At 43.2% G+C, this 255,929-nt stretch overlaps 1 protein-coding gene and 1 non-coding gene across 2 annotated transcripts; one reads left to right on the top strand and one right to left on the bottom strand.

Annotated features, from left to right (window-relative positions):
- Positions 1–38,048: 38,048 nt before the first annotated feature.
- Positions 38,049–197,720, bottom strand: LOC126418987 (mucin-7-like). Its single transcript, XM_050086033.1, has 6 exons — positions 197,644–197,720; positions 146,848–147,044; positions 111,009–111,189; positions 105,106–105,324; positions 47,675–47,829; positions 38,049–39,259 (listed from the first exon to the last, which is right to left on the bottom strand). Exons 1-6 carry the CDS (start codon positions 197,661–197,663, stop codon positions 39,096–39,098), a joined length of 936 nt encoding a protein of 311 aa, XP_049941990.1. The 5' UTR covers positions 197,664–197,720; the 3' UTR covers positions 38,049–39,095.
- Trnat-ugu (transfer RNA threonine (anticodon UGU)) lies at positions 70,557–70,631 on the top strand. Its single transcript has one exon. It is a non-coding gene; the product is annotated as a tRNA-Thr (tRNA).
- Positions 197,721–255,929: the final 58,209 nt, after the last annotated feature.

The raw sequence follows: 255,929 nt of genomic DNA, 5'->3' as shown, positions 1-255,929 counted from the left end.
CAATTTTCTGTCCCTAGTACTATGTGGGCATTGTGACCATTTGTTAATGGGAGCAGTTCTGGCACCTTTCTATAGACGCTCCTGCATTTTACTATTACCACTTTAATATTGTTATGCCCTGTTGCGTTTTGCCTACTACTACCTTGCCGCGTCTCAGGAGGCATCTTGTCGGGCCTAGGGAGGGAATTCTCTAACCTAAAAAACCCACATGTGCACTCCACACATACTCCGCTACCCTTGTAGCCGCTTCCTGCATGTAGTGCACACCCGACCTATTCAGGGGGACCCTACATTTCTACACCTGATAGCGGAGGTCGAGAAATTTGTACCCCAGATCTCCACAGAATCGTCTGAGCCTCTGGTTTAAGCCTTCACTCGGCTCCAAACCAGAGGACCGCGATCGGTTCTGGGAACGATACTATAAATAGTTAGCTCAGATTCCACCCCACGAGCGAGGCTTTCCGCCTTCACCAACTCCGCCAACCGCCTGTATGAACTGAGGGTGACCTCTGAACCCAGACAGCAGGAGTCATTGGTGCCAACATGAGCAACAATTTGCAGCCGGATGCACCCAGTGCTCTCTATCGCCGCCGGCAGGGGCTCCTCCACATCTCGGATGAGACCCCCCCAGCAAACAGACAGAGTGAACACTGGCCTTCTTTTCCGACCTTTCCACTATTTCCCTAAGGGGCTCCATCACCCGCCTAATGTTGGAGCTCCCAATCACTAATAAACCGCTCCCCCCGTGTGCCTGCTCGGACCTTGCTGAAGGAGTGGCCACATGTCCACTCACAGGCAGAGCGGGCGATGCCACACGGCCAGCCTCCACATTGATCCTCTGCCTCGTGCGCCACGAACGCCGCTGAACCCGCCACTCCCCTTGGGGAGAGGGTGGTCCAACCGTGCCCAGTACCCACGAAGATGTCTCGACAGCAGGGACAGTGTGTGAAGCATGTGACACCTGGTGTGTACCATGTGATGCACCAGACTCCTCACTGCCGCTACACTCCGAGGCAGCAGCCTGAAAACGGCTGACCGCGGCCATCAACACATTCAGCTGTTCGCAAACAGTGGCCAGCTCCTCTTGCGTCCGTACACAGCAGTCACACACCCTATCCACCCTAAGAAATCAATTTACTGTAGAGAGTTAATCAACTTTTAACTAGACTGCTAATTCACTAAAGGCGGCTGATAGCTGACTGAACTGTGGTTACTAGACACTTCTTGTTGAAAATTTGAAAATAGCACTACCTGTCTCTGGACTGTATTCAAAACAAACACTAGCACTACTGGCACAACAACAGACTAAAGGGACTCTCTCCGACTGCATTCAAAACAAACACGAAATCTATGGAACACTATTACTAGCGCTCGAAAATTAAAGCTTCCTAAAGGAAAAAACACACGGAAGAAGAAGTGACAAGTAAGAAAAAAGATAATAAAGCAGTTCTATATTCTAATAAGCGCTATCATTAAAATAATTGAATGTGAATCTAAAAGCGATTGTTTATCTATATTTCACTATTTTACCATATTTAACTTTCTTATTCCACCAATATGCTTCAGTAGCTGATAAGTGGTTTTTGGTTTATTAAAAAAAAATCTCACGAGATAGAATAAACTGATCCTGAGATACAGATGCTTCAGTAGCTGATAAGTGTTTTTTGGCTTAAAAAAAAAATCTCACGAGATAGAATAAACTGATCCTACTTCATTAAGCAATCAATAAAAAAACTAAACTAAAACATAACAGCTTTTGCTGTTTTTTTTTTAAAAAAGCCAAAAAACACTTATCAAATACTGAAGGGAGCTACAACACTAAGAAGAATCGCTTCTCGGCTTTTGACAAGATCAATGTTTATCTCTCTCGCTTTCCTTTGTTTCTCAACATTCTCGTCAGCTCTTTCATTTTTGTAATACATGCTCTCTGGCGACTTGTGACGTCATTGTTCAAAGCCGACGGGTTGTATCCCCTGCTACACTAGACCCTATTTTTCATTCATGCCATGAGCATTCTAAATGTCACTCCAGTGAATGTCTCTGAGGAGTGTCCTAAAATAACCAATTTTTGGCTTATTGATTATCCTCTTGAGCCCAGATGTGTGAAGGGGCAGTGCAGGTGTTTTCACGTTGCAGACATTTATTTAAGGAACTCAGCGTATCCCCAGTACCCTCGCAATACAGATATTCACTTATGAATTTGTTATTAATAATTAACTCCAGTTCAAAAATAATGGGAAGGTACATAGCCACAACACTGGAAGAAAGGGTGATCTTCGCTATTGTGGATTAAATGTGACTGTGACCCAGGAAAGGATAAATTATGCTGTCACAAAAATCTTTGTTGATTTGCCAAATTGTATTAAAAGTCTGGTATATGTCCAATCAATATTTAAAAACTCCTATATAGATATATATATATATATATTGAGTAGATTGGAACAAGTGTTAATGTCATGTAATGTAATGTAACACTGCACAGTACTCACACGTTCATTCTAGTTTAGTAGTGGACTTTAAGCTTTTGTTTCTTCTAAATCTTTATTTTTATTCTACGATTTTTTTTTTTTTTTTTTTTTGCGACTCTCTGCGAAGGTTCTATGAGGTCTCGGGTATTTTTACTGTGAGTGTTCTTCCACAAAAGGGGTCAAATTCGTGGAAGATATAATACAGGTTTTATTGCACCTACACTACTGGCCATTAAAATTGCTACACCCCGAAGATCACATGCTACAGACGCGAAATTTAACCGACAGGAAGAAGATGCTGTGATATGCAAATGATTAGCTTTTCAGAGCATTCACACAGGGTTGGCGCCGGTGGCGACACCTACAACGTGCTGACATGAGGAAAGTTTCCATCCGATTTCTCATAAACAAACAGCAGTTGACCGGCGTTGCCTGGTGAAACGTTATTGTGATGCCTCGTGTAAGGAGGAGAAATGCGTACCATCACGTTTCCGACTTTGGTAAAGGTGGAATTGTAGTCTATCGTGATTGTGGTTTATCATGTCGCGACATTGCTGCTCGCTTTGGTCGAGATCCAATGACTGTTAGCAGAATATGGAATCGGTGGGTTCAGGATGGTAATACAGAACGCCGTGCTGGATCCCAATGGCCTTGTATCACTAGTAGTCGAGATTGCAGGCATCTATTCTGCATGGCTGTAACGGATCGTGCAGCCATGCCTCGATCCCTGAGTCAACAGATGGGGACGTTTGCAAGACAACAATCTTCTGCACGAACAGTTCGACGAAGTTTCCAGCAGCATGGACTATCAGCTCGGAGACCATGGCTGCGGTTACCCTAGACGCTGCATCACAGACAGGAGCGCCTGCGATGGTGTACTCTAGGACGAACCTGGGTACACGAATGGCAAAACGTCATTTTTTCGGATGAATCCAGTTTCTGTTCACAGCATCATGATGGTCGCATTCGTGTTTGGCGACATCACGGTGAACGCACATTGGAAGTGTGTATTCGTCATCGCCATACTGGCGTATCACCCGACGTGATGGAAAATCTACATTTCAGCAGGATAATGCTCGACCGCATGTTGCAGCTCCTGTACTGGCCTTTCTGGATACAGAAAATATTTGACTGCTGCCCTGGCCAGCACATTCTCCAGATCTCTCACCAAATGAAAACGTCTGGTCAGTGGTGGCTGAGCAACTGGCTCGTCACAATACGCCAGTCACTACTCTTGATGAACTGTGGTATCGTGTTGAAGCTACATGGGCAGGTGTACCTGTACACGCTATCCAACCTCTGTTTGACTCAATGCCCAGGTGTATCAAGGCCATTATTATCTAATCCTCCTCTATTTCAGGTGACATCATTTGCAAAACCAAAGCATGGATCTAAACTTGTAATGATTGTAAATACTGTAAATATTGTAAACTTAAGTAAAGCTATATGAAAAATATTTCTAGGTGACCAATCATACTTGTGTGAAGAAAAGAGAAATATGTTTCTATGTTTATGAAAAGGCAATATGTAATATGTTTGTATGTATTTGTACCTATGTAAAAACTTACATGTACATGTTTCTCTGTTTTATCTGTTTTTAGGTAACGCTAAATGATATATGCTCACTTGTATATGTTATCTGTACTTGTAACATGTACTCATATACGAAAAGTTATAGGACCTACATAACCTGAAACTATTTGTGGACATTTACTATACATTGCTGAAGTTGTAACTACGAGGAAATTGGTGTGCAAAACCGCAATTTGAGAAAGAATGTTCATGATATAGTGCTATGTGTATAGATGTGATGAACTATTTATGTTTGAAATTTGTTTACACACTGTTAATGTAAAGTTGTGTTACGAACTGTTTCTGTAAAGACTTGTCAACGGACATTTGTTCTATGTCACAACCACTTGTGTACAAATATTTGTATATCGCCAGACAAACTGAGTACATGAAAAAACTGTCATATTGAAGTGCGCAGACACTTTTGAGTGCATCTTAAATTGACATTTACTCTGTTGTATCTCTGTATATCTGCTTCTCTGCAAGACTGAATAGCAAGAACTGGTTCACTATTGCACCTACAGTCACTTTGAACCAAAACAATGAAGACCACTCGACAGGTGGAGGAATTTTGGATGGGTCCACAGTGACCAAAATGTTCTCGGAAACGATAGACACTCTTATCTGGTCTAAACGAGAACTAAAATTGAACTGCATATTTAATTTTAGCTCGTTCGTACTTGGACCGAGGCAATACAATGAATTATATATCATACAAAGTTTCGGCCTTGAGCATGGCTTTTTTGGTTATAGGTCCGTTCTAGTATTTTTTAACCGTGTTTCTTCTCTCTGTGTTTTACTACAATCGGACTTCGTAATAAGATAGCACCCAAAGACGATGGTGGATCGAGCCTGACGACTTTTTGCTTAGAAGAATGGAACATTTTGCTATGCATAGTCACCCAACAATCTTACAATGACTAAAGATACAAAATAAAAAAAAACATGCATAGGTTAGTAATTACAGTATATCCTGAAATAAAACACAATTAAATTACTACACTTACATTGAGACTTGAATTATGCAATTACAAGTGCCGTTTGGTTGCAAATCGTGAATGCATTAATAAAATAATGTAGTATTAATGGTGGTGTGCCAAAATATGTCCGATCTGGACAAGATCTAGAAAACAAAAGGTGCCTCTTATTTTGCTAATAATCTGACGATCAAAAATCTTCAAATGTTTCCAGCCCCTGCATACAATATTTATACAACTGTGGACTATATTTGCAGCTAAAATTATTTCTTTATTTCATTATAATTACGTTTTTTGCTAATAAATGCTCAGCATGCAAATGTGCCTTTAAAACTACTAGTTCAAAAACTTTGTGGTACTTCCACCTATTTTCCCTCTGAATATACACTCCTGGAAATGGAAAAAAGAACACATTGACACCGGTGTGTCAGACCCACCATACTTGCTCCGGACACTGCGAGAGGGCTGTACAAGCAATGATCACACGCACGGCACAGCGGACACACCAGGAACCGCGGTGTTGGCCGTCGAATGGCGCTAGCTGCGCAGCATTTGTGCACCGCCGCCGTCAGTGTCAGCCAGTTTGCCGTGGCATACGGAGCTCCATCGCAGTCTTTAACACTGGTAACATGCCGCGACAGCATGGACGTGAACCGTATGTGCAGTTGACGGACTTTGAGCGAGGGCGTATAGTGGGCATGCGGGAGGCCGGGTGGACGTACCGCCGAATTGCTCAACACGTGGGGCGTGAGGTCTCCACAGTACATCGATGTTGTCGCCAGTGGTCGGCGGAAGGTGCACGTGCCCGTCGACCTGGGACCGGACCGCAGCGACGCACGGATGCACGCCTAGACCGTAGGATCCTACGCAGTGCCGTAGGGGACCGCACCGCCACATCCCAGCAAATTAGGGACACTGTTGCTCCTGGGGTATCGGCGAGGACCATTCGCAACCGTCTCCATGAAGCTGGGCTACGGTCCCACACACCGTTAGGCCGTCTTCCGCTCACGCCCCAACATCGTGCAGCCCGCCTCCATTGGTGTCGCGACAGGCGTGAATGGAGGGACGAATGGAGACGTGTCGTCTTCAGCGATGAGAGTCGCTTCTGCCTTGGTGCCAATGATGGTCGTATGTGTGTTTGGCGCCGTGCAGGTGAGCGCCACAATCAGGACTGCATACGACCGAGGCACACAGGGCCAACACCCGGCATCATGGTGTGGGGAGCGATCTCCTACACTGGCCGTACACCACTGGTGATCGTCGAGGGGACACTGAATAGTGCACGGTACATCCAAACCGTCATCGAACCCATCGTTCTACCATTCCTAGACCGGCAAGGGAACTTGCTGTTCCAACAGGACAATGCACGTCCGCATGTATCCTGTGCCACCCAACGTGCTCTAGAAGGTGTAAGTCAACTACCCTGGCCAGCAAGATCTCCGGATCTGTCCCCCATTGAGCATGTTTAGGACTGGATGAAGCGTCGTCTCACGCGGTCTGCACGTCCAGCACGAACGCTGGTCCAACTGAGGCGCCAGGTGGAAATGGCATGGCAAGCCGTTCCACAGGACTACATCCAGCATCTCTACGATCGTCTCCATGGGAGAATAGCAGCCTGCATTGCTGCGAAAGGTGGATATACACTGTACTAGTGCCGACATTGTGCATGCTCTGTTGCCTATGTCTATGTGCCTGTGGTTCTGTCAGTGTGATCATGTGATGTATCTGACCCCAGGAATGTGTCAATAAAGTTTCCCCTTCCTGGGACAATGAATTCACGGTGTTCTTATTTCAATTTCCAGGAGTGTATAAAGTGTATCTGAGTGGTACGAGGGTCACTCCAAAAGAAATGCACACTATATTTTTTTAAGTTCATCTTTTATTCTACATGTTTGAAAGTTTTACAGTGTGTAGATACATCCTTTAGGAACAATATTTTCATTTCTCCACGAAATTTCTATCCCTCTCAACTGCCTTACACCATCTTGGAACCAGCGTCTGTATACCCGCACAGTAAAATTCTGGACCAACCTGTTGGAGCCACTATTGGGCAGCATGCACAAGGGAGTCATCATCTTCAAACCTTGTTCCATGAAGAGAGTCTTTCAGTTTCCCAGAGAGATGATAGTCATATGGAGCCAGGTCAGGACTGTAAGGCGGGTGTTTCAGTGTTGTCCATCCGAGTTTTGTGATCGCCTGCCACTGCAAAGGCAATCCTCAATACTGCCGTGCATGCTTTCATAGCGTAACCTGTTGGCCCACTGACTAACTGTACTGCGATCGACAGCAGCATCTCCATACACCTTTTTCAACCTCTTGTGGATGTTTCCCACTGTCTCGTTGTCACAGCACAGGAATTCTATGACAGCACATTGCTTCTGACGAATGTCAAGTGTAGCAGCCATCTTGAAGACATGTTGTGAATGTGCCACTCACGGATACATTGAAAGGGTACAGTACCGCCCAACATTGAAAATAGGTACGAAATTCTTGTCAGAACAACACATTTTTTGTGTAAAAGTAACTCAATTTCAATTAATACAGCGAAGCCGGATACCAGTGTGGGAAAGAATGACAATTTATTTATTTAATTGATCACATGTGCACTCCCTCAAAATAAATCCCTACATCCAGTTTGGTGAGATCTGTGAAAGGAATGAATGTATGGTCGTCTGCTAACCACAGATAGTGAATCGGAATATATGATCATCTTTGAGTCGATCCTTTGGCTACCTTTGGTGAGACCAAAGAGATGGAAGTTACCAGAGCTTTGAGCGTCTGAAATGTGGCTGACCAATAAGGTAGCAGGGTGCTTCTCCCACTTCGAGAGAGGTGCGAGAGAATCGGAATACGGCCATGTTTCAGGTACTCTGCCGCTGAACCTTCTGCTGTAAAGACCTGTTTTTTTTTTTTTTTTTTGTTGTGCTCCGTAATGAAAGAGTGGAGGCATGGTATGGATGTGGAATATTTAAGAGTAGTTAGAATTAATAATTTCTCTTTCGCAGGACCTTTTGTGGGGAAAATTACAAAGTGAGGCAGGTAATTTTAAGGGGATTGTAGTAAACCAACGGTCACAAAGAGCCCACGTGTAGTTATAAGTTGAGATACTTCCGTGAGCTTAAGCTGAAATATTTAAGAATTAATAGCGTGTGTACAATAAGCTGAAATATTTAAGAAATAGCGTGTGTATCATAAGTTGAAGTATTTAAGAAATATCATTCCGTGTGACGCTAAATTTAAACTCTGAGAGAGAATCAAGGGGAGTCGGCCGTTTTTCCAGCAACGCCACTTGGCTTGCATTGCACAGGAAGACGTGCGTTTATCTCCAGAGTTCTCAGTAGGAAAGTAGAATTACAAAGTGGGGCAGTGTCGTGTGAAACTGGGATAAATATTGATTGAAGTGGGAAAGCGGAAAGTGATGAAGTTGTAACCGTTCTTTGTGTAATATTTCATATTGTTGTGTTGTGTATGTCTTGTAATTTGGGTATGTGTGTTTTGCATGGGAGTAGCAAGGTAGTTTCGAAAGATTTGTGGGTATGCCTGTTCCTTCTGTATCGCTCGATCTGGAGGAAAGTTTCGTGAGGATTATTGTGAGAGGCGAAGTGTGAGGTATAATAAAAGATCCACCATCCGATCCAGGGAGTGCACTGTTGCGGTAAATAGATTACGAGACCATAGTATAGAGATTCACTAACGTAAAGCCATGCCCACTGGGCGGAATTTCTCATGTGATTTTGTTGTAGGTTGTAGAATTTGTGTGTTTAGGAATAAATCAAATAGTGAAAAGAAAGAGATTGGTGGCCTTTTTCATTAAATTGTATGTTGTCGTAATGTCCCGAATTTATATAAAAGCCGTTAAATCAAAGACAAAAGGTAAATGTGGTATTGCCAGTGCGTAGTGTACAGTCAGAGTTCTATGAATCACTGATAGTCAGATGCGTGTTTCCGTTGCGTATTATTCATACAGGAGGATAATTTGTAACTAAATAGTAAGATACGAGAATTCATGTTGTTCGATAAATTAAGGAAGATTCCACTCGCTTGGCAAACCACTCATCTTGCAGGCCTGACTGCTTGATGCCACAGTATGAGAAAGGCAAGTGGGTGCCTCTCATAATTTCGACCCTGCCAGGATTCCGTTTTTTGCCACGATAATTTTGTTACCTGGATATTTAATTTGTTGCCAGGATTCCATTTTTTGCCACGATAATTTTACCTGGATATTTAATTTGTTGCCAGGATTCCGTTTTTTGCCACGATAATTTTGTTACCAGGATATTTAATTTGATGCCAGGATCCCGTTTTTTGCCACGATAATTTTGTTACCAAGATATTTAATTTGTTGCCAGGATTCCGTTTTTTGCCACGATAATTTTGTTACCAGGATATTTAATTTGTTGCCAGGATTCCGTTTTTTGCCACGATAATTTTGTTACCAGGATATTTAATTTGTTGCCAGGATTCCTTTGCCAGGATCGTTTTTGTTAGGATATTTTGTTGTTAGGGTTTGCTGTTAAGATTTTTTTATGGAATGTATTGTGATAGCGTTAAGAAGTAAAATTTTTTCTGTTTGCAAATTCTTTCTGGATTGGTGAGGATCTTTTATTTTATTTTATGTAATTAATTGCTATATCGCACAAGGCTGGAAGATCGTGTCATAATTTTTTTTGCGTAATGTCCGTAGTAACTAGGTCGCAGTCGAAAAGTGTAGCCACCATGGAGAATAGCGATTCTGGGGTGGACGTAGCAGTGCAGCAGGAAGTAGCTGTTGACCATGGGTTAATGAGCGAGAAAGACAAACGCTCCGAAGGGGCTGTATTGTTCAGTGGACCGCTGCAAGGGGAACCTTTATGCGGCGGGCTTTGTCCACAAACGCGGGCTTTTCCCGACGACGCGGGCTCGGGACTAGGTCAGGTATTCAGTGAAAGTGAAGCTACCCTTAGCGAAGCTACCGTTTCTCAGGCGAACGAGGTGAGCGCGTCGAAAGTAGGAAATAACGATGTGATACTGCAGTTTTTACAAGCGATGAGTAGGGAGACTAACGAAAGATTAGAAGCGATGAGTAGAGATAATAAAGCGATGAATAGGGAGACTAAGGAAAGATTTGAAGCAACTAACGAAAGATTAGAAGCAATCAATAGAGATAATAAGGAGAGGGATAGGGAGAATAAGGAGAGAGATAGGGAGGCTAAGGAGAGAGATAGGGAGACTAAGGAGAGATTGGAAGCAAATAAGGAAAGATTGGAGGCAATTGATAAGGGAAATAAAGAGGCAATGAGGAAGCTACACACAGTTATCGATGAGCGTCTGTCCGCAGTTAATAATCGGTTAGATGAGGGGGAGAAGAATCTGGATGCGGTGCAGCAAGAATGTGATGCTGTGAAAGAAAAGGCCAATAATTTGGAGGTACGAATAAGTGCAATAGAAAGCGATATTACAGAACATAGGGGCGTGTGGCCGGATGAGCGAATCAAAGAGATAGTGGAGGACTTACTTGCAGATAAACAAGGGGCATTAGACAGCGTGGAAGCTCAAGTCACACGGCAGGAAATGGCGCTAAATAAACACAGGGATGAAGTTGCGGAGGTAGTGGTCAGAATGAATACGATTAGCGCAGATGTAGAAAAGATCAGTATAAGAGGCGAAACAGGCTCTGACAGTACGCAGCGAGAGGTTTATGCCGACCAGGAGGAGATACAATCACTATTACAGTTTAAAGAGGCACAATTAGAAACAAATAGGAAACATAGGGAAGAACTAGCACAGTTGCAATTAGCGTGCAGAAGCGAAGGTGAAACACCACCAGGTAGACTGCGGAGGGGGAGTGAGATAAATTAAAAAATCGAAAATAGGCAGAAAGAGGATGACGAACTCAGAGAGTTAGAACAACGGTTGTGTCGGATAAAACAGGTGGCAAACCCAACTGGGTATAGCCCAAGGTCGGAAAACATAAATGCGGAAGAAGAATGTAGGAGACACTTCGTGTCGGTACAAACGTACACTTGTTTTCCGGATCCTGATAATTACCAACATCCATGCCTGTGGCTGTCTCAATTTCAAGATTCATTACCTTCATCGTGGGGACCGCTCCTAAAAATGAAGTTTGTGTGTAACCATTTGAGGGACGAGGCTAGAGCGAAAATGCAGGAAGTTATTAAAGACTGTAGTAGCTACAAGATGTTTTGTGACAAATTTTTAAATGAATTCTGGTCGAAAAGTAAGCAGGACCAGGTTAAGCAAAGCATATTGATGATGCCAAATTGTAACGAAGGTGGTATAAGAGATCCAGTGTCGTGTTATCAGGAAATGCTGAGACGAAACAGGTATTTGGATGTGCCATACGAAACTGGGGAGCTCATTAGGATCTGTATAACGAAGTTGCCAGTGAGATTGCGCAGAGATATAGTGATAGCAGGCAGAGGCTTGAACGATTCTGCGTCATTTCAGCACTTCTTACAGGAACTGGGTAACGAGAGCAACATTGTGAACGGCGACATGACTCTTAGGTCAGACAGAGTTGAGGATAGGAACGGTAGAAACTATCAGAATGACAGGAGAGCATGGAATCAGAGGAATGACGGAAATGGAAGATGGCGAGGAAATAGGGTGCAGAATTCATGGGGATATCGACCAGCAAACCGGGAAGATAGAAGATGGGACAGAGATGGAAGAAGAAGGGAAAATGAAAATGATGGGCGAAGAGAGGATATGCAATTATTGGGTTCACGACAGGACAATCATTGTCACAATGACGGAGGGACAAGAAGGTGACTACTTGATAGACGGGTACAAACCAGGACTATTAATGATGTAAATATTAGGTATATCGATTACGGAAAACTAAGGGAGAATCTGTTAGAGGAGGTAGGAGATGTGGGGAGTGAAGTCCACCCAATAATTAGCGTAGAAATAAATAATATAATCGTACCTTGTGTCATCGACACAGGCAGTGTAATGAGTGTTTTGAGGGAAGATGTGTTCAAGTGTTGTAGTCTTACAAAACCATGGCCAACGTTGCCATTGCAAAGGACAACAGTGAGAGGGGCAATTACAGGAAAGGGAATTGAGGTGAAGTTACAAGCGCAGGTAGACTTCGTGTGCCAGGCGAAGAGGTTTAGTACAGTGTTCATGATTGTGTCATCTCTAACTGTTGAAGGGATATTAGGGGTTAATTTTTTGAACCAATATAAAGCAGTCGTTAACATGAGAAATGGTTCGATGGAGTTGAAACGAGATTCGGAGGAAATTACATTAAGATTCGACGATTGCTTACATGGTAAAGATAACGCACACTTAGCATTATGTCTGGCGGTAAAGTCCGGTAAACAGGCACAGAATACGGGGTTCGAACAAGAGAAGAAGGAAATTCATAAATGTTTGGAGGAGGAGATCAGGGAGAAAATCTGGCATTTACGAGGGACCACGGTCTACGGGGAATTGCAGAAAATTTTATACGAGAATAGAAAGGTATTTAAACATGCTGCGGGTACAATAAGAAATTTTGTGTATAGATTCAAGGTCAAGCCACATAAACAGTTTAGGGCCCAAGTGTACCCGATACCTGTTGTGTACAAAGAAAGAGTGGAAGCTGAGATCGAAAGCATGCTACAACAAGGGATTATCGAACCAGCATCCAGTCCGTACAACAGTCCTTTAGTTTGTGTTGAAAAAAAGGATGGGTCAATTAGATTAGTTTTGGACGCAAGAAGGATTAATAAGATCATAGAGCCAGAGACAGATCGGCCGCTGACACTTGACGAATTGCTACAAAAGTTCCACGGGATCAGAGTTCTCAGATCAGTTGATTTGAGAATGAGTTTCTGGCAGGTGGAGTTAGACAGGGGGTGTAGAAAATACACTGCTTTCTTGTGCTACGGGAAATCGTATCAGTTCCGGAAACTACCATTTGGGTTAAATGTATCATCCGCGGCATTTATCAGAGCGCTAAATACTGTCATTCCTAATGAAATAAAAGATAAGGTAACACAGTACGTGGATGATGTCCTGATAGCCGAAAGAAACTGGGAAGACCACAATAGAACGTTAGGCATATTGCTCGGTGCACTGGAGAGACATGGGGTGACCGTGAATTTGGGAAAGTCAGAATTTGGACGAAAAGAAATCGAGTTTCTAGGTCACATTGTGACACCAGAGGGAATAAGACCAAATCCAGACAAACTCGAAGCAATCAGAGATTTTCCGGTGCCAAGAACAAAACGTCAGCTACGGGGTTATTTAGGATTAATCAATTTTTACAGGAGGTTCATTAAGATTGGGGGTGCAGCGACACCCAGACTATGTCAGCTGACTGGAAAGAAAACGGTATGGAATTGGGACCCTGTTGCGCAGGAAGAGTATGAGGCGTTAAAGAAGGCACTGCTATCGGCACCTCTTCTCGGGCATCCAGACCTAGAGAAAGAGTTTTGTATGGCCACGGACAGTTCCCGTAGTGGACTTGGGGTAACATTGTTCCAAGAGCAAGAGCAAGGAGGAGAAGTAATACAACAACCTATTGCATTTGCGAGCCGAGTGCTTAGCAAAGCTGAGAGAAATTACACGGTAACTGAGCTTGAAGCTTTGGCAATAGTATGGGGTTTTAGTAAGTTTAGATACTATTTGTATGGAAGGCATACTAAAATCTATACTGACCTCAAGTCACTACAGTTTCTGATGTCGGCCAAACTTAACCATAGACGACTCGCTAGGTGGGCACTCTATTTACAGGAGTTTCAGTTATCGGTCATGTATATTCCTGGGCCACAGAATATAGTGGCAGATGCGTTGTCAAGGAATCCAGTAGGTCACGGTCAATGCTTTGATGAGGAGGTAAACGAGAACAGATATGATATATTGTATATGCAGGGCGTGCCGTTCGAGAAATACATAGGGACGGTACTCACAAATATCGCGAAAGAGCAGGATAAAGACGCGTCATGGAGAATGGTGAAGGACAGAGTTACAGCGAACTTAGATGCCAATATAGCACGTTTTTATACAATTCAGAACGGGGTCCTTTTCTACCGTAGAAATCCGAACACACAGGACTGGGTGTTGTGTATACCAAATGAAATAGTCAACAAGCTGATCTGGTACACTCACCTAAGTTACGGGCATTACGGGGCAAGGAAATGCTGGAAGAAGTTAAGGGAATCAGTTTATTTCATTAGTATGGAGAGGAGGATCAAGAACGTGCTTGGTAGTTGCAAATTGTGCCAGAAGGCAAAATCGTTAACTATCTCATGCAAAGCACCGCTTTTTCCGATAGTGCCAGGTAGATTGAGGGAATTCGGAGCAACAGATTTGTTTGGCCCGCTACCTAAGTCAGTGCAGGGATATAGATATGTTTTAGTAGCAGTGGAATTGGTGTCAAAGTATGTGACTTTTACCGCCTTGAAACGTGCGACGGGAAGGACAGTGGCAGCAGCGATCGTTAAAAACTTTTTGCGAGAAGTAGGAACTGTAGAAAAGTTCATAGCTGACAATGGACCGCAATATAGATCCAGACAATGGCTAACCACACTGAAGAGAAGAAGGATAAAACCGGTGTTCATATCCCGATACCATGCTGCAAGTAACCCCAGTGAAAGAGTGGTAAAAGAACTGGGAAAATTGTGTAAGATCTATTGCCATAGGCAACACAGAAGTTGGAGTATTTTTCTCAAAGATTTTCAGGACATCCTCAATGAGCTACCACATGGAGCAACTGGATTATCACCAATTACGGTACTAAAGAATGAACCACCACCAGATCGAGTCAGGGAGCTGGTAGATTTTCCGCGATCAGGAAAGCAGAGGCACACAGAAATTGTCAAGGTTGCGATAGAGCGTATTAAGAAAGCAGCTAAGGATAGGCAGGAGAAGCAGAAAGGAAAGATCCGTAAGATCGAATTGGCAGTAGGAGACAAGGTTCTAATTAAAACTCATCGATTATCAAAGAAGCACAGATTCCTAACTAGCAAATTCTTTACTGTGTATAGTGGACCATTCAGAGTGAGGCGGATTGTCCATGAAAATGCTGTACTGATTGAGACGATCAAGGGAAAACAGTCTCGTGGGCTTCATCACATTTCTAACATCAAATTATGGAAAAGTTAAGGATAGATCTAAAGTAGGCAATTTATGGTAGATAGTCAGTGTATTTATTTGTGGTGTGTAACGTTGTGCAGGGTCAAATCGAACATAAGAATTTTCAGGCGGGATGTCAGGAAGTATGACGGAATAGACTGGTCAAATGAGTCATGAACAGGAGTCGACAGAGTGGTGTATGTACGTATTTTTTGTCGTATGAATAAGGATCAAGCAGAAACGACGTGATGATTTATGAGGGAATAAAGATGGTAGATAGAGAAGCGACGTGATAAATAGTAGTGGATAAAGGTGATAGGTAAGGGAAGAAGCGACGTGAAGCAGTGTGATTAATAAATAGAGATTCGACGTGATGAAATAGTGGTAAATAAAGGTGAGTAGAACTGAATAATGTGGAGATGTCTTAGATGTATGTTACAGAGAGACCTGTGTATGCTGCAATAGAGATTGATGCGAATGGCGAAGGAAGACCAGGAAATGATGGAGTAATGGACGGACGGAGAGCCGAAATACGAATGAAGAGATGAGGACAACTGCACAATGTGAAAGGACATAAAGGGAGTATGAGATCCAGATGGTGAACGTTGTGGAACACTGACGTAAGATGTAATATAAGTGTAAGATCTAATTCTAAGCATAACATTTGCGATTGGGCAAAAAATAATATTTTTTGTTGTTGTTGAAGCCTGGTAGCAGTATAACCAATCAAAACGGTACCAAGAATGTCTACAGTTATTTTGCAGGTTGATTAATTTGTGTATTTTTTGTTCTTAGATGAAATGTCGCAATGCTAAGTTGGTGTTTAGCAGAATGATTAATGGGTAAAGCGAATGCGGAGGTAAGACGATGGAGAGAGGTGCCAGAGTGAAAGGACGAATTCGGAGACTGGAATGCTATCTCTGAAACAGCTTCATGTGTTATGTGGTTGAGTATAAGGGAGCTAAGGTATGGTATGTTGTCGTGAGTGTGGTGGTGTTAAGGTTAGCCGACTTCTAGACCTATTCTGTTAGTGTATTAATGGATTGAATGAGAAGGAAAATGTGATGTCTGGTGAGTGAGAGTCGTAGAGTAGTGTGATCAATGCGCACACTCCTGTAAAGGGGATGCTACCGACCTGTAACTAAAACATTATTGTGTATTGTTTGATTTGGATGAACCTCGATGGCAGGTCAGGATTTGACATCATGTGGATGGTTCATACATGTCCTGGAAATGTTGTTATATATAATAAAATGTAAAATGTATAAAGAGATACTAATTTCAGTCTGTCACAAACACAAGGGTGCATTGTATGTTGTAGATTTAGTCACCAGTTTCTAAAATGTTTATTGTGTTAGGAGGTTAAAGTAGTTTAATATTTAATAACCTGTGGTAGGTAATTGTGAGCTGTATAGATTATTTCTTATTTTTTTTTGTTAGAACACTTTCAAGTGGTATTAATTTCAATCTGTCACAAGCACAAAGGTGCATTGTATGTTGTAGATTTAGAGTCACCAGTTTCTAAAATATTTATTGTGTTAGGAGGTTAAAGTAGTTTAATATTTAATAACCTGTGGTAGGTAATTGTGAGCTGTATAGATTATTTCTTATTTTTTTTGTTAGAACACTTTCAAGTGGTATTAATTTCAATCTGTCACGAGCACAAAGGTGCATTGTATGTTGTAGATTTAGAGTCATCAGTTTCTAAAAATGTTTGTTGTGTTAGGATGTTAAAGTAGTTTAATATTTAATAACCTGTGGTAGGTAATTGTGAGCTGTGTAGAGTATTTCTTATTTTTTTGTTAGAACACTTTCAAGGGGTATTAATTTCAGTCTGTCACGAGCACAAAAGTTCATTGTATATTGTAGTTTTAGGATAAAGTTTCTAATACTTTCACTGTGATAGGATGTTAGAGTAGCCTACTATTTGATATTGTAATTATGAGCTGTATAGATTGTTTATTATTCCTTTTGTTTTTTTTTACACTTTCATGTTTTGTATGAGGGACGACAGGTACAATGAATAGCACGAGTATGGCCTGTCTATAGAAAAGAGATAAATGTTGATGTTGTATGTGTAGAAAACTAGGGTGTATAATTTTAATGTAAGAATTTCCTTTTGTCTGTAATGTTGCGAGATGCACGGAAGGCTAACTGATTGGGTGTCGTAACGCCCATACCGCTAGCGGGCCGAGCTGACGATGCCATGGCGACAGGCGACAGAGCCGCGGCACTCCCCACTCCACTGTCGGACGGGGTACACTCCACGCGCCCGCTACAGCAGGTCAACGGCCTGGGGCGACACGCACGTACCACTGGCCATTCATGAGTTCCGCCACCCTTACGACAGGGGAAGGTATCCCGCGGAGGCAACAGCGGGTGGTTTCTTCTGCTCAACGGCGCGCGCAGCGGCGCTACTGCAGAATGGACGAGGCGCGGCAGAGCCCGGCGAGCATTTTTTTTTTACCAGCAGCTAATAACTAGTACTGGACTGTGGAGCCGTGAAACAAGATGACTGCGACTTTACATAATGTGGAAAGTTAAGGACTGGTGTTTCCACGTTGTGAGTGGTGGAAAAGATTTTGTCTTTAGCAGACAGGACGATCGTTTTGTTTTGTCTTGACCACTGAATGGTGGGATCCATAAACTTTTGGCAGTGACTTGTTAAGTGTGCTTTGTGAATTGCATGTGGGACACTTGGTATACTTAGAGGACAGTTGTCGTTTGGTGAACAATTATTGTATGAAGGCAAGAAACTAGAGTGGGACATTGACATTTGCGTCTGTAGTAGGAGACATTTCTTGAACTGGTGAGGGAATAAGTGCTGTTTGTTGAAACTTACGACTTTTAATTACACCATGAACTGAAAGGACAGAACCGTGGGTAATAGTAGTTGTAGGGCCATTTTTTTGGACGAACAGATTCGTGTGGATGGTACTCTGACAGTGACTATGACATTTGTGTTTAATGTGAGATACAGTTTACTGTTCAGTGCGTGTTCAAAATGCCGATTTGAGTGACTCAAAGACTTTCGTCTGGGTAACCATGGGAGAGCTTTGACACCGAGACAGTGGTTCTAGGAAAACTATCAGCAACTTTTTGACCCCAAGAAAATCACAGAATGAAAGGTTTCCGTGTGACTCGCAAGATAGGGAATAATGTATTTGTAATTGTGTAAATGTTTTTTTTATGTGTTTCATTCCTGAAGGGACAGCAAGTGTAATTGTATTTCATCATTTGTGTTTAGAATAGTTAGTGTTTGTTTTTTGTCTGTTCTGGGTTATCAAGTTCACGTAGCATGTTTATTAGAATATTTGGTGCAATGATGCTCTAATTATAAGCCAGTGGCGTAATACTAACGTAGCGGTTCATGTAGCATTGATCAGTAAGATTGTCACAGGGGACAAGAGTTTGCATTGCACAACAAATATCGGAATTAACTGATGTATTTTGATGTCGTCCATAGTAATAATCTTGTTGGTGTTTTGACTGAAGCCACTTATTTTACTATCACAGTGGTGATATTTCACATTAAAGTGTAACGAAGGCTAGTCGAAATGCAAGTTCTTGTCGTCTATATGTGTGACAACAGAGAAAGTATTTTTCTTTGTCTTAGAATTAGTGAAATTTGGATTACTCATAAAAATAACGAAGATCCCAGTAACTAAAGCAAAATTTTATCTCAAGATTATTTTTTCATTTCTATGATGTGATGTTTTATTTGTCATGTAGATTGTTGTAAATTAGTATGTGTACGTTACTCCGGATTGTGGAGAGTACAATAATGCAACAACTGCCAATTTGGTAAAGTAACAACATTTGGTCGTCAATTTGAGGTCACCAGGGGCTAAGGTCTCCTCCTGGTTACTTTGATGACTTGCTACGTTTGTTCGAATACAGTTTTCTTAAAAAAATGTTCGGAACTACCCTCGCATTGCAAGGATAGTACCGTGCCATTTTTTTCTGCATGGGTAGCCGGTGGTGAAAGGGTACAGTACCGCCCAACATTGAAAATAGGTACGAAATTCTTGTCAGAACAACACATTTTTTGTGTAAAAGTAACTCAATTTCAATTAATACAGCGAAGCCGGATACCAGTGTGGGAAAGAATGACAATTTATTTATTTAATTGATCACATGTGCACTCCCTCAAAATAAATCCCTACATCCAGTTTGGTGAGATCTGTGAAAGGAATGAATGTATGGTCGTCTGCTAACCACAGATAGTGAATCGGAATATATGATCATCTTTGAGTCGATCCTTTGGCTACCTTTGGTGAGACCAAAGAGATGGAAGTTACCAGAGCTTTGAGCGTCTGAAATGTGGCTGACCAATAAGGTAGCAGGGTGCTTCTCCCACTTCGAGAGAGGTGCGAGAGAATCGGAATACGGCCATGTTTCAGGTACTCTGCCGCTGAACCTTCTGCTGTAAAGACCTGTTTTTTTTTTTTTTTTTTGTTGTGCTCCGTAATGAAAGAGTGGAGGCATGGTATGGATGTGGAATATTTAAGAGTAGTTAGAATTAATAATTTCTCTTTCACAGGACCTTTTGTGGGGAAAATTACAAAGTGAGGCAGGTAATTTTAAGGGGATTGTAGTAAACCAACGGTCACAAAGAGCCCACGTGTAGTTATAAGTTGAGATACTTCCGTGAGCTTAAGCTGAAATATTTAAGAATTAATAGCGTGTGTACAATAAGCTGAAATATTTAAGAAATAGCGTGTGTATCATAAGTTGAAGTATTTAAGAAATATCATTCCGTGTGACGCTAAATTTAAACTCTGAGAGAGAATCAAGGTGAGTCGGCCGTTTTTCCAGCAACGCCACTTGGCTTGCATTGCACAGGAAGACGTGCGTTTATCTCCAGAGTTCTCAGTAGGAAAGTAGAATTACAAAGTGGGGCAGTGTCGTGTGAAACTGGGATAAATATTGATTGAAGTGGGAAAGCGGAAAGTGATGAAGTTGTAACCGTTCTTTGTGTAATATTTCATATTGTTGTGTTGTGTATGTCTTGTAATTTGGGTATGTGTGTTTTGCATGGGAGTAGCAAGGTAGTTTCGAAAGATTTGTGGGTATGCCTGTTCCTTCTGTATCGCTCGATCTGGTGGAAAGTTTCGTGAGGATTATTGTGAGAGGCGAAGTGTGAGGTATAATAAAAGATCCACCATCCGATCCAGGGAGTGCACTGTTGCGGTAAATAGTTACGAGACCATAGTATAGAGATTCACTAACGTAAAGCCATGCCCACTGGGCGGAATTTCTCATGTGATTTTGTTGTAGGTTGTAGAATTTGTGTGTTTAGGAATAAATCAAATAGTGAAAAGAAAGAGATTGGTGGCCTTTTTCATTAAATTGTATGTTATCGTAATGTCCCGAATTTATATAAAAGCCGTTAAATCAAAGACAAAAGGTAAATGTGGTATTGCCAGTGCGTAGTGTACAGTCAGAGTTCTATGAATCACTGATAGTCAGATGCGTGTTTCCGTTGCGTATTATTCATACAGGAGGATAATTTGTAACTAAATAGTAAGATACGAGAATTCATGTTGTTCGATAAATTAAGGAAGATTCCACTCGCTTGGCAAACCACTCATCTTGCAGGCCTGACTGCTTGATGCCACAGTATGAGAAAGGCAAGTGGGTGCCTCTCAGCATGTTAAACTAAGTTTGAAAACAAGTGGGAAGGAAATATGTACACACTGTAAAACTTTCACACACGCAGAACGAAAACCGTATTTCTACTAAAATAGTATGTATTTCATTTCGAGTGACACTCGAATGAAGTGAAGCTAATAATAAGCTGCACACTATCATATATTTTCAATAGAAGATCGTAAATTAACTACATATGCATCACAAACAACTATTTCTGAATGAGAATTACAAATTAGGAAAAGATAAGTAGCTTACTCTAAAGCTGACATTCTGCACTACCAAATGTATACAAAGGCAGATTTTTGCCTAGCTGCTTTATTGGATGTCAGTCGAGAAACGCCATAGAACTAAGAAACATATGAAATTAAAAGATCCTATTTTTGTTGTTTCACGAGAAATGTAAAACATTTACTAAAAATATATGCGCGGAAACGGATGTGGCTTAGTTTTGTGTATGACCAAGTGTTTTTACAGCACGAAAATCGGAAAAATATATTTCCGTTCTGTGCCACGACGTCATAGAGAATCTGAGGGGCGCGGCTTTGGTGTTTGCATAGGGGGCTCATAACTCACACAGCTCCAATTGTAAGCTTAGATCATGCAGTTGTAGTCATCTCAGCTGCCGAAATGGAACTGCACCATTAGAGAGGTTAGCTGGCAAATAAGAGCGCATAGTAAGTAGAAATAACTATAGAAGCAAATAGTGATAATGAGATTTTCCAAAATTGTTTGTCAAAGTAGAACGCGATAAGAAAATCGGATGTAGGGCAAAGTATTTCGAAGATTACATTGATTTAGAATATATTGCTATAATTCGTCTGTTGGAGGGATCTACAGTCTTCCTGATCTTCTAAATGAGGATGTGAGTAGTATAACTGACAAATAAGTCTGCACCTGTCTCTTCAGCATTATTCATTAAGTCAATAGTATCCAGCATTAACTTGGACACGTGTTTTTCCTCACTGCTATTTCAAAAATTCGTGTCATTACTTCAAAAGAGAATGAAGAAATCAATATCATGTTATTTTATTTAATATAAAAACTGGGATTATGTCTGTCAAGCTGGCTGAGCCACAAATTTATCTCCTGCTGAGCGTTTTCGTGTCACTGTGTCGTCATTGCTAGAGATTTTTCACTGTTCGCCTTTTTATTTAGCAAAAAGTAGGTCCAACAATACTGCAAAAATTTGCTCGCTGGAGACTCATTGAACAGAATAAGTCAGCATTCTTTCTTCCATCCTCTGATGCTAAGGGTAGTTCTTCTGTTTCCACAGTAACAGTATATTTACAGCAGAAAATATTATTCCACACTATCCCATTACCGGTTGTGTCTTTTCGCAAACAGCCTAATACTGACAGAAAACCATTATCATTTTTACTGGAGTTATTAAGACGACAGGCTCGTTAGTGTTGAAAGAAACAAAATTGGCGCTAACTTCTCATCGATTTTAATCACTTTTACTGTCAGAGATAGGTTTTAGTGAACCATATACTCTATTTCTACCCCTTAACTGAAGAATTTGTCTTTCGATTTGGGTCGAATTTAGTATGAGGTGAGTAGTTGCTTGGAGCTCTATGACATACAACAGGTTTCTCAGGTTTTTTTTTTTTTTTGTTCAAAAACTCAGGTACTTTTATTGAGCGGATTCTTTCTATCAGTTGGAGTTGTCCATTGATATTAAGAAGTGGACAGCCAGCATGACTATTTTTAAGAGTCTCACAATTCGTTGTGTCCCTTGCTCCTGAGTTTTCAAACACACTAAAGAAAATAGCAGAGTACAACAACATTTCTTCAACTTAGCTTCATTTGCACCAGCATGTTGATCCACACATAACTCCTTATAAATCTTAAGTCTCTAGGTTTAATCTGCAATACACACAATACAATGACGAGCGAAAATGTTATGAGCACGCAGTAGCATACTGGTCCACCTAGGGAATGCAGTACAACAGCATTTCCGAGTGGCGTAGATTCAACAGATCTTTGGTAACTTTCTGAACAGATGAGATACCAGATTTCTGCACACAGGATACACAATTTCCGCAAATTATAGGCTGGTGGTTTGTGAGTGTGATTTTGGCTCCCAATAACGTTCCAGCTCTTTACCACCAAGTTCAGATAAGAAAAATGTGCTTGCCAAGACATCAGTGTAAGCTCATCAAACCACTGCAGCATATTCTGGCCTTGTGACATGGGCTGTTACCTGCAACAAAATGCCACTGAGGTCAAAGATAACATCGAACGTGGCGGGATGCAGGTGTGCTGCATTGATGTTCATATGGTCCACAGATGTCATGGTACGTTCCACTACTACCACAGATCCCTTAGAAACCCAGGTTAATGGCCCCCATTGCGTAACACAGCCCTCAGTTAGTTGCATTCGTGGCACAGTGCATGTTTCGAGCGGCTGCATGATGGCATATATGAATTCGACCATTGATGTTATGTAACAATAATTTTGATCCATTTGACCAATCAGCTTGCTGTCATTGATCTATAGTTCAATCACAGTCAACCTGTGCCCACTGCTGTCATAACTGGCTATGTAGTTGGGTCAACACGGGAGGACATAGCAGTTGTCTGCTATAGAACCTCATATTCAAAAAGGTGTGCTGAACTGCATGCAGTGAAAGACTTACTCCTGCACTGGCAATGTACTCTTTGACCGGATGTACTGCAGATTTTTCCTGTTTTACAGAGCAGGACGACCTCCAACCTCCATGTTGTGAGGTGCAGTCGTCAAATACCTGCTCGTGGTTTCACTGTTTTTCAACCACTTTCCTCAGATGCTCACAACAATAGCACGCCAACAGCCACCCACCTTCACCATATTCGAGGTGCTTGTTCCCAGGCACTGGACCATCAGAATCTGCCCTTCGTCAGAGTCTCTTGTGTCAGTGAATTTCCGCAATTGTGGCCCATATCGTTTCTAGAATGATTCTCCACCATCTCTATACTACTTATATACTTCCCTTACCATGTCACATATGCACAACTACCAAGTTGTGAACAATCTTGTGGTAAGCAGTGGTCAAAACGTTATGGCTCGTCAGTGTACCATGTATTTTATACAATGACCTATATTCATTTACAGTAGAGAATTTAATGTATTTGAATCTGGGATAACATTAGTACATGAACAATAACAAATTGTATGTGGCGAAATATGTTTACAGCTTGTTCCTGTAACCATGAGGCATCATATACAACTTGACAGCTTCTAATTCTATGAGTAAGAGATATCTGACAATCTACTGTGCAGTCTTATAGCTTACAAGAAGTAGATACAGTAGATACTGTACAAGAACATTTAAAATATTCACACTTCAGACATTTGTCTGTGGCTGTTAAATATATGCAGTCCCACAGTGTAGTGGATTAAATTGCTTATGAAGAAGCTTTTATGATTCTTGACTGTGGTTTATGTGGCAACAATTAATTGCACATAAAATCTTCTTAAAGTAGTTCTGGACAGCATTTGTAAATGACGTATTGTTGTAACAAACAATAGCATCATGCAACATTTATACATTATATGTGAATGGGCACATACATGCACAGTCATATATAATTACATTTCAAAATTGAAGACATGTGGTATGCATCATCAAAAATTTTAAAAATAAGACCCTAGTGATTTAAATGGGTTGTCAAATTGCATTGCTGAAACTAGCTGCAGGATAATAAAAAAATTGATGGGTTTTTCAACAGAATATGAATTAATTATCTGATGGCAGACATAAATAGTAACAGTATGGTCAGCAGCATAGCATAGCCAGCATAAAACCTTAAGCCAAGAGATAAATGAGTGGAACAGCCTCCCTCCCTCAGCTGCTAGAAACGTTTGCCAAAGCCAAAGTTATAAATACAAAAGGTACTATTTCTGCAATGTCAAGGTGAATCAAAATATTTATGGATATTAACGTGGATGTGTGTCAGTATACTGCTGAAATAAAAAGAGCTATTGTTACTCATTGTAAATATTAGCAACCATTGTTCTTCTCCATTTATGTCCAATATACATTACTGGCCATTAAAATTGCTACGCCAAGACGAAATGCAGATGATAAACGGGTATTCATTGGACAAATACATTATACTAGAACTGATTGCATTTTCTCGCAATTTGGGTGCATAGATCCTGAGAAATCAGTACCCAGAACAACCACTTTTGGCCATAATACCGGCCTTGATACGCCTGGGTATTGAGTCAAACAGAGCTTGGATGGGGTGTACAGGTACAGATGCCCATGCAGCTTCAACACGATACCACAGTTCATCAAGAGTAGTGACTGGCGTATTGTGACAAGCCAGTTGCTCGGCCACCATTGACCAGACTTTTTCAGTTGGTGAGAGATCTGGAGAATGTGCTGGCCAGGGCAGCAGTGGAACATTTTCTGTATCCAGAAAGGCCCGTACAGGACCTGTAACATGCGGTCGTGCATTATCTTGCTGAAATAGGGGTTTCGCAGGGATCGAATGAAGGTTAGAGCCACAGGTCGTAACACATCTGAAATGTGACGTCCACTGTCCATTTTCCATCACGCCGGGTGATACGCCAGTATGGTGATGACGAATACACACTTCCAATGTGCGTTCACCGCGATGTCGCCAAACACGGATGCGACCATCATGATGCTGTAAACAGATCCTCGATTCATCCGATAAAATGACTTTTACCATTCGTGCACCCAGGTTCGTCGTTGAGTACACCATCGCAGGCACTCCTGTCTGTGATGCAGCTTCAAGGGTAACCGCAGACATGGTCTAAGAGCTGATAGTCCATGCTGCTGCAAACGTCGTCGAACTGTTCGTGCAGAAGATTGTTCTCTTGCAAACGTCCCCATCTGTTGACTCAGGGATCGAGACGTGGCTGCACGATCCGTTACAGCGATGCGGATAAGATGCCTGTCATCTCGACTGCTAGTGATACGAGGCCGTTGGGATCCAGCACGGCGTTCTGTATTACCCTCCTGAACCCACCGAGTCTATATTCGCTAACAGTCATTGGATCTCGACCAATGTGAGCAGCAATGTCGCGATACGATAAACCGCAATCGCGATGGGCTACAATTCGAGAACTTGATGGTACGCATTTCTCCTCCTTACATGAGGCATCACAACAACAATTCACCAGGCCACGCCGGTCAACTGCTGTTTGTGTATGAGAAATCGGTTGGAAACTTTCCTCATGTCAGCACGTTGTAGGTGTCGCCACCGGCGCCAAACTTGTGTGAAAGCTCTGAAAAGCTAAACATTTTTCTATCACAGCATCTTCTTCCTGCAGGTTAAATATCGCGTCTGTAGCACGTCATCTTCGTGATGTAGCAATTTTAATGGCCAGTAGTGTAATTATTATAACAACCACATGATAAAAATTGGATCTGTGTTTTTGCAAGAACTGCAAAAGTAGTTGAAAAGTGAATGTGGAAACATAGGGCAAGAATTTATGAAATGACCCCTATAGTTACTTCCACTAATTAATCATTCAATTATGTAAATACAGCAAGCTAGCCAATTAGTATTACTTCAGAATTGCGAGTCAATATGAGTTGCTCATTGATATTTATGTTACTGGAGATAGCAGGATGCTCTATAAATACTACATATTCTACAATATTTTATGAAGAGCCTAGAATCACTTTTAGGCAAAGAAATCACTATTTCAAATTGATACTGCAGTATGTAGAATTATAATAATCACAGGAGCTAGGGCACGTTAGCTTGTCTTGGAATGCATAAGATATTTGTCCTCTCACATACTATATTGTTTATAATGCGAAATGGTTCATGCACCAGTCACCACCGGTTTGCAAACACTATTGCCTTTGCTAGACATAATATTCCTTAATCCTTTTTAAGTCTGTCATACTTCTGGCTCAACTGTTCACCCAGTCCATGTACAAACATTTGGGTGTGAAAATCTCACATGCTTTATCCCATTTTTTTCTGAATTTCACAGATGTATGACATATCACTTACTGACCCAACAGAATGAAAAATATATTGGACTCTTTATTTAATTGTAATTGAATGAGGATACTGTTTCAGTTATGGTATCATACTGTGTGTACTCACGTTTATACCATAGTTAGCCTATTCTGCGAATAACTATCAGTGGTTTTTTCCTAGGACCATAAAGCTGGCCCTGATAAACTGGCTTAGAGGGTAAAAAGAGAAATACAGAAGCCTTAAATATTTTCTGGGTTTGTGACTGCATTGTTAATATATAAAACTAACGGTGTTTTGGTCCCTGTTGTAAATGACCTTCTTCAGGTCTGAACAGGGACCAAAATGTCAGTAGTTTTATCTATTGACACTGTGGCCACAAACACAGAAAAATCTTATTGAATGTGACAATGGCCATGGAAGCCTACATTTGTAAACACAGGAGTAAATTTCTTCATTCAGAGACCCTGCTAACACAATGAAACTGGCAGGTTTTTTTGCAATAATAGAAATATTGAGATAGAGGGAAATTATAGCATAATTTTCTGTATGGTACACATAAAATATAACAAGTGATCCACTAAAAAGATCAAGCAGCTAGTATTTCAAGAATCTGGCATCATAGTGCTTCAAATTTAGTCAGTGCAAGAGATTCTATATTACAATATTTTGTAAAATATTAAAGATCATGGGTAACAACCATACAGAAATGATGTATGATAACAAAAGATGGAACAAAGGTGGAGAAAGCTGTATTGGATACCAAACTAGCTCCAGTCAATACCATTTACCTGAACCTGATCAAAACAGAATGTCAGATATGGTCAAGTTTTAACAAAACATTGTGGTAATAATTGGAGGATTACTGACGAGCTCCAGTTTCACAGGGATACAGTTAGTGTTTTCCAGAATGGGTTGTATGATACTGAAAGTGATGAAAAGTGCCACTCTGAAAATACACCAACTTATTCAATATTAATTGCATGATTACACAATGTTTGTGATCATGAAAAATCGTACAAATAAATTTTTTTTATTCCTTCCAGTATAGTCTTAAGCTCATTTAATGAATTTCAAAATCCTCCTTAACCACCACACTGCAAAAATTCCCTGTGTTAGTAAGTGAATTTCAAAGTTGCCTAAGTGCTTATTTCATGGTTGTTTAATGTTTCTTACAGTGGTATTACGGACATTTACATTACAATTCCTTCCTCTTATACCTTCAATATGTATTTCAGACACTGTAACATGCAGTTATATAAGGAAAACTACATTACACAAAAATATTCCTTTTGCAACATTTTGTGTAAATTGGCTAAAGGTTTTTTTATTACAAAGGAACATACTACTGGCAATAAGATTGCAGTTATTATATGTCAGTTTTCCCATTGCTTTTGAACTATTTAGGACATAGTGTTAGAAGCACTCTTTTACTCAGATTTATTACGTTAATCATCTATAGAGCCTTGATATATATGTGACATCAAATTGCTCCAATGCTTTAATAAAATTCAGTCAATTTATATAAAGGGAAAGATGACTCATACTGATACTTCTTATGGTATCAGTGATTCTTTAAGGGAACCCAAAGTCCTTTAAGATAATTTAAAAACTAAGTTGAAATTTTGTGTTAAGAATATCTGTATTGCAATTTTATCATGTTTCTATACATTTCAATTGGTTGCATTCGCCACAGCAGCAACAAACTTGAGGAATTATGGGCAGTGTAACTGCAGATAAGTTAAGATGTAAATTACAACTCTACTTTAAAAAGGTTGCACCTGGCTATTGATAACTTTGCACTAAAATCAAACAAGAAAAATTCAGAAAACGGTCTAAAGAGTTTATCTATTAGATGAATCTGGTAAGAAGAGAAAATGGTCAAGGTGATCAAAAAGATTTAAATTACAGATATAATGTTCATGGAGGATTGCACAATGTAGATACAGAATTAACAGATACTATGGATTAATGAGTTAATTCAAACTGCATTTCAGTAAAGTGTCTCTCAAACCCAATCTGTTTACCTTTAGATATTCTGTGCTTTTCTGGACTGATTAAGTCAACTGCCAGACTAGTTCCTATTGGAGCATTCTAACACAATATAGGTAAGTACTTTATCTCTAATGATTGTATCATTGAGACAACCTAATTTTCTTGCCTCCTTGATGCTAATTTACCTGCAATAATGGTCACTTTGATAATATAATTATGGGTTATTTTAAAGTAATAGGGAAGAACATTAATGTGTAAAATCTTGTTAATATCTAGATAGCAAGAGGTGGAAGAAATCCTTTTATGATGCTTAAATTTTAATTAGTAATTAGCATTGGTGGCTGAAGATTTCTGGCATAAGAATTCACCCTCAGTCTGTCAATGGCGTTGTCAAAGAGGGCAGAGGAGTGGACAGAGGTTCAGAGCACTCTTGTCCTAGGTGTGGGAAACTGTCGCTGAAGGTGGAAGAAGCAACAAAGATCAATGGTTTGAGGATGCAGAAGGCAATGGAAACCACTACATTAAAGACACATAATGTCTATCCACAGGACAAATGGAGTGCAGCTGAAGAAGTATCATGATGATCTCTCCTTTAGCAAAAGATTCTGAAATAGTCCCCTATTCTGATCTCTGGGAGGGGGAGGTTACCACGAGAAAAAGGTTGGTTAATCAATGGAAGGATAACTTTCTATGAGTCGGGGTGTGGAATGTCAGAAGCTTGACAATGGTAGGGAAACTAGAAAATCTGAAAAGGTAAATGAAAAGACTCAATCTAGATATAGTAGGGGTCAGTGAAGTAAAGAGGAAAGAAGATAAGGATTTCTGGTCAGATGAGTATGGGGTAATATCAGCAGGAAATGGTATAATGTGAGTAGGATTCGTTATGAATAGGAAGTTATGGCAGAGAGTGTGTTACTGTGAACAGTTAACTAGCATGGTTATTCTTATCAGAATCGACAGCAAACCAATACCGACAACGATAGTTAAGGTAAAAATACCGATGTCACAAACTGAAGATGAAGAGAATGTGTACAAGGGTATTGAAAGGATAATACAGTATGTAAAGGGAGACGAAAATCCAACAGTCATGGGGGACTGGAATGCAGTTCTAGGGGAAGGAGTAGAAGAAAAGGTTACAGGAGAATATCGGCTCAAGACAAGGAATGAGAGAGGAGAAAAATTAATTGAGTTCTGTAATAAATTTCGGCTAGTTATAGTGAATACTCTTTTCAGGAATCACAACAGGAGGAGGTATGCTTGGAAAAGGCTGGTTGATACTGGAAGATTTCATTTAGATTACATCATGGTCAGACAGAGATTCCGAAATCAGATACTGGATTGTAAGGCATACCCAGGAGCAGATACAGACTCAGATCACAATTCAGTAGTGATGAAGAGTAGGCTGAAGTTTAAGACATTAGTCAGGAAGAATCAATACACAAAGAAGTGGGATGCAGAAGTACTAAGGAATGATGAGAGACATTTCGAGTTCTCTAAGGCTATAGATACAGCAGTAAGGAATAGCTCAGTAGGCAATACAATTGAAGAGGGATGGACTTCCCTAAAAATGGCGATAACAGAAGTTGGGAAGGGAAACACAGGTACAAAGAAGGTAAGTGCGAAAAAACCATGGGCAACAGAAAAAAATACTTCAATTGATTGATGAAAGGAGGTAGCACAACAATTTTCTGGGAGACTCAGAAATACAGAAAAACAAGTCACTGAGGAATGAAATAAATAGGAAGAGCAGTGAAGCTAAGAAGAAATGGCTCCATGAAAAATGTGGGGAAATCGAAAAAGGAATTATGGTTGGTAGGACTTACTCAGCATACAGGAAAATCAAAACAACCTTTGGCGACATTAAAAGAAAGCGTGATAACATTAAGAGTGCAATAGGAATTTCACTGTTAAATGCAGAGGAGAGAGCAGATAGGTAGGAAGAATACATTGAAAGCCTCTGTGAGGGGGAAGATTTTACTGATGCGATAGAAGAAGAAACTGGAGTCGATTTGAAGAGACAAGGGCCCCCATATTAGAATCAGAATTCAAAAGATCTTTGGAGGTCTTAAGATCAAATAAGGCAGAAAGGATAGATAACATTCCATCAGAATTTCTAAAATCACTGGGGAAAGTGGCAACAAAATGACTATTCAAGTTGGTGTGTAGAATGTATGAGTCCGGTGACATACCATCTGACTTTCGGAAAAAACATCATTCAATCAATCTCGAAGATGGCAAGAGCTGACAAGAGCGAGAATTATCGCACAATCAGCTTAACAGTTCATGCATCAAAGTTGCTGACAAGAATAATTTATAGAAGAATGGTAAGAAAATTGAGCATGTGTTAGATGACGATCAGTTTGGCTTTATGATAGGTAAAAGGACGAGAGAGGCGATTCTGACACTGGGGTTGATAATGGAAGCAAGACTAAAGAAAACACGTTCATAGGATTTTTCAACCTAGGAAAAGCTTTCTGCAGTGTAAAATAGTCCAAGATATTCGAAATTCTGTGAAAAAGAGGGGCGAGCTGTAAGGAGAGACATGTAATATACAATATGGGCGAGAAGCAAGAGGGAATAATAAGAGTGGACGACCAAGAACGAAATGCTCCGATTAAAAAGGCTGTAACCTAGGGCTGTAGTCTTTCGCCTCTTCTGTTCAGTCTGTACATCGAAAAAGTAATTATGGAAATAAAAGAAAGTTCAGGAGCGGAATTAAAATTCGAGTTGAAAGGATATGAAGGATACGATTCGTTGATGACATTGCAATCCCGAATGAAAGTGAAGAAGAATTACATGACCAACTGAATGGAATGGACAGTCTGATGCGTACAGAATATGGATTGAGATTAAACCGAAGAAAAACGAAAGTAATGAGAACTAGTAGAAATGAGAGCAGTGAGAAACTTAACATCAGGACTGATGATCACGAAGTAGATGAAGTTAAGGAATTCTGTTACCTAGGCAGCAAAATAACCAATGATGGATGGGGCAAGGAGGACATCGAAAGCACTGGCAAAAAGGACATTCCTAGCCAAGAGAAGTCTACTAGGTCTTGAGGAAGAAATTTCTGAGAATATGTTTTTGGAGCACAGCATTGTATGGTAGTGAAACATGGACTGTGGGAAAACTGGAACAGAAGAGAATCGAAGCATTTGAGACGTGGTGCTACAGACCAATGTTAAAAATGAGGTGGGCTGATATGGTAAGGAATGAGGAGGTTCTGTGAAGAATCGGAGAGGAAAGGAATATTGGGAAACACTGATAAGTAGAAGGTCAGGCTGATATGACATCTATTAAGACATGAGGGAATGACTTCCATGGTACTAGGGGGAGCTGTAGATGGCAGACATTGTAGAGGAAGAAAGAGATTGGAATACATCCAGCAAATAATAGAGGGTGTAGGTTGCAAGTGCACAGGTTAGCACAGGAGAGGAATTCGTGGCAGGCCGCATCAAACCAGTCAGAATATTGATGACCCAAAAAATAAAAAATACACTCCTGGAAATTGAAATAAGAACACCGTGAATTCATTGTCCCAGGTAGGGGAAACTTTATTGACACATTCCTGGGGTCAGATACATCACATGATCACACTGACAGAACCACAGGCACATAGACACAGGCAACAGAGCATGCACAATGTCGGCACTAGTACAGTGTATATCCACCTTTCGCAGCAATGCAGGCTACTATTCTCCCATGGAGACGATCGTAGAGATGCTGGATGTAGTCCTGTGGAACGGCTTGCCATGCCATTTCCACCTGGCGCCTCAGTTGGACTAGCGTTCGTGCTGGACGTGCAGACCGCGTGAGACGACGCTTCATACAGTCCCAAACATGCTCAATGGGGGACAGATCCGGAGATCTTGCTGGCCAGGGTAGTTGACTTACACCTTCTAGAGCACGTTGGGTGGCACGGGATACATGCGGACGTGCATTGTCCTGTTGGAACAGCAAGTTCCCTTGCCGGTCTAGGAATGGTAGAACGATGGGTTCGATGACGGTTTGGATGTACCGTGCACTATTCAGTGTCCCCTCGACGATCACCAGTGGTGTACGGCCAGTGTAGGAGATCGTTCCCCACACCATGATGCCGGGTGTTGGGCCTGTGTGCCTCTGTCGTATGCAGTCCTGATTGTGGCGCTCACCTGCACGGCGCCAAACACGCATACAACCATCATTGGCACCAAGGCAGAAGCGACTCTCATCGCTGAAGACGACACGTCTCCATTCGTCCCTCCATTCACGCCTGTCGCGACACCACTGGAGGCGGGCTGCACGATGTTGGGGCGTGAGCGGAAGACGGCCTAACGGTGTGCGGGACCGTAGCCCAGCTTCATGGAGACGGTTGCGAATGGTCCTCGCCGATACCCCAGGAGCAACAGTGTCCCTAATTTGCTGGGAAGTGGCGGTGCGGTCCCCTACGGCACTGCGTAGGATCCTACGGTCTTGGCGTGCATCCGTGCGTCGCTGCGGTCCGGTCCCAGGTCGACGGGCACATGCACCTTCCGCCGACCACTGGCGACAACATCGATGTACTGTGGAGACCTCACGCCCCACGTGTTGAGCAATTCGGCGGTACGTCCACCCGGCCTCCCGCATGCCCACTAAACGCCCTCGCTCAAAGTCCGTCAACTGCACTTACGGTTCACGTCCACGCTGTCGCGGCATGCTACCAGTGTTAAAGACTGCGATGGAGCTCCGTATGCCACGGCAAACTGGCTGACACCGACGGTGGCGGTGCACAAATGCTGCGCAGCTAGCGCCATTCGACGGCCAACACCGCGGTTCCTGGTGTGTCCGCTGTGCCGTGCGTGTGATCATTGCTTGTACAGCCCTCTCGCAGTGTCCGGAGCAAGTATGGTGGATCTGACACACCGGTGTCAATGTGTTCTTTTTTCCATTTCCAGGAGTGTACTTGAGCTTTACCAGGGTTAAAGTTCTTTTATCCTTTGTATATCAATCGGTGTGATATTTGCAACAGACTAATGCAACACAATATGTTTAAGTCTATAGATATTAAATTAGTAAAAACATTATTTTAAGCTCATTAATGTTTTTTCTACAATTGTGGAGAAAAGGATTCATTGAATAAAAAAACCTTTTACAGCTGAATACCAGTTGCGTTTAATGCTTGAAAGTGCCCGAAGGTATTGACTAGTCACTGACAAATATAAAAGGTGCCAACTAATATTCTTTTTCAGGGGTGATCCTCTTTGAAAATTTGAAGAAATCTTTTTTTTATTTTTGCTTAAAATATTCGCTGGAATGTCTGCTTTAGTGTAGTAGTCATTCCCAGTTCACCAGAAGCTCTGTTATCGAGTTACAAGACGATCTGTGAAAAAGTGTCTCCAGAAATCAGTTACAGTGGGGCAAAAATAGTCCATATGTCATATCAGTGGTGGCCTATCAGGCGTTATGGAAATTATGGATGTGCTCGAACTTGAGATCTGACCAGCCTGTTACAACTTCTACACAGAAGCAGTCGAAAAGCGTATCGAGCGAGCAGAGCAGCAGATGACAGAAGCTACTAAAGAGGTCTGCAGAACCACGATAACCATGAAAAGTTGGAGGAGGACCTCCTTTTAGATCTGTAAGAATTGCTGTATGATACAGGGATCGCTGATTAGAGTTATGTTTAACTTAACTGCAAAAAATATAACCCAAATCTTTAAATGCGTTTTCCTCGAAATCGTACTTCTCAAATTGGGAAGAAAAGTAATGTGAGAATGATGCATACGATTTTGATCGGAATTTAAAGCTGTCAGTCTGGACTGAATTCGGTGTCAGTGTTAACAGCGGTTTTGTGATATCTTCAAAAGTGTATTTTGGATGAACGATTTTGTCTCGATTTTTGTGGGAAAGAAAATGTCATTTGTTTCAACATGCAACCATTTTCTTAGAACTGATAATTTTCCAGTTATCCCATAGATATTGAAAGAAAATGTATATAAAATGACTTATGCAAAATTAATATGTTGCAGGTCCAGTATGAAGGCTTTGGGGTTCCTGTCGATGACCAGTGTTCTGACTGTAAAGGGTCCTTCTACCTGGTTCAGTGGTTACAGGGAGTGCGTGACTAGGACATGAAAAAGATTTATTAAAGACAAAAGTGTAAGCAATATAACTATTTCATCAGATTTAGTAATACATTTTATTTGACTTGAAAAAATCACGAAAAATTGTCTAGTTTTCACGCATTCAAACACGGCTACCCCCTTGAGGTTTGCAAATAAGTGATGATTACTGTGGATTTGGAAGTGATAAATTCCGGTGCAAAGTGAATAAAAATAAAAGGTGAAATTTTAAATTAATATACTTTCAATAATATTTCAATATATAGATCAATTTGAGAATAGTATTACTGAAAATTATTTCTGTTGTGATACAGAGAAAGCTGAAACCTTTGGCAAACTGATCCTACGATATTTATAATTCTTAATTTTAAAGTTCATTTCTGATTTTTTTGTACTGTATTTCTATATCTAGTAATCTAATATTTTCAACTGAATTGAGATTATGTCATAAAATTAATTTGGTCACAGAATATCTCTCACCTAAACACTCCAATAGATTTTATACTTCCGTAGCTGAAAAAGATAAACTGCACATGGTTTGTGTTTTCATTAGTTTTCTATGAACATCCAGTTCATTTGAGATCACAGTAAAAATAAACATGCAAAAAATTTTAAATATATTGGTGTACCACACTAAAAAGTACTCTTGAATGCTCAAAAGTCATCTCTAGTAGCCTTAAATCCACTGAAGTATTTAACAATACCCTAATTTTTCTTTATACAACATAGTGAACATTCCAAAACATCTGAGAATGTTAAAAAATTCAGGAACTTACTAAAACATTCTAAAATCTAGAACATTTGAGAATCGCATACAACATTCAAAAATATTAATTAACCCTGAAAGATGTTCATAAAAGATTAGCAACACAGATAAATCTCAAACTTTTTTCCTTCAAATGTACATTGATGTGAAGAGATGGAAGATGTTTTGGTAACCACCACAGTGTGATAGTGACCACTTCAAACGCTCATATTTCCAGAAACAGCTACCACCACACAAGCACTATAGTATGCAGGGTAGCATGTGACGGAAACACCAGCGACTGGAAGTAAAATGTGCTAATATATAGAAATTATAAAGCTTATCTACACAGATGCATTTAATTTAATGAAAGAAAAGTATGTTTTGTTTTCTCTATATTTCATACTTAATTAACTTATTCCCAACCCTCAAGTCACTGACCATGAGGAAAGCCTAATTCTTTCAAACTGATACATCAGATTGGTAGATACAAGCAAATCCTTAGAATAACTGCTGGTTTTTCTTTATATTTTCCTGGTAGTATCTTTGCTTCAGTTATACTGTTTGATAATTGTCATGACCATTTCACTATCGACAGTTACTTTATTTCTTACTGCAAGAATGGTTCTTTCAAACAACCAACAATGTTCAGAAAAACTATTAATTCATTCAGGCTATTGACAATGTTCCATAAATCATTTGTAAGTTGGATTTGACCTGTTATGCAATCAACTGGGTGAGTGCCTTCACTAACTTGTAAGAGTTTTTCGACAGAACGTTTCGCTTCTTCATCATAGTCCATATCATGCTTGTTCTTAATTTACTTTCTTCATTCCAGGGTAAATAAATGATTTCTTCAAACATGCATTGATTTCATACACTGGAGTTAGTTTTGCAATAACTGGCAATGTTTGCCGAAAATGCCCAGAATGTGTGAGTAATGTACCTCCAGTTAATTCTGGATTACCTCTGTATCTAGAAGAGTCTCGAATTTCGAATTTTATGGAAGATTCTATAACATTCTTGGATATTCTACAACTTTTTCCAGCATTCTCAAACATTTTGGAAGGAGACTTCTGACTAGTCTCACACTCAATTTCAAGCTGCTTCACTGTCTTCCTATAAGAAGTTCATTAGTGTGATGCCGTCTTTTGACACTCATATCTTCGAACTTTACCCCTGCAGTTCCAAACGAACCTTTTCCTGGATGATTGATGGAGGGTTACTGCACTGTATAACCCTCACTGGGCTGCAGGAGTGTGTGATGAAACTCCAGTACCATGTGCAAACAAACCACATTTACGTTTATTATGTCATCATGAACAAATGCCTTCTTTAGACACCTATCTCTTCATAACCAATCCCTGTTGTTCCAATGTAAAACCTTCTTTGTGGATGGGGGGTGGAGGGCTATCACACCATATAATCCCAATGTGGCTGCGAAATTCACTTGCAAAGTTTTAGTGACACACCACACTTAAATTTAGTATGCATACTGATTAAACTGAATTTGTGATGGATGTGTAAGCCCAGTGTTGAAGAAATAAACCTATGCTTTATTATTCATCATTTTTGTAGTTTTGAAGTTCAAAGCAGTGTTATACTCACTATTTTTAATTTCAGTATCTCTTAGCTGATTATGAGTATCAAATACAACATTGCACATTGTACATTAGATTGTAAGAAGAAAATATGAAGTTGCCAGACTTTTAGTGATAAAAGATTAGCTCTGACTGGAGTTCAGTGGGGTAAGAAGTCCATCATAACTTATTTTATGGAACCATTTTAGCATTTGCTTGAAGTGATTTAGGGGAAACCCTAGACACTAAATACCTAAATTGCCTGAAAAGAAGTTTAAAACAATCTCCATGCAAATGTTGATTTATCTGGCTTGGTGTCAGATTTTATATTCATCAAGTGTTTAGAAAATGGGGAGATCTTTCACTGAAATAGACTAATTTTATCTTAATGGTCACAGCAAAGTGAATATAAGCATTGTACAGGGATAAAAATCATATGTAGGTATATTTAGGAAGATTTTACTTGTTATTCCTACTTATTTTCTTCTAAAATTCTGAAGACATTTGTTATCTATAAATTTTGAAATTTTATCCATATTTGCCATTTATTCATAATCATTATCATATGCAATCCGTTGTGTCATATTATTCAATTTATTTACTACCTCCTTTACTTACAATGACTATCTATCGTAAATGGCTGAGTTTAGTTGTTAATTTGAAACTGTCTGGTGTTTTAACATATTCACACTTGAAGGTGCAGGTAAATCACCATTATGATAACATCATAATATTCAATATTTTGGTCAACAAGATGTAGGAGGAACTTCAGATATCTATCATTAATATGAACAAGTTACAGAACCATAGAATATGTGCAGCATTTATAAATGATTTATTATCTTGAACAGAAAGTGGTAATACAGATGACACACCTAACTGCAGCTGTTTTTGGCTGGTTGAAATCTATTATGTCATGCACATATACTTAAGTGTTCTGTTGACAACATAATTGAGTCATAAGTTATGAATGTCGCAGTTGACTGAACTTAACAACTGTGTGTACATTGCCAGCCAAATGCCACAAAAATTTTCTAACAGGGACTCAGACATGTACTTCCCTCTCACACTATTCTGTACCAAATGATTAACAGAAAAAACTCACCTGTGCTTTGGTTTATACAGAACATAAAACAAAAAATGATTAAGTACAAAACTAGAGATATTAAATTTTAATGTCAAGATATATCCAGAAATTTTTCCAAGCATTATGGAATTTGAAAAGAAGCTTAATGAAATAATGTAACTAGTGCACACAAACAACACCAGGACACATCATGAAAGTTCTCTATATCATCACAAGAAACATGAAGTGTTAATACAAAGAAAGTGAAACATGCTTACAATGCTTTTAAATTACTTTTTATTAAACATTTTACTAAAACATTTTCTATCATGCTAAAGTAGTTATTACAGTTTCTGGCAAAGGGCTGACATTCCTTATGTAGGATGATTACAAAATTTCCAGAGAATTCAGAGTTAATGAAGAAAGAGGACTGAAAGCAGAACATTGGTTGTGTATAGAAGATTCTGTAGCGAATCCTTAGGTGTTATTCGACTGTTCGTGGCGTCTCCCTTAACAATAATCTGACTAAAAGTAATGTGACTGTTTGTGTCTGTAGTATTGTGAGGTCCCAGTACAGGTCTCAAGGTTACTACTACCCCAGATAGAAGGCAGTTGCTTGCCAACAAAGAGCGCGTCAGCTCTGGTATGGAGAAGTGTTCTGGTGATTGGAAAAGCTTGACACTATTTCTGGCATACTCTGGGATTATTTCTGCCAAAGAATACTACAGAAGTTGTTTCTCATTCTTCTCAAACTGAGCCATGCTCTGTCTCTAACAAACTCATTGCCTGTGGGATGTCATGTTGGTAAACAGAAAAGCAAAGAAGAGGAAAAAGGAGGAGGTAAGAGAGAACAGTTGCCTACTGACAACTCTTTGTACCTCGTATCTCCACTACTCCTGAGGGAGTTACAAAGTTTGCAATGCAGTTACGAGAGTTATCAGGGCTAGAGAGCAGAAGCAGCACTCCGTAGTGGGGGTGGTGTTTGCGTCGAGTCTTCACTGGTTTCCACCACAGCTGCAGCAGTGGAAGGCGGTGCAGACTGTTCTGGGTCGTCGTTGCTGGTACTGTCATCTGGTGAGCTGGCGGGCGGCGCTCGAGGTGGCACAGCTGCAAAAGAAACATTCTTCACTCCATGATCAATGAGGTTTCAACCAGTGTTATGGTGGGCAAATGTCGCAACGTTCATCACAGTTTACAACAGAAGTGTCAATAAGTAGGGAAACAAAACAAATATTGGTCTAGTGCAAGGACAGGGTTTTTCTAGATGATTTATTCACTTTCGAAAATCAATATGTATGGAAGTAGAAATACAAAATGGGCTCGCACACTTAAGGTTCTGCACAAAATTAATAATATATATATATATATATATATATATATATATATATATATATATATATATATACATATACAGGGTATTTCTAGATGATTTATCCACTTTCGAAAATTCGTATGTATTCAAGTACAAATACAAAGTGATCAAGCCTTATGTAAATGAAAAGAGGAAGTTTCAAAGTTTTTGGCAGGTGGCGCGGACAGGCGGTGATGGTGATAAGGCGACTGTGGAGCATAAGGATTTCTGCGTTCTCGAGTTCACGAAAAGTGAGTCGCAAATTACAGAGCAGCAGGCATTTCATACCAGATTCGGTATTGAACCATCGATTCGCTAAATCATTAGCCATTAGTTTAAGCAATTTTAATAGACTGGGACCGTGCACAAACAAAAAAGCACAGGGTGACCACGTGTCTCAGAGGATGATGTCCGACGGATTCAAGATAATTTTGTGCGCAGTCCCAGTAAATCTATCAATCGAGAACTTGGAATACCCCAACCAACCGCACGGAAAGTTCTGAGACTGCATTTTCTGTACAAGCCCTACCGATTACAGCTTGTGCAGGCTCGCAAACGCAATGACAAAGAGAAGTGTCTCGCATTTTGTTGTTATGTGCTAACAAAGATAGAGGATAATGTATTTCTACAGCGTGTAATTTTTAGCGATGAAGCGATGTTCCAACTTAGTGGAAAAGTTAACAGACGCAGTGTTCGCACATGGGGTTTGGAAAATCCACATTCACCATTGCAACACGAAAGAGACTCACCAAAGATCAACGTGTTCTGTACCATATCCTGTACAAAGGTGTATGGACATTTTTCCTTGTGGAAAGAACCGCAACGAGAGTCGTGTACCTGGACATGTTGAAACAAAGACTGTTCCCTCACATTATGGAAGTTTCCCAGAACTTCATCTTCCAACAGGATGGAGCTCCATTCCATTGACACCGTGATGTACGAAGCTTTTTGAATGGTAAGCTTCCTAAGTGCTGGATCGGTCACAGGGGACTTGAGGACCTGGCTCGGCACTTCTGGCCACCGAGATCTCCTGATCTCACACCTGCGACTATTTCTTATGGGGTTATGTAAAGGAAGCTGTTTATGTCCCGCCTGTACCAACCACTCTGAGAGATCTGCGGAACCGTATCACTGCTGCCGTGCAATCACTATAAGCTGATACAGTTTCATGTGTGTAAAAAGTAATTAATTACAAATTAATGAATTTATTAAATTGATATCAAACATTATGAAAACAAACTTTGAAACTTACTCTTTTCATTGGTATAAAGCTTGTTCATTTTGGATTTGTACTTGAATAAATACGAAGTCGTGAAAATGGGTCCATCATTTATCATCCCTCTTGAGAATCGAGAATCTCAATGATTTTTACTCTTATTGGAATTGATACTGGCAGAATACTAGTCCTGAGAATTCCAAGAGCGTATCAAAATCTCTACAGTAGTCACAAGGTCTACACGCAATCTCCTTTATAGCTGAGCTATATTTTGCTAAAAGTCTCCCAATAAACTGAAGTCGGCCATTAGCCTTCCCTGCTACCGTCCTTACGTGCTCATTCCATTACATATTGCTCTGTAAGTTACACATAGATATTTAATAGTCGTGACGGTGTCGAGCAGCACACCACCAATGCTGTTTTCGAACCTTACGGGTCTGTGTTTCCTACTCACCTGCATTAATTTACATTTTTCGACATTTAGAGCAAGCTGCCATTCATTTAATCAACTAGGTTTTCTGTCAAGGTCATCTTGTATCTTTCTGCAGCCACTCATCTTTGACACCTTCCTGTACACTACAGCATCTTCAGCAAACAGCTACAGATTACTACTCATCCTATTCATCAGATTATTTATGAGGTCTGTTCAAAAAACTCCAGAACATTAGTAATATCGCACCAATGGTGTATTGGAACCAAATGTGGTTGGCATCCCTGTACACGTCTGTGTTTAATGCATAACTGCCGGAAGTTTCATTGTTGTAAGTCTGTTAGTTATTGTTCAGTACTGTATTGAGTAGTACATTGCATCTCACAGTTTGGCCCCAGCGGACCTCTTTTTTTTCAAAGTTGAAAACTCTGTTGAAAGGACGTAGATTTGCAACGATAGACGAGATAAAAGAAAATTCACAGACGGCGCTTCGCGTGATACAGCAATAAGTGTACCAAAACTGCTTCCAGAGGTGGAAATGGAGTTGGAAGAGGTGTATCAGCTACGGGGGAGAGTATTTCGAAGGAGACCATGCACAATAAGTAAAAGGTAAGCGTAGAAAAAAATTGTGGACAAAGTTCCGGAATTTTTTGAAGAGACCTCGAGGGTATATACAGAATAGGAGTGGGGTATCCCTGACGGTACCCTTATTTCTGATGAACACTCGCTGTCGAGGACAACTTACTGGTTTTCAGCACTTAAGAAGTCTGCAGTTCACTCAGCACATATCCGAGAATATATTCCGTATACTCTACCTGCGTTAACAATCTGCAGTGGGTCACCATGACAAATACTTTCCGGAAATCTATAAATATGGAATCTGCATGTTTCTCTTCATCCCTGGTTTGCAGGACATCGTGCGGGAATAAGAGAAGCAGTTTCATAAGTGAGATAATTTCTAAATCAGTGCTGATTTGTGGACAGAAGCTTTTCCGTCTCAAGGAAATTTTTCATATTCTGACTCAGAACATGTTCAAGAATTTTGCAGGAAACCGTCGTTAAGGGTACTGGCCCGCAATTTTTCGGGCCCGTTCTTTTAACACAGGAGATATTTGAGTTTTTTTCCCAGTCGCTTGGGACATACTCCCAAATCACCTACAAATTTAATCTGTGTTGCACATGCACGATAAGAAAATTTTGTTAATTGATGAGCTTCCTGACATAATTTTCAAGGGAAGGAGTGCAGATTATGTAGAACTTCTGGTCACTTGCAAAGACTTGTCTGGCCTACCATGATAACAACATACTCTCTTTTGGTGTATGTTGCTAAGTTCTTCGTGGCTTTTCGGTTCCTGTGCCTCATACTGTAAAATCGGAAACCTTACGGGATTGCTTTGTTGTTCATCTGTCTGTCTATCTGTCTTTCCGATTGTTAAGAACCCTTTCCCTGAGGAACGGGTAGACACTTCAAGTCCATATTAGTGTCACGTATTAAGGTCTATGGTTCCTGTGTGTGTGTGTGTGTGGTTTGAGGTTTTCGGGCGCTAAACAGCGTGGTCATCAGCGCCCATACGCATAGAAACAGGAACTCATGCAGTGAAGGGATGAAGACAGACAGCGAACAAGGAGAACGTCTAAAAGACACAGACCCGACGCAGTTACAAATCCTCACATACAGAGGCAAAACAAGAGGAGAAGAAACGCACTAAAAAAGGAAAGGAAACACAAGGAAAAGAGAACAGAAATCGAAGTGAAACAAGTAGGTAATCGTGACTGGCGGACCTCTTACCTAAAGCCTGGGTGAGCCAGTCACCCAGCAGCACATTAAAACCCTCTCCCTAAAATCCGAGGCAACAAATTGGACAGGACACAAAACCGTAAGACCTTAACCACAGTCGTTGCGTCGTCTTGCAAAATAGAGGGCAAATCCGGTGGCAAGGAAACCACCGCCCTCTGGTCAGAGAATAAAGGACAGTCAAGTAAAATGTGGCGGACAGTTATCTGGACGCCACAAGCACTACAGATTGGGGGGTCCTCCCGCCGGAGTAAAAAACCGTGCGTTAAGGGACTGTGCCCGATGCGGAGGCGGGTGAGGAGAACCTCATCCCGCCTGCATGTCTGGTAGGATGTACGCCATGGCCGCGTGGTGGCCTTGACCAGACGCAGCTTATTTTCACCGACTGCCAGCCACTCCTCTTCCCATTGACGCATAACACGAGAACGCAAAAGGGAGGTAACAGCATGGAGGGGGACGGTTCCTCGGAAGCTTAAAAATTTTAAGCTTCTAAGTCACTTCAGTCAAAAGATACGGCCATTTATGTCACATATTTTGGTATACACTCATCAAAACGTACAGGGTGCCCTTAGAATCATGAGAATCAAGGAAAAAGTCTGAAAACTGTTAAGGTGCAGTTCTGTTACACGCACAGTGGTCTAGAGGTAGCGTCTTTGTTTCATAATCAAAATGTGGTCTGCCCTGCGTTCGAAAACCGCCACCGCTTAAATTTTGATTAATAATCAGCATTTGCGCCCGAAGACTTCCGGCTTAAGAAGTCACCCACATTCTGCCAAACCCTTGTCAAAGAGGGCGGAGGAGCGGACAGAGGTTCAGGGCACTCTCTTGCCCTTCGGGTGGGAAAATGCCCCTAAAGGCAGAATAATCAACTGATCAACTGCAGAAGGCAATGAAAACCACTGCATTAAAGACACACAATGTGTATCCACATGGAATGTGGCCCGTAATTGAAAAAGTATCATGATGATCTCTCCATTGGCAAAAAATTCCGGAATAGTTCCCCATTCGAATCTCTGGGAGGGTACTGCCAAGTGGGAGGTGACAATGACAAAAAGTTTGAATAAACAACGGAAGGATAACTTTCTACGGGTCGGGGCGTGGCACGTCAGAAGCATGAATGTGGTTGGAAAAATGGAAAATCTGAAAAGGGAAATTCAAAGGATCAATCTAGATATAGTAGGGTTCAGTGAGGTGAAATGGAAGGAAGACAGATGAGACTTGAACGCAACTGTAGGGGAAGGACTACAAGAAAATGTTACAGGAGAATATGGACATTGGAAAAAGAATGAGAGGAGAGAAAGAATATTTGAGTTTTGTAATAAATTTCAGCTAGCAATAGCGAATACTCTGTTTAACAATCACAAGAGAAGGAGGTATACTTGAAAGATTTCAATTAGATTACATCAAGGTCAGACAGAGATTCCGAAATCAAATGCTGGTTTGTAAAGCGTACCCAGGAGCAGATAGAGATTCAGATCACAATTCAGTCACGTGACAGTTTAAGAAATCTGTCAGGAAGAATCAATATGCAAAGAAGTGGGATACAAAAGTACTAAGGAATGACGGGATAGGCTTGAAGTTCTCTAAGGCTATAGATACAACTGTAAGGAACAGCTCAGCAGGCAGTACAGTTGTAAAGGAATAGACATCTCTAAAAAGAGAAATCTCAGAATTTGGAAAGAAAAACATTGATACAAAGAAGGTAATTGCGAAGAAACCATGGATAACAGAAGAAATGCTTCATTTCATCGATGAACGAAGGATGTACAAACATGTGAAGGGAAATTCAGGAATACGGAAATATAAGTCGCTGAGGAATGAAATTAATAGGAAGTGCAGGGAAGCTAAGATGAAATGGTTGCAAGAAAAATGTGAAGAAAGCGAAAAAGATATGAATGTTGGAAGGAATGACTCAGCATATAGAAAAGTCAAAACAACCTTCGGTGAAATTAAAAGCAAGGGTGGTGGCATTAAGACTGCAATGGGAATTCCACTGTTAAATGTAGAGGAGAGAGCGGATAGGTGAAAAGAGTACATTCAAGGCCTCTATGAGGTGGATGGTTCGTCTGATGTAATAGAAGAAGAAGCTGCAGTCGATTTAGAAGAGATAGGGGATCAAGTATTAGAATCAAAATTTAAGGAGCTTTGGAGAACTTCGCATCACGTAAGGGATGAATAATATTACATCAGAATTTCTATAATCATTAAGGAGAGTGGCAACAAAACGACTATTGACGTTAGTGAGGAGCAATATACCGCCTGAGTTTCGGAAAAATATCATCCACACAATTCCGAAGGCTGCAAGAGATGACAAGTGCGAGAATTATAGCACATTCAGCATCCAAGTTGCTGAGAAGAATAATGTACAGAAGAATGGAAAAGAAAATTGAGCATGTGTTAGATGACGATCAGTTTGACTTCAGGAAAGGTAAAGGCACGAGAGAGGCGATTCTGAAGTTGCGGTTGATAATGGAAGCAAGATTAAAGAAGACACGTTCGTAGGATTTGTCAACCTAGAAAAAGCGTTCGACAATGTAAAACAGTCCAAGATATTCGAAATTCTGAGAAAAAGAGGGGTAAACTGTAGGGAGAGACCTGCAATATACAATATGTGCGAGAAGCAAGAGGGAATAATAGGAATGGGCGACCAAGAACGAAATGCTCGATTTAGAAAGGGTGTAACATATGAATGATGTTTTCCACCTCTTCTGTTCAGTCTGTACATCGAAGAAGTAACTATGGAAATAAAAGAAAGGTTCAGGAGTAGAATGAGAATTCAAGCTGAAACGATATGAATGATACGATTCGCTGATGACATTGCGATCCTAAATGAAAGTGAAGAAGAATTACATGATCTGCTGAATGGAATGGACAGTATAATGAATACGGAATATGGATGGAGAGTAAATCGAAGAAAGACGAAAGTAATGAGAACTAGCAAAAGTGAGAGCAGCGAGAAACTTAACGTCATGATTGATGGTCACGAAGTAGATGAAGTTAAGGAATTCTGTTACCTAGGCAGCAAAATAACCAATGACGGATGAAGCAAGGAGGACATCGAAAGCAGTGGCAAAAAGGACATTCCTAGCCACGAGAAGTCTACTATTATCAAACATAGGTCTTGAGGAAGAAATTTCCGCGCATGTGTGTTTTTAGCACAGCATTATATGGTAGTGAAACATGGACTGTGGGAAAACCGGAACAGAAGAGAATCGAAGCATTTGAGATGTGGTGCTACAGACGAATGTTGTGACTATTACAGCACCATGTATCACAAAGCGAAAAAAGTGGTCCAACTAAAACATTCATATTTCTTTACGTACTACACGAACATGTAATAAAAAATGGGGGTTCGTATTTAAAAACGTTTGACCTATGGCAGCGCCATCTAGCGGGCCAACCATAGCGCCATTTGGTTTGCCCCTTCAAGCTAGACAAGTTTCGTTCTTTGTAGTGTTTTGGTTTGACGCTTATTTCGTGAGATCAATGGACCACCCTGTATGTGCGCGTCGAATAGTAGTGATACAAGGTACCCTCCCCCACGCACCGTATAGTGGCTTGCGGAGTTTGTGTGCAAATGTAGATACATTCAGGGTGCGGAATTTAGTATACAGAGCTACCACATATGGCCTTAAACCCAACTGGGTATCGAGTCGAGCTGATCTTGGCAGACAGATATGAGAAGGTCATTCCACACTGCTTCATCCGTCTCTGCCCGAGTTCGTCCGTTGTAGCGGCTGCTGAATGGTGCTTTGGCTGTACCTCGGCATCCACTGGGTGATACATGCGGATAATGTGTGGCCTAGGACAACAGTCGAGAACCCTCTGTATCGATGTAGCCTAGGACAGCTTGGGAAGATAACTCACAGTCATTTTGAAAATAGGGCACGTAAATCGGCCTTAACGCGTCAGAAATCGTACAGCTGCTATCTAAACAAGCTGCTCTGTTAACCAAGATTGACCGTATCGTGTACCCAGTGAGACCCTGTACCATCGTGCCAGATGCTGGGGTCAAAGGAGGGTGACGAATTTAATCTAGCAATGTTCGTTCTCCTCAGAGTCTCTACAAACGGATACAGGATCTAAATCCAATGAGAGGCTTTAACTGGACATAGCATACCTGAAGAAATTGGTGTTCTCTCTTCCTGACCAAATCTGGTCTACTGTCAGGCTAGATGCCGTGCCGTGCGTGTAACACTGAACACTGTATGAGATGATGTATCCTTGGGGGAGGGGGGGGGGGGAGCAACTAATTGCTGTGTTTGTCCAGTTCTCTTTACAGTTTTTGTTGACTGCCTTGAGTCATGGCTCTACCTTCATTTCTTCCAATTATTTTAATAACGAATTCCTAACCAGATTGTATTGTAACTCGTATAAAATCTGTGTGGGGCATAAGAGGTGCAACAACCACTGCAGGCTCCAATAAGTGGGAGAGCTCCATTTCAATGTGAAATTTCCAGAGTTTAGTTGCCGTCCATTGTGACCGAGCGGTTCTAGGCGCTTCAGTCCGGAACCGCGCTACTGTTATGGTCGCAGGTTCGAATCCTGCCTCGGGCATGGATGTGTGTGATGATGTCCTTAGGTTAGTTAGGTTTAAGTAGTTCTAAGTCTAGGGGACTGATGACCTCAGATGTTAAATCCCACAGTGCTTAGAGCCATTTGAACCATCTGAGCCAGAGTTTAGTTACGCTGAAGATGTTGAGAGGCAGTGGAGAAACCTTGAGACGTACCTGTGGTGGCTGGAGGCGAGTCCTGCACGCTAACGGCTTCCGCTGTGGTCGTGCTTGTAGTCGTGGTGGTTGTCGTGGTGGTCGTCTCCGATTCTACCCCCTCCACTGCAGCGGCGGTCGGCGCAGCACTGGATTGTTCTTGCTCTGCCGGAGGGCTGAAGCACAAAGGGACGTATGCAACGCCATTGCCCATCAAGATACAACCCCACGCCCGAGAACTTGGACAAATAAGCCATGCCTTTTATTCTGAAAAAGTGTGACCTCACATTGGGGTCCGCAATGGGTGCGGGAGGGTATCTAGAATGAGACACTGCCTCCTCCTGGAATCTAGGATAATTGTAACTTCTTAATCATTACGCAATTCTCATGCATTTCTGAAAATGATTTGCTAAAAATACCGAATTAACATTTCAGACTAAAAATTGTAATTTTCCACTTTTCGGCGAATTCAGATCCTTATGAAACTATATACAACAGAAAATTTGAGGTTAGATATGGATTTAATGTGCGAAAGATCACAAGAGTACGATATTACTTGAAAAAGTAATCAAAGCATATTTTGTTCATTTTCTTGTGTTATTCAATATTCTAACGTAGAGAGAATCTTTATGGTTTAAGTTTTTTTAAAAAATTATAACTGAAATAAGATCTTTTGGATAACTGAGAACGCAGTTTTCTATTAAGTTACAACTGAAGCAATTAGTAAAAGTAGTGTTGCTATTGCTTCAGGAGTAAATAATAATCTACAAGTAGCTATTTCATTTATAATTAAATTAGTGCAGCATGAATGGCAAATACGTGAGGTTGTGTATGCCCCAGCCCACAGACCACAAGCAGTCGTCGTTCGGCTATACTACTACTCCGATGACGTCACCAAAGTGCACCTAGGCAACACCTGGGAGATATCGGTAGAATACGCAGCTAACGCACTTCCGCTCTGCACATGTACATGACTCTAGGAAATCGCGTTCATTCTTAAATTTTCTCACTTTTTCGTTTTTAACTGGAAAATTTTCTTTTTATTCAGAGAAACGTGGCGTACCTGTGCACTAGCCACCACCTTTCTTGAAACTTCCTGGCAGGAAGTTTCATGTCAGCGCACACTCCGCTGCAGAGTGAAAATCTCATTTTGCACCACCTTTCTTAATTGAAGAAAAGGACGTTTTCAGGAGGGCGCATAGTTTGACACACTGTTTGTTGTGGATGCCAGTGCATTAATTACATTTCATGCCGTCGTCTGATTCTAGAAATTGATGGGACTTTTAAGACCCATCGGGCAGGAAACAATTAAGCAGCTGTTGCTGTTCCTGCTTTTTCCTGGGATTGGATTGTATGGCCTGTCGGTGTGGTTTTTCTTTTCTCGATGTCAGTTGGTGATTTCTTCATCTTTTGCTGCATGGCGTGACTGTAGTCCGATTAAAATCTGTCACTTGGTGCCGAAGCGTTGTCATATCGGCTACCGTTCGGTTAAAGGCGACACGCTAGCATGGCGGGCCACTTCAGAAGCACTGAGAAACTGTTCATGAGCAACGTTGGAAGATGCTGCTATCAGCTATGGCAGTACAGTTGATTTTAAATGAGCGATGACTCAACTGAGGCAGACAACGCATTTTGTAGCCCTGAGCTTATAGTTTTGTTCTAACCTAACCACAATCTCTTGATGTGCAATGTATCTGACAAAACGGCGGTCAGCAATCTACGGTAGAACTATTGATCATATTCGCTTTGGTCGCGGCGGTTAAAGCTGATCCGTACAGGCAAACTCAAGATACAAAAAGTTCAGTTTGAGCCCTAAAAGCGAAATGTAACATTTCGCTTTCGGAACGTGAGTTAACACGATTAGCGGTCAATGAGTAGTCTTGATTGGAACTCATTTGCAAGTTATAGGCGACACAGGGAGATTCCAAACGAAAAACGAATGAAAGGAAGAAAAATGAGAGCAATTAAAAAGTCAATAACACGACGAAAATGACGCGACGAAAGATTAACAATGAAAAAAATTGCATTGAAACCAGTTAATTGAAAATAACAATAACCATTCATTTTGATACAGATTTAAAAATGAAAGACTATTACCGCTTGACCGTATACGAAGCCACGACCTGTTGCAGCTCACACTGTAAAATTACCACTGTGCTAACCATCTGTTGTTGTCTTCACAAAGTTCGGTTTCATGTCATGTCGTAAAAGTTTAACTGCCGTAAGCCGATCTCTGTGATAATAGAATATGCGGAGCCGAATAGCGTGTTGTGCGAAGAATCCAGCAGCCTTTGGCTAGTAATATGTACGAAATGTACATTTCCAGAATTAACTTTACACTCTGCAGCGGAGTGTGCGCTGCTACGAACCTTGCCAGGAGTTTAAAACTGTGTGTCGGACCGAGGTATGAACTCGGGAACTTTGCCTTTTGCGGGCAAGTCCTCTACCGACTTTTTTTTAAAATCTTATTTTGTTCCGGGGGGGGGGGGGGGGTTGTCCCATGACACCCCTTTAAGTTCATCGTTGATCCATTTACTCAGTTTTTTTTTTATTACAGAGGGCAGCTAACCCTCCGACCGAACCCGCTGAGCTACAGTGCCGGCAGTACCGACTGAGGTACCCTAGCACGACGCACGACACGTCCCAACAGCTTCACTTCTGCCAGTACCTCGTCTACTACCTTCCGAAACTTCACAGAAGCTCTTCTGCGATCGCAGCAGACCTAGCACTCCTGGAAGAAAGGATATTGCGAAGACATGGCTTAATCACAGCCTAGGGGATGTTTCCAGAATGAAATTTTCAATCTGCAGCGAAGTGTGCGCTGATATAAAACTTCCTGGCAGATTAAAACTGTGTACCGAACCGGGACTCGAGACAGGAAGTTTCGAAATGTACATTGTCCCGTTACCATCTTCTTGTGTGTTTTGTTTTGGGTGTGTTTAGTACGTGTGATTAAACGCGAAATAAATGGGCCGGATACAGGTTTCGTAATTCAAACACAACAAGAAAAAAAAGAAAAGAATTAGAAGTGAACTGACCGCTTTTTGTGGCAGTTTGGGAATGGCGAACAGTTTAGGCGTGACGTTGAGCGCTCTGATTGGACGAAGACATCTCAAACATGTGAAGTGTCAACTATTAAGTAATTTTAATCAGGCTATACTCATGCAACAGATCACCTGCAGCACAATACCACCTGCCTCCTTTTCTACTCGTGGGTCCACCTCTCGTGGCACCTAGGGATATTTTTTTATCTTTTAATGTATACAACGGGGAAAAATTGAGATTAGGTGCAGATTTACAGCGTGAAAAACCACAAGTTTGATATTTGCTATAAAAGTGACCTAAACCTATTTTTTCGTCGGCCTCTGTTATTGACTATCATACCATAATGCCCGGTTGCTTTGTGATGTTGACTCTTTATGGACGAGCTTAAAAAATTTGTAACACTTCCAGTATCTTGTTGTATCTGTATAGTGAGGAACATTTACTCGCAGTTGCTACAAGTCGCCGATTTGTAATGCTTCAGATGAAAAGTGTAGGTAGTAAAGCCTTGTTGTAAAAGTATATAGAACTAGTTTATCAACAGCATATTGGGAGTGCTATACGGAGTGGACGCGTTTTATTCGACTGTTGATATTTAATATTACTGACCTTAAAAAAGTTGTGAACTTTTATAATTCTGATATATACATGGATAAAGTATTATTATGGTAGACATGAATGAAAAAGATTGTTATCGTTTTCTTTAAACGCTACGAATTTGTCAATTCGAAAGAAAACTGGTTATACAGGGTGTTACAAAAAGATACGGCCAAACTTTCAGGAAACATTCCTCACACACAAAGAAAGAAAATATGTTATGTGGACATGTGTCCGGAAACGCTTACTTTCCATGTTAGAGCTCATTTTATTACTTCTCTCCAAATCACATTAATCATGGAATGAAAACACACAGCAACAGAACGTACCAGCGTGACTTCAAACACTTTGTTACAGGAAATGTTCAAAATGTCCTCCGTTAGCGAGGATACATGCATCCACCCTCCGTCGCATGGAATCCCTGATGCGCTGATGCAGCCCTGGAGAATAGCGTATTGTATCACAGCCGTCCACAATACGAGCTCGAAGAGTCTCTACCGGGGTTGCGTAGACAAGAGCTTTCAAACGCCCCCATAAATGAAAGTCAAGAAGGTTGAGGTCAGGAGAGTGTGGAGGCCATGGAATTGGTCCGCCTCTACCAATCCATCGGTCACCGAATCTGTTGTTGAGAAGCGTACGAACACTTCGACTGAAATGTGCAGGAGCTCCATCGTGCATGAACCACATGTTGTGTCGTACTTGTAAAGGCACATGTTCTAGCAGCACAGGTAGAGTATCCCGTATGAAATCATGGCGGTGAATCGAGGAAGTACAGTACATACTGACGAAACTAAAATGAGCTCTAACATGGAAATTAAGCGTTACCGGACACACGTCCACATAACATATTTTCTTTCTTTGTGTGTGAGGAATGTTTCCTGAAAGTTTGGCCGTATCTTTTTGTATTATTATGGTAGACATGAATGAAAAAGATTGTTATCGTTTTCTTTAAACGCTACGAATTTGTCAATTCGAAAGAAAACTGGTTATACAGGGTGTTACAAAAAGATACGGCCAAACTTTCAGGAAACATTCCTCACACACAAAGAAAGAAAATATGTTATGTGGACATGTGTCCGGAAACGCTTACTTTCCATGTTAGAGCTCATTTTATTACTTCTCTCCAAATCACATTAATCATGGAATGAAAACACACAGCAACAGAACGTACCAGCGTGACTTCAAACACTTTGTTACAGGAAATGTTCAAAATGTCCTCCGTTAGCGAGGATACATGCATCCACCCTCCGTCGCATGGAATCCCTGATGCGCTGATGCAGCCCTGGAGAATAGCGTATTGTATCACAGCCGTCCACAATACGAGCTCGAAGAGTCTCTACCGGGGTTGCGTAGACAAGAGCTTTCAAACGCCCCCATAAATGAAAGTCAAGAAGGTTGAGGTCAGGAGAGTGTGGAGGCCATGGAATTGGTCCGCCTCTACCAATCCATCGGTCACCGAATCTGTTGTTGAGAAGCGTACGAACACTTCGACTGAAATGTGCAGGAGCTCCATCGTGCATGAACCACATGTTGTGTCGTACTTGTAAAGGCACATGTTCTAGCAGCACAGGTAGAGTATCCCGTATGAAATCATGGCGGTGAATCGAGGAAGTACAGTACATACTGACGAAACTAAAATGAGCTCTAACATGGAAATTAAGCGTTACCGGACACACGTCCACATAATATCTTTTCTTTATTTGTGTGTGAGGAATGTTTCCTGAAAGTTTGGCCGTACCTTTTTGTAACACCCTGTATATATTGAGAAGAGAGGCAGAAGAAAAATGTCGAACTGCAAGGGAGGGTCATCGACTATCTGCGAGAAGTGTAATGTTTATTTGTAGATAGAGAAGAAAAGGAAGTGTATTCTGGAATCCCACAAAGAATACGTCAAAAGTAACGAAATCTTGTATATTTTCAAATGTCAGAAAAGTATATCTGTGATTAATTATTCGGAAGCCAACATTTAATTAATCTGTACCACTAAATTCTTCCAATCAGAAATATGTAAAGTTATAAAATATATTATGTAAATATGAGCAACATCTGCTTTTATCAGAATATGTTTATTGTGAACATTAAGTAATTCCGTCCACAGAGGATTAAAAGAGATTTGGTTGAAACTGAGTCAAAAGCATTCCTAAAATCTTCTGAACCACTACATGCTTTAGTTCTCGACTTGGAAATGATCCACAGCTGCTGCTAAAGCCAGCTTATACCTCCAGTTCATTAACTTTCGTTTTATTTTCTAAACTGCTGGTGATAATTCTAATGAATGTTCGTTAAGGAGCAAAGCACAGAAACGTGTGTTGTCTGAAGCCCTTGCATGTTGCCGCTACCGCGCACGTTTCAACATCAATCTACTTATCTATTCTCCAGTCACGCCATGCACTGCTTGAAATACAATATTCATGTTAAACAGCGTGACACATTATGAGTTATACAATGCCCGTCTTATTACTTCGTGGCAACTATCATGCATTAAAACAATGAATCGAAACCACAGAGAGCGCACCAAGGATCTGATCTGGATTAGTGTATAAGGGATTAAACTAATAATAATTTTGAAGATGGGGGAGCGGTGGAGAGAGCAAAGAACAATTTCTTAAAAAATAATACTCATATCTATTGAAAGACTACATTTAAAAAAATCTGTTATGGATCCGCCCATTAAAGAGTCACGGTTCTATTCGCCAGTTAATTATCGGATAACCTGTTAGTGGGGCAGATGGGGATGCCAATTGGGAATAAATGGAAGGTGCTTTCCAGATCTGGCATTCGCCTTAGAAGCAAGGGAAACCTTTCAAAAACCTTGGCTGGAAGTGGGGGATTGGAATATTATAAATTTTTATCTGGGACGTCATCCTTCGATGAGGACATTGTCCCAGCCAAAAATCAAAATGTTGTGTTGTGTATGTGCGAAGTGTATGTACGTGAACATATGTGTACATGTGTGTTACTGAATGGATCCCTCACTGAGGACGTTGTTCCAGCCAAAAATTAAAATATTGTGTGTATGAAAGGTGTATAATGTGTGTGTGTGTATGCGTTTCTGAACGGAGTGAAGTGTTGGAGTGTTGTGTGATGACAGGTAATGGAATTTCTTTTATTATGTTTCTCAAGTCCTAGGAGTGGGGCGGGCTGTTCAAGAACCGGGCCATTGCAATGTCGCGGTTCCATTTAGCCACATATCAGACAAGATGATTGTGTGGCAAATGGGAGATCCCAGTTCCGTCATACGCCCTACAACCAAGGAAAACTTCTCGAAAACGTTGGTTGGAACCGGGAGATTGGAACCATCTTAATTTATTACTGGAACAATGTTCTTCGATAAGAACGTTGTCCCAGCCAAAAATTAAAATGCTACGTATGCTCGCCAATGTGACTTCCGTTCGGTGTTGCGTCGGGCCGATACATCTCGATGGGTGACGAGGTATTCCTCTTTCACTATCGGTGAATCGTTGTAGCTGTGTTCTAAGAGAACAACATGTACCACTTTGGCACTGATATATTTTATGAAGAGTTAAAGTTAGTGATGCTGGTGAGTATAGTGAAGAACAAAATTCACCAAAGAATAAAATAAAAAAGTTATGAATATCGAACTAACTGGGAGGGAACGCGCTCGCGGATTGCACTTCTAAGGGATAATCGTCATAAAGCGCATTGTTCTTTCTGCAGGAAGGATTTCAGTATTGCACATGGTGATAACACGGACTGCCTTTAACATTCGAAAACGTTGGGTAAGTAGTATGTGTTACAGGCTTGTAGTCATTATTTATTTTATGTTATTCATTTCGTAATCTACGACATGCAGCTGAGACTGATTAGCTATTTTTATGTCTTGGTAGGTCACAAAGAGAGAGGAAAGGAAGTCAATCAGACAAACAAGATATCTAACTTATTCAGCGACACATCACAAAAAGATTTATGCAGCGCAACTGCAGGCGTTTGTGTATCACACTGTAAAACATAGCCTCAGTTACAATAGCGTGGACTGCAACGTGAAACTAGATAAGGAAGTTTTCGTGAATTTTTTTTTTTTAAAAAAAAGAACAATGCAGTATGGTCGCACAAAGCTGAAAGTCTCATGCAAAATGTTTTGACAGCCAAAAGTGTGTCCGATTTTATTGAAATTTTGAAAGACTCATCTAAGTCGGGCTTATTTTTCTCTATTTGTTCTGATGCATCTAACCATAAAACAGGAAGATGCTCCCAGTAGTCTTACGATACTTTAATCCAGATCTTGGCGTACAACATAAACTTTTAAACTTTATAAAACAAAGTGATGAAACAGCCATAGGCATTCACAACTTGCTGATAACTCCCCTTGAGTCTCCCGGTTTACATGCTTCCAATAGTAGTACGTACTGTGCAGATAATACAGATGTAAACTTTGGAAAACACAATTCAGTTATGAAACCGCTAAGCGATGGTAACAGAAATATTTTCAAGGTTCTGAAATCTGGTTTCGTAGGATAGAGAGGACCAAGTTGTGGAAAGGGGACATGGTCTATTACTGTTAGATATACAAGAACACACACAACTTTATTGCTCAAACCAATGCACAGTTTTCTCTTTAAAACAACAAAGATCAATTCAGGATTTAGAGTAACGGCTGAAGGCCTTACTTAAGCAAAATTACTATATCTTCTCGGCTAAGGCCGAAATACGAGGTGCATTCAAGTTCTAAGGCCTCCGATTTTTTCTCTCCGGACTCAAAGAGATAGAACTATGCGCATTCTTTTAAAATGAGGCCGCGTTCATTGTCAATACGTCCCAGAGATGGCAGCACCGTACGACAGATGGAATTTTACCGCCAGTGGCGAGAATGAGAACTGTTTTAAATACTTAAAATGGCGACGTTTTCCTTACTTGAACAGCGTGCAATCATTTGTTTTCTGAATTTGCGTGGTGTGAAACCAATTGAAATTCATCGACAGTTGTAGGAGACATGTGGTGATGGAGTCATGGATGTGTAGAAAGTGCATTCGTGGGTGCGACAGTTTAATGAAGGCAGAACATCGTGTGACAACAAACCGAAACAACCTCAGGCTTGCACAAGCCGGTCTGACGACATGATCGAGAAAGTGGAGAGAATTGTTTTAGGGGATCGCCGAATGACTGTTGAACAGATCACCTCCAGGGTTGGCATTTCTGTGGGTTCTGTGCACACAATCCTGCATGACGACCTGAAAATGCGAAAAGTGTCATCCAGGTGGGTGCCACGAATGCTGACGGATGACCACATGGCTGCCCGTGTGGCATGTTGCCAAGCAATGTTGACGCGCAACGACAGCATGAATGGGACTTTCTTTTCGTCAGTTGTGACAATGGATGAGATGTGGATGCCATTTTTCAATCCACAAACAAAGCACCAGTCAGCTCAATGGAAGCACACAGATTCACCACCACCAAAAAAATTTCGGGCAACTGCCAGTGCTGAAAAAATGATGGTGTCCATGTTCTGGGACAGCGAGAGCGTAATCCTTACCCATTGCGTTCCAAAGGGCACTACGGTAACAGGTGCTTCCTACGCAAATGTTTTGAAGAACAAATTCCTTCCTGCACTGCAACAAAAACGTCCGGGAAGGGCTGCCCGTGTGCTGTTTCACCAAGACAACGCACCCGCACATCGAGCTAACGTTATGCAACAGTTTCTTCGTGATAACAACTTTGAAGTGATTCCTCATGCTCCCTAATCACCTGACCTGGCTCCTAGTGACTCTTGGCTTTTTCCAACAATGAAAGACACTCTCCGTGGCCGCACATTCACCAGCCGTGCTGCTATTGCCTCAGCGATTTTCCAGTGGTCAAAACAGACTCCTAAAGAAGCCTTCGCCGCTGCCATGGAATCATGGCGTCAGCGTTGTGAAAAATGTGTACGTCTGCAGGGCGATTACGTCGAGAAGTAACGCCAGTTTCATCGATTTCGGGTGAGTAGTTAATTAGAAAAAAAGTCGGAGGCCTTAGAACTTGAATGCACCTCGTAATATTTCAGATCAGCTAAGGAAATTTTTTAAAAGCCAAGCCTTTACAAATTCCGGCTAAAGTCCATATTAAGGAAAATTCAAGTTAGTTCTTCGGCTGAAAGCCCAATAAAATTTTTTTTTACGTAGTAAAGGAGAGGCTTTAAAGATAAGCTTTTACACAGTACAACAAAAAAACATCTTATGAAAACTTGAAGTATCTTGTCAGTTGAAGGGCCAAACAATTACTCACAAATAATTAAATACAACCTTAAGATAAACATTTACAGAACACGGCTGAAGGCCGTTTCAAGAATTCAAGGCCGGCCGGTGTGGCCGAGCGGTTCTAGGCGCTTCAGTCTGGAACCGCCTGACCGCTACGGTCGCAGGTTCGATCCTGCCTCGGGCATGGATGTGTGTGATATCCTTAGGTTAGTTAGGTTTAAGTATTTCTAAGTTCTAGGGGACTGATGACCACAGATATTAAGTGCCATAGTGCTCAGAGCCATTTGAGCCAAGAATTCAAGACAATTAAAGAGAAACCATACAGACAAAGATTTACATATTAAAGCCACAGATTCTGAAACAAACGCGGCTGAAGGCCTAAATACAGAGCGACTAGAATTTTAAATGAAACACGGCTGAAGGCCTAATCTTAAAGTTGTTATGAAGTTGGCTGAAGGCCATATACTACACAAAAACAGACAATATTAATACGCGGCTGAAGGCCTGACGCACTACCCACGACCAAATAAAACGACACTCACAAACAACAAACAGTGGTGCTCAGAAGTGTTCCAAGGGTCGGCCTGGGTAGGAAACTCAAACAACAGGTTAGGTGAGACAGGCAGCCAAGTGTAACACTAAATAATAATCGGGTGGCAGCACGATCTAGGGATGGCTGACGAACCAACCAACAACCAAATCAATTCCCTTCCACCAAACCAACGGCACGACAACCGAAAATATCAGCGAGGACTTAGATCTCAGTAGCACTACGTCTTGATAACTGGCACACTGGCTCGGACCCAACCATGCAGAGGTAACTCTTGCCCATTGGCCACAACATCTCTGCACAAGGAAGGAACCGACCCACGTCCGGCAAGCCGGCCGGTGTGGCCGAACGGTTTTAGGCGCTTCAGTCTGGAATCGCGCGACCACTACGGTCACAGGTTCGAATCCTGCCTCGGGTGTGTGTGATGTCCGCAGGTTCGTTAGGTTTAAGTCGTTCTAAGTTCTAGGGACTGATGACCTCAGCTATTAAGTCCCATAGTGCCCAGAGCCAGTTGAACCAACTGCACGTCCGGTAAGATGATCCATTGACAAGGCCCAAAAATGGTAAAAGACCAAATACACATCGCCCAATGATACGACCAACCGAACGACCAACCAGCGGTCGTTTCCGCTCCAATCTCATTCCGTCGGACAGTTCATGTATGTGGCCAGCGGTCGGCAAGTACTGGCTCTCCGCGCCTCATTGGCGCTCCGTCCTCGACTGCTGCTCAGTACCCGACTTCCAGACACACGACGACCGGAAATACCGGGTGATCAAAAAGTCAGTATAAATTTGAAAACTGAATAAATCACGGAATAATGTAGATAGAGAGGTACAAATTGACACACATGCTTGGAATGACATAGGGTTTTATTAGAACCAAAAAAATACAAAAGTTCAAAAAATGTCAGACAGATAGCGCTTCATCTGATCAGAATAGCAGTAATTAGCATAACAAAGTAAGACAAAGCAAAGATGATGTTCTTTACAGGAAATGCTCAATATGTCCACCATCATTCATCAACAATAGCTGTAGTCGAGGAATGATGTCATGAGCAGCAATGTAAAACATGTCCGGGGTTATGGTGAGGCATTGGCGTTGGATGCTGTCTTTCAGCATCCCTAGAGATGTCGGTCGATCACGATACACTTGCGACTTCAGGTAACCCCAAAGCCAATAATCGCACGGACTGAGGTCTGGGGATCTGGGGACCTGAGCAGACGATCATCACCAAACGACGCGCGCAAGAGATCTTTCACACGTCTAGCAACATGGGGTGGAGCGCCGACCTGCATAAACATCGTACGTTCCAGCAGGTGTTTATCAGCCAGGCTGGGGATGATGCGATTCTGTACCATATTGGCGTATCTCTCACCCGTCACGGTAGCAGTTACAAAACCAGAATCACGCATTTCCTCGAAGAAAAAAGGCCCGATAATGGTAGATGTGGTAAATTCAACCCATACCGTGACTTTCTAGTCGTGCAGTGGAGCTTCCACGACAGTTCTAGCATTTTCGGTAGCCCAAATTCTGCAGTTGTGCGCGTTGACAGACCCTTGGAGCGTGAAATGAGCTTCGTCGGTCCACAACACCTTACTGAACCAATCGTCATCTTCCACCATATTTTGAAACGCCCACACCGCAAATCCCCTCCGCTTCACTAAATCGCCAGGTAACAGTTCATGATGCCGACGGATTTTGTACGGATAGCATCGAAGGGTACGCCTAATTGCCAACCAAACAGTAGTGTATGGAATGCCGGTGCGACGTGCGACTACACGAGCGCTGACTTCCCCGTGCATAGACGAACCCACTACAGTCTCCATTTCTTCCTGAACTGTCTCAGCAGCATTACGCCTTGTGCTCGGTCGGCCACTACGGGGTCTATCGTCTAAACAACCCGTGGCTTCGAACTTCGAAATCATACTCGCCACTGCTGCATTTGTCAACGGAACTTTACCCGTTCGAATCTCCTTCCTATGGCGATAGGATCGTAGCGCTGAACTAGCACATTCCCCATTCTGATAATACAGCTTCACTAAAAGCGCCTTTTCAGGTTACGTTAACATGCTGCGACTGCTGGCGCATCTGATTCTCTTTCTCATTACAGCTCCTTTTATACACGATTGTCATGCGCAGTCACTGACGTTTTGCTGTCCAGCGCCATCTGACGGAGATTTTGTGAACTTTGTTCTATTTATTTTTTTTGTTCTAATAAAACCCCATGTCATTCCAAGCATGTGTGTCAATTTTTACTCTCTATCTACATTATTCCGTGGTTTATTAAGTTTTCAAATTTATACTGACTTTTTGATCACCCGGTACTATCGGTCGCTCCAGAGATAGTATGACAGTGCGCTTATCGATAAGCGCTGCTGCTGCCACTCCCGGGTAGGTAAGGCAGGAAGTTAGTGACGCCAGTAAATGGAATAAGAACACGAGGCGGCCGTTCGGTAAGAGAAGATGACAAACAATAAACGGAATGAACACGAGCCGCGCACGGCTCAGGTTCATTGTTCGAATCGTGTTTTACATAATACGGTAAAATGTGCATGTGATACTTAAAACGCTGGTACAGAAACGTCTTGGTGCTGCATATCTGAAGGCGCCCATCTAAGCCAATGCTTCGCCAGTGCAACTGCTACTGAGAAGCACCTCTAAGTGGCTCGATGTGAACGCAGCCTTACCCCTTATTTGAAGTCTTTATCAAGGAGGACCTTCTGAACCATTGTAATAATTTAGGTGCAATACTTCGAGAACGCGAAAATAGCGACATTCAGCGTTCGAATTCTGTGAGGAACTCCACCTTTTTATGCTCGGCTAGCAGCGCCCACAAGTGGCGTTGTGTGAAGGCCCTGAAGCAATGTTTCGCCACCAGTGACCCAGTGGCGCTTCCACACCGCCGGTGGCGGTACTGCGCCACTGAGCGCCACAGAAGTGCGCAGTGGTGCTGCCCATCTGAAGGCGCCCATATAAACCAGTGCCTCAGCAGCAGAAGGGCGATCGAGAGTGCATCTCAGTGGCTCTGTGTGAACAGTTTTTACTGGCGAGCATTCAGCTTACCTCCAGCAGCTACCAAATCAGTCCTCTGTCACACCCAATAATCCACCATTTCACGGTTCCAGAAGCTAGAGAGGTGTGGTCCTCGAGAAATGCTGCTTCCTGTGATCCTTCAGCAAGTTTTCTACAGACACACAGGTGTCGAAATGACCGCCACAAACAGAAAATGAAAATGGGCGTATGACATTGATGGTCGGGACTTCCCAGCTGGAGAAGTTCGGCTGTCAAGTTTCAAGTCTTTTTAGGTGACGTCGCATGTCGGTGAGTGTGAATTGATGATGAGGTCCGGCCGGAGTGGCCGAGCGGTTCTAGGCGCTACAGCCTGGAACCGCGCGACCGCTACGGTCGCAGGTTCCAATCCTGTCTCGAGCATGGATGTGTGTGATGTCCTTAGGTTAGTTAGGTTTAACTAGTTCTAAGTTATAGGGGACTGATGACCTCAGCAGTGAAGTCCCATAGTGCTCAGAGCCATTTCAACCACTTTATGATGATGAGGACTGAGCCAGATCGCTGGTCGATCATCAGCGATCGGCTTGTTATCTTTGGCGCGTCCCCGGGCATGAGCATCTTTGCGTTTTCGGCTGGCGCGCACGGGACGGCGAGAGGCAGTCGGTTTGGGGCGGCCGGTGAGACTAGCGGAGTGGTGGCTCGGGCGTAAGCACATGTGTGATGCCTGTTACGCTGGGGCTGGTTGCTAATCGTGAAACTCCTGCGGCGGTTACTGGTTGCCTGGAAGGCATTTAATATAAACTGTGCCAAGCCTCGCAGTGAGAGGGGAGTCCGGAGTTGGTGTTGGCCTAGATGTTCGAACAAATTGAGGTGCCTGTATGAGAAACACGGCGTGGACCTGTTGCTTGCCTCGTTCTTCTTGCAGCCACCGCAAGCGGATCTTCGGCCGGAATATCTACAGTTTGTGGTGAGCATAGAGTGAACAGATTCTCGTAGGATGTGCTCCCAGCCTGATTCTTACACTGTGTTATTTGTGGGTGCCGACCCCTTGTCTGTAACTGCTTCTGGGTGTCCGGTAAGATTTCACAGCGAAACTGTGTTTCTGTGGCAATCTGTGTTTATGGCTCAGCCTCCGCCTAGAAAGGGGAAAGAAAAAGCGCCTGTTTCTTTGTGACACTGCAGTTCAAACAGAAGTGGCGTAATGTTAATTGTATGTAAAGTGTATTTAATGTCTTGCAGTTTTCTTGGGCACTCATTTTGAAGTGTTCTGTAGGGTGAATGACTGCTCCCCACTTCAGTGTATTCTTTTGAGTAGCCGGCCACTGTGGCCATGCGGTTCTAGGCGCTTCAGTCTGGAACCGCGTGACCGCTACGGTCGCAGGTTCGAATCCTGCCTCGGGCATGGATGTGTGTGATGTCCTTAGGTTAGTTAGGTTTAAGTAGTTCTAAGTTCTAGGGGACTGGTGACCTCAGATGTTAAGTCCCATAGTGCTCAGAGCCATTTGAACCATATTCTTTTGAGTAGTATTGTAAGGTTTTTTGGATATTTTTCACTGGGGGTGTATTGATTTAATTTTGTTTTTCTCTATCTTTGAACTACGGAGAATTGTTTAGTTTATCTGGTTATTGGCTTAACTCGCGCTTCACGCACTAAATCAGCTGATATTGAAATTGTTTGTTTTATTCCTGTTTAACGTCAGACAGATTCAAATGTAACTTCATTTATGTTGTTTGAAATAAATGTGTTGGATTGACCTTAATGAATTATGTGCAATCGAAGTAAGGGACCCAGTCCTTCATTAGTGCTTAACAGTGGCGTGTGGTTCGGGTTGTGAGCCCCGTTCTCGGATGATGAGGACAACACAACACCCAGTCCTCTAGCGGGGGAAGTCGCCAACCCAGCCAGGAATTGAACCTGCTGCTTGGCAGACAGATGCACTAACCACTCAGCTAGGGGGATGGATTCAACAGACAGAAGCGAGATTCAACGCTGAGCACAACACAATGCCACCAAATGTCCCAGTTGACTCCACACAATGCAAGTCTCTACTGTCTGTGTTAAAATGTTACCAATAAAGCATGGCAACCAAGATCTCAATTCAGTTTCCAGTAATCCATTCTCCACTCTGTGTGGTGACAGTCTATCCATAAACGTGGCCTGGATTTCAGCTGTTGTTGTCCTACTATTCGTCAGAACCAGTCGGCTAATCCTACGATCTTCTCGTGTTGTAATCGTTCTGGAAGGATCCACACTTCCATGCTTGTTCCTCATGCCCTTCTGCAGTCACTACACAGCAGACAACTGTCTATGTTCTTTGTCGGTATGATACTGCCGCGTCCCTCAGGCCAGAGATTCGACCTTTCTCAGATTACGAAAGATGGCAATACCCTGCACATTCACAGCGTCTTCTCTATTACGATCTCAACCTGAAAACTTGAGGTAACTTTTAGATAAACCGAACAGCATGTATTTACACAATTCTTCATTTATAGGAATAGCTTATTCGGTACTAAAGATAGGCTCCCATAAGGATGATATTTTTACTAACATGTGTCACAGCTATAGAATGCTAAAGAATCACCTTGGTAGTTGATGTCAAAGAGGGCGGAGGTGCGGGCAGAGATCGGGGGCACTCTCCTACCCGTGGGGTGCGAAACTGTCCATAAAAGGGGGAAGATTCGGCAGCGATTAACGGCATGAGAATGAATAAGGCAATGGCAACCACTGCATTAAGGATACATAATGCGTATCCACGGGACATGTGGCATGTAATCGAAAAATGTGTCTTGATGATCTCTTCGTTGGCAAAAGATTCTGGACGAGTCACCGATTCGGATCTTAACTAGGGGACTGCCAAGCGGTAGCTGTTCATGAGAAAAAAGTCTGAATAATGAACGGAAAGATGGCGTCCCACGAGTTGAGTGATCGAATGACAAAACGTTGAACTTGTTAGGGAAGATAGAAAATCTGGAAAGGGAAATGCTAAGGCTCAGTCTAGGTATAATAGGGGTCAGTGAAGGAAAATAGAAAGATGACAAGAATTTATTGTCAGATGAGTATACAGTAACATCAACAGTAGCAGAAAATGGTATAACACGTGTAGGGTTAGTCATGTATAGGAAAGTAGAGCAGAGAGTGAGTTACTGAGAATAGTTCACTGATATGGTTGTTCTCATCAAACCAAACCCGACAACCATACTTTAGGTATACAATACGAGGTCGCAAGCCAAAGATGGAGAAAGTATATGAGGATACTGAATGGGTAATTCAGCACGTAAAGGGAGATGAAAGTCTATTAGTTACCGGTGATTGCAATGCGGTCGTGGGCAGGGAGTAGAAGAAAGGGTTATGGGAGAATACGGGCTTGATAGCAGAAATGAGAGAGGAGAATAATTCAGTTCTGATATAAATTTCAGCTAGTAATAGCAACTACTTTATTCAAGAATCACAAGAGGAGGAGGTATACTTGGAAAAGGCTGGGAGATACCGAAGATTTCAGTTAGATTCCATTATGACCAGGCAGAGATTCTGAAATCAGGTACTGGATAGTAAGGCGTACCCAGGAGCAGATATAGACACAGGTCACAATTCAATAATCGTGAAAGGTATGTTGAAGTTTAAGAGATTAGTCAGGAAGAATCAATCCGCAAAGAAGTGGGATGTACAAAATATTAAGAGATGAAGAGATAAATTTGAAGTTCTCTGAAGCTATAGGTGCTGCTGTAAGGAATACATCAGTAGAATGAAATTTTCACTCTATAGCGGAGTGTGCGCTGGTATGAAACTTCCTGGCAAATTAAAACTGTGTGCCGGGCCGAGACTCGAACTCGGGACCTTTGCCTTTCGCGGGCAAGCGCTCTACCACTCAGATCCACAGTTCGAGTCTCGGTCCGGCACACAGTTTTAATCTGCCAGGAAGTTTCAATACATCAGTAGTCCGTTCAGTTGAAGAGCAATGGACATCTCTAAAAAGGACAATTACTGAAGTTGGAGAAAAAAACGTAAGTACAAAGAAGATAACTTCGAAGAAACCATAGATAAAAGAAGAAATACTTCATTTGATCGACGAAAGAAGGAAGTACAAAAATGTTCAGGTAAATTCAGGCGTACAGAAATACAATTTCTTTAGAAATGAAGCAGATAGGAAGTGAAGGAAAGCTAAGGTGAAATGGCTGTATGAGAAATGTGAAGATATCGAAAAAGAAACGACTGTCGGAAGGACTGACTCAGCATACACAATAGCCAAAACAACTTTCGATGACATTAAATGGTTACATTAGGAGTACAATGGGAGTTCCTCTTTTAAATGGAAAGGAGACAGCGGATAAGTGGAAAGAGTCTATTGAAGGCTTATGTAAGGGGGAGAACTTGTATGATGACGTGATAGAAGAAGGAAGAGTAGTCAATGGTGAAGTGATAGGGGATCCAGTATTAGAATCAGAATTTAAAAGAGGCTTGCAAGACAAAAGATCAGATTAGGCAGAAGGGAGAGAAAACATTCTATCGCAATTTCTAAGATTAATGGGGGGGGGGGGGGGGAGAAGGATAATTAAACTATTAACACTGGTGTGAAGAATGTGTGAGACTAGCGCTATACCATTAGACTTTCGGAAAAACATCACCCACACAATTCCGAAGGCTGCAAGAGCTGACGAGTACGAGAATTATCGTACAATCAGCTTAACATTTCATGTATCCAAGTTGCTGACAAGAATAATATACAGAAGAATGGAAAAGCGTTGGACAATGTCAGATAGCGCAAGATTCCAACATGGTTTTCTCCATCCATTCTTTTCTTCTCTTTCAGATTTTTAATTTTTATTGTCAGCCGTACGTCCCTGATACACAAATATAAATATAACTCATGGATCTTTCAAACAGGCTCCTGGCTCGACATATACGTTATATTTGATCACATGACGGTATATATTTTAATTCGTTAAATCAAAAAGATGTTATCCACATGAATATTAATTACACAAAAAATGATCCTTACATACGTTGGTCCAGAAGATAAGGATCACCTGTTTAATAGCTTGTCGTTCCAACTTTGAGACGCAATTCTGCGTTGCACGGTTTCGAAAAGTTAAATTACGGGCTGGTAGTTCAAAAATGGTTCAAATGGCTCTGAGCACTATGGGACTTAACTACTGAGGTCATCAGTCCCCTAGAACTTAGAACTACTTAAACCTAACTAACCTAAGGACATCACGCACATCCATGCCCGAGGCAGGATTCGAACCTGCGACCGTAGCGGTTACGCGGTTCCAAACTGACGCGCTTAGAACCGCACGGCCACACCGGCCGGCGGGCTGGTAGTTTTTGGACTCTGAGGTAGCTGTTGATAGGATCCGAGATGTGTTCCATCAGAATCAGCCAAGATAAAAACGTGAGTTCGGTGTCCTCCTCAAACGACTGCAGCAAGACTCTGGCTTGTGACACGGTCATTTGTGCTGTGAGAAGACGCCATCGACGTCATGGAAGACTGAGCCGTGACGGCTCGAGTCTGATCTTTTACTCGTTTATTTGTCTGATTTACTGACCTTCGATTACTAACACAGGTCCCATGAAGGCCCAGGTGAATGTTCTCGATACTATAATACTGCCCCCACCAGACTAAGTACGTGTCGCGGTGCGTGTTAAGAGCAGCCGTTCGGAGGATGACGGCGTGTCCCGACAAGATCATCGGCGTGGTGTAGCAAGAAATGTGATTCAACTGACAAAGCAACACGTTTCCGTTAGTAAACAGTCCAGTCTTGACATTCCCACGGCCACTGCAATTGTTATTTACTCGTACAAGACCGTTATGAGAAAATGTGTGGATCGTCTGCTGCAGAGCCCAATATTCAACAACGTGTGTCGAACGATGTGTTCCGAAATAGCTGTGCCTGCACCTCCATTGAACTCCGTCATCAGGTCTAAAACAGATCGCTGTCTTTCCTGTTTTACATGGTGGTCATTCCGCCAACTTCTGTGATGAGGCGTCCAACACCTTACGGCCTAGTCGTCGTTTCGCTGTCCTTCAACCACTTTCTATAGACACTCGTCATAATAACACGCGAGCAGCAGACAAGCTTCGCCATTTTCGCCATGCGTGTTCCCTGGCGCTGTGTCTTAGCAGTCCACGCTTTATCGAAGTCGCTTATTTCAGTGATTTTCCCTTTTTGCGGTTCCTATCGTCGTTATAACGACTCCCTTATTTGTGTCTTTTGCGCTTGTACAGGGAATTAGTGGTGGAAGTGCAGATATTGTGATCATTGGTACCTTAATACATGGTAACAATTATTGAACAATATGAAGAATACGTAAATTAGTTACGAACCACGGCGTGCACACGCTTTATTCAACATGTAGACATCACTAGAGATATTCGGATTTAGGTTATGATATGCTCGATATGTCTGCCATCATAAGCGATGATGTGGCGCAGACGAATAGCAAAATTCTGCATGAACCGGAACATCGATGCTGTCGACGACCTCCTGAATGACTGTTTTCAGCTCAGAAATGGTTTTCGGGTTATTGCTGTACACTTTGCCTTTAATATAATATCACAAAAAGGAGTCGCATATGTTCAGATCCGCAGAATATGGCGGCCAGTCGAGGCCCATGCCAGTGGCCTTTTGATACCAAAGAGGCAGAATACGGTCTCCGAAGTGCTCCCCCAGGACATCAAACACTTTCCTGCTTCGATGCCTCCTTCTTGCATGAACTCCATTTTGTCGAAATCAGGGTCGCTTCGGATAGTGGGGATGGAATCATCTTCCAAAACCTTCACGTAGCGTTCGGTAATCACCGTCCCATCAAGAAATATCACACCGGTTATTCCGTGACTAGACATTGGACACCACACAGTCACCCGTTGAGGGTGAAGAGACGTTTCGCCGGCCGGTGTGGCCGAGCGGCTCTAGGCGCTTCAGTCTGGAACTGCGCGACCGCTACAGACGCAGGATCGAATCCTGCCTCGGCCATGGATGTGTGTGATGTCCTTAGGTTAGTTAGGTTTAAGTAGTTCTAAGTTCTACGGGACTGATGACCTCAGATGTTAAGTCCCATAGTGCTCAGAGCCATTTGAACCATTTTTTGAGACGTCTCGATCGCGAAATGCGGATTCTCAGTCCTCGCAAATGCGCAAATTTTGCTTAGTGACGAAACTATCTAAATGAAAGCGGGTTCCGAGCAGTATAAGGCGCTGCAGTCAAGGACTATACGGCTGGTTCCGGCGGAGGTTCGAGTCCTCCCTTGGGAATGGGTATGTGTGTTTGTCCATATTCACATCAAAATCCGGTTCGTCAATTCTGGGAACAGTAGTGTTGGTGAAAAACAACATCTGTTCCATGGCCCTGGGGCTTAATGGCTTATGGGTTAGAATTTTGTATGGGAAGAGATGTAGGTCTTAGGCAACAATTTGAAGCGGTGTCTTCCGGCTGATTCCCACCTGTTGTGCAGCTCGTCTGATCTGTTTCCTAGGGCTGGTTTGAAACACAGCGCGTGTCTTCTCCATCGTTTTCAGGCGTGTTCACCCTTTTCGGACGACCAACGTTGCAACACTGTCATCACGAACGCTACCGTTTCTCTCAAACCTGTGAATGAAATTCGTGTATGTTAGCACACTTGGACCGGTTGTCTTCAGCCGGAACTTGGGCGCAAACTTCCTTTGAGCCGCACATGGGCTGTTATTGCTCGAATAGTAGGCCTTCACAAGCGCTATACGCTCAGGCACGCTGTACCGTGATATTTTCATGTGCAAATGACCGACAACAACAAGGCCCATGTGCATGCACATGCTAATTCCCACCACGCCCCGAGGCAAACCATGCAGTTTGAAAGTCCTAATGCAAACCGGTTCAAAAGTTATGACGATTTAATTTCATATAGTTCTATAATTGTCAGTGTGTTAGTTGTTTTCTCTCTGTGTCTAATGGTCTTTCCACAAACTCCTCACATAATTTACTGCCTGATACAGTATTTTCTGTATGATTATAGCTGCAGCATGAAGAAGACTGCGCCTGCCAGTAAAGACCAGATGTTCTGCGTCCACACATCCACACTTCACCATTCGATCTGATTCCCAGGGGAAAATAAGCATCAGTGGCATGCTCTTGTCACATGTACTTCGTGGTATTGACCAACCTACTATTCGTAACAGCCGTAATAATTAGTGTACAAATGAAGTAAATACTGATCTAATGTTGTACAGTACATTGCCCTCAGTCACTAATAGAAATATCATTACTTAAACACCTCAGACCCTGTATAATTTCCTCACGTCCTTACATGCCTAAAGCCACCAAGTCGCATCAATTGTCGCAGAGGGCAGTGATCACTATGTTGTGGCTTCTCTGCATATTACAGTTCGTCTCAAAAAGTAATAACATACCATGTTTAGACCCTAAATAAAATGTAAATGTCATGTGACTAGGGCCTCCTGTCGGGTAGACCGTTCGCCGGGAGCAAGTCTTTCGATTTGACTCCACTTCGGCGACTTGCGCGTCGATGCGGATTAAATGATGATCATTAGGACATCACAACACCCAGTCCCTGAGCGGAGAAAATCTCCGACCCAGCTGGGATTCGAATCCGGGCCCTTAGGATTGACATTCTGTCCCGCTGACCACTCAGTTACCGGGGGCGGACAAGTTTAGACCCTTGAAAGAATAAAATTTTGCGACACACTCGATGGGACTATACTTCATGATGTTTGGAGAACGTGATCTACGTTGTTCTCATCAGTGGAATGTGAAAACCAAAGCACTGTGATATTCGGCGGAAGGAAACGAATATACTGACATACCTGAATGGATTAAACATTACAGAACCAAAACGTTTCGTAAATTAATTCGTTCATTCACTCATTGGTCGTGTTTTGTAGATCCATGTGGAAAGAGAGCCTTCAGGGACGTGGAACGATTCGAGGTATACATTAACAAAACAAAAGCTCATAATAGAAACTTAACAATAGACTGTCTCTGATTGAATTAAAATTAAATCGATACCATTAGCTGCTGACAGGCGTTGATATACGTCAACGGGGACAGTTGAAAATGTGTGCCCCGACTGGGACTCGAACCCGGGATATCCTGCTTACATGGTAGACGCTCTAGCCATCTGAGCCACCGAGGGCACAGAGGATCGTGCGCTGCAGGGACTTATCGCCGGCACGCTCCCCGTGAGACCCCCATTCTCAACTTACAGTCCACACACTACATTCGTAGTGCCCCTGCCATTATACCCATTACTCGCACGGCCACCAATGGCATCTGTTCTTTCGGACAACTCCGAAAGACAGATGCCATCTTCATATCGTTAAAAGCTAACCGGCTGATGATCTTCTTCAGTGAGGATGCACTCGAATTGCCTGAACTCTTACGGGACTCGGTGGATTGTCTGCCGCGAGTAATGGGTATAATGGCAGGGGCGATACGAATGTAGTGTACGGAGTATAAGTTGAGAATGTGGGTCTCACGAGGAGCGTGACGGCGATAAGTCCCCGCAGTCGCACTATCCTCTGTGTCCTCGGTGGCTCAGATGGATAGAGCGTCTGCCCTGTAAGCAGGAGATCCCGGGTTCGAGTCCCGGTCGGGACACACATTTCCAAGTGCCCCCGTTGATGTCCGAAAGAACAGATGCCATCTTCGTATCTCTGATTAAGGTTATTCACGCTTCAGGTAACTAAATTTAACAAGAAAATTAGAAAGAAATTACTACGGACCGTAGTGATTGCTCCCGTGATGGCCGCAAGGTTAGTAAGGAGTTTTTGTAGTAGGGTTCAAATGGTTTAAATGGCTCTGAGCATTGTGGGACTTGACATCTGAGGTCATCAGTCCCCTAGAACTTAGAACTAGTTAAACCTAACTAACCTAAAGACATCACACACATCCATGCCCGAGGCAGGATTCGAAACTTCGATCGTAGCGGTCGCGCGGGTCCAGACTGAAGCGCCTAGAACTGCTCGGCCACCCCGGCCGGCTTTGTAGTAGGGCGATCCATTCCTCCACGAGCCCAACTGACGACTGCTGGATCGTCGTTGATGCATGTCGACGTGCTGCAATACAGCTCCTCGACGCACCCACGCGCTCCCAATGGGATTTGAGTAAGGGAAACAGGCAGGGCGGTCCATTCAGCCACCTGTGCAGACGCGGGCTGTCATCCACAAAAATGAAGTAAGCGCCACATGGGGATGCAATATTGCTGGACATACCCCGATATGGCGAAAGGTGCGAACACGTAATGCATCCAGAAACACTGTCGAACATGGTCGTGTTGAAGGTCAAGGTAATACGGTGTGGTGGTAATCTGGAAATTTCTGTTAAGTTCCTCTGCGGCCAAACTGCTGAGGTCATCGATGTCTAGGCTTCCACACCACTTAAACTAACTTAGGCTAAGGACAACACACACACCCATGCCCGAGGAAGGACTCGAACCTCCGACGTGGAGAGCCGCGCGAACCGTGGCAAGGCGCCTGAGACCGCGCGGCTACCCCGCGTGGCTGGTACGGTTTGGGAAGGTATAAAGTGTATGGGCTCCAAATCTTTGAACACGGTGCCCTCACCAGTCAACGTTATTGTGGAACTTTACTCCTTCCTCGTGTGCGTCTTTTCTGGGGTGAATTCAGCCAGACTTCATTTTTATGGGTGACAATGGATGACCACATCGAATAGAGCACGTGCAAGAGCTCTTGGAACGAGAGGATATTCGGAGAATGGACTGGTCTTACAGTTGCCCTGACTGAAATCCTATCGAGGACGTGTGGGCTGCGTTGGGGAGACGTATTTCACTACGTCCAAAAAATGGTTCAGCTGGCTCTGAGCACTATGGGACTTAACATCTGAGGTCATCAGTCCCCTAGACTTAGAACTACTTAAACCTAATTAACCTAACGACATCACACACATCCATGCCCGAGGCTGGATTCGAACCTGCGACCTTAGCTGCAGCGTAGTTCAGGATTGCTGGAGGAAGTAATGCCCCACCCTAAAAACTCCTTACCAACCTTGTGCTGTTCTCATACTCTACGAAAAGCCGCTACCGTCCTTCTGGAATGTCAAGGGGACACAACAAACCGCGGTGTATCTGTGTAATTATTATGCAGAATTATTATTTAATTTAGGGGCGACTAGACACTTCAACACAAAAGAAGACGAGAACAGCTGCCAACATGAGCAAGTAAATATCCTCGGAGTAGTGGTGCAACTTAAATCACTTAATAAAAGCAAGTCTTCTGGTCCAGACTGTATACCAATTAGGTTCCTTTAGGAGTATGCTGATGCATTAGCTCCATACTTAACAATCATATACAACCTTTCACATGAACTGCTGAGTGCTATTGACAAGGGATTTCAGATCGATTCCGTATTCCTGGAATTCCGGAAGGCTTTTGACACTGTACCACACAAGCGGCCCGTAGTAAAATTGCGTGCTTATGGAATATCGTCTCAGTTATGTGACTGAATTTGCGATTTCCTGTCAGAGAGGTCACAGTTCATAGCAATTGATGGAAAGTCATCGAGTGAAGCAGAAGTGATTTCTGCTGTTCCTTATCTATATAAACGATTTGGGAGACAATCTGAGCAGCCGTCTTCGGTTGTCTGCAGTTGACGCTGTCGTTAGCGACTAATAAAGCCATCAGAAGATCAACACAAACTGCAAAACGATCTAGAAAAAATATCTGAATGGTGCAAAAAGTGGCAGTTGACCTTAAACAACGAAAATGTGAGGTCATCCACGTGACTACTAAAAGGAACTCGTTAAACTTCGGTTGCACGATAAATCAGTCTAATCTAAAAGCCGCAAATTCAACTAAATACCTAGGTATTACAATTACGAACAACTTAAATTGGAAAGAACACATAGAAAATGCTGTAGGGAAGGCTAACCAAAGGCTGCGGTTTATTGGCAGGACACTTAGAAAATGTAACAGACCTACTAAGGAGACTGCCTACACTACGCTTGTCCGTCCTCTTTTAGAATACTGCTGCGCTGTGTGGGATCCTTACCAGATAGGACTGACGGAGTACATCGAAAAAGTTCAAAGAATGGCAGCACGTTTTGTATCATCGGGAAATACGGGAGAGAGTGTCACAGAAATGATACAGTATTTGGGCTGAAAATCATTAAAAGAAAGGCGTTTTTCGTTGCGACGGAATCTTCTCACGAAATTTCAATCACCAACTTTCTCCTCCGAATGCGAAAATATTTTGTTGACACCGACCTACATAGGGCGGAACGATCACCACGATAAAATAAGGGCAACCAGAGTTCGTACGAAAAGATATAGGTGTTCATTCTTTCCGCGCCCTATACGAGATTGGAATAATAGAGAATTGTGAAGGTGGTTCGATGAACCCTCTGCCAGGCACTTAAATGTGATTTGCAGAGTATCCATATAGACGTAGATGTAGATGAACAATAACAACAAACAGGATTAGCGTTGCCACACTATAACAAACACAGTCTAGTTCCCTGATGTTACATCAATGCCCGTTCCCAACTGGCCATGGTTGATTGGCTAGATAGGTGCCTTCAATAACTGCTTACACAACATTACTAATTTACGTAATTTATTAGTAATAGTTCACCATGAACAACAAATCTTAAAACACTTCATAAAAGACTGATTAAATACACTCCTGGAAATGGAAAAAAGAACACATTGACACCGGTGTGTCAGACCCACCATACTTGCTCCGGACACTGCGAGAGGGCTGTACAAGCAATGATCACACGCACGGCACAGCGGACACACCAGGAACCGCGGTGTTGGCCGTCGAATGGCGCTAGCTGCGCAGCATTTGTGCACCGCCGCCGTCAGTGTCAACCAGTTTGCCGTGGCATACGGAGCTCCATCGCAGTCTTTAACACTGGTAGCATGCCGCGACAGCGTGGACGTGAACCGTATGTGCAGTTGACGGACTTTGAGCGAGGGCGTATAGTGGGCATGCGGGAGGCCGGGTGGACGTACCGCCGAATTGCTCAACACGTGGGGCGTGAGGTCTCCACAGTACATCGATGTTGTCGCCAGTGGTCGGCGGAAGGTGCACGTGCCCGTCGACCTGGGACCGGACCGCAGCGACGCACGGATGCACGCCAAGACCGTAGGATCCTACGCAGTGCCGTAGGGGACCGCACCGCCACTTCCCAGCAAATTAGGGACACTGTTACTCCTGGGGTATCGGCGAGGACCATTCGCAACCGTCTCCATGAAGCTGGGCTACGGTCCCGCACACCGTTAGGCCGTCTTCCGTTCACGCCCCAACATCGTGCAGCCCGCCTCCAGTGGTGTCGCGACAGGCGTGAATGGAGGGACGAATGGAGACGTGTCGTCTTCAGCGATGAGAGTCGCTTCTGCCTTGGTGCCAATGATGGTCGTATGCGTGTTTGGCGCCGTGCAGGTGAGCGCCACAATCAGGACTGCATAGGACCGAGGCACATAGGGCCAACACCCGGCATCATGGTGTGGGGAGCGATCTCCTACACTGGCCGTACACCACTGGTGATCGTCGAGGGGACACTGAATAGTGCACGGTACATCCAAACCGTCATCGAACCCATCGTTCTACCATTCCTAGACCGGCAAGGGAACTTGCTGTTCCAACAGGACAATGCACGTCCGCATGTATCCCGTGACACCCAACGTGCTCTACAAGGTGTAAGTCAACTACCCTGGCCAGCAAGATCTCCGGATCTGTCCCCCATTGAGCATGTTTGGGACTGGATGAAGCGTCGTCTCACGCGGTCTGCACGTCCAGCACGAACGCTGGTCCAACTGAGGCGCCAGGTGGAAATGGCATGGCAAGCCGTTCCACAGGACTACATCCAGCATCTCTACGATCGTCTCCATGGGAGAATAGCAGCCTGCATTGCTGCGAAAGGTGGATATACACTGTACTAGTGCCGACATTGTGCATGCTCTGTTGCCTGTGTCTATGTGCCTGTGGTTCTGTCAGTGTGATCATGTGGTGTATCTGACCCCAGGAATGTGTCAATAAAGTTTCCCCTTCCTGGGACAATGAATTCACGGTGTTCTTATTTCAATTTCCAGGAGTGTAACTGCTTCTCTGGGTAATAAATTCTCAACCAATAACAATAGGATACATCATTTCCAAATAAAAACTTACAGAATCGTAATGGTAGAAAGGTACCTTTCAAACTTCAAAATTAACTTTCATTTAACACGCAGATATAAAAACATATACAAAACTGAATTTCAGATCTATCTAATGAGTAATCCTGATAAAATTATGTTCACAAATAAGAAATATAATAACTTTAAGACAACGCCCATCCGGCTTTGGCCACACCTTTACACACTCGTCAGTTCCTTTGAAAAGTGACAGTTACTGCTCAGTCTCCACACAGTTAAGCACTCTAACACCGCAGAAGTCACTGAAGGTTAATACACGTACCGTATTCCACTACTTTCTTCTCCAATATCATGGTATTCTTATTGTGGCCGAACATGCTACAGCACAGCGTGTCCAGGTTGGGCCCACGCCGTCTTGTTTATCTGCTGTGGCAAAACACCCACAAACGACATCGGCCACAGCTCGCCATAATTGCGCCCATACAATTGCAGAGCCCACGGCTTACCGTTCCACAGCAGCGTTGAATTCCCAAGCGTCTCGGTTTCACCATCAGTACACAACCACAGAGTGCGTAAATTATTCAATGCACAATTCGGACCATCCGTACCCCAACACACTGCCGTTCTGTCTTCCTCGCTCGGTACTCTCCAACCCTCCTCACTTCGTCACCAGGGGTCCACTCGCCGCCTACTCGGCGCCCCAGTATCTCTGGCGAGGCCAATATCGACCTTAACACTCGCGGCCGGAACACAATCGTGCCGAAAATCGGCACATTATTGCCTCTAAATAAATCATTTCTGTTAGTCTCACTGCGTGTTTCTCTCAGTTACCTTCTGTATTCTATGTAAGACCCACGTTTCATAGCTGCATATTACTTGGCAGTGATGCATCACGCGAAAGTTACTTTCGTTCTTAAATTTTGCACACCAGTGTAGTTACCTGCACCTGTAAGTACTATGGTGCGGTACATTACGACTCATCACGCATTTCTACAACAAACACTGCTAAGGACCATGTAGGTAACAGAAACCTTGAATCTAGATATTCGGATAACTTGTTGTTGGAACAGATCGTGAGGAATGTTTTAAATTTTCGTTTCAACTGGCAGGGATCCTAAACTTATTTAATACCTTTGCATCTGCGTACCCATCTCAATTTTGCACTCCAGACAAGATGATGATGATGATGATGATTAGTGTTTTAGGGCGCACAACAGCGAGGTTATCAGCGCCCGTTCCCAAAAGTTCAATTCAGAGCCGAATCGTGAGAGAAGTGGTATTGTTCAAATTGCAAGATTGGACACAGCACATCAAAACAGGGAGATAAAACTAAAAATAAAAGAGCAGTACAAACAGGGAAAAGGAAGTAACGGTGGCTGAGTGACCACTTAAAAATAATGGGTGACCAAACCACTGGACAGCACATTAAGACTTCAATCCCAATATTTTGGGAAGAAGGCCAGACATCACACAAAAACGTAAAACTCTAGCGACACTCGCCTCATTGTTAGTTAAAAGAGAGGGTAGGTCTGGTGGGAAACGGAAATCTTCCCTCAAACCCGCATATAAAACACACTCAGTTAAAATATGCCGTATCGACAACTGTCTCCCACATGTCTGACACGTTGGTGGCTCCTCACGACGTAACAGAAAACCATGTGTCAAAGGACAATGTCCTATTCTAAGCCGTGTAAGGGCTACTTCCTCAGCGCGTCGTTGTCGGAAGGAGGTGAGCCACGGTCGGACAGAATCCTTCACCGCTCGCAACTTATTATCCCTCACATCCAGCCACTGAGCCTCCCACCAACGCATGACCTTTCGAGTCACAAAAGATGTTATTGCCTGCAGAGGGACGGAACAGCGAGCAGGAGGTGTGATGGAGCAAGCCTCCTTGGCAGCCGCATCTGCAAGTTCATTTCCAGGAATCCCTATGTGCCCTGGAACCCGGATGTACAGTCAACATGAAAATTGTTAGATTATCTTGTATTGTGATTTTGCAGATCATAGTTGAACTGAAACTAATTTTTATAATCAGCAACAAATACCGTTAAGGAGTAAACATATGCGTTAGTGACTTTAAAAATTCCAAGATTGTTAAAAAGGCTCCTGCAAGAGGTATAGTGATCTAAGTCACCCATTATTCTTACTACTCGCTTCTGCTGGACAAGCACATAACTTACTTTAGATGTGTTATGCCAGAATATAACTGCGTAAAATAAAGAAGAAAGCTTTAGAGTTTTATGTCCAGTCGACAACTACACTCATGCTCATAAATTAAGGATAATGCTGATACATGGCGAAACAACGCTCTGGTGGGCGGTTGGCGGGTTTAAATCACCTCGGGGTATGACCATACGGAGCATGTGACCTGCAGTCGTCGCACGGTGCCGCTGGCATTAGTCCACATACGCAGAGGTGTGTTGGTGCATGTCAGATAACAGTGTAGCGAGTAAGTGTGCAGACGTTTTCAGACCTGCTAACGGTGACTGTGTGTTGAAAATGGCTCAAAGAACACTTATTGATGATGTTATGAGGGGTAGAATACTTGGACGACTGGAGGTTGGTCAAACACAGCAGGTCGTAGCACGGGCCCTCCGTGTGCCACAAAGTGTGATCTTAAGATTATGGCAACGATTCCATCAAGCAGGGAACGTGTCCAGCGCTACAGTACGGGACGTCCACAGTGTACAACACCACAAGAAGACCGATATCTCGCCATTAGTGTACGCAGACGGCCACGGAGTACTGCAGGTAGCCTTGCTCGGGACCTTACCGCAGCCACTGGAACAGTTGTCTCTAGACACACAGTCTACAGACGACTGAACAGACATGGTTTATTCGCCCGGAGACCTGCAAGGTGCATTCCACTGACCCCTAGTCACAAGAGAGCCCGTAAAGCCTGGTGTCAAGAAAACAGTACATGGTCATTGGAACAGTGGTCCCATGTTATGTTCACGGACGAATCCAGATACAGTCTGAATAGTGATTCTCGCCGGGTTTTCATCTAGCGTGAACCAGGAACCAGATACCAACCCCTTAATGTCCTTGAAAGGGACCTGTATGGAGGTCGTGGTTTGATGGCGTGGAGTGGGATTATGATTGGTGCACGTACACCCCTGCATGTCTTTGACAGAGGAACTGTAACAGGTGAGGTGCATCGGGGCGTCATTTTGCGCCAGTATGTCCGCCTTTTCAGGGGTGCAGAGGGTCCCATCTTCCTCCTGATGGATGATAAAGCACGGCCCCATCAAGCTGCCATCGTGGAGGAGTACCTTGAAACAGAAGATATCAGGCGAATGGAGTGGCCTGCCTGTTCTCCAGACCTAAACCCCATCGAGCACGTCTGGGATGCTCTCGGTCGACGTATCGCTGCACGTCCTCAAACCCTTAGGACACTTCAGGAGCTCCGACAGGCACTGGTGCAAGAATGGGAGGCTATACCCTAGCAGCTGCTCCAGAATATGCCAACCCGTTGTGCGGCCTGTGTACGTGTGCATGGCGATCATATCCCATACTGATGTCGGGGTACATGCGCAGGAAACAGTGGCGCTTTGTAGCACATGTGTTTCAGGACGGTTTTCTCAACTTATCACCAATACTGTGGACTTACGGATCTGCGTCGTCTGTGTTCCCTATGTGCCTATGCTATTAGCGCCAGTTTTGTGTAGTGCCACGTTGTGTAGCACCACATACTAGCCTACAATTATCCTTAATTTATGACCATGAGTGTAGATCATTAGGAACGGGGCACAAGCTTGGAAAGTTTTTCTTTCAAAGGAACCGTTCTGGCATTTGCCTGGATTGATCTCGCGAAATCGCGGAAAACCTAAATCGGGATGGCCGGACGCAGATCTGAATCGTCGTTCTCCCGAATGCGAGTCCAGTATGTTAAGCACTGCGCCCTCCTCGCTCTGTACGACTGCATAAGACAAGAGGGAGCTACTTATGTGGCAATGGATTTATTATAATATACATTATGGAAGTTAACCTTTGTTGTTTACAATTAATTAGAGGATAGTGGGGTAAGACTGGGTACCGGGATGCAACCGGGTACCGTGTTTCTCATGTGACAACGCCCTGTGCTGGAGATATAAACAATTACATTCCACGAGTCAAGATGAAAGAGCTACTATATTGGCGTGTTGTTGCTGTTCTGTTCACCGCGTCTACGAAGATAAATTTCCTTTACGGGGTCAACCGAATAATGTTCTTTTATTTTTAAGCTGCGAATATTTCATAGCCATTACACTTCTAAGAACTCTATTTAGCTAGGATTATCAGTTGATTTGTGAGTGTGTATAGACTAATAAACAATAGGGGCTGGATTTAACAATAACGTACTGTTGTTTCGCTTTTATAACCTCTGCACCTGGGGTAAGACGGGGTACACTGAGTGGGGCTAGGACCGGGAATGTCGGTTAAAAGAATAGAAGCAAATAAATGAGAAAATGCTATCACAGAAGAGAAAGTTGTTTTATGGAAGCTCAACACCGCAGAAAAAGATATTATCAAAGCAAATCAATCAAAAAGAGACGCATGTAAAGAGCCAACATAAAAACGGAGTGTTATCATAAAATTATCAGTTCTCGAACAATGATTCTGTGCATGAAGACGATAGAAACAAATCAGGTGTCAATTGCGGATATTGTGACGACGTATTTCGAAACTCTGAAGAATGTGAAGGTTGGATTCAATGCAGAAAATGTGCTGTCACAAAAGCTGCAGTGGAGCGGATGATGGGGAGTGTTGCTTTATATGTGATTTTTGTGAATAGTATTGTTAGTTAAATTATATTTCAATAAATATTTCTGATTTTCCACTGTGATTGTTTACTTGAAAATCTTGTTTTTCTGTATTCTCGAAAGTTAGTTTGGGACAGGGGACCAAACAGCGAAGTCATCGATCCCATGGGATTAGGGAAGGAAGTTGGCCGTGCCCTTTCAATGGAACCATCCCGGCTTTTGCCTGAAGCGATGTAGGGAAATCACGGAAAACCGAAATTAGGGCGACCAGACCCGCGTTTGAACCATCGTCCTCCTAAATGTGAATCCAGTGTGCTAACCAATGCGCCACCTCGCTCGGTCCTATAAGTTAGTATGTGTAGTCGTTCTCACGCCACTACAGTCCGATCCACGAACAATGGCGATTCGCGCATGTCGAGGCACAGCCGGGGATTGCATTGCTGACGATTCCAAGCGACAGTTCCCGTATATCCTGCAAATCATGTCTCTCACTTGTGTATGCAGAATTTATCACTTATCGCTGCAGTCAGCGATGACAACGCGCAACAAATGGAATCGAAATTCACTGAACAACTCGCTACTATCACGTTTAATGCTCATATTAGCTACAGCATTCGCAGTAGAGCGCTCAGTACACTACTAAACGCTCGTTGGCTGTCGAAGATCACGTGACGTACGTGCGCAGAACAAGCCGAAACTCAACCGCCATTATTCTTGACTCCAACTGTAGTGGAGTAAGACCAGGTGATTTGACTTTTGCTATAAAAGAACTCTCATTAAAAAAATACTGAAGCTATGACTTTTGAGGAATAATATGTTGTACCCAATTGAACAATGATTACTTATACTAAGTCTGACAGTCTCTAGGTTAAATAGTGTAGCTCTAAATGGCTTTAGAGTGTTAGCTTTCCGATATTTCTCCGTTTTCCCCTATTAGTTGCATAAATGCACGCAAGTGCAGCAATTGAAATCAGTAAAAATGACAAAATGTGTGATCGTCAAGAACATGATTAAAGTACATCATAACTGTTTTTATTTCAACAAAATTATCTATTTTTAATTACAAATATATTGGTTTAATTATACAATATTAATAAAGTCATTTAAAGCAATTACTTTTAAGAATTATTATTAACTTACCATTACATTCATTAATTAAGTTATTAACTCTTCAATCTTTGAATCAAAACCAATTCGTATTTTTCTAGCTTACACTAAAGTACAAAGAAAGCAATAAAACGCCCAGTCTCTGAATTTTAAGTCTCACCTGCCTGGGTACTAAGTACTTTAATACAGACAGACAAGTATCAGATAGGTAATTAGGTAATTCGTAATACACCAGATGAAAAAGTCGCCGTGTGTCATTGTATTCATCATTCGTTGCCTTTATTACGAGTCTGTTGATGTCCAGTGTAGGGTAACAGAAGTTAACGTTATTAAGCGTTTTGCGACTGTGTCAAATGAAAATACAGTGTCAACAGTTTAGCCAATAAAGCTCCCTGGCTATAAAATCTCGCTCCCCCCAAAAACTATCAAGGGACATCATTTTCTGGTGAGATCCTTCCTTCCTAGTCTTCAGCCTTGCCCAATAGGGACAAAAAACTGGAATCTTCCTAATAGCGTTTCACAGACCAGTTCCTCTATATGAGAATAACAGAAATTGTCTACGAAAAGTAAGCTTACAAACATTTATTGATATATATATATATATATATATATAATAAAACTCACATTCATTCAACTGGGGTGAACTGGACCAGGATGACAAGGTAACAGATAATGACAGCCAGTGCACTGACCAGCAGCGAGTAGTCGATGGTGAAAAATACAGTGGCGTTGCATCAGAGCAATGCAGATTTTGTGGTCCACCACAGGATGGACCCCAGAACTATACAGCGTTGACTATATGACACAGACGTCCTCAGGAGGATCACAGCGGTTGCTGTGTCTGTATCCCTGATCATCGCATATGGCATTACCATCATCGACAGCTTGATCTATTTTTGTACATGAACCACATTGTGGAGCTGGTCGCTTAAGTACTCGAGAGTTCCATTTAATTCTCATTACCACCAGAAGCACTTTATATGCAGTGACCATGACCTCTCAAGCTGGATGCCAAGATGGCAGCCGTTGGAAGCTGAAAGTGGTTCTAGAGGAACTCGGCAGCACGTCGTAGAGCCATGTGAGCCAACAGCAGCTGGTGAAGTCTTATAGACGCTGAAGGCAATCGAAACACTCCCAGGAATGTCGCAAGGATCACTGGGAGCACCTCCAGGAGGCAATAGTTGCCGTACCACCACAAAAAAATGTAGCACTGTCCGTGAGGCAAGAACACGTAGGAGGCATGCCCATATGTAGACACACTACTGTAATCTTCCCATTAGTGGTTTGCACAGCAGTTGTTTCGCGTCACAGTGATAGAAATACCTATGAAAAAAATAGTTTACGAATATATGCTTTTTAGATATAAAGATAATCATACTGATGGTTATTGCTTTGGGATGAGCTGGCCCAGGATGACAACGTAAGTTATAATAATGGCCAGTACATTGACCAGTAGTGAGCGGTCGATGGTGAAGAATCCAGCAGCGCTGAAGCAAAGCGAGGGACTGTACATGGCCCACCGTAGGAAAGCTCCCAGGGCCGAGCAGCATCGATCACTTAACACTGACGCCCTCAGGAGGACAACGCCGATGGCTGCGTCTGTATCCCTGATCGCCGCACACGCCAACGCCGTCGTGGAGAACTTGACCGAATGGAAGAAGAGCCACATGATCAAGCCGATCGCTGACCAACACACACGTTCTTCAGAAAACGGCGTCGGTCTCAGCACCAGCAGCAGCATTCCGTATGCAGTAGTTGTGGCGTCCCACAAGGTAAATGCTACGACGGCAGCCACTGGTAGCCCAAAGTGGTTCTGGAGGGACTCGGCAGCGCGTCGTAGAGCCATATGCGCCGCCAGCAGCTGGCGAAGTCTTCCATGGGCTGGAAGTGACCGATACACCCCCACTGGTGACGTTACGACGGCCACTGGAAGTACCTCCAGGAGAGTGGAGTTGAGCGTACAAAGTCTGGTCCACAGTTCCAGTACCATCATGACAAAGTGCAAGGTTATCAGTGAGTCAAAACACACATAGATGGCATAGAAGATGGGCAAACCGATTCCGACACACTCTGGAACCATGGTGAGTAATGCTCCTGCTACAGCCGTACAGTTAACAGCCAGGAGAAAACCTCCTATTATCTTCCCTTTTCCTTTGTCCTTTGCTGGCAGGTGGAGATCCGCATATTTCAGCTCTCTGGAGAAACTCTGTAGATGATCCAAGCTTGTCACGGTGCACAGTCCCAACGTCAAAAAAAGTTGGACTGTCCCTAATAAGCCATCAACTAATTCTACAAGTGTGAGGACCTCTGACGTCTCACCGATATTTCGCAAGCGTGCTGAAGAAATGAGGAATACCAGGAACCAGAAAAAGGAGGGGATCATTAGTTTCCTGCATAGATTCTTCTTTCGATTCTTGCAGCATGTCTCTGGTATAGGGGCCAATCCACACAGCTGCCACAATCTGTACAACGGTGTTACGGCCACACGGAACTCCATTGATCTCCTTCCGTAACGAGTGCAGCTCCGTCTTCGCTTCGAGTTGCAAAAGTGCTATTACTTCCAGCAGCGGGGGAGATTTTACATGACATGTGAGGACCACATGTGGTGACTTTCCTGAGGAGAACTAGTGTTACTACCCACTGGAACGTTATGCTTTAGCAGTTTGCTGATGGGACGCTAACACGAATGCACATCTGCGTGCTTTGCCGTGACACTGTCCGTACTGGCAACATCTTGTTTGCGGATGGCGTGCAGAGATAGCTTGAATTTCAAATACACCGCTCTCGGCCACGGTCAGACGCTACGTTTATCGTTGCCAGTCGTTGTGCTGCCAAGGTTCAGGTTCCTCTACAAAGAAAATAATCAATCCAGTGAACAAGCCGTAAGCTGTGACTGACACATTTTCCGACATGTTTACTAAGTTTGTTAATTTTATGTTCCGTGGATCATTTCTGTGATTAATCATAATGATGTGGACCGGGTCATGATACATTCATATCACAGAGTCATACATAAATAAGGCTACATGCTGACAATTTAGAAGTTTTCTTCCCCATTCCGTTTGTTTTCGTTTTCAGTTGTGAATTAACAATTCCTGTTCACCACCTTTTACTTATTACATAAACAGGTATTTTTCGACGCAATAGAAGAGCTGTAAGGACAAACGTTTCTAGTTTGGTTTCCAAATTTACGTTCGCTATCTGTCAGGCATTTAATATCATTTGATGAATGATAAAAATTCAGGTGGCAGCACTGTGCACCCCTTTTTGTGCTAAAGGCAACCTTAATGTGGAGTAATGACTGTCAACTTTTTGTTATGGTATTGTAATTAGGCACATCGTCGTTACTTTGAATTGTACTAAATTTTTTATAACATACGAGGTGTGATCAAAAAGTAACGAGAATTTTTGTTTTTCTTAAAGAATCGGTGTTTATTCATCATCAAATACACTAGTGGCAGCACTTTTTCCAATCTTGGAAGCACTTCTGGAACTCACTTTTCGTGAGGGTGTTCAAATCCTTCAGCGATTCTCTTTTTATTTCATCAACGGTGGCAGAATGAAGTCCTTTCATGGTTCTCGTTAGTGCCGGAAATAGAAATAAATCGTAGAGGTGCATGGTCCGTGAATACGGTGACTGAGGCAACATAACGCTTTTTTTTTTCAAAAATCGCGAAAAACATTGAGCCGTGAGCGGGAGCATTATCGTGATGCAGTTTCCACTAATTGTTTTGCCACAACTCCAGTTGTTTTTTTCGGACTGCTTCATGCTAACGACAGGTAATTCTAGATAGTATTCCTTATTGACCGTCCGACGATAAGGTTGGAACTCTTGATGCGCTACCCATTGGAATTGAAGAAAACAGTGAGAAGAACCTTCACATGTTATCGAACTTGTCGAATTTTTTTCGGTCTTGCCTCTTCAGGCAGTTGCCATTGCGATGACTGGGCCTTGGCTTCGACGTCATACCCGCATACCTATACTCCGTCACCTGTCACAACCTTATTTAGACGCTCCGGATCGTCGTCGACTTCATTCAGCAGTTTCTGAGAGATGTATACGCGAGCTCGGTTTTCGTCAGAAGTTAACAGTTTCGAAACAAGATTTGCTGATACATTTCATGCCCAAAAGAGCTGAAAAAATTGCGCGTCATGAGCCAAAGGATATGCCGACATGATCAGCATCCTCTCTGATTGTGATTGGGCGATTTTACAGAGCCAGTTTCCTTACTTCTTCCACACAATCATCAATAATTGCTATGCTAGGGCGTTCTGGCCGGTCGTCGTTTTCAACGCTTTCTCGATTCTCTTTGAAACGATTATACCACTCGTAGAACTCTAATTTTACTCGTAGTAGATTCACCAAAATCCACAGTCAACGTGTCGAAGGCGGTGCTGCACGTTATTACATTTTTCACGCAAATTTAATGCAAATTCTTTAATCCACCTTTTTCGACAGTAAAAATTCGCCGAGCACTCCAAAACACATATAACCTTTTCTACTATCAACAATAAACTAAATACTCAAAACAGCTGAAACTGCAAACATACATCAGAAGCATGTGTACCAAAAAAATAAAAAAAATTGAAAATCGGATGTATAAAGCCCATGAAATTAAAAAAAAGTCGTTACTCTTTGATCACACCTCATACTTCATGAACGAAAGAATATACGAGGGGCGTTCAGTAATGCAACACATTTTTTTGTCATCTAGTTTCGCTTGAAAGATACGGAATTTGTTGTAGGGGTTCGTCAAGCTTCCCGCTTGAGGCCCTGTAACTTCATGAAGTTCCAATTTTTTTTTTCGTTTTGTTCGTCATTCAAATGGTTCAAATGGCTCTGAGCACTATGGGACTCAACTGCTGAGGTCATTAGTCCCCTAGAACTTAGAACTAGTTAAACCTAACTAACCTAAGGACAACACAAACATCAATGCCCGAGGTAGCATTCGAACCTGCGACCGTAGCGGTCTCGCGGTTCCAGACTGCAGCGCCTTTAACCGCACGGCCACTTCGGCCAGCCTGTTCGTCATTATTTGTTGCAGAGAGCTGTCATTTAGTTTCTTTTGGCGGAAAACTGAAGCATCGAAGGTATTCATAAGCACTTGCAGAATGTCGAGGAGGGCCGGCAATGAACAAAAGCACGGTGAGTCGTTGGGTGAGGCGTTTGTTATCTCATTGCAACAAGGTCGCGCAAATCTGTCCGATCTCCCCACTTACCGGCCGGCCGCATGCAGCTTGACTCCTGCGATGCTGAAACGTACAGATCACAATCATAAACCTCGTTGCAGAAATGGACGTCTCTGTTGATAGTGCTGACACATTTGTCCGCCAGTTGGGGAACTCAATACACGGTGAGTTCCTGGCCGCCTAACAGACGACCATAAGGAGCAACGGAGGACCATCTGTGCGCAATAGCTTGCGCGTTACGAGCCTGATAATGCCAATTTCTTTGTCGAAAATAGCGATAGGCGATGTAAAGCGACTTCATCATTTCGAACTGGAAATAAAACGGCAATACATGTAGTGGCGCCACGCCATATCTCCTCCGAAGATAGGGTTCAAAGTCGCACCCTCCACTGGTAAAGTCGTGGCGACGGTCTTCTGGAACTCAGTAGGAGTTATTCCGTTTGATGTCCTCCCTCATAATATAACGACCACCTCTGAAGAATAGCCGGCCGTTGTAGCCGAGCGGTACCAGGCACTTCAATACGGAACCACGCTGCTGCTACGGTCGCAGGTTCTAATCCCGCCTCGGGCATGGATGTGTGTGATGTCCTTAGGTTGGTTAGGTTTAAGTAGTCTAGGGGTCTGATGACCTCTTATGTTAAGTTCCATAGTGCTCAGAGCCATATGAACAATTTGAAGAATATTGTGCTACCTTCAGGAAACTGAAGAAACGATTTCACCTTGTTCGTTGCCACAAAAATGCTAACTAACTTCTCCATCTCCATGACACCGCAAAGCCATACAAGTCTGCGCTCACTATGGGAGCTCAAAAAAAAGTCAATGGACTGTTCTTCGCCGGCCGGAGTGGCCGTGCGGTTCTAGGCGCTACCGTCTGGAACCGCGGGACCACTACGGTCGCATGTTCGAATCCTGCCTCGGGCATGGATATGTGTGATGTCCTTAGGTTAGTTAGGTTTAAGTAGTACTAAGTTCTAGGGGACTGATGACCTCAGAAGTTGAGTCCCATAGTGCTCCGCTTCCACCTTACAGACCGGATCTCGCACCTTACATCTGTTTGCCCCAGTGAATGAAGCACTTCGCGGGAAGCAGTACGTGGATGATGCGGAGGTTACTGATGCAACAAGACGTTGGCCCCGGGGTCAAAAATGGTTCAAATGGCTCTGAGCACAATGGGATTTAACTTCTGAGGTCATCAGTCCCCTAGAACTTAGAACTACTTAAACCTAACCAAGCTAAGGACATCACACACATCTATGACTGAGGCAGGATTCGAACCTGTGACCGTAGCGGTCGCGCGGTTCCAGACTGAAGCGTCTAGAACCGCTCGGCCACTCCGGCCGGCTGCCCCGGGGTCAAGCAGTATATTGCTCCCTCCTATGTATATCTCGCGAAGAGACCATGAGGATAAAATCAGAGAGATTAGAGCCCACACAGACGCATACCGACAATCTTTCTTTCCTCGAACAATATGAGACTGGAATAGAAGGGAGAACCGATAGAAGTACTCAAGGTACCCTCCGCCACACACCGTCAGGTGGCTTGTGGAATATGGATGTAGATGTAGATGTTGACAAGTAGAGTGGTACCATGTGGGCATACAGCCCCTCCCAGCAAGATGGCGTAAGGCCGTCGCACTCAATGGAGATTATGTTCGAAAATAAGGTTTTTGTAGGCAAAAGAGTGGGGATTGACATGGTGTATTGGAATACTGCATAAAACCAACCTGCTTTCAGAAAAAAAAGTGTTCCATTACTTGTTGAACGCCCCTCGTAGATCAAGTCACAGCGGCTACTTCATTCAGTTTACTAGGAACATGTCCGCCCCGATAGCTGAGTGGTCAGCGTGGCGGATTGCCGTCCTTCGGGCCCGGGTTCGATTCACGGCTGGGTCGTGGTTTTCTCCGCTCAGGAACTGGCTGTCGTGTTGTCTTCATCATCATTTCATCCCCATCCGGCGCGCAGGTCGCCCAATGTGGCGTCGAATGTAATAAGACCTGCACCGAGGCGGCCGGACCTGTCCCGCAAGGGGTCTCCCGGCCAACGACGCCGAACGCTCATTTCCATTACCGGGAACATGAATGGCAATGTTTATTTGAACATTCTCGTAGCTAAATGTTGCACGTTCTTCTGCTTCCTCTGGATGAATGCGCTGCGGATACTATATCATTCCAGACACTATCCTTGTTCACAGCACTGCACGCATATGTTCCTAGTTTGAAGAGCTTTCGCTTAGGTAATCTTCCACGACTGGCCCACTCACAAGAGGAGGCCACAACGTTTAGAATGCGGATTTACTTCACACTTCGTACATTCGTAGTACTCCATTAGGACAACAAAATGTGTAAGCAGTAGCGCGTACTTCTCAAGCGCTATTGTGAAAATCGCAAGATAATTTCGGTCGCCAAATATATACCTGTGAGAGGCCGTTTTTACCAGGAAGTAGCGCCAGGAGAGTGGGTGCCGGCACGGTAGCTCAGCGTGTTCGGTCAGAGGGTTAGCTGCCCTCTGTAGTAAAAAAACTGAGTTAATGGATCAACGACGAACTGAAACGGGTGTGTTGCAACGTCCGCCCCGAGCAGACACAAAGAACGAAGACGAACAAAATGAGATTTTTAAAAAAGTGGGTAGCGTTCAAGCCCCATAATCGCTGGATCGAGTCCCGTTCGTCAGTTTTCTTTATTTTTAACACAGTCATTTTCTTTACTATTTATATTACAATTGATATAATGGGAAAAATACTTGTAATCGGATGAACTTTTATTATACATTTTCAGTATCACTTTATGCGTTTGTTCGTTTACTAGTCGATAGTTATGAATATTATATTATTTGGGATAATAAAAATTTGTTGACTGTCAAATAACATTGCAAATTTAATAAAAGTTCATCCGATTACACGTATTTTTCCCATTATATCAATTGTAATATAAATAGTAAAGAAAATGACTGTGTTGAAAATAAAAAAAAAGTGACGAACTGGACTCGATCCAGCGATTTCGGGGCTTGAACGCTACCCGCTTTTTTTTATATACAAATGGATAAAGGAAAGCAGTTCCTCTTCGGCTACATAAACAGAATAATAGGAAGTCGTCCCGTTACGACATAAGGATGCTCCTAGCCTCCTACCCACTCGGCTGCCGCCGCTTCATAGTATAAACGGCCATGCACAGGTATATATCTGACGACCGAAATTATCTTGCGTTTTTCTCAATAACTCTTGAGGAGTACGCGCTACTGGTTACACATTTTGTTGTCCTAATGGAGTACTACGAGTGTACGAAGTTTGAAGTAAATCCGCGTTCCAAACGTCGTGGCGTCCCCTTGTCAGTCACTCTGTTTCATACCACAGAAGATGTCTGGGACTATTTACATCAGCTTGTGATACGTAGGATCTAACATCCACTCAATATGATAGCCCTACGGGATCTAATAACAACGGGTGGGCCCAGCTGGATATTACAGACTTCAAGAAAATTTTGGGCCCTCTTCCTGGCTGAATTCAAGTCATTATCAACGTTAGAGGCGGTGTTTCAAGGTATTAGCGTGACGTATCCTGAGGTTGATTCATTATTTGTTCAGGTAGCGTAAGGCCCCCGGTAACGATTAAACTTCCTGTTAAATTCAATGTTTCCTAACTACGGTTTTATCAAATAAGCGCGCAAACCTACCATACGGGTCTGCCAAATTTAACCTCTCGTTTGAGACAACTATCGCACTGTGCGTATTGTGTGGCGACGTATTTTGACGCTAGTGGTAATGGCTTCCAATGGAGACAAAGCATTTTTGCATTGCTTTCAGAACTGTATATAAGGAAGAAAAAGAAAACTAGGCGCCGCTCCAAGGAGTGGTCGAAACTGAGGGATAAATATACCCATACGATTTGTCAAAAAATATGTATGTAAGAAACGTATGATCACATTAACTTTCTCCGACCGCACAGCCAAGCTTAACATTAACTTGTTAGGATTACTTCGCGACACAAGTATGCGGAAATTTATTCTCTCCAACTTCGCCCTCTGATGTAAATTCATTAAAATACCACATCGCCCATGGAAGAACCGGATGGCTATTGTTGTTGTTTTTTATTTATTTATTTATTTATTTATTTATTTTTTTTGTTGCTCTATTGCATTCCCACTAGTGTGTTCTGCATAAAATACGATTTCCTTCTTACTTCTTTCTGTGTACGAGGGTTGGAACATTAATTGCGGCATCTATTTATTTACAACTTGTAGAAGATAGGTCCTTCAAAGTAGTCATCAGCATTGTACACAGTCTTTCGTCAGCGATGTGAAACTCGTAGGATACCTTTCACATCGCCAGTTCTGCTGATAGAATCTATGGAGCGGTCTATTGCCCGACGAATCTCTGTAATAGTGCTTCCTTCAATTTAGGAACCAAGCTGAAATACACAGACTTAAGTTGGTGGTTGCTCTCTCTGCAGGTCCCGCCCATAATTTTGCAGCACGACGTTCGGCCGCATATGGTGCAAGTTGTGACTGATTTGTTCGATAAGTGGGGCTGGGATTTGCTGTAACACCCACCGCACTGCATGGACTTAAGCCCTCGTGAAAACTTGATTCCTAAGCCGACCGAAACACTTCATCACGTACACTTCAGAATTATTACAGAGATTCGTTGGGTAATATGCGGCTCAACTGGAACTATCAACGCAACTGCCGCTGCAAAGGATATGCTACGAGTTCCAAATCGCTGTCAATTGATTATCCACAACGCAGGTAACTACTTCGGAGGACAGTAAAACTTTCAAAAATTTATCTACTTTGTATTAGCTGTAAATAGTTCCAACTGTTAAAATGTAAGCCCTCGTAATATACACTGAGGCGACAAAAGTCATCTGAAAGCCATATGCTCATATGGTGATGGCGCTAGTATCGAGTGAACAAGATGGAAAAAGGCACAGCACTGGCGGAACAGTCAATTGTTCTCAGCTGATTCATTCGAAAATGTTTCAGACGCGAACACGTGATTATGGCCGCACGACGGGAATAACAGATTTGGATCGCGGAATGGTAGTTGGAGCTATACTGCGTCTAGAATGTGCCGAGAATACCAGATTCAGGCATTACCTCTCACCACGGACAATACAGTGGCTGAAGGCCTTAACGACCGAGAGTTGCGGAGTTTTCGTATAGTTGTCAGTGCTAACAGACAACCAAAACTGCGCGAACTAACCGCAGAAATCAATGTGGGACGTAGGACGAACGCATCCGTTAGAAAACTGCGGCGAAATTTGGCGTAAATAGTGTATGACAACAGGCGTCCGACGTGGGTGCCTTTGCTAACCAGCACGACATCGCCTGCAACACGTCTCTTGGGCTCGTGACGATATCGGTTGGATCCTAGAAGACTGTAAAATCGTGACCTGGTCATATGAGTCCCGATTTCAGTTAGTAACAGCTGATGGTAAGGTTCTAGTGTGGCGCAAACCCCACGATAAAATGGTTCAAATGGCTCTGAGCACTATGGGACTTAACATCTGAGGTCATCAGTCCCCTAGAACTTAGAACTACTTAAACCTAACTAAGTACATCACACACATCCATGCCCGAGACAGGCCTGCGACCGTAGCAGTCTCGCGGTTCCGGACTGAAGCGCCTAGAACCGCACGGCCATCACGGCCGGCAAACCCCACGAAACCATGGACCCAAGTTGTCAACGAGGTACTATCCATGCCGGTGGCGGTTCCATAATTCTGTGGGCTGTGTTTATATGCAGAGGGTCCTCTGGTCCAACTGAGCCGATCACTGATTCGCTACTTGTTCGGCTACTTGGAGACCATTTGCAGTCATTCATCGACTTCAGTTTCCCAAACAACGATGGAATTTTTAAGGATGACAATGAGCAATGCCACCGGATCAAAATTGTTCGCGATTGGTTTGAAGAAGATTCTGGAGAAGTCGAGAGAATCATCTGGCCACTAAGATCACCCAACATGAATCCCATCGGACATTTATGGTTCAAATGGTTCTGAACACTATGCGACTTAACACCTGTGGTCACCAATCCCCTAGAACTTAGAACTACTTAAACCTAACTAACCTAAGGACATCACACACATCCATGCCCGAGGCAGGATTCGAACCTGCGACCGTAGCAGTCGCGCGGTTCCGTACTGAGCGCCTAGAACCGCTAGACCACCGCGGCCGGCTGGACATTTATGGGGTGCAATCTAGAGGTCAGTTCGTGCACAACATCCTGCACCGGTAACTTTTTCCTAATTATGGACCGCCGTAGAGACAGCATGGCTCGATATTACTGCAGGAGACTTCCAACGACTTTTGGAGTCCATGCTACGTCGATTTGTTGCACTACGCCGGGTAAAAGGAGGTGCGACACGAAATTAGGAGGTAGTCTACGACTTTTGTCACCTCAATGTATGGTTGTGAAAGAGATGGTGAACCGTAAAATTACAACTAGTTCACCAAAGGTTATTAATCTCAATCAAACACAAAATGTAAAGTGGAAGAAGGTGCCAAGGAATAACAGGTGAAATTACACGCAATTTTCAATAACACTCTTTATTTAAATTTGGTGCAAGACTTTAGGATATTTTTTTTAAAAAAAGACCAACAATCATTTAACAAATAAGTCACAATTTACGATAGGAAAGGACCTTTAAATTATTAAATTATTATAGAAAATTTCACGCTAGTAAAAGGCAAGTACAGGCAATCAATTTAACGTATACAACGCGACGCTGTATAATATTTCAAGATCAGTTAAATTACAGGTGAATTTCACTCCATTCATTAAATGGCGCAGAATCTAACTTGTCTGCAACATATAAAGACAATCCTGTTTACAAAAGTTCTCAATATAGAAAAACCAAAACGCATGAGTCACGCACACGGGGGACTCTCACAGTTAATAACATTAACATTTCCAAAATATATAAAAAACAAATTTTATAAATTTCTGCCAGTTAACTTACGGCAAACACACACGATCGCCAGGTAGGACTTGCGAACTTTTACAACATTCTCCTTTCAAGGCAACAATTTCTACCCGTAATGAAATGGCAAATTTCTGCATGGCAAGAAAAAACACTAATAACCAACTACCTGCGTAAAACACATAAGCACGATGAGTAAAAGTCTTAAAGGTAGTGAATTGGTAAAACACACCACAGTTTTTGCTGACTAGAAACAATATAAAAAATCCACTACGGCGTACATTAACAACCTTGCTTATTGTAGCCAAATATACATAAACACAAATTTAAGTAAGTTACAGCTTCCAGATGAGCAGGAATTCGTTATGCAATTGACTAGTTCTTACCACGAGTCAAAAGGAATTTTTCTTCTTTCTTAGAGTACCTTTTACACGTGAGTCTAGTAACATTAGTTATGGCAGGCGAGAGAGTGGATCAGGGCTTAGTGCCTTGCATTTTAAACAGTACAGTCATTACTGCCTTAGACTTTCACAGACATGACAGAGGCTAACAGTCGAATAAACCCGTAGGTAAGCTGGGAGGGGAAAGAAGAAATCCTAACCACAGATTTACTATGATCCCCCGCCCCCCCCTTTCGTCCTCAAAAGGGGACAAACGGACCATCCTTTCTAATATCACAACCTTACCGCGGGTGGGCAGACGAGAATGAATGGCGGGAAACCTCCCGCCCCCCCCCCCAAAAAAAGGCTGGTGTAATTAACAAGAGTAAGTTCAAATGGCTCTGAGCACAATGGGACTCAACTTCTGAGGTCATCAGTCCCCTAGAACTTAGAACGACTTACAACTGACTGACCTAAGGACATCACACACATCCATGCCCGAGGCAGAATTCGAACCTGCGACCGAAGCGGCCTCGCGGTTCCAGACTGTAGCGCCTAGAACCGCTCGGCCACTCCGGCCGGCCAAGAATAAGTAAATTGAATTCAATTAAACTTCATAAAATCTGTTAACACCAATACTCAACTTCTGGTGTGTTACGACTCCCAGGACTGAACCAACGCAGCACCTCCAAATGCTCTGCCGAGCCGGCCACTGTAGCCGTTTCAACGGACGCAGGAATGCGCGCCGATTTTCAGAACCTCCTCGCCGGTCGACATCATACCGCCGAACTTGGGGACCGACGCTCAGGAAGATTCCTTTCGCAACGAGCAGTTAACGCCCCATACCACGGAGCCGCTGCTCGCGTCGCTTACGCTGATGCCGCGGTCTGCGTGCTGTCCCTCTAGCCCCGGCGGAAAAGTCGCTTCTTGATGTCCCGACTCCCAACTCTCTACGAGAGCCCATCCAGCCACCTCTTAAACCCGTGTGAACAGCCCACTTTTCCCCTTTCCGTCTAGAGGGAGACACCGAAGCCTTCAATTGTGACAAAGGCGCCACCGCCAGAAAACGAAGGGCGACAGCTTCCAACACCGACTCAAAGGAAGGCCTCGGTTCTTGTTCGTGACGTCACGTCAGTTAGGCACGGCGAACGCCAGGTCTGTTGCAGGCAGAAACGCCTGGGCGTGCTATCACTATAAATATCTTATTTTTGGACAAAATGTTTGGTATTGTTTTGGATTCTGCAGTTTTATTTAGATGAAAGATTTTCTTACTATCGTAAAACTACAAATGAAGATCGTTCTGTATTACTGAATCCTGTCGAAACAAACGTAGATCAATATGGGAAGACGCTTTGCCCCATTGCAAGCTTCGGAAATTTTACATTCAAGTAACCATATTTACTTGATCCATTTTGTTATCGAAACTTACCCCAACCCCCTTACAATGAAATCGTTTCTTTTATTTATTTTCGTTCGACATCGTCACTGGAAATGTGAACTAATTTACATGTGTAAATGTCCAACTGTTGCCAGTCATTAGATTACAGTCGTTTTCAACGAAATGAATTCTAAACAGAAAAATGTTGTGGACTGACAAGACAGCCAGTCCACAGTGATGGGTAACCGAAAGGCACGCGCTTAAAATCACGCAGGCTGGCGTGAGGTCTGAAACAGGATACGTAATGAATGCTATAAAGAAAAGTACGTAGCTGCTGGAATACTTAACTTTAATCCATCATTTGTATACACGATGATACAAGTGAGACTCTGTAGATACATGCAATGTAAGGCTAATGGCGCCTTGCTAGGTCGTAGCCATTGACTTAGCTGAAGGCTATTCTAACTATCTGCTCTGCAAATGAGCGAGGCTTCGTCAGTGTGCATCGCTAGCTAAGTCGTCCGTACAACTGGCGCGAGTGCTAGTAAGTCTCTCGAGACCTGCCGTGTGATAGCGCTCGGTCTGCGATCACTGACAGTGGCGACACGCGGGTCCGACATGTACTAATGGACCGCGGCCGATTTAAAAGCTACCACCTAGCAAGTGTGGTGTCTGGCGGTGACACCACAGAAACAAAATAGCTTCATAAATCGAAAATACTGCTGAGCTTAAACTTTTTTAAACACGCACATTAGAAAAGATAAAGATTCCCCTCTTGCAACTGAAAAGATAAACTTTATAAGATAAAAAAATTTTATTTAATGAAACAAGTATCTCTCTTTTGCTTCTTCTTCTGTCCCGCGCCCCTCCCCCTACGTGTACAATCGCAAGATATTTCATTAACATTCAGTGCTCCTCACCCCATAGTCAACCTAGATACCTAAAGAAGAGCACCAGTATGTTCACAGTTTCTTGTAAAAGCAACCCAGTACAAACGTAACTTTCTCAGATTTACAAATAAGGTAAAGAAGCACGAATTCTGTTACTGCTGGACCATGAAGTTGTTTTTGTATGTCAATCCTTAAAACAGGTGGAAATTTAAGTTCAGGAGTACACTATTTGTTAAGAAGTGTAATGAATTGCACAATTAATTGATTGCAGAAATCTCTCAGAACAATGTGTGTTGGCCAACTACCGCCAATAGTTCCACATTTTCCTGTGTCTGGGAGGGAGACACCACCATTGTGAGTATGCCTGCAACAGACCTGGCGTTCGCCGTGCCTAGCTGACGTGACGTCACGAACAAGCGCCGAGGCCTTCCTTTGAAGGTCGGGACACACATGTCCGGACCGTGTCCGTGCCGAGACACGTCCGAGTATCGGCCGTTACCCGGACAACGGAATACATCATTAAAACAAATGTAGCGTAGCGGGCCCCACTTGACCGGGCCGTGCACGGGGAATGTCAACGGGCTGGGGCCGGGCCGGGCGGGATTCGCCGTGTCTAATTTTTCACGTGACGGACACAACTGACGGTATAAAGGTCGGGACACACACGTCCGGGCCGTGTCAGGGACGAGCGTCGGGACGAGTGACGGTCGTGCTCCGGTCCGTTCCTGCAGGGGCCACACATGACCGGGGCACGTCCGTGTCTTTGTTGTTCCTTGCAGTGACTCGGACGCGGTGATCTGTGTTTCTGTTTGTGAAAGCTGTAAAACATGTTCACTAATTTTCACCTCACGCTGAAATTCTCGTTTCAGTGGTGGTTTCATAAACGTGTTCTTATTTGAAGTGACGGACGAATGAACTGAGGACGTCTGGGAATGCCGAGTGTGCTGTATCAAATTCTCTGTTTCACTACCCTGGGTTTTAATGATCCATTCTTCATCTGCAATGTCTTCTTGTGTAGACTCTTTTTCGTTTTCATCAATACACTGCTCCTCTTGGGAATCTGTATTTGATACTTGTTTATGCTCATTGTTGTCTTGCGTGTAAGGAACATTGGAAACTGTTTCTCGTTCTACCATGTAAGGTCGTAGGAATTTTAAGAGATCTTCATACTTATATTTATGTTGATGAACAGCAGCTTGTCCTGAAACAGTTTTCCTTTTCTGCAGGGTCTTCCTTAGTTGGTCACGAACAGATGCCCATTTTTTTTTTTTTTTTTTTTTTTTTTTTTGCATTCCTCTATTCCTTATAAGGTTTAAAATGCTGCAATATTTTATAGATTATTTAGATTATACAGTATTTCTCATCTTATACAGTTCAATTTTTTTCAGGTTCCTTGCTACAGTAGATTCCTTTAAAACTATTTCCTTCAACTACAGGCTGGGAAACTCGACAGTTGGAGCTATCGTCCTAACAATACAGGCTCCAAACAACTCAGGAAGTCTCTATTGGAATTACAGAAAAACATATTCCATTGTGCTTCTTGCTCTGGTTGACCCATGTTATAATTTTATTGCAATAGACGTGGGAGCATACGGAAAAAGTTCTGATGGAGGCACTCTAGTAAATTGAAACCTTGGAAAGTCATTGGAAAACAATACACTTAGCATCCCAAGGAGTAAAACTTTACCCGATGAAGCTTTCCCTCTCAAAACATACTTGAAGTGACCATATCCTGGCAGGAAATTAACAATTGACATGGCAATATATTTATCGTTTGAGTCAGGCAAGAAGACTATCCGAAAATGCATTCGGTATATTGGAACAGAAATTTTGAATATTTAGAAGAATCCTTCAGGGAGATCCTAATAACCTTACAATGATCGTGATGGCTGCGTGTGTACTGTACAACTTTATTCGAAAAATGGAAGGTTATAGGGTGCCCGAACAGAGGATGGATCAAAAGGAAGCTGCTGAGGGATCCGGAAGATCATCAGATCTTCGAAATCTACCTCAAATTCGTGGGAGATCAACAGATGCTGCATTTGCTGTACGAGAACAACTCAAAAAATTCCTGAATTCTCCACAAGGGACTGTGGAATGGCAAGAACATGTCGCCTTGGCGATATAACGACGACATAAACCAAACATCTGTTTGTAAAATAAAAAGTAAATAAATATTTTTCGGGTATTAAAACTTGTATAGTTTTTATCTTACCTTTGGCTTGTAGATCTGTTGCAGCTGTCTTCCAAACTCTGTCTTTGTACTCGATATTCCCATAGTTTTCACTTCCCTGATTGTAAAGAACAGCAAACTTACGAAGTTCTTCTATTAGTTGTTCCACATGCATGTTTTGTACACAGAACAGTCTTGCGCACTTGCACAGCTCACAAGACAATTCTACCGTCAGGCCGTGTCCGTCACGTGAAAAATCAGACACAGCGAATCCCGCCCGGCCCGGCCCCGGCCCGTTGACATTCCCCGTGCTCAGCCCGGTCAAGTGGGGCCTGCTACGTTACATTTGTTTTAATGATGTATTTCGTTGTCCGGGTGACGGCCGATACTCGGACGTGTCTTGGCATGGACACGGTCCGGACATGTGTGTCCCGAGCTTAATTGTCTTGTGAACTGTGCAACTGTGGAAGACTGTTATGTGTACAAAACATGGATGTGGAACGCCTAATAGAAGAACTTCGTAAGTTTCCTGTTCTTTACGATCAGGGAAGTGAAAACTACAGGAATATCGAGTACAAACACAGAGTTTGGGAGACGATTGCAACAGATGTACAAGCCAAAGGTAAGATAAAAACTATACAAGTTTTAATACCCGAAATATATTTATTTACTTTTTATTTTACAAACAGATGTTTGGTTTATGTCATCGTTATATTGCCAAGACGACAGGTTCTTGCCATTCCACAGTCCCTTGTGGAGAATTAAGAAACTTTTTGAGTTGGCATAAAAAAAAGCTGGAAAACAGAGAGAAGTACAAAACCCAGTTGACGCTTTTTTTGCTGGTATAGCACCAGCCCTAAAATCATTGCATCCACTACTTTTTCATCAAGCTAAAATTAGGATTTATTCAATTGCACAAGACTTTGAACTGAAGCAACTCATGAATGACGTATCAGTCCATCAATTCACTCCATCATCCTCCAATTCCTCAGCAAAATCTGTTTCGACACCATATCCTTCACCTGTGGAAAACGAGTCAACAGAACCTACACAGCAGCTTTTGGATCAGCAAAGGGATTCCCACAATTCGTATATAAACAACCAAAGCCATCATCCCCCACGTTCCTCATCAGCTTCAGAAACTAATTCACTGAATAGTCCTCATTTGTTTTTCTTAGGGTAGTAGAAATTTAACTATTATTTACTAACTTATGTATTTATCTTTCAATTACTAAAGTCATAAAATAAAAATGCTGTCCTTACTTATTATTTATTTGTGTTCTGTGTACTTTTCTTTAACCAATCTTAAAAAAAAAAATCCAGTCGTTCTTAGAGTGAAACTGATACTCTCCAGAAAGTGTCGTTTTTTCTCAGTTTTGGTTCTAGTTTCTTTAAAAGTTCACAGAAGGTGTACTGCGTCATCCTAAAATACTGATAAAACTTAGTCTCATCTTCTATGAGATGAGAAAATAATGTTCGAACTAGCCCTGTACTGGTCTTGTTTTCGAGGCACTGTGGATCCATAATTTTCTTCTTCTTGTTTGCTTTCGTACTTTTTCCTCTTCGTTTAAAGCAAGTGCTATAAGTCCTAATTCACTATTACGAAAATTGGTGAACATGTATTACAGCTTTCACAAACAGAAACAGATCACCGCGTCCGAGTCACTACAAGGAACAACAAAGACACAGACGTAACCCGGTCATGTGTGACCCCTGCAGGAATGGACCGGAGCACGGCCTCACTCGTCCGGCGCTCGGCCCTGACACGGCGTGGACATGTGTGTCCCAACCAAGTCGGTGTTGCTGCTTCACGCTACGCGCAGCGGCGCGCGTTTCAAAGCTAACTTTACTACGGCTCGTAATAAAACTCACCTTAAACACGTGCGCCGAAATATAAACTATCGAGAAACAGGTCAAACAAAGCCACACACTCACAAGTATTTGAGAAAACCACTGAAGTTTGACAAATTGTTTGATCGTTTGCTGAGTCCCTTGGAAATGCTAAAGAATCGCTACGCTCGTACCTGGGAGTGTGCCAAGGCCTTCCTTTCAGTCGGTGTTACTGCTTCATGCTACGTGCAGTGGCGCGCTTTTCAAAGCTAACTTTGCTACGCCTCAAAATAAAACTCATTTTCTTTAAACACGTGCGCCGAAATATAAACTATTGAGAAACAGGTCAAACAAAGCCGCACAAAGTATTGGAGGAAACCACTGAAGTTTGACAAATTGTTTGATCGTTTGCTGAGTCCCTTGGAAATACTAAAGAATCGCTATGCTCGTACCTGGGAGTGTGCCAAGGCCTTCCTTTGAGTCGGTGTTACTGCTTCACGCTACGCGCAGCGGCGCGTTATTCAAAGCTAACATTACTACGGCTCATAATAAAACTCATTTTCTTTAAACACGTGCGCCGAAATATAAACTATTGAGTAACAGGTCAAACAAAGCTGCACACTCACAAGTATTTGAGGAAACCACTGAAGTTTGACAAATTGTTTGATCGTTTGCTGAGTCCCTTGGAAATACTAAAGAATCGCTATGCTCGTACCTGGGAGTGTGCCGAGGCCTTCCCTTAAGTCGGTGTTACTACTTCACGCTACGCGCAGCGGCGCGCTTTTCAAAGCTAACTTTACTACGGCTCATAATAAAACTCATTTTCTTTAAACACGTGCGCCGAAATATAAACTATTGAGAAACAGGTCAAACAAAGCCGCACAAAGTATTTGAGGAAACCACTGAAGTTTGACATATTCTTGGATCGTTTGCTGAATCCCTTGGAAATACTAAAGAATCACTACGGTCGTACCTGGGAGTGTGCCAAGGCCTTCCTTTGAGTCGGTGTTACTGCTTCACGCTACGTGCAGCGGCGCGCTTTTCAAAGCTAACTTTACTACGGCTCATAATAAGACTCATTTTCTTTAAACACGTGCGCCGAAATATAAACTATCGAGAAACAGGTCAAACAAAGCCGCACAAAGTATTTTAGGAAACCACTGAAGTTTGACAAATTGTTTGATCGTTTGCTGAGTCCCTTGGAAATACTAAAGAATCGCTACGCTCGTACGTGTGAGTGTGCCAAGGCCTTTCTTTGAGTCGGTGTTACTGCTTCACGCTACGTGCAGCGGCGCGCTTTTCAAAGCTAACTTTACTACGGCTCATAATAAAACTCATTTTCTTTAAACACGTGCGCCGAAATATAAACAATTGAGAAACAGATCAAACAAAGCCGCACAAAGTATTTGAGGAAACCACTGAAGTTTGACAAATTGTTTGATCGTTTGCTGAGTCCCTTGGAAATACTAAAGAATCGCTATGCTCGTACCTGGGAGTGTGTCGAGGCCTTCCCTTGAGTCGGTGTTACTGCTTCACGCTACGTGCAGCGGCGCGCTTTTCAAAGCTAACTTTACTACGGCTCATAATAAAACTCATTTTCTTTAAACACGTGCGCCGAAATATAAACTATTGAGAAACAGGTCAAACAAAGCCGCACAAAGTATTTGAGGAAACCACTGAAGTTTGACAAATTGTTTGATCGTTTGCTGAGTCCCTTGGAAATACTAAAGAATTGCTACGCTCGTACCTGGGAGTGTGCCAAGGCCTTCCTTTGAGTCGGTGTTACTGCTTCACGCTACGTGCAGCGGCGCGCTTTTCAAAGCTAACTTTGCTACGCCTCGTAATAAAACTCATTTTCTTTAAACACGTGCGCCGAAATATAAACTATTGAGAAACAGGTCAAACAAAGCCACACACTCAGAAGTATTTGAGGAAACCAGTGAAGTTTGACAGACTGTTTGATCGTTTGTTCCTTGGAAATACTAAAGAATCGCTACGCTCGTACCTGGGAGTGTGCCAAGGCCTTCCTTTGAGTCGGTGTTACTGCTTCACGCTACGCGCAGCGGCGCGCTTTTCAAAGCTAACTTTACTACGGCTCATAATAAAACTCATTTTCTTTAAACACGTGCGCCGAAATATAAACTATCGAGAAACAGGTCAAACAAAGCCGCAAAAGTATTTGAGGAAACCACTGAAGTTTGACAAATTGTTTGATCGTTTGCTGAGTCCCTTGGAAATACTAAAGAATCGCTATGCTCGTACCTGGGAGTGTGCCAAGGCCTTCCTTTGAGTCAGTGTTACTGCTTCACGCTACGCGCAGCGGCGCGCTTTTCAAAGCTAACTTTACTACGGCTCATAATAAAACTCATTTTCTTTAAACACGTGCGCCGAAATATAAACTATCGAGAAACAGGTCAAACAAAGCCGCACAAAGTATTTTAGGAAACCACTGAAGTTTGACAAATTGTTTGATCGTTTGCTGAGTCCCTTGGAAATACTAAAGAATCGCTACGCTCGTACGTGTGAGTGTGCCAAGGCCTTCCTTTGAGTCGGTGTTACTGCTTCATGCTACGTGCAGCGGCGCGCTTTTCAAAGCTAACTTTACTACGGCTCATAATAAAACTCATTTTCTTTAAACACGTGCACCGAAATATAAACAATTGAGAAACAGGTCAAACAAAGCCGCACAAAGTATTTGAGGAAACCACTGAAGTTTGACAAATTGTTTGATCGTTTGCTGAGTCCCTTGGAAATACTAAAGAATCGCTATGCTCATACCTGGGAGTGTGTCGAGGCCTTCCCTTGAGTCAGTGTTACTGCTTCACGCTACGTGCAGCGGCGCACTTTTCAAAGCTAACTTTACTACGGCTCATAATAAAACTCATTTTCTTTAAACACGTGTGCCGAAATATAAACAATTGAGAAACAGGTCAAACAAAGCCGCACAAAGTATTTGAGGAAACCACTGAAGTTTGACAAATTGTTTGATCGTTTGCTGAGTCCCTTGGAAATACTAAAGAATCGCTACGCTCGTACCTGGGAGTGTGCCAAGGCCTTCCTTTGAGTCGGTGTTACTGCTTCACGCTACGTGCAGCGGCGCGCTTTTCAAAGCTAACTTTGCTACGCCTCGTAATAAAACTCATTTTCTTTAAACACGTGCGCCGAAATATAAACTATTGAGAAACAGGTCAAACAAAGCCACACACTCAGAAGTATTTGAGGAAACCAATGAAGTTTGACAGACTGTTTGATCGTTTGTTCCTTGGAAATACTAAAGAATCGCTACGCTCGTACCTGGGAGTGTGCCAAGGCCTTCCTTTGAGTCGGTGTTACTGCTTCATGCTACGTGCAGCGGCGCGCTTTTCAAAGCTAACTTTACTACGGCTCATAATAAAACTCATTTTCTTTAAACACGTGCACCGAAATATAAACAATTGAGAAACAGGTCAAACAAAGCCGCACAAAGTATTTGAGGAAACCACTGAAGTTTGACAAATTGTTTGATCGTTTGCTGAGTCCCTTGGAAATACTAAAGAATCGCTATGCTCATACCTGGGAGTGTGTCGAGGCCTTCACTTGAGTCAGTGTTACTGCTTCACGCTACGTGCAGCGGCGCGCTTTTCAAAGCTAACTTTACTACGGCTCATAATAAAACTCATTTTCTTTAAACACGTGCGCCGAAATATAAACAATTGAGAAACAGGTCAAACAAAGCCGCACAAAGTATTTGAGGAAACCACTGAAGTTTGACAAATTGTTTGATCGTTTGCTGAGTCCCTTGGAAATACTAAAGAATCGCTACGCTCGTACCTGGGAGTGTGCCAAGGCCTTCCTTTGAGTCGGTGTTACTGCTTCACGCTACGCGCAGCGGCGCGCTTTTCAAAGCTAACTTTACTACGGCTCATAATAAAACTCATTTTCCTTAAACACGTGCGCCGAGATATAAGGTATTGAGAAACAGGTCAAACAAAGCCGCACACTCACAATTATTTGAGGAAACCACTGAAGTTTGACAAATTGTTTGATCGTTTGCTGAGTCCCTTGGAAATACTAAAGAATTGCTACGCTCGTACCTGGGAGTGTGCCAAGGCCTTCCTTTGAGTCGGTGTTACTGCTTCACGCTACGTGCAGCGGCGCGCTTTTCAAAGCTAACTTTGCTACGCCTCGTAATAAAACTCATTTTCTTTAAACACGTGCGCCGAAATATAAACTATTGAGAAACAGGTCAAACAAAGCCACACACTCAGAAGTATTTGAGGAAACCAGTGAAGTTTGACAGACTGTTTGATCGTTTGTTCCTTGGAAATACTAAAGAATCGCTACGCTCGTACCTGGGAGTGTGCCAAGGCCTTCCTTTGAGTCGGTGTTACTGCTTCACGCTACGCGCAGCGGCGCGCTTTTCAAAGCTAACTTTACTACGGCTCATAATAAAACTCATTTTCTTTAAACACGTGCGCCGAAATATAAACTATCGAGAAACAGGTCAAACAAAGCCGGACAAAGTATTTGAGGAAACCACTGAAGTTTGACAAATTGTTTGATCGTTTGCTGAGTCCCTTGGAAATACTAAAGAATCGCTATGCTCGTACCTGGGAGTGTGCCAAGGCCTTCCTTTGAGTCGGTGTTACTGCTTCACGCTACGTGCAGCGGCGCGCTTTTCAAAGCTAACTTTACTACGGCTCATAATAAAACTCATTTTCTTTAAACACGTGCGCCGAAATATAAACTATCGAGAAACAGGTCAAACAAAGCCGCACAAAGTATTTTAGGAAACCACTGAAGTTTGACAAATTGTTTGATCGTTTGCTGAGTCCCTTGGAAATACTAAAGAATCGCTACGCTCGTACGTGTGAGTGTGCCAAGGCCTTCCTTTGAGTCGGTGTTACTGCTTCATGCTACGTGCAGCGGCGCGCTTTTCAAAGCTAACTTTACTACGGCTCATAATAAAACTCATTTTCTTTAAACACGTGCACCGAAATATAAACTATTGAGAAACAGGTCAAACAAAGCCGCACACTCACAAGTATTTGAGGAAACCACTGAAGTTTGACAAATTGTTTGATCGTTTGCTGAGTCCCTTGGAAATACTAAAGAATTGCTACGCTCGTACCTGGGAGTGTGCCAAGGCCTTCCTTTGAGTCGGTGTTACTGCTTCACGCTACGCGCAGCGGCGCGCTTTTCAAAGCTAACATTACTACGGCTCATAATAAAACTCATTTTCTTTAAACACGTGCGCCGAAATATAAACTATTGAGTAACAGGTCAAACAAAGCCGCACACTCACAAGTATTTGAGGAAACCACTGAAGTTTGACAAATTGTTTGATCGTTTGCTGAGTCCCTTGGAAATACTAAAGAATTGCTACGCTCGTACCTGGGAGTGTCTCCCCTGGTGGAGGCGGCTGTGGACGGAGGCGGCGGCGGCACCAGGTCGGACACGGGCACGAGGTCGGTGGTGTTGCCGGCCTGAGGCAGTGGGGTGGCGGACACCCGCAGGTCGAACGAGCCGCGGGCCACGGTGGAGGTGACCACCGCCAGGTTGCGCGACGAGCGGGCGCTCAGCGCCGCCCCCTGCACCGGCCACCCACACCACCTGCAACGCGACCACGCCCCCCAACTCATTCCTGCATCTGCAATATATGACAGTGGTCGTCAAACTTTTTTGCACAAGAGCCAGTGCTGATGTTGTGGGCCGTCACTTCTGGTCCTTTTACCGATCTTTGAATTAATCTGTAACCTACACAAATACACTACTGGCCATTAAAATTGCTACACCACGAAGATGACGTGCTACAGACGCGAAATTTAACCGACAGGAAGAAGATGCTGTGATATGCAAGTGATTAGCTTTTCAGAGCATCCACACAAGGTTGGCGCCGGTGGCGACACCTAGAACGTGCTGACGTGAGGAAAGTTTCCAACTGATTCCTCATAGACAAACAGCAGTTTACCGGCGTTGCCTGGTGAAACGTTGCTGTGATGCCGCGTGTGAGGAGGAGAAATGCGTACCATCACGTTTCCGACTTTGATAAAGGTCGGATTGTAGCATATCGCGATTGCGGATTATCGTATCGCGACATTGCTGCTCGCGTTTGTCGAGATCCAATGACTGTTAGTAGAATATGGAATCGGTGGATTCAGGAGGGTAATACGGAACGCCGTGCTGGATCCCAACGGCCTCGTATCACTAGCAGTCGAGATGACAGGCATCTTACCCGCGTGGTTGTAACGGATCGTGCAGCCTCGTCTCGATCCCTGAGTCAACAGATGGGGACGTTCGCAAGACAACAATCATCTGCACGAATAGTTCGACGACGTTTGCAGCAGCATGGACTATGAGCTCGGAGACCATGGCGGTGGTTACCCTTGCCGCTGCATCACAGACAGGAGCGCCTGCGATGGTGTATTCAACGACGAACCTGCGTACACGAATGGCAAAACGTCATTTTTTCGGATGAATCCAGGTTCTGTTTACAGCATCATGATGGTCGCATCCGTGTTTGGCGACACACTGGAAGCGTGTATTCGTCATCGCCATACTGGCGTATCACCCGGCGTGATGGTATGGGGTGACCGTGGTTACACGTCTCGGTCACCTATTGTTCGCATTGATGGCACTTTGAATAGTGGACGTTACATTTCAGATGTGTTACGACCCGTGGCTCTACCCTTCATTCGATCCCTGCGAAACCCTACATTTCAGCAGGATAATGCACGACCACATGTTGTAGGTCCTGTACGGGCCTTTCTGGATACAGAAAATGTTCTACTGCTAACCTGGCCAGCACATTCTCCAGATCTCCACCAATTCAAAACGTCTGGTCAATGGTGGCCGAGCATCTGGCTCGTCACAATACGCCAGTCACTACTCTTGATGAACTGTGGTATCGTGTTGAAGCTGCATGGGCAGCTGTACCTGTACACGCCATCCAAGCTCTGTTTGACTCAATGCCCATGCGTATCAAGGCCTTTATTACGGCCAGAGGTGATTGTTCTGGGTACTGATTTCTCAGTCTTTATGCACCCAAATTGCTTGAAAATGTAATCACATGTCAGTTCTAGTATAACAGATTTGTCGAATGAATACCCGTTTATCATCTTCCGTTTTTCTTGGTGTAGCAATTTTGATGGCCAGTAGTGTAGTCACTAGTCACTCTAACCCGACAGTAGTTGTACTACCCTAAGCACATGTTGAAATATTAATGTCTCTGTTGGAATTTTTGTTTTTTACTGAGCATGAAAACTACACTTTTAAGAAGTTCCTAACTTTATTTGGCGTTTTTATATTCTACTATTAGTTGGCATGTACGGCTAAGAACCGCAGAACGCACGAATACATGATGCGGACCGCAATTTGACGGCCACTGGTATGGGACGAAAAATAAATGGTTAAATTTGTAGGCAGTTTGAGGACGTGTCGGATATCAAAATTAAGTAGATGTCCCTCAGTTCAAAATGTTACGAGACTGAACTAATAAAAAAATAGAGAAATGTTATGATGGTAGTTCCAAAGGTTCATGTGTTCTATATACTCTCCCCTTTTGGATGTTGTTCAACACGCTCTTCATATGGGTTTGAATGTCGGTTATGTTGCAAAAGTGTTCACCCTTCATGTGAAGTTTTTTACTTCGTCTTGTGGTAGATTTGTATTGATAACACCAAGTCTCGTCACCCACCATGGTCTTTTTCGGAAAAGCATTGTTCATATTTTGCACATGTCGTTCTTGTTTGGGAGCCAAGGTGCACGGGACAAAGTTTATACACATTTTTTTAAACACTCAGTCGTTGCAGGAACATCTCTGCACATCGATGTCCAAGAATTGTGTTCGTAGGTTTTCCGGGCGAATATTCTGCTTGAGGGTCTCTAGTATGCAGTCGGACTGATTGATCGCTGTAGAACGAATTTTTGACGTCGCAACGTGCCATCATCGTCAGGTTACTCCTGCTGACTAGCATCCTGGACTAGTTGGAACGATATATATACCGGTCATTTCCCCCTCCACTCACCAGGTGTTTGGACCGCGCGATGCGCAGGACACGGTGGTGGTTTAGCTCGCGCTCGGGAATCGAGTGGCGGCCCTCAGTTTCCGTTCCGCCTTCGCTGTGGGCGGTGTTCCATTCCCGCTGCGTTTGGTGAATTTTCAGTGCCGGAGCCCACGCTTGACTGAGTTGAAGTCCATTGTCCTTATAATTGCGTAGGCTTCCGCGACCAGAGTCAGTCGACATAAAAGTTTTCTGGGTACGGTACCGCGTCATAATGTATAAAACTACTGCTGCTGGAGAAAAACCAACGTTTGGGCCACGGTTGCAGTGGCCTTCTTCTGGGTCCATTGTCCTTGTTGACGGGGTAGCCTGGTCTCGATAGCTTCCTTGTATACACAGACCCAACAGTGGGGCGGGTTGTGCAACGTTTTTCTACCTTCGCATTGCACTTTATGGTTGGTCTGAAGGCAACGTTCAGCTATTTCTGATTTTGTGGACTGGTGGAGAACGATGTGTCGTTTGCTTCTCAACTGGACGTCTCTGTTGGTAGTGCTGGCGTACTCGTCCACCAGTTGGGAACACAAAGGTTCCTCGCCCTCTAACAGAAGACCATAAAGAGTAACGGAGGATCGTCTATGCGTAATTGCTGACACATTACGGGGCTGATCGTGTCAATGTTTAGTCGAATATCGCCATACGCGATGAAACACAGATTCATCTCTTCGAACCGAAAACAAAACGGCAGTCTAAGGATAGGCGCCATTTCGCATCTCCTACAAAGAAGAAGTTCACAGCTGCGCCTTCAGCCGATAAAGCCCCGGCGACGGACTTCTGAAAGAGTTATTGTGTTTGATATTCTTCGTCATAGTGCAACGATCAACTATAAAGTGTACTGTGCTACCCTCAAGAAATGACTTCAGCATATTCGTCGCCACAAAAATGCAAACGCACCTTAAAGGAGCTCACAAAACTTCATTGGACTGTTCTTCCTCATCCTTCCTACAGGCCGGATCTCGCGCCTTCCGATGTCCATTTATCTGGTCCAATGATGGATGCACTTCGCAGGAAGTAGTATGTGGATGATGTGGAGGTTATTGATGCTGCAAGACGTTCCACCAGTAGTATGGTACACTGCGGGCATACAAACCCTCCCAGTAAGGTGGTATAAGGCCATCAATTGAACGATTACGTTCACAGATAGAGTTTCATAGTCAAAAGAATAAGGACTAACATAGTGTGTTAGAAGCCAACCTGCTTGCAGAACAAATCTGCATTACTTTTTGAACGCCCCTTGTATTTCAAAAGCTTTCATTGTCCGTGGTCGGCTTGATCTTTGTCATCGTTCTGCGAATGAGTACGTCGTCTCTGAACTGATGTCTCTAGAGACGTACACTCTCTGATTAAAACCATCTGGACACTTATTAGGGATTTAAACAAGGACTGTAGCCATCTTTCGCATTTATGACGTCTTGAACTCTGATGGGGACATTTTCAGTAAGGTGTCTAAATGTCTGTGGAGAAAAGGTAGCCCATTGTCAAAAAAAATAAAAAAATAAGTAAATAAAAACTAAATGTGATTCTTGAGTTTCTCCCGGCGTATTTGATAATCAAAATATCCACGGGTGTACTGCCGGTCTACAGTGTCCAACGGGCACAATATTTCGGCGATCATACATGTCGCCATCATCAGGTGAACTGACGGGCTGAGCTCCTGTGAACGTGCCGGCACGGAGATCCGTACACTATGGCTGCTCAGGGGGAACTGGGTTCGGTCGCGGCGGCGGCCGATTTAAATACCCTCCGCCCGCGGCGCGCTCACTCCGCCGTCCGCGCCCCGCGTCACGGTCGCGCGGTGGAACACATTGCGACGGCGTCTGAGATGACGTCGGTGTGATGACTCTGTCCGCTGTGGTCGTCACAACTATACATTTGCTCGATTTACTCTTGATTAACCCAATCGCTGGTTCCCAAGCCTTGCTAAGATTATAGCCACAGTCACGGTTTATGAGGTCGTCATTGGTGCGACTTTCGATGGCCTCTATAACAACGCTGTCCCAGTATCTCGACGTCTGTACCAGAATCCTCGTGCGTTCATACTCCATAGCGTATGACGACCTCATAAACCGTGACTGTGGCTATAATCTTAGCAAGGCTTGGGAACCAGCGATTGGGTTAATCAATAGTAAATCGAGCAAATGTATAGTTGTGACGACCACGGCGGACAGAGTCATCACACCGACGTCATCTCAGACGCCGTCGCAATCTGTTCCACCGCGCGACTGTGGCGCGGGGCGCGGACGGCGGAGTGAGCGCGCCGCGGGCGGAGGGTATTTAAATCGGCCGCCGCCGCGACCGAACCCAGTTCCCCCTGAGCAGCCATAGCGTACGGATCTCCGTGCCGGCACGTTCACGGGAGCTCAGCCCGTCAGTTCACCTGATGATGGCGACATGTATGATCGCCGAAATATTGTGCCCGTTGGACACTGTAGACCGGCAGTACACCCGTGGATATTTTGATTAAAAACTAAATGGTTCAAATGTCTCTAAGCATTATGGGACTTAACATCTGAGGTCATCAGTCCCCTAGACTTAGAACTACTTAAACCTAAATAACCTAAGTATATCACACACATCCATGCCCGAGGCAGGATTCGAACCTGCGACCGTAGCAGCAGCGCGCTTCCGGACTGAAGCGCCGAGAACCGCTCGTCCACAACGGCTCGCTAGCCCATTCTCCATGATGAGCCGAATTCATGTAAGGTAGGGATGTACGACGTTGAGTTCTGGAGTGAGATCAAAGTTCTAACTCAACGCAAAGGTTTTCCCTGGGGTTCAGTAGTAGGCTTTGAGTAGGCTAGCCCATTTTAGAAATTTTGTCGTCCACAGTTTTATTTGTCGTGCTAATAAAAGCAACCATCGTCTCCGAGGTCTTCCTGTAGTGTACGCAGCACATAATGCTGTAAAATATGTTTATATTCTTCAGCGTCTAGCGTTTTCTTAAGCGTAAAAAAGGACCACTCCGCAACCACAGAAAACACCCCCATACTCTATCACCACCTTCCCCGTACTTCACTATTGGCACTGCAGATGATAGCAGGTAACTTTCTCCAGGCATTCGCGAACCCAAACCGCTTCAGCGGATTGCCAGAAGGTACATCATGATCCATCACACGAAATCACTCGTCTAGTCATCCATTGTCCAGTGACTACTACCAACTGATATCACGTCACATAGAAGTGTACGGGAACTTTTCACTAGATGGTGCTTATAAGCAGGAATTGGCGCAGACTCACGTAGCAGCGACGACGAGTGCGCCGTCCGGGCGGAAGTCGAAGATGCGGACGGCCTGCGGTCCACACGAGTAGCTGTAGCCGTAGTTGTACGCCGAACCTCCAGAGGGCGCCGCCGCGATGTTGCCCACCTCTAGTTCCAGAGACGCCTCCTCTGGAGCTTCGAACGTGTACGCGCAGTCCGCTGCAAAAAAGAAGTCAGCTACCTACAAAAGCCGTTCAATAAATAGTGTCTCCAAAACTTCTGAAGATTAATTCATATTTACCGGGTGTCCTGCTTAGAATCGTCCGCAGCATTTTCTCTAGTGTTTCGGCAATATTTACAGTTTCGTTTTTCCAATGCATAGCTGCAGTCAGCCCCAACAAAACTGACAAATAGCCTGTTGGCCTCTGTCTCGGGTTCTTCCGCTGACCCCATTTCTCTGACGTTTCGCCAGCTCGAGTGGCTGGCATTTTCAGAGCTTCACCCTCCATTGCTGGTGGTGGAGTTGAGTTCTCGAATGCAGATTATACGCACCTGGCGCACTAACGCCAAGGGCTTTCCCGTGGTCATTGCCGCTGAGGTTCTCCCCACGTGAAAGTCCTTGGACGTCAATGCCCTAGATACATATAAATGGGAATATTGAGACACCCCAAATGTCTATTTTTTTACAAAACAGTTACCTGTGATTTAGTACTTTAAACATCTAGGCCGATCATGGTATAGAGAAAATCCATATGTTCTTTCGTTTCCAGTGTTATCATGCAGCTATTGTATTACCTAAAGAAAGAGAAACCCCACATGTACAAAAGATAAGAGCTTTCTCAAAATTCTGTGTTTTCAGCACTGTTTTAAACAATAGAATAATCGATATATACCTATAAATGACAAGAAAATACGTGACCTAAAGCGATTTCAACGATTCCTACTAAAAGATGAAATCATCCAGAACTTCTACACTGCCATTTGCAACTGCTCAACACGTGTCAAAGAATTAACCATGTGTGGAGTATAATTGCAAAGAGAACGAAAAATAGTTATAATTTGCTTGATTGTTGGCCATTTTACCAATGAACTACGTGTTACGTAAGAAAATGTGACTCATCGACGAAAGAAGTAGCTTAGAAAACGCTTGTTCGTCCGATTCTTGAGTATTGCTCATCAGTATGGGACCCTTACCAGGTTGGATTAATAGAAGAGATAGACATGATCCAGCGAAAAGCAGCGCGATTCGTCATGGGGACATTTAGTCAGCGCGAGAGCGTTACGGAGATGCTGAACAAGCTCCAGTGGCGGACACTTCAAGAAAGGCGTTACGCAATACGGAGAGGTTTATTATCGAAATTACGAGAGAGCACATTCCGGGAAGAGATGGGCAACATATTACTACCGCCCACATATATCTCGCGTAATGATCACAACGAAAAGATCCGAGAAATTAGAGCAAATACGGAGACTTACAAGCAGTCGTTCTTCCCACGCACAATTCGTGAATGGAACAGGGAAGGGGGGATCAGATAGTGGTACAATAAGTACCCTCCGCCACACACCGTAAGGTGGCTCGCGGAGTATAGATGTAGATGTAGATGTAGATATGAGCTTATTTATTACAAAATAATGAGAAAGCCCACATGTTCACCAAATAAATTTTAACGTCAAGAAAACCTATCATCTTGCTTACAGTGTATTGTCATTCTTCCTTCTACACCCATTGCAATGAAAAATGAGAAGAAAACCGAATTTCAGCATAATTTTAAGACCTCGAATTTTATATATGTCCTGTTAAGGTTAGTTTTTTGCACATGTCGAATTTCTCGGAATTCCCATTCATACAGTCTGCGGCCGCGATCTCGATCCCTGTCCACCACCATCAATGGAGAGTGAAGCTACTCAGCTGGTGAAACTCCAGAAAAATCACCAAACGAACATCGGTCGAAGAACCCGAAACAGACGGCCTCGAAAGCCTTAACAATTTTCAAACAAATACCGCTCATCACTTTATCCGTACTTCGCCTACCGTAGACAGATAGAGCCGGTTTGTTTCCTGTGGCAAACAAAATGATTTTTAAAACGCAATTTTATATGTCCATTCGCTAGAGCGGCCCCAAATAGTGTAGTGCGATATTCGTTTCACCAACACGTATTAACAACGACAGTGAACACGAGGAAAAACCAGTAGGCCTACTCCAGCAGCGACCGAGCAGCGCTGCCGCATGGCGGTGCCGTAAGTGTGGGCCTGGCCATTGCCGACGTGATGAGCAGTATTTGCTTCAGCTGACTCCAGCTACATATCGAAAAAGCTAAATCGTAAATACTGCTGAAATAACAGAGAAAATTCTCCTACCGACTCTTGGGAGGGACACACTGTATACTGGGTGAACATCAATAACACGGACAAACTGCAGGAACGGATTCCTGACTGGAAACGGAAAAAAAGGTCCCGTGAACATGTGTCCGAAAATGGAGGGTGCACATGCAACGACGAAAAATCGCTCCGGAACGCAGTACAGAACTGTATCGCCTCCATGTCGCAACTGATGAACAATGCACGCGTTCGCACGTCGCATCATGAGTTATCGCATTGTGTCGCACGTTCCGACCTCTCTCCGAATAGCGTCATAGGCGTCGTGAATACACTGTTGAAGAGTCTACAGATCGGGAAGCAGTTCAGCATCCACAACGCTATTCAGATGCCGTCAAGAAATATGTATGTTAGAGAAGAAATTAACAACTCCAGCAATAAAATCAAATCGATATGGAATGTTGTTAGAAGGGAGACAGGAAAAGTAACCACTGTGGTAGGTAGTACTACTGTTAAAGAGAATGAGACCATCTTAACCAACAGTACACAGGTAGCCACTGTATTTAACAATCACTTCTTAAGTGTAGGAGAAAAAATTGGTGAGAATAGTTCAAAAGAAAAAGGCAGGCAGTACATGGAAGAGCCAGTTTTGAAAAATTTTAGTCAGATTAAGTTTCATCTAACAACCTCTTGTGAAATAAGGAAAATTATTAAATCTTTGAAAAATAAATGTTCTGTTGGAGTAGATGACATCTCTGACAAGTTATTAAAACAATGTGGAGCAATTACAGCTGATTTTGAGTCACATATGTAATGTATACTCAGGGTATTTTTCCAGACAGGTTAAAATATGCCATTGTCAGGCCTCTCTACAAAAAGGGGGAAACCACAGATGTCAATAATTACCGGCCAGTATCCTTGCTTACAGCATTTTGAAAAACCTTTGAGAAAGTGATGTACTCAAGAGTGGTTAGCCATCTCAACAGTAATGGCATACTTCACAGTTCGGATTTCAGAAATGCTATTCCACTGAGACAGCAATATACAATTTCACTGTCCACATAATAGAGTCTTTAAATAGTAAAATGCCAACAGTAGGAATATTCTGTGACTTATCCAAAGCGTTTGATCGTGTGAACCATGACATTATGTTAGAGAAATTACAATTCTGTGGTATAAATGGAACAGCATATGAGTGGTTTAAGTCATATCTACAGAACAGGAAGCAAAAAGTCTCTTTATATGCTTCAAGTGATTCAAAGGAGTTTGCCACTTCATCTAACTGGGGTGAAATTACATTAGGTGTTCCACAAGGTTCGATCATGGGTCCCCTCCTGTTATTGATATATGTTAATGACCTCACTTCTTACGTGAAACAAGACGCTGAACTGACACTGTTTGTTGATGACACAAGCATAATTATTGATCCAGCAAAAGGAAGTCCGATAGAAAATGATACAAATAAGGTCTTTGGAAAAGTTATTAATTGGTTTTCTGAGAATGGACTGGCTCTGAACTTTGAAAAAATACAGTACATCCAATTTTCTGTTGCAAAAAGTATAATTCCTTCAATAAACATATCAAAAGAAGTCAGTAGCCATGGTAGAGCATACTAAGTTTTTGGGTGTACATATTGATGAGAATCTTAATTGGAAAATTCATATTTTGGACCTACTAAAGCGACTAGGTTCAGCAACTTTTGCAATGACAATAATTGCCAATTTTGAAGATGTAGAAATTAGTAAGCTAACATACTTTACATACTTCCACTCTCTGATGTCATACGGAACAATATTCTGGGGCAACTCAACACTTAGGCAAAAGGTTTTCACTGCTCAAAAGAAAATAGTTAGAATAATGTGTGGGGTTCATAGTCGCACATCTTGTAGGTATCTGTTTAAAAGGTTAGGAATTATTACAACTGGTTCACAGTACATTTACTCAGTAATGAAATTTTTTCTCAACAACATGGATCAGTTTAAAATCAACAGCGACATTCATGATTACAATACCAGAAAAAAGAAAGACCTACACTATCCTTTACTTAATCTATCTTTGGCACAGAAAGGGGTAAAATATGCTGCTATAAAACTTTTTGATAAATTACCAGATGAAATAAAATGTCTGACAGACAGCAGTAATAGTTTCAAAAGCAAATCGAAATCATACCTCCTTGACAACTCCTTCTATACCATAGATGAATTCTTCAATATGAGTAAATAAATCTGGAGATATAATATACGCATTTTGTGCCATTTAAGGCAATGGGATAGATAGTAGAAATATTTAGGTATAAAACTATAATGCGAACAAAAAATACTTGTTTCCTGTGCGCATTTCTTGTGCATTTGGCACGTTCCACATCATAACGGTTTTCCGTGCTATTGATCAATGGAACACGTAACTACCTAACTATCTAACTAACTCAGAGGTAAAAGTACAGGGGATTTAAGTCCACTGATCTAGCAGGTGTGACGTTTCGTTTTGTCTCGGCTCGATGGTGATGGTTGTCCCAGTCGAGATGACGTGGAATGGCGTCCGTCGATCACGACAACACAAGTCTGTAACTATTGTAAAAACAAACTCTTCGCGCGATTTGGTTATTTTTCAGAGACTGTCTCTCAAAATTGACATCAACGTCTCGATGGAGCAGCACACCGGAGTGTGTGCACCGTCCTTGCTTGTAATTAAAGCAATGGTGTTCGATGGCTATCGATCTTCTCCACTTATAAATATAGCGACTGCACCACTCGATAACGCGATGACTCCCTTGATCTGAAATGATAACCAAAATTCCTTTGGGTGTTCGCTACAAACTCTTCAGTTTACGCGAAGTTGCTGACTGTAGTTCTTATGCCCGGTTTGAGAATGGGTATTCAAACGCTGAGAATAAATGTCTTGAATCATCAATACATCACCCAAGCCGATGCCACATCATAATTTTTGCGAGGAGTTGTAAATTACTATCCCGTCGTCAAGGCGTCGCTACGTCGCGTATTCAACAACTACACGACGTAATTCCAGAGATAACATACCCTTGAGTAATGTTCAGAATGCGTCGTATTGCTGTTTACAGGTAAATTGTCACTAAATCACTATTCACTTTAATGTTATCCGAAGAATCAGTTAATTCCACAAATACACTTTAAATGTCCATTAAATGATGTATGCGACACGAAGAATTAAAGTTGAATTAAAGTTTATTGTTCTTCGTAATTATTTGTCCCTACACTGAGCACACACACCTATTTTTCATTCAGGGAAATGCGTCTTTTAGCATCAGCAATTTTGACTTTGACAATATCCTCTTACAACAGGGCACAATTGTAAGTTCTTGGTGATTGAGTTTATCTGTAGCCTACTCAAGTCTAATAATTGAGTTATGTCGGCGATCAGTCTCTTTCTGTGTCCTTTGATGTTCGTGACTATTAAGTATCACGAAGGCTAAGTCCCATCAGAAATCAGCAAACACCCGAGTTATTTTTCTGTCACATATACCAACCATTCAGTCCGACTTCTGACTAATACTTCCAACCGTAAAACTTTTACGCTTCAGATAGGTTTTAAAACAATCTAGTGGCGCTTAACATGCGTACTATTACTGCAAGAGTACAAGAGAGAAGTGAAGTTAACATCTCCATTGCCGAGTTACATTGTAGTCGCAGCAAACTTACATCTCGGTGCGGCTACAACTCTCTTCTAGGATAAATGTTATCTTTGGTCAATTTATGGTCTGGGCTTTAACCTTCGCAAATAATAATCTTTTTGAATTCTTTCTTTAAAGTTTCTGTTTCGTATCATATGGTGTTCATTCATTCAGTCCTTTCTTTATGATAAGCATTAGTATTTACATAACATTCTTGTTAATTAAACTGTCAAGAGTATAAATTTTGTCATTAGCTGTCATCACTGTCAGGATGACTGATTTTTCTATTCCTTCTTGCAACAATAAGGGTGTTCATTATGGGTTGTATAATTGGGGTGTTACACATGCCACGCTGCAGGACCTCCGCGTCCTTTCCACGAAGACGTTCTTGAGGTACCGGCCACCTGTAATTCGGAAGTGGGGTGGTGTTCCGTCATGCAGAAACCACATGGCCTGTGGTGTTGCCGAAGACACATTCTCAAGCAGTCCAGGCAGAGTACTCCGCAGGAAGCCCAGGTACATTCCTCCGCCGAGGTGTTATGGAATAATAACCGTTCCAGCAATGTTGTCGCCGAGAATTCCAGCCCACACACTGGTGAGGAACTGATGCTGCCGAGTCACTGTCTGCAGCCCGCAGATGACGATTACGCAGATTAGTAATGCCAATTGTGGTAGCTTGATCGGTAAAGAGGAATGATGACAAAATCCCATAACTTGATGGTGTGGTGTAACACCATCGACAATACCTTGACCCTAGGGGGAAATCCGCTGCTAGTAATCTCTGCTCTCGTTGCAGGTGATAAGGGTAGTGGCAGTTGTCATGCAGGACACACACACTTGTACATTCGCTTACACCCTGTTCGCGGGCCACTTCCCTGGAACTTGTACTGGGGCTCTTCTCAATATCCTGTAGAACCTGGTCCTCCAAATCTGGTATACATACACTCCGCCGCCTTCCTCCACGTTCGTCTGTCTGCAAAGACCCTCACCCAGACGCCCAAAATGGGCTTGAAATGTTGTTTGATGTGGTTGGTGTCTGTGAGTGTAGTTGTTTTGGTATAGCTGTGCTGCGCCGGCCGGAGTGGCCGTGCGGTTCTGGGCGCTACAGTCTGGAACCGAGCGACTGCTACGGCCGCAGGTTCGAATCCTGCCTCGTGCATCGATGCGTGTGTTGTCCTTAGGTTAGTTAGGTTTAATTAGTTCTAAGTTCTAGGCGACTGATGACCTCAGAAGTTAAGTCGCATAGTGCTCAGAGCCATTTGAACCATAGCTGTGCTGCCTCTCGACCGTTTCCATTTGCTTGACCGGACGCAAACACAATCTCGACTTGTTCCCGACATGAATACCGGAACATTCTGCTACTTATAGTACGCTGCGTCAGACAAACGGCCTGCAACACACAAGCACCACATGGCACGTGGTCAGAGAAACTTTCATTCGTCAGCACCACCTACTGTGGCAACGATGCATCTCCTGACACATAAGACCCATTTTCCTGCATTTCTTGTCAGGAATCCGTACGTACATTCTGTCAGTTTTTTAATGTCCACCCTGGATGAAAACGTCCCCACAAGCGCTTCACATTTGATGTGTCTTCTGCAGATATGCGAAGTTTCTAACAATTCTAACAGATAGCAGAGCCATACTGAACCATCAAAATGATGTATACGCAAGACACTCGTTACTAGCAACCTGTTGTATTTTAATTCTAGGTTGCGGAAAAAGAAATCGTTGTGAACATTTATAAAAGTTTGTGTGTAATGTGTGGTAATGATGTAGATGATCGGAGTACTGTTGGATGATGGGTACAGAGAATTAAAGCATCAGGATGTGCATAAACTGAGCTCCACGTTCAGGAAGTCCTGTCGCAGCCACTTCTGCCGACGTGGTAGATCGCTTGGATGCCATTATTTGTGCAGACAACTCGACAACTGATTCTTCCGCTATCGTTGAACGTTGTAAATGCGTGTGCAGTGGTTCAGACTCTGCGATTTGTTCCACGATTGCTCACAACACACCGCAAGATCTAAAGAAGAGCCATTTCATGTGAACTGGTGGAGTACTTTGACGCCAATGGAAGATGTCTTTCTCTTACGGATCGTTACAGGTGACGAAACGTGAGTGCATCACTTTGAACAGGAAACAAAAAATCAGTTACTTGAGTGGCAACAAGTTCAGTCACCAAAAAACACGAAATTTAAGGCAGATCCCTCTACTGGCAAAATCATGTTGACATTCTGCAGTAGTGATGGTGTCATTCTCGTGAATGTGTTGCCAAAAGGTCCAACCACTAATTCAAGGGCGAACTGTTTCCGGCGTGTTTGCTCAGATAAGAATCGAAAAGAAATGTTGACACAATATAAAAATGCGCGCTCACACACGAATTACAGAATCCAAGAACAAATCACCAAAGTGAGTTGGAAATTATTGTCTCAGCCACCTGGCGTCCTCAGATTCCCATTTGTTGGACCACTTACGGATTTTCTACGTGTGACACAGTCTGAATATGACGATAGCGTAACTCATGCACTTAAAACATGTCTAAGAGCACTGGACAAGAGATTTTACCAACAGGGAATCTTGCTCTTACACAACCCTCACGTAAGGCCAAGAGCATGATAGAGACTATGCAGAAAAATATATGATAGGCGAATAAGTGCGAGGTATTTTTGTTTCGCATTTTCATATTGCGATTGCTTTGGGTTTCATTTTCCATTTGTAGTTCCTTGTTGTTATTTGAGTTTGTATATTGTCATTCTGTCATTTGGAAATAGTGAGCGGAGCTGTGGACGCTATAAAATGGAGTACCAAGCGGAGAAATATTTCTGAAGTATTCTTCCGTTTGAGTTCAATAGAGGGCTGATAGCAGCAGAGGCAGCCAAAAACATTTGCGTGGGAATAATGCCGTTGGAAAGAGGATGGCAAGAAACTGGCTAAAAATGGTTCAAATGGCTATGAGCACTATGGGACTTAACATCTGTGGTCATCAGTCCCCTAGAACTTAGAGCTACTTAAACCTAACTAACCTAAGGACATCACACACATCCATGCCCGAGGCAGGATTCGAACCTGCGACCTTAGCGGTCACGCGGTTCCAGACTGTAGCGCCTAGAACCGCATGGCCACACCGGCCGGCCAAGAAACTGGTTTTCTAATTTTAAGGAGGATTGTTTTGATAGTAGTAGCTCTCCGCCTTCAGGGTTTGAGAAAGATCTTTCAAAAGCATTATCCACAATGATCCACGCTAGTGTACTCGAGAAATCGTAAAAGTTATGAACTGTGATCACCACCATCGCCAAACATTTGCATGCAATGGAGATGGTTCAAAAATTCAGTGTTTTGCGACCGCATGTTCTAAGCCAAAATCATTAAAATCAGCATGTGACCATATGTGCATCTCTGCTTAGTGATCATCGATTGGCTCTTAAAACACCGACCATCGCTGCCGTGTATAGTTGCTGGTGACGAGAAATAGTGTCTTATGCTAATATAAAAAAAGGAAAAGAATGGGTGAGCCCAAACAAAACAGCAGCTCCCCGTACAAAGACCTGTGCACACCCACAAAAGATAATGTTACGCATCTGGTGAAATAATAAAAGTGTGGTGTACTACAAGTTGCTTCCCCACAGTATAACCATCACCGTTGATCTTTATTGTCAACAAGTAAGACGTCTTGCAGATGCAATCCAAGAACAACTACCAGGAAGATTGCGTGAAGTTACGCTACTCCACGACAACGCTCGCTCGCAGTCTGCTAGAGTGACAAAAACAACATACAGGAGATGGGGTGGGAAGTCATTCCGTATCCACCTTATTCACCTGATGTTCAACCCTCAGATCTACAAGGAACTTCATTTCCGGATGAAAATGCGCTTCGAACTTGACGAGTTCTTCACCTCAAAACCACGTCATTTCTACAGTCGCGGAATCGAAAAGCTACCCCAGCATTGACAGAATGCTGTAAATAGTGAATGAAAATATATTATTGATGATCAAAGTCTCTGTTGTGTTTACCTGTTTTGTTTATTAAAGTTACGCAAAAACGCTTCGAACTTACGCACCAACCGAATAGTCCATATAAAAGAAATGTTGACTGATTTTAGCCGGCCGCGGTGGTCTCGCGGTTCTAGGCGCGCAGTCCGGAACCGTGCGACTGCTACGGTCGCAGGTTCGAATCCTGCCTCGGGCATGGATGTGTGTGAAGTCCTTAGGTTAGTTAGGTTTAAGTAGTTCTAAGTTCTATGGGACTAATGACCACAGCAGTTGAGTCCCATAGTGCTCAGAGCCATTTGACTGATTTTGACACTAAATTCTAACTCTCAAGAACAAACATGTTCTGAGGAAAAAATTGTGGGGAATTGTTTATTGAACGCCCCTTGTAAAATAAAACACATTTTCTTCAACGAAGCGGTAGCGTTCTCGCTCCCCGCGCCCGGGTTCCCGGGTTCGATGCCCAGCGGGGTCAGGGATTTTCTCTGCCTCGTGATGACTGGGTGTTGTGTGATGTCCTTAGGTTAGTTAGGTTTAAGTAGTTCTAAGTTCTAGGGGACTGATGACCATAGATGTTAATTCCCATAGTGCTCAGAGCCATTTTTGAACCATTCTTCAACGAACTTCTAAAGCAATACGCGCTTGTACAGGGTGATACCAAATTTTTCATTTTGTTTGTGCTTACGTATCGCAGATTGTTAATAAATGCTGCTGAGAAAGGCCAGGATCTTCCAGGCACAACGCATGCTCTGTATCCAGTGTTGTGTGGCAGGCGCCGATCACCGCATGACTCTCCAGCTCATTGTCCTGATGCACCACCACCCAGAGCCCGAAGAACGGGCCCCAGAGCCCGAAGAACGGGCCGAAGCGTCACTGGCAATCGGAGCCGACGTCCCAACCATTTGGTTCTCGCGTGACGTCACACAGTGCATGCGTCGTGTGGGAAACCGTTTCTGAAACTGCACTACCCAACTCAGCAACTTAATAAAAGGGTGTCCCATAAAGAACGCTACTTGTAAAATGCTCGCCGTTTATTCTCTTGTAAGTTGGCAGCACTGATCGTTGGAGACTTTTTTTCCTTTGTTCTTTTCTTTTGTGGTAAGCAATTGAGCGCTTCATGGTGAACGGAATAGCGTGTAGTTTTAGCGGCCTTGTTACGAGAGATGTTCCCTGAATGACTGAACTCTCACAACTGTGATATGAACTGACCGCCACTTGTGATTTGACGCCAAGTGATTTCTTTTTGTGGGGTATCTGAAATCTCGTGTGTACGCCAACTAAACACGATCGCTTCCACGGTTCCAGAGATTCAGAGTGTAATTTCAGAATTAGCGGAGTTAATGTGCCGAAAGGTTATAGAAAATTTCATTGAAAGAACGAGTGTTCTGCTGGAAAGCATTAAGTCGATCCAGATAAAGCCTGGGTGTGTGTGCATTCCACCTTCGCAAGAAGGAGGCAAGAAAAAGAATGAACACGACCTGGAATTACGAAGTTATAGCCACTGTGAACACCCGAAATACCTCGGTTCAAATTGGATCGTACCTTAACTTACAAATGCTGTATAGATACCAGGCAGAAGATATGCACCAGGGACAATCTCGCCCGCAGACTGACAAACACAAAGTGGGGAGCATAGTCCAGGGTCCTTCTCACATCTGCTCTTGCTCTGCACTTCTCTGCTGCGTAATACGCTGCTACAGTCTGGAGTAACTCCGCACAAGCTAGGTTGACTTGTTCTTCATGATACAGGACGCATAGTCAAAGCGTGCCTAAGACCAACTCCAGTTAATAAGATCTTTTCACTTGTGAGAGTAGCAGCTCTGGATTTAAAAAGAAAGCTAGCAGCAGAAATTGAAAAGAAGAAGCGAAAAATAGTTCCAAGGCATCCATGGTTTGGAAATTATGCTTATCCATCACGATTGAAATGCGAAAGAAGTTTCCTCCTTACAACAGCAAGAATTCCACCGTTAGCAGAAACCCGCCGAACTGAGTAGCGGAGCGCAAAGTTTTCTGGAGGTTTATGGACAACAAAACGGAAGGAATCATCACAATGCCATCTCCAACACGGGTCTCTGAAGACCCTCCGAAGATTAGCGAGTGACAACGTGCAAAATTAATTGGAGGATTAGATGTCAGCGATGAACTTTGGCAGTGTGGGGCAAGGGAGATCTCTGAACACTTGTTGGCTTAAGTGAATTTTATCCATATTGGGTCCTGAAACTTCCTGGCAGATTAAAACTGTGTGCCGGACCGAGACTCGAATTCGGGACCTTTGCCTTCCACGGGCAAGTGCTCTACTAACTGAGCTACCCAAGCACGACTCACACCCCCTTCTCACAGCTTTAATTCCGTCAGTACCTTGTCTCCTACCTTCCAAACTTCACAGAAGCTCTCCTTCCTTGCAGGAGTGCTAGTGCTGCAAGGTTCGCAGGAGAGCTTCTGTGAAGTTTGGAAGGTAGGAGACAAGGTACTGGCGGAATTAAAGCTGTGAGAAGGGGGTGTGAGTCGTGCTTGGGTAGCTCAGTTAGTAGAGCACTTGCCCGCGGAAGGCAAATGTTCCGAGTTAGAGTCTCGGTCCGGCACACAGTTTTAATCTGCCAGGAAGTTTCATATCAGCGCACACTCCGCTGTAGAGTGAAAATCTCATTCCATATTGGGTCCTGTTGAACTCAGTGACTGTTCGTTTAGAGCAGATGTGTTCAACCTGTCGATCGGGATCGACTAGTCGATTGACATGGCTTTATGGGTCGATCTTGCAATACCTATGTCCGAAATATGTTTAGATGAGCTGCTTTTCCAAACTTTCAGTTTTTTGACAACGAGTGTTTTGCACGGTACTTAGCGGTAAATCCAGCAACACTGCCTCCGCTTCTTTCGTGTCCATCTACATTTCACCGCCTTCAACGCTCGCGCCAAGCAACAGTCTTTTCTCCTCCATGGTGAGGTTGCTACTCGCAAACTGTAACTTGTTGTGACCGGGTCTTGCGGTGAGAGGGAAGAGCACTCAGGGTTTTCCGCGGGATGAGGTGTGACACACGGTGTGGGAGGGAACAAGCTCCGCCTCCAGTAGGCAACACATACCTCAGTTTTCCAGTTTCCACGAAACGACAATGTCCTCGACGGAGGTAACGATCAGTCAAATAACCGTGTTTTCAAAACCGAGGTTGTTGTTTGTATTGAGGTATCATACAACCGCCTCATCATTCAGACTGCATAAGGTTGATTATGACAAATTATTAACCAGATTATGAAAATTAGATTTGTAGGCTCAAAATAGGATTATACAGCCAATCGGTTGTGATCGACCATTACGATGTGTGCAACCGGTTGGCTGTATAATACTATGTTGAAACTAGTACATGGTTGCTGAGTAACAGCCATGTTTAAAACTATATGACGTTGGCCCACAACTTTTGTGGAGAGAAAATTACGTTTTATGTACACTCCTGGAAATGGAAAAAAGAACACATTGACACCGGTGTGTCAGACCCACCATACTTGCTCCGGACACTGCGAGAGGGCTGTACAAGCAATGATCACACGCACGGCACAGCGGACACAACAGGAACCGCGGTGTTGGCCGTCGAATGGCGCTAGCTGCGCAGCATTTGTGCACCGCCGCCGTCAGTGTCAGCCAGTTTGCCGTGGCATACGGAGCTCCATCGCAGTCTTTAACACTGGTAGCATGCCGCGACAGCGTGGACGTGAACCGTATGTGCAGTTGACGGACTTTGAGCGAGGGCGTATAGTGGGCATGCGGGAGGCCGGGTGGACGTACCGCCGAATTGCTCAACACGTGGGGCGTGAGGTCTCCACAGTACATCGATGTTGTCGCCAGTGGTCGGCGGAAGGTGCACGTGCCCGTCGACCTGGGACCGGACCGCAGCGACGTACGGATGCACGCCAAGACCGTAGGATCCTACGCAGTCCCGTAGGGGACCGCACCGCCACTTCCCAGCAAATTAGGGACACTGTTGCTCCTGGGGTATCGGCGAGGACCATTCGCAACCGTCTCCATGAAGCTGGGCTACGCTCCCGCACACCGTTAGGCCGTCTTCCGCTCACGCCCCAACGTCGTACAGCCCGCCTCCAGTGGTGTCCCGACAGGCGTGAATGGAGGGACGAATGGAGACGTGTCGTCTTCAGCGATGAGAGTCGCTTCTGCCTTGGTGCCAATGATGGTCGTATGCGTGTTTGGCGCCACAATCAGGACTGCATACGACCGACGCACACAGGGCCAACACCCGGCATCATGGTGTGGGGAGCGATCTCCTACACTGGCCGTACACCACTGGTGATCGTCGAGGGGACACTGAATAGTGCACGGTACATCCAAACCGTCATCGAACCCATCGTTCTACCATTCCTAGACCGGCAAGGGAACTTGCTGTTCCAACAGAACAATGCACGTCCGCATGTATCCCGTGCCACCCAACGTGCTCTAGAAGGTGTAAGTCAACTACCCTGGCCAGCAAGATCTCCGGATCTGTCCCCCATTGAGCATGTTTGGGACTGGATGAAGCGTCGTCTCACGCGGTCTGCACGTCCAGCACGAACGCTGGTCCAACTGAGGCGCCAGGTGGAAATGGCATGGCAAGCCGTTCCACAGGACTACATCCAGCATCTCTACGATCGTCTCCATGGGAGAATAGCAGCCTGCATTGCTGCGAAAGGTGGATATACACCGTACTAGTGCCGACATTGTGCATGCTCTGTTGCCTGTGTCTATGTGCCTGTGGTTCTGTCAGTGTGATCATGTGATGTATCTGACCCCAGGAATGTGTCAATAAGGTTTCCCCTTCCTGGGACAATGAATTCACGGTGTTCTTATTTCAATTTCCAGGAGTGTATTTTATGAAATTAAAATGGTTAATTTTATCTATGGTGTTGTTTTTGTGCTTAAATATATATAAATTTTTAAGTCAGTAGATCTCTAAATGGACTAAATTACATGTGGTAGATTTCAAACCTACAAATTTTTGGGAGCTTTGCTTTATAGCGTGTATAATGAAATCCGCTACCAGTCACAACTGCACATGATTCATTTAAGACACGACCAGTTTCAGGTTTGTTGGGTTCCAGTCGTCTGAGCGAACACTATGATATGGAGGACTTGGTTGCAACGATCGACCCTGCCGTTCTTAGTGCTGAACATTGGACTTTCAAAGCATGAAATTCTGCCACTCATTAAAATTGGACAATAGTTTTAGGATTATATTTTTTTAGCTTTTTTGGACTTGGATAAATAAATAAAAATATTTCATTCACTATGATGGATGGTATACACAGCAGTACATGTAAATTACTTAATTTCAACAATAAATTTTTATCTTTTTATGCACTCAAAAGTTCTTATCGAAGATCCTTTGTACAACTTATTTTTCTTTTTGGGTGTGGACGGGGCAGGACGTGCAGTGCAAACTCTGCGATGGGTGGGGGCTGAGGAGGGGTCGCCAAGTAAAGGGTATGTAAGTGCGCCGTGATCGACACGGCACTGCTGCAGTCGTGTCGGGACTGAATTTGAATTTCCCAGACACCTCTGGGTCACATAGAGGGCGCAACTGTCCCTGCAGTGCCCGAAGCGAAAGGTCATGTCCCGTTGATGCGGAGTCTGAAAACCGAGATGGACAGTATTGCAGATGCCAGGCAAGTATGACCTTGATCCCATCTGGGTGAGGGGCACCGGTCTCATCTGGAACTCAACTTGCAAATGTTGGCGACAGTTATGTACCCCTTTTTACCTGTTATAGGGTGGTCAATAGCAAAGCTCCTCTCGACGGAGTTTCGAGACAGCTGGGTTAATAGAATAATTGTTGTTGAGTACAAAGTGTGACTTCGTTAAAACCATTCTTGAGGTTATAAACTGAGGTGACAGAAGTCAAGGGATGTCGATATGCACACATACAGGCGGCGGTAATACCACGTACACAAGGTATAAAAGGGCAGTGCATTGACCTAGCTGTTATTTCTACTCAGGTGATTCATGTGAAGAGGTTTCCAACGTGATTATGGATGCACAACGGGTATTAACAGACTTTGAACGTGGAACTGCAGTTGGAGCTCGATGCATGGAACGCTCCACTTCGGAAGGAAATTCAATATTCCGAGATCCACGGTGTCAAGACTGTGCCAAAGACATCAGATTTCAGACAATACAAGGCAACGCAGTGGGCGACGGTCTTCACTTAAAGACCAAGAGGAGCAGCATTTGCGTAGAGTTGTCAGTACTAACAGACAAGCAACACTGCGTGAAATAACATCAGGAATCAATGTGGGACGAACGACGAATTTATCTGTTATGACAGTGGGGCAAAATTTGGCGTTAACGGACTATGGCAAAGACGACCGACGGAGCGACTTTGCTAACTGCATGAGTCGTCGGAGCGCCTCTCCTCGGCTCGTGGCCCTATCGGACTCTATACAACTGGAAAACTGTGGTTTGGTTAAATGAGTCCTGATTTAAGTTGGTAAGAGTTGATGGTAGATTTAGAGTGTGGCGCAGACCCCATGAAGCCATGGGTCCAAGTTGTCAAGCCGGCCGCGGTGGTCTAGCGGTTCTAGGCGCTCAGTCCGGAACCGCGCGACTACTACGGTCGCAGGTTCGAATCCTGCCTCGGGCATGGATGTGTGTGATGTCCTTAGGTTAGTTAGGTTTAAGTAGTTCTGAGCTCTAGGGGACTGATGACCACAGATGTTAGGTCCCATAGTGCTCAGAGCCATTTGAACCTAGTTGTCAAGCCTCGCTCAGTGCCCGCGCGGTTAGAGGCGCCATGTCACGGATTGCGCGGCCCCTCCCGCCGGAGGTTCGAGTCCCTCCTCGGGCATGGGTGTGTGTGTTGTTCTTAGCATAAGTTAGTTTAATGTAGTGTGTAAGTCTAGGGACCGATAACCTTAGGAATTCACACACATTTGAACAAGTTGTAAACACGGCACTGTGCAAGCTGGTGATGATTTTATAATGGTGTGGGCTGTGTTTACATGGAATGGACCAGATCCTGGTTACGTTCAGCCACTAGGAGACCATTTGCAGCCATTAATTGACTTTATGTTCCCAAACAGCGATGGAATTTTTACGGATGACAATGCGCCATGTCATGGGTCCACAGTTGTTCGCCACTGGTTTTAAGAACATTCTGGACAGTTTGAGCGAATGACTTGGCTACCCAGATAGCCCAACATGAATCCCATCGGACATTTATGGAACATAATCGAGAGGTCGCTTTGTGCACAGAATATTGCACCGGCAACACTCTCACAATTGTGGACGGCTATAGAGGCAACGTTTCTGCAGGAATCTTCCAATGACTTTTTGAGTCCATGCCACGTCGAGTTGCCGCAACATGCTGGGCAAAAAGTGGTTACCTCAGTGTATGTTGACATGTAATTTGAACAGATATGTCATTTGTTCGTAGCGCCTAACACTTATAGTGTGTTTATGAAATATTGTGAAACGTAATGCAGAATGACACAGAGAACATGCCTACCAGAGTAACTGTAGTGGAGGGCCATAGAAAAAACGGAAGCGGGACAGTCGCAAACTGTTGTGGACCGATGGCTTAATGTGAATCATTCTGTTGTTTCCCGGATGTGGCGACAGTTTATAGAGACCAAAACTATATGCCGAATACCAGGGCAGGACCGACCACGTATGACTTCAGAAGAAGGACCGTCATTGGCTATAAGGGCATAACAGTACCGCATTTGTACTGCAAGGCAACTAGCAGCATCCACTGGACGTGTTGTATCGAGACAAACGGTGTTCAGAAAGCTTCGGCAGAGTGGCCTTTACTGTCAGAGACCTGTTGTACGTCTACCTCTGACGCGTCTTCACAGAAGGGAACGTCTAAAGTGGTGTCATTAACATGCCTCCTAGGCGGTCGAACAGCGACCCAATGCTGTTTTCACACATCACTCCCGATTTAGTCTGGAGAGTGATTCTCGATGGATTCGCATCTGGAGGGAAGGTGGAACACGATTTCGGTACACAACCATTGTGGAAAGAGACTGTTACCGAGGAGGATCTCTAAAAGTGTGGGCAGGGATTATGTTTACCACTCGAACACCTATTCATGAAATTGTACGGGTAAATCGGCAAGGTATAACTGCTGCGAGCTATCGTAATGAGATCTTAGGACCTCATTTGCGGTTGTTGTGAGGTGCTGTGGGCCCAGACTTCGTATTGATGGGCGGTAATGCTCGACGTTATAGAGCACAGGTGGTTGATGTTGTCTTGGAAGATATTGCACAGATGGAGGGGCCCACTCGCTCTCCCGATTTGAATCCAATAGAGCGTATCTGCTATACACTAGAGAGGCGGCTTGCATCACTTCAGCACCTACCAACCACTCTCCAAGACTGCGAGAGACTCTGCAGAAAGGAGGGGCGTTATTGCCGCAACGTGGGACAGATGACATCATTCACAGCGTGTCCCATCGTTGTCAGGCCTGTATTGTCGCCAGAGGGGAGCACACCATACTGAGCGCATTAACCAGTTGTCGGAGTTGAGTGTGCAAATCCGTTTAAATGGAAAAAACGGAGCACATTTTTGTCTACCGTTGCGCTTCTCGTAGTTGTTTACGTTCTGAATTATTTGCATTGTTTCTACTTCATTATCACCTGTTTATACTGTTTTGTGGCAAAATAAAAGTAACCTTGCAAAACTTCCCTTTGTTGCTTTCCTTTTGGACACCAGTATACTTCTTTAGAGCTTCTCTGTAGACGAATGCCGGCCGAAGTGGCCGTGCGGTTAAAGGCGCTGCAGTCTGGAACCGCAAGACCGCTACGGTCGCAGGTTCGAATCCTGCCTCGGGCATGGATGTTTGTGATGTCCTTAGGTTAGTTAGGTTTAACTAGTTCTAAGTTCTAGGGGACTAATGACCTCAGCAGTTGAGTCCCATAGTGCTCAGAGCCATTTGAACCATTTTGTAGACGAATGGCAAGCGTCGCTGCTTCCGGTGCAGATAAGGACGTCTGAAATGGAGTGCACTCAGCCTAGTGAGGCTAAATAATGAGTTGCTTACATAAATAGCAGGATCCATCTACTGACAATAACGGCTGGAGCGGTTGGCAACATACTGATCACATGTCCCACGATCTAGATCACCCGTCGTACTGCCTCGGAGGCAGCAGCCGGCCGCCTATTGCCCTGAGAAGTGTTATAAACTTTTTTAACGGTATTCGACATATTTTGGACACAGGTGCTAAGTTGTTTGACGTTTGTGGAAGTTTGCAGTGAAATTTTCGAAAAAATGACTACATAATTTCATAAATACAAAAGGCAAGACAAGCGGCTACACATTGGTTCTCCTCCACCGAAGGCGTAAACATCGCCGAACATGGCTCGGCCAGATGTCTATGGCAGCGACGACTGTACTAAGTTCAGCAAAGTCAGAAACTCTGTTATAAGAGCTGCTAACAAGGATCTGCACCACGTATACGGGCCAACAAGTACTCAAAAACCTGTACAAACGAAAAGTGTAGTACAAAACCGTTTGGTGCCCGTACGGTCGTATTTGCAATAGACCTCCTCCATCCGAACAGACCTTGGAAGGCCCAACGGTGCCGACCGACCGCCGTGTCACCCTCAGAGGATAGGCGTCACTGGATTTGGATATAAAGGGGCATCTTGTCAGCACACCACTCTCCCGGCAGTTGTCAGCTTTCGCGTGCGGAGCCGCTGCTTCTTAATCAAATAGCTCCTCAATTGGCCTCCCAAAGGTTGAGTGCGTCATGTTTGCCAACTGCCCTCGGCAAATCCGGTGATCCATCCAAGTGCTAGCCAACCCCGACAGTGCTTAACTTCAGCGATCTGAAGGGAACTGGTGTTACCACTGTGTCAAGGTCGTTGGTATATTTGCAGTACTTCAAATGTATAAACGCAGCTCATATAATGAACAAACACCTGAAACCTGTTAAGTACCACACAGAGTAGTGTGACAATTTGAAACAAATCCTTACTTAAGACTGAAATGATCGGACTCATTTTTTTTTTTTTTTTTTCATGTCTGATTCGTGCCTTTCGGGGTACCCATTCTTTCGTGAGATCCTCCTCCTGCAGAAGCTGGAAGTAATGATGTGCTTCATTTACACGCCGAACAATCAGTGTAAGCTGCTGATTTCCCGTTTGGAGAAACTGACGCGTCTAGTGCATGTGTTAAAATAAACCATAAAATTTTAGTTGTTAAAAAATACGAGACAACCTACACACATCAAAAAATATTTTGTATCACCCCGGTTCCAAGAACTCTTGAAGATAGACGTTGACTGTGGATATTGTATCACAGACACAGTCCCTTTGACTTTTCAGACATGTCACTAAACCCACTCAAAGATGTAAATAACTATGCATGAGTAGCGCCTATTAGACGGACGGGGGTCCGACAGCCGATCACTTCCAGTCATTCCACCAGGAAGAAGGTACACAGCTCGTGTTGTCTGTAGTTCAGCCATGCCTAGACGGTCAATACGGCGATTCGATTGCGTCCGCATTGTTACTTTGTGCCAGGGAGGGCTCTCAACAAGGGAAGTGTCCAGGCGTCTCGGACTGAACCAAAGCTATGTTGTTCGGACATGGAGGAGATACAGAGAGCCAACAACTGTCAATGACATGCCTCGCTCAGGCCGCCCAAAGGCTACTTCTGCAGTGAATGACTGGTAACTACGAATTATGGCTCGGAGGAAACCTGGCAGCAACGACACCATGTTGAATAATGCTTTTCGTGCAGCCACAGTACGTCGTGTTACGACTCAAAATGTGCAAAATAGGCTGCATGATGAGCAACTTCACTCCCGACGTCCATGGCGAGGTCCTTCTTAGCAACCCCGACACCATGCAGCGCGGTATACAGATGGGCCCTACAACATGCCGAATGGACCGCTCAGGATTGGCATCACGTTCTCTTTACCGATGAGTGTCGCATATGCCTTCAGCCAAGCAATCGTCGGAGACGTGTTTGGAGGCAACCCGGTCAGACTGAACGCCTTAGACATACTGTTCAGCGAGTGCAGCATGGTGGAGGATCCCGGCTGTTTTGGCGTGGCATTATGTGGGGTCGACGTACGCTTCTGGTGGTCATGGAAGGCGCCGTAACGGCTGTACGATACGTGAATGCCATCCTCCGACCGATAGTGCAACCATACCGGCAGCATTTTGGCGAGGAATTCGTCTTCATGGACGACAATTCGCGCCCCCATAGTGCACATTTTGTGAATGACTTCCTTCAGGATAACGACATCGCTCGGCTAGAGTGGTCAGCATGCTCTCCAGACATGAACCCTATCGAACTTGCCTGGCATAGATTGAAAAGAGCTGTTTATGGACGACGTGACCCACCAACCACTCTGAGGAATCTACGCCGAATCGCCGTTGAGGAGTGGGACAATCTGGACGTACAGTGCCTTGATAAACTTTGGATAGTATGCCACCACGAATATAGGCACGCATCAGTGCAAGAGGACGTGCTAGTGGGTATTAGAGGTACCGGTGTGTAGAGTAATCTGGACCACCACCTCTGAAGGTCTCGCTGTTTGATGGTACAACATGCAGTGTGTGGTTTTCATGAGCAATAAAAAGAGCAGAAATGATGTTTATGTTGATCTCTATTCCAATTTTCTGTACAGGTTCCGGAACTCTCGGAACTGAGGTGATCCAAAACTTTTTTTGATGTGTGTATTTTGCTTAGTGAAAAAGAGCGGCCAGGAAACTTCTACAGCTTCCTTACACAGACTGTCTCGTCTAAGAGTCGTCAGGCGCATTTTCTCTGGTGGTTCCGCAGAGATTTGCAGTGGTAGCTGGAGTCAGCAAACAAATACTGCTAACCACATCTTTCGTGCGACGCCTGGTGTTGTAGGAAAGCGTCGGTTTGTTTCCCTTTCAAACAAAATGATTTTTAAAGTGGAATTTTACGTGCTCACTCGATAGAGCGGTCCCAAATTAGTCTAGTGCGATATTCGTTTTATCTATGTGTTTTAACAGGGAAAGAAAACATGAAAAATAACGATTACATCAACAGCGACAATACCGCCCTAGCCCACATTGACTGCTGCCGCCATGCAGCAGATCTGCTCAATCGCTGCTGGAGTACTGATTATGTTTTACTGTCCATGTTAACTCATATCGAGAAAACAAATCCCTTGACTAATTTGGGGACCGCTCTATCGAATACGCGTGTAAAATTCCGTTTTAAAAATCGTTTCGTTTGTAACAGGAAACGAAACAATGCTTTCCGTCGATAATGACCGTCGTGTAAAAGATGTTATGTGCTGTATTTGCTTAGGTTGACTCCAGGTACGCACTGCAAAAACAAAATTTCAAATATCTGAAGAAACCCCATACGGCACCCTGTATATTGTCTGTCTTGTTTCTTGTGAAGTAGAATAATTGCAGAATTTTTTCAGCTTTGTAGAACTGTGTTCATTCCTAGACATTCTGGAAGCAGTTTCACAAATTCCGTTTTACTTTGCGTCCAGCTTTGACGGTATTTATTGAAATACCTAGCAGCTTTCCTCTCTCCATACCTCAATGAATTTATACTCATTGATATTACTTTCGGTGTTGTTAATATGTAGGCAATATTAGATATATATATATATATATATATATATATATATATATATATATATATATATAGGCATATATATGAATTCTTTTACACGTACAAGAACAAAAACCACACCCTGAGGAGAGCTGGAGAAGAAAAAGTGTAGAAAAGAAAAAGGATTGCGAGAAAGAAAAATAAGTAAGGTAAGGCCTATTGTGCAAGTATCCCGTGTAGCTCTGTGCGGAATATCGAACCCATGTGCACCTGAGATAGCTTCGGTGTTTTGTGTATTTATGTGTCTATTTTTGGAGGGGATAATTATTCGTTTTGTGTATTTATATGTTTATTTTTGTAGGGGATAATTATTCGTGTGTGTATCAGTGTTAAAGATTCGTCAGTGGCTTAAAGCGAATTTATTATGGGCAAGATAGGACAAGCTAAGGCATCCGTACCAGACGAACAAAATTTTGTTAATATGGAAAGTGAGGGTCATTTGCAATACGCAAACGAATCCCAAGCCACCGCCTCGGATAACATAATTTCCAGAGCGGGGGACGAGGATCTGTGGACGGTGAATGACGCTCCACAGCAGAATGGGAACAGAATAACAACAACTCCACTGCCTGGGCAGGGGGGCCAATCGAGTGCTAGATTAAGCGGGGCACCAGTATGCTCACCGATTGCAGACCCATTTGCAGAATTTCTGCGCAGGTTAGAAGAAAGAGATAGGGAGAGAGATCAGAAACTGGCTCAGATGCTCTATGAGCAAGAGCAACAAAGAGAACAGAAAGAAAAGGAAAAAGAAAGAATGTCAGAACAGAGGGAAAAACAAAGAGACGAAAAACTGGCTCAGATGCTACATGAGCAGGAGAAAAAATTAACGCAAAAGCTCATTGAGCAGGAGCAGCGCAGTGAAGCGAAGCTAGACAGTATCCAAAGCGAACTTGCCGAGATGCGGGACGCTTGCAAATAAATACCCGATCTTGTGCAAAGCTTAGCCGGTGAGATGCAAAAATTACAGATATCGCAGGCTAGGCTTGAAGAAAATGTCCAGACTTTAACCAACCGCGTGGATAATGTGGAGATAGATGCACGGAAAAGTCTTGACGCATATTTGGAAGTGCATGCTCAAAAAGTCGAAAAAGAATTAAATGAATGGCTAGAAGTAAAGGATCGCGAGATATCTGCAAAGATTGAAAGCGACGCAAAAACAGCTGTAGAACAAGCGAGCCGGCCGAAGTGGCCGTGCGGTTAAAGGCGCTGCAGTCTGGAACCGCAAGACCGCTACGGTCGCAGGTTCGAATCCTGCCTCGGGCATGGATGTTGTGATGTCCTTAGGTTAGTTAGGTTTAACTAGTTCTAAGTTCTAGGGGACTAATGACCTCAGCAGTTGAGTCCCATAGTGCTCAGAGCCATTTGAACCATTTGAAGAACAAGCGACTGCGGCCGCGAGTGTAAATATTGACGCTAGCGCTGCCGCACTACATGCCGAATTAACACAGATCAAATCCCGTGTGACAGCGAAGTCGCCAAATTGGCAACAGGAGGTCGCGCGGAGACTGTCTGTGTTGGAAAGCAATGTCAACAGTGGCGGACAGATAATGAATCCGACTCCGCGTACTGATTACTGTAATAACGCAGACTGTATGCAGGGTGCGAGTGCGCAACCGCAACCTAATGTGAATTATGAGCACGAACAACATGCGATACCGTGCAGCGCACATCACGAAGTAATGAAGGTCACAGAATGTAGCAATCAGATGTGCAAAAAAGGGGACAATGTAATAAAACACAGGACATTCCAACCCTTCAATAGCGAAAAACGAAATGTCCATCCTGTTGTATTTATTAAGAGCTTCAGGAATGTGTTTCCCAGGACATGGACGGAAAGACAAAGAATACAGTTCGTGGTCTCCTTTATTCAAGGTGACGCGGCACTGTGGGCCACCGACGTGTCCGAAAAATGTCTAACGATGAAACAGTTTGAAGGTGCTTTCTTGCAAAAATTCTGGTCCGATAGCGTCCAAGAAAGACTACGAAAGGAGCTATACAGTCCAGAAATGTACAATCCTAAGATGGGAACGTTACGCAAATATTTTGAAAAGTATATAAACAAAACCAGGTACTGGGACGAGCCAATGTCCGATAGTGACATAATCAGATTAATAAAAATGAATGCGCCAGTGAAATTAAAAGATATTTCATTAATCTGCCGGAATACGATATAGAACGATTCATGGAAATAGTGGATTCTGTTGACTTATTGATCGAAGATATCAAAACCGAAAACAAGTGGAACCATGCAGGCTGTAATCAACAAAAAGCCGATTACAATGGCAGCCACAGTAACGGTATAAACTTAGTACCAAATGGTAACGGGAATAGGCAAGAGCACCGGCAACAGAATCGAGGCACAAACAATGGCAATGGTTATAACGGCAACGGTTATAATCGTCAAAATCGGAAGAGACATCATGATGGACTCATGACGAAAGGATATAATGGTAACGGCAATCCGCAATGGCGGAACAACCGAAACCAGTGGCGTGGTTGTAATGAACCGACACCACAGTGGCAACAAAACACAGCGCCACGTAGGAACGCCAACCCAGGTCCGTCACAGAACATGTCAGGAAGTTACAACCGACCACCGCAAAACCAGAGCCATACACAGTATCAAACTACGCCATCGGGGAGGCAGGGCGGCCAACCCAACAGTAGCAACAACAACAACCAGAACCACAATGTGAGGTTAGTGGAAGTGACAGACAAATGTCAACCCATTAACGCTCATCCGTTAAACTAAAGACAGCCACAATACGCTCTCCGTTGTTGGCTGCAGGATGGTGTAGTGAGGGCACATTCACGGATGACAACCATAAACTTTGTATGCTGGGATACAATGAGGGAATAAAAATAGAAAAGGAACTTGTAGACATACCGCAGAAATGCAACCGAACCGACAAAAGTGTTGTGCAGGCTATATTGCAAGCAGATACGTACGGAGCACCAATACAGCTAATAGTCGAACCCGGTGCGTCAACCAATGTCATGAGTGCTAATTTTTACAAGTACTTGAGTCAAAATAGTAGAATACCAGTACTGCCAGTGAAGAATTGTCGTGTAACAGGTGCAATAGGTGCACAATCTCATATCATAAAGCACCAGGTGCAAGTTGAGTTTACGGTAGGAAATGAAGCAATGAAAAGCTCGTTCCTAGTAGTTAAGGGATTAGGTGTTGCTTGCATCCTGGGGATGGAATTTTTACGCCAGAGGGACGCAAAAATCGACCTCTTGTGCGGAGAAGTAAGCCTTATGAATTAGGGTAGACGTGTAATTTTGCCATTGTTGAGGACACGGGAAGCGCACGGTAAATATTGCCGGAGCTTTCAGTCGAGATTCGAAGGAATACAGATAATGAATTTATATTCTGACTTAAGTACAAGACAAGCATATTATAAAGAATTTATTACTGAAGACAAAGAGGAAAAAAGGAAACTGATAGCCATGAAAGTCAGGGAGCCAGAACTTTTGACAGAAGCACAACAAAACGAATTGACTCAGCTACTTACAGATTATGAGAATGTGTTTTCGGAAAAACCCGGTGTTATCGAGGGCTACCCCTATAACATCGAAGTGGTACCTCACGATACTTTCTGTCACGCAAACTACACCATCCCGTGGTCAAATAAGGAGGCAGTTACGAAGTAAACAAGAAAAATACTTACAAAGACTTAAAGACGTTCGCTCAGTAGAGCAACTTTTACATATGTGAATACTGGGTTAAGTTTAGAGTGTATTTTTTCTGTGTGTACATGTTCAGATTTTAGTGTAACATTTAAAGACAATGAAGCACATAAGATTAGTGCGATTCAATTTTGTAGATGTTAAGGAATAACAGTATTTTTAAGCAATTGCATTTTGAAAGAAAAAATGAACGTAGGTTTAAGAATAATTTACAAATTTCATTTTTAAAAATGCTTTAAAAACATTTTTAAAAAAATTCTACAGCATGTAATGATGAAAGAATTTTTCATTAGTGTGTCAGGAATATTTTTGAACTGTAGTAGTAATGACACTTATGAAAATTCAATATTATATTGTATATGTTGTTCCACGTATTTAGGTCTATACCGATCCTGAAATATGCTCAATCATAATTTACTAAACAACATGAGTGCGCGGTGTACATCACCCAAAGTAGAAAGGATAGATTCCATGCAACCGGTGGTGGAGTGTTCGTCGCTGTTAGTAGTAGTTTATCCTGTAGTGAAGTAGAAGTGGATAGTTCCTGTGAATTATTATGGGTGGAGGTTACACTCAACAACCGAGCTAGGTTAATAATTGGCTCCTTTTACCGACCTCCTGACTCAGCAGCGTTAGTGGCAGAACAACTGAGAGAAAATTTGGAATATATTTCACATAAATTTTCTCAGCATGTTATAGTCTTAGGTAGAGATTTCAATTTACCAGATATAGACTGGGACACTCAGATGTTTAGGACGGGTGGTAGGGACAGAGCATCGAGTGACATTATACTGAGTGCACTAACCGAAAATTACCTAGAGCAATTAAACAGAGAACCGACTCGTGGAGATAACATCTTGGACCTACTGATAACAAACAGACCCGAACTTTTCGACTCTGTATGTGCAGAACAGGGAATCAGTGATCATAAGGCCATTGCAGCATCCCTGAATATGGAAGTTAATAGGAATATAAAAAAAGGGAGGAAGGTTTATCTGTTTAGCAAGAGTAATAGAAGGCGGATTTCAGACTACCTAACAGATCAAAACGAAAATTTCTGTTTCGACACTGACAATGTAGAGTGTTTATGGAAAAAGTTCAAGGCAATCGTAAAATGCGTTTTAGACAGGTACGTGGCGAGCAAAACTGTGAGGGACGGAAAAAACCCACCGTGGTACAACAACAAAGTTAGGAAACTACTGCGAAAGCAAAGAGAGCTTCACTCCAAGTTTAAACGCAGCCAAAACCTCTCAGACAAACAGAAGCTAAACGATGTCAAAGTTAGCGTAAGGAGGGCTATGCGTGAAGCGTTCAGTGAATTCGAAAGTAAAATTCTATGTACCGACTTGACAGAAAATCCTAGGAAGTTCTGGTCTTACGTTAAATCAGTAAGTGGCTCGAAACAGCATATCCAGACACTCCGGGATGATAATGGCATTGAAACAGAGGATGACACGTGTAAAGCTGAAATACTAAACACCTTTTGCCAAAGCTGTTTCACAGAGGAAGACCGCACTGCAGTTCCTTCTCTAAATCCTCGCACAAACGAAAAAATGGCTGACATCGAAATAAGTGTCCAAGGAATAGAAAAGCAACTGGAATCACTCAACAGAGGAAAGTGCACTGGACCTGACGGGATACCAATTCGATTCTACACAGAGTACGCGAAAGAACTTGCCCCCCCTCTTAACAGCCGTGTACCGCAAGTCTCTAGAGGAACGGAAGGTTCCAAATGATTGGAAAAGAGCACAGGTAGTCCCAGTCTTCAAGAAGGGTCGTCGAGCAGATGCGCAAAACTATAGACCTATATATCTGACGTTGATCTGTTGTAGAATTTTAGAACATGTTTTTTGCTCGAGTATCATGTCGTTTTTGGAAACCCAGAATCTACTATGTAGGAATCAACATGGATTCCGGAAACAGCGATCGTGTGAGACCCAACTCGCTTTATTTGTTCATGAGACCCATAAAATACTAGATACAGGCTCCCAGGTAGATGCTATTTTTCTTGACTTCCGGAAGGCGTTCGATACAGTTCCGCACTGTCGCCTGATAAACAAAGTAAGAGCCTACGGAATATCAGGCCAGCTGTGTGGCTGGATTGAAGAGTTTTTAGCAAACAGAACACAGCATGTTGTTATCAATGGAGAGACGTCTACAGACGTTAAAGTAACCTCTGGCGTGCCACAGGGGAGTGTTATGGGACCATTGCTTTTCACAATATATATAAATGACCTAGTAGATAGGTTAGAGAATCCCCTCCCTAGGCCCGACAAGACACCTCCTGAGACGCAGCAAGGTAGGAGTAGGCAAAATGCAACAGGGAATAACGATATTAATGTGCTAATAGTAAACTGCAGGAGCGTCTACAGAAAGGTCCCAGAACTGCTCTCATTAATAAACGGTCACAACATAGGGACAGAAAGTTGGCTGAAACCAGACGTAAATAGTAATGAAATCCTAAACTCAGATTGGAATGTATACCGCAGAGACAGGCTAGACAGTGAAGGGGGAGGCGTGTTTATAGCGATAAGAAGTGCAATAGTATCGAAGGAATTGATGGAGATCCGAAATGTGAAATGATTTGGGTGAAGGTCACGGTTAAAGCAGGCTCAGACATGGTAACTGGGTGTCTCTATAGGCCTCCTGGCTCAGCAGCTGTTGTGGCTGAGCACCTGAAGGATAATTTGGAAAATATTTCGAGTAGATTTCCCCACCATGTTATAGTTCTGGGTGGAGATTTTAATTTGCCGGATATAGACTGGGAGACTCAGACGTTCATAACGGGTGGCAGGGACAAAGAATCCAGTAAAATTTTTTTAAGTGCTTTATCTGAAAACTACCTTGAGCAGTTAAACAGAGAACCGACTCGTGGCGATAACATATTAGACCTTCTGGTGACAAACAGACCCGAACTATTTGAAAAAGTTAACGCAGAACAGGGAATCAGCGATCATAAAGCGGTTACGGCATCGATGATTTCAGCCGTAAATAGGAATATTAAAAAGGGTAGGAAGATTTTTCTGTTTAGAAAAAGTGACAAAAAGCAGATTTCAGAGTACCTGTTGGCTCAACACAAAAGTTTTGTCTCAAGTACAGATAGTGTTGAGGATCAGTGGACAAAGTTCAAAACCGTCGTACATAATGCGTTAGATGAGTATGTGACAAGCAAGATCGTAAGAGATGGAAAAGAGCCACCGTGGTACAACAACCGAGTTAGAAAACTGCTGCGGAAGCAAAGGGAACTTCACAGCAAACATAAACATAGCCAAAGCCTTGCAGACAAACAAAAATTACGCGAAGCGAAATGTAGTGTGAGGAGGGCTATGCGAGAGGCGTTCAATGAATTCGAAAGTAAAGTTCTATGTACTGACTTGGCAGAAAATCCTAAGAACTTTTGGTCTTATGTCAAAGCGGTAGGTAAATCAAAACAAAATGTCCAGACACTTTGTGACCAAAATGGTACTGAATCAGAGGATGACAGACTAAAGGCCGAAATACTCAATGTCTTTTTCCAAAGTTGTTACACAGAGGAAGATTGCACTGTAGTTCCTTCTCTAGATTGTCGCACAGATGACAAAATGGTAGATATCGAAATAGACGACAGAGGGATAGAGAAACAATTAAAATCGCTCAAAACAGGAAAGGCCTCTGGACCTGATGGGATACCAGTTCAATTTTACACAGAGTACGCGAAGGAACTTGCCCCCCTTCTTGCAGCGGTGTACCGTAGGTCTCTAGAAGAGCGTAGAGTTCCAAAGGATTGGAAAAGGGCACAGGTCATCCCCGTTTTCAAGAAGGGACGTCGAGCAGATGTGCAGAACTATAGACCTACAGTATATCTCTAACGTCGATCAGTTGTAGAATTTTGGAACACGTATTGTGTTCGAGTGTAATGACTTTTCTGGAGACTAGAAATCTACTCTGTAGGAATCAGCATGGGTTTCGAAAAAGACGGTCATGTGAAACCCAGCTCGCGCTATTCGTCCACGAGACTCAGAGGGCCACAGACACGGGTTCACAGGTAGATGCCGAGTTTCTTGACTTCCGCAAGGCGTTCGATACAGTTCCCCACAGTCGTTTAATGAACAAAGTAAGAGCATATGGACTATCAGACCAATTGTGTGATTGGATTGAGGAGTTCCTAGATAACAGGACGCAGCATGTCATTCTCAATGGAGAGAAGTCTTCCGAAGTAAGAGTGATTTCAGGTGTGCCGCAGGGGAGTGTCATAGGACCGTTGCTATTCACAATATACATAAATGACCTTGTGGATGACATCGGAAGTTCACTGAGGCTTTTTACAGATGATGCTGTGGTGTATCGAGAGGTTGTAACAATGGAAAATTGTACTGAAATGCAGGAGGATCTGCAGCGAATTGATGCATGGTGCAGGGAATGGCAATTGAATCTCAATGTAGACAATTGTAATGTGCTGCGAATACACAGAAAGATAGATCCTTTATCATTTAGCTACAAAATAGCAGGTCAGCAACTGGAAGCAGTTAATACCATAAATTATCTGGGAGTACGCATTAGGAGTGATTTAAAATGGAATGATCATATAATGTTGATCGTCGGTAAAGCAGATGCTAGACTGAGATTCACTGGAAGAATCCTAAGGAAATGCAATCCGAAAACAAAGGAAGTAGGTTACAGTACGCTTGTTCGCCCACTGCTTGAATACTGCTCAGCAGTGTGGGATCCGTACCAGATAGGGTTGATAGAAGATATAGAGAAGATCCAACGGAGAGCAGCGCGCTTCGTTACAGGATCATTTAGTAATCGCGAAAGCGTTACGGAGATGATAGATAAACTCCAGTGGAAGACTCTGCAGGAGAGACGCTCAGTAGCTCGGTACGGGCTTTTGTCAAAGTTTCGAGAACATACCTTCACCGAAGAGTCAAGCAGTATATTGCTCCCTCCTACGTATATCTCGCGAAGAGACCATGAGGATAAAATCAGAGAGATTAGAGCCCACACAGAGGCATACCGACAATCCTTCTTTCCACGAACAATACGAGACTGGAATAGAAGGGAGAACCGATAGAGGTACTCAAGGTACCCTCCGCCACACACCGTCAGGTGGCTTGCGGAGTATGGATGTAGATGTAGATGTAGATGATGCTGCAGTATACAGAGAAGTTGCAGCATTAGAAAATTGTAGTGAAATGCAGGAAGATATGCAGCGGATAGGCACTTGGTGCAGGGAGTGGCAACTGTCCCTTAACATAGACAAATGTAATGTATTGCGAATACATAGAAAGAAGGATCCTTTGTTGTATGATTATATGATTGCGGAACAAACACTGGTAGCAGTTACTTTTGTAAAATATCTGGGAGTATGCGTGCGGAACGATTTGAAGTGGAATGATCATATAAAATTAATTGTTGGTAAGGCGGGTACCAGGTTGAGATTCGTTGGGAGAGTGCTTAGAAAATGTAGTCCATCAACAAAGGAGGTGGCTTACAAAACACTCGTTCGACCTATACTTCAGTATTGCTCATCAGTGTGGGATCCGTACCAGATCGGGTTGACGGAGGAGATAGAGAAGATCCAAAGAAGAGCGGCGCGTTTCGTCACAGGGTTATTTGGTAACCGTGATAGCGTTACGGAGATGTTTAATAAACTCAAGTGGCAGACTCTGCAAGAGCGGCGCTCTGCATCGCGGTGTAGCTTGCTCGCCAGGTTTCGAGAGGGTGCGTTTCTGGATGAGGTATCGAATATATTGCTTCCCCCTACTTATACCTCCAGAGGAGATCACGAATGTAAAATTAGAGAGATTAGAGCGCGCACGGGGGCTTTCAGACAGTCGTTCTTCCCGCAAACCATACGCGACTGGAACAGGAAAGAGAGGTAATGACAGTGGCACGTAAAGTGCCCTCCGCCACACACCGTTGGGTGGCTTGCGGAGTATAAATGTAGATGTAGATGTACCTCATGTGTTGTGGACAAGGTACAAAGCAAATCAGTATACGCGACTACCGCTAAGCACTGTTAAAATATATTGCCATCTGCTAAGGCAGAGATTTGCACGAATTTATCGTGTAAACAAAAGTCACAAATCTAACACTAATCTAGGAACTTGCACGCTGGGCCTAGATTATAAAATGTGTACAATAATGCGAGAGGCAAAGTTTTGTAAAGTCGAGCCTGGCTCTAGAGGGCAAGTACGCAATGAGTGGGCAGACATGACATGGGGACTTACCTCAGATGAGACGGAAATACAATTGTGTAGTCAAAAAATCTGAAGGCAGGTACGACGCTAAGTGGAAAATGAAAAGAGATAATTAGTGGGAGAGACTGGTAAAATCCAGCACGAGCCAAAATCCAGTTCAGACTGAATGAAATACATTATTGATTTTGTACTATTCGAAACAGTTACTCTTAAGCAGTGTGAAAACTGTGAAGGTGAAACTGTGATACGGACAGTGAAGTGCTAGTATTGAACGTTCAACAGCGGTGAAAACAACAAACGCCAATATTACGCACGAAAAACTGTGAATTTGCTTACAAATGTGAACGGTTAACGTGAAGTGAACCCACAGTCAATATTTTTGGGACAGACTGTAATTTCAGTGAGTACAATAAATGCGAGATTGGAATGTGATGCGTAGACTGTTGCAAAAACAGCGACCGCAGAAACGGCGAATGTTTGTGCTAAGCTCGTGTTGGGACACTCACCAGCGCCTGCGAGTGCGGCGAAAACATAAATAATTTTATCAAGATAAAAACTGACGTGTAATGGAAACAGTGGAGCATCAAATCTGCGTTCACGGGAGAAGATCCATGTCATGTATTCTGCAGGACAGTGCTGGCTTGACACTCGGAAACTGGCGAAAACTTAACAACTGCCGCACTAATAAATGTTTCTTTCCCACTAGCGTAACTATCTGCAGCAGGAAACAAATATTACGTTGGTTGTGTGTATGTTTCATGTACTACGTCGGAGATGCGTAGCAGAGCTGACTCCTGCCAACAAGCGCGGGGGACGAATATCATCCCACTCCGCCACGCCCGGGCGAGACAGAAGCGCATCGCCAACCGTGCAGCCGATCAGCTGATTCTGACGTTCCGCGACGGCGAGAGACACGCTGGCGTCGAGCGGGCGTTGACCTCTCCGCAGCCGCCGTGAACTCCGAGCACCGAACACACCAACCGGCGCCGTCGCGAGCTAAACGTCGCGGCGTAGATCATCAACGACACCGCAATCAATTGTTATTATGACCTCATTTCTTTGCATAGTGCAACGAAAAATTGTTGACAAAGTATGCACATCCGGTACTCCAATGACATCCCAAAAAAAAAATTAAGTGAAAGTAACCAAAGCAGTTAGTCTGTCGCTCCGCCGAGGTTTTCCCCAGGGTCTCCCTACGGCCGTGCCAAATGGGGAGCGAACAGGTGACACCCCTGGGACTTAAAGTATTACAGACTAACTCGTGATTGTATACCTTTGAACACCGCAAAAGTTGCAACCCTAAAAAGAAGCAGCCAAAATGAAACTAATTGTATTCTATGTCCTTTTGTACATGACTGTATACGTAACCAATTGTATATTATATTGTTATGTAAATAACGTCATATGTATTACACGTTGTGTGCAACAAACCTCAGTAATTACAACGATTTAAACATACGATATGACATATGTAGACTGTGAAAGAAAAACCTGTGTGTGGACACTGTAGACATGAAACAGGAAATATTTATGTCAAAAACCACGAACATTTTTTATGACATAAACATTTCGGGGGGCAATATAGCGTCCCCAGTGCTATATTACGAAAAGACTTAAAAAACAGAATTTATAAAGAAGATACATTTAAAAATTGAATAATATATTTTTATCATGTAGCCGTAAAGTAATAACTTCTCTGTGTGAGTTTCGAGTGCAATGAAACATAAGTAAATGATCTAAAGAGGCGACAAGATACGCTCTTTTGTTAATTTTTTTAGTCGTCTTCACTTCTCTTGTCTTGGTTATGTGTGGACGGACATCTTGCGAGTGCTGGCAAATGTAAGCATATGAGTTAAGCATATAATATATTGATATAATATTATTGTGCACTTTTAATTTGTAAGAGGTGATCCCGATTTCATGTCCGCCTTCCTTGAATTAACCTGCATTCGAGTAATTTACAGTCCAACAATCGCAGCGGCCGATGCAGCCAACGACGCCATTACGTGGCGATATTAACTTATAAAATTTAGCGGAAGCGAAATATTCGCACGCTATTAACATAATAAACATCTTTATCCACAGCCGCCAGACGTTGCAGAAATACGTAGCTTTAAGATTCTTATTTTCAGTACCATAGCCGACAGCCAGAGCCAGAACTCCGACTACGAGGCAATGGTTAACGGAGGTAAGGAAAAATACTCTCGCGTGTGTGGGCCGCAATTGTGGTTAATAACTAAAGATCTTTTGCTTTAAAGTGTGCTGACTAGCCGAGGAAATTAATATGAAAAGTGTATTACATTGTTCAGCTTATACGTTCATGTTTTAAGATTCAGCGAGTCTGACATTCATTAACATAACAAATAGTTTAAGATTAATATTGTTAAAAAGGAGAACTTCACAAAAGCATCTAATCGTAAATCAAAATTGAATGGAGTATCATTTTTATCAAGGCCCACCACGTAAGTCGGCAACAATCAAAATAATAAAAATAATAATAACAATAATAATATATTAAATTACGACGGCCGACGGACGCGAGAGACGTTAGGAACTAGAAGTTACTGCAGATGAGAAAAATTGTTTGGGAGGAGAGATGAGAATATATACAAAGAAATAACTGAGAACGTTTGGCTGTAAGCGTTACCCTAAGATGAAGAAATTGGCACAGGAGAGGGAGCCCCGATGAGCTGCAAAAAAAACAATTATGAGATTGATAAACTGATGCGATAGGACAGTAGATCAATGGAAACGTGTCACTCTGTTGGACGAATCACGTTTATTTGTACATCATGTCGATGGTCTTGTCCACATACGCTGTCATCCAGGCGGATGGCAGTCTGAAACCTGGGACCTGATGTAGCGATCTAATCACCATGACAGCTGTAAACTTCGTGAACATTAACGCAGAGTAATGGCATCTCATAATGCTTGATGTCTTACCCGACGGCGATGACATTTTCCAGCGGAATAATTATGCGTGTCACAAGGCCGGAGTCGTGCTACGGTGATTTGAGGAGCATGATAGTGAACTCACGTTGATGTCTTGGACATCAGAATCGCCTGATCTGAACTAGATGGAACACATCTGGAACGTTATCGAGCGAACCCCACAAACCACCGACCCGTAATGTACAGGAATTGCGCGATCTGTGCCTACATGTTTGACGCCACACACCTCCTGAAACCTTCAACAAATTTTCGAATCGGAGCTATATTGTGATCCAAAGGTGGGCCATCACACTACTAAACAGATGATAATAATGTTTTGGCTCATCATAGTGTGTAAAACATGCGAACACGTGATAGCAGTATTTCTTTGCGGTTGGCTATTAGCTCACGTTGCAAAAACGAAACTGCGTATAATTGCCGAAACACTATAAAATATGAGGCTGGCGACACGTCCTGCATGTACATATTTGTAATTAAAAGCAATGCTACTATCTCTGTTGCACGTACCGCTCTCAGGAGAGCCGATGTGAGTGAAGAGCCTCGTCTCATTGAGGTCTATTTGATAGACAGAGAAGCAGGGATAGAGGTGCGTGGCCCCACCAACTGGCTGTGCGTCTGGCTCCGTCCGGGACAGCTTCAGGGCTGCCACCTCTCCCACCAGCAGTGGCACCATCACTGCCGCAACGAAGGCCACTGTGCTACACCTGCAAACATCATACAGGAATACAAATATCATTTCGTGCAAACAACGCAGTACAGAAAAAATCTATACGCTAACAATAACTCCACGGATAAATTTTCCAACGTTTGGAATCTATCATTTAATTTCTGGTTGATGTCAATCTGTGTACACAGGCCAAACATCCAGGTTTTAAAACGAGGTATTCTGAGCTTCTCAGAGCCTTCAAAACTGACACTACACATTGTGCTTTTGCAGAGAATAGAATAGAGGAAAAGTACCACTAAAATAATATTGAATCTTATCTCAAGATCCTCAGAGCAAGCATAGGTTCTTGTCAAAGAACATACAGTAGAGGAGAACTACCAATACAAAAAGCAGGGATAGAAGGAAATAATGTTTTGAATGAATACACAACACTGTGCAAGAAAACACTGTTTGCAGCAATTAATGAATTATACAAGGACACTTCCCCAAATAAAACATTCATTTCAAACATCCTCGAATATCCAAAAACACTTGCTTCTGAATCCGCTCCCAATCCTCCTCTTTTTTACTATCTCTCTCTCTCTCTCTTTCTTTGTAATTCCACACACATACACACACATGTACACACTCCCACACACAAACACAAACACACACACACACACACACACACACACACACACACACACGCACTAAATAAATTCTTCCCCATTCCCCAGCAGACAAACTACAAAAAGTTTTCACAAAACGTTCTAAATTAACGCCACACTGAACAGAAACAAAACGATGAACAAGTGAGCTGCGAAAATGATACAGAGTTTCTCTATGAGTATGGTGACCTAAGCGTTTTCTCAGTTATCATTTGTAAAAATAGAGTGAGGACAGGCTAGAGAACTAAAAAACGGTGTAGAAAACAGTGTATATCATGGTAAAGGAAAAAGGATTCATACTAGACAAGTACAACTAGACGAAAAATGTAAGTATTAGACGGACACAAACATTACTCACCGAAAAGTATTTTGAAAAACAAGCAAATTCCTTACGACTGCTTTGCGGATGACATTTCGTCGAACGATAAAAAGCCATAAAAAACAAGCCAGCCCGTAGAAATACACTTTCATAAGTAGTATAGTTTCAGGTGAGCAATAGAAACAATATAAACAAAATGCACACGTCATAGTCTTTAGGCCGAGAATAGAAAAACAACCATGAACTTTGTACAACATTTTTCAGAAATAAATCGAGACCCACAGAAAACGACACATAGTTGTCGAAATATGTTTGGGTAAACACAAAAAGAAATCCATTGTGTCTCGTAGATGGAGGGTTTTAAAACCCAAACTTAACTAACCGATACAGAGAAAACGTCAACTGGAATTTGCGTCGCCAGCAAGATGATTACATCGCGTACTTTCTACTGTCAGCATGCACGTGATAGCAGCGTCGTTTCTTCAATTCCGAATACTCGCCTTTGTAACCGCTGTCGCTGAAACTCGAGCTAGAGGTATCCAGCTAGAATTCTGAACGCGAAAGACATTTTCATCGCCAGCATTAGACTCCAGAGGGAAGGGGAGCTCTGGTAGTGTACGATTAATGATCATTAGACTGTGCGTCAATCTCGTGAGTATCCTCATGGAGTCAAGACATGTGACGATGTTGATGGCAATCCGACCAACAGTTGGAGACATCAAGTTTGGTAACCCTAAGGTGCTATTCTAGAGCGTTTAGCTATGCCATAGCATCAGGTTTTATCCTCTCCCTTGTCTTTGCACAGATACAATTAGGACTCGTAACACACTTCACAATGGAAAGCTTTTCCAAGTAGACAACTGAACATCCCCTCGAGGTTCTCCCTGGCAAAAATGCCACACGACTTAATTTTCTTTTTACAGCAAGTCCTTTTTTCTGAACTTCATCCCATATCATCAACAGGTCGGCAAGTCAGTTGTTTGCGGGAGGGGGTGCTCGGATGGCCTTTCTGTCGGCACCCCTGCCCACCCCCTTCCCCACGGTGTGGGCAGAATTTGTGTACCCCAGATGTCCACATCTGTGCTGTCCGACGTGACTGTTTCCAGAATGAGATATTCACTCTGCAGCGAAGTGTGCGCTGATATGAAACTTTGGCAGATTAAAACTGTGTGCCGGACCGAGACTCGAACTTGGGACCTTTGCCTTTCGCGGGCAAGTGCTCTACCATCTGAGCTACCCAAGCACGACTCACGCCCCCTCCTCACAGCTTTACTTCTGCCAGTACCTCGTCTCCTACCTTCCAAACTTTACAGAAGCTCTCCTGAGAAAGGCAAAGGTCCTTTGTTCGAGTCTCGGTCCGGCACATAGTTTTAATCTGCCAGGAAGTTTCATATCGACGTGTTTGAACGTTTTCTATATATTTGTGAATCGCGTAGCTGAAGCGAGACGTGGATGCCAGCCCAGTACTCATCTATTGCATGTGGGAAACCCCCTAAACACCTCATCCAGATTGGCCAGCCCACCGGCCCTCGTCGGCACCTCCTCGAACGCCGGAAACGGCGTGCTAACGCCCACGGATATTTGGGTGGGTCTTTTTTTTTATACCGAATGAAGACTAGCTCTTCAACATTTTTATTTATTTAAATTTACCGGCATTTGCTGCTCATACAGTAAAGCCAGCCAGTACCATCATCGTCTTATGATTACCATAAATAATATCAGGCTTAGTGGACTAGTTGTAAAGTAGATGGCCGGCCGCGGTGGCCGAGCGGTTCTAGGCGCTTCAGTCCGGAACCGCGCGACTTCTACGGTCGCAGGTTCGAATCCTGCCTCGGGTATGGACGTATGTGATGTCCTTAAGGTAGTTAGGTTTAAGTAGTTCTAAGTTCTAGGGGACTGACGACCTCAGATGTTAAGTCCCATAGTTATCAGCGCCATTTTTTTGTAAAGTAGATGACTAGGAATCTAAATGCCCTGGGCTCGAATCCCGGTCAGACCACACAGTATTTGATTAACTGATTCTGCATTTAACTTAGCCTTTACAGTGATGTGTAGATTCGCCAGGAAGTATTCCATTTACCCTGAAGGGGAAGTCTAGTAAACATCAGCTCTAAAGTGCATACCTTAAAAGCTATGAGCACTTTATTTCCGATACTGTGAAACAAAACTCTTCTACCACAAGTTCTTTGATTTCCATATTTTTGAAGGAGGTACTATGGATCAAAACAAGAAAAAAAGTCAAGAAATCAACGGCTCCACCTTAAGAGCTATCAGCCTTCGTTCAGCTAAAGAGATGTGTTGCACACTAGCGAAAATGAACAAGTGTTTATAGCTTTGAAGGTCTGAACTTTACTCGATATTTTTTATTGTTTTGGTCCATACTGTCACCTCTCAAAATATGGAAAGCAAAGAGTTTGCAGTAGAAGAGATTTGTTTCACAATATCTAAGGTGAACAAGTGTTCATAGTTGTTAAGGTATCTATTTTAGAGACCATGTGTACTAGGCTTCTTTGCTTCGAATGGTCTTTCCTGTCTATCCCCAAATATTGACCATTCCTCCTGGGACATCCTGTTTATATAGGTCACATTCTAGTTAACAGTCCATGCTTGTTTTGTGGCATTTTGCTTTTTTGATACAAGGATAATCGTTACATTTAGTGGAAAACTGATCTTTCCGGTTGGTCTCTTGCGCAAAGTGATTTGCAGGTCTCGAACCAACTCACACGCAGAAAAGTAGATGATTTAGATCACCCTTGGCTGTTAAGCAGGTGAAAAAGCAGGGGAGGTTCTGGTGCTTGTACAGTGAGGATCACTCACAAATGTTCTGACTGAAGACCATTCTTACAATGAAAGTAGGCATCACCTATTGCATGTTCGGTCTATACGAACTGCTGACGGGAGGCACCAGGTTGAAGATTATAGCGCTGGCAGCTTCTATGTTATCGTGTTTTACTTTCCACTCTTCTTCCTACACATTACATATCTTTGTTTTCATCTCAGAGTTGTTATCGCACGCACTGAAACTGAGGTTGATCACGTGCTCGCGTTTTGCCTCGCGTTATTTCCAGAAAGGCTCATACACTCATTTTGTCAGATGGTTCAGTGCTCCTGCATGCAGAGAAAGCTCACGGAAATTCCACATCACTGTAGCTCAATCTCCTATGTTATGGAGTAACACTGGGGTTAGCAAATTAGATTAAATGGCCCATGTTGGGCACCAAAAATGTAGCACTCATGGAGTATGAATTAAACGAAATTGGGCAGGTGGCATATTGTCAGATGACATGTTGATGTCAAGATAGGGTGGTGGTAGTCACGTGCGCATTGACTGACAGCCAACAGTTTTTATCTCCGCATCTCTGTGTACCCAGGTTTCAGAGTAGCTTAACCTGTGTTCTGCTTGCTATTTCATATTCAGTTACTTATCCAGGTAAAAAGTGGTTCACCATCTGCGGCCAGCCATGCTCTACTCTCTGAATCACAGCGAAAGTTTGGTGTTTCTTGATAATCGTACAGAGTCTCGTACCTCTAGTGTAGACAACAGACGTTGTGTCGAAACTACACTCCTGGAAATGGAAAAAAGAACACATTGACACCGGTGTGTCAGACCCACCATACTTGCTCCGGACACTGCGAGAGGGCTGTACAAGCAATGATCACACGCACGGCACAGCGGACACACCAGGAACCGCGGTGTTGGCCGTCGAATGGCGCTAGCTGCGCAGCATTTGTGCACCGCCGCCGTCAGTGTCAGCCAGTTTGCCGTGGCATACGGAGCTCCATCGCAGTCTTTAACACTGGTAGCATGCCGCGACAGCGTGGACGTGAACCGTATGTGCAGTTGACGGACTTTGAGCGAGGGCGTATAGTGGGCATGCGGGAGGCCGGGTGGACGTACCGCCGAATTGCTCAACACGTGGGGCGTGAGGTCTCCACAGTACATCGATGTTGTCGCCAGTGGTCGGCGGAAGGTGCACGTGCCCGTCGACCTGGGACCGGACCGCAGCGACGCACGGATGCACGCCAAGACCGTAGGATCCTACGCAGTGCCGTAGGGGACCGCACCGCCACTTCCCAGCAAATTAGGGACACTGTTGCTCCTGGGGTATCGGCGAGGACCATTCGCAACCGTCTCCATGAAGCTGGGCTACGGTCCCGCACACCGTTAGGCCGTCTTCCGCTCACGCCCCAACATCGTGCAGCCCGCCTCCAGTGGTGTCGCGACAGGCGTGAATGGAGGGACGAATGGAGACGTGTCATCTTCAGCGATGAGAGTCGCTTCTGCCTTGGTGCCAATGATGGTCGTATGCGTGTTTGGCGCCGTGCGGGTGAGCGCCACAATCAGGACTGCATACGACCGAGGCACACAGGGCCAACACCCGGCATCATGGTGTGGGGAGCGATCTCCTACACTGGCCGTACACCACTGGTGATCGTCGAGGGGACACTGAATAGTGCACGGTACATCCAAACCGTCATCGAACCCATCGTTCTACCATTCCTAGACCGGCAAGGGAACTTGCTGTTCCAACAGGACAATGCACGTCCGCATGTATCCCGTGCCACCCAACGTGCTCTAGAAGGTGTAAGTCAACTACCCTGGCCAGCAAGATCTCCGGATCTGTCCCCCATTGAGCATGTTTGGGACTGGATGAAGCGTCGTCTCACGCGGTCTGCACGTCCAGCACGAACGCTGGTCCAACTGAGGCGCCAGGTGGAAATGGCGTGGCAAGCCGTTCCACAGGACTACATCCAGCATCTCTACGATCGTCTCCATGGGAGAATAGCAGCCTGCATTGCTGCGAAAGGTGGATATACACTGTACTAGTGCCGACATTGTGCATGCTCTGTTGCCTGTGTCTATGTGCCTGTGGTTCTGTCAGTGTGATCATGTGATGTATCTGACCCCAGGAATGTGTCAATAAAGTTTCCCCTTCCTGGGACAATGAATTCACGGTGTTCTTATTTCAATTTCCAGGAGTGTATATTTGGAGATTGAGATCAAATAGTGCAAACACTGTTGAATGCGCATGTACCCAAACATTACACCAAAAGTAAAACCGTCTAAACTGGAATGGAAATCGAGGATGTCATAAAATTTCAGCGGCAACTGGGAATAATACGGAAATCATAAATGTGAAGTCAGATTAGAAAACAGACTGACATGTTTCCAGAACTCAAAGTCACGCAGGGAGTAGAATCAGGAATAATATTAAGTATCACAATATAAAAGCACTACGAGAATGAGAATATACTCCAAAATCATCAAAATGATAAAAGACGTAGAATGCGAATGACTGCTCGAATGCTCCGACATGGGAGTTTTGATCTCGTTACCCTCGCTCTTGTCCTTCAGGACAATTTCCCATCGTATCATCTCAGCACTGGTGGGCTCAATTTGGAACGTCCCCTAACAAACGGCACCATTTGCTCCATCTTGCCAGTCTTGGTTACGGAGCGCCAATCATTTATATTCGGCTGTGGAAAAATCTTTAGTCTTCTTCGCAGAGGCAGAGTTTCCTATCATCAACGGCCTGTGTGGTGCACTTAAGAACGCCGTTGTTTCTCGCAGCGATTCTCACGCTGTCTCAAGTCGTGGCGCCAGCCTCACAGCCCTTTGCGAGATCTTCAGCACCACAAACGCCTGATTTTCTCAAAAAAATGCGTGTGATGCGTCCAAGTGTCCGCAACAAGAACACCTTTGAGTGTTCTAGGTCCTCATCCGTAACTCAGTGGTCAGCGTATCTAGCTGCTATGCGAAGGACCCAAGTTAAATTCCCGGTACTGCAAATGATTTTTCCTTGGTGAGAGGACTGGACTGGGGTGGACAGCATCGTGGTGCCAACTGACGAGCCATTTGAGTGAGAAGTAGCGGCTTGGAGGTCAAGAGAGCTGACAACAGCCAGGAGTACCGAGCGATGATCCGCGTCCCTCCATACCGCATCTGCATGATGCCACTGGCAGAGGATGACACGGCAGTCGGTCGATCCCGATTAGCCCATCAGTGTCAGAACTCGGAGGTTTGCTTGCAAGTGCGCTAGGACCTGGGGAGATCGGTGGCGTCTCTCAGCTATCAGTCAGTCATTAAACAGGACACCCCATACAGAGCGAAGCACAACACTTGTAAATCGCAGTTGACCATCTTCCGTGGCTTGAGGAAAGTCTCTTGTCGACAAGGCACGACTTAATTGTGCCCTTTTGTACAGTGTGTCAGGCCGTGAAGTATTACAGTTATCTTCATAAGATCTACATCTATATCTACAGTGAAGCGCCAAAGATACTGGTATACGCACGTGTATTCATATACAGAGATACGTAAACAGGCAGAATACGGCGCTGCCGTCGACAATGCCTATATAAGACCACAAGTGTCTGATGCAGGTGTTAGATCGTTTACTGCTGCTACAATGGCAGGTTATCAAGATTTAAGTGAGTTTGAACGTGGTGTTATAATCGGCTTACGAGCGAAGGGACACAGCATCTGCCAGGTAGCGATGAAGTGTGTAGTTTCCCGTGCGACCATTTCACGAGTGTACCGCGAATATCAAGAATCCGGTAAAACATCAAATCTCCGACATCGCTGCGACCGGAAAAAGATCCTTCAAGAACGGGACCAACGACGACTGAAGAGAATCGTTCAACGTGACCGAAGTGCAACTCTTCCGCAAATTGCTGCAGAATTCAGTGCTAGGCCATCAACAAGTGAACCATTCAACGAAACATCATCGATATGGACTTTCGGAGACGAACACCCACTCGCGTACCCTTGCTTTACGCCTCGCCTGGGTCCGTCAACATTGACATTGGACTGTTCATGACTGGAAACATGTTGCCTGGTCGGACGTGTCTCGTTTCAAATTGTATCGAGAGGATGGAGACGTACGGGTATGGAGACAAGCTCATGAATCCATGGACCATGTATGTCAGCAGGGGACTGGTCAAGTTGGTGGAGGATCTGTAATGGTGTGGAGCATGTGCAGTTGTACTGATACGGGATACCTGATACGTCTAGACACGACTGTGCCAGGTGACACGTACATAAGCATCCTGTCTGATCACCTGCATCCATTCATGTCCATTGTGCATTCCGATGGACTTGGGCAGTTCCAACAGGACAATGCGACAGCCCACACGTCCAGAATTGCTGAAAAGTGACTTCAGGAACACTCTTCTGAGTTTGATCAATTCCGCTGGCCACCAAACTCCCCACAAATGACCACTATTGAGCATATCTGGTATACCTTTGACCGTGCTGTTGAGAAAAGATCTCCACCCCCCCCCCCCCCCCACCCCGTACTCTTACGGATTTATGGACAGTTCTGCAGGATACATGATGCCAATTTCCTCCAGCACTATAAGAGACGCTTATCCAAACGTATCAATAGCTTTGAGGATATATAAATGGCAGTGTTAGTGATTGCAGAATCTTGTGAACGCAGTTTCGGAAAATTCAAGATGATAAAAAAAGCTACCTACGGTCGAGTGTGGGGGTGAAAGCAAACCATCAGATTTCACTACCTTCTCAATAGACAGGACACAATTGCTAAACGTGACATCGGTAACATAACCAAATAGTTTGATCAGAGCAAGGAAATGTTCAAACGTGTGAATTCCTAAGGGACCAAACTGCTGGTCATCGGTCCATAGACTTACACACTACTTAAACTAACTTATGCTAAGAACAACACACACACCAATGCCCGAGGGAGGACTCGAACCTCCGGCGGGAGGGGCCGCGCTATCCGTGACATGACGCCTCAAAACGCGCGGCCACTCCGCGCGGCAAGGAAATGGAAAGTAAAACTAAAATACTGCAAAGACACAGTTTCTGAAAAAGGAAGTCGTAACTGTAGCGCTTTTATTTTATTTCGATTGAATGGTTTATCTACAACTGATAATTTATTATTATTATTATAAATCAATGTACAGTAGCTCATTTAAGTAATACTGCGCAATAATGCTTAATTGTTGTTAAAGCTATATACATAATTATACTATTTGCTAACTTTGTGTATAAAAATTGCAGAAAGGCAGTTTTGTGTGGGAAAGAAGAAAGATATTTGGGGAGGGGGGGGGGGGGCATTGTGCCAGGGGCGCAGGATAACTTCGGTGGGGCGCTACTTTCATGTCTGCCATTATCAATACAGCAAACGCCGAGGTTTTCTGCGGAATTAGTATGACGGCTGTCCTTGCAGATTAGCACAAACGAAGGAGCTATTCATGTATGGTTGATTAGTATTTTGTTTAATCTGTCACTGAATATTTTATAGCGTCTGCCCAATGTATTTTCACAGTTGTGTTGAATATATTGTCAAAGTTTGGCGTTCCAAGTAGCTATTTCTATTCACGAGAGCGGCTCTTGTTTCAAGAGATAAAATATAGCTCGTTCGTTACAGGTTGGACTACAATATATGATCCAATTACACGTTTTAAAACTCGAGTGGAATGAAGAACATAAAAATACTCTTACTGGTAAGAAGTACACATATCACACATTTTAAGGGAGATCAAGATGACACAGGATTCGTGGCAACCGTAACTTATCACCTACTCTGATGGCATTCTGGAAAGTTTGCCGGGATGTTGCGAGCTGATTTTCCTTCCCTGTGCAATCAGCGCTCCGCTTAAGAAGGGGCTACACCATCGTCACCGTTTTCAGTTAACGTCTTGAAGTGCGTAAGGTACAACAAAATAGACCATTATAGAAACGTACAGTGAAGTTGTATAGAGACTTCGATATCTATAAATCTTTCATTTGCCTGAATTGGATACACTATAGGTAGGCATGTAGCTACAGTGGCATAGGACAAGAGATCGTTGTCTCAGTCATTAGGTTTTTTGTCCGGTGACACTGGCTAGCTTCCTAATCATGCCATTCAGTCCTGTGGTTGCCATCGCCTTAAAAATCAAATAAATCAACACGACAAGAAGTAGTTGCAAACTGTTTGTAGTGCTGCCGGTTCCCAAGTGATGGTTTCAGCGACCACTACTGTGGTAACAATAAGTTCCATTTCTGTGTTAACTGAATCCGTTTTCCTGGATTCCTGTCGTTTTCCCACTGCTGTTGAAGCAATAATGAGGTACCTGGTCTTGTAGGCGTTTTGAGACGACCCGTGATACTAGTTCGGACTGTTCAATTATAAGAGCATTGTCCACGAAAGGTAGAGTACGCGTTCTAATTCCATCGCTGCACTCGATTTTAAGCTGACTTAAATTATGGAGGTAGGATATACTGCGTAAAAAGCAAAAGAACTACTTCTCCTATGCAGACAGCTTGTCAGTATTTCGTACCGATACTGAATAATTAATGAAAAAATCTAAGTAAGACTACTGTTAGTAGCACGAGGATAGGTCAGAAAGTAAGGTACCCTAATTTATTTCTCTTTTAGTTCACAGGAAAAGAAGCTAAATTTACGCACTGCAAAATTATACTCCTCGTGAGTTGTTGCCTAACATTTAGTACAATTTCCGGCTTATTCAATAGCTTCTATCCAATTTCGAAGTACCGAACATACACTGATCAGCCAGAACATTATGAGCAGCAAACTGCAATCGATATAAACCTGTCCAGGTGAAATAGTGCACGCAGAATGCAATGGCCGCTAGATGCGCAGTCGGCTGGGTAAGCGTGGGAAGAGAGGAAGTGGCGGGAGGCCGCTCAGAGCGCTGTAGGAGACATGCCTAGGACTAGAGGGAAAGTACCGGTCTAAACTAAAGCCCACGCTCACAGTTTCTGCAAATATTAAGTGGGGCTCCTCCACTGCCACACTTGGATGGTGACCATTCAAAAGTATTTACTGTCACCTCCGTTTTCGTTAGTATCTAAAAGAAATTCGTCCGAAAATGCAGCGCTTGGCTTGTTAACCAATTATAACTTTCAGAGAAGCGTCATGAGTGGAGAATTTTGAGCAAAACCTACACAATTCTCTGGCTGCTATGTCAAAGTTTGCTTCTTTCGCCAAAACTCAGCGGAGTTTGCACTTTCTCTTCAAACTAACATGTTGTGCAGACATAATTGCGGGAGAATTCTCAATCAGTAGTTTGCACTTTCTCTTCACACTAACATGTTGTGCAGACATAATTGCGAGAGAATTCTCAATTAGTAGTTTATAAGTGTATTAAGTGAGAAACTGAGGAAAAGTAAAGTCAGTAGCTTATGAAAAAGCAAAAATATGTAATTTCTTCACGTATGTTGTTCCAAAAACCATAGCATTTCTCGTTTCACGAGCTATCGATGGCCTCTAAAAATTACATACTTTCACCAAAAATGTAGTTATTAGAATAACACGGTAAATAATGTTTTACATAATAACGATATGGGAAAATTGTCTCCTCTTTGCATGCTATCATTTTTCAAAATCTCATTTCGATATCTGAAACCGTTTATGAAGCGTGAGAAATGTTGTGGATATTTCATTCTGTCTTTATCGCTGGAGCGGCGCGACTGCAAATAAGTGTACTACATCAGGTCAGTTTTCTCTAAATTTGTGACAGGTAGATAACTATACCCAAATCTAAAGAAAAATTCAATATGTTAGCTAAATTTCATACGCACAACAACATATTATATAATATGCACCAAACACAAAATCATAGCAACCTCCATTTTTCATTGCACACTTTTCCGAATTTTGCGCAGTGTCTTACTTTTCCCGTCAATATCACAATAACTATAACCATTAACGAAATCATGAATCTGACGTATAAATCTATTCTGTCTCGAAATCTGGCAGAAAACCCAAAGCGATTCTGGTCATACATGAAGCACACCAGTGGCAAGACGCAATCAATACCTTCACTGTGCGATAACAACGGTGAAGTCACTGATGACAGTGCCACTAAAGCAGAGTTATTAAACACGATTTTCCGAAACTCCTTCACCAAAGAAGAAAAAGTAAATATTCCTGAATTCCAATCAAGAACAGCTGCCAAGATGAGAAACGTAGAAGTAGATATCCTCGGTGTAACAAAGCAGGCAAGGCCTCCGGTCCAGATTGTATACCAGTCAGATTCCTCTCAGAGTATGCTGATAAAATAGCTCCATATTTAGCAATTATATACAACCACTCGCTCACAGAAAGATCCGTACGTAAAGATTGGAAAATTGCTCAGTTCACACCAATACCCAAAAAGCGAAGTAGGAGTAATCCGCTGAATTACAGGCCTATATCACTAACGTCGATTTGCAATAGGGTTTTGCAACATATACTGTATTCGAACATTATGAAGTAACTCGAAGAAAACGATTTATTGACACATAGTCAGCACGGATTCAGAAAACATTGTTCTTGTGAAACACGACTAGCTGTTTATACTCATGAAGTAATAAGTGCTATCGACAGGGGATGTCAAAAAATGGTTCAAATGGATCTGAGCACTATGGGACTTAACATCTATGGTCATCAGTCCCCTAGAACTTAGAACTACTTAAACGTAACTAACCTAAGGACAGCACACAACACCCAGCCATCACGAGGCAGAGAAAATCCCTGACCGCGCCGGGAATCGAACCCGGGAACCCGGGCGTGGGAAGCGAGAACGCTACCGCACGACCACGAGATGCGGGCGACAGGGGATGTCAAATTGCTTCCATATTTTTAGATTTCCTGAAGGCTTTCGACACCGTTCCTCACAAACGTCTTCTAACCAAACTGCGTGTCTACGGAGTATCGCCTCAGTTGTGCGACTGGATTCGTGATTTCCTGTCAGAAAGGTCACAGTTTGTAGTAATAGACGGAAAGTCATCGAGTGAAACAGAAATAATATCCGGCGTTCCCCATGGAAGTGTTATAGGGCCTCTGTTGTTCCTGATCTGTATTAACGACATAGGAGACAATCTGAGTAACCGTATTCGATTGTTTGCAGATGATGCTGTCATTTACCGTCTTGTAAAGTCATCAGATGATCAAAACGACTTGCAAAGTGATTTAGATAAGATATCTGTATGGTGCGAAAAGTGGCAATTGACCCTGAATAAAGGAAAGTGTGAAGTTATTCACATGAGTACTAAAAGAAATCATCTAAATTTCGATTACGCGATAAGTCACACAAATCTTAAGGCTGTAAATTCAGCTAAATACTTAGGGATTACAATTACAAATAATCTAAATTATAACGATCACATAGATAATGTTGTTGGTAGAGAAAACCAAGGACTGCGATTCATTGGCAGAACACTTAGAAGGTGTAACAGGTCTACTAAAGAGACTGCTTACACCACGTTTGTCCGCCCTATTCTGGAGTACTGCTGTGCGGTGCAGGATCCGCATCAGGTGGGGCTGACGGATGACATCGAAAAAGTACAAAGAAGGGCAGCTCGTTCTGTATTATCGCGAAATAGGGGAGATAGTGTCACAGACATGATACGTGAATTGGAGTGGCAATCATTAAAACAAAGGCGTGTTTCGTTGCGACGGGATCTTCTCATGAAATTTCAATCACCAGTTTTCTCCTCCGATTTCGAAAACATTCTGTTGCCACCCACCTAGATTTGTAGAAATGATCATCACGATAAAATAAGGGAAATCAAGGCTCGCACAGAAAAATTTAAGTGCTCGTTTTTCGCGCGTGCCGTTCGAGAGTGGAATGGTAGAGAGACAGCTTGAAGGTGGTTCATTGAACCCTCTGCCAGGCACTTTATTGTGAATAGCAGAGTAATCACGTAGATGTGGTGTAGATGTAGTAAAGCAAAATTGTTTTTTTCTACCTAATAGATTTTGTGAAATCGTTTGAGAAAGATTACAGTGTGCGTGCCTCGATTCTGTCATCGCTGACCGGCCGAAAGATGGAAAACGCTTAATTATCGGCCTCCCCCTCCGAACAAACGAATGAAGTCGCCCAGCACTTTGGATGAAAACTGGTGACTGTGCATCGGCTGTGCGCGAGCTATAGCAGCGTCACCTGGCGAAGAATGACTGCTAGCCAGTCACACGCACGGTGCTCGTACTATCAGCGAGCAAGCTGTCCGTGTGAGGAATGGGAAGGCAAGCGATGTTTTTGATCGAAGGCAGACTGTGATGTCTCAGAGGCTCAGCGCGAGCACTTCGGAAACTGCACGATTTGTCAGGTGTTTGAGGAGTGCTGCGGTGAGTGTCCTCAAAACGCAGCGAAACTAAGGTGAAACCACATAGAGACATCATGGGGTTCAGCGGCCACCCTTCATTACAGATGTTGGACGTTGTACGCTGGGCAGACTGGTAAAACATGAATGTGGCTAACTGTTGTGGAACTAACATCCAGCTTCAATGGTGGGTAGAGTACAAGTGTGTCTGAACACACAGTGCACTGAAATCTCTTAAGGGGGGTAGAACGTCAAACGGGACGACTTGGAGCAGGAGAGACATCACAGGAATTTTCAATTTCCACTGTCTATACTTTTAAAAATAAATTCATAAAACTTTGTCAGAATGACCAGAAAGGATTCAGGGTTTACCCTTATAGTGGTGGAAGTTCAAAAATATAAGAAAATAATTTATTTTTTTTACATTTGTATTTCACCTTTTGTTCACTTACCATAGGCTGCATTTGTTGCTATAGGCACACTTTTCTTCATAAGTAAGGGAGATTCTTCGATGAATTTTGCACAGCATACAAACCATACTTACAGGTGTATGAAACTCTAGAATTTTCCAAATCTATTAAAAACTGTGTTAAAAATTGAGATAATTAACTATAAAATTTGAGATTTTTCTAAGCATGAAGTTTAAAATGACACAGCACATTCATTTTTTCATAAATTAAATAATTTCTAGAGTTTCATACACCTGTAAGTATGGTTTGTATACTGTGCAAAATTCGTCGAAGAATCTCTCTTACTTATGAAGAAACGTGTACCTATAGCAACAAACGCAACCAATAGAAGTGAAAAAATGATGACCTTTCACATGTAAAAAAATTTATTTTTTAATTTTTTTGAACTTCCACTGCTATGATTGTGAATCCTGAATCCTTCCTGGTCATGCTGACAAAGTTCTATGAATTTATTCGTAAAAGTATAGACAGTGGAAATTAAAGTGTCCTGTGGCGTCTCTCCTGCTCCAAGACGGCCCGTTTGACGTCCTACCCCCTTAGCGATGGGCCTCCTCAGCCGAGGATCCATGGATGTGCCAATGTTGATAGCACGGCATTGGCAACTACAACTAAAATGCGCACATGACCATTGGCACTGAATGCTGGTGCAGAGGCAGGGCGTTACGTGGTCTGATGAATCCTGATGCCTTCTTCATCATGCTGAAAGGGAGAGGGGGGGGGGGGGGGCGAGAACTTGTCATCTGCAAGGGAAACAGCTCCTTAATATCTATACTGCAGAACAGAGACAGGCTGGTGGATGCTCTATTATGCTCTGGGGAACATTCACGTGATCATCCATGGGTACAGTGTAAGGCATCATCAAGGCCAAAGGATTTCGTACACTGGTTGCAGCCAATGTACACTCCTCCGTGACGATCGTGTTTCCTGACGACAGTGGCATTTTTCAACAAGATAATGCGCCATATTACAAGGCGAGGAGTGTGATGGAGTGGTTGGAGGAACACAGTGACGAGTTCCAATTGATGTGCTGGCCTCTAAACTCAGCAGATCGAATGCATCAGGGATGTGATTGAACATGGTTTCAGAACACCCCTCCTCCCCACCCCCCAGAATTAGATACCTTGTGTGCGCAGATGTCGTGGCAACTCCCTCTAGTGACCCACCAAGGCCTCATTGCTTCCATGCCACGACGCGTCGCCGCTGTTAGCCATGCCAAATGCGGACATTCCGGCTATTAGGTAGGTGGTCGTAATGTTCTGGTTGACCAATGTATTTCCGCACGGTAAAAATTACGACTTCGGCTTCTCAGCCATGGCCACGTGGAATTTTGAAGTGTCCAGGCCTTCAGAGCGGCGATGAGAATGAGTTTCCTTTACTGAGCCGAAGAGATGAAAGGAAAGAAGAGAGATTAGGGTTTAATATCCCGCCGCCGACGTCATTAGAGACGGAGCTACAGCATAGATTGGGAAAGAAAATCAGTCGTGCCCTTTCAAAAGAATCTTGGCAACTTTTACCATAAACAATTTATAGAAATCACTATAAACCTATGTGTGTTTCGCCATACGGCGATATGAACCGCCGTTTTTGATGGGTGAGGTCAGTTAAGATATGCTTTAAAATCTTTTATGGTGATGGTACAGTCGAGCTCAAAAGTATCCGAACGACCTGAATTGCATTTTGCCTGATTCGAATGCAACCCACATAGCGCAGCTGTCTAGCAGGTCCTCTAATCGCCCCTCGGTAGAGTCGTTTGACTATTGAAAATGGTTCCAACAAGTCACCACCAGAAAACATTGTTCTATATCGCAATAATTCAAGATGTAAAGTAATACCAAGGTACTACAAATGTCAGGCAATATCTTATCACAGATAAGACGGTTCTTCAGGCTTGTAAGCTCACATTTATTACAATAAATGACATACATGAAATGTTACCACTCTCATTATTACGTCAGATAGGTAATTCAATTAGTAAGTTCGTCGTATTCATGATTTCCTCTTCAAAATAACATACCGTACTTATTATCTACCACAAAATGACATTAAAAATTTAAGTTATTCACGAGCAGCTAGTTGAGAATATGTATGAACTTCAAATGACACGACGAATCGCCTCGTTCTGCATATAGATTCAAACCCAGGTCATGCAGACTAAGCAAAGACTTGGTGACTGACGGAAACTAGCAGTCATTCCTGACTAGGCATACAGAGAGTGATATACCTCGATTTTAGACAGTATCAGTTAGCAAATATCAACTTTAAATTACATAACCTAAATGTCGTTAACGGACGCCAATTCCTACCCAGCATCTATTGTCCTTGTTAACGAACTACGAGAGATGTTAAATACTGCTTCTTCACAAGTAACGTACTTGAAATGCCGTGAGATAAAGCTTTGTGTTGGACAGGGATTCGAACCCAGAACCTAATTGGATTGTCATCGAAGCACAATCAACTGTGACATATCGGATTTTCCCGGCAGCAGCTAGATGTTTTAACTGAAATGACGAGTCGAAACATTAATTTTTTCTTTCCCAGGACTCCAACCTGGCACCTATCGCTGTTATATTCTAGAGAAAATGAACGTTAAAATGGGTTTGTCATACCAGCAGCGACATGTGAGCATGCTTGAACTAGAAATAATATGACGAAGAGTTCAGTGCTGACTGGGAATCGAACCCCACACATATCGTTGTTGACTGCACACAGAGAGACGTCCGCTACCGAATTTTTCTCCACCAGCAGCTTGGAATAACATCCTTGAATTTACAATGATTTCGCAAACAGTTCTGTGTCGCACTGGGACTCAAAAACGTCAGATACCGTTAATGTTGACAACGAATGAAAATACATTAAAAATCAAAATTATTACCCACCAGCAGATAGGTGTTCTCATGCTAGAGCTTGATAATACATAATGAAAGCTTCAGTGTCGGGCCAGGATTCGAACCCTTTCACGCGCAATATGCGGAGATGTTGAGGAATCCGCGGTTTTGAACAAACAACAATTGCAGGCGAGCTGTAGGGATCAAATTCCGCGTTAAGGGCGGTCTGAGTTGCATTCCCAGATCAGAACCAATTTTATCGTCACACAGAAGCTCAAATAAAAGATGGAATAAGTGATCTGTGACCCTACATAGCGTTTGTTTCGTCACTAGAAATAAATAACTTGTATAAGAAAGGTTACTGTTGATAGAGTTTCTACGTGACGCGACTCCTGACTTTATTGTGGTTCAACCTAACGTCTACTTGGTAGAGAACGAATATCATGTTTAACATGAGTGTCAGACCACAATGCCATTATACCTTCTTCACTTGGCGTAGCCAGAAGAGAACAGAATCTGTCTCTCCTTACCAAAAATCATCAGCAGAAGTCGGAATCGAACCCAGACCATAAGTATATGAACCCAGCATGAATCCGAGACACCACCAAATTCTCTTCTCTATCACTCATTTTTCTATCATAACAATGTTGCGCCACACTGGATGAGAATTCTGACACACAGACTCCCTGTAGTGGTTTGCAGCATGTTCCGTACATTCATTTACTTGGTTGACCGAATCACCATGAACTAGCTGCCTCGGCTACCCAGTGCATACATTCGACTCTATTTTGCAATCACCGAAATAAAATCACGTCACTGACACCTACACAGAACTGCCAACAGTGTAGGATGCAGAAATTTAAACAGGAAGTGTTCCTTTCGACTTGAGCTACACTATTGCGCTATCTGTTTGTTAAAAACGTCGTGCAGTGCAAAAGAAAAGCTGTAACTGTCTGTCTCTCAGAAGTCTAGATCCGGTCATATGCATTATCTCACAGCACTGTGCAATGCGCAAGTTCTGGAGAGATTTTTGTTGAGTTCTGGAGGTGCTGCAGCTATCTGTCAGCTAGTAGCGTAACGGTAAGCGTCGCGCACTGTTGCTAAGACGTTGCGAATTTGGGTACATTCACTGCTACATTTTTTAAAACGCAATACTGCTGTCTGCTGAAGTTGTCGATCTAATGGAACTTTGAACATAATTCCCTTCACTTCTCAACCCAAAATAGTCGCATGTGGAAACAGGGCTAACTTCTGCGACATTTTGTTCTTCTTAAGTTTAATAGATGGCCAGGCTGCAGATGCATCTCGAAACTTTTGTATTATGTATGGGGAGAACGCATCGTGCCAAAATACGTCAGAAAAGTATTTTCTACATTAACTGTCGTGTGGCAGTGGCATTTTATTCTTCATAAAACCTTGTTTGACAGCTTTAACTCAGAACAAGTTTTCTACACGCATATAATCAATAAACTGCATGTTCATTGTCAGACTGGTATAGATAACATCAAAGAATTCGCATATATCGTTGATGATTAATTTCTCTCTCATGTTAACTAATGTTTTAACAACACTAAAAGAATGTGTACGAAAATTGTGCACTGTATTATAAGAAACGAAATAAAATTACCCACGATAACCTTACGACGAAAGTCTGTTTTAATAAAACTGAGTATCTGTACACAAGCGTGCCTGTATCGGCACGAATTAGTAAAATACTAATCACTTAGATTTCGATTGGGTCTGTGTTTGATTGGTATGCTGTGTCATACTCCAATGGTATGCAAATGTGGCATTTCATAAATAAAGTTATGTATTCCTAGAAACCCAAAATTTGTTCATCAGCAGCGGAAAGAGGCATTACCTGTTGTGCAGCATTGTAAGTTTTTCACCATTGCACTATGAGCCGAAAGTATTTTCTTGCGATTTCCTTATCGATGTGTGATCTGACTGCTTGTAGCTTTTTCACAGAAGGGATAAAAACGTTATAGTCTGCAAGACTGGAACCGCAAACCATAACAGACGCTTTTTCTCAGGTTAGCACGTTTCCACAGAGATAGGGAAGGCATGCGTCTAGGTCTCTTCTTACGATATCAATTGTGGCTAGAACTCGTAAACCGCTATTTGAAGGACGAGATTAGTTGCGATTTCCATGTGCAACGACTTTCCTGGGCTGAAAACCGTAAATTTACAATCTTTTGTTACACCTCAAGCGATAATAACTCAGATTATTCAATGGAAATGACAGGTAAAGTCAAGTGAACTTTGAGGCTTAATTCCGTGCACACCAGGAAGTAACTCGCCGATCACATAGTTGCCAAATATACCTTGCCTTGTTGCCAAATCTCAGTTACAGTACCAGCAGGAAGAAGACGAACCGATGTGATCCTACAGTGGGCTGAGAAGTGACCATAGCTAACGTCTCAAAGACGAGGCTGCTACGGCCTGCAATACGTAATCCGTCTGATTCACATTTCTCTAAATGAGTTTAGGGACTGGAGCGTAGTTACTAATAATACTCAGAACTGACTGCAAACTAAGCTTCATAAATCAGTAACTCTCATAGTTGTTTTTATATATCTTTTGTAAGTGTACTCAAAACTAAGGAAATCATTGACGAACATTTTCGTGCCTCGCCGATAGTCGAGCACAACAAACAAATAAAAATAAAAAAAGACTGTGTGTGTGCGTGCGTGTGTGTGCGTGTGTGCGTGTGTGTGTGTGTGAGAGAGAGAGAGAGAGAAGAGAAAGAGAGTGAGGGAGAGAGATAAAAATAAAAAAGAATGAGAGAGAGAGAGAGAGAGAGTAAAAAATTGTTGCAAAGAAACTGACTCATGGTATGTAAAGAAATCTTTCGTTAAAATGACACGTTTTATTATTTACAAAATGTGGTATTCATGATCCATGGAACAAGTATGAATCTAATCTAATCTAATCTAATCATATTGCTGACTAATCATGAAGAAGCACGAATTACAGAAATTTTCGCCAATATCAGTAACCAAATCTAAACTTGAAAAAAAAAGACGATAGTTTTTGTAATAAACCGGGACTCCTTTAAAGACCTTTTCGTCCCTGTTAACTAACCACGAATGATGTGTGATATACCTCCATTCAGAAGGAACAAAGTGTTCATGCATTTAAAGATGAAGCGCATGATGTGAAGTTCTGTGACGGAGATACGAACCCAGCACGCAATCGGATTGTTAACTAAGTAAAATCAAATGTTACGTATCGGTTTTTCTTACCAACTGCTAGATGTTTGAATCTAAAATAAGGATACAAATTTTTGTGCCTGAGCGACAATGTAATCGCACACCTACCGTCCTTCTTTATCATCCACGAATATAGCTTAAGTAACACTTGCTCACTCACCAACAGTAAGATGTGTGCGTGTTAGACCAGAAATAACGACACCTATTGCGATTGTTGGCAGCACATGAACAGACATTAAAAATTCACGTTAAATGTCACTAGGAGACTGGTATGCAAGTGATAGGGCTTGAAATGAAATGATGAATATTTTTGTACTGGATCAGGATTCGGACCCACATACTTACCTTTGGAGGAGACCTAGACAAGATTGCAGTCTTGGGAAAAGGAACGAAATTCAGATCCTCGAAAGATGAGATACGAATTCGAATCACAGTCCAGCACCAAATTTTTCAACGTCTCTAGTTCAATCAAGTACAAGAAAAATAAGAGCCCTGTTCCTTTAAATGGATATCGTTTCATCAAATAAAATAAAATTTTGTAATGTAAGTAAGTTTACTGGAGACAGTATTTCTGTCTACCATGACTTCCGCCTATGTCATTTCAAAACGTAAACCGGCTCTGCCCAGTTGGTAATGAAAGAACGTGACGTTTAATGCGGATTCTGGATTATAACGTCTTTCTCTTGAGGTTACCAGAGGTAAAGTAAATCTGTTTGTGCATCTTAAAAGTAAATGCCTGAACCCACGCATTGCACCTGTGATAGTTCGTTCCACCAGACCATTGTGGCCACATTTCCCAGCCTCAGGGGTGTGCTGTAACGGATGATGTGCTTAGCTTACAAAATTAGTCACGGTGGAAAAAATGCGAGTCTATTAAATGGTGAAGTAGAAGCAATCTTCTGACGTGGATATTATGCTATTCTCATGTCAGCAGGATGTAAAGACTCTTCTAGGCGCCATAGCCTCGATGTAAAGCCATTTTGAAATATTCACTAATTCAGCATATTTCTTAGTTCGAGAAAATCCACTGTGAAGTGTAAAGTTACCGGATAATTCGATTATTACCGTCATTGTTACTATCATTTTATACATACCGTTGCTGGAACACTTGTCCTTGACGATCATTTAATGCCTTTTGGTCATTATAGAAGTAGTTGCCCAAGAAGAGGTTCTTTCCCTGTCTACGGAGTCCTTTTCATGTTAATATCAAACATCAGCAATTACTCGCAGATTACATTAAAACTAAAGTAATTGATGAAGACGTTACTTGATAGCAAAAACGCACTGCCGTTCTTAATTTACTTGCGCCTAGAAATGGCTGTCGAATACTGCCAAACCAAAAGCCAAGGGATCTTAACTGCCTTCCGTTAAACGTCGCTGTCAGTTCTTCCACAAGATTTGGTCTACGTGACCTGTTTCAAGTTGTGTGTGGCAGAGAATGTTTTAGAAAATCAATTGTTTTCCTTTGCAATAAACAGAAAGATTTTCATTGTAAGCTATCCAAGTTCAAAATTTTCGCACTATTAGTTCAGATTTAATATTCATTTCAATAATGTAGGAAAGTATTTCACAGTTGCAAAACCCGCAACCGACTCATTGTCCTTATACTTAGTCGCTGATCATAAATTCTAGCTCCGAGTGACACCAGTTTAAGTAACCTAATGTAGCGAAGACCGTTTGCCAGTGCTCTTTTTCACCGGAAAATATGCAATTCACTCATTGGGCTCCAATAGTACACTGTAACAGTAATTTCTGTGTGGTGTGTATGCAATGCATGCGGATTGTGGAATTTAGTGGTGCTCTCTCTTCCACTTCTGTATGCAATATGCCTGACCTAAACGGGCCCTTTATCATTACAGGCCCTGGGCAGTGCAACCTCAGACTGACAACAGTAATGTGCTTATACTGACAGCCTCACTGTTCGTTTTAGCTAATTTTGTAATCATTTAAATAGAACAACATGACCTTCCAGTGGGAGACATTTTGTCCCCCTTTTCCTTGTGTGAAATTTGTCAGTAAGCTTTTTGCCTTCCAACCAGCGAAATGCGGCAGAGTACAGCCAGTAAACGATTCACATAACACGATTAAGTGCCGTTAAGACGATTTGTTTAAACATTGTCGTGGCTGAAGGAATTTAGTTTCTTCTTAAATCGTCTTATGCAGCAACGTTCACAGATATCTCAAATAGGGAAAGCTCTTCATCCAGGTACGAGGGTTTTGAGACAAACTTCCCACAGTTTGTGTCAGGTTGATCTTTTCGTCTGGTAGCACTGCATAAGTATTTGGTTAAGAGGTATCACAAGTAGTGTTCCTGTAGCTGTGGGAATCATTGGTTGAAAACGAGTTTAACACCAATGGGTACAGTACTGCCAAATATTCAAAATGATTATCAACCTAAGTCTGAGTTCATCCACAAACTGAGGCGTATTTATAATACTGTAGCTAGACTGTGTATCCTCGTCTTCCTTGAGTGGGCATTACACACACACCTATACAATACTATGAGTACTTCGAACACTGTAGCTAGCGTTGCTCTCACAAAATAATTTTGTTTTGTTAATTTTTCTGGGTGTTCAGCGTGCAATATGTGTTGTAAATACAGTCTTAAACAAAAAAAATTGTCCGTAAGTTGGACAATACAATCGTGCTGCCATCAGAATTCTATGTCCGGCAATATGCTCGATCTGGCTACATTGTAGACTGCGTCACTTATTGGAGGAAGTTTTGAGTGCAGTCTGAGTGCATCATTTTCCACTGCGACTGTAGTATTGAGGTAAAACGCAGGACTAGCTACTACGACATCTGGCAACCGAGAGCACACGTCGACATAATTTTTATCGCCCCTTTCCTCTCGCTGCTGAAGCTATGAGTGTATTTCAAGCGAATCTACAAAATATTTCGCTTTCTGTCACATTGGTAATAACAATTTGGTTCAACAATATTTGAACGAGAGATTTCTTGGCCGACCATCCGCCTCTGAACACCGCATGCGCCTGAATTCTCTGGGACCCGTTTGCTGCCTACCGGCGGGCGCTGAGGCACTGTGCTGCCTTCTACCGGAAACGGCTGCTCCACTCCTCATCTCGACGATGTGAAATTCTTTAATGTTGTTGAGTGGTGACCCATAAAATCTGTCTACAATTTGTGTTTCACACTCTATTGCAACGGGGGCACAAAACCGTTTTTATTTGGTGAGTATTTTATTTCACTAGTATGCGATACATCAATTTGGCACAGATTTAATTTCATTGTGATCCAGTGCGCTATAATTAAAGTGTCATATCCTGTTCTTTTTCTTTCACAAGAGATTCTTCAAATAATTTATTCTTCTCATGGATTCATATGTGTTAGTCAAGGCACAGAGAGTAAATGCAGTGTAATGTGTTTGGTTCCTTTCTTTGATTCCCTCAGGTAAATGGATGCAAAACATAGTGTCAATACCTTGCAGAACCTGCTACATAGCTACTTAGGCATATTGCTTGTTTTGAGGTCTATACATTAATTAATGGAGAAGTGAACGCTGTTCAGAAGTGACATTTAAAATATTCAATTGGATATAAGGCGACAAAGTTGCCCATATTTGAAGCTACCCAGAGAAAAAGTAAGTCGCTAGAGCCGCTGTTAGTAAATGTCTGCAGAGAGTTCCTAACTGCTACTGTGGAAATTTAGCACAGTGGCCCTGCAGTAATCAAGAGGTTCATTCCCTTCATTCTTGTCACCCTGGCATGTGAGTCTTATGTGAAGAACAAGACTGAAATTCGTATCGTTGACGCTCAATTGGAAGTTCTTCAGAGACGCTTGTATTGTGAAGCAGCTTGACAGTCAGAAAGCCAAGATCTATGACCATTAACACAACTTACTGGGTCGAGCTACCAAGAGGACTTGAAGTGTAAAGGTTTTTCTTCCGATTTCGGTACAGAATTTTTTTCTGGAAATTCGTAGCTCCATAAAATAAATCAGAAAAAAAGCTCGCACACGCTGGCTCCTGCCACGGTTAGAACTGACGATTCATTGAGCCATTGCGACACGAGACGCGGGCTGTACCACGTTCCTACAGACACACTGCTGCGAGCACTCCACTCTCATCATGGTATTGGTCGCTCAGCCTCGTAACACACAGTGAAAGATAATAAAAGTTGTCACTTATGTCAAGAACAGCATTTCTTCAGCGAAAAACTTGAATTTTCAGTCTCGGCGTCTTAGTTTACGTGAGGATTATATGGCACGAGTCATTCAAATGGAAAGGAAATATCAAGCGAATTTAGCGAGTCAATTCAGTACCATACGTGGACGTGATTGAACTGTCACAGTGTTGCCAAATGTTTGTGACGGTTTTGCCAATTCTAAGCTGTGCTAGGAACAGCTCTGTAGCGGTATGTGAGGAGAATCCCCTGCTCATGTCACAGCAGGATACGAAGAGGAGGCGTATGGTTTGGTTAATATGCAGCGTTTTCGCCTACCAGTAGTGTCAAACATTCAGGTGTATTATCTTCCATAACGATTACAGTTTCCCACAAGAGAGCACCACTAAATTCCACAATCCGCATGCATTGCATACACACAGAAATTACTGTTACAGTGTACTATTGGAGCCCAATGAGTGAATTGCATATTTTCCGGTGAAAAAGAGCACTGGTAAACAGTCTTCGCTACATTAGGTTACTTAAACTGGTGTCACTCTGAGCTAAAATTTATGGTCAGCGACTAAGTATAAGGACAATGAGTCGGATGCGGGTTTTAGAACTGTGAAATACTTTCCTACATTATAGAAATGAATATTAAATCTTGCTAGGTGGTAGCCGCGGTCCGCTAGTATACGTCGGACCCGCGTGTCGGCACTATCAGTGATTGCAGACCGAGCGCCGCCACACGGCAGGTCTAGTCTAAAGAGACTCCCTAGCACTCGCCCCAGTTGTACAGCCGACTTTGCTAGCGATGGTTCACTGTCTATATACGCTCTCATTTGCAGAGACGACAGTTTAGCATAGCCTTCAGCTACATCATTTGCTACGACCTAGCAAGGCGCCATATTCAGTTACAAGAATGTATTCTGAACAGATAATGTTGTGAATCATGTACCGTCAAGAGCAACGTTCAACATTAATGGATTAAAGTTAAGTATCAAACTAATTACGTCCGCTTTCTGAATTCTAATTCCTTGTCATGTTCCAGACCTCACGCCAGTATAGTCCTTCCCTCTTGATGCCAGCCTGCGTGAGCTAAAACGCGTGCATTTCGGCCTCCACTAGTAACACGGTGTTGGCTCGCCTGCCCACACAACAGGGGCACTCTAATGAAGACATGGGCTGCAAATGGGGAAATCCATTGAAATAAGCGACTTTGATAATGGGTAGATCATTATTACGCAAAGCCTGTGAACGAGTATCTTGAAAACGGCGAAGCTGGTCGAATTGTCACGTGCTGCTATCGAGAGCATCTACGGAAAGAGGTAGAAGGATAGTAAAACTACCACTTGGCACCAAATGGTTGGACGTCCACGAGTGTTCACCGAACTTGGGGTTCAGAGGCTTGTCTGATCTGTAAAGCAGGACAGATGGTGATCTGTTGCATCCCTGCCGAAAGAGCACAATGCTGGTGCACGCACAAGTGTTTCAGAGTACACTGTCCTTGGAACATGGTTGAACACGGAGCTCCACAGCAGACCACCCCACCGTGTTCACATCTTCACCCAACGACGTCGTCAATTACGATTGCAGTGGGCACGGGATTGTCGGGATTCGACCGTGGATCAACGGAAACGTCTAGGCTCTTCAGGGGAATTACATTTTTGCTACACGTGGGGCAATACTGACCTTACGCCTTATCTTAGAAGAAAGATTAAGGAAAGGCAAACCTACGTTTCTACCATTTGAAGACTTAGAGAAAGCTTTTGACAATGTTGACTGGAATACTCTCTCTCAAATCCTAAAGGTGGCAGGGGTAAAATACAGGGAGCGAAAGGCTATTTACAATTTGTACAGAAACCAGATGGCAGTTATAAGAGTCGAGGGGCATGAAAGGGAAGCAGTGGTTGGGAAGGGAGTGAGACAGGGTTGTAGCCTCTCCCCGATGTTATTCAATCTGTATATTGAGCAAGCAGTAAAGGAAACAAAAGAAAAATTCGGAGTAGGTATTAAAATCCATGGAGAAGAAATAAAAACTTTGAGGTTCGGCGATGACATTGTAATTCTGTCAGAGACAAAGGACTTGGAAGAGCAATTGAACGGAATGGGCAGTGTCTTGAAAGGAAGATATAAGATGAACATCAACAAAAGCAAAACGAGGATCATGGAATGTAGTCGAATTAAGTCGAGCGATGTTGAGGGAATTAGGAAATGAGACGCTTACAGTAGTAAATGCGTTTTGCTGTGTGGGGAGCAAAATAACTGATGATGGTCGAAGTAGAGAAGATATAAAATGTAGACTGGCAATGGCAAGGAAAGCGTTTCTGAAGAAGAGGAATTTGTTAACATCAAGTATAGATTTAAGTGTCAGGAAGTCATTTCTGAAAGTATTTGTATGGAGTGTGGCCATGTATGGAAGTGAAACACGGACGACAAATAGTTTGAACAAGAAGAGAATAGAAGCTTTCGAAATGTGGTGCTACAGAAGAATGCTGAAGATTAGATGGACAGATCACATAACTAATGAGGGGGTATTGAAGAGGATTGGGAAGAAGAGGAATTTGTGGCACAACTTGACAAGAAGAAGGGACTGGTTGGTAGGACATGTTCTGAGGCATCAAGGGATCACAAATTTAGCATTGGAGGGCAGCGTGGAGGGTAAAAATCGTATAGGGAGACCAAGAGATGAATACATGAAGCAGATTCAGAAGGATGTAGGTTGCAGTAGGTACTGGGAGATGAAGAAGGTTGCACAGGATAGAGTAGCATGGAGAGCTGCATCAAACCAGTCTCAGGATAACAACAAGTTGGTGGTTGGCTCCACAAATGCCGTCATCGATGTGAACGGCGGCTCGAATCGCGCAAAGCGCCACAGACAGAGGCTGGTGGGAGTAGTATTATGCTGTCGGAGACATTCTCCTGCGCTTGTATGGGACCTGTGACAGTAATAGAAGAGACGCTGACAGTTGCGAACCACCTGCACCCCGTCATGCTTTATCTCTTCCTTTACAGCGATGTCATTTTTCAGCAGTATAATTGTCCGTGTCTCGGAGTCAGAATCATTGTACAGCAGTTTGAGGAACATTATAGTGAAATCATGTTGATGTATTGGTGAAAAAATTAGCCTGATGTAAATTCTATGGAACCCATCTGGGTCGCTATCGGGTGCCATCACCGGGGTCGCAAATCACTGGCCCTTTGTTTTCGCGAATTACATGACCTGTACCTGGACATATAATGCCATACGCCTCCACATAGCCGGCCGGGGTGACCGAGCGGTTCTAGGCGCTACAGTCTGGAACCGCACGACCGCTACGGTCGCAGGTTCGAATCCTGCCTCGGGCATGGATGTGTGTGGTGTCCTTAGGTTAGTTAGGTTTAAGTAGTTCTAAGTTCTAGAGCACTGATAACCTCAGAAGTTAAGTTCCACAGTGGTCAGAGCCATTTGAACCATTTTGAACCTCCACATACCTACCAACAAACTGTCGGATTCCTGATGTACAGAATCAGTGATGCATTTCCTTCCAAAAACGTACAAACAAGCTATTAAGCGGGTGGTCATAATGATTTGTCTCATCAGTATATTTGAAATGTGTTTTCGCGTGATGGTATTTCATTGAGTGCTTTGATCCTGGCAGGTTTCATTCCCCTTCACAGCCTATTCTAAACAATCCTCTTCTGTTGCGAAGAAATGCTGAAAGTTGGTGCTTCCTCCTCTTCTCGCGTCTTTAGTTGCGCCGGCCAACATGGACAGTAGCTACCCCGAAACAACATCTGGTAATCCGTTTGATCAACGATGGCAGTCAGACTGCTTTAGCGAGGAAAAACAGTTTCCAAACATACTTCGACATCTGTTGGCCAGCGGTCCGATCATAGGAGAAAAAAAAAATTTTTTACACGACCTGAGATGTCAAGGAATAAGCAGTTTGGTAATGAAAAGGGTAAAATTTTTTTAGAGAGATTTAGGCGTCGGTAAGGAAAAGTCAGATGAAAAGTCAGAGGGTCATAACGATAGATCCCACATTCTTCGAAAGCATTTGCAGCATTTCTACTGTTTCAGCTCTGTAATATGCACAACCCATCAATGGCCCACCGTCTTTGTCTCTTAAACGCAACAAAGGTGGAATCTGGAATAAAGTTCGGAACATTTGTTTGTATAAACTCACACTAAATTTCGGGTACACGAAATAGTGCAGCCTCTCACTACCCGGAATTAGGGACCATCGGTTGCTTGTATTTAGGCACAACCTAACCACTAAGCGAGCGCTGGACGATACTTTTGTTAATTAGATAAGAAAGAACATGATTGAAACTACTGTCTCATGTGAAATACGTGGGCTATTCGGAAAGTGAGGAACGATCGCTCGCGAGATAGTAACCACTGTGAAAATCCGACGAGCCTATAGGTAGTGTCTCTAGTATGCCCGTCGATCGCATCAAGGCGCTCTTTTTAGCTGTGAGCGAGTAAAGGTGCCTAGAACAATAATGTCTCCCGCCAAGTAGGAGTGCCCGATGAGACGCTTCTCCTGAATGAATGCAGCCCACCTAACACAACTGCCACGCACTTCCTTCTTCATGGCAATTCTCAGCCGCACTCTGCAGGGGCAGTGAAGATGCTCTTGCAGCCTTTTCGATGGGAAGTGTTCGATCACCCACAACACAGCCCTAATTGGCTCGTCCTGAGTACCATCTCTGTTCATATGAAATGCTGCATACGAAGACATCACTTGGGCGCAGGCTACGCGCTATAGACCAGTGCAGAGAATTATCGGAAAGCACAGTCGGCTGCTTTCTATGACGATGGTGTTGGAAATTTGGTATAACGCTCCGACAAATGTCTAAGTCAGAGCGGCGACTATGTAGAGAAGTACCTGTAAGGTGTAGCTAAATGTGCAAAAGAAAACAGTTTTGATTTTCACTGTGGTTTCCATTTTGCGACCGATCGTTCCTTACTTTCCGGACAACCCCTATATTTTGAAAGTACTTCTTACCTGGCTTGAGTGAAAGTTCCAACTAGGCTCTGTAGAAAATTTTTATCTTGACAAAAATGCAAAAATACCTGTGGAGAACGAAACGTTAACAACACAGACACCAAACTCACAATGGCGTAGCAGAATGACCTTCGCTACTGCTTGTCGGAGCGAGTTACGGAGTGTAGTACCAAGCAAGGAAGATATTCAGCTCCCCGGAATTAGGCATCCACCCGAAATATAAGCACTTTACCCTACAGTAAGCAGGTTCAGTTATTCAGATCTGTAGAGGCTTGAACAGAGAGATTAGTGTGGAGAGCTGCATCAGTCTTCGGGTGGAGACCACAGCGACTACAACAACAACAACAACAACAACAACCCGACCGCGATATATTGTTGCACTTGGTCTCACGTGGCCATAATCGGAAATACGTGGTGGCGTTATAGTAGACTGGTAAGTTGCACAGGTCACACCAATATTCAAGTAAGGTAGTAGGAGTAATCCACTAAATTACAGGCCCATATCGTTAAGGTCGATATGTAGCAAGATTTTGGAACATATATTGTGTTCAAACATTATGAATTACCTCGAAGAAAACTGTCTGTTGACACACAGTCAACATGGGTTTAGAAAACATCGTTCCTGTGAAACCTAACTAACTCTTTACTCTCATTAATTGTTGAGTGCTATTGACAAGGGATTTCAGATCGATTCCGTATTTCTGGGTTTCCGAAAGGCTTTTGACACTGTACCACACAAGCATCTTGTAGTCAATTTCGTGCTTATAGAATGTCGTCTCAGTTATGTGACTGGATTTATGATTTCCTGTCAGAGAAGTCACAGTTCGTAGTAACTGACGGCAAGTCATCGAGTGAAACAGAAGTTATTTCTGGCGTTCCACAAGGTAGTGTTATAGGCCCTTTGCTGTTCCTTATCTATATAAACTATTTGGGAGACAATCTGAGCAGCCGTCGTAGGTTGTTTGCAAATGAAGCTGTCGTTTATCGACTAATAAAGTTATCAGAAGATCAAAACAAATTGCAAAACGATTTATAAAAGATATCTGAATGGTGCAAAAATTGGCAGTTGACCCTAAATAACTAAAAGTGTGAGGTCATCCACATGAGTGCTAAAAGGAATTCGTTAAACTTCGGTTACACGATAAATCAATCTAATCTAAAAGCCGTAAATTCAACTAAATACCAAGGTATTACAATTACGAACAACTTAAATTCGAAGAAACACATAGAAAATGCTGTGGGGAAGGCTAACCAAAGACTGTGTTTTATTGGCAGGACACTTAGAAAATGTAACAGATCTACTAAGGAGACTGCTACACTACGCTTGTCCATCCTCTTTTAGAATACTGCTGCGCGGTGTGGGATCCTTACCAAATAGAACCGACGGAGTACATCGAAGAAGTTCAAAGAAGGGCAGCACGTTTTGTGTTATAGCGAAATATGGGAGAGAGTGTCACAGAAATGATACAGGATTTGGGCGAAACATCATTAAAAGAAGGGCGTTTTTCGTTGCGACGGAACTTCTCACGAAATTCCAATCACCAACTTCTTCCTCCGAATGCGAAAATATTTTGTTGACACCGTACTACATAGAGAGAGACGATCACCTCGATAAAATAAGGGAAATCAGAGCTCGTACGGAAAGATATAGGTGTTCGTTCTTTCCGCGCCCTATACGAGATTGGAATAATAGAGAATTGTGAAGGTGGTTCGATGAACCCTCTGCCAAGCACTTATATGTGATTTGCAGAGTATTCATGTAGATGAAGATGTAAACAAGTACAGTGGTGACTGAGGAAAACGCTTCGCATTGTGAATGATTTCAAGATAGTTGTGCATATACTAGCAAGTGGATCAGCGTGTATGCACGAAATATCACGACAAAATTCACGATAAGCCGACCGAAGGTCCCTCATTCTCAGGTGCAACAATATTGTGGTCGACTAATACAGCAATAAAACTATAGTATTTATTGCTTAAACCTCACGAAGCAGCAACAGCTACAGACAATGTACACCAAAAATACACGATATTCAATGCCCTTTTGGCTTTTTAACACGTTTTTATTATGTTGCTTCATTGTCTACTTGTCTGTTCGGTACAGATTTGGTAACTGAATTTAAAATAACTTCTGGATGAGCTAGAGACTTGAAACTTTCAGTTCGATATCAGCTCGCTTTCTAATCTAGTGTGCGGTGGAAGGTACTTTGTTTTTCTGTCTATCTGTCTGTTCTGTACAAATTTTGGAATTCATTTCAAACTAACTTCCCAGTTAGCTAGAGGCTTGAAACTTTCAACGTAGTTCAGAGCAGTATGGCAGTACAATGCAGACTCGCTTTCTTGTGTGTTGTGTGACGAAGGGTACTTTATGTACGACTGCAAAGGTTCCATTCGCGAATGTTTAGCGATGAGAAAAATTGCTGGTAAGTCTCCGTATGAGCTCGAATCTAATTTTTATCTTCAAGGTCTTTTCACGAGGTGTACGTGGGAGGAAGCAGTATATTGACTGACTCAGATGAAGAACAACTGAAACAAATCTGAAATTTACGAAAGGTCTCTATTGTAATCTCAGCACAGGTTTGAAATCGATTGAAAAATGTTGTACACGCAAGACTAAAAAGCAGAAATTAATTATTTGAATAAAAAACTATTTAATGCAACACATTTTTAAAGCAGACTAAAAAGTGTAAAATAATTTATTGTAGCGCAATACTGATTCCTGATGCCACATAGATAGTACTGCGCTTGTCTATTTTTAATAGCTATGACAACACTTGTAAAATTTAAAAAGAAAAAGATGGGGCGCATGCAGTAGGTAATAGTATGGAGAGCAGTTGTCGTTGAGAAAAAAAAACACAACAGTTCACATCATTCGCAATGCAATAAAATTGTTATTGACTTAGGTGAACTATTCACGCATCAACTATTTATCGCATGCTTCGTTTTTCACTTCAAATTTTACGTTTTTAAAGTTACGTTCACCTATTAAAAATTGACAAGCATAATTTTTTAGGAGTATCTATTTGAGGTTAGGAATCTGTATGGGGCTAGGAGAAATTAATTTATATTTTTAGTCCATTTTAAAAATGGTGTTACGTTACAAAGTTTTTATTTTAATAATTAATTTGCTCTTTCGGCTCCTCTGCTACTAAACAAACTCCGTTGGGCTGTCGCCTTTTCTATAAAAGCTTACTGACCGATCGTTCATGAAATTTATTAACCCGGTGCCTCACTTCCGTTTTGTAAGAAATACGCCACTGCCGCTGCAGCCAGCTACATATATACCACTGAAGCAAAAATGGCCACGCACTCCCCAGCACACCGCGTGGAAGCAAATGCCCACTTAAGGCCACTTAAGGTTTATCACATTTGTGGCGCAACCAGCGTTTCAGCCTTTACAAATGGCTGCCTGTCTGCAACAATCCCGTGACGTACGTATAATGTGAGCCTGCAATGGGAAGCTGGTGTCCAGAACTCCCAGGATGAGATATAACTACTCTGCTGAAACATCAAATACTACTTGGTAAGAGTTCCTAATTATTCCCTTTCGATTGTCTTCACGCTTAGAAATCTTTTATTAAACATGTTATTCTCCAGCAACGTGTCTTGGACATTCATATCTCCTAATTTCTCGGTGGCTCAGTGTCAAGCCGACACGGTAGTCAGCGTGTTCATTCAGGGAACTGGTCCCCTTCTGTAATAAAAAAGTGACTGAAGTTAAAATCTGTGGAATGAAAGTGTTGTCCAGTGACATCCACGTAGAACTGCTAACCAAAAGCCGGCCGCAGTGTCCGAGCGGTTCTAGGCGCTTCAGTCCGGAACCGCGCTGCTGCTACGATCGTAGGTTCGAATCGTGCTTCTGGCATGGATGTGTGTGATGTCCTTAGGTTAGTTAGGTTTTATGTAGTTCTAATTCTAGGGGACTGGTGACCTCAGATATCAAATCCCATAGTGCTTAGAGCCATTTTACTAACCAAAAATGGCGGAGAAATAGACAGATAAGAACGAAAAACAGAAAAAGTGGTGAAGTACCTAAGGTCCCGGATTCGATCCCCGGTCAATAAGAGGATTTTTATTTTTATCAGCCATTTACAACGTCTTTCACCTCTCGCAGTGTTTGTTGATATGAAAAATTCCAACTTGCACTGTGGTTCGGAACCCAGGTTAATCTGTAGATAAGTCACATCGTAGGTCAGAGGAAAGGAACGGCATACCACCTCCATCAGCACCATGGCCTTGAAAGCACTGTAGCGTTCAAAACAATCTTCGGATTGATGACTGACTTATTTTTTAAATTCTACTACTCCCGGTACGTTTGGGAATTCCGTACACTTTTCTTCATTGCGCACATCCATTTATCGTCTCGTACTTTCATCTGTATCAGCAAATCGAATTTCCTCCTCTATCTGTCAAACCATGAACGATTGCTGTTCCTGTATTAATCCTTTAGCCCGACAAGCATATACTAACGTTCATCTCTAAGGTGACTTGGTTCAGAATTCCTCTCTAACATATACTCACAATACCGTCCATAGCCTCTCCATGAGTCAAGATCCAAATCCCACACCACTATTCCCATAGCCCTACCGTCGTTCCACCCAGCATCAGCTCTCACCTTCAGCCTGCACACTCCCCACCGAACAGCGACCCTCTTCTTCTATTCTGATGAACTAGGTAAGTAGCATCTCGGAGAAATAAAGAGCAGTTCAGCAAAAAAGGCCAGTGTGCACCCGATCTGTTTACCGGGAGGTCTTGTCCGAAAGATCGGGGGGCCTCTGCTGGTGTGGCTGTCGGTAGACCAATGGGAAATATATTCAATTCGAAGGCAATAACTTGCTAACAAACCAAACCCAAAATCCTAAGAAGTTTGTGTCCTACGTTAAGTCAGTAAGTGGATCGAGTTCATCTGTTCAGTCGCTCAGTCACCATACTGGTACCAACGCGAAAGATGACGAAGAGAAGGCCGAAAACTGAATTCATGCTTCAATTTTTTTTCCTTTTTATTACAGAAGATCATAAGACGTTTCGTCCTTTACGCCATCGCACGAACACCGAAACAGCAGATATTGAGACAAGACATCGTGGGAAGAATGAGCTGATACTGGTCAACAGTGGAAAGGCGTTCGGTTGGACCAGATAAGATACCCGTGTGACTCTGCAAACATTAGGCGGAAGAACTTGCAGCAGTAATTTATTGTGAGTCGCCGGATAACGAAGGGTCCTAGAGACTAGAAAAAACGCAGGTCATTCCCGTTTTCAAGGACAGTCGGAAAGAAGTGCATGATTATGGGCCTGTATCGCTGACGTCAATATATGTAGAATTTTGGAACAGGCTTTATGCTCACGCATTATGATGGTTTTGAAGAACGAAAATCTCTATAAAAAGAAATCTTGCGAAAACCAGCTCCCTCTATTTCTCCATGAGATATCCATACTACTGTAGACAACGGCACTCAGGTTGATGCCATGTTGCTTGACTTCAGGAAGGCATTTGACACTGTCCACCACTGCCGTTCGGTGAAAAAAATAGGATCTTATCGAGTATCGGACCAGATTTGTGAATGGACTCAATATTTCCTTGCAGGTACAGCTCGAAACGTAGGAGTCCTTTTTCCCGCTCTAATCTCTTCATCTCAAAGTAGCAGTTGCACCCATCGCCTTCAGTTATTTGTTGGATGTATTCCAATCTGTGTCTCCTGCTAGAGCTTGTACGCTCTACAGATCCCTTTAGCACCACGCAGACTATTCCCTGATGTCTTAACATACGTCTTACCATTCTACGCCTTCGTTTTGTCAGTGTTTTCCGTTTGTTTCTTTCTTCGACGATTCTACAGAGAACCTCCTCTTTGCTTATCTTAGCAGTTCATCTAATTTTCGACATAACGGTTGGATTCCACTCTGTTCCGGTTTTCCCACTATTAATGATTCACCAACACACATACATTCTCAGAAATTTCTTCCTCAAATTACGGGCTATGTTTGATATAAATAGACTCCTCTTGGCCAGGAATGCCCTCATCGCCTGTCTAGTCTGCTTTTTATGTCCTACGTGCTTCATTCGTCATGGGTTATTTTGCTTCCAAGGTAGCAGAATTTCTTAACTTCGCCTACTTGGTGATCACTAATTCATTTCAGCTAGTTCTCATTATTTTTGTATTTTTTCGGTTTACTCTCAGTCCATATTCTGTACTAATTGGACTGTTCACTCCATTCAGCAGGTCATGTAATTCTTCTTCACCTTCACTGAGGATGGTAATGTCATCAGCAAATCTTATCACTGACATCCTTTCATCTTGAATTTCAATCCTACTCTCGAACTTTTATTTTCGTCATTATTTCTTCGACTTATAGACTGAACAGTACAGGCGAAATACTGCATCCCTGTCTTACACCCTTTTCAATCCCAGCACTTTGTTCTTCGTCCTCCATATTGTATATTACCCGTCTATAGTTCACTCTTATTTTCTCCCAGTTTCGATCTTGCACCGTTTTACATTGTCGAACGCTGTTTCCAGAACACATTACCAACGAACGTGTCTCGATTTTTCTTCAGTCTTGCTTCCATTATCATTCACAATGTCAGAACTGCCTCTCTGGTGCCTTTACCATTCCTAAAGCCAAACCGATCGTGGTCTCAGTTTTCTTTCCCGTTTTTCTGTATATTATCCTTGTCACTAACTTGAGCTACTAAGCTGATTGTGCAACAGTTCTCGCACTTACCTGCCCTTGCTATTTTCGAACTTGTGTGGATGAGATTTCCCCGAGTATCCGCCAGTCTCATACTCACCAACTTAAATAGTCGTTTGGTTGCCACTTACTCCAGTGATTTTAAAAATCCCGATGAAATGTTGTTTATCCATTCTGCCTTATTTGATCTCAGATCTTCTCGACTGCTTTTAAATCCTAACTCTAATACTGGATCCCCTACATCTTCCATATCGACTACAATTTCTTCTTTTATCACGTCAGCAGACAAGTCCTGCCCCACAAATAGACCTTCAAAGTACTATGTCCATCTGCCCACTCTCTCATTTGCGTTTAAGAGTGAAATTCCCATTGCATTATCACCCTTGTTTTTAATTTCACTGAAAGCTCTTTGACTTTTCCATATGCTGCGTCAGTCCTTTAGATGATTATTGATTTTCAATTTCTTCTCATCTTTCCTGCAACTATTTCGTCCTGGCTATTCCGCAGTTTATTTCATTCCATAGGGATTTATATTGCTGTTTTCGTGTCTCTGGCTAAAATGGCTCTGAGCACTATGAGACTTAACTTCTGGTCATCAGCCCCTAGAATTCAGAACTACTTAAACCCAACTAACCTAAGGACATCACATACATCCATGCCCGAGGCAGGATTCGAACCTGCGACCGTAGAGGTCACGCAGTTCCAGACTGTAGCGCCTAGAACCGCTCGGCCACCCCGGCCGGCTATTAGTGTCTCTCTCATAACATTTTTGCGCCTCCTACTTTCCTCAATCAACTGAAGTATTTATTCTGTTACCCAAGGGTTCTGCGTAATTAACTAGTACTTATGTTTAAGTGTCTAATATCTGCAATTGCTTTGTTAGAGACGCCCACGCTTCTCCAACTGAACTGCCGGCTCTGGTACTTCTTACCGCTGCGTAATTAACTAGTACTTATGTTTAAGTGTCTAATATCTTCAATTGCTTTGTTAGAGACGCCCACGCTTCTCCAACTGAACTGCCGGTTCTGGTACTTCTTACCGCAGTACCAACATCCTCAGCGAACTTCAAATGCGTCTCATCATCTCCCAGTACCTCAGCAGCATCCCACTTCCTTACACAATGGTTCTTCTAAACGATTCCTTTAAACTTCTATCTATTACTAAACTGTGATCTTAGTCGATGTCTGCTCCTAGGTACGCCTTACAATCCAATATCTGACTTCGGAATCTCTCTCACTATAATGTACTCCAGTAGTGTGATTCGCGAACAGAATATTCGTTATTGCCCTCTGAAATTTATTTCAGAACTCAGTTGGGTTTTTTCCTCTCTCGTTCCTATTGTCAAATCCATATTTTCCCATAACCCTTTTTTCTATTCCTTTCCCCACAACCACGTTCCAGTCCCCCATCATTATTGCATTTTTATCTTTCATTACATACTCAATTTATCCACTCCGTATTCTCTATTTCTTCATCTTCTGCATGCGACGTTGCCGTGTTTTCGGCTTTGATTTGCTGCCGAAAGTGACGAGAACAACCGTATCACCAAACTGTTCACGGTAGCTCACTCTCTGTCCTACTTTCCTATTCACAACGAATCCTTCTCCAGTCACGCTATTTTCTGCTGCTGTTGGTTTTACTCTGTATTTGTCTAATCAGAAATCCTTATCTTCTTTCCATCACACTTCATTGGTCCCCACTGTATCCAGACTGGACCTTCGCATTCACTTTTCAAATATTCACTTCTGACATACCAATCTCCAACTCGTAGAATGTTATCCCATCGTTGGTTATTCTGTTATTATGTCTTTTTCTTCTCATGTTCGTCTCCCTTTGGCATCCCCTTCCCCCGGAGATCCGAATGGAGGACTAATCGGGAATCTTCAGCCAATGGAGAGATCATCATGACACTTTCTCAATTACAGGTCACATGTCCCGTGGATACACTTTATGTGTCCTTAATGCATTGCCTACTGCTTCCTCATGCCGTTGACCATTGCTGATTCTCCACCTTTCAGGGGTAGTTTCCCTTCCCAATGGCAAGAAAGTGCCGGAAACTCTGTGTGCTCGTGCGCCCTCTTTGACAATGCCGCTGGCAGAACGAAGGCGACTGCTTAGGCTGGAAGTCTTTGCCCGCCATTGTTGATGACTTTTATTAAAATATAAACAGTGGCTGGGTTCGAACCCGGGACCCAAGATGTTCTGATTACTACTCGAAAACGCTAACCCATTTTTAATTTTTTTTCATCGTTGTTCTTGGCATTTGGTCTGCGTGGACATCACATAGCACCCATTCAGTTTCGGCGTTGAATAGTTCACTCAGTTTTTTTTTTATTACAGATGGCAGGCAGTCCTCTGGCCGAATATTCTGAACTACCATACCGGCATTCGTAGACCACGGGCGAATTTCATCCTTCTTCTGGTGTCCTTAAAGCAACAAAATCGACAGATGTAAAAGTGGGCCATCTGTTGTGGCCGAGCGGTTCTAGGCGCTTCAGCTCAGCAAAACAGCGATGGGCGTTGGTTATTGGAACTCAAGTTGTTGTGTCTTCAAAGTTTGTTTGTTAAAGACATAACAGATAAGAAAGCTTGTTATTGTGTCGTGTTGTAGAAATACCTCCAACTTGCCATTAGGATAGACCTGTTACTACAGTTCTTGTTTGCCGGCCGGAGTGGCCGTGCGGTTCTAGGCGCTACAGTTTGGAGGGTTTATTCTGTTTGATGCCCTCCCTCATGGTGAACAATCAACTCTGAAGTACATGGTGCTGCAAATTAAAGAAACGACTTCAGCGTGGTCATCTCCACAAAAATGCAAACGACTTTCTCCTTGGCCATGACAACTCAAAGCCTCACACAAGTCCGCACACGCAAGAGTAGCTCACAAACTTTCATTAAACTGTTCCTCCTGATACACCCAACAGCACGGATCTCGCACCTTCTAACTTCCTTCTGTCTGGCCCAATGTAGGACGCACCCCGCGGAAAGCAGTACGTTCATGATTTGGGAGGTTACTGATGCAGCAAGACGTTGCCTCCGACATCGACCAGTAGTGTGGTATCATGCGGGTATAAACGCCCTCTCAGTAAAGTGGCGCAAATCCGCCGCATTGAACAGAGATATTGTTAAAAAATAGGATTTTGTAGCCTAAAGAGTGGGAAATAATATCTTGTTCTGGAATCCTGAATAAAACCAACCTGCTGTCAGAAAAAAAATGTTGCATTACTTATTGAATGCCCCTCCTACATCTCCTGTAAAGATCACAACGAGAAAAATCAAAGAATTTAGATGTAATACGAAGTTTCACAGAGAATCATTCTTCCCTCCCGCCATTCGTGAATGGACGAGAGAGGGGGAAGGATACACTGATACCACAAATACATTCCGTCATTCATCGTGAGGTGACTTGCGGAGTGCACATTAGGATGTAGAGCATTGGTAGACAGTCTCAGATAGCATCAGTTCCAGATGCTTGTAATTTACACCGCAGAACCGTCCCTCGGGCATCCACAGGAGGTATAGGTGCAGCGGTGGGCGCCCAGAGTTACCACATCATCCTTAATGACCGCCGCAGCGCGCGGCCTTGCCGCTGATCGCCCAGTGATTACGGTACGAGGGGAGACGCTAGGCGACGACGTAGATGCCCGCCAGTCCACGGCTGACGTACAGCTTACTCGAAAAGTATGAACGGCTGCAACTCTTCCCTGCGCAAGACGAGGCCTTCCAGGCGGTTAATTATTGAGTATTGTGCCCGCTCTGCTTACACCTCTTCGGTAAGTACACGCGTTTACACAAAGTCTCAATCATAAATCACAAGTTACGTGTTGTTCCAAGAAATTTATGCGGAGTGTAGGATACGTGATCAGTGAAACACGTAATTAAAAATAAGGAATAATATTTGACGTCAATCTGTTGTAGAATTGTGGGACATGTTTTATGTACAGAAATTACGACATTTTTCTAGATCGAAAATCTCCTCTATTAAAATCAATAAAGATTTCGCAAACAGAGATCTTGCGAAACTCATCTCGCTCTCTTTCTCTGTAACATCCATTGCTCTGTAGACAACGGCGGTCAGGTTGATGCCGAGTTCCTTGACTTCAGGAAGGCATTTGGCACCATCCCGCACTGCTGTTTAGCAAAAAAAAAAAACGAGCTTACCGAGTATCGGACCAGATTTGCGACCGGATTCAAGATTTCCCTGCAGATAGAACTCAACACACCGCGATAATCGAACAAAATCGACTAATGTAAAGGTAATGTGGCGTGTACCCCAAGGAAGTGTGATGAAACGATTGTTTTATACATTGTATACAAATTATCTACTGGAAAGCATCGGAAGCTCTTTAACATTGTCCGCAGATGATGCGGTTGTCTGTAATAAAGTAGTACCATCAGAAGACAGTGTCGATTTGCGGAACGACCTACAGAGGGCTGATAAACGGTGCAGGCTCTGGCAGTTGACTCTGAAAGTAAATACATCTAACACATTGCGCATATATAGGAAAAGAAATCTACTACAGTATTGGTGATAAATTGCTGGAAACAGTAGAGCCTATAGACCGTAAAATATCTCGGAGTAACTATCCAGAGAGACCTTAAGAGGAATGACCACATAAAAGAAATAGTGATAAAACAAATGCCACTTCGAGATCCACAAGAACAGGCTTAAGGAAACGTAACACATCCACGAAAGAAGTGGATTACAACACGCTTATTCGACCGATTCTTGACTATTCTTCATCTGTCTGGAACCCTTACCAGGTAAGACACAGAAGAGATAGAGAAGATCCGACGAAGAGCGGCGCGTTTCGTCGCGGGCTCGTTTGGTCGGCCCGAGAGTGTTCCAAAGATGCTCAACAAACTCCACTGATAGACGCTACAAGAAAGGCGCTGTGCATCTCGAAGAGATTTGCTATTGAAATTTCGAGAGAGTACTTTCCAGGAAGAGTCGGACGATACATTACTTTCCCCCACATACCTCTTGCGTAATGACTACGACGGGAAAGTTCAAGAAATTTGAGGCTTACCGACAATCATTCTTGCCATGCGCCATTTGCGAGCTGAACAGGAAAAGGGAGATCAGCTAATGGTACCAGAAGTATCCTCCTCCACACACCATCAGATGCTGATGCAGATGTGTACAAGGAAGACAGGTATTTGAAGTACCATCGACAGCGAAGTTACTAGAGGCACAAGCTGAGATTGAAGGAGGACAGGGGAAAGAAATCGACCAAGAGCTTTTCAAAGGAAATATTTCAATATTTGTCTTAAACGAATTAAGGAAACCAGAGAGAGAACCTAAATATGGATGGGCGAACGGGGATTTGAACCGCCGTCTTCTTGAACGCGGGTCTAGTGTCTTAAGCACTGCGCCTTACGGAAGAACAATTCCACACAAATAATGTATTATTTCACGAGAACAGCCAATATTTTGCCTGTGTTCCACAACTTGTTATTTTTAAAGGTGGTAGGCTGTCCAACAGAATAGCTAACATCTTGAAGATAAAGAGAATAAAAGATCAATGGCCGGCTACATCACAGGAGGAAAAGTAGCGAGGATTTGGTCAACTACACAAAAAAAAAAAAAAAAAAAAAAAAAAAAAAAAAAAAAAGTAAATAAAAAGAAATCGAGTTTAACGCGCTGTCGACGGCGGGGTCGCTAGACGGAGCACAAAGTCAGATAAGGCAAGTGTGGAGGAGAAAATCACACGTGTCATTTTCTTACATTATCTTCGCCTATCCAAAAGGTTGCACTTGTCTGGGTATAGTCTGCGATTTTTAACTTTAGAAAAGTATCGCTCAAAAAATTTGCATTCAATTTGTCTATAGTGCTTGAAGAATGTAATAACGCGCAGCTCCGCATTGGTAATGTTGAATGTTGTTTCTACTGAATCTTCAAGGATACCCCAGAAAGCCTGAGGCCTACGCTTATTTGCGCTCGTCTAAAGATGGAGCTGCAGTTCTTGAACTGTAGACGGAGCGCCCATTCACAACTGCTGTAATGCAGACCTTTAACTATGAGGCTAGCGGGCAGACGCCTTGCTTCAAAACAAGGAACGAACGACACAGAACACAGAATATCAGACAGAAGTGCAAGTGTTAACAATATGGAAGCAGGGACGGACGGTAGCGATCCAAGTGTCCTGGCAGTTAACTTCGAATTCGGGAAAATATGGCGCGATAAAATATATTCCTGCTTTGCGAAATACGAGTACTAGATGATAATATTTTTCGTTTACACTTCATGGGTTGTTCTGATCAGCCGGCCGCAGTGGACGAGCGGTTCTAGGCGCTTCAGTCTGGAACTGCGCTGCTGCTACGGTCGCAGGTTCGAATCCTGCCTCGGGCATGGATGTGTGTGATGTCCTTAGGTTAGTTAGGTTTAAGTAGTTCTAAGTTCTAGGGGACTGATGACCCCAGATGTTGAGTCCCATAGTGCTCAGAGTCATTTGAACCATTTTTTCGTTGTTCTGATTGTTTGGTGATAAAGTGCATTTATCTGTAAAACACAATCTGCAGTTTTGACCGTTTGGCTGTTACTAAGCGGAAACTATGTTGCTGATTACGACATTCTTATCTGCATCACACACTTTGAATTCCATTGTAAATATATTGCTCGTATTGTGCTTAATTTTTGCTCTAATCCGTAAGTCTGCGTGGGATAAATGATGTCACATTTGTTTTTGTCATATATAAAACAGAAGCTGGTTTCATCATATGATATTGTGTGGACTGCTTGCGAATCCGAGTGTGAACAGCTCGATTTAAATGCATTGTAAGTATACTGCTCGTATTCTACGTTACTTTTGTTCCCATCTGTTTTTCTTACTCTCGCATTTAATGGCGACCACAGAAATTTTCATTGACATCTCCTAAAATATGCTGTTTGTAGTACCTGTTAACAACGTGTGAAAATTTTTGCGTGACTACTGTCGCATTTTCAACATTTTCAAGGAAGAATGCCCTCGTCACCAAGACTACAGTACCTACTCATCTGCATTTCCCATTCATCCTCTGCAATCCACTGTGAAATGCATAGCACTCATTGGCAAGAATCAATACCATTCAAAGCAGAATTACATACTGATTCCGTGACAAGATATAACAAAGTTGAATACCAGTACTTTCAAAATCAGTTAACACAGGATTCTCCAGCAAATGAGAGAAATTACGGAAAACGGATGCAAACAAAAACGAAGTAGAATAAGAGCAGGATACTATAGTGCATTTAAATCCAGCAGTTCACAAACAAATTAGTAAACAATAACAAATACACATAAGTCCACAGAACATCAGGCAACGAGAGCAGGCTGTTTTATATGAACCAAAAACAAATATGGAATTATTTACCGACCCAGTACTATGGATGCGAGCAGGACACAATCAAAATATGAGAAACATACTTACAACGAAATTTAAAGAGTGTAGTACATACGAGCAGTCGGAATCAGACGAACAATATGACGAAACCAGAAAACAAACACGGAAAACTAAATGTCAGTCAATAAGAAAACGATGTGGTGGAATGAAAAACTTGTAGCGTTCCACGTGATCTGGCAGCGAAACAATATCGTGTTACCAGAAGTCCCTACATGATTTCAACCCCCGTGATGAGCCTTTTACATCGATGTATTAAAAACATTTGGTGTATAGTATCGCTCCTCCGAATTAAACCGATTTATTGTTAACGCTTCGATGATATATTCGATGTTTTTATAAATTGAAACATCGGCTGATTGTACTTACTTTCTTTTTTGTTTTGTTATTTTAACTAAAATTATTTTTGTCACCTGAGAGGATGACCACCGTACATTAGTACATCGTTAATTATAAGAAGAATAAATCTGAAGAGAGTTATTGTGATGAACATGTAAATTTATCTGACAACTCTTGTCGAAAGAATAAACATAAATACGTTGGGAATGTGGAAAGATCATAAATGATTATTAAATATCATTTCAAAATCGAAATCAGTCGAAGGACAGGATATGGAATCAATTTCTGTTTTTACAAAACTTAGAAAAAAAATAAGGTGAAAGTTCGGTATACCACAGTATGATATAACGAGGATTTGAATACAACGCGGTGAAAAAATCTTATTACAGTCAGCGTGTAGCGTTTCTATAGTATCGTTTACTAACATAATCTTCAAGTCATGAAAACAGTAACTGAGAGGGATAAGGATTTGTGTTATTATCGTTATATCAGGACTGACGCTGCATATAAACCTGAATACACGTACCACAGTTAAGAATGTGACACAATCCAAAAAGGGACAACGCAATAATGCTCGACAGCAATCGAAATAAACATATCCACTCCACGCAACATACCTTATCATTCAAAGTTTAGATTTCAGCGTACTTGTTACGATGCCACGGTAACGGAAAGCATATGCTGTGAGTGATCAGTTAAACATTGATTGTGTGGAGAATGGTGATACAAAAACAAGTATAGCACCTAAGTGTGGCGTATCTCAAGGAACAGTCACAGTCAGGGGAGTGATGAACGAAAAGCGTTCACTTAGAAGTTTCGCAAAAACAGTTAAAAGTCATGTGGAAATTGTCATAAAAATGACGAATCTAGGGAAGGAAGTGAACTTGACGAATGTTTTTACAAGTGGTTTTTAATAAAGTGAAGTGAAGGTGGATTTCCGGGTTAATATTGAAGCCCAAGCTGCAAAATTACTTGGTAACAAAGACTTTATTGCTTCCGGGGGGTTGTTTCCGACGTGGAAATGTCGCCATCAAATTAAACAAACCGGCACTGAAGGAGAAGCATGGTCTTCTGATGGTGAGTCTGTTTCACAATTTCCTAAAATTCTGCCCAAAGTAATGGTAAATAACTTTCATATAATTGTGATGAAATGGCGCTTTATCATCGACAGCTTGCAACCACAACTCTTGTTGTAAAAAGTTTATCTAGTTGCTGTATGTGATAAATTTTTTAATATTTCACAGTTGACGTTGTTTAAATACTGCACAATATATCTTGTCCGCCTCCGTAGCTCAGTTGTTCCGGAATGGTAACTCAGTGTGTTCGGTCGGAGGGCTGGCTATCCTCTGTAATAAAAAATAAAAAATAAATAAATAAAAATAAAAACTCAGTGAAGTGTTCAACATGAACCTGAGGAGTGTCGTATGATGTTCGTACAGACCAAATGACGAGAATATTGAGGAACGAAATAAAGAAAGTGGTCATCATGGCTGACTGCCATGTGGAGGACCTAGGTTCGATCCTCAGTACTACGTGGTATTTTTAATTGATGGAAGGAGTGGAACAGGATGCACTCAGCCTCATGATGCCAACTGGGGAGCTACTTGACCGAGTACTAGCGGTTCCAGGACACTGACAACGACCTGGAGAGCGGTGTGCTGACCCAATCCCCTCCATGCCACATCCAATGACGCTATTGACGGCAGATGACATGGCGGTCGGTTGGTACCGATAGGCTTGCGAGGACCTATGGGCGAGTTACTAGTTACTGCTACACACAGTACATCATAACATAGCGTTACGTGCTTTTCCAAGCTTCTCTGTATGAAGCTTGTCATTCCACAGCTTACTTACCGTGCATCACAGTTACGCTATTCGCTGTAAACTTGAGAGCGAGCGGGCGAGTCGCCACTCTCTCTCTGCCATGCTCTGACACAAGAAGCACCTACAGACAGTTTACCAATGAGACACGTGCCTGTCCTCAGCGCGCCCTTTAAATAAATGGCAACACAATGCTCAAACACGCCCGGGAGTATTTATTTTCCACTAAATTCGTTAACTATAATACATAATACAAAACTAGTGACTAATATAACAAACGCAAGAAATTCCGGAACCGCGCTGCTGCTACGGTCGCAGGTTCGAATCCTGCGTCGGGCATGGATGTGTGTGATGGCCTTAGGTTAGTTAGGTTTAAGTAGTTCTAAGTCTAGGGGACTGATGACCTCAGATGTTAAGTCCCATAGTGTTTGGGGGCCATTTGAATCATTTTTTGCAAGAAATTCACAACATCAGAATCTAAGCGAATCACCGCACGCTGCGCGCTGCACTGCTAGTTGGGAAACTGATTCCAGCCCTCCTCAGATAGGATGTGTTTGTCATTGTGAAGGACTCCAGGCATGGTTTTCATAATGGTTGCTGTACAAGTGGACACGGCGTGGTACAGAACACGGAATGTGTTTCATCATGATTTGCGACTTCAACGGTCTCCAACGGCAGTTGTCGATTGTGTCTCGTGCGCAAATTAGTTTGTCAATGAAAATGGGCGCGCCTAAAATTTCTATGTTCGTTCTACTAAGACGCGTATTTCCTCCATGTTCCATGTGTTAGCCATCTTGTTCTGTCTATATTATATATAAATAAAAACTTTAATGTTCACAAACATGATAGAAGACAAAATGGTAAGTTCCACCTCCAATCACAAAGGACATCAGATTTTAAAATTTCGTTTACTAACTGTGACACAAATTTACAACAGTCTTGTACATAAAATAAATGTTATTTCATTATTCTCACTCTTTAGTGAAGCCCTAACGTCGTCCTTATCAGATTTCTCCTTCTTTTCCAGTAGCAGAAGTGTTAGAAGATGAGAAATACAAGACTTGAAACAAGACAATGCAGAAAATCCTACTGCAATTAGTACAAGCTCTCTTGCAGATAAGCCAAAAAAATTATTTATTTACTGCAATATTGACGTTAAATTTTCTGTTCTTCATTGGTGTGTGTATATGTGTGTGTGTGTGTGTGTGTGTGTGTGTGTGTGTGTGTGTGTGTGTGTGTGCACATACGATCATAAACAATATTTAATTTATAACAAAATATATACCCCAAAACTTAGAAAGTTTTTTTGGATAAATGAATACTGAATTGCGATTGAATCATGCACGACAGAGAAATCAGACTTGTAATTCGTTAGACCATATTCCATGTTAGCAGAATCAAATAAACCCACTCTGGAGAAAAGGTGCTCTTATACGTAGCATCGAATATCACGGAACATACTTCTGTTAAATTAATAAGAGATGCCTAGAATCTCTTAGAAGGCACGAAGATGAATTAAAAATGCTTGAATATGGTAGGATGTCCGCCTCGGTAGGTGTGCATTCAGCACGGCACATTGCTAATCGAAGGGAGCAGGGTTCGATTCTCGTCTGGGTCGGAGGTTTTCTCCGCTTGGGAACTGGGCTCGAAATGCAGACTGTACAAATTTTCATTCGTTGCTGCAGTCTGGGTACATGCAACTATGTCGTATCTTCCATTGTTGAGATGGCTGCATATTATTTATACAGTAAATAGCAGGACAAGAACTAATTAAGTTTGAATTCACAACAGAACACCTCCATCGACTATATTACAGTGACCTGGTACTATACACTGAGGTGACAAACGTAATAGATTAGCTCCTAATATCGTGTCGAGCCTCCTTTTGCCCGGCGTAGTGCAGTAACTCGACGTCGCATGGACTCCACAAGTCGTTGGAAGTCAGTTGCATAAATATTGAGCCATGCTGCATCTACAGCCGTGCGTAATTGCTGAAGTGTTGCCTCTGCAAGATTTTGTGCACAATCTGACTTCTCAATTATGTCCAATAAATGTTCGATGGGATTCATGTCGGGCGATCTGGGCGTCCATATTATTCTCTCGAAATGCCCAGAATGCTGTTCAAACCAATTATGTTCCGATGTCATTGCGAATTTCATCGTTGTTTGGAAACATGCAGTCGATGTATGGCTGCAAATGGTCTCCATCTAGCCGAAAATAACCATATACAGTCAGTGATCGGTTCTGTTGGACCAGAGGATCCAGTCCATTCCATGCGAACATAGCCCACACCGTTACAGGGCAACAATCAGCTTGCACACTGCCTCGTTGACAACTCAGATCGATGGCTTCGTGGAGTCTGCGCCACACTCGAACCCTGCCATCGGCTCTTACCATCTGAAATCGGGACTTATCTGACCAGGCCGCGGTTTTCAGTCGTCTAGGATCGAACCGGCATGGTCACGAGCCCAGGAGAGGCGCTGTAGGCGGTGTACTGTTAGCAAAGACACTTGCGTTCGTCGTTTGTTGCCATAGCCACTTAGCGACAAATTTCGCTGCAATGCCATAATGGATACGTCCATCGTGCGCCATGCATGGATTTCTGCCATTATATCTCGCAGTGTTGCTTGACTATTGGCACTGACAACTGTACGCAAACGCCGCTGCTCTTGGTCGTTCAAATGGCTCTAAGCACCATGGGACTTGACATTTGAGGTCATCAGTCCCCTAGACTGAGAACTACTTAAACCTAACTAACCTAAGGACATTAAACAGATCCATGCCCGAATCAGGATTCGAGCCTGCGACTGTAGCGGTCGCGCGGTTCCGGACTGAAGCGCCTAGAACATCTCTTCCACAAGGTCAAACCCTTCGGCCGCTGCGTTGCTCATGGTGAGATATAATGCCTAAAATTTGGTATTCTCAGCACATTTTTGACACTATGGATCTCGGAATATTGAATTATCCAGCGATTCCGGAAGTTTAATGTTGTATGCATCAAGCTATAGTTACCATTCCGCACTGAAAGTCTGTTAATTTTCGTTGTGCTGTCATAATCGCGCTAGAAACATTTACATATGACTCAGCTGAGTGCAAATTACAAGGCACTGCCCTTTTATACCTCGAGTACGCGATACTACCGTCATCTGTATACGCGTATACCGCTATCCGATGACTTTTGTCACCTCAGTGTATTCCTGTGAATAAATCTTCAGTATCCACTATATGTGACAAAATTCGACCAAACTGTCGTTCATTAATTCTGTCATATCTCCTAGGAAGTCTGGTTTAGTCATCCAGTAAGGCGTTCGTCTGGTGCAAGCCACTTCCCCCACTACTAGCGCTACTTGCTCTTTCGTTTGCAGACCGACTACATTGGATGTTACAAAACGATACCGACAAACTTGGAGGAGTTGCAGAGAGAGTATTGAGGAATACATTGAGGATAGGAACTCGCGCCCGGAAAAGTCATAGAACGAAGCTATAGAGCATCGGCGCCTGCCACTTAGCCACCGCTTCGGCGACAAACGTGACTTTGTACGCTGACGGATGGTAGCTGGAACTTCTCGCAATGTTGTTTGTTATTCAGTGATGACGAGTGATTATCACGATCGGCAGTGAAGACGACGGAACTAGCCGCTGCGTAGACATGTCTCCTATGAATGCGGCGCTCTGTTGTCGTTGTGGATGACGCTTTAGGACACAGGTTTCAGCCTGCAGTTTATTTTTCTCCTATGTAACGAAAAACACTGGAGATTTAAGAGGGTTTCAGGAGAAAAATAAACTGCGGATGAAAACACATGTCCGAAATCGCTAACCACCGAGGCAACAGAGCATCACATTCATAGGGTGGATTTTATAGCCGCCCAACGGCAAGGTCATCAGCGACATTCATAGGACTGTTCACGCAGCAGCTGGCTCCATCTTCTCCACTGGCAATCGTGACAATCAGTCGCGCTTAATTAGTAACAGACTACAATGTGAGATGTTCCACCTACGATCTGTCAGTATAAAAAGTCACGTTTTAGTGCCGAGGGGATGACCTAGCGCCAGGTTTCGGCGCCTGTAAATTCGAGACTCTTGGATGATTTTTCCAGACACGTAATAGTATCCTCAGTTTGTTCCTCAAGACGCCCTCTACAAACCCTCTAAGTCTGTCGGCATAGTTTTGTAACACGCTGTATAATGCAGTGGTGAAGCATGTCCGTCGACAACCGCTTTATAATGAGCTTCTATTGTACTGAGTCCGCAGCTCGTGGTCTCGCGGTAGCGTTCTCGCTTCCAGAACACGGGGTCCCGGGTTCGATTCCCGACGGAATCAGGGATTTTCACCTGCCTCAAGATGACTGGGTGTTGTTGTGTCATCATCATCATTCATCCCCATTGCGGTCGGAGGAAGGCAATGGCAAACCACCTCCGCTATGACTTTTCCTAGTACAGCAGTGCGGATCTCCTGCATCGTCCCCTACGCTCTGTCGAGGAGTATGGGACATCATCATCATTGTACTGAGATGGTTTTTGAAACCTTATTTTTTTGTTGTAACTTTCTTTGTTATTTCTAACAAAAGGTTTGATCATTATGAAAGTTTGTTTCTGTTTCAAATCGAGTCTTACCCAACATATATCCGTATTGGGCTGTAAATAACAATCGATGATTTCGAAACGTAAAAATATTTTTCGATATATTCTCACACATCGTCACGATATTGCATCGATAAAAACATCGACGTGTTTTAGCAGCGTCCACTCCTACTGAGCACTCACCTGCTGCTTAGCGCGTCCATGTTTGGCCACGTCGCAGCCTGCACTGGGCGTGGTAGCGCGGGGGTCTCCGCCCCCGGCAGCCCGCAGCCTGGTGCGCGCTCGACGCTGCCCGCATCTTCTGCCCCTGCCCGCCGATTTTCCTCTGTTCCGCTTTTCTCTTCCACCCACCTGTCGCCCATGTCACGGCTGGCCCCCTGTGGTAAAGCGGGCGCCCATACCGTCCTGATACACCACAATGCTACCTCAACGGTCTCCACAGTTAGAATCTCTACTGCTGAACTGCGGAAAATTCCCTTAATCTTCCTTCAACCATCCAACAGTTTTCTCCTGTTCTGTCAACATCTACATGTACATCATTTACAGCTACATCTATACTCTGCAAGCCGCTTTACAGTGCGTTGCGGATGGCATATCGTACCAATATCATTAATTTTCCTATCTATGCCATCCGCGTTCTGAGAGAAGAAAAGTGACTGTCTGTATTCCTCTCAACTTCCCTAAGTCCCTCTTGCCTCATTTTTATGATCCCTATGTGAGAAACACGCAGGTGGCTGCAGAATCGTCACATTATCTTCGTCGAATACGGGTTGTCTAAATTTATCCAACAGAATTTTGTGAGAACTGCGCTGTCTTTGTTACAAGGCTTTCCATTTAAGATCCCCACACATTTCTGTTACACTTTGGTATGGGCTACACGGACTTGTTACGATGACGCTGTAATGTTTGAGAAAGTGTCATCGTAGAGTAATAATAGGAGGATAAGGATGACTTAGACAGAAGTTCTATTTGATGTGATGAATGCCAGTTTGCGCTAAATGTAGAAAAATGTAAGTTAATGAAGACGAGTGGTAAAATAATCATCTGTCATTCGAATACAAAATTAGTGATGTGCTGCTTTACACACTCACATTGATTAAATCCCTGTGCGTAACGTTGCAAACCGACACGAAATGGAACGACCATGTAATGTCTTTAGTACAGAAGTTTAATGGTCGACTTCGGTTTATCGGGAGAATCTAGGCAAGTGTAGCTCATATGTAAAGGAGATCGCCTATAGAACTCTAATGTGACCCACACTTGACTGCTGCTCGAGAGCGAGCTCCCCGTGAGTCTTGAATAAAGGAAGGCATGGAAGTCATTCAGAAGTGTGCTGCTAGATTTCTTACTGGTAGGTTCGATCAACACGTGAGTATTATGCAAATAAAAATAAACGTAGTGTGACTAGGGCCTGCCGTCGGGTAGACTGTTCGCCGGGCGCAAGTCTTTCGATTTGACGCCACTTCGGAGACTTTCGCGTCAATGGGGTTGAAATGATGATGATTAGAACAACAAAACACCCAGTACCCGAGTGGATAAAATCTCCGACCCAGCCGGGAATCGAACCCGGGCCTTTAGGGTTGACATTCTGTCACCCTGACCACTTCTTTTTTTTTTTTTTTTTTTTTTTTTTTTCAATGTAGTTCCTTGCGTTTTGTCTGGGCGGACTTCACAAGACATCCGTTCAACTTTATCGTTGAGTCTTTGACTCAGTTTTTTTATTTATTACAGTGAGGACGCAGCCCTCTGACCGAACACGCTGGGCTACCGTGCCGGGAAATCCACTCAGCTACCGAGGAGGGGGAAACATTATGGAAATGCTCCGTGTACTCAAATGGGAATCCACGGAGCGAAGACGATATTCCAGCGTGAAAGACTACTGAGAATATTTAGAGACTTGTACGGAAGCATGTAGAGAGTCGTTTCTTCCTCGCTCCATTTACGAATGTAACAAGATAGGGAACGATTAGTAATGGTACAGGTTACTCTTCGCCATGCACCGCGTGGTAGCTTTCGGAGCATCGATGTAAATATAGCAGCGCCTTTGTGAATTGTCATGGCTACTAGATAAAAGACTCCAAGTACCGGAACAGTATTCGAGAACTGGTCGCACTAGCTCTTTCATGCGATTTTCTTTACGGATGCATTCCGTTTTCGCACAATCCTTCAAGCGAATCTTAGTCTTCCATTACCATTCTCTAATACTGATATTACGTAATCGCCCCATTTCATATCGCTTCTAAGTATACTGGTGCCTAAAACCTAAGGACGAAAACTTTTACATGATGTACCGCTGCCAACTATTATAGGTCGATGAAACTTGGGCCGTACATAGAAAGAACTACTGCAGTATGTACAGAAGGTAACTGAAAGAGACACGTAATAACATTAACAGAAATAACACTTTTATTCAAAGGCAATAATAACAATGAAGTCACCGCCATTCGTGATTGTCTCCTGGACATTACAAAAGGCATGGCATGGTTCGAAGCAATCCATGCTCTGCAACATGCTGCCATGCTGGCACCAATATTGGTAAGGGCTTTTTATGGTAGGGTGTTCCATTCTTCCGTCAGCGCATTTGACAGCTGGTCGATGGTCGGTGGCGCATGTGGAGTGTGGATGAGCCGCAGCAAGTCTCCCCAACGCATCCCACACGCGCTTCATGGAATTGAGATGGGGGGAACGAGCAGGCCAGTCCAGATCAATTCGTTCCAAGAACGAACGTGCGCTCATTCGAGAGGACGACGGTTCAATCCCGCGTCCGGCCATCCTGATTTAGGTTTTCCGTGATTTCCCTAAATCACTCCAGGCAAATGCCAGGATGGTTCCTTTGAATGGACACGGCCGACTTCCTTCCTCGTCCTTCCCTAATCCGATGAGACCGATGACTTCGCTGTTTGGTCTCTTCCCTCAACCAATCCAATCCAATCCACATTCGCCGGCCGGAGTGGCCGAGCGGTTCTAGGCGTTACAATCTTGAACCGCGCGACCCATAGATCAAAATGAAGTCAGGGTAGAATGCACCCGCATGACTACAGTGTCACAATAATGCTGATCAATGAGTTTACTGAGTCAGAGATATGGAGGTCAGTATGGCCATGAAACATTATGCCTCCCCACACAATAACACCTGCACCACTAAAACGATCATGTTCGACAATTTTCCTGGTTGCATTACTTGTTACCACTTTTCACCATGTGAGGGAGCGTCCAGATTCACTACTCAATCTGAATCTGCTCTCAGCCGAGAAGAGCAGGCGACCCACTGGTTGGTCTCATCCTTAAGCTTTTGGCAATATCGAAAAACTTTGAATACAGTTTACCCACAGGTCAACGTTATTGTGACACTGTAATCCTTAAGTAGCGCGTCTTTTCAGGGATGCATGCCTTCCTCGCTTCATTTTTACGGTTGACAGTGGGCGACCGCATCGATCAGCGCGGGTGGAGGAGGTTTTGGACGAGAGGATATTCGCCAAATCTAGCCTACCTGTTCCCCCGACTTAAATCCCGTCCAACTCGCATCGGGTTTGTTGTGGAGACATACTGCAGCAAGTTCACATGCACCAGAGACCAGCAAGCAGTTGTCAACCGCACTGGTGGAGGAATGGAGCGCTCTATCACAAGAACTCCTCGTGGCCAGGATTGGAGCATGTTCCAGAGCATGTACTGTCGTCCATGGTAACAACGCACCTTTTAAGAACCATTTCCAGACTTTTTTTTTTAATTTTCAGAGGACCATCATGAATCGCGGTGACATCAGTGTAATTAATGTCTTTGAATGAAAATGTCATTTCTGTTCGTCTCATTGCGTGTTTCTTTCAGTTACCTTGCGCACCATACTACATCACTTCTTACTATGTATGGTCCAAGTTTCATCGAGCTATGTCCTTGGCAGTGACATATCATGAATTACTTACATCCCATATCTGCATGGATACTCTGCAAATCATATTTAAGTGCCTGGTAGACGGTTCATCGAACCACCTTGACAATAATGTTCTATTATTCCAATCTCGACCAATGCTCGGGAAAAACGAACATATATATCTTTCCGTGCGAGCTCTGCTTTCCTTTATTTTATTATGATGCTCGTTAATCCGAGCGTAGGCCGGCGTCAACAAAATATTACCGCATTCGAGAAAGTAAGTGGGGAAAGAAATTTCATGAGAAGATTCCGCCACAACGGAAAGCGCCTTTGTTTTAATGATGTCCACCCCAAATCTTGTATCACGTCAGCGATACTCTCTCCCCTATTTCGTGATAATAAAAAATATGCAGCTCTTCTTTGAACTTTCTGGATGTACTCCGTTAGTCGTACCTGGTAAGGATTTCAGACCGCTCCGCGGCTGTACTCCAAAAGAGAAGGGACACGCGTAGTGTAGGCAGTGTCTCTAGTAGATCTGCTACATTTTCAAAGTATTCTGGCAATAAAACGTAGTCTTTGGTTTGGCTTCCCCACAGCATTTTTTATCTGTTCTTACCAAATTATGGTGTTCGTAATTATAATTCCTAAGTATTTAGTTGAATTTATGGCCTTTATGAATGATTTATCGTGTATTCGAACCTTAACGGATTCCTTTTAGCATTCGTATGGATGATCTCATACTTCTGATTATTTAGGGTCAATTGCCAACTTTCGCACCATACAGATATATTTTCTAAATCTTTTGTAATTTGTTTTGATCTTCTCATAGCTTTACTAGACGATAAATGACAGCATCGTCTGCAAACAACCTGAGACAACTGCTCATATTCTCTCCTAAATCGTCTCTATAGATAAGGTACACCACAGGGCCTATAACACTACCTTGGGGAACGCCAAGAATGACTTCTCTTTAAGTCGATGACTTTTCGTCAGTTACTACGAACTGTAATCTCTCTGACAGGAAATCACGAATGCAGTAACATAACTAAGACATATTCCATAAACACGCATTTTCACTACAAGCCGAATCTGTAATACAGTGTAAAAATCCTTCTTAAAATCGAAAAATACGGAATCAGTTTGAAATTCCCTGACAATAGCACTCAACACTTCGTGTGAGTAAAGAAGTAGTCCTGTTGACTGTGTGCCAATAGACCGCTCTCTTCGAGGTAATGCATGATGTTCGAAAACAATATATGTTCCAAAATCCTGCTGCACATCGATGTTAATGACAAGGGCCTTAAATTTAGGGGATTACTCCTGTGGTGTCACCGTCAGACACCACACTTGCTAGGTGGTAGCCTTTAAATCGGCCGCGGTCCATTAGTATACGCCGGACCCGTGTGTCGCCACTGTCAGTGATTGCAGACCGAGCGCCACCACACGGCAGGTCTAGTGAGACGTCCTGGCACTCGCCCCAGTTGTACAGCCGACTTTGCTAGGAAAGGTTCACTGACAACTACGCTCTCATTTGCCGAGTCGATAGTTAGCATAGCCTTCAGCTACGTCATTTGCTACGACCTAGCAAGGCGCCATAGCATTTGATATTATTTTATATTGTGGTTATAACATGTACCGTCAAGAGAGATGTTCTACAATTGTGGATTAAAGTTAAGTATTACATCAACTACGTACTTTATTTGCTACTATTAATTCCTTTAACTGTTCCAGACCTCACGCCAATCTGCGTGAGCTTAACGCGTGCCTTTCGGCTTCCTCTCATTGTGACTTGGCTGTCCTGCCAAGTCACAACAACTCCTACTACCTTTCTTGACTATTGATGTGACCTGTGCAAGTTTCCAGTCTTTGGATACGGATCTTTCGTCGAGCGAGCGATTGTATACGATTATTAAGTATGGGGCTATTGTATCAGTATACTTTGAAAGGAATCTAACTGGTATACAGTCTGGACCAGAAGACGTGATTTCCTTAAGATTCTTCCAATAAGTTTTTGCCGGGCATCTGATTTTCCTACAGTATGTATTATGTGATATTCCAATTTACGTCGCTTCCAATGGTTACTCCAAGGTGTTAAACGGCAGTTGCAGTTCCCAGTGATTTATTGCCAAGAGTGTAATCATACAGTAGAGGATCTCTTCTTCTACGTGCGAGCAATAAGTTACATTTATTTACATTCAGGATCAATTACCAACACCAGTAATCGATTTGCTACAGTCTTCTGATGTCGCTACGTCCTTATGGACAACTGTATCTCCTATGAACAGCCTTACGCAGCTACCGAGGTTATTCACTACATAATTTACGTACAGAGGCTCGACAAAAACATCTAAACACCGAAGACACAACAAGTTACCTTGCATAACACCGTGTACGAAAACAGTTGGCATTCAATACAACTACCAGTCGTCCCGGAATGGATAGATAAAAGTAGGTCCTCTACAGTTTTTAATAGGTCTTATACCAGTTTTCGTGCAAAATGTAGCAGCTTCAGGTGATGATGATAACGGTGGATAGCGATCAAGCAGAATTCTCTCCCAAGTGGACCACAAAGTCTCAATAATATGAGATGTGGTGACTGTGGTGGTCAGGAGAGATGTGACAATTCATTATGGTGCTCATAAAACAAGTACCGCACGATGCGAGCTGTGTGAACAGAGACCCAGTCCTCTTATAGCGTGCCATCACTATTTGGGTACAAACGTTGTACCCTGGGACGCACCTGTTAGCCAAAATGGACAAATAACATTTGGCAATAACTGGTGTCCATAGGATGCCACAGTACGGCTACCCAAATCATTATTACCCAATCCTCGCCATGCTTCACTCTCTGGACGTGAACTTGACCAGAAGTTGGAAACATTACGAAAAAAGACTCATCCGACAAAATTACTTTCTTCCATTGCTTTATAGCCCAGATTTTATGCCTTCCGAACCATATTTTCCTGCTACGTCATTTGCACCACTGATGAGTGGTTTTGAAATTCCAGTTCACCCTACAATTCCCAGATTATGGAGATCCCTTTGCGTTGTTTTCGTGCTGCCAGAGATGGCGAGGGCGATGCAGTGACTTTTGCAGCTGTTGTCCTCATATTTTTCGTCAAAATCCTCTTCAATTACCATCTGTCACAATAACTCAACAAACACTACCGTCAGCGCTGAGACTTAGCAAATGACATTTTCCTGCATCCCCTGTAAGCAGTATAAATGTGCCATCCGGTGCCTCTTGAAATACCAAACAACTAGGCTGCCTTGGCTACGGATCCATCCACCAGGCTAGCACTAAAAATTTGCCCACGTTCGAATTCACTTATTTCAAATATAAGGCGCTCACAACTATACAGAACGCTGTTCTGACCACCACTGACACTTGCAACGTACTGTCATTCGTGGTCAAATACAACAGTGCAACCTGCAAGCTTAGCTCGCATATGCATTTATGTTCAAGCATTCACTTCTCGCGTCAGTCACAGTTCTTTGAATACTGACGCCCGAACAACAGGGACTTACGTGCACTGACAATAAAAAATAGCGCATTGAGAATGGCTAGCTATTAGCCGAAATCTGGATTTGCATAATAAAATCTGAGAAGGACGACTTATTGCCGCACTTTATAATTCATGAATTAGGCAGACAGTTAATAGAGACGAAAATTTAATTATGATAGGGGATCTGGAATTCGATAACAGAAAAAGGAAGAGAAAGAAAAATAGTAGACTATGGACTGGGAAAAAGAAATGAGACAGGAAGCAGCATGGTAGAATATTGCACAGAACTTAATTTAATCACTGCTAACACTTGGTTTACGATTCATGAGAGAAGGCTGTATACGTGGAAGAGACATGGAGACACCGGGAAGTTTCAGGTTGATTATATAATGATAGAGATTTAGGAACCACATTTAAAACTATAAGACATTTCCAGGGGCAGATGTGGATTTTCCTCACAATTTATTTTATATGAACTATAATTAAAAATGAGTAAATTGTAAAAAGGTAGGAAATTGAAGAGATGGGACTTGACTAAGTTTCAAGAACCAGAGGTTGTTGAGATTTAAGAACAAGCATTAGATAACGATCGACTACAACATGGGAAAGGAATACAGCAAAAGACAAAAAGATAGATTTGACAGATGAAATAGTAAAGGCAGTAGAGGATCAAATAGTAAAAACACAAGGCATATAAGAAAACCTTACATTCACGGAAGATATTGAATTTAACTGACGAAATGAGAAAATAAAAAAAAATGCAGCAAACGTAGCAGACGAAAGGGAATACGAATGTCTAAAAACTGATATTGACAGGTAGTGCAGAAAGGCTAAGCAGGAACGACAAAAGGATGAATGTACGGATACAGAAGATTATACGAGGAAAGATAGATACCGCCTATGGGAAGGTTAACAAGACCTTGGAGAAAAGAAAAGCAGCTTCATGAATATCAAAAGCTCAAATGGAAAACAAGTACTAAGCAAAATAGGGAAATATGAAGGGTGGAAAGACTATATACGGTTTTCGTACACCATGTTAGGCAAGGTAATGTGGTGTGTTTTTGGTGTTTCGATGTTATTGTCGAGCCTCCGTATATAAAATATGTATTGGATATCGTCGGAAGACGCATAATGTTGTTCGTAGGGGATACAACACCAGAAGTCTGCAGCAAATCGATTATTGGTGCAGAGACTAGTAGTTGATGGTTCAAATGGTTCAAATGGCTCTGAGCACTATGGTACTTATCATCTGAGGTCATCAGTACCCTAGATTTAGAACTACTTAAACCTAACCAACCTAAGGACATCACACACATCCATGCCCGAAGCAGGATTCGAACCTGCGACCATAGCAGCAGCGCGGTTCCGGACTGAAGCGCCTAGAGCCGCTCGGGCCACAGCGACCGGCTGATAGCTAGTTGATCCTGAATGTAAATAAATGTAACGTACTGTGCATAAATAGAAGAAGAGACATAGTGCTGTACCATTACACTTTTGGCAACAAATAACTTGGAGTAACCTTTTGGAGCGACCTAAATCGGAAATGGAAATGATCGTACGGCATTGTGGGTCGGGAGTCCCCCACTCTGGGAAGTGCATGTTCGACTGCTTCATGGCTAGCACGTTCACCACACCAGTCACCCACAGCAAGATATCTGGTTTTGGTCTGCCGAGAGATCGACATGCCACCACTCAGTAACTACCAGACCGGCACGCCACCACTCATCAGCTACCACGACTGATGAACTCAGGCATACAGTTGAAACAGTACGGACTGACGTAGCAGTCGTCTGTCGTCCAAGTTCAGTTCGACTCGATGACCAGCCTGTTTAGAACCATTGTTGCTGCCAGAGGTGGCAGCTCTTTGCTGTAAATTTCACACCTGTATTCCCCTGAATTACCTACAAATTTAATCATGTATTCTCCACACTAAACTCTACACGGAAAACCAGTAAAATTTCGTTGCTTTACTCTTCCTGGGGTTCCAGTTTTAATGAACAACAGTGCCACATTGTTTAACTCAGTCCGAAAAGACCTCGGAAGCCACCAACGGTACCGATCGAACGCCATGTCGTCCTCAACTGACAGGTTTCAAAGGACGCGGATAAGGAGGGACACACCGCTCTCCCGGTCGTTGTCAGTTTTCGTGACCGCAGTCGCTACTTGTCAATCAAGTAGCTCCTCAATTGGCCTCACAAGGGCTGAGTACACCCCACTTGCCAACAGCGCTCGGCAGACTCGGACGGTGACCCATCCAAGTGCTAGTCACGCCCGACAGCGCTTAACTTCGATGGTCTGACGGAAATAGATGTTACCACTGTGGCAAGGCCGTTGGTAGATAAGTATTATTCACCACTACAAATTGCAAGGTTTCGATGATTATGACACAGCATTAAAACAAGTGTAGGCGTATGGGATGGGCACAATGGCTCGAAACCAGCCATGTCAATAAAATAAAGTTTCTCGGAAGTATTTCTGGTCAGTTGCAGTGTCCCTAAATAATCATTATTATCAAGGGATGCATTTTAGTGTCCATGTTTATTGGACTTTTTTTCTTGCATTAGTCCATACTTCCACGTCTGAAACTCTCCTACCCCACAATTTTAGCAACAACAGAACCGGTACATGTATATAACTTTTCCGCAGAGGTACAGATGTCGACGTGATGTATAGACGTGAAGATACAGAGACAATGAGAAAGTGAAGGCCTCCTTAAAGTCGGCAGGAAGAAAAAATTTTACAGGCACGCTAATATGGGTGATACAGTCATGCTGTTACAAACTTTCAGGGGTGATGAAGAAGGATAAATGTAACAGTTTCGGGTGAGGGACCCTGGTCCGGAAACAACCGAGTCGAAAGCTATAAGAGAAAATCGTTCAGGTACCACTGACAGTGGAATACATGTACCGGTTCTGTTGTTGCTAAAATTGTGGGGTAGGAGAGTTTCAGACGTGGAAGTATGGACTAATGCAAGAAAAAAGTCCAATAAACATGGACACTAAAATGCATCCCTTGAGAGCTATGAGCACTTCTCTACCTTCGCTGCTGTGAATGCAATATCCCATTAACCATGAAAGCCTGCCACTACTGTTTTCATTAGCCTGCGGATTTATAACAGATTATGACACTGCGTTTTACCTCTTTATTAAAGATCTGACTCATATGTGAATAAACGCAATCTGAGAAACTTTACTTTAAGTTTCGTAGTGCCAAGAAAGACAATCTGACTAACTTTATTTTAAGTACCGTAGTGCCAACAACCCCCTCCCACATGAACCATGGTCCTTGCCGTTGGTGTGGAGGCTTGCGTGCCTCAGCGATACAGATAGCCGTACCGTAGGTGCAACCACAACGGAGGGGTATCTGTTGAGAGGCCAGACGAAAGTGTGGTTCCCGAAGAGGGGCAGCAGCCTTTTCAGTAGTTGCAGGGCAACAGTCTGGACGATAGACTGATCTGGACTTGTAACATTAACCAAAACGGCCTTGCTGTGATGGTACTGCGAACGGCTGAAGGCAAGGGGAAACTACAGCCGTCATTTTTCCCGAGGGCATGCAGCTTTACTGCATGGTTAAATGATGATGGCGTCCTCTTGGGTAAAATATTCCGGAGGTAAAATAGTCCCCCATTCGGATCTCCGGGCGGGGACTACTCACGAGGACGTTGTTACCAATAGAAACAAAACTGGCGTTATACGGATCGGAGTGTAGAATGTCAGATCCCTTAATTGGGCAGGTAGGTTAGAAAATTTAAAAAGGGAAATGGATAGGATAAAGTTAGATATAGTGGGAATTAGTGGACTCCGGTGGCAGGAGGAATTAGACTTCTGATCAGATGAATACACGGTTATAAATACAAAATGAAATAGGGGTAATGCAGGACTAGGTTTAATAATGAATAAAACAATAGGAACACAGGTAAACTACTAAGAACAGCATAGTGAACGCATTATTGTAGCCAAGATACACACGAAGCCCACGCCTAGCTCAGTAGTTCAAGTTTATGCACCAACTAGTTCCGCAGATGATGAAGAGATTGAAGAAATGTATGGTGCGATGAAAGAAATTATTCAGATAGTGAAGGGAGACGAAAATTTAATAGTCATTGGGGGGGGGGGGGGGGGCTGGAATGCGATAGTAGGAAAAGGAAGAGAAGGAAAAGTAACAGGTGAATGTGGACTGGGGAAGGCTGGTAGAATTTTGCACAGAGCATAACTTACCCATAGGTAACACTTTGTTTAAGAATCATGAAAGAAGGTTGTATACGTGGGAGAGGCCTGGAGACACTAGAAAGTTTCAGATAGATTATATGATCGTAAGACAGAGAATTAGAAACCAGGTTTTAAATTGTAAGACATTTCCAGGAGCAGATGTGTACTCTGACTACAATTTATTGTTTATGAACGGTAGATTAAAACTGAAGAAACTGCAAAAAGGTAGGAATTAAAGGAAACGGGACCTGGGTAAACTGAAAGAATCAGAAGTTGTAGAGAGCATTAGGAAACGATTGACAATAACGGGGAAAAGAAATACAGTAGAAGAAAAATGGGTCGCTTTCGGAGATGAAATAGTGAAGGCAGCAGAGAATCAAGTAGGTAAAATGAAGAGAGCTAGTAGAAATCCTTGGATAACAGAAGAGATATTGAATTTAATTGATGAAAGAAGAAAATATAAAAATGCTGTAAACGAAGCAGGCGAAAAGGAATACAAACGTCTCAAAAATGAGACCGACAAGAAGTGCAAATGGATAAGCAGGAATGGCTAGAGGACAAATGTAAGGATGTAGAGGCATATATCACTAGGAGTAAGATAGATACCGCCTACAGGAAAATTAAAGAGATCTTTGTAGAAAGGAGAACCACCTGTCCGAATATCAAGAGCTCAGATGGAAAACCAGTTCTAAGTAAAGAGGGGAAAGCAGAAAGGTGGAAGGAGTATATGAAGGGTCTATACAAGGATGATGTACTAGAGCGCAATATTATGGAAAAGGAAGAGAAGGTAATGAAGATGAAATGGGAGATATGATAATGCGAAAAGAATCTGACAAAGCCCTGAAAGACGGAAGTCCAAAGAAGGCCCCGGGAGTAGACAACATTGCATTAGAACTACTGATAGTCTTGGGAGAGCCATCCATGACAAAACACTACCATCTGGTAAGCAAGATGTATGACACAGGCAAAATACCCTCAGACTTCAAGAAGAATGTGACAATTCCAATTCCAAAGAACGCAGCTATTGACAGGTGTGAAAATTACCAAACTATCAGTTTAATAAGTCTCGGCTGCAAAATACTAACACGAATTCTTCACAGACGAATGAAAAAACTGGTAGAAGCCGACCTCGGGGAAGATCAGTTTCGATTCCGTAGAACTGTTGGAACACGTGAGGCAATACTGACCCTACGACTTATCTCAGAAGATAGATTAAGGAAAGGCAAACCTACGTTTCTAGCATTTGTAGACTTGTAGAAAGCTTTTGACAATGTTGACTGGAATACTTTCTTTCAAATTCTGGTGTTGGACAGGGGTAAAATATAGGGAGCGAAAGGCTATTTACAATTTGTAAAGAAACGAGATGGCAGTTACAAGTGTTCAGGGACATGAATGGGAAGCAGTGGTAGAGAAGGGAGTGAGACAGGGTTGAAGCCTATCCCCGATGTTATTCAATCCATATGTTGAGCAAGCAGTAAACGAAGCAAAAGAAAAATTCGGAGTAGGAATTAAAATCCATGGAGAAGAAATAAAAACATTGAGGTTTGGCGATGACATCGCAATTCTGTCAGAGACAGCAAAGGACCTGGAAGAGCAGTTGAACGGAATGGACAGTGTCTTGAAAGGAGGCTACAAAATGAACAACAACAAAAGCAAAACGAGGATAATGAAATGTAGTCGAATTAAATCAGGTGATGCTGAGGGTATTAGATTAGTAAATGAGACACTTAAAGTAGTAGATGAGTTTTCCTGTTTGGGGAGCAAAATAACTGATTATGGTTGAAGTAGAGAGGATATAAAATGTAGAGTGGCGATGGCAAGGAAAGCGTTTCTGAAGAAGAGAAATTTGTTATCATCTAGTATAGATTTAAGTGTCAGGAAGTCTCTTCTGAAAGTATTTGTATGGAGTGTAGCCATGTATGGAAGTGAAATATGGACGATAAATAGTTTAGACAAGAAGATAATAGAAGCTTTCGAAATGTGGTGCTACAGAAGAATGCTGAAGATTAGATGGGTAGATCATGTAACTAATGAGGAAGTACTGAACAGAACTGGGGAGAAGAGGAATTTGTAGCACAACTTGACTAGTAGACGGGATCGGTTGGTAGGACACGTTTTGCGGCATCAAGGGATCACCAATTTAGTATTGAAGGGAAGCGTGGAGGGTAAAAATCGTAGAGGGAGACCAAGAGGTGAATACTCTAAGCAGATTCAGAAGGATGTGGGTTGCAGTAAGTACTGGGAGATGAAGAAGGTTGCACAGGATAGAGTAGCATGGAGAGCTGCATCAAATCAGTCTTAGGACTGAAGACTACAACAACAACAACAGCAGTGCCAAGAACTTGCGCGATCCACCACGGAATAATTAAAGGTAGGTTTAAGAGTAGTTGACCAAGAGTAAAGTGAAACCATAATCGTTACCAAAGTTCTCATGCAGCTACTCACTATACATGCGTATGAATTTCATGTTATAAATGCAATTCATGCGATGGAAATGTTTTTTGCTCTGTATATCCTACAACACTTAGTAAAAAAATGGTTCAAATGGCTCTGAGCACTATGGGATTTAACTTCTGAGGTCATCAGTCCCCTAGAACTTAGAACTACTTAAACCTAACCAACCTAAGGACGTCACAGACATCCATGCCCGAGGCAGGATTCGAACCTGTCGCGCGGTTCCAGACTGTAGCGCCTAGAACCGCTCGGCCCCCCCGGCCGGCCAACACTTAGTACACTGAAAAGACGTGTCCATGTGTTCTGAAAAGTTGAGTGAAGGAGCGAAGGCTTTAAATTTCTCACGTTATCTTCGGCTGCAAAAGTGTATCGCAGAAAGAAATATGGACTGATCAGTAAAAGTATTATGACCGCCGATCTGTTATCGGTATAAACCCATCCAGGCGACAGCGAGGAATGACTGCAAGTCAGACACACGTACGGTGAACGTAGCATCGGTGAGTGTGCTGCCCGTGTGTGCAGCGGGGAAGGCGCGCGGTCTACCTCAGTTTGACCCGAGTGCGGATTGTGATGGCCTGGAGGCTCAGCACGAGCATTTCGGAAACTGCACGACTTGTCTGGCGTTCGAGGAGTGCTGTGGTGAGTGCCTTCAACACGCAGCAAAGCCAATGTGAAACCACGTTCAGACTTGGTGGGATTGTACGGTCACTCCTCATTACAGTTGTCGGACGTCGTAGGTTGGGTAGACTCGTAAAACAGGGCAGGCGGCGAACTGTGGTGGAACTAACATCAGACTTTAATGCTGAGCGGAGTACAAATGTGTCTGAACACTCCTAACGCTGGCCTTAGTAGCCGACTACTTATGCAGGTGCCAATGTTAACACCACGACATCGGCAACTACGAATGAAATGGGCACGTGACCATCGGCACTGGACGTTGGCACAAAGGCAGAGCGTTGCATGTTCTAATGAATCCCGCCACCTTCTTTATCATGCCGATGGGAGGGCGTGAATCCGTCGTCTTCCAGGGGAACAGCTCCATGAGGCCTGTTCAGCGGGACGGAGACAAGCCAGCGGCGGATCCATTATGCTCTGTGGTACATTCGCTTGGGCATCCAAGGGACCAGTATAGCTCGTGCAAGGCACCATGACAGCCGAGGAGTATCGTGCACTGGTTGCTTACCACGAACGCTCGTTCATGACGATCATGTTTCCTGACAGTAGCGGCATTTCTCAGCAAGATAATACGCCATGTCACAAGGCCAGTAGTGTGATCAAGGAACACAGTGGCGAGTTCCAGTCGATGTGCTGGCCCACCCCAACTTGGCAGATTTTGAAGCCGGTAAACACATCTCAGATGTGACTGAACGTGCCGTCGATCGCATCTACATCTACATCTACATGATTACTCTGCAATTCACATTTAAGTGCTTGGCAGAGGGTTCATCGAACCACAATCATACTATCTCCCTACCATTCCACTCCCGAACAGCGCGCGGGAAAAACGAACACCTAAACCTTTCTGTTCGAGCTCTGATTTCTCTTATTTTATTTTGATGATCATTCCTACCTATGTAGGTTGGGCTCAACAAAATATTTTCGCATTCGGAAGAGAAAGTTGGTGACTGAAATTTCGTAAATAGATCTCGCCGCGACGAAAAACGTCTTTGCTTTAATGACTTCCATCCCAACTCGTGTATCATATCTGCCACACTCTCTCCCCTATTACGCGATAAAACAAAACGAGCTGCCCTTTTTTGCACCCTTTCGATGTCCTCGGTCAATCCCCTGAATTTATGGGAATTAGGTGACTTGTGTGTGCAGGTTTGGTGCTAATTCCTTCCAGCAACTTACAAAGGCCTCACTGCTTCCATAGCACGACGCGCCGCCGCTGTTATCCGTGACAAAGGTGTACATACCGGCTATTAGGTAGGTGGTCATAACGTTCTGGTTGATCAGTCTATATCTGTATAATCTGAAAACCGTGCGATGTACAATCACGTAAATGTAATACAAGCGCGTGAACTAGCAGCCATCTCACAATACTACAAAACGTAACCGGTTAAACATGCGCAGTTCACTATCACAAGACAAGCGTCTACACTAGGAGGTAGAATCGGCACATCACTTCACAACAGTAAACGGAAGGCACGACTGTAGAAAGAAGAGTGATCCTTTGTCTGCCAGTCACACGGCATTGCGAACGGATTAAGCTACCAATCTTCTTAATTGATTCAGTCTAGTGAAAGCTCGGACGACTTGCTAACACTAAGAGATAACCCACAATTTCTGTTAAGGGGTATCGTACCCTAGCAGGGGGCTAAGTGACTACAAATCTTTGAAACAGGCAAGATCCTATAGATACGAGCGCGATTATGCAGAAAGGTGTCAAAAAACAGCCGCCTTTCAATATGTACCTTCTTCTACAAAGGGTCTTTCATAGACTTATTTCTTCATCTATTCTTTTTACGTCTTCTTCATTTTGTGTTTTGTCTCTTTAACGTTCTTCGGTAGATCTCACTTCCTACACTTCAACTTTTTTCTTCTCTACATCTGATGGTCGAAGTTCCAAATTTTGATGTTAAGCAGCTCATTATTCTTCCTTATAGTACTCCTCGCCACTTTCATCTTTGCTTCATTTATCTTCCTAACACGTTCTGAGCTGAGAATGCTATCCATCCATTTCGACAGGTCTTCTAAATCATGCTCCACACGTCCAGCACAGCCATGTCGTCTGCGAGTCTTAGCATTGGTACATGCTGCTGTTTCACTTTTTATCCTTTGTCCCACTTCCATCACTTTTTACCGAGCGAGATGGTACAGTGGTCAGTACACTGGACTCGCATTCGGCAAAACTGCGTTTCCAATTTCCATCCGGCCGTCCAGATTCAGGTTCTCTAAATATGAATGCCGAGTTGATGAGAGAAAGCATACGGCCAGTACTCCTCGGGTACTGTCAAGCGCTAACTGACTACCTTATCATTCATGGCCTCGTCCTTTTACTAAATAAATGGAACGTTAAACCTTAATCTCACATTTTCTTTCTTCACTTTCTCCATTACTTCATCGACGTACATCCTGAACAATAGAGTTAATGCGGCCCATCTCCACTTCCTCTCTTATGCTAACCTTATAAGCCGCCACTTCTTTTGGGACTGTATTTGAGTATTATACAAGATTATGAACCCAGTTTATGCTCTAAAATACCAGATATTTAATATGACGTGGGTATTAACTGCGAACCTCTTATCACATGAACTCAATGTGTTAAAATCGCTCCTCACACGCTCTACGCCGGCCGGGGTGGCCAAGCGGTTAAAGGCGATACAGTCTGGAACCGCGCAACCGCTACGGTCGCAGGTTCGAATCCTGCCTCGGGCATCGATGTGTGTGATGTCCTTAGTTATGTTTAAGTAGTTCTAAGTTGTAGGGGACTGATGACCTTAGAAGTTAAGTCCCATAGTGCTCAGAGCTATTTGAACAGGCTATGCTTGTGCAAGGACGAATGTATTTATTGTCTATTGCCTGCACTACCAAACAATCTGAAAACAGAGAGCTTATGTGGCGAAAGCAGTTATTTATGATGATGTCTTCGCCGTCGTGTGACTCGAGGAATTACGTTACTGATTCCTTACCTGATTTGCAGAAAATAATTTGCAGAAAATAAACACAAGCACTGCAAACATGCGTAGCGCAAATCCTGAGAAAATTTCTATAGACGTAAATACGACACGTCTAATATGAAATAAATGTTAAATATACAAGCATGGAGATGAGCAAAGGAACTGTATAAGACAATGAATTCGCAAACCCCAAATGTATGAAAAATTGAGTATAATACTTGAATATATCTCATATACAAATCAACTGTTATGATTAAGAACAAACAGCGACTAATAACATGCAATTCATAGACATTATGTAATTAAATTTATTGAGACATGTGATTCTCAACTATATTTACGATAATGGCAGAAGTTGAAGAAATTAATTAAAATTTGTGCCATCGCCAGGATTTCATTTGCGAGCAGGAAATAGACTGGAGGTGTTAGGTGAGTTTTTTTGTTAGGGAGGACATTGGACTAAGGTAGGCCATACAGTTGTGTTCCTGTAGTGCTACAGTGGTGTAATGGCTAATAAGTAGGAGACCCGGGTGTGCTGTGGCACAAATATTAATTCATTTCTTCAGGTTCTATCATCGTCGTAAACAACATGTAAAACCTTCCTGAAATTTATGACACGACATTAGGTAGTAATAATTTTACAAACAGTTCAGAAAAAGCTTTGCAAATGATAATATTGAGAGACTGCAGGGCACTCTCACTTTTGATTCGGTGTTACGCCACTTCATGTTCTTAGGGAATATGGTCTTTATTGCAATTTTGACTTCATACATCATGATGATGGTGGGCAGTAGTTAATGCTCTTACTTGTGTGCTCTAGGGAAGGAATAACGGTACGCTTTACCTGCGTGAATAGGGTGCCGATTTAAACGACTGCAGTAAAAGCGCACGGTGACGGTGAGCCGAGAGAAGCGTGTTCTTTCTGCGGAACCTAGGGGAGACATATCCGGACGGCCGAGTTCCGCGGTCTCATTGTGCAGGCACGTTGGTTGGCGCCGGTTGGGAGGCAGTCTTCCAGGTAGACTGACTAGCGCCGAGAAGCCGCCACTGCAATGGCCAGCTCATTGTAGACTGGCAATAAAGCAGAGGATGGGCCATTGTTAGGAAGGAAACCTACAAAACAACATTGAGCGTTCTACGAATTTCCGTGGGACATGCCCACTGACGCACAGATGTCCAGACTCTGTTACAAAACATATTTGTGAAAGCACGAGGCTTTTAGCGAGTTTATGGCCATTCTTTGGAAACTTTGATGCAACAGAGGAGATAATAAGCTTTTTTGCAGGGACATAGATCCATCCTGGTCATACTGTTAGCAAAAGACATGGTAAACGTGTGGGAAAGAGGCCGGGAAGCTGACTCTTGTTTCCTTTTCTCCCAATTAACTTTAAAGTGTCTGATTGGTCAAATCGGTGTATGCAGAGCAAAGGCCGCTCTCAGACCTTCGAATGCCAGGCTCCAGCTCGTGATTGGCTCGTGCTAAAGTGGGGGAAGTCTAAGATGTAAATGTGCTTTGCTACCGAGCTGAGGTGGAAGTGGACAGGAAGAGAAGAGATCTCACTCTTATACTGGCGCTTCGCTAGTAAAGAACTGCAGGTCACTACCTAAACAGTGAGACTTATATACTTTGCTAGTGTGTCCCTCAGAGCGTGTGCCAGTCTCCTTCTGAACCGTCAGCGGTTCTGCTTCTAGCATCATGCACACAATGAGTGATGCGAGGGTGTACTTACTTGTCTTGAGTCGGCCATCTAAACATTTGGCATATTCTGTCATGCACAGTCGTGTCCTAGAGTCAAATTGGTTTGGCAGACCAACAAACGGGTCCACCTGCACACTGGAGTCCACCGATGTTTCAGAGGCTCATAGGAAAGTACCTGCGTTCCGAATTAACCGAACGCGAGACCGCATACTTGTATTTTTCGGGGGCGCGCCGTTAATAACAGATTGCAGCCGTCCATGACTTCAGTCGCCGAACTCATCGTGGTGTGCCGCCCTGACGAGCAGGAGGGTAAGGTATTCGCTGCTATGGCGCAGGGCTCCAATATGTGTTTCTCAGCACCCTGTTCTGTCGACCCATATTTTTCTTTTTGGAATGGTAGTATATAGATGCTTGATGGTGGCGTAGTTTTTGTTCCATGACCCCGATTCACGTGTATGAAGTCCGATAAAGCGATTACTGTTCCGGTTAGTGTCGTGTGTTGATCCCCAGCTGATAACTTTGTCCACCATAGACCCCATGTTACTGAAAGCGTTTGTCAAATAAAAAAAATGTTTGTGTGACGTTTCTTTAGTCAATTTTGTTGTCTTGTGACGTTAAGGATGAATAAATCACTTAGATCACAACTTCTCCCTGAGTTCTGATTAACAGTACCTTCCCATTTTATTATTAAAGTCTAGATTTGAAACGTAAATAGAAGGTTTTAGTATCTGTGTGTAAGTCACTTGAATTTATAGGTGGTTAACTGCGACCACCACATTTTCTGAAGCAATTGGAACGCAAACGAGTGCACAACATTATCCACAGCAAGTCAAAATACACAACACAACCCGAAAGGAGGCAACTTTATACAATTTCAACACTCTCGAGGCTTTTTAATCATGTGAATACAACGTGAATACTGACATCTTGCTCCAGTCTCATAATTCTGCTGAAAGTTGCTGGTCGAATGTGTCCATATCAAACACACAAGACATGAGTCTGAATTTTTCTGCCCTGCTGTGATGCCCAGGACGAAAGACGAGACGAAACTACTTTTGTGTTTCAAACTGCACAAGGCGACTAACCGAACTACGCACGCCCAACACTCTGATTGACCTGCACAGGGCAAAGCTCTAGCGTTGATGCAATGGACTCCTGCACTTTCCATCTCAGCAAAGACGTACTGCTCACTCAGAAAGGAACGGTTTACGAATGATCGTCTGTGAGTCGGTAAGTGACTTACCCATCGCGTTAACGAACGAAATACGAAAGGAGCTGGCGGGAAAGTCACCATCTCTTCGTCACACAGTAGTTCTTGCACCTAATGTCCTCGATTATTTGATGGATGTATTCCAATATCTGTCTTCACCATCCAGTGTTGTTCTCTACACCTTCCTCTAGTACCATGGAAGCTATATCCTGACGTCATACCATCCTGCCCATTCTTCTTGTCTGTCATTTCCACATATTCCTCTCCTCTGAGATTCTGCGGAGAACCTCTTTATTCTACTCTTATCAGCATACTTATTTTCAGCATCCTTCTGTAATGCCACATGTTAGTTGTCTCGATTCACAATTCTTTTTACTTTCCCCCAGTCCATAATTCACTTTCCTACAATACTGCACTCCACACCAGCAGAAGAGAAAAATAGGAAGAGTGAAAACGATTAGAACTGGCAAAGCAGATTATAGAAAATTTAGTTATGATAGTTTCATGGAGATAAAAAGATGAGCACAAAATACTCATTATTTAGGTTTTCGCATTGTCCCCAAGGTTCACAGACTGTTATAAAGTTGACTGTGTTTCCCTTGCAGCTGCAAAACATTTCCATTTCCAGTGGTCGTAACTGCTATGTTCACAGAATAAATAATCTCCAACCCACTTTCTTCGTCTTCTTTTTCTTGGCCTTCATTTTTACGGGATTTGGCAAAGTTAACTGCAGAGGATGGCCAGATGTCTTTCCTTTCACACACACATCCCTCCACCCTCTACCACTACCCCAGGGACAGAAATCGTGTACCACATTTGTTTACGTTTAGCGTCATCCATATGAAAGTGCGAGAACGTTTTTCAAAATGTTTTAAAATCGTGTAACTGAGGCAGGACATGGGTATCAGCCCAGTATTCAACTAGTGGGATGTGGTAAACCGCCTAAAAATCGTGTCCAGACTGGTCGGCACACCGGCCCTCCTCGTTAATCTGCAGGGTAGATTCCGTCCGGGACCGGCGCGCCTCCCTGAATCCCAGGAGTGATATCTGGGCGGATCTCCAACGAACTATCAATTTTATAATTTAGTTACTTCTTCTCTTACTATAATTGGACTTATTCCTTAGAGAAATAATAGAAAATCAATGGATACACCATTACAGAGATTTATGATATGATGAACACAGTGAAGAAATTTATTCCATAAAAATTGAAAATAATTCTATACATCAAATAAGCAAAAAATAATTAAAACCATCCTTAAATTAATAAAAAACAGAAAATCTACTGGGCTTAAAGGCATTGATGCTGAATTAATCAGATATGGAGGAACCATTTTTGAATTTTACTCCCTCCATTTCCTAAAAATGTGTTGGAAGAACTGTGCTATAACTGACGAATGAAACACAGCTTAAGTAATTTCTTTCTTTAAAAAAGGCAATAGGAAAGACACAGGAAATTATACAGGAACAAGTTTACTAAATGCAGGATATAAACTTTATGGGAAAATTCTTAATGAAGAAACAGATGTTCATTTATTGATAATATATTTGTATTAAGATACATTACTGAGAAACAAACACATTTAGAGTTTATTGATTTTGAGGAAGCCTGTGATAAGGTGGAAAGACCCCTTTTGTGGAAAATATTGGAAATAAAAGGTTTTCCTAAACATCTTCTTAAGACCATAAAGAGTCTAAATGCAAACACAAAAATCGTTATAAGTTCAGGTTCGAGAACGTTAGATGAAATTTTAAAAAACCAAGGTGTACGACGAGGATGCAGTTTATCACCCACTTTATTTATTTTATATGTAGTTATGAAGTAGCAATATGAAATACACTTAGCAATTGAAACAGGATCTAGCGTACCTAGTATTCGGTTATATAATGATGAATAGATAATTATACAGGAAACAGAAGATAATTTACAAAGAGCAGCATAGATTGAGCGAAAGCGCAATACATAACAACTTAATTATACCTGATAACAAGACTAAGATAAAGGCTTTCAAAGGGAAGAAATCAGATCGAAAATAATAACAAATCAGAAAATCTTAGAACAAGAATCCCACTTCAGTTATCCAGGATCTGATATTAGTTTTAACTATGAAAAAGACATTGAAAAGAAAGTTAATAAATATCGAGATATCTGTGGAACAATTATAAAAATTTTGGAACGAAAAACATGAGAAGAAACTCAAATGAAACTCTGTAAAGTTATGGTGTACCTATTCTTGTGTATGGTTCCGAACCATAGACAGTAACAAAAAAGGAAAAATCACATATGCAAGCAGCAGAGATGAAGTTCGTGAGATGTGTAGGAGGCTGTAATAAAATGGGTAAAATGAGGAATGAAACAATACGATCAGATTTAAGATCCATACCCAGTGTTGGGGTGTTCCTAATTCTGCGCAAGGTTGCTCCATCGCTAACAATGGGATGTGCAACAAATGTTTCTTCCGCTGTTGATTCCGCCGAGCGAAGTGGTGCAGTGTTAGCACAATCGACCCGCATTCGGGAGGACAACGACTCAAATCCGCGTCCGGCCATCCAGATTTCGGTTTATCATGAGTTCCCTAAATCACTCCAGGCAAATGCCCGGACGCTTCCTTTAAAACGGCACAACCGATTTTCTTTCTCGTGCTTGAAACATTCCGAGTTTGTGCTCCGCCTTAATGACTTCGACGGAACGTTAAACCCTAATCTTCCTTAACAACACGCTACACGGTTGTTTGTGTCATTGTGTCATTTGCAGTTGCGTGCTGGTATCTTACGTCGAATTCTCTCTCCTTTTTTTTTCCACACGTGGCCGGTGGACACTTTATTGTTTGCTGAAACATCCAGCTTTTTCAAAGTGCCCATTCATCTGGGACTGTTGCTAGCATTTGGAGATGCTACATTACATAGCTGACGAGGAGTTCTGTGCACTGTGGTGATAGAATGGCAGTTGTTAAACTCTAAAACGCCTGATGTCATCTGCACGGGCTCCCCCACATTATCTTACGACCCGGAACTTTTCACTTATGCACCACTCCGTATGCGCCGGCTTCCAATTCAGTGTGCTTGCGCAACAATCAAAATTTTTAATTTTCTTTTGTATTCTCTGCGGTTCTTATCGATGTGTCACTGTGCATTATATACAGTGACGGAAAAAAACTCCAATATCAAGAAGGAGTTGTGCGGCAGAAACGAAAGTTGGCAGGCCTGTTTCTACATCTGAAAGATGACGTCTCTCCAAATTTCGCGCCGGCCGCGTAAGAGTGGCGCTAGTATCATCACTGTAAGGATGCAAATCAGGTTTATTCTAAATATACGACGTAACGGTCGTGAGCGTTAGTTACCTTTGAGAACGGATGTGGAAAGATGATGTCAGTCAAGAATGCCTGACAAAGACGCCATTATCGACACCTCAGTCTGAATGAAGTGGTGCAGTAGGGCTACAAGAAGCTGGATATTCCTTTTGTAGTATCGATGAAATACTTGGCAGAAATGTATCTACTGTACATGTTTTCTGGCAGCGGTGGTCACTAGAATATACGGTCGCAAGAAGACCGAGCTCTGGACGGCAACGTGACTCTACCAAGAGGGAAGACCGTCGTGTTCGGCGTATAGCTCTGACGCATCGTACTGCGTCTGCAACTGCAGTTGACACCACAGTGACACAACGAACTGTTACAGACCTGTTACTTCAAGGGCAGCTCCGAGCCAGACGCCCTGTAGCGTGCCTTCCACTGGCCCCAAACCACCGGCATTTCAGACTTCAGTGGTGTCAAGCGAGAGCTCATTGGAGGTCTATTGTGTTTTCTGATGAGAGCTGGTTCTGCCTCGGTGCCAGTGGTGGTCTATGTTGGTTAGGAGGAGGTCATTTGAGGACATGTACCCAACCTGTCTGTGTGCTAGGCACACCGGACCTACCCCTGGTGTTATGGTCTGGGGAACGGTTTCGTTTGACAGCTGGAACACTCTCGTTGTTATCCCACGCACCTTGTCTGAAAATTTTTACATCAGTCTGGTAAGACGACCTGTAGTGCTGGCATTCATGAATAGCATTCCTGGGGGTGTGCTCCAACAGGATAACGATCACCCTGTTGTAAGCCATGGTGCTCTACAGACTGTCGACATGCTGCCCGATCACTAGATCTGTCTCCAGTCGAACACCTGTGGGACACCATCAGACGACAACCTCAGCGTCAACCACAAATAGCATTAACCATCCCCGTGTTACGGATGAGATGCAGCAGGCATAGAATTCCATCACACATACTGACATCCTGGACTTGCGCAAAACAATTCGTGCACATTTGCATGCTTCCAAGCAACATTCTGCCGATTACACTGGTCATTAGTGTACAAGCATGCCACATTTGAAATGGCTTACCACGCGTTTAAATTAACCTGTGATCTTGCAATTTTAGTCAGTTAAATATGTTGCCTAGAAATGTATTCCCGAAATTTCGCTACTCTACGTAAATTATTTCTTGGCTTTGCGATTTTTTCCGTCAATGTGGTACAGCAGTTTTCAATTGTTGTATTCATTTTTAATTTCCCTAAATTATTATAAGTTACCTTCAAAATTTATATAGAAAACATAACTGGCCGCGGTGGCAGAGCGGTCCTACCCGCTTCAGTCCGGAACCACGCGACTGCTACGGTCGCAGGTTCGAATCCTGCTTCGGGCATGGATGTGTGTGATGTCCTTAGGTTAGTTAGGTTCAAGTAGTTCTAAGTTCTAGAGGACTGATGACCTTAGAAGTTAAGTCCCATAGTGCTCAGAGCCATTTGAACCATTTTGAACCATAGAAAACATATTCAAGAAAAGTGGTTACATATTGTTTGTTCAGGAATCCCGCAGTTTGTCACTGCTACGGCCTCCGCATGGCTTTAAACCTGCCCTGTATCAGATGTCTCGGCAATATCTCTAGTTCTCCAGGATCACGGATCAGGAGGCGCGCTGCCAGACGTCTGAACCGTCTGCGCACATGTATGAGTACACACGCAGTTTGCTTGTAAATATCTCAAGCACATTACAAGCAATCGGCCACAATCCAAAATAATTAAATTTATTCGAAACAGTACGAACATTAGGAATCTAAGAGAAACCTAACATTAGGAATCAAGGGAAACCTATCTATTAGAGCTGCACATTTCACACACTGTTTCACATCAGCTTTTACAGCGTTTGGAAAGCGTGTGGCGTAATAAACGTCCCGCATGCAGGCTAGAACAGTGAGATAACATTCACATCCCGAAGAAAGTCTCTGCACTGTTTCAGAATTTTACACGGGTAGCGGGTTGTCCCTTAGGCTGTGCCTCCGCAGTCGCGTGATTTTCGGTCTTGCAAAGTCACAAGATGTCGTATCATCGATGTCAACTCGAGCACAGCACTGGAGGCGCCCACAGTACGCAGAAATTAACGGCTAGTGCCTATAGATGCGACGTGCGTCCAGCCCCAACCCTGCTGGGATTTTTAGGGTTCCGTACTTCAGTCGGTATAAACGGAACTCTTATAGGATTGCGTTGTTGTCCGTCTGTTAAAAACGCTTGTTGTCAGAATCGTGATAGACGAATCAAGTTGAAATTTATGTCGCACACTACGGCCTACGGTCCCTTGTCAGTGTAAGAAATTGAAGCTCCTAAATTAATGCAATCAAATGATACGATCAGTTGTATCACATATTCTGATACTAGCAAGCTCACTAATCAAAACCTACACAGCACTTCCCGTTTGCCTGGGACCACGAAATGTAGCAAGAAACAAGGTCTCAGAATACAGGTCACGGAAAAAAAACAGAATATTGTTAATCACTTATTATATCACACGAAAAACGTATTTCTTTTATCATGCCGGCCGCTGGGGCCGAGCGGTTCTAGCCGCTTCACTCCGGAACCGCGCTGCTGCTACGGTCGCAGGTTCGAATCCTGCCTCGGGCATGGATGTGTGTGACGTCCTTAGGGCAGTTAGGTTTAAGTAGTTCTACGTCTAGGGGACTGATGACCTCAGATGTTAAGTCCCATAGTGCTCAGAGCCATTTGAACCATTTTTGAACAAATGACAAAAGGTTCAAAAGGCTCTAAGCACTATGGGACTTAACATCTGAGGTCATCAGTCCCCTAGACTTAGAACTACTTAAACCTAACTAACCTAAGGACGTCATATACATCCATGCCCGAGGCAGGATTCGAACCTGCGACCGCAGCGGTCGAGCGGTGTCATTTGTTATCCGACTTTAAACTTAAAATTAAAAGATTCTCAAAATTTTTGAACTCCGGGACTGATATCTTGCCAGTATCAGTATCCATAACATGCAAAAATTGTTGAGGAACTCGAGTCCCAGAATTGACAAAATGTCTATAACTAAGTCCTATTCGCACATGGCCAATTTTTTCGTGTAGTCGTGCGACTTTCCAGTTGCGTCCAATGGAGACGGAAAAGTTCATAAGTTTAATTTCCGAAAGCATGTCGTTATGACAACTGAGTGAGTCAAAATATCACTGCCCGGCTGAATGAGCAAAGGTTTCATGCTAGCCATTAAAACTGCGGCACGCTTAACACGGTATATAGCAGACGTCTAATTGTTCTTCATTCTTGGATATGGAAGTCTACCGTAACACGATTCACGCAAATTATTAGTAGTGAAGTACTTTATCTCCAAAGGAAGTAACATCTTACGCAGAAAACTGATTTCATTGACGAACGATATTTGAGGCTCTACCTTTGCTGCTCATATCACTTTCAGCTGTCACAGTGAAGGAGGAAGTGCATGAGAAGTGAAGAGAGGACAGTATTGTTTTTGCTGTTGAAGAGCTTAGACATCCATGTTGCCTTGTGTGACTGATTCATGCACGCTATTCTGTGACCAGGTCAGTAGTGGGTACTAACAATAGCTACGACTGCGTTACTAAAGGCAATAGCCTAAGTTATTTACAAAACTATGTATTTTAAATAATTTCTTTCCGTTCCTGTGTTGAGAGAAGAGCGTACCTAGTATCTGAGCCGGCAACTGCGAGGATGGCTTTTTGTTATAATTTAATACTTTAAAGACATATGTTATTAATAAGTGACGTTGTGTGTATTCATTCAATGAAATGAGTTTATGGTACCTCTGTTATCTCTGTTGTAGTAGGGTGCCTGAAATTGGATGTCTCAAATCGATAACATAATGTATGTATAAATATAAAAAGTAAAGACAGCTGATTGTAGTACATCAAACACATATTATTAATATTTTAGGCCCTGAAAAGAAATGACTGCCAATAATCAACATCCTATATTTCTCAAATAAATAAAACATTAAATTATAAATATACATCATTAAATTCAGGAAGTCCTATTTACTCGAAAAAAACAGTAAAATAATTTTTCCTCTGGGTTTTAATGCAGTTCTGATTGAAGGTATAACTGGGAGAACCAGCCACAGCAGGCTACTTCTGTAAAGTACACCAACAACAAATTACTATTCTAGCTGATTTACTCACATTGATAACTGCGGGAATTATAACGAGCAGAAAGGCAGCTACTGTCAAAAAGATCACTGATTTTTCTCTTATACTCCTCAGCTGCTGTTTTGTATACAATACTTCAAGGTAAGCATTTATACAGGATGTTTGACAATTCCTGTTACAGGCTTCTAGTGGTTGCAGAGGGAACTTAGTTTTTAAAGTTTTGATAAGAAACGGATCACTTTCAAATCTTTGACTTCACGGTAGGCGCAGAACGGAGAGAAGGAGGCCAGGGCATGAGTAATGTTTCGAGTACGAGTCGTCCGGTTCCTTCTACGTGACGGAGGACATCCTCTTCAAATTTGAGAGTGAAGTGCATCTGTGGAGCACCGCAGTCAACCTTCCTAGGTGTGAACGTACCAGTTTCTCACAGCCGATGTTGTAGTCGACGAAAACAGTATTTGATGTCATAATTAAAACAGCAACTGACGGCGGTGCCCTTTTCTCAGCTTGTGTGCGTATCGTGAAGAGGGATATATGAAACCGATCCGATCTTCACACTTATTTTATATCCAAGCGGTACATTTCCGAACATGGACTTCTCATCAGAATTTTATCTGCCCAGTCCCCTTTAAAACCCCTAGAAGCCTGTAACATGAAACACCCTGAATTACTCTACACAGAATATGATCGGTTGTTTGCAAACTGATACAGTTGAAGCCTGTTTATTACGAACATTAACATTTACCCCAATTTAAAGCTGCGAGTATCTTCAAAGTAACAAATCACAAGGACAGCGAAAATTATAGTGTACGAAACAAAGGGCAGACTTCAGATCTCAATTCGAGGCTCTTGGTACACTAAAGCGAAAGTCAGCAGTAAGTTACAGGATCGAGATGCTACAGCACAGACAGTTCTCCTCACAGGTCGCTGTATTTCGCGACCGCGGAAGCGTTATCCGTGTCGTGTGGTGGGGGCAGGAGGTCGGTGCTGGCCCTGGAGACGTAGGTGAAGGCCTCGAGGCTGAAGCCGCCTCCCGTTGCCGTGACCAGCAGCCAGCGACTGCCCGACATCAGCACGGCCGACGGCTGTCCTGGGTCGCAGCACCTGCAGTCACCACACAGTGTGATCAGCTCTCTGACAAAAACAGGCTCATCCACCGTCTACCAATGCTCAATGGGAAAATTTCGCACTTTCAATTTTGAAATAGGATCACATGACGCTTTTGTCTTACTTACTTACTTACTTACTTACTGGTCATACCGGACTCGAGAGTCCATTACCGCAGCAACGTTTTTTCGCCATCTGCCCTGTCTTGGGTTATTTCCTTCCATTCTCCTTCAATACCTAGGCTCCTCAAATCAGCCTTCACATTGTCCTCCCATCTACGCCTCGGTCTCCCCACGGGACGTTTTCCTTCTAAGTGCTCTACCAGTACTCTGCGCGCTGCCCTGCCCTCATCCATTGGAGCTACGTGACCCGCCCATCGCAGCCTACGTGATTTAATAATACTGATTATGTCAGGGCTTGAATAGAGTTCGTGAACCTCTTCGTTATGCAGTTTTCGCCACTCTCCGCTTGTCATCCCTTTTTGCTCCGAAAATTTTCCTCAAAATTTTGTTTTCAAATACTCGAAACGGCTTTTCATTTTGCACAGTGAGAGACCAAGTCTCACACCCATACAGCTTAACTGGTAGAATAATAGTTTTGTATATTCTAATCTTTAAATTCATAGACAATATCCCTGATGAAAGTAATCTATTCCGTGAGAAGTAGCACGCATTTCCTGCCCGTAATCTCTTCTTCAGTTCAGATTCAATCTCATTCCTCGAAGTGATGTCCACGCCTAGATACTTAAATGTGTTCACTTTTTCAAACTGCAGTAGGTACTGGGAGATGAAGTAGTTCGCACAGGATAGAGTAGCATGGAGAGCTGCATCAAGCCAGTCTCTGGATTGAAGACCACAACAACAACATCCTCTCATCGATGAAGCCCTAGAGTTTGAAGACGGTGGAAAAAAATCACCCTGTATTTCTTTGTTGGTAAAATTACATTCGAGTTGGTGTGATGTCTTTTACAGTACAAATCTGAATCAGCTACGGTTTCCAAACTTTAAAGCTGGTCCTTTCGTGCAATATCAATTAATAATTTTGGCAAAAGCATGCATGTCTCCAACTCTTAACACTTCCTGATCTACTGCTGTTGGCATTCTAGTAGTAACCAGGTATTTAGTTTTGTCTTCACTTATCCTTAGACCTACATCTTCACTAGCCTTGATTAACGCATTCGCATTTGCTGTTACAGATTCTTTCCTATCGCTAATGATGTTTAGATCATCTGCATACCCTAATATCTTAGTATTTCCATTTAACTCCACACCCTCTGAACTATCTGCTGCCATTCGTACAATATATTCTGGGGTTAAATTAAAAAGTAGCGGAGACAGGGCATCTCCCTGCTTAAGTCCATTCTTTATTACAAATTCTTCTGACTCCAATTTCCCCACGCGTACTCTACCTTTTGTGTTTTTCAAACTCGCTTCTATAAGTCTAACATACTTCTTTGGTATTCCAAGTTACAAAAGAATTCTGTACAATTTTGACTGCAATACTGAATCATATGCTTTTGTAAAATCTATGAAAAGATTATGAACTGGTTTTTGTATTCCCATTTCTTTTCCAAAATTTAACGCAGGGTGAATATTTGGTCTATAGTTGATCTGTTCCTCCGAAAGCCGGCTTGGTAATCCCCCACAATTTCATCTGCCTATGGTGTAAGCCTGCTTAGCAGAATATTCGAGAAAATTTTGGAACATACTGGTAATAGCGATATCCCCCTATAATTACTACAATCCAGTGATGCTTTTGCCAAAATTATTTATTGATATTGCACGAAAGGACCAGCTTTAAAGTTTGGAAACCGTAGCTGATTCAGATTTGTACTGTAAAAAACATCACACCAACTCGAATGTAAATTTACCAACAAAGAAATACAGGGTGATTTTTTCCACCGTCTTCAAACTCTAGGGCTTCGTCGATGAGAGGATGTTGTTGTTGTGGTCTTCAATCCAGAGACTGGCTTGATGCAGCTCTCCATGCTACTCTATCCTGTGCGAACTTCTTCATCTCCCAGTACCTACTGCAACCTACATCCTTCTGAATCTGTTTAGTGTATTCATCTCTTGGTCTCCCTCTACGATTTTTACCCTCCATGCTTCCCTCTAATACTAAATTGGTGATCCCTTGATGCCAAGTAATATGTCCTACCAACCGATCCCTTCTTCTAGTCGTGCCACAAATTTCCCTTCTCCCCAATTCTACTCAATACCTCCTCATTAGTTACGTGATCTACCCATCTAATCTTCAGCATTCTTCTGTAGCACCATATTTCGAAAGCTTCTATTCTCTTCTTGTCCAAACTATTTATCGTCCACGTTTCACTTCCATACATGGCTACACTCCATACAAATACTTTCAGAAACGACTTCCTGACACTTAAATCTATACTCAATGTTAAAAAATTTCTCTTATTCCGAAACGCTTTCCTTGCCATTGCGAGTCTACATTTTATATCCTCTCTACTTCGATCATCATCAGTTATTTTGCTCCCCAAATAGCAAAACTCATTTAATACTTTAACCGTCTCATTTCCTAATCTAATTCCCTCAGCATCACCCGGTTTATTTCGACTACATTCCATTATCCTCGTTTTGCTGCTGTTGATGTTCATCTTATATCCTCCTTTCAAGACACTGTCCATTCCGTTCAGCTATTCTTCCAGGTCCTTCGTTGTCTCTGACAGAATTACAATGTCATGGGCGAACCTCAAAGTTTTTATTTCTTCTCTATGGATTTTACTCCCAATTTTTCTTTTGTTTCCCTTACTGCTTGCTCAGTTTTTTTTTTTTTGGTCATCAGTCTTCTGACTGGTTTGATGCGGCCCGCCACGAATTCCTTTCCTGTGCTAACCTCTTCATCTTAGAGTAGCACTTGCAACCTACGTCCTCAATTATTTGCTTGACGTATTCTAATCTCTGTCTTCCTCTACAGTTTTTGCCCTCTACAGCTCCCTCTAGTACCATGGAAGTCACTCCCTCATGTCTTAGCAGGTGCCCTATCATCCTGTCCCTTCCCCTTATCAGTGTTTTCCACATATTCCTTTCCTCTCCGATTCTGCTTAGAACCTCTTCATTCCTACCTTATCAGTCCACCTAATTTTCAACATTCGTCTATAGCACCACATCTCAAATGCTTCGATTCTCTTCTGTTCCGGTTTTCCCACAGTCCATGTTTCACCACCATACAATGCTGTACTCCAGACGTACATCCTCAGAAATTTCTTGCTCAGTATAGAGATTGAATAACATTGGTGATAGGCTACAACCCTGTCTCACTCCCTTCCCAACTACTGCTTCCCTTAATGCCCCTCGACTCTTATAACTGCCATCTGATTTCTGTTCAAATGGAGGATATGGAACAAGAAAGGTCTAATGAACTTATGTCCAGAATTGCAAGGTTTCTATGCTACAGACCATTTACTCAATCAATACAGAGACTGCGGTCTAAGCCGCGCTGGATTAGCCGAGCGGTCTTAGGCGCTGCAGTCATGGACTGTGCGGCTGGTCCCGGCGGAGGTTCGAGTCCTCCCCCGGGCATGGGTGTGTGTGTAAGCTTAGGGACTGATGACCTTAGCAGTTAAGTCCCATAAGACTTCACACACATTTGAACTACGGACTGATACTCGCTGTACCATGCAGCCACAGTTACAGTATGTGCTGAAATGGTTTGCATGTGCCTCAACGCATGCGTGCACGCGCCGTAGCATGTTCTGCCTCAGACGTTTACGTCGGGGAGGCTGCATCCGAACAGTGTCAAACGCAGCATGAACATGTTGCTCCAGTGTCTCCACATCAGGAATGTGCCCTGCATAAACGATACTTTTGAGATGGCTCTATAAACAGAAATCACACGGATTGAGATCCGGTGAACGAGTAGGCCATGCAACTGGACAACCTCCTCCGATCCGTCCACGGAAGACACGATTCAGATGCGTCCCGACGTGGGTTGGAACACCATAATGTAGTAGCCACATAACCCTTCGAATTATCAATGTCATTTTCTCCAGCAGGGGAGGCAGTCACCTGCAAGAAACGCCGATAGTTCCGGCCTGTTAGGCGACCTGGAAGGAAGACTGGTCCCAAAATACGACGCTTCAGTTCGGAACTGCGCTGCTGCTACGGTCGCAGGGTCGAATCCTGCCTCGGGCATGGATGTGTGTGATATCCTTAGTTTAGTTAGGTTTACGTAGTTCTAAGTCTAGGGGGCTAATGACCTCAGATGTTAAGTCCCGTAGTGCTTAGAGCCATTTGAACCATTTGAATCAAAATACGGTCGCCAATTACCCCGGCCCACACATTCCAGCAGCATTCCAGCACCGATGTTGATGATTCGCTGTCACCATACCATAGGGGTTCTGCATACTATCGCACAGATGACTGTTATGAATGTTGAAGATACCGCTCTGTATAAAGATGGCCTCATTTGTGAACAGGATGGATGACACGAATCCTGGAATCGTAGTTGCCTGGTGAAGAAACCAGTGACGAAACTGCTGCCGGTGTGGAGAATCTGTCGCTAGTAAGGTGTGCACTCGCTGTAAGCGATAAGGGTAGTAAAAGTTGTCATGGAGAATGTGCCACACGGTTGTCTGGCTTACCCTGTTCTGGTGGCTCAACTTACTGATATTGACACAGCGGTCGCCTTCCACAGTCTTAATTACATTTTCCTCCAAGTCTGATGTCCGAACATTTCGGATACGTTCTTCATGTTTTCCCGATTCCTGAAACGACCGTGTCTCAGACAAACGGCGAAACAGTGCTGCAAACGTTGATTGCTGTGGTTGTTGTCGGTGGGGATAAGTCTCCTGATACAACCTTGCTGCTCGCCGCACGTTCCCATTTACTTTTCCGTAAGCTCTCTATTCTGATACTGAACCACTGTGTACAGCGCTGTATTACATCGACTACAAGGTGTGTCAGCAAGAGAAGTGAATCGGACACAGCATTACCATTAATTATGGCTGGAGAGGGTACTAGGACATGCCGTATGAGGAATAGCTGTAACTGTGGCTGTATGATACAGCGTGTATTAGACCGCAGTCTCTGTAATAAAGTATCACTGAATAAATGGTCTCTAGGATGGAAACCATGCATTTCCGGACATGAGTTCATTAGACATTTTTTGTTCCGTATCGTCATCGATCAATTCTTAGAGTTTGCACACTGTGGAAAAAATCGCCCAGTACACTGCCGAGAAAAAATGCGACAACTTCAAGGACAAGATAGTTTCATTGACAAGTGCAGCGACAGTTAGTTCATCACTGAAGGAGTGCACTATAAAAAATTCAGATCAAACGCAACTCGCTTGCCACAGTAAAGGGAGCCCAAACAATAGCGTCATTACACATTGCAGCCCCGTCTGAAAGCAACCAGGCGTGTACTATCGCATGCAAAAGATCATAAAGGCGCCGAATGCCATCCTCCGATAGACTGTCCCAAGCATCTTGCACCTTTTGTTGCGATTCGGCAATGGGTCTTGCCGGTCCTGGAGGACGAGCAAGTTCCCACTTCATCAAGTCCCACGAATGTTCAGTCGGCGCGAGAGCTGGTTATTTTGATGACCAGTGCAGTTGTTTATCAGCCTGCAATGTAGCGGGTACTGGCTAATTTACCTTGCAGAAACACCGAATGTAGCGCGAGCTGTAACTTATGCCCCACCTCCCTCCCCCCCTCCCCCCACTCCACCGTCGCCCGACCGAAGCCTGGATGGGACCTGCGTGTTGTGGACGAATGCACTCAGGAATAAACAGCTCACCAGTTCCACATCATACACGTTTATGACCTTCACTCGCATACAGACAGAGCCTACTCTCTCATCACTGAAAACTGAAAACATCACAGCGCCATTCCACTGTCCAGTCGAATCTTTCTCGACACCAGAGCAGTCTTGATTGGCGGTGTGGTGATATCAGTCGTAGTCTGGCCAAATTCGCACCTGTTCTTAGTTCCAATGCAAAAAGACTGTTCCCAATGACTCCTGATAACTGTGGCCTAATTTCTTCCTTGGATGCTGTTTGATAGCTCATCACTGCTCACACAGTGCGTCGATCTTGACGTGCGTCCAGAATCTGGTATATAGGTGTGGGAATGTTTCACAGACCACTTTTCAAAGCAGCTAAACGTCACTGATACATTGTGCCCAACACGTGTAGCAATCCGCTGATACATACAGCCAGTATCCTGCAGGCTAACAATACGATCTCCTTCAAATCGCTGAAGTCGTTCAACAGCAGTACATACTCGCTAGTGGGACACGATGGTACCCTAGAATGAATATTGCAAACGCTGTTCAACTCTGAACTCAGCACAGTTGCTGTCTGCAGAGACAAAACTGAGGGTGCGCAGGCAGGCTTCCTGAGCGCCATCTAATCGAGGATAACAAATGAAATACTAATACTAAAACCCCTCAGTATGCATGTACGAGGGCAGTTCAATAAGTAATGCAACACATTTTTTTTCTCGGCCAATTTTGGTTGAAAAAACCGGAAATTTCTTGTGGAATATTTTCAAACATTCCCGCTTCGTCTCGTATAGTTTTATTGACTTCCGACAGGTGGCAGCGCTGTACGGAGCTGTTAAAATGGCGTCTGTAACGGATGTGCGTTGCAAACAACGGGCAGTGATCGAGTTTCTTTTGGCGGAAAACCAGGGCATCTCAGATATTCATAGGCGCTTGCAGAATGTCTACGGTGATCTGGCAGTGGACAAAAGCACGGTGAGTCGTTGGGCAAAGGGTGTGTCATCATCACCGCAAGGTCAAGCAAGACTGTCTGATCTCCTGCGTGCGGGCCGGCCGTGCACAGCTGTGACTCCTGCAATGGCGGAGCGTGCGAACACACTCGTTCGAGATGATCGACGGATCACCATCAAACAACTCAGTGCTCAACTTGACATCTCTGTTGGTAGTGCTGTCACAATTGTTCACCAGTTGGGATATTCAAATGTTTGTTCCCGCTGGGTCCCTTGTTGTCTAACCAAACACCATAAAGAGCAAAGGTGAACCATCTGTGCGGAATTGCTTGCTCGTCATGTGGCTGAGGGTAACAATTTCTTGTCAAAGCTTGTTACAGGCGATGAAACATGGGTTCATCACTTCGAACCTGAAACAAAACGGCAATCAATGGAGTGGCGCCACACCCACTCCCCTACCAAGAAAAAGTTTAAAGCCATACCCTCAGCCGGTAAAGTCATGGTTACAGTCTTCTGGGACGCTGAAGGGGTTATTCTGTTCGATGTACTTCCCCATGGTCAAACGATCAACTCTGAAATGTATTGTGCTACTCTTCAGAAATTGAAGAAACGACTTCTGCGTGTTCGTAGGCACAAAAATCTGAACGAACTTCTCCTTCTTCATGACAACGCAAGACCTCACACAAGTCTTCGCACCTGAGAGGAGCTCACAAAACTTCGGTGGACTGTTCTTCCTCGTGCACCCTACAGCCCCGATCTCGCACCGTCGGATTTCCATATGTTTGGCCCAATGAAGGACGCAATCCGTGGGAGGCACTACGCGGATGATGAAGAAGTTATTGATGCAGTACGACGTTGGCTCCGACATCGACCAGTGGAATGGTACCGTGCAGGCATGCAGGCCCTCATTTCAAGGTGGCGTAAGGCCGTAGCATTGAATGGAGATTACGTTGAAAAATAGTGTTGTGTAGCTAAAAGATTGGGGAATAACCTGGTGTATTTCAATGCTGAATAAAACAACCCCTGTTTCAGAAAAAAAATGTGTTTCATTACTTATTGAACTGCCCTCGTATTATACCCTGGTGCCACTGAACAGTCCTTGAGGTCGTTTTTCTCACAGTGTACTAAGCAACAAACGTCAATAGGGAAATCCATTAGTAGACCTGCTAAAATGTTTATACTACATGCTTTTGCTGCCAGAATAAATACCAACTTTGGAAGCATGCATATATCTGTGACTTAACACATTTTCCATGTTTTCATTCAGTAATGTTCTACAGGATAATATTCTGGGGTTACTACTTACTTAGAAAAAAAAGTATTCATGCACATATGAAAGTAATGAGAGTTATATATGGAGTTCACACATACACATCTTGGAAGTGTGTTTAATATTAACCATAGGCGCTCAATACATTTGTTGACTCATGTAATTTATTGTTAATATTGCATTGCAGCCTTAGAGTAATGGAGATATGAGGACAGTAGTACAAGAAGAAATGATCTCCACTTCCAATGACGGCTGTCAACGCTAGTATTTGTGTTTTTGGTGTTTCTTGGGCATTAAGTCGTGTTCCAAGGCATATTTCCCTGCCTAACGTTTCGTCTTACAATGCTGGAGACATTGTCAGAGGTTATAACAACTCATAAAGCAGTTACAACTTCAAACAAGTTCACCAGGCCGAATTGTTTATAAAATTACCAAATATGCAGCAACCAGTCGCAAAATCATGTTGAAATAATTCTCTTTTGCAAATCGCCTTCAACTGATTAACAACCATCATCGATGCTACAAATACAAGAATAAAAATAATTAATAACAGTGACCAAATGAATAAATGTACATAAAGCAACGTAAACCAATTAAATATATATAGACGCATTAAACCATTTAAAATGAACATACAAATTTACCTTTAAATCAATATGTGCCCTGAGAAGTAGTACTGTCTTAAGCAGAGGTCAAACATAAAGTGATACATCGAGAATTGACTATGACAACGAGAAACCATAAGAGGACGCTGCAAAGCAAACCCGCCCTCTATGCGAAATGATACAGCTAAAATAAGAATGAGAAGAAGAAAGAGGTATGACATACAAAGTGAGGTATAATATAATGATATAACACTAAAATGTTTTCATGAAATTTTTTATTTTAGCTGTATCTTTTCGCATAGAGGGCGGGTTTGCTTTGCAGCACCCCCTTACGGTTTCTCGTTGTCATAGTCAATTCCCGATGTATAACTTTATGTTTGACCTCTGCTTAAGACAGTACTACTACTCAGGGCACATATTGGTTGGAAGGTAAATTTGTATGCTCATTTTAAATGGTTTAATGCGTCTATATATATTTAATTGGTTTACGTTGCTTTATGTACATTTATTCATTTGGTACTTGTTATTAATTATTTTTATTCTTGTATTTGTAGCACCGATATGTATTTAATTGGTTTACGTTGCTTTATGTATATTTGTAAGGTGTCAGGCAAATCCAACACCTTCCATGAAAACCCTGACATGATAAGCAAATCCAGTAGTATGTCACATAGCTCCGAATAAATCGTGACATTAAATTAACCAAAGTAATACGAGTAACTAGTGAGCAAATGGAATACCACAGACTAACACAAGAATGCCTAAATGCATGTCATACCTTCCCACCGTGAGACAGATGCAGTTCCGAGGGGAGAAACGAGAACAGACGCCGAGAGCAGAACCGTGTTAAGTTAGAAGGCCCTACAATAAGGGACGGACACCCACGTCGTCAGCTAACCGCTAGGACCACCCCAGCCGCAAGTTTTAGCGTGAGACTTTTTCGCGTCCTGTTACGTCAGGACCACCCCCCAGCCCATGTTAAAAGATAGAGCCCTCCAGAAGAACAGAACAGATCTTACGATAACACTAAAATGACCACCCCAGCTGCAAGTTTTAGCGTGAGACTTTTTCGCGTCTCTGTTACGTTGCAAACTTTAAAAACATTGCCCCACCACGAAAAGTATAGCGTTTCTCATTGGATAGACAGAATTTTTGTAGGCGGAGCTTAAGGTTAACATTGAGACCCTGACTGGTCAGATGAAAACACAGCCAGATAGTTTTTTTAAACCAACTTCGGTAAATTGTAGTAAGGAGAAGTTAGAGAAGAGTTGCTTCCGAGACGGCGAGGTGAGCGGAGCTGTGCTGCCCGCCGCCCCCTGACGAACACCGACAAGGTAATGAACGCACGCAATGCCGCATAACAGCGCATAAAGCTTCACTCAGAACTGCAGAAGTCTCATCTGTTACACCCCTTTTTTGCGTAATACTGGTGTCGATCGTCAATTAAAGCTCCTGGTGTTCACATTTGCCACTTGAAGTAAAAATCTGAAACGCGATCATTTTTCTGTTATATAGTTATTGAGAAGCCACATCAGCCACTGTAATTTACGACAAGTTAGATAAGTAATTAAAGATAATTGAGGGTCACTGTAGACCATTTTGATAGTTTTCTCTCTTGTGAAACTTAATTTAAACCTAGATTATAGATGTGATATGGCATAGGTCATCCTTCGATCCATTGTAGAACTTGGAAACCCATTCAGGGAATATTCGTTCACATTTTTGTTGAACGCAGTTGGTTTTTACCATCCTGTATTGAAACGTTTCCTTTTATCAATAGTGCAATTTATAAACGATGTTTTGTGAGTAGAATAAAATTACAAATGGTAAACTTAACTGCTTTTTCGACGTTATTTTACCAGCTAACTAAAAATAGGAAAGCCTTGAACCCCTTCCACTAAATTTAGTTAGTATTAAGATTCTTTTACAGGGAGTGCAGTGGAGCTGACGCTGAAATCATTAAGTTTTTGGTTATATCATCGCTAGTCTCACTGAACTCTTCTGAACTCTACATGTCATGTGTGGTCTGGCGTCTCCTTACGAGCAACAGGTACCAGGTTCAAACTAGTCAATTCCCTAAAAAAAAAAAACACGCTCAGAGCGTCGTTGCGCGCAAGTGGTAGGGAGACACGATATAGAGCAAACAGACACCACACAGAATGTTAGACATTTATTCATTTGGTCACTGTTATTAATTATTTTTATTCTTGTATTTGTAGCACCGATGATGGCTGTTAATCAGTTGAAATCGATTTGCAAAAGTGAATAAATACAACATGATTTTGCGACTGGTTGCTGCATATTTGGTAATTTTATGGTTTACGGTCGCTGCACGACTTGGGAACCACATGGAGCCCACCATTATGAGCTGTTTATACTTACCGAAATACGGTCATGTCGTGGTGTCATCAGTCCTCTGCGTAAGATCGTCCAGTCGCGTTAACGTATGTTATGGAGCTTGATTTAGTACTAAAGCAAACAATATGTCCAATCTCAATCCGCCTTATTTTCTGCTAAAATTGTTTTTGTGTTTTTGAATTTTTATGGCCTCTCTGTACTTCCTATTATTCGATCTTGATAAAACCATGATGTCAGCAAAAAGGTTTTGATGACTTACTAGTTCCTGTGCATTTTTATACCGATTTATGCGTATTGCATAAACGAAAATTATTGCTGCATCTTTTTAGGTCCGATCGGTGGCGAAATGAAAATCACAGCGAAAATCCGATGAAGCTTTGTGCAGATGTGTTGCGCAGTGCCCATTGTACTTTCGTCAATCGTGTCGCGTCACGCTCATCAGTTCTGAGCGTACAGTGAGCACATAAAGATGCCTAGCGCAATAGTCTCCCTCCAAGTATGAAGTGCATGGTTTCATTCAGTTTATTCGTACTGAAATGTTCCGCCCAATTTCATGCAGCGCACATAACGTAACTGTCACGAGTGACAGCAAAGTGTGGCAATGGTGTAGCAACTTTGAAGCTGGACGCACAGACGTTCGTGATGCAGATTGTCAGGGAAGGAAGCGAGTGTCAACCGATGATTTGGTTCAGCGACGACTCGAGAAAATCGTTTGCTAAGGGCTGTTCAGAATAAGCGAAGAGAAATGTTGTCATCTGGCATTGTCCTTCTCCATGACAATGCTCGGACCCATACTGCAGCTGCAACGAAGACGGCCCTGCAGCGTTTTCGATGGGAACTTGTCTCCCCATGACTTTTCATCTCTTTGCTCTGGCTATGATGAAACTTAAACGCCCTGCTAAACCCCAGGACAGGACAGATAGAATATATTGTGGAAAGGGGCCAAAATAATGGGCTGTCAGCTACACTCAAACATACTACTTTATTAACTGATCAAACATTAGAAGAGCCCCAAACAATTTTTTTAAACACACAGCTTTAATCTATGTGACTTAATTACCAACTGAAAGCCACTTTAATTTAAAAACGGCTGAAGGCCAATAACTTAAAACGCGAGCATAGTCATAAATTTAAAAGGCAAGCTTTATCTTAAAATAGTGCTTTAGTTAGGCTGAAGTAAACAAGTAAAATTCAAATCGACTGAAGGCCGAGCAGTTAAAACTCCAAAACATTAATATTTATTCTTTTAAATACCAAAGTCCTTACATGAAACAGTTCTTTAACTTAGGCTGAAGGCCTTAAGGACAGACAACTGAAACTCAAACCGACTGAAGGCTGAAGACTTAAAAATTCAATGGTTGAAGTAAACAAGTTAAATTCACACCGGCCGAAGACTAAAAAAAATTTTTAAAAAATTTTAATGCCAAAGGGCTTACGTTAAACAGTACCTTAAACTAGGCTGATGGCCTTAAGAGAAAAACAACTCTAATTTAAAACACAAACCGGCTAGAAGCCACAAGTACCAACAACAAGAAGAAATTAAAACAAAATAAGGCAGTCCACACAAGGGCACCCAGATGTTTGAGGGTCGGCTTGCAATTCAAACGCTAACGCTCGCTTAGGTGAGACAGGCAGTCAGGCCAATCATTCACGATCCGACAACAACCCAACCGACCGACAGTCAGAGGACCCACCGACAAGATAACTTCCACTTCACCCAACCAGGTCACAATAAGGAGTTGAACGGAACAACGTAGAAGATATTGGCGCCCACAAGCAATGATACACGGAGCTGTCAAATCACACACCGTGCTGGACAGCAACAACACTCCCTGAAATTTACGTCGACGGCCAGGGCAAGTAACCAGAACGTTAACGGCCACAAGGCAGAAGATTCCGCTGGTGCACTTCAATTCAAATAATCAAATACAGTGAAATTCCACCGGAGTTGTTGCTCGCGGGCGTAGCCCAACAGCCGACAACGAACTGCAAACGACACCATGTGAACAGTCGTGGTTTGCTGGTAGGTGAAATCAAAACACAACTTTCGCGCCCAGGATCGGTGAGCACGGACCTCGTAGCAATGGGAACAGCGCCACACACTCTGACACTGCGTAGAGACCGCCAGCAGGCACCGGCCAAACTACGCCCCAAGAAATCCTCACTGTTCCACGCCAACCGACCGACTGGTCGCACACCGCCCAGCCGGAAACTGTAAGCGCCAGGTCAAAGATAGTCCAGTGTGCGAATATCGATACACACCGCTGCTGCCACCCGCGGAAGGAGAGGATAACAGTATAATCGCGATAACCGCGGGAGACTAAAACAGAATAGCAACGAAGGTTTAACCCAGCGCATAGCATGAGAAAGCCACGACTCAGAAACCGTTTTAGCACAGACAACGAACTGCTCCCAGAGTACAGAATTGGCGGAAAACACAGGTGGCTGACTTCTATCACGAGGATACTGGAAACTTGGTACAACGCTACGACAAATGTGTAAGTCAAAGCGGATACTTTGAAAAGAGGTAGCTGGGAGAAGCAGTTAATGTTGCATTTTTGAGTTTCATTGTGGTTTCCATTTCGCGACCGATCGGATCTTGAAAAAAAAAAAAAAAAAAAAAAAAAAAAAAAAAAAAAAAAAAAAAAAAAAGAAGCCATCGTAATTCCTATGTGCATTTGACCCTGTGTACTAGGGATTATGTGTGGGGTGAATCACCTAACACTTGCACCGCAAATATTGCAGAAATGGACAGTACTATTAATGTGCGGTCCTCCAAAGAACGGATTGCTAATCAGGGGCCCGCATTTTTAGTTAATCAACAGATTGTAATAATACTTACAAACTGTATTTTTTGTGTAAACATACACTTTTTAAAAGAAACAATGCCTATTGGCATTAGCAAACTAAAAATAGGGTAAATTAAAATGTCACTCGTGTGTGCTGTACGATTCTAGTGCGAGTCGTTTATGAGTCAGTATTTTGAAACGCTCCCACACCCACACTTGTACAGTACCCGTGGTAGCACACAAAAGAACTACGTAAGTAGTTATGTGGATTCTGACCAGTAACGAGACAGTTTACCATCACAGGCTGCATTCAGAATGACTGCCGGCAGCGGCAATATCGGCTTCCAGTCTGGTATGGAACGACTACTGCACAGATGCTAACATTTCAGCGGAGATGTCCGAGCAGGCTGCAGTAATACGTCGTTGCGTACCGTCGGGTGTAGTTGGTATGTCTTTGTAGAAAACATCTTTCAGTTTTCTCCATAGAAAACGTTCTGCAGGCGTCAAATCAGGGGAACGGGGCGGCCAAGATACAGGTCATCTGTGTCCAGTCCAACGATTTGGGAACAATTCGTGAAAACGTGCTGCAGTATTCCGTGCACTATGGGCTCGAAGCCATCATATTGCTACCATGGTTTCGCCTTGTTTGCAAGAGAACGTCTTCTAGCATCCGTGGAAGGTGGTCTGTTAGGAGACTGCGAGACGTGTGCGTGTTCAGTATTGCGTCTATGAAAAACGGGCCTATGAGCTGATGGTTCACTCTCCCACACTGTATCCCACACCATACATTTACACTCAATGGAAGCTGACGTTCCGCCTAACGAAGCCAACGGGGACGGCCAGGAGACCAACAGTGCATCTTCGGCGGTTTACCTGGCCATGACTGGTAAATGTGGCTTCATTACCAAACAAGATACATGATACACCTGGAGTATTCTGTCTTAATACAGATTATTCTCATAATCGTTTCCAAGCAGCTCTTATTGGAGAGAGATGTAAAAGGGATCTAACCTATGTCGGAGGAGAACGCATAGAACACTTACCTGAATCATGCCACTTCCTCGTGTGCTTGCGCGGGAGCTAACGTGCGTATCAACTGTAACAGTATCAAGAACATTAATGTTCTGTCGTGCCTTGTTTCCTTCCGTTACGTTGTCTAGGTGTTACACTAACACATTCACGTAACTGTTTGAAAAGGTTGGTAAATATGAGGCGTGTTTTTTAAGTAAGTACCGTTTTGAAATTAAAAGAAGACGTGCTAAGATATCTCAATAATTTTATTTTTACATGAAAGCCTGTACCTTCATCTACGCACTGACGCCATTACGGTCTGATTCTTCCTTGTTTACGTTGTGCACTGAGTGTTTAAGATGCCTCCGATAATCGTGAGTCCCGCCGACTGTGAAGTACGGGCTGTTATAAGATTTCTTAGTGCTAAAGGCCTAAATGCGATCGATATTCATCGTGAGATTTGTGCAGTTTACGGAGAAAACATTATGAGTGATGGAATGGGAAGAAAGTGGGGAGAGCATTTAAAGATGGCCGCACAAATGTGCATAATGAACAACGGAGTGGGCGTCCTTCGGTCGTAAATGAAAGTCTGGTGCAGGAAGCGGGAAATAAGTTGAGAGAAGACAGACGCTTTAAGATTTCCTCCTTGCGGAATGACTTTGCTAATGTTTCTCGTAGTGTTTTGTATGGCATTGTGACCGAGCACTTGAATTACCGAAAACTGTGCGCACGTTGGGTACCGAACATGTTGACGGATGTGCACAAAACCAAACGTTTAGACAGTGCATTGACTTTCCTTGAGCGGTACCACAACGACGGAGATGATTTCATAAGCCAAATTGTTACGGGCGATGAAACATGGGTGTCCTACGTCACACCAGAATCAAAGCAACAGTCCATGGATGTTGAGCAAGGGCATCGTTTTGCTGCAAGACAATGCCCATCCGCATGTGGCGAATCAGACCAAAGATCACATCACATCTTTTCGATGGGAAACTCTAGATCATCCTCCGTACAGCCCCGATCTTGCGCCCGGTGACTACCATCTGTTCCTGCGCTTGAAGAAACACCTGGGCGGTCAGCGTCTTCAAGACGATGACGAAGTCAAAACAGTGGTGATGCAGTGGTTAACAAGTCAGGCGGCAGACTTCTGTGAGGAGGGTATTCAAAAAAAGTTATGACAAGTGTCTCAGCCGGCCGTGGTGACCGAGCGGTTCTAGGCGCTGCAGTCTGGAACCTCGCGACCGCTACGGTCGCAGGTTCGAATCCTGCCTCGGGCATGGATGTGTGTGATGTCCTTAGGTTAGTTAGGTTTAAGTAGTTCTAAGTTCTAGGGGTTGATGACCTCAGAAGTTAAGTCCCATAGTGTTGAGAGCCATTTTAGCCAGAGACACGAATACAGCAATATAAATCCCTATGGAATGAAATAAGCTGCGGAGTAGCCAGGACGAAATAGCTGCAGGAAAGATGAGAAGAAATTCTAGGGGACTGATGACCTTAGAAGTTAAGTCCCATAGTGCTCAGAGCCATTTGAACCATTTGTCTCAATATTGACGGAAATTATGTACAAAAGTAGATTAAGGTACAGGCTTTCATGTAAAAATAAAATTATTGAGATATCTTAGCACGTCTTTTTTCATTTCAAAACGGTACTTACTTAAAAAAACACGCCTCGTAATTCAAATGGTTCAAATGGCTCTGAGCACTATGGGACTCAATTTCTGAGGTCATCAGTCCCCTAGAACTTAGAACTACTTAAACCTAACTAACCTAAGGACATCACACATATCCATGCCCGAGGCAGGATTCGAAGCTCCGACCGTAGCGGTTCCGCGGTTCCAGACTGTAGGGCCTAGAACCGCTCGGCCATCCCGGCCGGCGCCTCGTAATTGCCGAGATGGTTCATGTCTATTGGTATATTGTGCCGCGAACACCGTACAAGAAAAAACTGCATTCTTCCTACACTCTCCACCGGCCATGAGCATGTCGGCTTTTCCTGCATTGGTAAATACGATCATTCATTCACGACCTACTGCTTCGACTGTCACACACTAACTGACTAACAAGCCGCAATGCACTCAATAAACACACAAGCACCCTGTAAGCAAACGTAACAACATCGTACCTAGCAACTACGCAGGTTGAATGGCGCAAACAAGTGTTGGTGTGGAAACTTTTCAAAACACGATATCCTGTAAACGACTCGCATTATAATCGTGCAACTAACACCACTGACATTCTAATTTACCCAACTTTTAGTTTGTTAATGTCAATAGGCATTGTTAAACTTAAAAAAGTGTATGTTCACCCAAAAAATACACTCACCAAGTATTATTACAATATGTTGACTGGCTAGCAGCCCCTGACTATCGATCCATTCTGTGAAAACCACACATCAATAGCACTTTCCATTTCGGCAATATTTGCGATGCAAGTTTTAGGCGATTCACCCTGTATAGTCCGGCCGTTACAAGCAGCGGACATAGGACCTTTGCAGTGTCCAAAATATTCACGCACCTTTTTTTTTTTTTTTTTTTTTTGTTCATTTAAACAGTGCGTCACTGCCGTTTCTTCCGTATGCTCAGTCGACGTGGTCTCAAACGATTCAAATGGCTCTAAGCACTATGGGACTTCACATCTGAGGTCATCAGTCCCCTAGACTTAGAACTTCTTAAACCTAACTAACCTTAGGACATCACACACATCCATGCCCGAGGCAGGATTCGAACCTGCGACCATAGCAGCAGCGCGGTTCCGGAATGCAGCGCATGGAACCGCTCGGACACAGCGGCCGGTGACGTGGTCTCAGACTGATTTTAGTTACGGGAGGAAAACTTTCCCTTTAGCTGGTTCTTTTTCATTCGAAGCTCCAGATCTTATAGAGCGTAGTACTCTATTCACCTCTTTCTCAGAGAAGCCGTTTCTTCTGAAGGCAGTTTTTAGATGGCAGGGTTCGTCCTCCAAGTACTATGGCTCACAGCACTTAATAGAGCAAACTAGTCACTTTGAGTCGTTCTACATGGTGTGCGACTGGTACCAGGCTGTTATGTGACCCTCCATTGTTGAAATACAGAGAATGCACAAAAATATGGGAACACCAAAAACACAACACTATACCAAACCTAACATCCAGCCATCCAGATTTAGGTTTTCCACGATTTCCCTGAGACCTTCCAGGCATATACCGGTACGGTTCAAAATGGTTCAAATGGCTCTGAGCACTATGGGACTCAACTTCCGAGGTCATTATTCCCCTAGAACTTAGAACTACTTAAACCTAAGGACATCACAAACATCCATGCCCGAGGCAGGATTCGAACCTGCGACCGTAGCGGTCTTGCGGTTCCAGACTGCAGCGCCTTTAACCGCACGGCCACTTCGGCCGGCGGTACGGTTCCTTTGAAAGTTCACGGCCGGTTTCGTTCCCCATCCTAAGAACAAACCAAGCTTGTGCTCCGTCTCTAAAGATATCGTTGTCGACGGAGCGTTCAGCGCTTATCTTCCTTCTCCTTCCTTCCAAACCTAATGAGGTATAGGAACCCCGTGCCCATTCGTACCAGCATGCAGTCGTCTCGGATTGGCTAAATAAATACAGGTCCTGTATGGTTTTCAAGGGGAATCTTATATCGTTATTGCTGCAAGATAGTGGCAACTTCAGGAAGCGATGGTGGAGATCTATGGCCATCATGCACTCTTCTCGCCAAAGTAGACCACAAAGGCTCAGCAATATTGAGATCTGTTGACTGTGGCGGCCAGGGGAGATGTGAAAATGCATCCTCGTGCCCACTAAACCAGTCCTGGACGATGCGAGCTGTGTAATCAGTGGCCCTGTCGTCTTGGAACACAGCATCACCATCGGGAAACAAACATTGTATCATGGGATGGACTTCATCGGCCAAAATAGTCACGTAATCCTTGGCAGTAAGGCGATCTGGCAGAGTAACTATGAGGCCCATGGAGCGCCACAATACAGATGACCACATCGTCATTGGACCCTGCCATGTTTCACTCTTGGGGCGTAAGCTCGGCCAGCAGCAAAACAAGAGTCATCGGATGAAATGACTTTCTTCCACTGTTCCATATACCAGGTATTACAACTTCAACCCCACGTTCTCCTACTGTGGGCATTTTCATCAGTGATGAGTAGTTTTGAAATTCCAGTTCACCCTGCAATTCCCTCCGTATGGAGGTCCCTTCGTTTTGTTTTGGGGCCGACAGGATTCGCGAGTGCATTTTGCTCTTCTGTGACTCTTATTTTCCGTCATAATGCTCTTCAATGATCGTCCACCATGACCACTCAACACACACTTCCGTCCGTTGTGCCTTATGGCATGATGATATTCCGCTTCCCTTGTATGCAGTATAGATCTTTGATACGGTGCCTCTTGAAACACTAAACATTTTCTTTCTCTTGGTTATGGCAGCACGCACCACGCGAGCCCCAACCATGTGCCCACGTTTTAATTCACTTAGCTCCGACATAATGCACTCACAACTACACAGAACGCTGTTCTGACAACGACTGACACATACAATGTACTGAGGACATTGCACAGATGCCGTTCATGGTCAAATACAACAGCGCAACCTGCAGGCTTGTCTAGAATCTGCATTTATGTTCATGCACGCGTTTCGCGCAGTGTTTCCATATTTTTAGCCAATCGTTGTTAGTGCGTATCTCCAAGTGAGTTGTTAGGAAAGGACAAGCTGAGTTGCAAATCGTTGAATTATATAGAGGGTCCACTTCAGGTAAGATGTGATCCTGTGATGTTTTAGGGGAGTGTTTCATACCATGATCTGAGCCCATTAATACAGCTTACGTGAACATGAACCAGAGAGTTTATTTCAATATTCTCGGTGAGCAACCGTTGCCCTAGTTTCTAAATCTTCAAGGATCGAAAAAATGTGGCTGGCTGGAAGAGCCCTGTAAGTATTTAATGTTTAGTGATTACAGCGTAATAGCTCAAGATTGGAATAGAAGAAGAAGTGGTAGAAAATTGATCTTTTTCGTTTCAAAGAATCCATTTTGGCACTTAGAGGAACCACTGAAAATCAAAATGTAATTGTCCAGAAGGAAACTAGAAACCCACCTCTCCCGAATGCGAGGCGTTTTACTTTAAATACAGCCCCACCTCGTTCGGTACAAGTATGTCGAAAACACCACGAGTTAAGGCATTCCGCATGCCAGCGGCGTACCGTTCATGCAGGAAATGGAAGTTATATCCTGTCAGGATTTTTACATTTGATAATACGGTTCTCACGATGCGTCTGCTATCGTCTTTCATCGTCGAACGATACACAATCTGTTGCGGGCCGGCCATGGGGATCCAACGGACATCCAGCACATCTGAGACGGCCGATCGGTCCGCACTAGTCCAGTTAATGCTTGCAGTAACGTTGAGCCCTCACCCCTGTTCGAGTGCAATCTCGCGTCAGGGCGCGGCATGCAGCGAAAGAATTCCCAGGGGGTCGAACTTCAGGCCTCTTCCGTTAGTCTGATCAACAGTTTCCAAGTGCTGGCTCAGCCAGATGCAGTCGTTTAACCTGTTTCAGGGGAAACTTCTCAGCCTGCGAGATCTGGGCAATCACAGAGGATGGGATTACTGATAGTTGGGAGCTCCAATGTTAGGAGAGTTATGGGGCTCCTTAGGTACATGGCTGCGGCGCTTGGGAAAAAAGCCAATGTGCACTTCGTGTGCGTACCAGGTGGAATCATTTCAGACGTGGAATGGATCCTTCCAGATGCCATGAAGAGCACAGGATGCAGCCAACTGCACGTGGTTGCTCACGTCGGTACCAACGACGTGTGTCATTTTGGATTGGATCGGAAGAGATTCCCTTGTTTCGAGTGGCTATCAGAAGTAAAGGCTGCCAGCCCTGCTTGCAATACGAAAGCAGAGCTCACCATTCCCAACATAATCGACAGGGCCGACTGCGGACCTCTGGCACGCAGCCGAGTGGAGGGTCTGACTCAGAGCCTCAGACGGTTCTGCGACCATGTAGGCTCCAAATTCCTCGACTTGCGCCATAGGGTCCCGCTAAATAGGTCAGGAGTCCACTACATGCAGGAGGCGGCTACACGGGTAGCAGAGGCGGTATGGCGTGGGCGATTTTTTAGGTAAGAGGGTGTCGGGAAAACACAAAAAGGGATTCAGCTCCAAGCGTTAATGGAAAGCACTGGTGCTCAAATCGGCATAGTCACTGAAAGATGGCTACAGCCGGAGATAAGTTCAGCCGAAATTTCTTCGAAGGACCTAATGGTGTTCAGAAAGGATAGGCTAAACACAGTTGGCAGTGGCGTGTTTGTTTCTGTTAGAAGTAGTTTATCTTCTAGCGAAATTGATGTAGACGGTTCCTGTGAGTTAGTATGGGTAGCGGTCATTCTCGGCAGTTGGATTCTTTTACCGACCTCTCAACTCAGACAATACGATTACTAAAAGGTTCAAATAAAACTTGAGTCTAATTTCAAACACGCACCCGATCCATACAATTATAGTTGGCTGTGACTTCAATTTACCCTCGATATGTTGGCGAAAATACATGTTTCAATCCAGAGGTACGTATAAAACAACGTCCGAAATTGTGCTAAACCCATTCTCTGAAAATTATTTCGAGCAGTTAGTTCATGAGCCCACTCGAACAGTAAACGGTTCTGAAAACACGCTTGATTTATTAGCAACAAATAATCCTGAGCTAATAACGAGCATCAAAACGGATATCACTAGCGAATAAAGGGTTCTCGTAGAGAGACTGAATATTGGAACTCCCAAATCCTTCAAAAATAAATGAAAAATGTAGCTTTTCAAAAAGGCAGACAAAAATTCGCCTGACGTCTTCCTGAGATACAATCTCCACTCCTCCAAAATTAACAATGCCCTGTAAGTATATACCAGATGTGGCTTGAATTCAGAGAAATAGTATCGACGGCAAGAGAGATTTATACCAAATATAACAAAAGACAAAGCTGAGCTTCCATGGTACACAATAAGGGTCAGAAAACTGCTGCAGAAACAACGAAAAAAGCATGCTAAATAAACAAATGCAATATCTCCAAGATAGGCGATCTTTAACAGAAGCTCGAAATTTAGCGCGGACTTAATACGAAATGCTTATAATAGTTTTCTCAACGAAAGTTTGTCTCGAAATCTGGAAGAAAATCCAAAGAAATTTTGGTCACATGTAAAGTATGGTAGCGGAAAGACACAATGCCTCGTTTGCTCGATACTAATGGAAATACTATCGGCGATAGTGCTGCTAAAGCAGAGTTACTAAAGACAGTCTTCCAAAATTCCTTCACCAAAGAAGACAAAGTAAATATTCCAAAATTCGAATCAAGAACAACTGCCATCATGAGTAACTTAGAAGTAAATATACTCGGAGTAGTGAAGCAACTTAAATTACTTACTAAAAACAAGTCTTCTGGTCCAGACGGTATAACAGTTAGATTCCTTTCAGAATATGCTGATGCAATAGCGCCATACTAAACAATCTATACACAAAGAGTGGGAAGTTGAACAGGTTACACCATTATTCAAGAAAGGCAATAGGAGTATTCCACTAAATTACAGGCCCATATCATTAACATCGATCTGCAGCAGGATTTTGGAATTATGAATTACCTCAAAGAGAACGGTCTATTGACACATATCCAACACGGATTTAGGAAACATCGTCCGTGAGAAACACAACTAGCTCTTTATTCACATGAACTGATGAGTGCAGTTGACAAGGAATTTCAAATTGATTCTGTGCTTTGAGATTTCCGGAAGACTTTGACACTGTACCTCACAAGCGGCTTGTAGTCAAATTGCGTACTTCTGGAATATCGTCTCAGTTATCCGACTGGATTCGTGATTTCCTGTCAGAGAGGTCACAGTTCGTAGCAACTGACGGAAAATTATCAAGTGAAACAGAAGTGACTTCTAGCGTTCCCCAAGGTAGTGTAGTAGACCCTCGCTGTTCCTTATCTTTGTAAATCTGAGCAGCCATCTTAGTTTGGTTGCAGATGATACTGTCGTTTATCGTCCAGTAAAGTCATCAGAAGACGAAAACCAACTGCAAAACGTTTTAGAAAAGATATCTGTGTTGTTGTTGTGGTCTTCAATCCAGAGACTAGTTTGACGCAACTCTCCATGCTACTCTATCCTGTGCAAGCTTCTTCATCTCCAAGTAACTACTGCAACCTACATCCTTCTGAATCTGCTTAGTGTATTCATCTCTTGGTCTCCCTCTACGATTTTAACCCTCCACGCTGCCCTTCAACACTAAATTGGTGATCCCCCGATGCCTCAGAACATGTCCTACCAACCGATCCCTGCTCAAGTTGTGCCACAAATTCCTTTTCTCCCGAGTCTGTTCAGGACTTCCTCATTAGTTACGTGATCCAGCCATCTAACCTTCAACATTCTTCTGTAGCACCACATTTCTAAAGCTTCTATTCTCTTCTTGTCTCAACTAGTTATCGTCCATGTTTCACTTCCATACATGGCTACACTCCATACAAATACTTTCAGAAAAGACTTCCTGACACTTAAATCTGTACTCGATGTTAACAAATTTCTCTTCTTCAGAAACGCTTTCTTTGTCTTCGCCAGTCTACATTTTATGTCCTCTCTACTTCGACCATAATCAGTTATTTTGCTCCCCAAAAAGCAAAATTCATCTACCACTTTAAGTGCCTTATTTCCTAATCTAATACCCTCAGCAGCACTTGATTTAATTCGACTACATTCCATTATCCTAGGTTTGCGTTTGTTGATGTTCGTCTTACATCCTCCTTTCAAGATGCTCTCCATTCCGTTCCACTGATCTTCCAGGTCCTTTGCTGCTTCCGACAGAATTAAATGTCACTGGCAAACCTCAAAGTTTTTATTTCTTCTCCATAGATTTTAATTCCTACTCCAAATTTTTCTTTTCTTTCCTTTACTGCTTGCTGAATATACAAATTGAATAACGTCGGGGATAGGCTACCCTGTCTCACTCTCTTCCCAAACACTGTTTCCCTTTCATGCCCCTCGACTCTTGTAACTGCCATCTGGCTTCTGTAAAAATTGTAAATAGCCTTTCACTCCCTGTATTTTACCCCTGCCCAACTCCAGACTTTGATATAGAGATTTCCTGTCAACATTGTCAAAAGCTTTCTCCAAGTCTACAAATGCTAGAAACGTAGGTTTGCCTTTCCTTAATCTATCTTCTGAGATACGTCATAGGGTCAGTATTGCCTCACGTGTTCCAACATTTCTACGGAATTCAAAGTGATCTTCCCCGAGGTCGGGTTCTACCAGTTTTTCCATTCGTCTGTAAAGAATTGTGTCAGTATTTTGCAGCTGTGACTTATTAAACTGGTAGTACTATAATTTTCACACCTGTCAACACCTGCTTTCTTTGGGATTCGAATTATTATATTCTTCTTGAAGTCTGAGGGTATGTCACCGGTCTCATACAGCTTGCTCACCAGATGGGAGAGTTTTGTCAAGGCTGGCTCTCCCAAGACGGTCAGTAGTTCTAATTGAATATTGTCTAATCCGGGGCCTTGTTTCGACTTAGGTATTTCGATGCTCCGTCAAATTCTTCACGCAGTATCATGTCTCCCATTTCATCTTCATCTACATCCTCTTCCGTTTCCGTAATATTGCCCCCAAATGCATCAACCCTGTATAGACCCTCTATATACCCCTTCCACCTTTCTGCTTTCCCCTATTTGCTTAGAACTGCTATCCATCTCAGTTCTTGATATTCATACAAGGTCTCTTTAATTTTCCTGTAGGCAGTATCTATCTTACCTCTAGTGATATATGCGTCTACATCCGTACATTTGTCCTCTAGCCATTTTAGACTTCCTGTCAATCTCATTTTTGAGACGTTTGTATTCCTTTTTGCCTGCTTCATTTACCGCATTTTTATATTTTCTCCTTTCATCAGTTAAATTCAGTATATCTTATATTACGCAAGTATTTCTACTCGCCCTCGCCTTTTTACCTACTTGATCCTCTGCTGTCTTTACTATTTCATCTCTCAAAGCTACCCATTCTTCTTCCACTGTATTTCTCTCCCCCATTCGTGTCAATCGGCCCCTAACGCTCTCTCTGAAACTCTCTACAACTTCTGGTTCTTTGAGTTTATCCAGGTCCCATCTCCTTAAAATGCCACCTTTTTGCAGTTTCTTCAGTTTTACTCTTCAGTTCATAACCAATAGATTGTGGTCAGAGTCCACTTCTGCCGCTGGAAATGTTTTACACTTTAAATGCTGGTTCCTAAATATCTGTCTCCCCATTCTATGTAATCTATCTGATACCTTCCAGTATCTCCAGGCCCCTTCCACGTACACAGTCTTCTTTCATGAGTCTTAAAGCAAGTGTTAGCTATGATTAAGTTTTTCTTTGTGCATATTTCGACCAGGCGGCTTCCTCTTTCATTTCTTACCCCCATTCCATATTCACCTACTATTTTTCCTTCTCTCTCTTTTCCTAATATCGAATTCCAGTCCCCCATGACTATTAAATTTTCGTCTCCTTTCACTATCTGAATAATTTCTTATATCTCATCACACATTTCTTCAATCTCTTAGTCATCTGTGGCGCTACTTCGCTTATAAACTTGTACTACTGTGGTAGGCATGGGCTTCGTGTCTATCTTGGCTACAATAATGCGTTCACTATGCTGTTCGTAGTAGCCTATTCGCGTTCCTGTTTTTTATTCACTATTACCGCTACTGCTGCATTACCACTATTTGATTTTGTATTTATAATCCTAAATTCATCTGACCAGAAGTCTTGTTCCTCCTGCCCCGAACTTCACTAATTCCCATTATATCTAACTTTAACCTATCCATTTCCCTTTTTAAATTTTGTAACCTATATGCCTTATTAAGGTATCTGACATTTCACGCTCCGATCCGTAGAATGCCAGTTTTGTTTCTCCTGATAACGACGCCTTCCTGAGTAGTCCTCGCCCGAAGATCCGAATGGGGGACTATTTTACCTCCGGAATATTTTACCCAAGAGGACGCCATCATCTGTATGGTGCTAAAATTGGCAATTGATCCTAAATAATGAAAAGCGTGAGGTCACCCACACGAGTGCTAGAAGGACTCCGTTAACTTCGGTTACATGATTAATCAGTCAAATCTAAGGCTGTAAATTCAACTCCGAATGCGAAAATATTTTTTTGACACCGACCTGCTTAGGAAGATAAGATCATCGTAATAAAATAAGGGAAATCAGAGCTCGCACGGGAAGATACAGTTGTTCTTCTTTGTTCACGCACTGTTCGATAGCGGAATAATAGAGAACTATTATGAAGGATCGTTCAACGAACCTTCTGCCAAGCACTTAAGTGTAATTTGCAAAGTATGCATGCAGGCGTAGAAACGTACTTTTTTGATGATGTGCATCATTCTGTTCGTCTCCAACAGTCTACAGGCAGCCTGTAATTTCAGCTAAACAATGTGACAGGGTGGTATGATGAGCACTCCACGGACATGACGCTGCTGGAGTTGGCCAATTACAATGATCAAATCAGGAACGCTGTGTGTGCACGTCTGTCATGCAGCTCAGTCAGTATCTGTTAGTTGTGAGATGTAGTTTCATGGTCATGGACAAGGATAGCTAATTTAAGTGGCATCACGTGCTCAATATATATTGTGCCATAATATTGTGTCAATACATTGTACGAAAGTGCGAGGCTAAGAGTGGCCCTATATTGTTGTGCAATGTTTTTGCCAGGGACGCGTCGGTTAGAACTCGGTCTTGGCAGCGAACAAGTGAGAGCTCGATTTTGTAGAAATTGCTTGTATTGCGATTTCAATTGCTACATGCTGTGAACAGAAAAACAAGAGGAAACGGTGATGTGGGAAAAGTGTCTTGGAAGGCATTCTACACATGGCCATACTAACATGCTAAGAGAACTTACAGCAGAGCTAGATGACGATCGAAACTTTGTGAGGATGAACGAGAAATCTCTCAACAAATTGGTGAACTTCGGTACATATTATTTACTCAGAAAAGATGCTGTTCATATTCTCGTTGGTGTTCACTTTCCGCAATGGTGGAAACCTATAAACCCGAGAAAAGTAGCTTATATTATTGTAGTGGATCAGTTGGTAGCGCTGTTATGTATTTCTCCAACAAATAATTCAAGCCAATGAAACGAACAAGCAGTTGCAGTGTTATTTCCCTACACTTAAGCACTTTTGTCGAATGTTTCTACAGTTAATTACTGAATAAGTATTAAATATATAATCAAGCAGCAGATGATTCCTTTTCATCTGTCTTTTCTGATGTGCTCATATTCACTGGCGTCGTTGTATCAGTTCTTTACACGTCGGGAAATCATGAAATCTTCGCAGGAACTGGCGTATACTGCGCATTGTCATTCTTATACCATACAATATACTGGACAATATATTGAGCGAGAGTCAATGTTTTTAAAGCTCTGCAGTCTCCTCCAGTACATTGCGCAAACCACCAATACCGCTCTCAAATGGTCACTATTATTGCGCAATACTCAGACACGATCGATCAGTATGTGCATGCCTGCCACCCAGTCTTTTTTCAGTTGTGAGCAATATTTATTAAAGGACATCTTATTTGATGGGGTATAATATCCGGTCACGGACAAGGATAATTGCTTGAGTTTTTTCGTTTCCCATAGAGTCCATGTCCCGATAGATCACCACCGTCAGGTAGAAGAGCATTGTTACGCGCTATCTATTAGCCATCTCTAATTCAATTGCTCAGGTATACAGACCTTCAGAAGTATCCAAACTTAAGACAGTTATGTAGTGCACTTTATTTCCAGAATGAATTTCCACTCTGCAGAGGAGTGATTTCTGATTTGAAATTTACTGCCAAATTAAAACTGTGTTCCGATCCAGGGCACAGTTTTTATCTGGAAGTCATTCCAAAAGAAATGCACACTATTTTTTTTAATCCATCTTTTATTCTACATGTCTGAAAGTTTTACAGTGTATAGATACATCCTTTAGGAACAATATTTTCATTTCTCTACATAATTTCCATCCCTCTCAACTGCCTTACGCCATCTTGGAACCAGCGCCTGTATACCCTCACGGCAAAATTCTGGACCAACCTGTTGGAGCCACTATTTGGCAGCGTGCACAAGGGATTCATCATCTTCAAACCTTGTTCCACGAAGAGTCTTTCAGTTTCCCAAAGAGACGATAGTCACATGGAGCCAGATCAGGACAGTAAGGCGGGTGTTTCAGTGTTGTCCATCCGAGTTTTGTGATCACTTCCATGGTTTTCTGACTGACATGTGGCCGTGCATTGTCGTGCAACAGAAAAACATCTTACTTTTGCCGATGTGGTCGAACACGTCTCAGTCGAGCTTGAAGTTTCTTCAGTGTCGTCACATATGCATTAGAATTTATGGTGGTTCCACTTGGCGTGATGTCCACAAGCAAGAGTCCTTCGGAATCAAAAAAACACTGTAGCCATAACTTTTCCAGCAGATCATGTGGTTTTGAATTTTTTTTTTCTTGGGTGAATTTGCATGATGCCACTCCATTGATTGCCTCTTCGTCTCTGGTGAAAAATAATGGAGCCATGTTTTATCACCTGTCACAATTCTTGTTTCTTTATGAGCCACTGTCAACATCCTGGGAACCCACGTGGCATAAACCGTTTTTAACGCCAACACTGTCAGTATTCTGCAAAAACTTCCTTCCCCTATCCCAACGTAGCGTGACAATTCGTTCACTGTGATGCATCTGTCAGCAGTCACCAATTCGTTAACTCTCTGCACATTGTCTGAAGTGTGTGCAGCGTGAGGCCTCCCTCTGCGAGGACAATCCTCGATATTGCCGTGCCCGCTTTCATCACGTAACCTGCTTGCCCACCGACTAACTGTACTGCGATCGACAGCAGCATCTCCGTACACCTTTTTCAACCTCTTGTGGACGTTTCCCACTGTCTCGTTTTCACAGCACAGGAATTCTATGGCAACACTTTGCTTCTGACGAACGTCAAGTGTAGCAGTCATCTTGAAAACATGCTGTGACGGCGCCACTCACGGGAACAGGTTGAACTAAGTTTGAAAACAAGTGGGAAGGATGTATCTACACATTGTAAGACTTTCACACATGCAGAATTAGAACTGTATTTTTACAAAAATAGTGTGTATTTCTTTTGGAGTGACCCTCGTAGTAGACACATACGAGCGGAAGTGAAGCATTGGGGATAGGTCGTCACTCGTGACTGGATAGCTCGATAAAGTAAAATATTTAACGTACTTCGTGTATTTCTCTGACAAGCATAACGCGAAAGACAAAATACAGACGTATTCCCACCTAGCGATACGCCAGAGGTAGCCTTGGTGGGGCGCGAAGACCCTTATCTGGGAGCCATTGAGTCTGAGGGCAAGTGCAGCGTCCATCCCCGGTCCTGCAGCATGGATACTCAGCACGCATCTTGTTCCAGTGGGCAGCTTCACTTCTTGTGACCGCCACCAATGAACAGCCAGTACCGCCGAGCAAGGCAGCTGACGTTGTACATCCTGCAAGAAAAGACATTACTGCATCAGTCTAGTTATATGGCCTCAGTCGCAATGTCGAACCTCTCCTTATCAGTAGGTTACCTAGCTCTTAACTCGTAGACTTCAG

Source organism: Schistocerca serialis, chromosome 9, assembly GCF_023864345.2.
Source record: "Schistocerca serialis cubense isolate TAMUIC-IGC-003099 chromosome 9, iqSchSeri2.2, whole genome shotgun sequence".
Classification (NCBI taxonomy): Eukaryota; Metazoa; Arthropoda; class Insecta; order Orthoptera; family Acrididae; genus Schistocerca; species Schistocerca serialis.
The sequence above is the reverse complement of the archived record's forward strand: the minus strand, read 5'-3'. Positions and strand labels throughout refer to the sequence as shown.

Coding starts and splice junctions, on each gene's coding strand:
- LOC126418987 (XM_050086033.1), bottom strand. CDS start 197,663: ATGGACGCGCTAAGCAGCAG. Junction 111,190..146,847: donor CATCGGCTCTCCTGAGAGCG/GTACGTGCAACA, acceptor TCTTTTTTGCAG/CGGACTGCGCGTACACGTTC. Junction 47,830..105,105: donor ACCAGGGGAGACACTCCCAG/GTACGAGCGTAG, acceptor TTTGTGCTTCAG/CCCTCCGGCAGAGCAAGAAC.